General features: G+C 57.2%; 2 protein-coding genes across 6 annotated transcripts; one reads left to right on the top strand and one right to left on the bottom strand.

Annotated features, from left to right (window-relative positions):
• The first annotated feature begins 21785 nt into the window (after nt 1-21785).
• On the top strand, nt 21786-185842 carry TSPAN9 (tetraspanin 9). Of its 5 annotated transcripts, XM_072954247.1 has the most exons (10): nt 21787-21877; nt 27039-27105; nt 46776-46923; nt 115862-115941; nt 181351-181542; nt 181915-181989; nt 183076-183177; nt 183874-184005; nt 184354-184437; nt 185151-185842. In XM_072954247.1, the coding sequence occupies exons 4-10, from the start codon at nt 115879-115881 to the stop codon at nt 185220-185222; spliced, it is 720 nt and encodes a 239-aa protein (XP_072810348.1). In that variant the 5' UTR covers nt 21787-21877; nt 27039-27105; nt 46776-46923; nt 115862-115878; the 3' UTR covers nt 185223-185842. The 5 variants fall into 5 exon arrangements, with proteins under 5 accessions (XP_072810343.1, XP_072810348.1, XP_072810345.1 ...); XM_072954244.1 differs by lacking the exon at nt 46776-46923 and having other exon boundaries at nt 21793-21877; XM_072954246.1 differs by lacking the exon at nt 27039-27105 and having other exon boundaries at nt 21808-21877; nt 46776-46916.
• Nucleotides 185843-191799: 5957 nt separating this feature from the next.
• Nucleotides 191800-240556, bottom strand: TSPAN11 (tetraspanin 11). Its single transcript, XM_072954835.1, has 8 exons — nt 240420-240556; nt 220814-220908; nt 211428-211619; nt 203097-203171; nt 202035-202139; nt 199169-199327; nt 198713-198799; nt 191800-194458 (listed from the first exon to the last, which is right to left on the bottom strand). The coding sequence occupies exons 2-8, from the start codon at nt 220895-220897 to the stop codon at nt 194399-194401; spliced, it is 762 nt and encodes a 253-aa protein (XP_072810936.1). The 5' UTR covers nt 220898-220908; nt 240420-240556; the 3' UTR covers nt 191800-194398.
• Between the last annotated feature and the right edge of the window lie 789 nt (nt 240557-241345).

The following is a 241345-nucleotide window of genomic DNA, read 5'->3' as shown; positions in this document are numbered from 1 at the left end:
CAAACCCCTCCCAGCCAAGAAGCCTGCTAGTGGGCCTGGAGGGGACCCGCTGAGGGGTCCCCTGGTCTGTTTCTCCTGGGAACCGGCCTCCGTCCCAGCGCTCCCAGCCGCCTGACCTGTCTCAGCCCGTAGAGGGGGACGGCCTTAGGAGGAGGAGGGAGGGTGTCTGGAAAGTGCCTGGTACAAGATGCGCTAAGCAGACCGAAGTCGCAGCAGCTCATTCCTCTCCGCCCTCGCGCCTGGGCCCGGCCCTCTGCTGCCATCCAGCGGCCATTCGGCGTTGTCTTCCCTAGTGAGGACCCACACTTCCAGGTGCCCTGAGTGAAGGGGAACAAAGTTCCACCACAGGTGCTGTCTGGGCCCAGCACTCAGGGAGCTGCCCGGGGAAACGAAATGAGTAGAGGTGATGGAGCGGTTCGGAGCAAGGGCTCTGGGGTCAGGCGGCTGGGATTGGAATCCCGGCCGTCAGCGACAAACAGCCGCGTGGCCTTGGGGTGAGCGACTTAATTTCTCTGTGCCTCTGTTTCCCCGTCAGTGAGACGGTATAGCAACAGTACCTACCTCGTCTACGCCAGGTGCCCAGCGTCGCACCGAGCACGTGAGCGTGTTCACAAATATGCATTATTATTAATAGTGTCTGATTCCTTGCGGTCTGAGGAGTCAGGCTGGGAAACTCTTAAGTGGGGTGAGCTCAGAGCAACCAGAATTCAGAGATGGGAGAGGGCAGGGGGGAAGGCTCAGGGAAGAGGTGGAAACCGAGAGGGGCTGCCCCTGCAAAGACGGGTGATGTCTAGATAAGTGGCCGGGAGGAGGCAGGCTGTGGGGGCCCCCGATGGGCAGGGAAGCCAGCTCCCAGCCTCCCGCTGTCCTCCGCAGCCCAGCCTCCCCCTTCCCCTCTGGCAGGCACCTCTGGACAGCCGCTAGACCCCGTGCCAAGCTGTGTGATGGCTGTCTGCGGGGCCCGGCCCTCATCTGCCGGCGCTGTGATGCGGAGGGGGCGTGGGACCCCCAAGGCCCTGAGAAGCAGCATGTACCCCCACGGCCCTGTGTGGCTTGTGTTTGAGGCAGTCCCACCCTCCCCCAGCCGCTGTCATGGCCCCCGCCCGCCCCCTTCCCCTCCCTTGCAGGGGCTGTTGGGATGAGGGGAGCTCGTGCCCCCTGCCCTTCTAGCGTGACTGTGAGCCTTCCAACAGGTGTTGTGAAGGATGCGTGGACAGCCTCTGGGCCTGGGCCAGGTGCCCAAGTCAGGTCGATCTTTTTCTGTTGTGGGTGGCTGGAGTCAGAGTGGGCCCAGGTGTTGGCTGCGAGTTTCCCCTTCTCTATAGGAAATGACCTCCGGAGCCTAATGGAGAGTCACCTGCTCATAGCTGTAGATTCCAGACCGGTCAGCCATGGAGAACACAACTGCGGGAACCTCTTCCCCGCATGGTGCAGGCCACGACCCTGGGGGCACATGGAGAGCCGGCCTGGCCCCACTGCCCCTGCGCCCTTGGAAGCACGTGCCCCTCTCTGCCTTTCGGCCTTGGCACTGCATGTCCCCTGGATGAGCTGTCACTCATTCAAGGGCCATTGTGGCCGCCTCTGCTCCTGCAGAAGGACTGGTCGCTCCTGCCCTGGGGCGGCAAAGCCTTCCATTCGTGACCCATCAGAGCACCTGTCACGTGTCCCTGACACAGGTGCCTCCTTTGTCTCTGCCATCCTCACCCGGTCACGCTTCTTCTCCCTGTTTCCATGATGAGGGAAGTGGGGCCTGGAGAGGTCAGCTAAAGCTTGCTTGGAGCATGAACGCATTTATTCCCTCACTTAACACATATTTATTTAACTGCTGATTTGTGCCAGGCACGGGGGACATATCCGTCACCCAGACAGACCATGTCCCCGGGGCGCTTACGTTTCACTGAGGACAGAAGACAAAGTGAGCAAGTAAAGGACACATAGCCTGACAGGTGCTGACGAGGAGACGAGAGGGCGCGAGGCTGGGGCCTGGGGAGGGTGACCGTGTGTTCCAGGGACGGCGCGGAGGCCGTGTCAGGAATGGCGAGAGGGGGGCAGGGGCGTGGAGCCAGGCAGGGGCTCAGGCCCCACCTCTGCGTTTGAGAAGAGCTTGTGAGTTTGTCCCCATGTGACAGAGGTCCCAGAAGTGTTTCAAGCAAAGGAGTAAGACTTTCGGATCTGACTTTGAGAAAACAGCCCCGGGCCGGCCGTGGACCACAGTGCAAGTGCGCGTCATCGTCTGTTCCGAGTCTGACCTTGCCCCTGGATTCAGCTGCTGTGGGTGGGCCTGTGGGAGTCCTGCTCCGCCGCCTTCTGTAACCAGACACCACCCTGAGCTGTGCAGGGTGGGACCCTCCTGACACCGCTGGCCAGCAGGCGGCGTCACTGAGATGGGGACGTGGAAACAGACTGCCTGTCCCATGGGGTCTGATGGCGACCAAGCAGACTGTGCCCCAGTGGCCGCCAGAGACCTTCCGTAGAGTGCAGTGATCGTCCCAGTTCGGGGGAGCCCCACGCAACAGGAGTTTGGGGTGTATGTGTGGACACGGCTCTGCCCTCCCAGGACTGGAGCCAGCGGGTGAGGAGTGAGGGGCCGCCGTGGGGGCCTCACCTGGGCCGCCCCCGTGGGCTGCGTGTGCTGGGGCAGGGTGCCTGCTCCCCCTCCCGTCTGGGGGGCTCGGGGGACAGAGCGCTGTGGAGGCGGGGGTGGACGTCCCTTGTGAGCAGGGGTGGTGGCCGCAGGGAGCTCCTGCCCCCAGGGGCTGGGCCACACCTGCCCAGGGGAGGGGGTAAGCCTTCGCTTCACTCTGCGGCAGCCATCCCGGCGGTCACCGTGTTCGACCCCTTCTGACAGTGGTGTGTCAGCTCCAGGAGAGGGAACGAGGCGCTCAGTTTGTGTAAGTTGTTCTCAGGAACGTAGACCAGAGCCAGACTGATCTCAGGGCGGGTCGGCTTCTTGGCAGTCGTGCGACCTTGGGCACCTTGGTGACCTCGTCCGTGGAATGGGGGCGGAGGGGGCTGGCGCTTGGCTGCTGCTGCGGGAAGAGAGATGCCGGCACGTGCAGGGGCAGCCCCGCACCTGACTCTCGGGGCGCCCAGGGGGCAGCCACTCGGTCCCGCCTGCCAACACGCACTCACACACACACACTCACACCGCACACTCATACAGACGTGCTCACACATAGACACACACATACACACAATACACACACCTACTTACACTCACCACACACCTGTACACACACACCACAGGCATATGTCACCCGCACACACATTCACACACATGGCCGTGCACAGACACACACACGCACACACTGTTTTTAGAGGAATAAAGCTCTCCTGTGCCTGCAGGCGAGCAGAGAGGCGGCCCCGGGTCCGGGTGTGGCGGCGCGTTCCCGGCGCCCAGACCGCGCTTTCGACCGGCGCCCTCGCCCTGGTATCAGAAACAGGGGGGGAGGTGGCCTTCACTGAGAAGAGGACTCTGTGGCCCTCTGGGGTGAGAAGGCAGCCCGGGGAAGGGGCTGGAAAGAGGCGGCTAAGCCACTCTGACTAAGACACTGTCCAGAGCTCGGTTTTCGCGTTATTCCCCGAGGAGGGACGCGGTGAGGCGGGCGCGCGTCTTCGTGGAAGGCCGGGGCCCGGCGGGTGGAAACGGCGGAGGGGTCTTTAAGCTCACGGACGTCAAATATTCAACTTGAACTGTTTTGTATTTTGCTATGTAAAACCCGCTTTGTCTCTCCAAACCTTCAGTAAAGTCTGCTACACACACAAAGGCCTTTGTGCGCGTGATTTCTTTTTATGGAAACGAGGGTCCCACGTCTGTCCGTCTGTCCGTAGAGCAAAGGACAGCAGCCAGGCAGGTTGGAGCCATGGAGGCATCTCAACCAGACCAGGCCGGGGGAGCAGGACGGCAGAGCCGCCCGAGGGCGTGCCTTGGCCGCCGTGCGGGCTAGTGAATCCCTTCCCACTTCCTGAGAGAGGACCCGGGCTCCGTGCGCCCACAGCTTTAGGAGCATAACGTCAGGTACTTAATAGACAACAAGTGGACTCAAAAATCATTGGATTTGAAAGAGCAGTCAAAGCCAGAGGTTCAGGCAGGGGCTGGTGGGGTGTGGTCCCCAGCTCAGCCTCTTGGGAACTTGGTGTTAGCCCTTGACCAGGGACTGAGCAGATCCGGGGGACTTGCTGGCGAGCTGGAACCAGAATCGCGAGTGGATAAGCAGGTGGAGCCGCCCAAACGCCTCTTCATCGATTCACCCTGAGCAGCACAGCTCCCAGGACCCGGCTCTCCCCCCGGGGGCCCTTCCTCCCCGGGAAGCCAGGTCACCCGTGGACTGTGGCTGGTGCGTCTGGTCAAACGGGAATGTGGGTGACCTTGAAGGACTGTGACCAGCAGTGGTGAGAGTCTGGTGCCCCGTCTCCACTTTCGGGACTGAACTCTCCACCTGAGGATCAAGGCATCCTTTCTCTGGGGCCTCTTTTGTGACCACAAGTCCCAGCACGTCGTTCGAAGAAGTTCCGGTGCTTGTGACTGTCCGGTCAGTGGGATCCCTCCAGCACCGTCGGGCACCTCTGCTCATTCTCACGGGTTCCAGCGAATCGTCTGAAGCCTGTTAGCCTGGAGCAAATCCCCCCACCCATCCCCCTCTCTGAATGGTGAGCAGGGTCTGGTGGGCTCCCCGGTAGCCTGAAGCTACTCCGTCCCCTCAGGTCAGGGAGCCTGCGGACAGGGCCGACCCTGGGTTTTTCTTGCGCTCAGGTTTGCAGGTAACCCTGGCGTCACAGATGGGCTTTGGGCTTGGGTAGGAGGAAAGAAAGGAAGGGGAGAGGAGGGGTGAGAGGAGGGCAGGGTTGGGAGTGCTAGGTTGCCCCCCAGAGCTCATCCCAATGGCTGTAGGGTGGCTCGTGTGGCACAGCAGTCATTCAGGCACATAGCAAAGCATTTATTGAGCACAGACTGTATGCCAGGGAAGCATTTATTGAGCGCAGATTGTATGCCAAGCACTATTCTGAATGTGTGTGTGTTGCGGAGGAGATGGGAATGCAAAGGTCTTTGCTCTTGTGGGACTTCCATTCTAATCGGGGAGACTGATAAATAATAAGCAATAAGAAAAGGTAAATAAACAGGAAAATAATGAAACACTTCGATGAAAGTGAAACAGGGCAAAGCTGGGGGAGGGATAAATTAGGAGTTTGGGGTTAGCAGATACAGACAACTATATACAAAATTGATCAACAAGGGCCTGCTGTAGAGCACAGGAACTATATTCAATAGCTTGTAATAGCCTATTATGAGAAAGAATATATGTATCTGCATGACTGGACCACTATGCTGCGCACCAGAAACTAACGCAGCTTTGTGAGTATGCTCTGCTCCAGTCAAATCAGAGCAAAACTGGAGGATGTGTCAGCACAGGGCTTGGCCATGCCCGGCCCACCACCTGTTTTTGAATAGCCTGGGAGCTGAGAATGGTTTTTATATTTCTAAATGTTTGAAAAGCAATCCGAAGGAGGCTAACGGTGATCCATGGACACGGTCCACAGTTCACATCCCCGGGTCTGTAAGTAAGAGTGTTACTGGAGGAGGCCGCAGTCGCTCTGACGAGTGCTATTGGCGGCCTTCCGGCTACGACACCGAGCTGAGCTGAGAGGTGGCAGCAGAGACCGTGTTTGACTCCTGGTGCCCGGGACTCTGTCCTGCCCTTTCCAGGAAAAGCTTCCCGACTCCCGAGTCAGGAAGTAACTGGAGGGGCTCCCTCAGAGCGGGTGGTCATCGAAGGCCTCTCCGAGGTGACTGCAGGAGCAGCTGCGTGAAGACCCGGGGACGTGAGCTCCTACTTTGAGGGCACTGATGTGGGAGACTAGGGTGCAGCTGGGGTGACATCCTGTCCCCATTTCATGGGACCACATCTTCATCAGTTTCCCCGAGGGTAACGATAGTTTCAGGGATGGGGTCCCCTCCCAACCTGATCTGTGTCCTCTGGCTTTGTTGTGGCTTTTGTCACCTGTGTCATTTGCTCTGAAGCCCAGTGACCGTCGGTCATCTGCCTCTACTTAAAAGGGACAGTGGACGCCGAGGGGAGGCTCTGACCAGGTGGGCAGGTGTGGGAGGCCGGCTGCACTGCATGGCCATCTGGCTGAGCTTTCATTCTAGGAAGCACATTTCTTTAGGGTATTTCCTCCTGGCCCAGGAAGTTTCCATGGAAAGGGTTCCCTCAATTTCTTTTCTTTCTTTCTTTTTTTTTTGTGTATATATATTTTATTGAAGTATAGTCAGTTTACAATGTTGTGTCAATTTCTCGTGTGCAGCACAATGCCCCAGTCATACATGAACATGCATATATTCATTTTCATATTCTTTTTTACCATAGGTTACTACAGGACATTGAATATAGTTCCCTGTGCATTACAGTATGAACTTGTTTTTTTACCTACTTTATATATAGTAGTTAGTATCTGCAAATCTTGAACTCCCAATTTATCCCATTCCACCCTCTTCCCTCCCTGGTAACCATAAGTTTGCTTTCTATGTCTGTGGGTCTGTTTCTGTTTTGTAAATAAGTTTGTTTGTCTTTTTTTTTTTTTTTTGGATTCCACGTATAAGTGATATCATAGTGTATTTTTCTTTCCCTTTCTGGCCTACTTCACTCAGAACGACAATCTCCAGGTCTCCAGGTTGCTGCAAATGGCATTTTATTCTTTTTTATGGCTGAGTAGAATTCTGTTGTATAAATATACCACAACTTCTGTATCCAGTCATCTGTCAATGGACATTTAAGTTGTTTCCATGTCTTGGCTATTGTAAATAGTGCTGCTACGAACATTGGGGTGCCTGTATCTTTTTGAGTTAAGTTTCCCTCTAGATATATGCCCAGGGGTGGGACTGCTGGATCATATGTTAATTCTATTTTTAGTCTTTTGAGGAATCTCCGTACTGTTTTCCATATTGGCTACACCAAACTACATTCCCACCAACAGTATAGGAGGGTTCCCTCCCCCACTTTCTTGCTGTGGAGAACCATCTGGCCACCAGCATCCTAGGAACCAAGTGGGAGAAAAGTACAGGGGCCGCCCCAGCATTCAGTACGGACCCCCTGTTCTGCATGGAGCTCTTTTTCTGTTGTTGTTGTTAATGGAGGTGCTGCGGACTGAACCCAGGACCTCATGCCTGCTAAGCACGTACTTTACTACTGAGCCATGCTCACCCTAGCAGAACTCTTGTATTCATCTGGACCTGGTACCCCCCGCCCAGAGACACTCCATTTTGACCCCTCCGAGGCAAAGAAGTCCAGCTTCTGCCTGAGCTGGGAGGCAGCCCCCAGCCGCAAGCAGTCAGGGAAGGATTTGGGGATCCACCTCTTTCCGAGCTGACGTGGAACAGCCCTCTCGTCTTCACCTCCACCTCCAGGGATCCCTGGTGTCATCAGTTCTGGACTCCTGGGGAGTTGGCTGGTAGAAGCCACGCTCCTCTGTGGCTTTCTCGGGGTTAGGGGTCAGCTTTCTTGGTCTGCTGAGTCAGCAGGCGCCCATCCTTCCGTTCTCCAGCTTCTGAATCTCTGTGCCTATTATTTCGTCTCCTGTTCTCTTTGAACTGTAGGATTTATACCTTAAAAAAATTCCTTTATGATCATCTTAGAAGAGTTTCAAGAGGGAACAAAGTAGATGTATGTGTTGAATCCACCACCTTTGTCCTGGTTCACTTATTTAAAATGTTGCTCTGACTGTTGTGTGAAGATAGTTCAGATGGGGCAGGGGAGACCCAGTTAGGGGGTCACTGCAAAGTCTAGGTGAGAGATGGTGGTGATCTGGACGAGGGTTAGTGATGGAGAGGAAAGAGAGCCAATGACCTTGAGCTTTGTTTTGAAGATCGTCACTATGACTTCCTGACGCCTGGGTCCAGGGAGGATGGGAAAGTGAGGGATCAAGATTAACTCCAAGTTTCCTGGCACAAGTCACATATTTACTGTGACGGGAAAGGCTTGGGGAGGAGCAAGTTTGCGGGTGGAGATCGGAGCTGAGTTGAGATACCTATTAGGCATTCAAGTAGCAGCTGCCTCTGCGATTCTGGAATGAAGGGGAGAGGTCAGGGCTGGGTTGAGGCTTCACTGGCGCCTGGATTGGCATTTAAGTCCCTGAGACGAGATGAGGTTATCTGGGAGGACAGCATGGCTGGGGAAGAGGACGTGTCCCCAGGACTGCCCTGAGTCATTCCGACATTTAAAGGTAGAGGAGAGATGAGGGGAAACCAAGAGAGAGTGGTCTCCTCAGTAGTAAGGAGAAGAAAGCATTTCCAGCAGCAGCTGTGACAATCTAGTGGCACGCAGATTCAGGTGAGGACAGAGAATTGACCATTTGTGGCAGCGACTCCCTGGTTTCCCCTTCTTCCTGAGTAACAGGATCCCTCCATTTTGAGCTGGGCACATGGCCACTCAGAATAAAAACCATATTTTCTAGTCTCCGTTGCAGCTAGATGTGGCCATGTGACAAAGTCTGACCAGTGGAGGTGAGCGGACTGCAATTTCCAGAAGTGTCGTAATAGGGAAGGGGCATACTTTTCTTCATCTCTTCTTTTCGGTTGACTGAATTGTGACGTGATTGCTGGATTTCCTGCAGCCATTTTGCACTGTGAGATGGCCTTAGAAATAGAAGTTACCCGTGGTAAAGCAACAAGATAAAAGGATCTGGGGTCTTTCATTCCATGGAGCACCATGAAAGCTCTGCACAGACTTTATATGGGAGAGAACTAAACCATCTAAAGTCACTTTTATTTTGTGTATTTTGTAATTAGCAGCCAAACTTTTATTTCTAATGGATATATTATGGGGTCTGGCAATAAACCGAGAGGCTGTTTGAAACATGACCTGTAACAATAGTAATAATACCACCCTGACCCTTCATAGCACTTTTCAGTTTACAAAGCACATTCAAACACACTGTCTTGCTTGATGTCTGCAGCTGCTCTGTGCTACGGCAAACACTCTCACAGCTGAAGGAACCGAGGCTCAGAGGACTCAGTCACTCATGTCACCTGCTTACTACAACACAGATCCTGTACTTTGGCCAGGGTCCTCGGCTCCTCACCTGCGGCTGGTGACTGTGGGTGGAGAGTAGGTTACAAATGTGCAGGGGTTCTGCCCCAGAGCCTGCCTGAAGCTGGGCGGAGAGTTGGGAACGGGCCCCTGGGGGAACACAGGCACTCAGATGCAGCAGTGGACGCTTCTGCTCCCACGGGGTGCTGCGGGGCAGGGAGGTTGCGGGGAACAGTTAGGGAGGTAAAGCCCGGACAAGCGCCAGCCTGGCAGGGACGTGCGCCAGCAGCTGGCGGGCTAGCGACCCCGGTTTGGAAGTAACTGGGTAGCAGTGAGATGTCCAGAGCAAGAGTCCACGGAGCGTCCTGCGGCCGTGGGAGCGATCTGTCCACATCACAGGGCTCGGCCTCTCTTTGCGGGCTCCCTCGCGGGCCGAGCGGAGGCCTTCTGAGCTTTGGTGCGATTCTCTCCTGCTTTTCCTCTTCGGTGACTACTTCGCTGACTCCTTTCCAGTTTCTTTCTCCAAGTTCCCCGCGATCCTGATGTAGACGCTTGGTGGCGGAAGTGTGCCAAATGTCCCTCAGAGATTGTCGGGGAGATACGGACTCTAAGCGGATTACGGCTTTGCACCTTTTTAACGGCAAGCGGAGGTGAGATTCTTTTTAAGCGACTTGCTCCAGGATTCGCAGGCGGGAAGTGGAAGCAGGGGTTCCAAGCCAGCCTTGGGACTTCCAAGACCACACGCTGCCTCCCCGCGTTAGCCCTGGAAACCCAGGAGCCCCCGGGAAATGCAGTCCTGTCTATCCACCCGGGGGCCCCTTTCATCTTGACAGAGCCGCCCCAGCCCCGCTCCTGGAGACACATTAAAGCAGGCCTCACATGCCTGCTCTGGGGCTGGCCCGGCCCCTCCCCACTCACACCAGGCCCACTTGCTCTCTCTTCATCTCGCTGAATCTCAGATTCCTGGCTGTGGTCCCGGGCTTTGATACTGGCTTCTGCTCACATGGCTTTGGCAACTCACACATCCCCCTTGGAGTTTCGGGGGCCTTGGGTTTTTTTCGTTCACCCTCTGCTCTGTTCCTGCCTCTGGTCGGTGTCCTCCCACGGCCTTGAGTGAGGAGCGCCCTCCCTCTGGCCCGGGCTCTGAGAGCCCGCACGCGGCTGGGCTTGGAGATGGTGTTCCAGCCACACTTCTTCTCCTCTGAGGCAGAGACGTGCACAAAAGAGGCTCAGCAAGGCGCTAACCACCGTCTCCATCAGGTGAGACCTGGACCCCAATGTCGAATTCTAGAAGGGGCTGGCCTGAATGCCTACGACCAAAACAGGCCTCATTTATCCCATAAGCATTTTGTGAGCACCTCGGATGTGTCTGACATAGTTCTAGCTCCTGGGGACGCAGCAGCGAGTATAATCAAAGTCCAGGTCCATGAAGAGCTTATGTGCTAGTGGGAATCACATACAAAATAAACACAGTTGCACCACGCCTCCTGTTCTGTTTATCCCCCGATGGCCACACCCGGCCAGCCTTGGATCTGATCTCTGTGATGGAGGGAGACGAAGACTCAAGAGCAGCGGAGGGCATTTGCCTCAATGCCCTCTTAGAGGAGACGGCAGCCCCCTGGCCCTGACACTGCAGGGGAGCAAGACAATTCCATCCACAGAGAAAACTCGAGAGAGAGGTAGACACGGCCGATCTGGCTGAGGGAACCACTCCAGCCCTTGGCAACTGGGACCCCTGACAAGAGCCACAATCAAAGGTGCTCACACGTGCAGACCATGCACTTCTGGCTCAGAGCATGGGTCCTGTGCGTTGCCAGAACCTGGTGGCCCTATCCACCCCGGTCCTCTGGAATCAAAATCTGCAGGCGAGTCCTCTGCACAGGGAAGTTTGAGAAGCAGCAGGCTAGACTTCGTGAGCAGGTGCAGAGGAAAGCTCCGCCCCTAGACTGTGCCCAGTCCACGATGACTCCTCCTTGAGGATGGGGCTCCCTCACACCTCCCAGGGAAAGGGGTGTGCTGATTTGATTATTATAAATAAAATGATCAACAGCAATAAAAACAGAATAAGACTAGAATAAAATAAAATAAGAGAAAATTCACTTCAGTCCAAAGGGTGCTTCCTTTTAATTTGACTTGTAATATTTTCAGCTGTCAAGATGTCAACAAATGAATATCACTCCATACTTTTGTATTAGTTTAGGAACTACTACTAAGATGCTACCAACTGAGGTCTTTTTTTGTTTTAAGTACAGTTGGTTTACAACTTTGTGTTAGTTTTTGGTGCACAGCAGAGTGGCTCAGTTTTATATATATATATATGTGTATATATATGTGTATATATATATGTGTATATATATGTGTGTATATATATATATATATATATATATATGTTTCTTTTCATATTCTTTTTCATTATCGACTATTACAAGGTGCTGAATATAGTTCCCTGTGCTGTACAGCAGGACCTTGCTATTCATCTAATTTGTGTATAGTAGTGTGTATCTGCTAATCCCGAATTCCCATCAATTGAGATTTTAATGTCTAAGGGGAACTTTTATGCATGGAAAAGAATACTTAAAGTTATTTGCATATTTTAATTTTTTTCAGTTGATTAAAGTTGCAGATTTTAGGATTTTTTGGGGGGGATTGGGTTTATTTTTGGAGGGGGGAAGTATAAAGTGGTAGATTTTAAAGCCTAATTGTATTAAGTTCAACTTGCAAATCTTGCTATTTTGTCCATAAAGCTAGTATTTTTAGGTTTACTCTCTTTCTCTTTGACTAGTGTTCAGTTAGCTCCTAAATTCTCTAAACATCTACTGTCACACATTTGATTAATCAAATTAGCTTAGAATAAACCATAAGCACTTCGAATATCTAAGGCAGACTCCCAAATCCAACAAAATCTTAGACACTAAACGCCTAACACTAAGAACTGAAACGCTATGCATGAAACATCATTAAGTCTCAACTCACAGATCTAATCAGATGGATTTAAGCTTTTAACCTCCACACTTAGTCCACCTTAGTCTGAAATTATCACCCCCCCGATATGTCATGCACTTTTATACTTTTCCAACACCTTAAAAGCAGATAAAAATTACTCACTTTAAAATGGTTCATGCTTAACTTAATATTATGTGAATTTCTAAAAAGCAATTAAAATCTTAAAAATTAAATTTTAAAAATTACCCCCAAAACCCAGATAAAATACAAATTAGCACCCCAATGCTTACAGCAGTTACTACCACACACACTTTTAAACCTACCACAAAAGTTTCAAGAGTGTGTTTGTGTCATTCATCGTTTTTATATTTATTTTCAAGCTTCTGTCCAAACAATGCAAGCAGAATCAGCTTCTCAGGCGGGCTGAGACAACCACAGTGAAGACTGAGGCCTTGCACACACTCCAGCGCTGGGGTTTGGAGCCGCTATACTGTTACAGATGCGAGACACCCTGAGATGGGGTGAGTCTGGGGGAGGGGTCTGGAGGTCACCTGGCCTGCCAATTATCTGTGGGTGTGGCTTCCTGCAGTCAAATTTTGCCAGCCACAATAACAAAATTCCTGAAACTCTCACTTTGAAATAAATGAATAAGTAAATAAGACATCCCAGGGCATCTTTCATCCCCGGGTGTCACACTGCCCGGATAAAAGCACAAGAAATTCACAGCTTAATTGTGAACCAGCACTTGGCTGTGGCATGCACATTGTTCGCATAGTTGACATTTTTGGGGAAGTCACATGCACCTTTTTTTTAGTATAAGCGTGTTCAATATCAGGGACTCCGGCTTTTCACAAGTTCTGATTTTGATCTGATACTCAGATGGTCAGCTGTGCCATGTTTGGCCGTGTCCCTCTTCCTTTCAACACTGCCTCCCGCGTCCTTTGAAACACCACGCTCTGGCCTCGTCTCGCCGCAGGCTGAGCCCTGCTCTGACTTCATGCACCGAGGTGTGGAATCAGCAGCTCTCCAGGGAGCCCTGGTTTCTTTAAGTGGTGGATGTTCTTAGGGACCAGTCTGGGCACTTGTGATGCAAATCACATCATCCACGTGAGAACTGAGGGTGGGAGGGTCTCCACTCCTAGCCTACTCCAGTGAGGGAGATGGAAAATGATGTGTCCAATTTAACTTCAACCTACTAAGTGCTTTAGAAAATATACTTTTATTGTAAGAGCTTCTCATTTTATTGCCCCTCTTTTTAACTTTCCCACCTTTTAGCGACCAGCTGCTGCTTCTTTTTTAAAAATAGCTTTAATGTCATGCTATATATATTTTAATTATAATATTAATGAAAAATATTTTCCTCTTTCTTCTTCCTTCCTCCCTTTCTAATGGAGGGACTGGGAACTGAACCCAGGAACTGTGCATGCTAAGCACACGCTCTACCGCTGAGTTAGACCCTCCCCCATTAGTGAATTTTTAAAATGTCATACATGGATATATATCAGCTTGGATCCCAGACATCCAAGCCAGGGCTGCAAGTGTGCCCCTGGTCACTTTTATGATCCTTGTGTCTTATTAAACGTCCTCTGGTCATTTTACTGACAGTCGCACCAGGTCATCTCACCCAACCGTGTGGAATTCACTAGGCTAGATTCCAATTTCAGAACGTCAGCTTCTACTCTGCCCTTTCTCCTTGGCCTCCTGGCTCTCCTCCCTTTCATGCTGGAGATGGGCTGTCATTTTCTTTCTCTCTCTTATCTTCAAGACTCCTTGCAGGCTTTCTCAGTGTATGTGCCTCGACCATCTGCTCTTTAAAGAGGCCAGCCTTTGGGAGGAAATAAAATCAATATATCCTTAACAAAGCTAACCTACTTGACACAACATATTTTTGTAACTAAGCAGATTTCTTTTTCATAGTCCATAGGATGGAGAAAGGCAGAGAACCCAATTTCCATCGAAGTCTAAACCCCTCTCCCTGACACCCCATCCATCCCTAGCCAGACCCTTACCCTCACATGTTCAGCACCTCGTCCTGACCCATGTCCCACCTCCTCCCGCCTCCCATCTCCATCCAGTGCGCTGTCCTGCAGTGACCAGCACATGCCCCATATGTCCTTCCCTTCTGTGCCCCTCTAATCCCTGACTCCCCGGCACCCCCTGTGATGCCCTCCCCTTGAGCGCGTGCACCTGTGACTTGCTTCTAATGAAGGGACCATGGCAACGGTGAAGGGATGTCACACTGTGATTAAGTCACATTACATAGACGCCATCCTGCTAACAGACACATTCTAGAGACTCTTTGCTGGTGCGATGAAACAGGTGCCGTGCTGGGAGAGCCCCCTGGCCAGGCGCCGAGGGCAGCCTCCAGCAGGAACCAGCACCTGACTGCCACCTTGGGATGCCCTGAGCAGAGGACCCAGCTGAGCCCTGCTGGGACTGACTCACAGAAACCACAAGGTAGTAAAAGTGTGTTGGTTTAAGCTGCTGAGCCTGTGGTCACTGTTTGCAGCCGTAGGTGAGTAACACACCTGCAGACACTGCATCCTCCATGGCCCTCCCACAGGGTATCTGGTCACCGTCTTCCTCACCCTGTGTGAAAGCTTCCTTACTCCCTGCTTCCCCTGCACCATATATCTGCGTCTCAGCCGCGTTTTCCACAGTCCTCCTGGACTTGCAGTTCCTTGAAGCCTATCTCTGCTCTCTCTAAGCCGCTCACAATTTGGGCTGCCACATCGGTTCCGCTCCAAACCACGGAGTCAATCTCCCCTCCTCTCCTTCCGGCCGGCTTGTTCAACGTCCCCTGCTGCACCGTCTCCCCCATCAGCCACCCCTGCTCTGTTATCCGGCACCATCTGCCCTCTCACTTCCCGTCTGCCCCACCCCTCATCTTTAACAGTCCTGGTGATAGCATGACCTTGACCCTTCATCGTTTGTCTCAGCCATCTGGTGAAGTCCCAGCTGTTGGATGGACCCAACTGTCCAGAATCACCGTGCTTGCTCTCAGGCGGCTTCTGGGAAAGGCACACAGTGGGGCACGTTGGCTCCACATAAATTCATGATTGTTATATTCCAACGGGCCCTCAGTACACCTAGGGAACCCTGTTCAGTGCCTCCGGTGGACTCACTCTTCCACGGGGATTATTTCAAACCTCTCACTTCCCTTTACACCATCACCTGCCCCAGGTGACCTTGTGTTTCTGTCTCTCAGTCTCTCTCTTTAACCAGGAAAATCGAAGGCATCAAATGAAAATCCCTGCTTGGGACAAAAATCCCAGGGGGCCTGTTTGCATCTTCTCCTCTTCCCCCTGTTGCCAGTACAAACGCTGCCGTCTTCCCTGCCTCAGCCACGTCTCCAGACTTCACTCCAGATCCATCCCTCCCCTCCTTCTATGACGACCTCACCTATCTCTGCTCCCTCATCCTTCCCGTATATTCAGCCTGGTCCTCTCGACTGGATCCTCCCCCATAAGCTTTTAAATATAACTATTTTTTCTGTCCCATTTTCTCCTTCTGGGACTCCAGTTACCCATGTAGTAGACGTTCTGATATTACCATACAGGTTCCCGCCGCTCTGTTACTTTTTTCCTTTCCAGCCTCTTTTCTTTCTTTCAGATGCACTAACTTTCCATCACCCTGTCGTCAAGTTCATTTTCTCTTCCCACTGGATCCCCCTTTGGTCATTGAGCTCATGCAGTGAGTTATTTTTATTTCAGACGTTCGGTTCTAAAATTTCCGTTTGCTCCTTTGTATATTTTCTCTTTTTTTCTGCTGTGGTTTCCTATCTGTTCTTTTATGACACATGTATTTTCTTTATATCTTTATGTATAGTTATAACCGCTGTCTGATAATTCCAGCATCTGAGCCACCTTGGGTTGGCCTCTGTTTGTTTTTCCCTTGAGAATGGATCATATTTCCCTGGCTCTTTGTACTCTGCGAGCTGTGCGTCCTAGCACGAATATTTTCAAGGTTCTGTTAAGGAGACCCTGGATTCTATTTTATCCCTGAGAAGAGCGTTGATGTTTCCTTTTAGCAGGTACTGAACTTGGCTATCGTCAGACGACAAACATTGTCTTGTCTGCAGCAGGCAATTGCTCAAGTCTATTAGGTTCATTTATCTTTGCAGGGATACCTGCAGTTTTTCCTGCTCATATATGGTTCAGCCATGAGTCAGAGACTTGGGCAGAGTTTACTATATAGAAAATTCTGGATTCCTCTTCTCTGGCTCTCTCCTTCCTAGGATTCACTACTCACTCTCCAGCAATCTTAATTGCTCTGGGCTCCATCCTCTGGTTCCTCCTGCCAGAAAGACAGTGGGTTTTCTACTGTAAAATTTACCATCTTATGCTGCCCTGTGACTCTGGCCAACATAGGGAAAATTAAAAAAAAAAAAAGGAAACTTATCTCATGCCAACTGCTTCTTCTATATTTTGAACCCCCTCCAAAATCTCCCTACTTGAGCTCGCTGTCTGGAGCCCTCAGGAAGTTGCGGGTGTTTTGTTTGTTGTTGCTGTTTGACGGGCTGTTTGGTTTTCTGTATGCTGCCCAGCGTGTACAGATGCTGCCTGCGGGAAGGCTGGTCAGTTAGGACCTGCTAGAAGTAGGACTCTTCCCACAAGGTTTTATAATGGATTCATTTCTCCTGTTAAGTTCCCCAGCTCTTCCCTTGCTCTGCAGCCTCCACCAGCCATTCGCCCTACGCGTCTTCCCATCCACAGCCTGTTCTGTGGAAGCACTGTCTCAGTGTCTCCATCTCTCAGCTCCAACTCCCTCCTCAACTGTCTCCTGCGCAGCTTCTCCCTCAGCACTGCAGAGAAAGGGCTCTTGCCAAGACCTCCCAGTGACCTTAAACTCACTAAATCTGATGGATACTTGGTAGTCCTCATCTTCCTCGATCTCACCAAACTCCCCTTCAGTCTGGTCCTCTTCCCCTCTTGTCTGTCTCATGGAATGGCCCCACCAAACGTCCCCTGAGGCTGGCCAGAAACCTGACAAGTCATTCTTGACAGCTTCATATTCTTCATATCCAGTCCTTCATATCCAGTCTGTGCCTTCCACTTTCTGCATCTCTCTCAAGATCTCTCTCAAGTCCATCCATATTCCTTTTTTGCCACTGCCCCCAACCTAGACCATGCTAACTTCACCTCGTGCCTAGAACCCTGCTGAAGTCTCCCGCCGCCCTCCAGCCAGAGGGAAAGACGCAAAATGCAGATCTGATCCTGCCACTCGCTTATTTAAAAGACTTCAGTGATGACTTACTTATCTTAGGACATACGTCCATGTCAGAATCCTTCACATGACCCGGCACAGTCCACTGCCTGTGGGATCTGTGTCCTTATCCTGCAGTTTTCTCACTCTAGACACAGTACATTTCCTGTGCTGTGGCCAATTCATGTTTGGGTTGAACGCTTTTAACTGGTCAGTCCTTTTACAGGTGGTTTTGGTCTGCAGGGCCGACTAATTCATTTATTTATGTGTTTACTTTTGGGGAGGAAGTAATTAGGTTTATTTATTTTAATCTTCTTTACTTTTTTTTTTTTTTAACAGAGGGACTGGGGATGGAACCCAGGACCTTGTGCATGCTAAGCATGCACTCTACCACTGAGCTGTACCCTCCCCCTTACAGAGCAGAATTTAAAGTGTGATTTTAAACCATGGAATTGCTCTTGGTAAGCATACAGGAATATTCTAAGATCATTAAGACAGATGATACAAATGTAGCTGGAATGGCTATTGCTGTTACAAGTATTGATTCCTACCTACCATGCAAATTCCTCAGTTGTTTCCCACACGTTCAGATAGCTGGTGTCCACGTGGTGCACACACACACACACACACTCCTGCCCTCGCATGCAGAGATGCTCACAGGCATCACCACGTGTCTCTCAGTACTCTGCATCAGGTGGACAAACCCAGCAGCTTTAGGCCTTCCTCAGGGGTGCTCTGCTTTTCTTGGCCTCTGTGCTTTCTGATTTCACAACGTTGCCTGTGCATTTGTCCTTACGGAGTACATGCTGACCACCAGGAGTTCCAACAGAGAACTTCTTCTGACAACCTAGACTGCTCCACCCTGACCCTGCTCTAGAAGCACATGCTTCCTGCAGGCGCTGACGCACACGTGCACGTGGACACGCGCTGATACTCGCGTTACGCTCCATGATTTTGGTCAGTCTCTTCAGTTTTTCATGCTTGAGAATTTGGATCCAAGCCATTCTTGCCTCTACAACACATCTGAAGATAGCCGGGAGTCTGAAGGCTCATCTGGTCCAGGGGTTGGCAAACCATGGCCCGATGCCTATTTCTGTAGGCAAAGTGTTAGTGGGACACAGTCACGCTCACTGATTACGCGTGGTCTACGGCTGCCCTCGTGCCACCGCGGCTGAGCTGAGTGGTTGTGACAGAGACCAGGTGGCCTGCAAGGCCTAAACTGTTTCGTATTTGGCCCTTTGCAAAAGAAAGTCTGCAGACCTCTGACTGTGTTTTCCAATGGTTTCAGTGACAATCAATGACAAAGTCGAGCTGCCAGATTTAGCAGTTAAAAATACAGGATACTCAGATAAACAACGAACTTCAGATAAGCAATGAATACTTTCTTTAGAATAAGCACGTCTCAAACACCGCATGGTAACCTTTTAACAAAGACTTGTACACGACGTCCGTGTCTGCTGCTCCTCAGTCCTGCTGTACCGGCCTCACCTTAGCTTGGGAAGAGAAAGAAGCTGAAGGCGGGGCTTGTCCTTGGGATGATCTGCATTCTTTAAAAGTGAAAAGGCAGCAGAAGAAAAGTCTGGTCACTTTTGCCTTCCTCGTCAGGAGAGTGGTGGGGGAGGTCTGGGGTTGTTAGTCTGGGTGCAGCTGGCCCATTTCAGTGACCAATGACCGACCAGTCTTCAGATTCCATAAGCAAATGGTGTCCAAGGGTTTGGGGAGGGAAGGAACTGTTAACATTCTTCATGCTGGAAAGTGTGTCTTTAAACTGGCAGCTCCACTTGCGTGTCACCGATGGTTTATATGTTTCCTCACTGTCTGGTTTAATGCCCCAATTTTCATCCCTGGTAGATGCAGAAAATGCCACTCATTGTGGGAGATGTGAAAAAAGACCTCCTGGTACACTCTGCCTCTCACTGTTCCTTCACGTCAGAGGGTTGGCTGAAGTCCCCGTAGATGGGAGACAACTCTGGAGCACCTTCATGCATCCAGCTGCTCGGGGCTGGATGAAGTAGCAGTCACATGCCCATCTACTGGCTGAGTGACCTGAAGGAAGTGACCTAACCCTCCCAGGCCTCATGTTCCTCCCCTGTAAAGTGGAGGGATGACAGCAGCCCCTAAGCCATGGAGTTGTTACGAGGATTCGGCGCATCAGAACATGGGAAGGACTTAGAACCGTCCCTGGCACGTGGCACTTGGTGAATGGGAGCTCTTTTCTTTGCTTGACCAGCTGACGAAGAAACTGCTGGCCCCCAAACCCAGCCTCCCGCAGTGTGAACTCTCCCCACTAGGTGTCACGATTCAGCAGGCGCTGCCTGCCCCTTTGCTTGACTTTTTGCTTATTATAATTGTTGCTTTGATTTGGTGATTTCAAGGGGATAAAGGAACACACTGTCTCTTGACGTCTCTGGGGATCCAGGAATTCCAGCAGAATTGCTGATCCTGGAGGGCTGGAAGAAGCTCTTTGGAGTGTTGCCTTGGTTCAGAGTTCATGCGACATGTAATTTATTTTCCAAACCAAGGTATTTGAGAGTGAAAGGGGGACCGTTAGTAACAACGCAGGACCAGAGGAGTAAATGGGATGCACCGCAAGATCCTGTGCAGGGCGCTCCATCTACAGTGGTTTGTCCTCTGCACCTTCATAATCCGCAGGACACAAATCCCCCGACACTCCGTAGCAGCCTGGTACAGGAAACTGTGACCTCGTGCTTTGGGGGATGTCCGAACTCTTCTGTTTTCCTGCCCTAAGAGTGTCCTGCCTCCTTGTCAGGTCATTTGTTTAACTTTTGTCCTCAGAGGACACAGTGGGTGTGTGTCTGCCCCACAGACCTTGAGGCATCTTGGCCTCCTCTATGTTGAATACTTCCTTACCCTCTACAGCTTTGCTGCCAGCTGTAACCCCCTTCAGAGACCAAAGTCCTCCATCTCTGGGTGTGCTGAAGGAGGGTGAGCAGTGTGGCCACTTTCTGGGTTATTGCTGAGGGGATTCTGCTCAGGTTTCTTCCAGCCTTAAGGCTCCATAATCATATTATTTCAGATTTGATTATCTTCCTTCAACGGGCAGGGAAAGCTAATGTTTGCACCCACTGTACATCAAATGTTGTGCTTTTGCCTCCATCATCTTGGTCATCCCATCAGCCCTGTGGCTAACCCCATTTCACAGGTGAGGAAACTGAGGCCTACCAAGAGAGGTCACAGCCCATGAGAGGCAGAGTCAGGGTTCAATCCCAGGTCTGTGTAGCTCCAGAGCCCTGTGGTTGCTACCACACAAGGCTGCCTCCCAGTGGCTTTACAGTAAGATCACTCACCTAGTGGACATCACAGGCAAATCCCTCTCCCTCTGGGCCTCAATATCCTCTACTGGAAGCTGGGCAGAGCCAGTTACATGCACTCAAGGGCTGCCGCAGTGCCGGGAGAGATTGGGGCTTGGCAGGGGCTCAGCCTGGGAAGACTTTATGCAGGGCATTGAACAAGGGTTTGAAGGAAGGGACAGGGGAGTCGGAGGGGATGAATTATTGAGTTAAGTCTAATAGACAAAAACAAGGTCGTATGTGTATGAGAGGAGGGGGCCCAGGAGAGGAGCAGAAACTGCCAGTCTAACTAGGAAAAGACCTGGTGATTACAGTCAGGTTAAAAAATTTTGTCTCAAATTATACTTAGCACAGGATGGTGCATGTGGGAAGCACAGACATATTTCAAAAACGGTAATGAGGAGGAGAGGTGGCAGTTTAGTGGTCACTTTGGAAGAGAGTCCAGGCCTCTGGCTTCAAGAATCCAGGCCCAGAGAGGAAGGCCCATAGGAAGCCCTGGGCCGGAGACTTGTAACCTGAGTTTGTCCCGCTGCAGTTCAGGGCCCCCGGGCGCGCCGTGCCCTTTACCAACACTTGGAGGCCGTTACTCCTGGGGAGGCGGAAAGCGGCTCCTTCAACAGCCTCTCGGGGGGCAGTCTCCAACGCATAGGCGAGTCAACATCTCAGGCGCACCAGGAAAGGGCTGCCTGGGTGTGGGGGTGGGGCGGGAGGCCACCGAGCCCCGCTCCAGGGCGAAAGCTGCGCTCCCTGCCTGGGTCTTGAGGCGGTGTCTGCGCGCGGAGCGCAGGGGCGCAAACTCCCTGGCCCTGACCTCTCCCGAAACTCTGACAGGGCTGCGGCCTCGGCCCCTGGAGCAGGAGTAGGGGTCGCACCAGCGCCCCGAAGGAGAATCCAGGAGGAGGGGAGGGAGCAAGGCTTCCGGAGGACAGCCAGGCCTGGCCCGGGACGCCTGGCCTGGGACGTCCGCGCCCAGCACGGCCCTGGCCTCCCCCTAGGTCCCTCCGGCTCCGACGCTGGGGATCCGGCCAGTGGGTGCTGGAGGCCCTGGGCCCCGGCAGACCCTCAGCCTGGCACACCTCTTAGCCACCTGCCGCCCCGCCCGCAATGCCCTCTCCGGCCCAGAGCTTCAGTCCCCTCCCCCACCCCTCGCGCGGGGATTCGGGCCCCCTCGGCCTCGCGGCTCTTCGGCCGGCCCCGCCCCTCGGCCGGCCCCGCCCCGCCCCCGGCCTCGCCATTCGTGGGCAGGCCCCGCCCCGCCCGCGGATGGCTCCGCCCCGCGGCCTCGCCGTCCAGGGCAGGCCCCGCCCCCTGTTTCCGCTGGCGGCGGCTGTGGTAGCGGCGGCGGCGGCGGCGCGCGATCGCGAGCGAGCTGCACCCCACATTCCTGGGAGGGCGGTGAGTGCAGCCCGGGGCGGGCGGGGCGGCGGGCCGCGGGCCGGGGGCTCGGGAGCGCGCGGGGTTACGGGGCCGGGGGGCCCAGGCCGGCGAGGGGCGGGCCGGCAAGCCCCTGACCGGGTTCCCAGAGGGGCGAGCGGCCTGAGGCGCCCCCGGGAGGGGGTGTCGGGGGGCGGCAGTGGTCGAGCTGAGGGAGGGATGGGGTCCGCGCCCGGTGAGGGGCCGGGAAGCCGCCGGGAGGAGAAGGAGAGTGCCGGGGCCCGGTGACGGGCCGAAGAGGGGTCTGCAAGGGGAGAGGCTGCGAGGAAGACCTTTCGGGAACGGGGCTAAGGGAGTGGACGGCGGAGTCCCAGGCGAAGGGATGGGGGGTCTGTAGGATGCAGCCCAAAGGGAGAGCCCCGGAGCTGTCAAGGGTTTCTGACTGTGGGAGCCAGTGGACCGGCTTGGGGTGGTCCACACAGCGCCCCCGGGGAGGGCGGGGCCTCAGCAGGGCTGGGAGGCTGTCCGCAGCCCCCAGCACCCCTGGCCACTCCTTGGGCCACCGCTGGCAGATCTGCATCAGAGTGACAGGGCTTTGGCACGCCCCGGGGTCGGAGATGTAGTCCATCTGTGCATCCAAGTTTGGGACTTTAAAAAACTTTTTTGTGGTTTAAAAAAAAAAGTCCAAACAAGAAACCAGCTCCTTACCGAGAGCAGTATTTGTGCTTATGTATTTCAGAACTAGCCCTGAAAAAGATACTGGTCCCTTTGCTACCTCTTTCCCAAATGCCTGTGGTGGTGGGGAAGTTTGAGGCACTGGGGAAGTCTGGGATCCCCTGGGCTGGGTGGACCTTTTCTCCCCATCCCCCAAACAAGGATAAGGCCCCAGTGTTCACCTTCCTTTGGTTGGGAGAACCAAACTCATTATGTGAGCGTGCCCTTCTGACCGGCAGCTGTTCCTTTCCCTAGGGTGACTCAGGTATTTCCTCCTCCAGGAAGCTTTCCTGGACTAGTGGAGAAAACTGAGGACTCATGCTCTGATCCCTGTATATCAGCCAGCTTCCCTCTCTTTACTAAAAATAGCCATAGAGAATGTTTTGTACGTATGTTCTGCTATAAAGATGTGCAGTCAGCTTGTCATTGTAAGTAATGGGAAGGGGAGGAGAGGTATTATGGATAATGTCAAACAATGGACTGGACAAATTATTTATATTTAGCTAAGGAATGCAGCCCGTGAGGCAGACTTTCACACAAGCTTCCTGCCCTCCGCCTGGTCCTGGCATGGCCGGTGCAGCCGGGCTGTGGGTTGGGGGTGAAGGAGGGAATAAGACTGGGGTAGATAAAACTTGAAGGATTAATTCAATTCTGTGCTTACTTATTGAAGACCTGCTGTGTGCAAGGCCCAGAACAGCTGAGAGTAGACCAGAATGGAGAGGGAGGGTTTTTTTGTCTGATTCAATCAGATTTTAATCTTTTTTTTTTCAGTTGAAGTATAGTTGATTTACAACGTTGTGTTAGTGTCAGAGGTACAACAAAGTGATTCCAGTTTTACATATATATGTAAATCTATTCTTTTTCAATTATTTTCCATTATACTTTATTACAAGATATTGACTATAGTTCCCTGTGTTATACAGTAGGCCCTTGCTGGTTATCTCTTTTATATATGTTAATCTCAAGCAGATATTAATCTTTAAACCTATGAACAGATATTTAATATTCGTAACAACAATTCATGTTTATAAAGTAATTTGTAGTTGACCAAGTGCTTTTGCTGCACGTTGACTGGATGTCACACATAATCTTGTAAAGCATATGTTATTTTGGTGGGAGGGGGAGGCACTTATTTAGTCGGAGGTACTGGAAATTGAACCCAGGACCCTGTACGTGCTGAACACGCACTCTACCAGTGAGCTATATCCTCCCCAGTAAGCAGATGTTATTTTTAATGGCCTTCTTAAAGTTAGGAAAATGAGGCTCAGAGAGAATAAATGACTTCTGAGGTCACAGAACTCACAGGTAGAAGAAGCAGGGTTTGAACCTGTGGCTTCCGACCTCTTGTGCTGTGTCTTCTGTCCTGCCTAGGCTGCCCCTGCCGTTCTCTACTGTTGAGCCTGTGGGGACCCGGGCTCCGATCTCAGCCCTAATGTCACCTAATTGTGCAAGTCACCTCCCCTCTCCAGCTCTCTGTTTTGGAGGGCTATTGTGTTAAAATGCTTCTAGAGTCTCTTTCAGCATTGGATAATTAACAGCGTAAGATGCTATGAGCAGCCAATAAGTCAGTTACTAAGTGTGTTTTAACTTTAAAATGTTTAATTGTGGTTAAAAAGCACATAACAAAAATTACCATTGTCACCTTTTTTAAACGTACAGTTCAGTTATGTCAAGTCTACTCACACTGTCCTGCAGCTGATCCCCAGATCTTTTCCATTGGCAAAACTGAAACTGTCCACCCGTCAGACAGCTCCCCATGTCCCCCTCCCCTGCAGCCCCTGGCAGCCTCCATTCTGTTCGGTGTGCTTTCTCAAGCTCCTACTATGTGCTTAATCAGTGTGGCCCTGGAGGAGTGGATGAGGAGACGCTGGGTCGGTGGCGGGAGGGCCAGTCCTCATTGCAGGGAATATAACTGTGCTGCCGGCAGATTGTTCAGTGCACGGGTGAGACAGGGAGGCCTCGGCCAAGTGCCTTCACCTCTTTTAGCTTTCGCTTCCTGCTTGCAAAATGAGGATAACAATACCAAGCTCTCGAGGCTGTTGGAAGGAGCAGTGAGATAACATATGGGAAGCATGTAGCTTAGGGCCTCGTGCGCAGCAGGTGTGCAGTCAGCAATGCCTGTTATTTATAACCTCGCAGAGGGGACTAGGCTGATGTGCTCAGAACCAGAGAGGACAGGACTTCTTCTCCCACTAAGGCCCAGGCCTGCGGTGGCGGTCATCCCACGGACGACGAGGGCTTGGATCTCCTCTGGGAGCCTTAGCCTAGCCCTCCACGTCCCTCCTGCCCTCTCCTGGCCTGCCTGTCTTGCCTAATCCCCAGCTTCTTTCCCTAGGAAACCTTGGTCCAGCCAGACTCATCTCCCAGGCCCACTCAGCTCATTCCATCTTTGTCCCTTAGTGCCTACTGTTCCATCTTCATGGAAGGCTCCTCCCCACTCTCTCCTACCCTCTTTCAACATGCTGCTCATGTCTGAGCTCCTTCTTGGAGTCTTCCCTGGCCGCCCATACCAGAAGAACCCCTTTTCCTTGGAGAGCCTGTGGCATTTTACATCTTCGTCTCTCCTGGCTTTCCCACCCTGCGTGGGGTGACCCTTCAGTGATGTCCACGAACACCTAGTATGTGTGTCTTGGTACAAGAGTCTGCCAAGTTCTGATGGTGCAAAAATCAAAACGGTAAGGATCCTTGTCTTCATGAGGCATATAATGCAGTAAAGGGTTAAGAAAGGGCTTCGGAAAATGACAATTCAAAATATGAGATGAATGGCCTCTAATATGTGGGTTCAAACAGGGGGTTCAGTCAGCCTGATTCCAGAGGAACACTTTATACCGCAAGAGGTGTTTGATGCGAACTTTGAAGAGCGGCTTGCATTTCGACAGAAGGGAGGAAGGGCGCTGGGAGAGTGTTGGGGTGCATGACTAGTGCAGTTGGGCCGGTGAGTGGGTTGTGTGGGAGGAACCAGAGAGAGGAAAGGCTGGGCAGGTAGATAGAGACCGTACTGTGGGTGACTTTAAATGTCCAGCCAAGGAATTTCATCCCTCCACCCATCCATTCTTTGAAGAGGAGTTACATGCCTCTCACGTGCTGCCTGCTGGTGCTGGGAGACTGCGGTCAGCCTTGGGGTCCTGGGAACTTTGCAGGTTTTTGAGTAGGGGTCGCAGAGGCTGGGATAGGCCTAAGCAGGGTGAGTATGGGGTCCGTGAAGAGAGGAGATCATGGTGGGGAGAGTGGCTGGGCAGCTGAGACATTTTGGAAGCAGGACTGAGGTCATTTGCGGCTTGGCTGGATGGGGGCGGTGAGGAAAGGATGCAGAGGGGACTGGAGGACTGAGGCAGGGCCACTTGCTGTTTCCAGGGGACATCGTGGTTTCTCCAACTAGATTGGAAGCCCCTCTGGGCATGGATTCTGTCTGTCTCTGTGTTCTCCTTGGCCCAGCACTCAATGCTGAGAGGCGGGGAGTAGGCTCAGAGTGGATCCTAACGTTCTCTGTCCTGAGGGTGTGTGATGTACCACGTGGTGACTGGAGTTAACAGTCATGCCCTACTGTGAACTTGAGCATTGCTCAGAGCGTAGATCTTCAAAGTTCCCATCACAAGAGAGATTTTGTGACTCTGGATATTGATGGATGCTAACTAGCCTTACCGTGGTGATCACTTAATAGTCTATGCAAATATTGTGGAAACTAATAGAATGTTCTATGTCAGTTATATCTCAACAATAAAAGGTCCGTTTTGCCACCCCTTCCCCCCACAAAAAAGAACTGAATCTTGCACCTTCTAGAGTCCTAAACTGCATCCACAGCATGATTTGTACATGGGCCTGGCTTTCTCTGGAGTCATGTTTCCGCAGAGGGCCAAATGTTTCTTGTATATATCTTCACACCCCAAGTTAACTACCCTTTCAACTGCTGCTGCAGTTTTATCTCTCACTTGGTGGCCATTTCCCACCAGTTTTTATTACTCCCCACGAGTAACTTTGGATGTGGCAGGGATGGAAGCAACAAGGTGGCCTGTTCCTTTACCTCGGCCTCAGAGGGTGTGTGAGTCAAACCCGTGTCTCAGTAAAGTTACAGACTTTTATGTATCTTGAAACTTTGTCTCATTTGTGAGTGATCAAATTGCACACATTAAATCCTTGGATGCCAAGGGTCTACCCCAGGGGTGGCAGTTGTGTGGCACAGATACTGTTCCTTCTAGAACGGCACACAGCAGACATCACTAATCTATCACAGCCGTCCTTCCCGCGAGCCAGGGCTGGGGCTCTCTCCTGGTGCTTTAGCACACAGCGCCAGCCGAGTGGAACTGGCACAGCAGCTGGAACCCGTGTGCCCTTTCTGGTCTTTTCCATCTGTTGAATGAATGGGTTCTTGGTGGGAGACTGCAGCCCAAAGAGTGGCCATGGCTGAACCGAGGTCGCCCTGGAATGGCCTCACAGTGAAGGGATGACCTAATGTTTTATTTTCCTGCAGGAGCATCCTGGGGTCTTCTCTGATCTGTCAACACCCAAGGTATTCACAGGAAATTCAAAGAACGCAGGTCGGTGTCGGTCTGAATCCATTGTGTGGTGGGGCCTCTGAAAATCCATGTGTTATAAACTGTCCAAAGCCAGAGTCTGTCTTGCTCTTTAACTGTGGCTTGGAGGGGAGAGGATAGATCGGCATGTTGACATTTTCTAGATGTTTCTCCGCCCTAATTTTATTTATTTTTTAATGGAGGTACTAAGGATTGAACCCGCGACCTGGAGCATGCTTTCACATACTACCACGGCACTATACCCTCCCCTCTTCCTCCCTAATTCTTGAGTTTGAATTGATAAGCTCCTTAAACTTGGCTTTGGGAGCCAGGAGAGACCTCCCCCTCCCCACTGTTTCTGAATGGTGGCTGGCAGTATTCTTAATTTCTTTTAACCACCCTGATTGTAGGGAGGAAGCCCGGGGAAGTAGGAGAGGCCTGCAGCTTCCTGTTTCCTGCCTCCTCCCAGCAGGCTTGGGAGCCAGGGTGGAGGACCTCCCGCCCGCCATCCAGGAAGGACTGTGGGAATCTGGCCAGTCGCACCCGTGTGCTCCTCTATACTGGCTGCTGCAGGGATGCCCCTGGCGCTCCGGGTGGGCGCCCTCTGCCGCGACCCTCGCCGGGGTCCTCATCTCTGCCCTGCGGGCTCCCAGGGTCTTGCTGATCGCAGCACCTGCGCATGGAGGCCCCTGCGGAGCCTACCTGGGCAGGACTGCCGTGTGGCGGGGCTGATTCAGGTTCCGGGGTGCTGCTTGCAGACCTGGGCCTTTTATGTCTTACGTGATGTGGGATGTTTCCCGGGGCTTCCTCCTGCTGGGTGATTTGGAAATCTCTTACCTTCCAAGAACCTGTGTGTGCTGGTGGGTGTGGTGAGCAGGACGGTGCTGGCTGCTGGCTTTTCTTGCCAAGGGATCCCCTTGTCTGTGAGTTCCAGCAGAGCTTGTTGGGTGTCCCAGGGGCGGCCACAGAGCCCTTCTTGTCCTGTCATGCTTTGTACATTATACTCATGTGTCAGTATTCATATGTGTCATTGTCATCCTTGGCCTCAGTTTCAGACTTCTTACATATTTCCACAACGAATTGAATTTAAATTGTGTTAAATCTTCATTTAAATCTGATTTAACTTTCACAACAGTCCTCTGAGGTTGCTATCATTTCTCCCCGGTCACAGTGGCAGGAGCTGAGGTGGAGCGTGGGTCAGAGACTTGCCTAAGACTGCATTGTGAGTGCCAGTGGGCGCAAACTTAGGCCGTCTGACTCCCTTCCCACCAGGCCTGCGGCCGCCCTTGTCCTCCTGGGCATCCGCCCCGAGTCCCTCCTGGAGCTGCAGCTGAGGTGCGGGGCTCCCATTTTAAGTCTTGTCCCCTCCTCCCCAGGGCATGGTGGGGTGTCTGCTTTCAATCTCGCTGCCCTGGGATTTGGGGCCCCGCCTACAGGCGGACTGGCTGTGCAGCCGGGCACGAGGCCATGCTGAGGGAAACCAGCCTGCTGATGATCAGGTGTCGGGGACAGAAGGACTCGACGACAAGTGGGTGAGGGTCCTCGTGGCTCCACGCATCCAGGCTGCTCACGCCTATCCTGCCAGGTCACAGAGCTTCCATGGGGCCTGCCCTGGTGGGTACCCCTGGGGCAGAACGTGCTGGGGAGCTTCCGGTAGGATGCACAGCCTGGGGCGGGGGACCGATGGCCCTGGCATCACCAGTCGTTTCTAGCCAGATGACTGTCCTTCTGCACGTCTGTGTTGAAGGCAGAGTAGGGGAGTCCTGAGAGAAGGCCGTTCCAGACAGGAGGCTTATCCTCTCCTAGGGCTTCGGCCTGAGAAGGCTTTGGTTTTGCCACTTCTCATCATGCATTTGGGCCTCTGGAACGATGACCAGCTGGCCGGTGGAGGTGCCTCATCCTGGTTAGACTTTCTTTAGGCGGGTTTCCTTGCCTCCGTTGCTCAGGGGCCTCCTCACTCTGGTAGAGGTGGCTTCTGAGTTGACCAGGGCCCTGCCTAGGTCTTGGCTTCCAGGCCTCGGGGTTCCCAGAGCCCTCCTCCTCTCCAGGTGCCCTCTCTGCCTCTGGCCTAGAGGTGGACGGAGGAGGAAGTTAATGAGTAAACGGGAGCTCTGATGGCTGATGGGGGCCGGGCCGGGGCGGAGGCTGTTTACAGGGATGGTCGCCTGTCTGCTTAGTGGCCCGTCTTGCTGCCTGACCCGTCCTGTGCTGGCACCCGTGCTGCCCTTTCATTTGAACTGCCTCCGGCCGCAGACCCACGCATTTTGGAATGAGAGGCTCTGTTGCTGGACTCCAGCCCTACAAGTTAATAATTTCAGCTTCAGTTAGAGCGCCGGCGTGGGGAGGTGAGCATACCTGCCTGAGGGAGGCCAGCCTCCACCTGCCCTCCTCTGAACCAGAAACACAGCCCGAACCCAGCCTGACCCGCTGGGCTCCTGAGGGTGGGCCACCGGAAGGAGCGCCTCTGCGGGCTCACGTGTCAGCACGTGCGCCTCAGTCCCCATGCAGCAGCCACATGGAGATGGGTTTTGAAACTCTACTGTTCAACACTGTCTGTGCTTTTGAGTTTACATGCCCCTCCCCTCCTGCCTTCCTTCCCGTTCCCTTTCCAGTGCCTGGAAATTCATTGTACTTTGAATACTTACTTTGTGAGAGTCTCGTGACCATTTCTATGCCCAATGTCAACATTTATTAAAATATCTGACCCTGTGATGGAAATTGGAAAGAATGGGGGTGGAGAACCATCCAGGGCGTCTGAAGAGTCAGGCAGCTCAGCTGGCCCCCTGGACCACCCCATGTCGGGGAGGCTTGGCTGTCCCTGTAGGAGGGCCGGGAGGGTCCTGCGGCCTCCAGTGTAGAAGCTTGGCCTGTTCCTGGTCCTGGCCTTGGCATCACAGGGCCACTGCTAACCCTCACAGCACCTTTGTGCAGATTCGAAAGACTGCCTTTCCTCAGGCGAAAAAGAAAAATTAGAGCAAATACATTGTTGTAGAACCCAAACAACATCCCCCTCTGCCTGGGCCAGCCTTCCCCAGCCGTGTATCTGTGTGGGCACCCAGCACATCCAGTGCTCCACCCTCCCCCAGGGAGGAGAGGGTGTCAGGTTCAGAGTAGGGAGAGGGCCTCTGAGAGCGGTGGCCAGGCGAGGGGAGTGGTCTCCGGGGGTGCTCCGAGCGAGGTTAGAACAGGGTGTGGCCGTGCACTAGTGTGTGTGTGTCTGTGAGCGTGTGTGCTTGTCCTAGCGTGTTTGCCCAAGTGGGTTTGTGTGGGAGGGAGTTCTGCATTGTTCTGGGTCTCAGCCGAGAGGCCCACCTGAGCCCTTTCAGTAGATCTGTGTAGAACTGTGATATGAATGCCCCCTCCTTAGAAGGGGCTGTAAAACTGGAGCCTGGCCACCTGCCCCAGTGTGGTGGCTGAGGCTTAGGGCCCTGATGCTCTCCAGCAAGCCCCGGGGGCGTAGGGGACAGAGGGAGCGGATCCTGCCCTCTAAAATCGTCAGCCCCGACCTGGGCCTGGGTCTGTAGAGGGAGGGACTCGGGGGAGCAGGGTGGCGGGCTGGGTTGGAATGAGGGGATGTGAACGTATAGAATGATGCGTTTTGTTTTAGGGAAAGTGCGGTAGAGGTCTGCGCTTGCAATTTTCCATCGCCTAATCCTGGGAGATTCTGAACAGCTTTGTTTAAAAAGTGGACATGCAAACTGCAGAGACCTGAGTGAGGAAGAGCTGTTGGGTCCCCCAGGAAGGCAATTAGGTTTGAAGCCAGAGTTTGGCTCCAGATGCAGCACGTGGGGACCTGGGGGGTGGGGCAGGGGAGCTCTCAGAGCCTCCCAAGGGCATGAGTCACTCTAGGTTAGCTAGCAGCCAGAGTGGCTCCTGCCTGCTTGCCGCTGAGATGGGCTGGGTGGGGAGGGAGCGCCAGTCCAGGGTCTGTGCGCACCGCCCAGGCTGGGGGCAGCAGAGGGTGAGGCGGGGTGGAACTACCTGTCTGGGCTCTGCCCCTCCCCTACCGTGGACAGAGAAGCTGGAGATGGTGGTGGCCCGTCAGCCTGTGTCCGTCTCCTATGAGGGGCAGTCTGTACTCACAGCGCAGGGAGACTGTACAGGACACCGTCCCTGAAGGGCAGGGCTGGTTGGGACTTTGTCTGAGGACCTGCAGAGGAACCCAGGGGAGTGGCTGGGCCTTGAGGACTGGGTTGCAGGGGTGGAGGCAAGCTGGGACCTTGGGGGCGAGATGGGCATGGCCTGGCCATTGGGCTGGAGCAGATAAGCTCAGGGAGGAGGAGGAGCCAGCTAGAGGGGGGCTTGGGGCTCCTCACTCTGGGACACCTGCAGTACCACCCAGAATGCTGTGCGCATGGAGCTGGAGCCTGGCTGCCTTCTGGAAGCTGCTGGGAGCTCTGCTGCTCGGTACCCGCTGCTGACTTTGAGGGCATCTCTGGAGAATGTGCATCAGTGAGTGACAGGTCCTTATGAAAGCCAGCTGCTCACCCGAGACTTGGCCTCTGCTGGGAACCCACTCATTCATTCGCCAGCAAACAGCACACCTGCTGTGCTCCAGACTTTCCCCCTGCCCCCTCCTACCTGCAACGGAGGCGCTGGAAGACCCAGCCTGCGTGATCAGACGCCGCCTCTCAGGCAACTCGCAGTGGACCCAACGTCCTGACTTCCCGAGGGGTATCTGTTTGTATGGTTTCCTTTTCTCAACACCCGCTGTGCATGGTCGCCCTCCTTTCCTGTGACGTGTCTCTCAGGTGGCAGGGAGGCAGGAGGAAGCAGGGGAGAGCCTGCTCCGGGTCGCTAGGGAACACCAGCCCCGGTTTAGAGGATGCTGCCATGGATCCGCTGGTGAGGTCCTCCCCGGGGCAACCATCCATCACTTTCCTCCCCCTGGGGATCTCAGGCTGCACTTGATGAAGTGCACTTCCCTCCGCACCCGCGTTCCTTCGCCCCTCATCTGCCCGGTGGGCTGTGCATCCATCAAATGAGAACAAAGGCTGAGCAGGCTTTTGAGGCTGAAAACCCCTTGGTGGTTTGTTTTCTTCCTGCTCAGTCTCAGCAGCTCTTGGAAAAGAAATGTCTCGTGGCTGAAATGTGCACAACCCAGCCTCGTGGCCACTCTCCTCCTCTGTCGTGGGCGGCAGCTATACTGGGGCAGAAAGGGCCCCGCCCCGGTGCTCAGGGCCTGGTGGGGACCATGGGGGGGAAGGGAGCAGCCTCTGCAGCACTCTCAGAGCCACCCTGACCCTTCTCTGGGTGGCGGGGGCGCCAGCGTTGTGCTACTGATGCAGGGTTCGTGATATCAGATCAGCTCACAGGCTTAGTGTGTCCCAGCGCTCAGAGTGGGGAGCTGACTCTGCAGACCTGCGAGGAATCTGGCATCACAAGCAAGACAAGAAACCTCAGCTGCTCCTTTTGGCCAAGGAATTGGAAAAACTCAGTGGAGTTTGCTACTTTGAGGTGTACGGTAGGGAACCAGTCCATCAGCAGAGACCCAGGAGACCCGTCTCTCCTCCACCCCCGGTTCTGATTCTCTGTGGCTGTGAGGATGTGCTCACATGGCAGCAAAATCAAGAGGCATCACTTCATCAGCAACCTGACGCTGTAAGTGAGCACTTGGCCTCTGTAGGGGCCCGAGGTGCTCTGTGTGTGTGAGAGCTGCAGCTGATGCGGGGTCACGTGAGCCCCTGACCTTCCTACCGGGCTTCCAACCCTTCTCGGTTCCATCCGCTTCTCCCACTCCCCCCTGAGGCTCAGCCCCGCAGCATCCCAGGCGCCCAGGCGTGGGCTCCGAAGGCCAAGTAGGAAAGGACGAGATGGCGGGAGGGGCAGCCAGAGCCCCCGGTTGAGGACCTGGAGGAGGAGCCTGCCTGAGCAGCTGGAGCCTCCTGCTTGATAGTCACACCTGGTTTTGGACAAAACACCACATGAGTGACTGCAGTTTGGTCATCCACTTTGGTCGCTGCTTACCCAAACGACCCTCGGCTGTTTAACACGCCTTGGTGTCCTTGTGGGGTGCTTGGTGGACCGTGCCTTGGGCTCTGAGCACTGTGCTTCAGGAAGGTGACAGCAACCTGTGTCTGGCATGTGTGTGTAACTTCCCCAGAGGGGCCGTCTGCGCTGATGGGGAGGTTGGAAATGGGTGCTCCTGCCCCCCCGCTTCCAGGCCCAGGGTGGTGATCTGGTAGAGGCTTCGAGCCCCCCTCCCGACCTAGACACTGCAGGCTAGAGAAGGTCAGGCGAGGTGACCTCTCCCTCCCCAGGGCTCGGGTGCTGACATTCCCGCTGGAGTCGGAGGACCTGAGTCAGACACATTTTCTTCTCTTCTGGGAATACTTTTGGGGCCGCTGGTCTTTGGGATGTTAATACTGATTGCAGGACCTGCTTATGCTGAAACGGAAAGCCACAGAATATCCCCAGTTCTGGGGGACGGCTGGCATCTGGCCTCCCTGGCCCTCACTGTGGCTGGCTCTGGTGCTGTTGTGCCCACGAGTGAGGTGGGGGGCCTGGACCTCTCTCTGTAGGCTGGGTTGAGGGTGAGCCCCTCCCTGGCTCTGGGGCAAAGGGAAGGGTGGAAGGTGGTTCTTCAGACTGTGGGGCCTTCCTCCTTTGGAGCCCCACCCCCAAATTGCCAAATTTTAATTTTGCCAAGAAATAAATTTTTATTGCCAAAATACCCTTACAGACATTCATCGGAGGTGTGGTGCAACCTTAAAGAAACATCTAAGAGGGAATGTCTATTTTATGATGGTGGTGGTTTTTAATCAGGTATCCTGAACACATTCCTGATTGATGTCAGGAAGAAAAGCATTGGGTGCCACCAAGTCCTAAGCCTGGTGGTGCAGGGAGCAGACTCCACTGGCCCTGGTGTTTCTCAGCCCCGGGAGCCCCCGCCCACCCCAGGACACTGAGCAGCCTTTGTGCGGCCAGAGGACTCAGACCCAGGACCTGTGCAGCCTCCGGGCGATCCTCCTCTGACAGCTCACCTCTGTCTCTGTCTCCTTATTCCTGCCGAAGAGAAGAGGCTTGGATTTTCCCCTCTACTGGTGCTTTGCCTGTTTCTCATTGCCTTGCACCTCGTGGGCACCCACATCTCTTTTGAATGAATGAATACCGCATTGCGATATGAAAAGGAACTTGCCCCTCATCCAGCCCATCTCCCCAGACACTTAGGGCACATGCTTGATTTCAAACCATCCATCTTCACAGTCGCAGGGGTTTGAGATGTCTTTGGGGAGGAGGCACGACTCAAGCCGGGAGCTTCTTATTAAAGTGTCTGCAGCTCTGGGAGGGAGACTTAACGCTGCCTTTCCCGAGGAGGTGGAGAGGAAGTTGTGGGGAAGAGGAAGCCACAGCTTGGAAGCTTCACAACGAGGAAACTGAGACTGGTTTCCCCAGGGGCTCCAGGCAGTTGAGTGGAGGAGGCTGGAGCCAGATTTTCTAGATCCCAGCCCTGGATTCTGTCTCTCTTATCCCCTTCCCACCATCTGCTCCCACCGCCCTCAGCTCACCTGGGGGTGCCTCAGAGTTCCCCACACCTGTGTGTGAGGTGACCTCGCCGGGCCCAGGGGCAGCTTTGTCAGAAAACACGCACCCCGTGGCCAAATCCCTGGGGACTTGAGAGAGGCACGCAGGGGGTTATTTTGGGTTCGGTGGGCCGGGCTCAGACCTCTCTGGCATTCCCGGCCGCTGGCCTCTCAGAATTGACCAGAATGGAAGGATGATAAAAATCGAGGCTCCAGGAATAGCTCAAGAATTTGCTCATTCTTAACCCCTATAAAGAGGGGCCGCCCAACCCGGAGCCCACAGTGGAGCTGGGCTGAGGGAGGGCGCCGTGGAGGGGTGCGGGGGGAAGGAAACTTTACAACAATTTCCTCTCCTTCCCCGGGAGGAGGGCAGCCAAGCACAGGGCTGGCTCGTGGCCAGTCTGATAAGGAGCAGGGTTTAGAGGCCAGAGGAGTGTCCCTCCCACACCAGCCCATCCTTGCCTCTGGGGGTCGTCTGCTGACTCCCCGGGCCAGACCAGTGTGGCCCTTTCTCTGAATCTGCTCTTTCTCTTTCTTGTCCCCCTCGGACCGAGGGAGGCCTGCTCGGGACGGCTCTGGCCTTGGATCTCAGGGAGTCCTCTCTCCCTCCCTTCCCGAGTCAGGCCCAGAGTTACTTTTGCTCAGTGCGCATGAGGGGGGCTTGTATGGAGCGCCCACCCTGTGGCAGGTCAGGAGCTCAGTGAGGCCGGGGCTCTGCCTCTGCCCTGGAGGTGCTGCCGTGAGTTTGCAGAGACGCATGTGTAGATGTGCCCAGACTCCGGATGTCTTCCAGAGCAGTCCCCTGGGAGTCAGGACGCCTAGCTGGCCCTGGATCAGTCATGTCACTTCTCTGGGCCTTCGTTTTTTTCGTGTGTGAAGGGGCAGGGCGTGCGATCCCTGAGATCCTTTCCGACTGGAGAGTTACCTGGTTCCCGGAGTCGCAGGGAGAAGACCTTTCTCAGATGGGTAGGATGTTTTTGTTGGCTCTGTTTTTGGTTCCACATGGGGTCCAGTGGTGGATATCTCAGCTGGGACATCCCCATGGGGACAGGCTGAGGGCTCAGACCTCCCTTCTCATCCCTGGACCCTCCTTCTTAGGAAAGTGCAGTCTGACTTGAGGTTCCAAAAATCATTTGTTCTTGTTGAGGGTGAGGTGGTCATCCCTTGGCCTACAAGATGAGGTCCAAGTGGCCAAGGGAGGCACGCAGAGCCTGCTGTGGACCAGAGGAGTGTCCAGCCTCACGGCTCCCCGCTCGGGGCCACTGTGTCCCTTTTGTCTTTGTGTAATACCCTTGTTTTTCAGAGTCCTTGGTGTGGTCTGCCTTGCTTGGAATGCCCCCTCCCATCCTGCATTACAAGAGTGGTTTTAGCAAATTTGAAAACTTGGTCGGCCATCATTTCTTCAAGTATTTTTCTGTTCCCCCCTTCTCTCCTCTTCCTGGAACTGCAGGCGTATGTATGTTAGACTGTTGAACGTTGTCCTGTAGGTTGCTGTTGCTCCATTAATTTTTTTTTCAGTCATTTTTTCTTCCTGTGCTTCATCTTGGATAGTTTCTAGTGTTATGTCTTCGGGGACAGTGATCTTTTCTTCTGCAGTGTCTAACCTGATGTTAATTAGTCCCATCCAGTGTGTTTTTCGTTTCAGATATTGTATTTCTCATCTCTAGAAGTTCCATTTGCTTCTTTTTATGTCTTTCATTCTCTTCTCATCCTGCTTGTCCGGTGCGCTGCTCCCTTCCTCCTACTCATGAGCCGGGCACCGTCCCGGCGTGAGCAGTGCTCTGCAACTGGGGACTCGGGATTCTCTGGTCCTCATACTCTAGGCCGCCAGACAAGTTCGACGTGCGGAAGCCTCAGTTTCCTCCTCTGCAAAATGGGAGGAATAGCGGCTCCACTGGGGAGCTGTGGGACGGGCTCATCTGCAGGACTGCCTTTTGTGTTTGAGGCTGCTGACTTCCAGAGCAGCTTTCACTGTCCTGAGCAGTGTGGACGTAGCCTCTTCCTCAGCCAGAGCTCAGAACCCTTTGCAAATGAGAGTCCTTTCTCCCGGGGGAGGAGAGGGGATGTTCTTTGGAAACTGGTGTGTCTGGAGGGCTGGTGCCTGGCTGCACTCGGGCTCACAGAGTCAGCGCCCCTGGAAAGGGAGCCCCAGGAGAGAAGGCGCAGCACTGTCCGTGCTCAGCCTGTCCGTCCAGTGTCCTGATGGCGTCTGGCACAAAGTAAGTACTCAGGGGGCCCTGGAGGACTGAGTGAAGCATCCCAGCATCCCCGTGGCCGGGGCCGCGCCGGTGCAGATGTTTCAGCGGGGAGCCGTTGCACCCAGCTGGCTCACTGTTCGGTGGGAAACCAGAGTGTTCTGTCTCCTGGTTTCCTGCTTGTTCTGTTGGAGGGGTGCCAAGGCAATAATAAAAACAATGCTATAATCACAGCTAATAGCGACGGAGAGCATTCTGTCGTGATCTGCAGTGTTTCAGCCTAATTCTTGCAATGCACTCACTGGAAAGAGGTTTCCTGAGCTCGCTCTTCATTCCCCGTGGCTTCCTGCACCAGTTCCCAGCGTCTGCCTTGGAGCACATTTGCCCTTGATGTGGAGATAATAGACATACAGTCACTGTGTTTGTCAGCCTTACCTGCGGTAGCTGCTGTCTGCATGCGGCTTTAGGTCAGCTGTTTTATTGGCGATTTTTGCATTGGTGATCCTTGTATTCTCTAGTGGTCACTGGTATGGGGCGTGCTTGTTTATGCTTCTGCCAGACAGTCACTGGGCACCTGCTGTGCACAAGGGATTCCGTGGGGAGCAGCACTGAGTGTGCCCGTCTGTCCCAGGACCTCCAGCCTGACTCAGTTGGTCCCTCAGGGCAGGAACTGTGTGTGTAAATCCCTCTCTCTGGCCTCCTGTTAGCACTCAGGGCCCCCGCTCTGGGACTGAAAGTTGGCCGTGGGTTGCCACTGGAGAAATAGTTTTGGGGTCTTCCGTTTCCATAGGGTGCCCCACTGTGAAAGCACCACAGCACATTCCCAGAAATCGTCATACTGTCATCCCCTCCTGGACAGTGACCTTGAGAAGTGGCTGAAATGAGCAGTTTTTCCAGAAGGCCCACTCAGATTCACAGGACTGGCAGCCTGCGAATGGTTCTTGGACTCGAGTTTCCCACCCTCTCCTTGGCTTGTGTGTCCTGAGTGTCCTGAGGCTCATTCACCCCACAAATGTTTGAGGGCTCCCCGGGGCCAGTACTGGGGATGCAGAAGTGGAGAAAAATCCCTGACCTCAAGAGCTTATATTTTGTTGGAGGAGACAGACCCTAAACAGATAATTAAAATCTGTAGTGACAGCTGCTCTGGAGAAGAGTGAAATAGGGAAGGGGGTGTGAGGATGGGGCAGGGGACAGTGTTAAGGAAGGCCTGACTGAGGAGGTGACATGTCAGCAAGGAGGGAAGACGGGATGGGTGAGTCCTGTAGGTATCTGGGGGAGGTGCACCCCAGGGCAGAGGGAACAGGGCATGCAAAGGTCCTGAGGCTGGAGTGTGGGAAGCTCATTGGAGCCAGCATGGCTGGAGGGAAGCCAGCGAGGGAAAAGTCATGGGACTCGGACCACACAGAGTCTTGAAGGCCATTCTGAGGGCCGAGGCTTTCACGGTGGATGAGGTGGGTGCCCCTGGAGGGCTTAGGTCAGGGAGAGGCCGACCTGCCTTTCCCATCCGGAGGACCGCAATGGTGCTGTGGGAGAGTCGGCTGGGTGTGCCGTGGCAGCAGCGGTAACTGCTGTCCGTCAGATGCTGATTGAGTGCGGACGGGGCAGACCGAGCGTGCTTGTCCCCACGACGCCACCTCTGTCTTCCCTGGAGGAAATCGAGCCTCTGCTGGCGAGCGGCTGCCAGTGTGTCAGTCTGACTCCAAAGTTTGTGCTCTCGGCTGTTGTCCAGTTTCAGGGGCAAAGGGACAGATTGGGGTGATGGGCACAAACGTCTGATGTCAGGCTGACCTGTGCCTGCCCCTTGGTCACTCTCACATGTTCAGCTGGCCACCCAGGAGAGGGTGAGAGGCAGGCTCTCCCCTTTAATGTGCTGTTTGGTGGAGAGCGGGGCAGATTGCTTCCAGATGAGGGAAGGCAGTTTGGAGAGTGGAGTTTTTGCCCCGACTCCAGACAGCAGCCTCTCTGGGCCCGCGAGGACCCTGTGTCTTTGTGTTTGGCGTGTCGGACAAGCACTGTGACTTAGAGGCCTGGGCCCTCTGCTGCCGGCTGGGGCTCAGCGCGAGGCAGGCAGTGCAGAAGGTCTTCCCTTCCCTGGAGGCAGAACCTCCCTCTTTCTGAGTGAATCTGGGCCAAAAGGCCCTGTATTTTATCCATCCCTTTTCTTCTGAGTAGTTCAGATCACTTTTAGGATGTCACTTCCATAATCCTCCAATTTATTGCTCCCGGAGGAAGTGAGGGGGATTTTTCCTTGTCTTAAAAAAAAAAGTGTTGCAGGGTGGAAAATTGGGGTCAGAGAGGGAGGCTGAGGGGGAGCGAGGGAGGAACCCAGAGGCCCAGGCTGGGTGCAGCTGGCTCGAGTAGGGCGGGGAGGGAGGGAAGAGCTGAGCTGGGTGGGAGACGGGGGCTCCTGGATTTTGGGCGGCTCCTTTTGTGTTTACCTTGTACTTTGGCGTCTGAATCTGGGGGAGGTGGGGCTGGGATGGGGTGTCCTGCCCGTCCCTCACTGCATCTCAAGGACTCAGGGCCTGCCCTCTGCACACTTCCTCCGGCACACACGTCTCCTGTTCTCACACACGCACCCTCTCGCCATCATGTGTACACTCACACGTAGCATGCATGCACACCCTTGCACGCGGTGACTCACGTGCTGGTTCACACTCACGCTCTCCATCCACATGCCTGCTCAGCTCCCCTGTGTACGCGCCGCCTGCACCCACATCAGCGATGGGCCCCCAGCCTCACTGACTTGGCAGGAGAGTTTCTGCTGGTAGTGAGGTCCCCACAGCACCAGCCTCTCGCCTTCCCTGCCCATGCCTCAGTTTACCCCTCTGTAGTAAAGAAGGGCGAGAATTTGGAGAGACGGAGGCTATACCTCAGCCGAGAGGTGCCGCATCTGTGGAGTGTGACATGTCCTGTAGAGTGAGCCGGGGGGACTGGCCTGGGAACTGGGGAGACTCTGAGGGGCAAGGGGGAGGCCCCTCTGCCAGGCTCCCTCTGACCCCAGGCTCCCTCTGACCCCAGGGCCCTGGTCCTCCAGCTGGAGCTGTGTGCACCCGTGAACACATACCATCGGCAGAGCCAGACCCCGGTGGGGCCCTGGGAGGAAGGCATGCTGTTCGGCGTCATTTTGGAATTTTGGGACCATTTTGAGGAGGAAAGGCTCCTTCTTGGCAGCTCAGATCCTAGCGGGCTACCAGTCTTGGAAGCCAAGCAGACAGGCCCCTGACTTAGTTTCTATTTCAGGAACGCCACCATGCAGAGCATGAAATCATCCCGGGGCTGTGGGAATCCAGTTAGACTCCAGCGCCTCCTTCCGGGGTGGGCGTGCGGGCGACAGGCTCTCTTCGGAAAGCTGCCTGCTGCAGGGGCCACGCTGGGCTCATCCTGGGTGGCTCCTTCCGACCTGGAGATCCAGCGAGGGAACGTCTCTGTGAAAACCTGGGGGGGCCAGGCAGGACTTGTGGGGGAGGGGGGGTGCCTGGAGACAGGGCTTGTATTCCCGCCTGGTTTGGCTGACCAGCCGGTGACCGGGACCTCCTTCCCAGTCTCCAGGCCGGGGCCTTCCTGCAGCTCACAGCTCTGGCCTTCACAGGTGGGGTGAGGAGACAGGCCCCCCCTGCCCCAGCCCAGCGCCCAGGTCCAAGTGCCCTCCCTCTGGGGATTCTCCAGGAACCCTTAGGTCGCACCCAGAGCCAGCCTTCTGCCTTGGTGTCCCCGTTCTACACGCTCAGATTGGTTGTACTTCATCTGTCTGTGTATCACCTTGTTCCAGAAAAATGATTAAAAGAAACCCAGAAACCCGGTAACCTCAGCAATGCTACTTGAGCGTGGAATCGTTCGTTCCTGGCTTGAGTTTCCCCTGTCGCCTAGAACTCTTGTCTGGGTCAGCAGGTTGATGGGCTGTGAAGGGTCCCCAGCCGTGGCTCGGGTTCCCGCCGCCTGCACGGCACTGGGCAGCGGACCCTTCATTTCGTCTGTCCGTGAGGGCTCCGTTCTGACTCACTTCCCCCCGCTGAGCGATCCCTGCCTGCCCCTTCCTTAGTAGCCCTGGTGCTGAGGCTCTCGAGAGGACTGAGGCGCAGCCCCTGCCCTCGAGTCTCGGGGATGGACCGTGGGTCGTCGGCACTGACAGCGCCGGCCGTGAACGAGCCGTGCGGGAGGTGCCCCGTGAACATGCGCTGGCCTCATGGATCTGCAAAAGTATTCCTTCCACACTCACCCGTTGCTGAACCGGTGGCTCGCTGTTGGGTACTAGGCGAGGGATCTTTTTTTGTGCAAAGCATTGCTTAATTTTAAATTCCAAGGTTACTGTCGAGAAGTCTGATGTGATTCCAATTTTAATCCTTAGTAGGTAACGTTTTTCTCTCTGGAGTCTCTAGGGTGTAAAGTCTCCTCTTTGTCTGTGCTGTTCTGAAGCATCACAAATGACATGCCTCCGTGTGGGTGTATTTCCATCCAGCACACCCTGGGACCTTCCAGTCTTGAAACACACGTTATTTAGTTCTGAGAGCTTTTCTTGAATTACTTCATTGATCCGCTCCTGCATTTTCTCTCTTTTTTCCTCTGGAGCTCCTAGAATTTGGATCTCCTGGATTAGTCCTAAAATTTTATTGTCTTGGGAGAAATCTGGGAGATTTCTTGGGCTTTGTCTGCTAGCCTGCTGTTGAGGGCTTCATGTTAACTAGAGTATTTTTAATTCCTGTGCTTTCTAAATACACCTGTTTTGCTTTCGTAGCATCGTGTTCTGTGTCCGTGGCTTCAGTATCACCTCGTGTTTCTCCGAGACTCTTAGTGATGATTCCATCCTGGGAGGGGGGAGTCTTCCTCACCATTTCCTCTAAAGTGTGTGTGTGTGTCTTCCCTCTTTCTTGTGACAGCCTTCCTCCTGCAGCCTGGTGTTCCTTGTAGTCGGCCTGCATTTGCCTGGGGGCATTAAGCTGTGTGCGTGCGTGTGTGTGTGTGTGTGTGTGTGTGTGTGTGTGTCTGTGGTGGGGGGTGGAGGGACAGTCTTGTGGACTCTGGGTTTCATGTCTGGTGACCTGGCCGGCCTGTTTCATTTAGGAACCTAGTAAGTTAGTATCTTCGGCATTTTCTCTTGGGCTGTTAAGAGCTGTTGGAGAAGAATCTTTTAACCTACCTGGGAAGTCTCAGGCTGAGGCCCTGTGCCCGGAACCTGACGGTAACATGGTGGGGGTGTCTCGGCCTTCTGTGTCAGCGAAACGCCCCGTTTTCAGCGTGGTGCCCCTGTGCTGAGCGTCCCCGGTCCCTAGCCCTCCTGCCTTACCCTCTCAGAGGAGTAACCCTGGGGCAGAGGCGGTGCAGCCACCTGCCAGCGGAAGTTGGGGAGGAGATCTGGGTGGGGATGGGCTGGGGGTGGAGGGGGGCTCTTTCTAAAGCAGACTTTTATTCAGGCCTGCAGCCTGCAGCCGCCCCGGAGCTGCCGTCCCTAGCCTTCTGCGGGCTCTGGCGCCAAGGTTTTAGGGTTCGGCTCTCTTAGGTTTGTCAGTTGGTGAACACTTGTCCTTCTAGAGAGACTCCAGCCTCTAAAATCACGTTGTTGCCATCTCCTTCTGCTCTCTGTGACATTGTGGGTTTGTGCCTTAACCAGTCTCTTTATTCTTGTTTTTGTGGGGTGGCGGAGGGCAGCAGGGGTGATGCACGCGTCCTCTCTGAGGGCCTCAGTCTGAACAGAGTGAGTGTATTTAGGTGTCCCCGTTTGTCGTACTTGTGTGTTGGTTGCGGAATCCTAGTAACTAGGACAGTGCCCGGTCCACATGAGAGACTCAGGAACCTCGGGCTGAACAAATGAGTCAGCAAGTGCTGAGTTGCAGGCAGACTTGGTACCAGAATTGGAAGCAGGAGCCCGGTTCACCCAGGTCCCAGCTCTGTTCTGAGATGCCAGCCGCTCATTGTGACCCTGAGCCGGGTGAGTGTAAAACTCACATCGCAATGGCTGGTGGTGGGGACGGTGAACTTGTGTTTCTCTGGCTGGAGTGAGCACGTGCATGCCTGGGATTTCCGGAGCGGGGTGAGATGCGTCGGAGTAAGGATGCCTCTGGTTCAGGACGAGGCATCCGCCTGGGCACGGGCTGCGGCTTTCACAGCTTCCCAGCTCACCACGCCTTTCTTGTTCCGTAGAACAAGTGGTCTGACAGGATGCATCTCAGGTTTCATCCTGGTGCCAGCCCTGTGGTTCCACCATTGTCCTCTCTTGTTTGTACTATGACAGTGTACATTTCTTCTGGGAAAGAGCTGTCCCCACCTCCTTCTTTGTTTCTTTGACCTAGAATGACTTTCACCTGCTCTTCTGCTCATCGGAACCCTTTCTGTCCTTCAGAACAAGGACACATCCCTCGTGAACATGCCCCAGCCGCTGCAGGACACACAGTCTCCCTTCCCGCAGCCTCCCTCGGCGTTTAGTTTGCAGCTGGGTGTAGACGAGGGAGCACAGACCTTGACGCCCCGTGGTGCTAGTTTGAATTTTAATTCCGTGGCTTACTGTGTGTGACCTTGGACCGCTCACCTAGTCCCTCTGAGCCTCAGGTTCCCCTCATCTGTCCAGAGGGAGTTTGTAATAAAAGTTACCTCATGGGGTTTATATGAGAACTAAACGAGCTATGTTTTTAAAATCTCTCCTTTAACACGTGACACAAAACAGACACATAACACAAGATGATGAATACCAGTAATAATCCGCATTTATGTGCATTACCTTACTTACTGTGAAGCACACACTTATTATTTTTATTGTATTAAAAAGGAGACCGAGCCATAAAGAAATAACTTGCCCGGGTTTGCAAATCAAAGACATGTAGCCCTTACATTTTCTTTAAATGTTTTGTGTTTACATTTATTCCACAACTATTTATAGACGAGCCTGCTCTATGTCAGGCCTTGGTGCTGGGAATTCAGCAGTGCAAAAAAAACTGAGAACAAATTTCCTGCCCTCACAAAGCTCATATCCTAGGGTAGGAGCTGGTCAGTGAACCAGTGAATACGTGTGTACAGGTAGAGTGAAGTGCCCTGAGGAAACTTTGCAGGGTTTGTAGGGAAAGCTTCCCTAATTGGCTCCGTTTGAAGGGGCCGCCCCCTGGGATGCATGGGGAAACACTCCAGGCAAGTTCTGCTCTGTTTGCAGGCAGAGCTGGGGGCCGGGGCTTGTTTCTCCAACGTCCCATTTCGTCTTTAAGCCAGAGACTGCATCTTTCTCTTACGTTGTGCCCTGTGTGCTGTTGGGCGCGTTGGTCGGTGGTCAGGCACCATTTTCCTGGGGATCGCCTCTCCCTCCTGTGTCTCTGCAGAGCACCTGCAGGGGGCTGGTTTGTATACAGTCAGCCTGGGGCTGCGAGGCCAGAGACAGCAGGGGAGCAGGACTCTGCAGGCCCTGCCCTGCACTCCGAATCGCCCTTGGTGACTGTCTTCCAGTCTTCCTCAGGCTGCGTGCCCCCTCCTTCTGGTCCTGTGGGTCTCAGAGCCCACTCTCTCCCCAGGGAAGCCTGCCCGGAGCCTGGTGGGGCGGCCCTGTGTTCTGGGCTCGCAGCGCTTACTCAGTGTGCGGGCCTCAGACCCCGGCTGCCCAGGCCGAGAACCCCACACGACTGAGGCCCTGACCCTTACTGCTCACTTCTGCTCTCCCCTGCGTCTCTAGCAACTAGCATAGGTGAATTTTGTCTGTAAAGGACCTGATTGTAAATATTTCAGGATTTGCAGAACATCTGGTTTCTGTTCAGCTACTCACCTCTGCCCTTTAGCCCAAAAGTGGCCAGAGGACATTTACTCATGGGCGCTGAAATTTGAATTTCATATAATTTCTACATGTTGGGAAATATTATCCTGCTTTTGATTTTTTCCAACCTTATAAAAATGTAAAAACCATTCTTTGTTTGCAGGCTGGGCAAAAACAGGCAGAAGTTGGGTTCAGCCCACGGGCAGCAGTTATTGACCTCAGATACAGTGTGATGGCTTATAGTAGGCGCTCAATAAATGTTTGTTAAATGACTGAATGACATCTTGGCTGTGGGCAAGAGCTAGTGAGGTTGTGAACTGCTGCCTTCCCTTAGTTCATCTCCCTTATCAGATTCCTTGTAATCTGTTAAAATTAAGGAAGATAGCCAACTGGTTCTTTAAAAAAAAAAACAACTTTATTGCGATATAATTCACATACCATACAATCCACCCATTTAAAGGGTACAGTTCAGTGGTTTTTAGCATATTCTCAGTTGTGTGACCATCATCACTGTCAATTTTAGAATATTTCGTCACTCCCAACAGAAACTCTGTACCCAGTAGTTGTCTCTCCTATTCTCCCGATTACTGCCCCCTCCCCAGCCCTAGACAGTCATTAGTATGCTTTTTGTCTCTATAGAGTTATCTATGCTGCACCTGTCATATAAATGGAATTGTACCACATGTGGCCTTTTGTAACTGGCTTCTTTCGCTTAGCATGGTATTTTCAAGGCTCATCCGTGTTGTGGCATGTATCAGAATTTCATTCCTTTTTAAGACTGAATCATGTTCCATTGCGTGGACATCCCACATTTTGTTTGTTCTTACCCCGTTCATCACTTGACAGACATTTGGCTTGTTTCTACCTTCTAATTGTTATGAATAATGCTGCTATGAACATTCATGTATAATTTTTGTGTGTCTAGACGTGTGTTTTCATTTCTCTTCTTTCATTTCCCAGGAAAATACCTGGGAGGAGAAATGCTGCGTGGAGGTGACTGAATGTTGAACCTTTTAAGGAACTGCCAGACTGTTTTCCAAAAAGCAGCTGCACCGTTTTCCATTCCCACTAGTGGTGCATGAGTGGTCTGGTTTCCCCATATCCTAGCAGGCAACTCTGTGTTTTTATTTTTTGAATAGTTCTTTTACTTACTGTCTTTTTAATTGGCTAACTAGTTCTTTCTTTCCTTCCTTCCTTCCTTCCTTCCTTCCTTCCTTCCTTCCTTCCTTCCTTCCTTCCTCCCTCCCTCCCTCCCTCCCTCCCGTCTTTCTTATCTTCTTTCCTTCTTTCTAGTGGGCATGGGAACTAATTAGGTGGGTTTTAAAAAAATTTGTTTATTTTTTAAATGGAGGGACTGAGGACTGATCCCAGGACCTCATGCATGCTAAGCACGCCCTCTGTTACTGAGCTACACCCATCCCCTGCCAAGTTCTTAAGTGGACACACCACCTTGGCTTGTGAGATTGTGGGCTGAGTGGGAACATTTAGATAAGTTTCGTTATTTTCTCTTGTAAGAGCAATGCATACTTCTTAGAACATATTTGGAAAACAAGCTGATACTGCTTAGCGATGCACTTTGTCACATGTGATCACAGTCACCAACTCTGTAAAGGTCTCTGAGGACCTCAGTGGGCAGTGCAGTGGCTTGGGGTGCAGCCCTGGGGGCTCAGACCGGGTTGTTATAGACGCTCTGCTGTTGCCGGCTACCTGACCTTGGCCAGATGCTTACCCTCTCTGGGCCCCTGTGTTCTCGCTGGTAAAAAGGATTCAGTCATTCGTCATTCATTCAATCAGTAGATATTTGCTGGGCACCTGCTCCGTTGCTGGCCCAGCACGGGTCTCACAGCGCCCTGGTGAAGGTCAGACAAGGCGGTGCATGCGCAGAGCATAGCATGACCTCGGCACCTCATAGACGGTAATAATGGAACAGCAAGACAAGGACCTGCCATTCCTGAGACCACGCAGCTCCCCAGGGTGGTTGTCAGGTGACCACACACCTCAGAGGAGGGAGGGTCCTCCTGGATCATCCTCTCCACTCACGCCTGCCCTGGGTGGATTCCGGCCCGTGCTCTGGCGTCTCAGGGGTGAGCACCCCCTCTGCAGGGCTGGACGGTCTGGTCTGCAGACCCGCCTCTCTGGAGCCATCCTCGGCCAGCCCTCTGCCGGCAAGGCCCGAGGGTGAGCCCGCCGCCTCGTCCACATGACAACGCGGGACTATTTGACAACAGCTCCCCTCCGTCTCTTCTCCAGTTCCACCAGCTGTCTCGCAGACAACTCCATTCCTGACCCCAGCGCCCCGCGGCTGCCTGTGGACGCATCCCAGCCCCTTGTTGTTGTGGCCGGGCCTCGGCCGGAGCCTCCCTGCCTGAGACCCCGACACCGAGTGCCAGAGTGAGTTGTAAGTCTGGAGGGTGACAAATCTTCCTCCCCCCAGCAGGATGGTTTTATGGAAGAAAGCACTCGAACAGGAACAATAACTTCATTCTAAATTATGGAAAAAAAAAATTCCAGCCAGAACCTGCCGGGTCTCCCCTCCCGCTCTGCAGGCTCAGGCTAGGAGGGCAGCCCGGGCGCCTCTAGCATCCGTCTCCCTGCTGGGAGACTCGCTCTGCCCAAGGGGTTTGCGATGGGACAGTTGGAGCTTCCCCTGCTGTCACACCCTGGCCTGAGGGGCAGGGCCCTTGAAACATTTCTCAGGCTCAGTTTTATAAGCTGTTGGAGACAGTGATAAAAACCCATTGATAAAAGCAATTTAACAAAAACATCGTGGTGAGGGAAAGGAATCAGAGCTCCCTCATTTGTCCGTCTGAGTTTTATATCCTAAGGCGTCTCTCCTCTCTTGGTGGGAGAAATCCAAACGCGTTTAGCAACCCCTCTGCTGCTGCCCGTGGGGTACAAACTTGCAGTTCTGTAGTTAGGGGCGTCTGGAAACCCACGAGCGGCCCAGCTCTGCCCCGGGCGGGCCGCATCAGGGAAGGCGCACACATGGAGAGGGGTGGGTGCTTTCCAGCCCCCTGGCCTGGGTTGGGAAAGCTCATCCCTAATTCTAACCGTGTTTCCGGCTGATTTACATAACTGTGTTCTTCTGCGGTGAGTTACTCATTCAGAAATTCCCCCGTCTATCTGTTCTCCGGGGATTCTGAGTCAGCAGGAACAGAATTCTGCCTCCCCCGCCCCCACCTCCTCCTGTATCTCGTCCCTGCCTGGAGGAGAGGATGGGACAGGGGACTTTTGTGAGCCCATCCAGCAGATCTGAGAAGGGGCACCTGGGGGCAGCTGCTGCGGGACCTGGAACCTCTGGGCCTGAGGGCTTGCTGCCAGCCAGGCAGCTCAGGGTGGTGAAGGGGTGGGCCTGGGTGGTTTGGGGAAGAGGTGGAGGAGCCTGTGTGCTGAGAAGCAGCGTAAGGAAGTGGTTACGGTCCCGCGTCCCGGTTCAGATCCCAGCCCGCCACTCCCCAGCCGTGTGAGCTTGGGCAAGCTCTTTCATACCTTTCCTCGTCTGTAAAATGTGGATAATAATTTCACAAGTTTATTATAAATATAAAGTGAGTCAATACATGTTAAGTGTCTGGAACCTGCCTGGCGTCTAGAAAGCTCTGCAGCTGTTAGTGGTGACGTTGAGGGTGATTACCTGTGGATTACCTGATCCCTATTTTTTCCCCCCAGTAGATCAGGGGACCTAGCCTGTGTTTACTGACAAACATGGGAAAACTTTGGCCTCCACTCACACACTGCGTTTACCCTTGGGTTCCTTAGTACCCACTCACTCCCCCTCCTGCCCAGAGCATCTCCACTGCTCCTGCCCTGGGTGGAGAGCCACCCTCAGGCAGTCTAATTTCCCTGCCTCTGTTTCCTCATCTGTATCCTGTGGAAAACATATGTGCCCCCTCCCCTTCCTTGTGCCCAGCGTCTCCAGGGATGTGAACAGTGTCGGGTAGCATGAGTTAAGTGAGGCAAGCTGATTAGGAGGACAGAACTCTGGTGGACGTTGTGGGAGGGCGGGGGGTCTGGGGCTGAGCCTGGGGGTCATGGTGTCCGCAGGGTGTGGACTGAAAACGGAGCTGAGCGCCCTCCGTGCGAGTCTGTGAGCAGACACCTGCCCCTCAGGTGGTCCCATCCACATTGGAGCAGATGGGATGTTGTTTAGAAAGTCAGTCACAAACGAATGTTCTCCACTCTCATCCTCTGACCCCAGACTGGACCATACTTCTAGCCCTCAGGGTGCTTACAAAGGGGCGGAGGGTGGTTTAGTGTCGGGAGGAGAGTTGCAGAGCCTTGAGTAACCTGGGGTCATTGCCTTCTCTTCCTGTACCAGGCACTGTGCTGGGCAGCTACTTTGTGAAATGAGGAAAACAAGACTCAGAGGGGTTCAGGAACTCCCCCGACCCCAAGGGCACACCGTGGAATGTGCTGGAGAAGGGGTTGAGCCACATCTGGGGGTTCCGAAATCTGTTCTTTCCAGGTGGGAAGGCTGGCCGTGAGGCTGCGGACTTCCCAGACTTTCTGGACTTCTCTGACTTTCTGGGGTGTTGTGAAATCTCAGCACGAGTTGTTTGCGTGTTCTCTTTGCAGCCTCCTCTCCCTTCCCGTTGCTCACCTCGCAGGGCTGGTGTCTAACCAGAACTCCCTGCCCTCCTTCCCGCCCTCCGTTCAGTGCACCTTCTGAGACGTGGGGAGGAGGGGAGACTTGGTCTGAAAGGTGTGTGTGACCCTGGGCTTTGTTCTGGTTCTGCAGGGCCCCTGGGGAGGTGAGACATATGCCGGTGCTGTGGCCTGGAGGTCCCCAGGTGGGAATATGGAAGGTGGGGGGGTGCTGCAGTGTTCCAGACTCCAGAGGGCACGGCCTGGTGCTGTAACGTGAGAGGTTTGTCCCAGATTGCCCCTCAGGCCACCTCGGTCCTCCACGTCCCAGGTTCCTCTCTTCCTCCCCTCAGCCTCTCTGAGGTGAAGGTGTGCTTCTCAGCTGGTGGTAATTGGAAAGCTCAGTGTGTGCTCTGGGAGGAGCCAGGAGAAGTTCCAGGGGCATAGCTGGACATCCAGAGTGGGAAGTTTCCGAGTGAGGACGAGGTCAGCAAGGATACCCCTAGGGCCTGGGGACAGGACGCAGCCTTGACTCACCTCAGGGAACATGGCGAGTGCTTGGGGACCAGGCTGGCTAAACCTGGCTGGTTACATCCTGCAGGACCTGCCCCATGCCGCCTGGTTTGTGCCCTGGTGTGGCAGAACCCCAGCAGGCCAGCTGGTTCAGAGCCCCTCAACCTGGGGACATGGTCCCACCAGTGGCCACAGCCTCCCCTCCCTGCCGGCTCTCCCATCCACCTGGCCACCCAGTTGTCCTCTCTCCTCCTGCTGCCCCACCCCCTGCTCCAGTCCCAGGCACGGCTCCCAGCCACCTGGCCTGCCTTCTTTTGCTCAGGCCTCCGCTGAGCATCAGCCTCTCTACCTGATGACATCGCCCCATCCTTTCGTGCCCACTCCTCCCTTATTGCCCAACTTGGGCCGGGATAGGTCAGGGGCTGAGCTTGGCACAGGGCCCAGCCCACGGAACCCGCTCTGCTCGTAGGCAGGAATGCAGGGGGCTGGGGAAGGGGCATTGCTGCCCGTCAGCTGGTCAGTCCCCAGCGAGCGAGCGAGTGAGCGAGCGAGCCCCGTACCTGCACGACTTGAGGCTGAGTCCCGTGCATGGAGCGAAGACGTGCACTGCACTTGCCTGGGGAGCTGCCCGTCGCAGTTGGCGAGACCACACTGGCAGGGGACATTTGCAGAGCCCCCTGGGGTACACTGAGTGTAACTGGGAGAGGCTGCTGGGGTCTGTGGACCTATGTGAGAGCCCGAGGACCTGGGTCCAGCCTGGCTCTGGCCCTGGCTCATTTGCAGACCTGGGTTCGGTCCCAGAGCTGGGGCGCGGTTTCCTCCTTAGGAGACTCTTCCTGGAGGCCCTCTGGCTCTGCCCACTGGACAGCCGCCCTTTGCCAAGTGCTTCCTGTGGGTCAGGCAGCATGCGACACCCTGCAGGCCTCGCCCCATCTCACCCTCCCAACAGCCGGCTCACTTTACAGGCTGACAGGGAGCTCAGGGGGGAGCCAGAGTTAGTCTGGCCCTTAGGTCCGGTCCAGGCCTCAGATGCATTTTGTTTGGGACCAGTTGATGTGATTGTTTATTACAGCCAACGTTTAAACACTGAAGAGATCTCACAGACTAAGAGATTTCTGACTTTAGAGTGGAAGGGAGGTCAAGTTGCCCAGAGGCAACCATGGGCTGCCTCTGCGTCCCGGGCATCACCCTCCGGTGGGGCCTACGCTTTCGCCACCCACCCGTCTCCACACAGTGTGGGAACGTGCCTGTGTATCCAGTTAGAGCTGCTCGTGTATGTTTTTCACCTGCCTCTGCAGGCGCTGCGAGTTTGCAGACCTTGATTTGAGGCTATAACACGCCACAGGCCGCACAGCTACTCAGTGCAGGGGGCAGGAGGGGGAGTGGCGCTCTGACTGTAAGGCGTGAGCCACCCAGGTATTTCCCCAGGTATTTCTAGACCCAGCAGGGATTCTGGGGTCCTCTGCTGGAGCACAGGAGCCCTGTCAAGTCTGTAGATGAGGAAGCTGGCAAGAATTCCCCCTTCCCGGGAGGTTTGCCCGCGGCCCTGTCCGGTGCGCCCTGGCAGGAAGGTGCTGCCCACTGCTCACGTCTCAGGCCAGAGAAAAGCCATCTCCCTGCCACGAGGTGTGTCCTTTTCAAATTCACTTGAGTGTTTTTTTGTCTACTGCCTGTTTTCCTGCACCTTGGTTTCTGTTACTGGCAGGTTGAACCCAGGAGACCCACCTCCCCACCCCTACGAGAGTTGCCAGAGTGCCACACAAGAGCTTGTATTTTGCCCCAGGCAAACGGGAGCAGGAAGTAGGGGTGTCTGTTCAGGCTGTGGATGGGTCGTGGTTGGCTAGCGGTCCCCCGGGACAGGCTGGCAGGATGCTGACGCAGGACCTCCCAAACTGGGCTGGGGCCCTGAGGGGAGCCCTGGTGGAGGTGGAGGTTTCCTGCACTTGGTGTCGGTCTGTCCAGCTGTTTCCTCTTGATAGAGCGGCCGGACAATGCCTTGGTGACTCAACTCCCAGTGCCGTCCATGAACAATCGCAGATTTGTCAGGGCCCGAGCGGGAGCAGCGCTGTACCAGTCACCTGCTTCCAGGCTCCCAGTTGGGAGGAGACAGGGCACTGGGAACCGCGGCTCTGCTTGCTTGCTCTTGGTGTCCCAGGGGCCTGTCCTAGTTGGGTTGGCTTCAGGCTGTTGGTTTCTGATTTCCCAGCAGCTTGTCCTCCCTTGTTCTCTGCACACAGCTGAGACCAGCTGCCCGCCTGCCATTCCAAGTCGAGCTTTGCCAGACCTGCTTCACCCTTGGTTTGAGGTTCTGTGGGTTTGGCGCAGTCCCTGGGGTCCGGCATCTCCACCCAGGCATCCAGGACCTGGACGAGCTTCAGATGAGAAAGACAGCTGTATGGTTCTCTAATCTCCTCCAGTGGGTAGAGGATTAAGCAATTTTTTGGTGGGTTTGTTATTATGTATTACGATTTTTTTTTAAAACAAAAGCTATTGTTTTTTCCATGTTTTCTAGGTTCCTGTCATGCTTACTTAGTAGCACTTCATGAGTTATCTAACTTAATCCTTCCAGTAACCCTCCGAGGGAGGTATCTGAAACACCAGAGGGGAAGAAGCTCGCCCAAGATCTCAGCTTCATCTCACATTAAAGTCCTGAGACTTAAAGATTTCCTAGGAGGGCCCTGGTGTGGAAGAGTTTAAAGAACAGTTTGAGACCATTGATGGAATATTTGAAAGGAGCTGAGCGGGGAGGATACAAAGGGGAACGGGGCCACTCCCTGGAGTTTCCAGCAGAGGGGAGGGCAGGCACGTGACCACCTCCCTGCGGTGCAGACACAACGTGAGTTGTGCTGCTGGGGGCGCTGCCAAAGGGACTCGGAACCACGTTTCAGCTCATTTGTGAGGAGGCAGCAGAAGAGGATACTTCAAAACACAAGTGGGAAATTCCTGGCCCATAGGACTGATTCAGTGGTCGGCATGATTGAAACTGGTCTATGTGGAAAACAGCAGGGTGTAAGTGCCATTTATGTCTAGAGTTGCAAAAATGCAACATTACTTAGAATTATTTTTACAACAATTATTTGGAAATTTATATCAATAGCCTGAGAAATAGTCATTCTCTCTGACTCAGTAATTCTGTTCCTTAGAATTGATGCTATGAAAGTGATCAAATATTTGTGTCTATGTACAGACATAGATACATGTGTGTACACATGTACACACATGTATGTCTTCATTGTAGCATTATTTATAATAGTTAAAAATTAGAATCATACCAAATGCCCAACAATAGATGGTTAGTTACGTAAATTTTGATACATATATTCGTCTACTGTACAGCCTTTAAAAAAATCATGTCTTCCAAATATTGTATATCACTTATGCGTGGAATCTAAAAAAAAAAAGATACAAATTAACTTATTTACAAAACAGAAAGAGACCTACAGAGATAGATAACAAATTTATGGTTCCCAAAGGGGAATGGGGGCTGGGGATAAATTAGGAGTTTGGGATTAGCAGATATGCAAATTACTATATTTATTTTTTAAATGGAAGGATTTGAGATGGAACCCAGGACCTCGTGCATGCTAAGCATGTGCTCTACCACTGAGCAATTTCCCTCCCTTTTAATTTTTATCTATTTATTTATTTTTCAAACTGTTATATATAAAATAGATAAACAACAAGGTCCTAAGATATAGTACAGGGAACTACATTCAATATCTTGTAATAACCTATAATGAAAAACAATATATAATATTCACTGAATCACTATGTTGTACACAGAAACTAACATTGTAAATCAGTTAAACTTCAATGTAAGAAAAAAAAAACCCAAACCCCACTAAATTCTCTTTTCAAACACCAACAGAAAAATCATATCTTCAGAAATTATACATAATGACTCCAGATAATGCTTATGAAAAAGTGCCAAGCAAATACTGTAAGATATAAAACTGTATATACTATAAATTCTAATTTTTAAAAAACTTGCAGAAAAGACTAGAGGAAATAAACCAAAAATGCAAATGATGACAGTGATTATAGTGACTTCTCTTTTTTATGTTCTACTGTGGTCTCTAAAGTTTCTTTAGTGACCGCTACCACCAGCAGCAAAGTCTCGGTGTCTGGGGACTGCGGGTGCCTTTGCTCAGACAGGACGCCCCCTGCCCTGGGGCGCGAGGGCTCCAGCACTTGGCAGAGCCGGGCGTGGGCCATGCTCTGGGAGGGGGCCCTCTGCCCTGAGCCCCTCTTCCTTCCTTCTCTGTCACACGCTGCCCGTCCAGTTTTCTCCCTTAATTGGCCGTAAATTTATAACTGAAGAACGTTTTTCAAAACTATGTGTTGTTTTATCGGTCTCGTTTCCTGAAGACTCTGGCAAGGAGACATTTTATATTTCTTACTCGAAAAGAAAGCCCTAATTTAAGTTCCTTTCCACTCATGTGATCCCAATTGATTTTCGTCTCTCTGTAGCTCAGATGGTCTTTGTCAGATAGAAGAATTTTCTGCTCCTGCCTTAAATGGCCTCTGAAGGCCCAGTTTAAAATGACAGTGCATTGCCATGGCTGGTTAGATAACACTGGTCCAGCCTGCTGTCACACAGAGGGATGGGGAAGCTGGCTGTTCTGACAAAGTTCTGTGGCTGACTATGCAGCTGAGACTGAGCCCCACGACGGCCTAGAGAACGCTTGTGACCCTGACTCGGGAACGGCCTTTCTGTTTGTGTTTTGTGGATATTGGTCAGGACGGAGCCCATCACCTGGCGTTTGAGGCCCCTACACACATTGTTTGGATGAACACCGGCCTTTGTGGCAGCATCCGCTCCCAGTAACAACACTTCCTGTGATCTGTTGTGTTCGAGGGTACCCAGAGAATGGTCTCCTGTAGCGGTTAAGAGAGCAGATTTTGGATCCCAGAGATTCAGATCCTCTAGTGTGGTCATCTATCTACTTATCTGTCTGCCTGTCTATCTGCTGTCTGTCTATATATGACCTATATATTTAATTTATTACGAGGAATTGACTCACGTGATTAAAGAGGGTGAGAGGTCCCACCACCTGCCGCCTGCAAGCCGGAGACCCAGGTGGTGGAATTTGGTCAGAACTCAGAGGCCTGAGAACAGGGGAGCCCGTGGGGTAAATTCTAGTCCAAGGACGGGAGAAGATGAGTGAGATGGGATGTCCCAGCTCAAATACTGAGGCAGGGAAAGAGGGATGAACTCCTCCTTCCTCCATCTCTTGTCCTTTTCAGGTCCTCAGTGGGTTGGCTGATGCCCACCTGTGTTGGGGAAGGCGGTCTTTTTACTGAGTTCATGGGTTCAAATGCTAATCTCATCCCAAACACCCTCCCCCAGCAATAAGGTGTAATCTGGGCACCCCATGGCCAGTTGAGTTGACCCGTAAAATTCACCTTCACAAGTGGCATTAAGTACATCCACTTTTTTTTTTTTTTAGTGGAGGTACTGGGGATTGAACTCAGGACCTCTTGCTTGCTAAGCACGTACTCTACCACTGAGCTGTACCCTCCCTCTCTAAGTACGTCCACATTGTTGTGCAGCCATCACCACTATCCGTTTCTAGAACTGTTTCATCATTCGAAACTGGAATTCTGTACCCCCTTAAACACTAACTCCCCATTCAGTCCCAGTATGGATTGGAGTCCCAAGGGTCAGAGGGGGCAGCCATGCAGAACCGGGCAGTGTCAGAGCCCACTTACTGCTAGTCCCTGACTGAGCCCCCCATTCAGGGGGTCCCTGGTCTTCCGGGGTGCCTTCCTTGCATCCTTTCTTCCCGCCTCTGGAACTGCCATCCTACTTCCTGTTTCTATGGACATGGCTCCTCTAGGGACCTCACAGAGTTGGATCTCACACACATTGTATTTGTCCTTTTGTGACTGTGACCTGTGTCACTTAGCGTACTGTCCTCAAGTCCATCCATGTTGCAGCACGCGTCAGAATTTCCTTCCTTTTTATGGCTGAGTAATATATTCTGCTGTCTGGCTAGACCACACTTTGTGTATTCATTCGTCTGCTGGTGGACACGTGGGTTGTTTCTGCCTTTTGACTACTAGTGTCACTGTTGTTTAAAAGCAAATTCCCACCGTCCCTCTTCCCAGTTTTTCCAGGGATTCCCCAGCCTGTGTGCATGCATGTGTATACACACTCACACACGCCTGCACACACACATTGTATCACTGAAACGGTGGGTGCACATCATCCATAGTAATACCTGGATGTTCACAGGTTATTTTCCTGAGCGTTGGATCCATTCATCCTCTTCCTTCATCAGGCTGGACGTGCTCTGAGTCCAGGAACTATAATTAATAATAGTTCTGTTTCCTGGGTCCTGGGAGTCGGTTGCAAGAAGTGGCGAAGGGTGGAGGCGCTGAGGTCAGACCGCATGGCCGCATCCTGCGTCTGGCACCACGGCCTGTCGCCTTCCTCTGCAGTGCACTGCTTGTCCACTTTGCAGTGGGGACAATGGGGTGGCCTCAGTGGGCTCCTCTGAAACTTAAACGAGGTAATCCACAGAGAGGGCGTGGCACGGCGTCCGAGGCATCACAGGCCCTTCAGTGTTGGCTGAAGAGCGCAGTAAGGTCTCCGCATCCCTTTCCAGAATTTGCCTTTTTGTCTCAGTTTCCCCGCGAGGCGGCAAAAGCATGAGAGGAGTGGGTGCCCCAGTGTGGACTAGAGTCCCGGGGCAGGGAGGCGGTGCAGGACCAGGTGGAGAGCGGCTCACAGCCGGCCCCTGCGCCCCCCACACCCCCTGCCTACGCGCTGTGGCCCTGGTCTCGGAGGCCTCCCCGCGGCCTCTCTTCTGCGGGGCCGCTGGTCTGCGGGGTGGACTCTGGGGGAGGCCTTGGGCTCCTTCAGGAGGTGCTGCTGGTGAGGCCGGCGGGTCCTTTGCCAGCTGCTTCCCCTTCCCGGGGCCGTCGCAGGGCACACGGGCCACGTGGAAACTGGAGCCGCCCTGGCCCAGCCAGTCCGCACCCCCAGGTTTGCGGGGCGCCTGGCACCACTCGGGCGGCCTGCGCTTGCCCAGAGCTGATTGAACACAGAAGTTCCTCTTTTTTTTCCTCTCTACTTAACACAATTTTCCTAAGTCTTTGCTGGATCCTCTCACAGTTCCTTCTTCTGCCAGCGTCTAGCTTCAGCTCTCCCGCCCTGGGGAGGCAGGGAGGGGGTTCTCTTGGCGCTGATGTTCTTTGGAGACGCTACACCTGAAAGCAGAGGGCCGGAGTCACACGGTGCCCGGGGGCAGGCGCCCCTCCGGTCCAGGGGCGGGGGCTTCTGCTGGCTGGCCTGTGGCTTGGTGGCACCTGTGTGACCTGGAGCCTGCTCACTGAGCTCTCTGGGCTGCAGCTTCCTCATGGTGAGGTGGGGTGATAACACTGCCGGCCCTGCATAGATGGAGGACTCAGTGAGACACTCGGTGAGAGATGCTAGCGCGGTGTGTGCCGCACACAGGGATGCTCTGAAAACCTAAGTTCCTTCTGTTTTTATGGGCGAACTTTATTTTTGTTGCGCCCAGCCACCTGTCTACCGCTCTTCTTCTTGTGACAGCCCCACCCACCCCCTCGGACCCCTTTGTCTTTGAGCTGTCCCTTCTCTCCTCTGGTGGAGCCCAGCCCGCTGGGTCTTGGGGTGGAGGCTGGTCCCCCCTTGAGGCAGGTCCTGGTGCCTTTCTTCGCCTTCTACGGCCTGGAGCGCTCTTTCTGCTGAGGTGGTTTGCTGTCTTTGTGATTTTCTCCACTTTGGGGAATAAAAGAGACCCAATGTGTGTGGCGCCCCTCTGCACGCCAGGAGCCACCAGGCACGGTCTCCGTTGTCTTGCTGTCCCAGCAGGCCTGGGGCCTCTTGGCAGCGGTGCTCCTGTTCTGCAGGGTGGGGGACGGAGGCACAGCCAGGCCGAGTGAACGGCAGAGGTCACACAGGAGGAGGCGCGAGTGGGGCTTGATGAAGCCCGGACTTTATGAAGCTGCGGTGTGTTCTCTGCGTTGGTGGCGGTGCATGGCATGGAAATGGGGGTCCCGGCAGCATCGAGTGCTGAGAAAGCCGTGGGTACAGGCCTGGCATGGGGGAAATGTGTGGGAGTGTCAGCTCCGCGCACCGTGTTCTCGAGTCTGACGTCCCGAGGGCCCCTCCTCAGGGAACCCCTGGAGCACGCCCTGTCCTCTGACTGCTTCTGGCTAGGCCCTCGGGTATTTGACATCAGGTGGCCTGTCCTTCCTGAAGTCACCTCCTATTTTACACCTTTATTTTTTAGAATTTGCAGTAGAATACACATAACATAAACTTTGCCATTTTAACCATTTTAAAGTGTATAAAACATTGGTATTAAGTGCATTCACGTCGTTGTGCCACCATCACCACTGCCTAGTTCCACAACTCAGTCATTGCCCCCAAATAGAAGCCCCGTGCCCCTTTGGACATCATCCCTCCAGCCCCCCAAAACCCAGCCCCTGGCAACCACTAACCTGATTTACATCTATGGGTTTGCCCATTCTGGACATTTTGTATAAATAAAATCATACCACATGCGGCCTTCTGTGTCTGGCTTATTTCAGTACTGAGCATAGTGTATTCACATGGTAGCATGTATCAGCATTCCATTCCTTTTTATGGCTTAAATACTATTCCATAGCGTGTATAGACTATATTTTTTTCATCCGTTCATCTGTTGATGGACATTTGGCTTGTTTCCACCCCTTGACTGTTGTGAGCAGAGCTGCTGTGAACATCCACGCACGGGTTTTGTTTGGACACCTGTTTTCAGTTCCTTTGGGTACACACCTAGGTGTGGAATCGCTGAATCGGATGGTAATTCTACGTTTAACATTTTGAGGAGCTGCCAAACCGTATTCCGCGGTGACTACACCATATTGCATTCCCACCAGCAACGTATGAGGGTTCCAATTTCTCTACATCCTTGCCAACACTTGTTATTTTCCACTTAAAATTAAAAAAAAAAAAAACTATGACTGTCCTCCTGGTTGTGAGGTGATCGCTGTTGTGGTTTCAATTTGCATTTCCCTGATGGCAAATGACATCAAACATTCTCCTTTGGTTTAATACTCCCACTTTCTCCTGACCCAGTTGGGTCTTCCACCCTCCTGTTCGTGTTTCCGAAACACGGCCTCTCTTGCCTCGACCCTGTTCAAAATGCCCAGATCCTCGGGCAGGTCTTCGGGGACTGGGGACCTACCTGGTGTGGGAAACCCCACTTTGGTCGTTCCCTCACTCCGTGGCCTCTGGACCGCACCATCCTTTCTGTTGCTCCGGGGCCTCCTCCGAGTCTGATCTTTCCTCCCAGGTGGTCACAGTGGTTTCTGCAGCCGGCTCTCTTCCCGCCTGGCCAGGTTGGGGCCAGGCGCCTCCCACGGGCTGGCACAGACCTCCGCCTCCTCTCCTTCAGGCAATTCTTAATCCTCAGGGTCATTCCTGCCTCCGGCCTGAGTGTCCCCATCTTGTCCGCGGGATTTATTCTGAGAGCCTCGTAAGAGCCTTGCTTCCTCGAGACCAGCGACCACGGTCCCTCCAAGTGTGATTCGAAGGCGCCGTTTGCACCTCGGGTGGGTTTACAGTTTCAGGCCTATTTCTGACCCGGGAATCAAAGACTGCCTCAGCGATGGAATTTCAGGCATGAGCGAGCAGATGGATGTGGTATTTCGGGGGGCAGAGAGTTTGTCTCTGTGCTCCAGAAAGCACTCTGCCATCTGCCTCTGAGCAGGAGACCCCACCCATCCTGGAAAAAGCCTGGGCTCTGTCCTCCTGCGGGGGCCCTGTCCTGAGCCCCGGCCTCCCTCCCGGGCCACTTCCCTTGCAAGTGCGGGGTGTGGCCATCTGCCATTGATCTGTCCGTGTGAAGCGTTTACTTTAAAATGATGACTCGATTATTTATAGGAAACTGTGGTTGCTGCAAAAAATGAAATAACATAAAAATAATTGACTGTGAGAGACCCCTGCCTCACACCCCCCCAACCCCAGTGCCCTTCCTAGGGGAACCGCAGGTGAAACTTGGTGCGGATTCTGACTCCTTCTGGGCCTTTCATCCCAGTGCCTTCGTCTTTCTCATCTAAGAGCAACTCCAAGATATTGTCAGGCTGAGTGTCTCAAACTGAATGGGTTCAGATGCTCTAGAATGACGCTCTTTTTTAAACCTTTTTTTTGGGGGGGTGGGTAGGTAATTAGGTTTATTTAACATAGGTGCTGGGGATTGAACCCAGGACCTCGTGCATGCTGAGCACACGCTCTACCACTGAGCTATATCCTCCCCTCTAGAATGATGCTTCTAAAAGCCAGACAGGGGTTGGATTTTTTTCTCCCCAGGTAGGACTTGAATGAGGGTACCCGGGGAGGAAAACCTTGAGTGAGGGGGGTGGAGGATTTCCAGAGGCAGATACCAGGGAAATAGACTGACCAAGGGCAGGAGAGGGGCCTGCCGTTTATGTCAGCTGCTGTCACAAGAGCTAAAGCCAGACAGCTCTGGGGTCCACGCGGCCTCGACGCTCACGGACCGTGTCATTGTGGGCGAGTGCAGGTGACTCAAAGTTGAGCCCTGGCTTGTTGTGCAGGCTTAGTCCTGAAACAGGGCCTGCGGAGGGTGTCCTGTGAGTCAGGCTCAAGGACAGCTTTCCTTCGTCCGCTTTGCTCGTGTCCGCTTAGCATCCGCCCTTGACCTTCCCCATGGGCCTTTCTCCCTGCGGCTGGAGCAGAGCTAAGCAGGTCGCCGTGCTAAAAATAGTGATCCTACCGCCAGCGTCCGGGTGTTCAGTGTGTTTTTACTGCCTGACGAATGGGTGATGGGGTGAGGCTTTCCCGTCTCAGGGTGAGACGGTTGTGGGAACAGGCACCTAATTAGCTGTTGCTGGTCATCAACACATTAGTGTGAGTTAGGATCATAGATATTTTGACCTGAAAGGGATCTGAGAAATGATCCTTCGTTCTACAAATGGGGACATTTTAAAGCTCTAGGAAGGAGAAGCTTCTCCGGGGTGTCGTGCAGCCAGTTAGGGGCCGGTCGAGGCTGGAGCCCAGGTCTCCTGACCCTGCCTGGGGCTCTGCCTTCTGACGAGAGCACACCAGGGATGGCCTGCCCACCTCTGCTTGGTGTTGCTGCTGCCAGGTGGAGGGTTGCCGGTGGCAGGAGCTCACAGACAGGCCAGCAGAGAGATGGGCCTTTTGGAGGGATGGACGGAGATCTTGGGACAGTGGCGCTGGGACTTGACATGGCTGCTTTGGGGCCCTGCGTCTTCCAAGAGGGGAGGTGAGAGGCCTTTGGGGCTCTGAGATCTGGTTTGGCCACGCAGCTCTGTGGACAGGACAGCTAGCTGAGAGCTGGGGGCTGGACTGGGGTGGGTAGGCGGATGTAGCCCAGCGGTCACAGCCCAGTGTGGGGTCCCGAGGAGAGGGTGTGGGAGAGCTGGTGACTTCTGCACAGAGGTAGCAGGGGGAAGAGGGCACAGCACGGGGGAAGGCATAGCAAGGCTGGGGCCTGGAGAGACGAGTGTGACTGCGGTGGAGGCTGCCCTGGGCCCCAGGGGAGTGGGGGGCACACTGGAGGGTTCCTGTGGCCGGGGCTGGTGCCTTATTTACCTGCTGCTTCTCAGCTGAGAACCGTTTTAATTTTTACATGGATGAGTGAACTATGCTCCTTCTCAGTGTCTGAAAGAGAACCAGCAGGGTTTTTTTTTTGCACTTTAACATTTTTCTTGTAACCTGTGCTTTCTGCTAGGTTCTGTGTCACATAGCTGTTCACCCCCCTCTGGTCCAGGCTTGCAGGGCTGACTACGGGTCACAGACCGGCTGGTAGCCAACTGGCTCGTTGCCTGCTCTTACTCACATCGGCCATTAGATGGCAGCAGGAAACCTGCCCATTTCTCTTCCATGTTGCTTTTCGGTCAAGCCTGTGGCTCTGGGTGAATCAACTTGCTCTGGGGTCAGTCAGCGTCTCTTCTTGGATGGCATGGGGACTCTCAAATCCCGCATCTCCCTGACGCTGGGGTAGGTGAGAGGAAGGGCTGGGATGAGGCTGAGGCAGCCTAATGTCTGAGTCTTCCACAGCGTTCTTGAGAAGTGACCGTCTCAGCTCGGACAGTCCTGTGTTGGGAGGTGGCCCGTCAGGAGGTCTCAGTGTGACCCAGTCTCTTCCAGCAGTGCTTCCACTCCTGGGAGAATCTTGTCACGTCCCAGGCTGGGGTTCAGTGCCTCAGAGGGGTGTGTCACTGAGGAAGTCCAGATGCTCCCGGCGGAGTGCCTGGCGTGGCCCCTGTGCTCCTGCGGACGGGAGCAGTTGTGGTGGAGAGGGACACGGCAAGGCCAGGACATGTGCCACACGAACAGGGGTGCCTACTCACAAAGCAGTTGGAGTGGGGGCTGCCCTGTGTCTCCCTGGCTTGAACTGCTGCCTCACAGGAGCTGCAGGTGCGTGGGGCTCTGGGGCTGGTCGCGCGCCGGGGTGAGTCATACTCCGCGAATCCACCTTGCACAACCTCAACAGCGCGTGCTCTGGTTTTGGGGGCTCTTCTCATCTCCTGCTCCTGCCTGGTCTTTCTGGTGGCTGTCCCTTTTACAGGTGAGAAATTGAGGCTCAGAGAAGGAAGGGCACGCCCAGCATTTCAAAGACAGGATGCTGGCCCTGAGCACACGATTCCGAGCCAGGGGGCTGTTTTGGTTTTGCCCACACTGTGTTGCCTCTCTGTGGTGAAGCGCTTTGTATGCTGTGGGGGTGTGGGGGGGAGCACTCCCTCGATCTCAGGATCGGGACGACTGGCAGAAAACCTGTTACTGTGCAGTCCCAGCCAGCAGCTCTCGAAGAGGAAGGTGTGCGCTGGTGCCGTGGGAAGCCTAGGGGAGGGAGAGCAGATGAGATGGGGAGGAGGCCATCTGGCCACTGTGCCCTGCCCCTCCCCCATCATCTGCAGAGGGCATGCTGGTCTGGGATCCAGCCCCAACTCAGACTTTGTACTGTGGGGCTGGCAGGTGGTGCCCACTGCCAGAATCTTCCACTGACCATCATGCCATAAAGGCTTGGGCCAGTGGGGCGTGTTCTTTTGCTGGAACCAGCTTACTGTTGGTCTCTCGCGGTTTCAGCGCTGCTGTGGGTCATCTGAAGCCAGGGGGCCGTACTGGGACCCCCTTTCCAGTTGGGCCCTCCCGGATGCAGCATCTGACGAACTTGGGGCAGCGGGGGGGACCGCTCCTGGGCTTCTCTTTGTCATTTTCTGTCTCCAGTTCGGGTCTTCTTGAGGTCCTCATTGTCTACTCCCATCCCCACCCTCTCTGGGGGCAGGCACAGGGCTCAGGTCAGCTTTGTCAGAACTGCAGCAGCTGAGTGATGGGTGCTGATGGGGAGAAGGTCTCCTGCCCCGGGCTGCCTAGGCCCCTGCTCCTCACGGGGGACCCAGGTGTCGGCTTTGGAGCCTGAGTCACTGTCCTGACTCCCTGCTCAACCAGAGCTCTGCCGTCTGTCTCTCACCCATCCCACCCCTCAATGTGGCTTGACAGCCCTGGTTCTGCCTGGAGAAAGATCGCTCTTGGTGCCTCTGACACGCCCTGCTCTGGGCACCCCACGTCCTCTCCGGCCCCGATTTGGGCCCCAGGGGAACGCTTCCCCCCCGGTTGCCAGTCCAGAGGCGGCTGCTTTCCAGCCGGACGCCCACCGAGGCCTGTGTCTCCGGCTCCGGCATCCCGCTTGCCGTGCCCCGCCCCCTTGCCCCCAGCTCCAGCTGCAGCCTCCCTGTTGTGTTCCTGGCAGTGGGCTGGCTGGGGGCTGGGGGCTCCTTTCCCCTGGCCTCTCTTCTCCACATTACGTCAGCTTCCAGCCACACAGCCCGGGGGGTTGGTAAGGGAGGGATTTTTATTAATTTTTTTTCCAGAGGAAGTAATTCCACCCCTTGTCACATGGATTTCTGCATTCAGCTCTTTAGGGGCTTGACTTCCTCCCCACTTCCCACCCCAGCCCCTGTGATGCTCCGGAGAGGGGCAGGTTTGTTTCCTTGAACTGGGGCCGCGGTGGCTCTGGGGCCCAGAGGAAAGCAGTGCGGGGAGTAGAGTCAGGTGTCTGGGCCCAGCTTCTCCTTGCTGCTGTGTGACCTCCGGTCCACCCTTCCCTTCTCTGGGCCTCACTTTCCTGTTGTGCGCCCTGGATACACCTGCTGTCTGCAGCAGGGATGGGGAGTGCCCGAGGTGTCCACTCTGGAGCGGGGACTCCGTCCCGCACGGGCTTGATAGTGGACTTCCCATCCCGCCCTCTGCGGTGGGTTGGCAGGCGTGGGGGGAGCCTGGGAGGCCGGCGCATCTGTCAGGATCCGGGCAGCTCAGCAGTACGAAGGAAGACCTGGTCCCGGCCTGGGGACTGGAGGTGCAGGGCCGGCCGAGAAAGGGAGGCAGCTTTGGCTCCTTGCTGGTTCCCACTTAGTGCCTCCTGCAATTCTGGAAATTAGAGGAAGGAGCTGGGCCAGGGGCGGATGGGCCAGAGGGCAGAGGCCGGGCCTGCAGCCCACGCTGCAGGCTCCCATGGGCACGCGCCTCCCGGCCTCTTCGGCTGCTCTGTCTGCCTCCTTTCCTTTGCTTCTCATCCCTCCATACTCCCAACCATGCCCTGGGGTGCTGACCCCAGATTCACCGGCCCTCTAGGCCTTCAGCCCCTGCCCTGTTCTCTGGGAAGGCAGAGTTGCACCCCACTCCCCACTGGAGCCCAGGCCCTGGGCCTCTGCCCCACCCCCTCCCGTGCACACTTGCGCTGGGGCCGGCCCTCCCCAGGGCCCACATCTGGCCGGAGAGCTCAGTTTCCCGGCTGTAAATTGCCTCCCGCTGCCCCTGGGCATCTGCTCAGGTTTCTGCTCTGAGAGCCTTTTTCTTGGGGGCTCAGGGGGGAGGAGGCTCCTCCCTTCATGCATCTTTGGCCAAGAGAGAATCTTTGGCTGCGTTGTCAGGGATCTGTCCATCCAAGTCTTGGGCAAGCTGTGGTTTTTAGCAGGTGGCTGAGCAGGAACCAGTTTTAATTAGATTTCCTCCGTCCGTGTTCGCACCTTCCCGCCTCCGCTCACCTCAGGGCCAGCCTGCCCCCGTGGCCCCTTACCCTGCAGTGGGAGGGGCTTCCCTCCAGGGGCCTGGCTTTTGTAGTGGGACAGCCTGGGGACCACGGGGTTCTCTCCAGCCTGCCCAGCTTGACGGGGCCTACAGCCTCGTGGCCCTGGCACCACCCCGAGTGGATTTTCTCTCCCTTTGTGGACGTGAGTCTCCAGCTCTGCAGCGGACCCATCAGGCCTCAGACCGTCACACCCAAATACCCCAAAAGCGTGGGAACGTAGCTCCTAGCTGGGCTTGTGGGAATTTGCTCTGTACCACCTCCCTCTTGGTTACCCACACCTGGGGAAGTGGCTTCTCTGGGCTATGGAAGGGCATCTCGGGGCAACCGCCAGGACAGCCTAAGGGGGCATAATCGTCTAGGCTGGTGCTGCTTGGAGCTCGGCCAGTGGGCCACGGCTGACATCCATGAGGCAGGCACAGAATGGAAAGTAAACATTTAGAAGTGTTTAGGGTGATGGACACAGCCGTGACGTCTTAGAGTAGCGTGGCGTTTCCCAAGGGAAGTTCCAGGAGGGTACTGGATTCTGGTGGTTGGAACCAAGGAAACTCTTTGGGGCTTTTAGTTGAAGCTGAAGGACTTACCGTGTTGAACAGGGTATCACGTGCAGTGAAAGGTAGCAGGACCACCCTGGGCCCAGGATGGCCTGGAAACAGAAGGCCTGGCATTTGCCTCTGGTTAGTGGACAGCTGCTCCCCTGGGCATCCCAACCCCCCTGAGAGGAAACTTCAGGGGTTTCTTAGGGGGAGTTGCAGATTCAGACTCGGTGTGGGGCGTTGAGAGAAGCTGGGGGTTTGATGACGCGCGTTTAAGGAGAGTTCAGGATTTCTGTGGGGAGGCTGAGAGGAAGGTCTGCAGGCACGGGAAGTGGGGAGCAGTTTGGAGTTTGCAGTGGGAGGTGTCGGGGTGTTTGGGGCTTGTGGTGGAAGGGCAGGTGACCGCTCTGAGGTTCCAGAGCTGATAACACAAAGAAATATTGGGTTCCTGGAAGGGACAAAGGGACAGTAGCTTTAGTGTTGTGGGCCGATAGAAGATTGAAGGTGCATAGTGGGAGGCTGGAGAGAAATTTGGGGTTTTATTTGGGAGACAAGAAGGAAATTTGGATGTGTGTTGGGTCAGGACTAAGGGAGTTTTAGGATTTGCTGGAGAAAGCTGGAGGGGAGCAAGCCCATGGAGAGGTTGGGGGTCATAGGAGACACCAGAGGGGAGCTGGGGTTGCTGTGCAGTGGGCAGACGGGCCACGAGATTCCGCTAATGGGGACCACGGGGCCCTGGGGTCCTTGCCAAAGGGGAAGTCTGGGTTTTGTGTTACCCACAGTGGCCCAGGCCTCCATGGTCTTTGTCAGCTTGCAGGTATCCTGTGTCATGAGAAAGTTTTTAAAATCTCTCAACCTGTCCCCTGATAACTTGCTCCTTGCTGCCCGAACCCCGCCTCCCACCTGGCTTCTCCAGCTCTCCCAGACAAAGGCAGCCCGGCCCTGCTCTGGGGGCTCACGGGGAGGTCTTCACTCAGAGCCCAGTCCCCGCCCTCTCATCTCACTACAGATGGCTCGTCCAGCCCGCCCCCCTGCCCCAGGGTGGTGACGGATGTCCTGCCTGCCTCTGGAGTGCGTGGGGACGGTCCTGGTGCCAGCTCTCCCTTCCTTCTGCCCTTCTCTACTCCTAGGAGCCCCCCACATCTTTCAGGGTCGAGGGAGAGCCCTGCTTCTTCAAGGAAGGCTTGGGCAGCCCCACCCTCCCACGGGCCCACAGCCCGTGGACCTCTCACGTGCCCCTGGCCTGCCTGGCGGGTGTTCTGACCTGACTTTCCCGTGTGCACTTGTCCGCCCAGCTGGACTGTGAGCGCCCCGATGCAGGGTCTGGGTGGCCCCAACACGCTGTCTTAGTCAGTTGGAAAACACGAGGCCCCTGGTCTGAAGGCGCTGCTCTGAGTTGGGGTGCCCCCCTTAACTGCCCCCTCTCCCTGGCCTGGCCCAGGCCTGCTCTGCGGACCTTATGGAGTAGCGTTCACAGGAACAGTCCCACATGAGAACAAGTCACCTCCCCTGGGTGGGTGGCTTGGACACAAGGGTCCCCCTCATGCTGCTCAGTGGGGACTCGTGACAATCAGCCTCTTGGAGAAACTTGTGGCTTCTCTCCTTAGAACGAGCACTTCCTTTCGTATTTTCCACCGTGTCTCGACGCCCACCTTCTCCGTCTGGCCCTCGCTCTGGCCCTTCCCCCGTGGCGGGCAGGTGAATAGTAAGATGCAGTGTCAGGCATTATGCTGAGTGCTTATGCCGACGGATGCTCCCAGCATCCTGTGGTCCTGTGGTAGGTACACTTCACGGACCAGAGACTGCCCACAGCACACGTGTCTTAGAGGCTGGGAGCTGGTGACCGCTCCGTCTGCTGCCCCTGGGTTGACAGTGCTCGGCCGCGTGCCTCCTGGGGGGCCCATCACCTGCCACTCCCCCATGCCTGGCCTTTGTTGTATCACGGAGCACCTCACCCCCGACTTCCACCACTCCCCCTTCTTGGCAGCTGAGTTTCCCCTTTTTCTCTGGGATGGGAGTAGGGGGGTCCCCAGCTCTCCCTTTCTCAGAAGTCGAGTGGGGTTCAGGTTGGTCTCCTTGGGGTGGGCCGGCCCTTCCCTCCCTCCCCTGGGAAGGGCTGAGCCCGTTCCCAGGCTGGCCCTGGTGGTAGGGGAGGGCCGCAGATGGAAGGTGATACATACGTGTAAGGCGATGATTATTTATTTGACAGGGACAGCTGCCTGTGGTAAAGAATGTAATCTAGTAATCCTTTTGTGAAAATCGGATCTGAGCTCAGCACGCTGCCTCCAACAGCAAGAGGCCTTTCCCTCGCTCCCCCGCCGCTCTCCCGCACACTGAGGCACTCCCGCACCCGCGTGGCCCACGCGCACATCTGACATCACCGTAGCACACTGTCAAAACCAAGAAATCCGTGTGTGTGTTGTTAGTAACCAGATGCTGGACTTTGTGTGGGTTCCTTTTCCTCTTTCAAGAGCCCATGTTGCATTTCATTGTCACGCCGCTCTAGGTCCCTCCAACCCGTGACAACTCCCTGGTTTTTCTTTGGCTTTCGTGGGTTTGGTGGTCTTGAGTACAAATCAGCCACTTTGTAGAGTGCTCCCTGCCTTTGGGTTTGACCCGTGTTTCCTCAGGGTTGGGGTGAGGTGACGCAGTTTTGGCAAAGATGCCACAGTGTGATGCTCTCTGGTCCCCGGGGCACGGCGTCACAGGGTACACGATGTCAGGAGGTCTCATTACTGGTGACGTTAACCCTGAGAAGGTGCTGCTGGCCCGGCGGCCCCTCTGTGAAGTCACTCTGTTTCTCTCGGTGATTCATAGATGTCCTGTGGGGCGGTGCTTTGAGACTATACAAATAGCCTGTTTTCCCTCAAACTTTTGCTCACTAATTTCAGCATCCATCAGTGGTTCTTTCCTGCACCAGTTGTCCTTGTGGTGTTTGTCTGATGGTGATGCCCTGTTTCCCTCTTTTCCTCTACATGTGTTAATTGGAATTCTCTTGGAAGGAAGAGCCGGCCCTGCTCCTGCTCTTTACTTCCTTCATTTATTTTTTACTTGTTTAGTAATTTTTATCATTACACTCACAAGTATTTATCTTATAAAATATAAAATATATAATAAACATGTGGATATGTTCTCTACTAAAGGTCATGGATATGTATTCTGTCCTATGGGTTAGAGATATAAATTGATACTCTCGGTTTTTTTGCTCAAACTACTCCACCTTTGACCACTGGAAGCTCTTGCAGTTCAGCTCCTGGGCCCTTTTGACAGACCCTCATCTTTTTTTTTTTTTTTTCTGAGCACCTCCTAACTTTCAGGCACCACAAGATACTTCAGACTCATGTTCTATTTTTCCTGCCCCAGTTCTGTAATCAATCACTCATTTCTGGAGCCCTGGTCCCCTTGCTAGAGAATGGTGTTTATTTGTATTGTATTGTATTGTACTGTGTTGTTTTGTAATCAGTTACAGCGTATCAGTTTCTGGCGTACAGCATAATGTCCTAGTCACGCGTGTATATGCATAGCTTCCTTTTCCTTAGCGATTGTTAGAGAACGGTGTTTAGAAATCAAGATCCAGGTGCTGAGGGTGTTCACTGCTCCTGGAGGGTCACGGCTTCTTACTCCTTTTGGAGGTCACAGCTAGGAAATACATGTACATACATAGCTATGTTGATTTGTTTCTGTTACTCTATCTATATTTTAAAATTAGTTTGTACTGATTCTCATTTGCTTTTAATTTGGCAGTTTGGGGGCTGGAAGGAACCTGGGAGATCAAGTGCAAATTCTGCCCTCACTGAGGACAGAGTCATTGAGTGGGTTGGCACTCTGGCTGAGATGACCTGGCCAGTCAGAGGTGGGTTTGGGGCTAGAATTCAAACCGCTGGATGCCCCATGTAATGTCTCCCCACCATGGCAAGCATCTCTGTTGATTAGTGTCCCCCCCAAATTCATGTCTACCTCACCGTGTGAATGTGACCTTATTTGGAAATAGGGTCTTTGCAGATGCAGTCATGTTCAGATGAGGTCATATGGATTAGGATGGGTCCCCATCTGATGATGATATCCTTAAAAGAAGAGAGAAAGTTGGACACAGACACAGGAAGAGCACCCTGGGATGGTAGTGACAGAAGTAGGTGTCTGTCACAAGCCCAGGAACCAAGGATTTCCAGCAGCCACCAAGAACCAAGAACCACGAAGAGGAAAGAAAGGATTCTCCCTCATAGCCTCAAAGGGATCAGAGCCCTGCTAATTTCTTTAGTTCAGACTTCCTGCCTCCGGGATGGGAGAAACAGACTTCTGCTGTTTGAGACCAGCAGTTTGTGGTACTTGGTGATGCCAGCCCCGGACACTCATGCAGCAGCATTTCCAGTGGACATTGTTTTCCAGCCTCTTCTGAGACATGCACAGCTCCTAGCTTGGTCCTCCTCTCCCACCCCGGGTGGCCCCTGTACCCACGGGAGTTCAAAGTGGAGGTTTCACTAGTATGTCAGCCAGGATCAGGGCTCGCCTTCAGTGAAGTTTATATCTTGGCCAAATTCAGACCCAACGGGCTTAGACTTTGAACAATATCGGGTGATGGTTCTTGCCCCGTTCCCCTGTTCCCCAAAGTGTTTGTGTTAGCAGGAGAATCTGACTGTCAGGTTGTGTTTCTTCGCAGTTAGTCTGTCTGTCTTCCTTTGCTTCCTTATGTAGCTCAAGGTCACCTCCTAGAAAATGTTCCTCCTGTTTCTCAATCAGTTCATCATGGAGGCTCCTTTACTCCCCCTCCCTGACAGGGGCACAGTGCATGCCTACAGCCCTGGGATGCCTGGGTGGACGGCGAGGGCCTGCAGGACCAACCCCGCGCCCCGCGCTCAGCACCCACTTCTCTGGCCTTCGCCTCGACGCTGAGATCACACCCATCCTTCAGTGCCGGGTCAAGGCTCTCTCCTGCCATGTCTTCCCTGACTGTGCCCTTGCCCTGGGGTCTGCACCTGGCAGTGCTCTCATTTGGCAGCTTACCTTTTCACGTGAACTTCTCTTGACTCACCCACGTGACTGAGAGCTCCCCGCGCGCAGGACCCTCCCGCACCTGGAAGGTAGCCCACTCAGGTTGGGTGTGGATTTTCTCCTTCCTTATACCCGAGAATAGGGAAACCCCCATCTCAACACATCCTACTGAGTTTGGGGCTGAAGATTCCCAACTGCTTACAGGGACACCGAGTCCCCGGAAGAGAGAAGCCTGCCTGTCACCCTGCGTCCCCACAGCACGTGTGCGGCGAGGTCAGGAAGGGGTGGGACCAGGTGTCCTTAGCTTCCCATCGGTCCTCTCTGCCAAGATCATCCTGTCCTGCTCTTTCCTCACTTGTCTGTCCAGATGGCGGTGGGGAGGCATGGCTGGCATCGGCCAAGGTGATGTATGACCACCTGGGGCTCAGAGCACAGAGGGCTCGGACCATTAGGGGTGTCAGGCTGGGAAATCGGAAATTAAAGGCTTGGCACCGTGGCCAGCAGCACCTCCCCGTGGTGCAATGTTCTGAAATCACCTGCGGTGGGTTTCATCAGCACGGGCGCAGGGGCGGGAAGGCCTCTTGGCAGGCTGCAGAGACAGATGGGCCGCAGGCACGGGGCCTGGCGCCGTGGGCGGGCGGCAGGGCCCTTGGGGCTTGATGTGAGCTTCCGTGATCAAGCTCTTGCCTGCATTTTCTCTACTTAGGAGCTGTGCCCTCGGGGATGCCAGTCCCCTCCTAGGTCTCAGTCTCCTCACCCATAATGTGAGAGCAGTGGACCAGAAGATCTTTGAGGTCTCTTGGCCCTGATGATGCCTAGATTTATGACCTGTGGTCATCAGGAGAGCGGTGATGGGGTTGTGGCTGATGGCAGAGGGACAGACAGGGCCCAGGATGCTGGTCTGATGAAGGAGGACGGCTCCCCCGACCCAGTGCCTCAGACCCCCCCAGAGCTGCGCTGGTGCTGCAGTCAGGAGGACTTCTTGGAAGAAGTGGCTTCTGAAAAGGCAGACAAGAAGACTTTTCTTTTGTAGTCCCTGGGTGTTCTGTTTGTCATTCCATCCACCCATCTGTCTTTCCTACAGGTATTTATTGAGCACCTGCTGTGTGCCAGGCCCTGTGTGGGTTCCAGGAACACAGCTGTGAACAAGATGAGGCCATCCTTTCAGGACCCGAGGTCTAACGGGAGCAACAGGCATTAGACAAACAGTTGCAGAAATAATTAACAACACTTGGAGTAATTTCAAATGCCTCCGCCTGCACTTGGCCCCTTTCTCTTGATTTTACTTTTCTGTTCCCTCCGCTGTCTCCCTCCTTCCCCTTCCTCGTCCTGCTCCACCAGCTTTGTCTCTAAGACTGTCTTCACCTCTCCAAAGCCAAGACCTTCCTGATACTCTGGGCTCTCTCAGGCCAGAAGTTCTCAGGAAGATCCTCGGCCTTAACCCTCATGCTGATGTGCTTGGAAACTTCCCTGGGGGAGGCGGGTGGCAGGGTCCTCTCCTCCTGCCTCTGTGCTCTCTGAGGGCTGATGCACTGTAAGCTTTTTTTCAGACATTTTCAGGTTTGTGTTCAGGTTGCGATCCCTCCAAGCTCACACGAGTTACTTGCCTTCTCTGAACCTGAGCTTCCTCACCTGGAAAATGGGTTTGACTACCCTGACCTCGCTGCATTTTGGGGAGATCGAGTGGGAAAATGGGAGTGAGAGCACCGTGGCGATGACACCTTGAGCACGGTGGGCGCTTGACCGAGACTAGTTTTTGCCCCTTCCTTCCCCTCTGCCTGGGTTTGCAGCCAGATGCTTTCCAGTCTGGGGCGGAAGCAGAGGAGCCCCGGCCTCTGCAGGTCCTTCTTCGGTGACGCTGGGCAGCAGGAGGGTGGCAGCAGTCCCTGCTCTGGGACAAGGTGCAGACCTTGAGCTCGGATGGCCAGGAGTCCGCCGGGGCTGGAGAGAATGACAAATGTTCCATGAATCCCAAAAATGAAGCGTGTGTGACAGCTGCCTGCTGCCTGCTGCCGGGCGTCGGGGCCAGGGGGACCCTCGCGGAGTTGGTGTGTCTGCTGGGGGCCCCGTCCTGGCGGCGTCCCCACTGATGCAATGGGAAGTGGGCCTTCCCCTCTAGGGAAGCCCGCCCCCTCGCGCCCTGTTTCCTCCAGATTCCATCTGAGCCACTTGGGGCTGGTTCCACCTGGGAGGAGAGAGCATCTTCTAGACCAGCGCTGGGAAGATGGAGACGTTCTCATCCACACGCCCAGCGCAGTCATCACCAGTGACATGTGGCTGCTGAGCGTGTGAAGTGTGGCTGGTGTGCCCGAGCAACTGAATTTTTAATTTCACTTAGTTTTCACTAGTTGAAATTTAAATTCAGTGGCTTCGTGTTGCTAGTGGCTGCCATGTTGGACACGATGGTTCTCCACTGACGGTTTCTGCGCGCGGTGTTGCCACCCGCTGTGGGGGGACACCTTTGGTGTGAGATGTGCTGTGAGTGAGTAATGTGCTCTTGGTTAGAAGTGACTGAACTGTGTGAATGTTTTACATACGTGGCGGGGCGGGGCCGACAGATGTAGGGCTGGCCCTTGTGAGTCTGATTGGGACATGTCTGGAGATTGAGTCTGGGTAGGGGAGCGGGAGGGGAGAATCTCCAGGCCCACGTTCATCTGGGAGACACTGCGGAACTAGGGAGGTACTTTGCACAGCAGTTCTCTGTAGAGGAGAAGAACGAAGGGGAAAGGACGAAGGGGATACACCCCAGGGTTAAGGGCCGAAGGGCTGAGTTGGTTTCATAGGAGCTGGAGGAGACCCACCTAGCCTGCTCATCTCACCGGTGAGGAGACTGAGGCCCAGTGTACCTCGGGTACCTCTCGAGGACCACGATGTGGTTCCTCCCCTTCTAAGGACTACCCTAAAAGAAGATATTAGCATCCTCATTTTGCAGACAAGGCAGCCAGAAATCAAAGTCACAAAGGTTTTTAGTGGAACCAGGATTGACCCCCACCTCCCCAATTTTTTTTTTTAAAAAGACTGACCTCCAAGTCTGTCAAGAGTCACAGGCTTAATTTATGACCTAACCCATGTCCACTGACTGTCAGACCAGCCCTCCACGCCAAGGTCATTGCCTTGCCCTCCCCCATGTTGGCTGGGGTCTCTGCTGCTTCGTGGGGTAGCCAGCAGAGGTGGGGTGGAGGATATGGGAGGTTGGCAAGGAGCCCGGCCGGGGACTGCCTGCTCCAGGGCCCAGGACTGGCGACCACACAGCTGAGTGGCCCTGCTCTTGGGGATCCAGAGACACCCCCCACCAGGGTGACCAGGCGGGCAGGGAGCAAGGTGGGAGGGACTGAAGGCCCGAGTTCTGCTCCTGGAGGAAGCAGGCCTCCCTCCTCTCCTCCAGCTCTGGCTGGACTCTGCCAGGTGGGGGGAGGGCCCTCCCTCTGTCCAGCTGTTGTTCCCCCCGCCCCCCACCGCTGCAGCTGTCTCAGCTCCATCAACCTCATCCAAGACTGGGAGGAAGGAGGGGGACAGGGAAGGGGCCTCTCAGGCGTGTCCGGCTGAGGCGACTCTGGCCCCTGCCTCAGAGAGGTGTCTCCACTGCCGAGGAAGGGGGCTCAGGGCGGCGTCTGCCCCCTGGCTCCTGGGTACACGGAGGGTGGTGTGGGGGGCTCAGCTTTCAGCCTCTCAGCATTCATCCCTCCAGCAGGGCCGCTCTTTTACTGAAAAGATTAGGAATAGTTAATCCTTCCTTCCCCTCCGTGGGGCTGTGGGGCCGCCTAACTCTCCTCCTGGCACTTCTTAGCTTTCCTGTGGTATTCATGAATGACCCAGTGAAGGGCCCCTCACCACCTCCAGGACGAGGGGACAGGCGCAGGCCTGAGGTTCCTTCCTGCCTGATGGTTTGACACTCGCTGGTGAGACTGTGCTCGCGGGTGTGAGCTGTCCAGGGACGAGTGCGTACCGTCCTCCGCGTCCGGGCGGGAGGCATGGGGTGTCCGTCCTGCCATCCGCACCGCCCGCACCCAGACACGTGCCTGGCCTTGCTCTCTCCTGTCGTGAAGCTCGGCTGCTCCCCTGCGGGCTCTAGCTTTAGCGCCTACCTTCTTCAGGAGCTAAAGGGAGAGGTGACACGTGGAATCACTACTCTTTCTTGGGCAGACCTCAGTGTGCCAGCCTACAGAATGGGGAGAAGCATTGCTGCTCTGTTTCAGTTCCACAAGTAACAGCATCTTGGCATCAAACGTTGATCTGAGCTCGTTGGGAAAAAAGTCTCCAGGAGAGAGTCACTTACTTTGTTTTGATTTCTTAGCTCCATCCGGTCCCAGTGCAGGGCTGAGCGGGTGTTAGCCAAATAGTACACATCCGTGATTCTACACCTGGCGCTGACTTAGAGACATCTGGGAGCTTTGAATAATTCAGACTCCTGGGCCCCCAGCCCAGACCTTCTGAGTCTGAAACTCTGTCGGTGGGGCGGGAATCTGTATTTTGACAAGCTTTCCAGATGATTTCAATGCAAAGTGAGGTTTGAGACGGTCCAGCTCTTCTGCCTTTGGCGGTGGTGGGATGTGGAGGGGGGCGTCTGGTGACAGGCTATTCCTGGTGCTTCCTTCCGAAGCGGGCCTGGTTTCAGGAGCATCTTTCTTCTGTGTTCACTCAGAGTTGTTCATTCAGCCCGCCGACACGGATCCTGAGTCTGTGGCTGGCTGCGTGCGGCTCTGGGCAGAGGGCTGCAGGAGAACCAGGGAGAGCGTTCCTCCCTGAGGGAGGTGGACGGGAGCCCCAGCAGTGACAATGGTGCCTAGCAGGTGGGGTGTTGAGATACTCAGAGAACTGTGCTGAGGGCCCCCTTAGTCCGGTCAGGTTCTCGGCCAGAGTAATGGGCTCACTCACCCTTCTGACACCTAATGAGCAGGAAGGGGCCTGAGCAAGCACTCAGTCATCCCTGCTCTGATGCCCAGGGAGACTCAGGGGCTGGGCCCTGGCTGCCTGGCGAGCTGGCCTTGTGATGGTGGTTGACAGAGGGTCTGGAGTGGAACAGGTTTCCTTCTGGAAAGCCCAGGGAGAGTGTGGTGTTTCTGGACTCTGGAGGTGCCCGCAGACAAGGTGTCAGACTTGGCTCCAGCCACACCCCAAGGGTCAATCTCCAGGACTCCCAGCTTCTTGCCTGCAGGGTGACAAGGCCATGCTTACTGGCGCAGGTTCTTAGAGGTACTGCGGGCTCCGTCCCATGACAGGGGCTCGGGAGATGCTGGCATTTCTCCACCATTTCATTTGGTTTCTGGAGTGAGGACAGCGTGATTGTTTGGTCTTGGTTTTCTGAGCCCTCCTTCTCTCTGGGGGGCTACCTCCAGCGAACCCCCCTGCGGGGCTGATTTCGGGGTGCCAAGTTCAGGCACTGCAGGAGAGCGCATGCGACCCTCTCCCCCTGCGCCCGGCCCAGCCCTGGGGAGGCCAGCCCCCCGCCCAGCCCGGCCTTTTAACTCAATACTCCCTGCACAGCCCCATGCAAATTGCTGGAGTGCTGGTGCCTGGTTTCTCAGGAAGGCTTCTCCATCCAAGCCTTTGTCCTTCCGCTCACATTAAATGCTGTCAACATTTTTTCCCAATGAAGTTCTTCCTCCCCCTGCACAGTCCCGGTCTCCAGCCGGCTTCTCCAGCCAGGGACACAGTTGGATTGCAATTGCTAGCACTTCCTGGAGATCAGGTCCCCTAGGAGCTATAAAAGTCCAGGAGAGTTTCTGGCCCCTCTCGGCGTGGCTGGGGCGCTGCGTGGCCTGTGCCCGCCCTCGCCCCTCAGAGCCACGAGCGGGCTTTCCGGGAGGCCCTGGGCTGGCAGCCTGTGTTACCTATGTCACTGGTGTCCGCTGCCAGTTTGAATTTCTGAAATGGATTTGCTGATTACAGGCGCTGGGGGCCCCCCCACTGTCCGTAATGGGCGCAGAGCCGGGGTGGGTGGATTTGGGTAACGGCTGGGCTGCATTCCTCCCATTCTTTTCTCACAGGAAAAAGTGCCTGGAAATAACCCCAGGGGGGATTGCTTACCGGAGGAGCCGGCTGCCTGCCACCGCCTCACATTTGGTCCTCTCGGCCTCTCCAGCTCGCCCGCCACCTCCCCTCTAGGCAGATGCCACCAGCTGGGCGGGCACTGGGGTTGCAGATACCCCTCCATGGGTCTGATGACCTGACCAGCTGGCCGCCCTCTTGCCACCCTCACTTGTCAGGATGGTGGCCGCATTCCTGGGGACTTCCTCTGCCAACCCCAGACGCTGGGCCTTTTTTTTTCAGTGTTGGCATTGGGGGTTGAACCCAGGGCCTTGTACATGCCGAGCACACGCTCTACCGCTGAGCTGCAGCCTCCGCGTCCAGACGCTGTGCAGAATAGGGCAGTGCTGGGTGCAATCACCCTCCACCCCTCCCTCCTTCCTTCCTTCTTTTTTTTCTTTTTCTTGAGACGAAGGCAGCCTCAGGAACTGAGAAGGAAAAGCCCGACAGTTGAATGAAGGTGAATCTCCCCGCAAATGGGACCGGCCGCTGGGCGTGGGGTGTGGTTTGGCGCCTGGCTCAGCCAGGGACGCTTTCCTTCTCCAGCCCCCAGTCCCTGGGGACTTCAGAGCAGGCAGTCTCTCCCGGGGAGAGTCTGGAGTGTGCGTGTAAGGAAGTTTCTCTGTTTTCCAGGGCCCCAGCTCTGTCGCAGTTTACAAGAAGGCAGCTGCCACCTCATGGCCTCAGCACCTGGCCACCAGGGCCCCTGCAGGGGCGATGCTTCTGGCGTCCCCATGGCCGGACCCTCGTCCCCGCCCTCACCTGGCCGGCTCTCCACAGGGTCTGGCCCAGAAGGTGCCTGGAAGTCCTCCTGTCTTTGTGACTCTCCCGCCTCCCCTCAGCCAGCAGCCTCCTCCTAGACCTGGTTTCTAAGTGTCCAGTGATGGGCCCGATGAAACGTGTATGTCAGGGACAGGCCGGCTGGTGTGGCCGCTTCAGCCCTGAGGTCCCCAAGCCTCTCCTTTCCTCACGCAACATCAGGAGACGGGCTCTGACACCGCTGTCCGAATGCCAGAGCAGCAGAGGGCCGCCCGCGGGAAGGGCCAGAGGCGTCTGCCAGGCGAGGGCTTCCCTTTACAGTGTGCCGTGCGCACGCGGGGCTGGGGGCGCAGAGAGAGCCTCTTTTGAAGCCCCCAACTCTGATTTGTGCACTGATTTGTGGCAAAACCTCCACCTCGTGCCTAACCCCACAGGACCCCCGGGCCGAAGAGCCGTGCCTGCCTGCCCTTGTCACTGTCTGGTTGGGTTGTGCTCGCCTATTTTGGGGTCAGCTGGGTGTTAAAAAAAAACACTTGTATAAAGAAAGCTGTGCAGTATGAGTGCAAATCAAAGAGATGGCGGGAAAAAGAAAGACCTCGCAAACCCGCCGCCACAACTAAGTGGCTTCCCGTCTCCCGCCAGGCCTTGGTCTGCACTCACCTGCAGACGTAGCTCTTACGGTTATAGTCCCCGTGGAGGTGGAGCTTTGCATTCTGTTGGCTTTATTTAGTATTCTCCCACAAGCTATGTGATCATCACAATTAGACTTTCCAGTGGCTGCATAGTAGCCAGTGAGTTTTTAATCAGTTTTCCCATTGTTGAACCTTTGGTGTGTTCAGGTTTTAACTTACGTAAATGATAATGCATTAATAATACTTGTCAAGGAAACCGCATTCACACTCATCGATATATCCCGTAAGTGTATGTACGTGTGTGTACATGTGTCAGTGTGTGTGTCTTCCTCTTTCCCTCCTTTCCTTCTCTCTTTCTTTGTTCCCGTTTTGTATATTTTCTCAGGGCAAGTCAGGGAGCCAGGCATTCTTTCCTAGAGTGGTGGGAGGTGCCGTTCAGGGTTGTGGAATACCAGCCTGAAGTCAGGCGCCTGGGAGCAACCGCAGGACCCAGATCCTCGTCTAAGTCCGGCCTTGGACCAGTGTTGGGAAGTGAGTTAGGTGGCAGAGGCCCTGTTTGAAAGGCTGGTAGCTCTACATTTCTGTTGTTGCTCTGGTTCTGAACCTGCTGGCCCAGGTGCGTAGATTCCAACCTGTACGTTTACCTTGTTGAGAAGTTCCTAAGTGCACCCCCCACCGGACCCCATTCAAAGCAAGAGAAGTAGATTTGGTGCTCACCCCCAGGAATCTTGCGGTCTGAAGGGGTTACTATTGGATTACATGTTTAAAACATGGTGCAGATGGAACAAAGGATATCTGTGGTTAGGGTGCCGTTTGTGGCCCCTGCTTTCTGTGTTGTGTGTCAGTTGTTGTGGTGAGCACCCTGGGGTGGGGCTACAAGGAGCATAAAGCTATAAAATTACCCCAGATCACACAGAATCCAACACAGGAAGCGTCAAGTGATCGGTGACTCGAGTGGGACGGGAGATGTGCTGCTCCAGATGTGCCCAGTGGGGACGGTGACCCTGCTGAGGGTATAGGCAGCCCTCCCGAGGGGGCCGCTCCTGCAGTTAGAACTAACCGGGGCATCTTGAAGTCCCTGTTCTCTGCACACCGTCCGGTCAGTGAGGAGACGGGGGTATCTGTTGCCTGTCTGTCTGACAGTCTTCAGCAGGAGACCACATCTTGACTTTCAGCCCCTCTGGCAAGACCTTTGAGACAAGCCAGGCCTGGATGAGCAGGGCTGATGCAGGGTGGGAACTGGGCAGCTGGGTGAGGGGGGTGCTGAGTGAGCCGCTCCTCCACGTTCCCTCTGAGCAGGGAAGACCTCTCCCCGTGGGCAGGTAGCAAGTGTTTCCTGCAGGCACGTGGGAGGCGGCATTGCCGGACCCCAGCCGTGCTGAGAGCTGCAGAGACCGCTGGAGGCGGTCTTTCTGAGGCACTCTGAACTGCTCCGGAAGGAGAAGGAAGTGAAGGCGCCCGCATCACTCCAAGCTTTCCCCAGATGACAGCCCTGACGTACGAGCCTAGTGATGCTTAAGAAATACGACTTGCTGGGGAAATAAACACCCTGTGTTATTTATTATTTATTGGAAAAACAAAGCTTCCCTCAGCTGGGAGGTTTCAGATCACTGACAACGTCAGGTCCAATTTTTCTCCATTAATAACAGGTCGGTATCCTTCCCGCAGAGTCGGGAGTGTGAGGGTGGGTCTGGGTGCGCCTCTGGCGGGTGGTGACTGCCGGGAGGACGAGAAGCGGGTGCTGAGAGTCAAGGCTGCGGATGCGCCTGGGCCCATAGCCTGTGTGGACGCTGTGCTGGGCACCTCTGTATCCTCTCGTGTGACCCCCTCCAGGACTCGGGGGGGGCAAGGGGAGGCAGCTGTGGAGCCCCAGCGGTCAGGAGAGGATGCTGACGGAGATGTGTGCGTCTCCTGAGAGGACAGACTCCTGGAAGTTGGAATCAAGGCGGGATGGGCTTTGCTTCCGAGGGTTGAATGGAATCCAGGGACCTAGAACATCGTGAGGAAGTGACCATGGGTCAGCGTAGAGGAAGGGCTGGACCAGTGGGGAGAACTTTCTGGAGGGGAAGGTGAGGTGATGTCTGGCTGACTTGAGGGCCACGATATTGTGACCTGGAGTAACTGCAGTGCCGTCGCCCCTGGGTATCCAAGGAGGGGGTTGGTTCTGGGACCCCCACAGACACCAAGATCTGCAGATGCTCCAGTCCCTTACATTAGTGGCGAAGTATTTGTGTATAACCTACGCACACCCTCCTGTATACATTCAGTCATTGCTAGATGCTTACAATACCTGATACAATGTAAATGCTATGTAAATAGTTGCTGGCATGTGGCAAATTCAAGTTTGGCTTTTTGGAACTTTCCCGAATTTTTTTTTTAATTGAAGTATAGTCAGTTACAACGTGCCAGTTTCTGGTGTACAGCACAATGTCCCAGTCATGCATATGCATACCTGTATTCGTTCTCATGTTCTTTATCGGGAAGTTTTTTTTTTTTTTGAACATTTTTGATCTGAGATTGGTTGAATCCTGCAGATACCAAGGGCCAATTGTATTGGCAAAGACAATACCTTTGCAGTATTGAGTGTGTCTTCTCCACAGTGAGCCTCCTGGCAAGCAGGTGAAGAAGGGCAGAGCTGGGTTATTTCCACTTAATTCGCTTGAGTGTGGTGTGGTTTAAGGATGTGGGTTTTGAAGCTGGACAAATAGTCTTCCGTCCTTGATGAACCTGTTTAAATCTCTGGACCTTGGTTTCTCCATCTGTAAAATGGGAAGATTAAGATTTCTCTCATGGGGTGTTTTGTAAAGGTCAAACACCTGAAATAGTCCCTGGCACACACTGAACTGTGAATAATTAATGGTAGCTGCTAATGTTGTCGGTGTAGACCGAGGACGAGAGGCCCGGAGAGGTGACTTGTCTTGCTCAAGGTCACCGAGCTGGTGAGGAAGCAGCCAGGACTTGAACCAAGGTCTCCCAACCTCTTACACCGTGTCCTCCTATTGTCTTAGCCCCCAGCCCTTCCTCCCCTTCCCTGATGAGATGGACGCTTGGCGGACACGGGCAGGCAGGCGCCGCCACCGCCCAGGACGCGTTTATGCCTGAATCGTAAGTTGCGGGCCGTGTCCCTGCATAGATGTGATTATAGGGTGCTGACAGAGAAGCACTCCCTGATGAAAACGATGAACAAAAACGTACCAGGGCTTTATTATTCCCCAGGCAGCTCCATTGTGTCTCTCTCCCCTTCCCCACCCCTCCCTTCACCCCCTAAAAAAAATAAAAGAAATGGAAAGATGAAGGGCTGTCAGCACCGGATCACAACACGGGCTCCAGGAGTTGGCGGCTTTTCAGTGCCTGCAGAGTTCCCTCCTCTTCTTGCTCCCCTCAACTTCTTGCTTTCCTACCTTTAATTAAGACAAATCTGAGCACACTGCCCCTCAAAGCAGGGAGCCTCCCAGTTCTGTCTCACATTGGGTCTTTCCTTGAGCTCTCTTTGTCCCCATCCCTGTCCCCGAATGCCTCTTGCAAGAGCTACTGAAGTGGCCACCAGCTGTCTGCCTCTGTGATGTCCTACTCCTGCCCCAGAACCTTCCACAGCTCCAGCACTAACTCAGGTCTGTGCTTCCGAGCGTCGCGGGCGAGCTGACCTCAGCCTACCTTTGCCGCGGCGCCCCCGCTGCTCCTCGGACAAAGCGGATGGCTCCGCGGCTCTGGCCAGCTTGCTGCTTCCTGGACGGGTCTGGAAATTACCTGCCTTTGGTCACGCAGTTCCTTTTGCTTGGAAAGCCCTCACCCCGGTGGAATCGGGCCCGTTCTTCAAGGCTTAGTTGAAGCGCCAGCTCTCCTGGCACATTTCTCTCCGAACGTGCTCCTACTTCGGCTGGCGCACAGCGGAGACGGAATTAACGGAGAGCCCCATTTGTCCCTGCGGGGCTCTTCCAGGCCCCCTCGGAGCTTTGCTGCCTGCCCCCCTTTCCCACAAGCCGTGGAGCGCATTTGCTCCTTGATTGCACATGATCTAAGTTCTTAGGCATGTTCCTTTTCAGGTTGGAAGTTCTCTTACTGTTCCCATCATTGTCTGTTCCATTCTGGGCCTGGAGGCTCAGACAGCAGGAGGGTGTAGCAGGAGCCAGGAGTTGTCCCCGCTCTGCTCCAACCAGCTGTGTTTCGGGGCAAGCAGCTCCCTTCTCTGGCCCTCACGTCCTCATTTGTGAACCAAGGGGTTGGATGAGCTGCTCTCTAGGCTTTGTGGATGGGGTTTTAAAATGTAGTTGTACTGAGATATACTTCCCATAAAATTCTCCCATTTTCACAGGCTGAGTGGTGTCCCTTCCAGATTCATATGTTGAAGTCCTAACCCCTTGTACCTCAGAAGGTGACTGTATTTGGAAATAGGATCTTTAAAGAGGTAATTAAGGTTAATTGAGGTCATGAGGGTGGTCCCTCTTCCAGACAACTGTTGTCCTTTGAGAAGAAGAGATTAGGACACAGACATGCACAGAGACAGGACCCTGAGGAGACATGGGGAGGAGACAGCCGTCTCCAAGCCGAGGAGAGGGGGCCCAGAATGAAACCAAACCTGTCAACGCCTTGGTCTTGGGTCTCTAGGCTCCAGAAAGAGAAGAAGATAAACTTCTGTTGTTTAAGCCACCCGGCCAGTGCTGCTTTGTTGGCAGCCCTGACGAATGAATCCAACCATTCCACGTAAAACTCAGTGGCTTACTATGTTCACCAGGTTGCGTAGCCTTCACTGTAATCTACCTCTGAGCATTTTCTCGCCCCCTAAAAAGCCTCCGTACCTGTTACTAGTCACTCCTCCTTTCCCCCCGGTCCTTACTCCACTGCCAGCCCTGGTCAACCACGAATCCGTGTTCTGTCTCTGTGGACTCGTCTGTTGTGGACATTCCTTATGAGTGGAATCACACAGTATGGGGTCTTTTGTGACTGCCGTCTTTTGCTCAGTATGACGTTTCAAGGTTCGTCCACGTTGCAGCCTGTACCACTGCTCCCTTCCTTCCCGTCGCTCAGCAATGACGCATTGTGAGCATGTGCCGCCTTCTGTTTCTCCATGAGCACTCGATGGACCTGTGGGTTATTTCAGTTTGGGGCCAGTGTGAATAACGCTGCAGTGAACAGTAGTGTACGAGCTTCTGCGTGGACATGTTACCATCTCTCATAGTTACGTTCCTAGGAGAGGAACTGCTGGGTCATATGATAAACCGATGTTTAACTTTCTGAGGAACCACCAAACTGTTTCCCAAAGCAGGGGCACCATTTTGCATTCCCACCAGCAGTGCACAGGGTTCCAATTTGTCCACACTTGTTATGGTCTGCATTTTATAGCCATCCTAGTGGGTGTGATATGGTATCCCATTGTGGTTTTGATTTGCATTTCTCTGATGATGAACAATGTTGAGCATCTGTTCATGTGCTTATTTGTCATTTGAGTATAAATACCTATTAATATACCTTGCATACTTTTCAGTTGAGTCGTCTTTTAATTATTGAGTTGTGCGAGTCCTTTATATATACTAGTATAAGCCCCTTATCAGATCTGTGAGTTTTTCCATATTCTGTGGGTTGTCTTTTTATTTTCATTTTTTAAAATTTTGATGAAGTCCCAGTTATCTAATTTTTCTTGTGTTACCTTTGCGTTTGGTGCCTTATCTAAGAAACCGTTACCTAACCCAAGTTCACAAAGATTTACTCCTATGTTTCTCCTAAGGGTTTTATAGTTTTAGCTGTTACGTTTGTGTCCACGATCCCTTTTGAGTTAATTTTTGTGTGTGGTGTGAGGTAGGGGTCCAGGTCCCTTTGTGTGTCTGTGGACATCCAGCACCATTTGTTGAAATGGATGGGGTCTTAGGGTCACTTGGAGCAGCTGCCATCTCAGGAGGAGTGGGGGGATGGGTGGTGTGGAGCCTGGCTCAGGGAAGATGCGCTGGGTTCCCTTTTCCTGTCCTCCTGCAGCAGCACTGACACAAAGCCCCCAGCCCCTGCCCGACAGTATTGTGTGTTGAGATTTTATACTTCTGTGTTTAACTTGTTCTTCACAACTTCCGGAATCGGCTGGTGGGCTGCTATGTCATTGACTCTGTGACGGTGAGGGTCGGCACAAGAGGCTGTGGGCCTTCTATCTCAGCAAGGGTGTTCCTGGCTCACGAGACCTGCTGGAACCAACAGCAGAGAAGTTACCACCTTCCTTCTACCCCAAGTCCAGGTGATGGGCCCTTGCAGGCTCTTCCTCCAGTTGGGGAGGAGATGACCGTGACAACCAAGACCAGAGGTGATGGATGTTTGGGGGGAAAAGGAAAGAGGGCATTTTCAGCTTTTTGGCTCCTTTAATCCAACCCTGCTTTCAGGCCAGGCAAAGACATTTTCTTTCCCCTTAGCACTTTTTCAGCAGCGCTAATAGGTCCCCCGGGTGGATTTAAGGGGGGTTAGTGAGACAAGTTATGGTTATACCAGACTCTAGGTTACACGTCTCCCTTTTCTCCCAGGCCTCCTGGGCCAAGGCTCAAGCACCGTCTCCCCCACCATGAGAGCTGGGCCAGACGGCCAGGCACCGGGCAGCCTGCTGGGGAAGGGCAGGGGGAGGGCAGTGGGGCCCTCGGAGGGCACAGACCCTCTCCTTTCGCCCACTGTCCACAGCATGGGAAGGTCATTGGCAAACCTCTCCTGCGGGGCCCTGACTCTCTTCCGGGCTTCCTCCCATCCTCCTCACGGACCCCACTGCAGTCACGCAGTCCCCATTCCAGGCTCATTTGTCCTGCTTACCTCTGCATCTGCAGCTCGGAGAGGCTAAGCAGTTGTTGGATGAACGGAGGGTGAGTGCGAGCTTTTCCACCTGGAGCACAGGCTGTGCCCTCCCCTCTTTCCCCAGCGCCCTCTGGCCATCTTTGCTCAAGGTCGGCTTATAGATCTTGTCCGTAAAGCCTGGCTACTCCTTCTTGCCCCCCAAATTGAATATGATGATCTCTTTTCAATCTTCTCTTCTTTATGTTTCTGCCTCTGTTTTGCCACTTGCCGCTCTGCCCCGCAGTGAAATATTTGCGTGTGTGTCTTAGTCCCAGGATTGGAACACGGGGTGTGAGGTGGGGACCGTGCTTTCTCCTTGTGTGTTTCTCCTCGCTCGGTCTCCACCACACCCAGCATGGCGTTCTGCAGACATTGCCACAGAGTCAGCCTAGCCCAGAGGCTGCTGGGGCTGGCCCACCCGCCACTGCCCCCTCCCCAGCTCTGTGCTGCCCGGCGGATTGTCCTGGGCTTCACATCCTGGAGTAGGAAGTATCTGCAGGAGACAGATGTCAGCGTGCGGCCCTCCCTGTCCATTGTGTGTAGGTTACGTATCTCTGTGTGGGGAGCATCAGGCCACTGCATGACTGAGGCATTATCCTCGACTCCTGGTGGGAAGAGTTGGAGCAGATAACACATCAGTGGTAATCCTATGCTCTGCCCTCGAGGATGCAGAGCATCTCTGGCGGGAGCTGCTGCCTGTGGACGTCAGACTCACCTGCTGCTGCGGAGCTTCTCCTTCCAAATGATGAGGCAGCTCTCTGTCCCCTCCTCTCTGCAGGGCCACCCCCACCCCCCACTACACACCTCCAGTCCTGACCTGGAAGGGGGGTGAGTGCGGCAAGAGGCCGCAGGGAGGGAGAGAGGGGCACCGAGCTGCAGAGAGCCTTGAGGAAGACCCGCTGGCCTGGAAGCTCAGGCTCGGTGGGTGCCGGGCCCCCAAGGAGAGGGAAGGGAAGAGGAAAGCAGCCTGACCGTCCACACCAAGGGGAGCTTTCTCTTTCCCAAGCCCTTCGTATAGATTTCCAGGTTTGAGTCTCACGACAATCTTAGGAGCTGTTTTTAGCTCTATTTTCAGACCCAGGTCTATGGAGCAGAGGGGAGGTGGCCTGTTACTGAAATTAGTGGCAGGGACAGGCAGGGCCCCCACCCCTTGGGTAGGAAGCCACACCGTTCCTGGCGCACAGTGGCCGGTTCATGCACGTTTGTCCCATTGATGAATAGCGGGCACTCAATAATTAATAGCTGGTTTGACACAAAAGCAGAATTTTCTGGATATTGAACTGAGTGGTTTCTCAGGTCCCTGCTTGCCCTGAAATGCTGGGGTTCCGTGGTTCCCTTGGCTGGGAGGGACAGGCTCCTCACTGCGTGGCCTGGCTGTGCAGGGTAGGATTAACCTCCGGGGTCGGCGAGCGTGCAGAGCTCAGGAAATGCCTCTCTGTGATCTGTATTTGGTCCAGAGACAGGTGGTGGAGCCTGGAGGAGGGGAAGTCTGCCGACCGCTCCCGGGCAGGGGGAAGGGAGGCCCAGCCCAGCTGCACTGTCTTCTGATGGATTGAAGGCCTTCAGGCTGAGTCCCTGGTGCGTTTAGATTTTAATTGGGGAGCTGGACGCTGTGCCTTAACTCCCAAGTCAAGGACTTGTCCCCTGACCCTGTAGCTCACTGTCTGCTGGTGGGGGAAGGAGGGCCATCCATGGGGCGCTTGCTGGCATCCAGGCCCCCTGGCCCTCTTGTCAGTGAACCTCCCCCAGGCGCCGGTGCTCAGGGCAGGTGCTGTGCTGCGTTTCTCAGCTGCATCTGTGGCCTCCAGGAAATTCCTTCCTTTGAGCCATTGTTGCCTCTGCCTCTTGTGTGCTGAGGGAGCCCAGGAATATTCGAAGGGAGTCAGTTTCTGTGTCTGCACTGCAAACCAGGGTGAGGGGCGTGGAGGAGGCGTTCTCCTCGTACAGAGGGAGACACTGAGGCCCTGGGGGGTCACTGGCAAAGCCGTGATGACGCAGGCCGGGGGGAGGGCGGGCGTCAGGGTACCCACTCCAGGCTGTGCGCCTTCGTGGATCTGTTTGTGAACTTGCGAGGCGCCCGTGAGATTAGCCACCGAGCAGAGGTCTTATTTATGACGGCGCCTCAGATTCCCGTCCTGCTGCCTGCAAGACTCTGCTTCCATCGCTGGTGCTGTTGAGCTCCCAGGGGCATCTTAAGTCTCCCAAGTCATCCGTGGTCAAAGGCAGCCTCATGCAGAGGAGCGGTGTCAGCACAGGGCTCAGACCAGGCTCGCTTTTCCCAGGTGTGGGAGGGGGTCTCCCGTCTCGAGCCAGGAAGGGAGGGGCCAGGGCTTGGGAGTTAGAGATGCCCGCGTCTGTGTGACTGGCGGAGCCCTCTGATTTGGTCACTTGCAATACAGCAGATGGAGTCACTTGGCGCTCATGACTCCTGATTAAAATGGTTGGAATAAGGATCTCACATGAGCAAGACACAGAATTTTAATAATATTCAAGCAGTATTAAGTCATGTAAGCGTAATCTATATTGTAATTTTTTTCATTAACTTCAATTTAGTGGACATTTATATTTTAATTTGTAATGTGCTCAATTCGTGAAAGCATTCACACTGTCGTCTTCAAACAAATGTTCCATATTTTCTACTTTTCACTAATTTGAGAAGGGTTTCTTATTACTGATTAATGAGGTTTTTACTAAGAATAGGATCAAAGCATCATACTGTCGAGGGCTGGAAGGTTCCTTGGAGATTATCTCATATTCTTCATTTTGGAGATGAGAAGGCACGAGGTTATAGCATGGCTATTGCACAGATGACCAGTGATTTCTTGGACATGAACAACTCTGTCCCTTAGTGTGAAAGGGCTACAGGGGTGAATGAAAGGAGGGAAATGGGAAATTCCCTCAGCATTTATTGCAGTGTAACTTACAGAGATACAGCATTCAGTGGACCTCTGTAAAGTGACCGGAGCCCAGATCAAGAAACTGAACATTGCTAGCACTCCCCCGCCTCCCTCACGCCCCTCCAGCCACCACCCCATCAGGGTCACTGCTCCCCGGACATCCGAGATCACAGACGATTTTGAGCTTCCCGTCAGCGGGGTCACACAGGATGCGCTCATCTGTGTCTGACTTTTCCTCAGCATTTCCCCCTGGGGCTCATCCCTGTTGCTGGAAGTGGCTGTAGTTCATTGCTTTCCGTAGTTGTGTGGGGCTCCACCACGATCGACTTAGCCTTTGCACCATCGATGGACATTTTGGTAGTTTCTGGATTTTGGTCATTTTTAAGTGGGACTTTTGTGCATACTCTGGCATGTATTTTCATCAAAACCCATCTCTATTGGTTTATAGCCAAGAGCAGAATTGCTGGGACATGGAATGAGGGTAAATTCCATTTTCATAGACATGACCGGTTTTCCAGGATGTATTTCAGGGGTGGTGGGTAAACGTATAACTTAAGTGCGGTGTTGGTCAGCTTAGAACAGACACAGCTGTGAGTGCCTTGAGGCGGGGGCTGTGGCTGGTGTACTTTTGCACCTGCCCCCTCTTTGGTGGTTAGGATGGTGCTTGACATGTGGGCACCCGGTGAAGATGGGTGATGGCACAGCCCCAACGTTCAGCCGGAGGGGGTGCTGGTGGGGCTGGGGTGGATGTGGGGCACGGAGCCCAGGCTGAGCTGGATTCAGCCTGTGCACAGGCCTCTCAGACGTGGCTCCAGGTCTGCCAGCTGCTGCCTGAGCACTGTGAGCACGGCCTCCTGTAGTCTCCTCTGCAAGCTGGGGGTGGAGGAACTGGGGGACAGATGTGGCTGCTGGCCTGGAATGCAGGGGCCGAGGCTGAGGGGGTCTTCCTCACAGTCCTTGGCTGGCATCACCTGGGTGGGGCTGCGTACCCGACCCTGGACTTACAGAGTCCCCGTCTGGGGCAGTGTGATTTCTGAGCACATCCCTGGCTCCTCTGGGGGTCTGGGCCTGACTCTGTGGGTTCAGGTTGTGGACAGATGCCCTTGGAGGGAGTCAAGTTGGCAGTGGCTGCAGGCCTTTGCAGATGAAGGTGTGGCCCTAGGCAGCCCCCCCGGTGCCGGGAAGAGCAGCCCTAGGGGCAACCACCGTCGCCAGTAACGTACCAAAACGCGCTGGGAGAGCTGACTCCACGTGTCCCGTGGCTCAGCTCCCTGCAGCCATCCTTAGCAAAGCCCTGTTGCTTCTCTTCATTATTGTCAGAAAAATCTCACCTCTCTGCTGCACCAACTCTTCCCACCCTTTTAGTTGATAAAGGCTTCATAAAACTGCCTCTCTGGCCCTCTGCTTTATGCCTCCTTCACTTCGAAACCAAGAGGCGGGTAGCACGCGTGTGTCCACAGGGCGTATGCGCCAGGTGCTGTTGGGCATGGAACCAGCACTGAAGGTGCCTGGTGTCCGACTTGCGGAGCAGAGTGCATGGACACGGGTGACGAGTGTGGGACTGGGTGGAGAGTAATGGGGGCTCAGAGCGGAGGGTCAGCGGGCAGGTGCACACTCACTGTCTGTCTCCCCCCGCCCCTACCCATCCCCCTGTCTCTCTGTCTGGGAAGCCTTATTACTCACTGGTGAAGTGCTACATGCCACCTCGTTGCTGATGGATGTCTCCAGAGAGGTTGTAGGGATGGAGGAGTAACTGGTAAATCTCAGCTCCCCTCCCAGGCCTGGCCTGTCCCTCGGAAGCCAAGGAGACCCCTGCTCCTCCTTCTCTGGGCATCTCTATCAGCAAAGCAAGTGACTGAATAAGAGCTGGTACCTCACCACCCACCTCCCCTCCTGGCCGGCATTGGGCTGGCGTGCGGATGGATGAGCTCGGATTTGGACCTGACTCAGGAGAAGGTAGGATAAACTCAAGAGAGTGAGCTCATGTGGCATGAAAAGGAGCCAGGAACACCAAGTGTGTGTGCTCGTGTCTTCCTGTCATTCCCTCCTCATCCCAGAGCCCTGGCAGCAGACTGCCCGACGGGCCTCTCCATGGAGTGTGGTCAGGGGAGGACATGGAGCCCGCTGGAGCACTGGAGAGGGTGCAGGGCCCCCACCCGCGCTCTGCCCTCCCTGCAGGGAGCAGAAGGCGTTCCCTGTGTCTCCAGGGTTTGGGACAGGCTGTCGGGAAGGCTGATCGGCTCTGGTCCTCTCTGAGGACACCACGGGGAGGACTCCACACAGGACGTCAGGGCAGAGAGAGGGAGTACACATAGTCTGGCGGAAAGACCTCTGGCCTGGAAGTCAGCAGCTCTGGTTTCTAGCTTGGGTTCAGGTTTTGATTCGCCTGGTGTCCTTGGGAAGGTCCGTCGTCCCCCACGTCTTAGTTTCCGCACATGTCAGAGGGTGGTATGCGTGCTGTCCTCCCCACCACCCAGAGCGGAGACAAGGACCACGTGGGCCAACCATATGACAGCCTGCAGAAGTAACGTCACATTGTCGTTGGTGACATTGTCGGTGACAGGTACTGTTGCCTAAGTTACACTCAGGCCATGGGTATGGATAGGGGTGTGAGCAGTTGCAGCTGGAAGGGGCTGTGGATCGAGGTCACGTGGTGCAGAGCTAGGGCCTTGTGAGGTGCTTCCAAGTCCCCGAGCTCATTGCAGGGGCAGGGAGCATGGCGTGAGCGTGGAGCCCTTGACAGAGGGGCAACTTTGAGCAGTATTTGGAGCAGGGAAGAGGAAGACTGTCAGGCGTCGCCGTGGCAGAAGCAATCCTCTCGGAAGACGCCAGTCCTGGGGGAGCGCGGAGGTGAAGGATGTAGGGAGCCTGGCTTCGTGCTCAGTTCCCGAGTCAGACTCAGCTGTCTCCCTGGGCCTGTGTAGGGGGCCCTTCCCTCATTTTGGGAGGCAGCGTGGCAGTGGCAGAGCTCTGATTTGGGAGAGCGTTGGGATCGGGGGGGAGGTGTCCTGGATCCCATGTCTGTCATTTTCTGGCTGCTGTGACCTTGAGCCTCTCTTACCTCAAAGTTCGGCTTCCTTCATCTGGGAATCATAATACCCGTCTTACAGGGCTGCTGGAGGGTTGAGTGAAGCCACAGAACAACCTGGAAATAGAAGGTGCTCAGTAAATGTCACTTAAATCTGAGTTTCTCTCCCATCCATCTCATTTATGGCGTGTGCCGGGAATACGCCAGAGCCTTTGGGCACATCCCCATTGGTCCCCGCCAGGGCTCCGCGTTTTCCTTCCTGTGGAGACAGACCTTTGCGATTATGCTGATTTTGTACTGATAACATGTGTCCTTGTGTCAGACCTGCCTGTCTGTCCCGTTTGCATCCAGGTGTCATTTGGCATGGATTTTGCACGTTATATATGTTCTTAGGAGAGAACTCAGAATTCAAAAGCAACTTTATGGAAAAAAAACTGTTCAAAGGAGAGATCTGTCCCTTGTCACCAAAATCACATTCTTGAAAACAAAATCTAGTTAGTGTGTCTGGGCAGCGTGGAGAAGGGCTCACTGAGCTGGGCTGTGCTGCCGGTGGGGGTGGCCCCGCCGGCCACAGAGTACCTCATCTATACAGTGAGACGGGCACAGAGATCACAGTCTCCAAGGAGCCAAGCAGGGCTGCTGGGGACGACGGCCTGGACCCCTGAGCAGGGCAGGAGGATCACTGTGGCCGTGGTGCCCACTGGGAGGGCTGCTGGGGAGCACGTCACTGCGTGTCAGGCGAGGACTCCCGGCTTTACTCTCTGAAGTTTCTCCTGTTTCTCATAAAGTTGTGGGTTCGCATCTCCACTTGGATGACTGACAGACACCTTAAGGTCTTGACAGCAACCCCTGGTCCCACCCTGGTTCCTCTCTGCAACAACCAGGATCCGATCTGTCTCTTCTTACTGCTTCCCCTGCTCTGGCCCTGATCCGAGCCACCGTCCATCAGCTCTTGCTTGCATTATTTTAATAAGCCTCCCACGGTGTATTTCTGTTGCTGCTCTTGCTCGAAGGTACCGCCAGGACCTTCCCTGACCATTGTTTAGAATAGCTGCTTCCCCCAACCCACCCTGTATGTTCCTGGCCTCCCCCATCCCCCCTCATTTTCTACTTAGCATATCAGACATGTGTCTTTTAAACTTCTTTCTTAATTGTAGTTTTTTCTTGTCATCCCTTGTCCTCAAATCCGAATATAAGCCATATGAGGGCAGAGATTTGTGTGTGTGTGTGTGTGTGTGTGTGTCTTTTTTTTTCTTCTGGTTTTGGGCAATGCCTTAAACCCAGTAACTAGATGACATGACTGATTTGTGATCTTTGGAAGCTGTTTGCTGTCAATCTGGGAATTACTGTCCACCCTCTGGTCAAATTTTCCTTGAAGCAAGCACCAACCCTGAAGATCCCTTGACCCTGGACATCCTGGCTGCCCTACCCTCCTCTGCCCCACCTCTCCTTCCTCTGTGGCTAGCTGCCCAGCCCTGTGTCTGTATGAATAGATCTGGTAGGTGAGGACCTGGTCCTATGCTCCTCGCCCCTCTGCCCGGGACGAACTCTTATATAACAGAAGTTGCTCGATAAATTCACTGTTCATTCCTTTACCGGCAAATGTTTTAAGGACTTGCTGTTGATATACGAATAAAATTCAACCCTGGAAATGATCTGGGCCTTTGGAAGTTGTGCCATGCAGGCTGAGCAAGGGGCAGTGGCCAGAGGGAGAGACATGGAGGGGTGCGGGCAGCGCAGGCTCCGCAGTGCAGCTCTGGGATCGGCGGCCGAGTGGCAGGTCTCCTGTGCCTGCTGAGAGAGTGACCACCGTCCCCAGAGGATGAGGTGTGCACCTGCTCCTTTAAACTTCCTCGGAGGGTGGAAGCTGCTTCTTGGGATTTTGAAATACGCTGCACGGTCCCGGTGGTGTCAGGTAGCTAGTTTATGGGTCCCGTCCTGGTTGTGATAACTCAGCTAAGCTGGATAATAAACGAAAGTGGGACAGAGCCCCAGGATAAATATTGCTGCAGGGCATCTCGGGCGGCACAAATCACAGGGAAGTTATCTCCAGGCTCTTCGTTTATCCTGTTCCTCCCTGGCCCTCCGGCAGCAGCTGGCAAAGCAGGATCCATCCGTCACAGCACCCCCCTACTCCACCCCTGCAGCTCACTCCTGCGGAGGGATGCATGTTGGTCCCTGGGAGACAGGTGTCGCTCTGCCTTCCTGACCAGCCCTGCATGTGGCCTTGGGGAGCCAGCTCGGATGGGGACTGTGGCCATTCTCCGTTCAGAGCTGCGCACCACCGCTTAGCTTTGCAGGCCTGCTCCTCTCTAAGACGAGGGGGTTAATAGTTGGTGGTTCTTAGTCTGGAGTGAGCATCCGCGTCACCTGGCGATTTAAAAGCAGCTGGTGAGTCCGACCCTAACTTACAGAGTCAGCATCACAGGAGGCTGGTCTTGGGTGTTCCCACTCACCTTCCTGCGCCCCGCCAGCCAGCGGTACGCCCGGCGCCACTCTGGTCAGGAGCTACCGACGGTGCACATGGAGAGTGAAACGGTGACAGGTTCGGTGGTGGGGTGGGCCAGCTGCTGTGACCCACGCGGGCCTGGTCCCATCAGCAGTGTCGCTGAGCCTGGCTTCCCTCAGCTCTGCAGTCACGCTTGCCTTGTAATCAGCGTTAGTCTGCAGGTATTGACTGAGCCTGCGGGGAGGACGTTGCTGCCGTGGGCGCGCAGGCACCAAAGGCGACAAACCAAAGGCAGGGGAGTCTATTAAGTCGAGAGGGTGGTCTCCGTGCAGGGCGGCCCCGCCCACCCCACCTCCCATCTGACGCGTGGGAATCATTCTCAGCTTTGTCTCTGGACCCCCGCATGCAGATGCTGCCGTCTCCTCCTCCACTCGGTCTCTCCAGCCCCCTTCCCAGCGCAGATGCTCAGGATCTCCGGCCTGAATCTCACAGTGGCTTCCCCACCAGCCCCCTCCAAGCCATCTTCTCCATGCCGTGGAGCAGCCACACCTGCGGCCCTGGTGCCCCTTGCCTGGAGGCTGCTCACCGGGCCCGGGAGAATTGACTGCAGTGGTTACCCGTGGTGCTGGGGGCAGGCTCTGACTCTGGGTGGACCCCCGGACCCCGAGAGGAGCTGCAACCTGGCTACCGTGGCTCTCACAAGCTGCACACTCTTCTTGACCCAACGTGATCCTGCCACAAACATCCAGTCTCTGGGGCTCGCCTGTGCTGTTAGCTCTCCCTGGGTTGGAGGTGCCCTTCCTCCCCCTCTGCTGGACAGACAGGCTCCGACTCCCCTGAGGAGTCAGTGCAGGTGCCCCCAGGGAAGCAGACCCGTGTGCCGGGCCCACGGCACGTGCTGTTTGAAGAGTGTGCTTTGAAGATTGTTTTTGTTTAATTTATCTCTCCCCCATCTCCCCTTCTGGAAAGCAGGGACCAGCTATGTCTTAAATGGACCCCATGCGCCAAGTACAGAGCCTGCGGACCCCTGCCCAGGAAGGGTTTGCCCAGTGAGCCGAGCGTGGTGGAGAAGGCTGGTCACGGAGTCTGGAGCCTTGAGGTTTTGTACTGCTTCTGCAATTGCCTTGCTGGTGACCCTGGATAAGGTCCCTCTTCCCCTGGAAGCTCTTCTTTTTCCGTCATAAGGAGGGCACACACCTGACCGACCTCTAGGTCTCCTTCTAGTCCTCACATCCCGTGATCCTGTGTTAGAAATGGAGGGCTGTTTGTGTGTCCGCTTCATGAGCGTGTGTCCTGCTGGGCCTGGGCCGGCCCTCCTCCAGTCCTCGTTATGAGCCAGCACGCAATGCTCTTCAGCCGCTGTGTTAACCTGACCAGGACTCAGGGGTCTGCTGCTTGGGGGCGCACAGTGCCTCCTCATCTTTGCATCCTTATTTTCCAAGGAGGCGGCCAGGAGTGCTCACAGGGCCTTGTTCCCCAGCCTTGTGCCTGGTGTGATGTGCAGGGTAGGGGGAGCCTGGGACCTCACGAGTGCTCTATGGGCACGCCCTGCTAAGTAGGGGGTGTTGTGTAGGATGTGCTGGTCCCGAGGGACCTGGGGGCTGAGGGCTGGGGCCATCCTTAGTCCGAAGCCAGAACGAGGTGGGAAAAGCCCAAGAGGCCGCGTGCGAGGAATCAGCTGCCTCAGCCTTGGGTACAAGGCCTTGGGATGTCCAGGCACCTGCAGGGATTGGAGAAGGGACTGAGAGGTTGGCCCCGGGCAAGGGGCCTGATGAGCTGGGCAGCCCAGGGGCTGGAGCCTGGCCAACTGGGAGAAGGTGTAAGATGAGGTGCCGGTGGTGGGGAGCCTGGAAAGCCAGGATCCCCATGCCCCGGTCCCTCAGTGCTCAGTAGACTAGCTCTGGAAGGCCTGGCCTCCCTGGCGGTGGTGAGGGAGCCAAGGGGAAGGGCAGGGACTTCCCGCCGGTTGGGGGGCCCCCTGGTGAGGGGCTCAGGGGTGGGGGAGGCTTTCTCGGGCCAGAAACCTGCCTGCCATTTCTGGTGCCTTGTTTCTGGGCCTCAGTTTCTCCTTTGGCCCCACTTTGCTCATGGCTGGTGTGGGACTGGCCTTGCACCAGTGCTGTGAGCATTGCTTTATAAATAGAAAGATACTTAACACCGAGCCTGGAATCAGGCAGGGAGGGTGGCTGTGGGCAGCAGTGTTATAAAAATCAGCATTGATTTCTGGGAATCTGCACGCTGCATATTATGCAGACCCCATGCTGGCTCCCAGGGCACCGCTCAGCCCAGGGCCCGCTCCTTTTCTGCTCGGAGCGCCTACTGCCTGTCCCAGCCCTTGGAGCAGCGTGGATCTGTCTCCCCCACCTCTGGCCTTCTCTGCCTGGTGTGTGTCAGTTCGCTGCTTTGTTCATTCATTCATGCATTTTCACCTGTCAGGAGCCAGGCAGTGTACTAGGTTCTAGGATTCCGGGATGAACAGGAATCCTCCCTGCTCCCCCCTCCCCCTTCTCAGCATCCAGATTCCCATAGCAGTGGGCAGAGTGATTCTTAACACAGGGCTCAGAGTGCAGAAGACAAGGTCCAGTTTTGCCTGGTGTCGGGGAGGAGGAGGCTACACCAGGCAAGGTGAGCGTGGCCGAGGGAGGGCGTCTGTGGCCAGGGGGCAGGGACGTCCAGGTAACATTCTGCTCCCACCTGCTGGCCCCCCATGGCGTTGGAGGATGCTCTGTCAGTGTCTGCTGGTTGTATTCTGTCTTGGCCCGGCCACAGTTGAAAAGTTAGTTAAAAGGAGACTGAGCCGCTGACTGACTTCACCACCACTAGGGCTTCCTTCCTTTTCGTCTGGTGACTTGGACCCCTTTCTGGAGCCTGGTCACAGGGAGAAGGTGCCGGGTCAGTGTTAGAGAAAACCCCGAGGAGAACGCGCACCAGGTCTCACATCACACCCTCGCCCCGCCCGCCCACCCCCGACTTGGCCATGACTCGTGCACGTTTGAGGCCCTCCTGAGTCCTGCCCAGTCTTCCCCCAAGTACCCACCAGAGCTTTTCTTCAAACGCTCCTTAAAAAGTGGGGCCAGTGAAGTGTTTCAGCAGGTGAGTGAAATGAATGCATCTGAACGCCAAGAGGGGCCCGGCAGAGCCCCAGGGAGGAGGGCAGGCGAGGCTGGGAGGCCAAGGAGACTGTGGTCGAGGTGTGGGGGGCGGCCAGGTGTGGGGGCGGGAGACACGGAGGAGGAGTCCCCCACTCCTGCCAGCCACTGGCCAGCCTTGCTTAACTGTGTGCATGTCTTTTCCTAATCTCTGATAGGTAAGCAGCAATAGCTTGGCTGTTTCAATGTGAATTTCCGTGACTTGTAGTGTTCCCCAGTTTTTTATGGCCAAGAAACAGTGTAGTGAAATTCCTCATCATGGAAGTTATCCACCCAGAGCCCACATCCCTGGGTGCTGGGAGGAGGGGCTGGGTGCACCTGGGGTGTGGGGTCCTCTGCCCCAGAAAGGGGTCTGGCCCACTTGTCGGCCGTCTGATGGTAGGGTGGGTTCCTCTGGGCTGAAAGCAAGTCGCGCGCTGTGTTGGCCCTTTGGGAGCAGGCAACCCCCCGTGGGGGACAAGGACCAGTGCTGTCCTCGCCGGGCCCCCGGGGCAGATGCGGTGTCCGCCTCTCCCCGCAGCAAACTTATTTCCCTCCAGCTTTCTTTCTGACTGCGCCCCTCACCCCACCTGCAGGGCTCAGCATAATGTCTCTCGCGGCCTTTTCCCTCCGTTCGCATTTCTGTCTTCAGCTGTGGCAGGTGACGTCTAGAGACGGAGGGCTTCTCACTCCGAGTGCTGAGCCCCGTGCCTGACAGGCAGGGTCTCAGTCAAATCGGCCCTCTCCTTGCCTCCCCTGTGGGTTTTCGTTGCAGTTTTCGCAAAGAGCAGGAGAGCAGTGGTACAGAAGCACTGACACTTTAAAAGCAGTGTGTCTGGACCGAAGGGACAGGTGGGGCTCCGGCTGCTCACAGCTGCCCTTGGCTAGTGTGAGTTGAGGTGGCTGGGCCCGTGGGAAGGGGCTCAGTGGGAAGGGCGGGTGAGCCTTGTGCCCAGGTCTGTGCACCCGCTGCCAGGAGCTGAGCGACGGTGGGCGCCCTGTGGCCACCCCTCTTTGTTTCCATCACACACAGGGGTCTCGTTGCTCTCCCTCTGATGTGGTTTCCCCCGGGAGGTGGAGGAATGAGAGTTATTCAGTGGCTTTGTGTGCAGAGGAATGTGTGATTTGAACAATGCTGGGTCCGGGATGCCCTGGATTCCTCAGTGGATGTGGGCTTTAGACAGGAACTATTGGGAGCTAGAAATAGGCCGGGGGGCCCGGGGGGAGGGCCCATTGTTGGTGGCAACCCCACAGTCACCATCGTTCCTCATCCTGGAACCACGGATGCCGCAGACAGGAAGGCACCTCCCAAAGTCATCTAGGAAGGAAGGGACAGTGCTGCGTCACACCCAACACGACGTGGCCCTGCTCGGCTCCAGGTGGGGTGGGGTTTGGCGGCCTGGGGTGGTGGGAGCACCTGCTTTGGTCACCTGTCCCTGTCCTTAACTGCTCTCTTCTGGAGGCTCCCCCTTGCTTTTTAAAACCATTCCTCTCATTCTGCCTTAAGTGAAACGAGACCCCGGCCCATCGTCCCCGGGCAGAGCCTTCAAATGCAAGGTCATGATGTTTTCCTTCTGCTTCGGAGCGCCCGTGGGAGGTGGGGTCTCCTTCAGACACATGAGGCAGACAGCTGCGTAGAATTTGTAACGGATAAAATATTGGCTCACTTCAGAATTGGTTCTCTCTAGTTTAATGGGTTAGGAAGGTATAGTTCTGGGCTGAGCTAACTTCATGCATTTTTTAAACCCACTTTGATTTGTTTCAGCCATCAGGAGAGGAATACATGAATAAAGAGTCTGTGTTATACACGGTCCACTAGTGGTTTTGCTTCCCTGTGAGGCGAGCACCCAAGTCCCGTCTGGCAGGCCAGCACCCCAGGTCCACTCTCCCGGCCGGACCTCTGCCCAGCAGGTGCTGCTCCTGGATCCTGTGATCCTGGGGCACGTTTTCACTAGGACAAGACTTGCTCTGTCTTCTCACGGTACATTTTGGCATCCTTCTCACAGTAACTTTTTGGCATCCTTTATGCACATCTTCATCTTGGAGGGTGAATCCAAGTGTATCTCCTGCAGTCTTGTAAACCTCCCTGACCAGGTGTTGGCCCCCTGTGGAAAGTAACTCACTCGCAATTTAATGCCTGGAAAGCGCGTGTTCTCATGGGCCATCAGCCCACGTTCTGAGACTCGTGGGCTGTACGTGTCGCTATTAAAGACCCAGGGCTGTGTTTCTCAAACTCTGTGATTCACTATGTGTGTGTGTGTGTGTGCGTGCGTGTGGGAGCTACCCCTGAAAAAATGTTTCATGAAACCTCTGTGTGAGATAGTCTGGTATTTTGTTTTGTTTTAATTTAAAAAAATACTCTTCTTGACCCATTAAACTGACTTTATAACCCACTAATGAGAAATGACCTGCCGTTTGAAAAGCGCTACTCTGGGAGTTGCTGTAGATGACAGCTGATGGAAACAACGAGCAGATCCATTCATCTGGGTCATAATACTCACACGTCTATTGTACCTCTTATAGCTTGGATTCTTAATTTCTTGAAGTTGATTTTTTTCTTCTTCGTGGCCACTGATGCCTCCAAAGTGAGTGCCTCATCACCAGGAGGCTTGAATTTTATGCATTTTAACAAGGACCCTTGTTAGTCAGTATTTTAATGTCATCTTTCTAAGATAAATTTGATCTTCAGACACAGGTTTTTACTTAGGTTAGCAGAAGATTATTTTGCACAATAAAATTATAAACAGAGTCCTGATTTTCTAACTTACACAACAGTTTTCATCGAGTGTTTTCAAGGTTGAGTACATTAGCAAATTAATGAAGGAGCAAATTCATAAATTGGAGCTGGGGATTCAGAAACGCCACCTTCCTGCAAAATACGGTTGGAGGTTCTCCAGGAGAGGCGCTCCCAGAGGCTGAGTCAGAAGGACTGACTTAGGGAAGCCGGGAGGGCAGGGGCCAGACAAGCAGCTGATGGGGTTTGAGTTGGGTCTTGCAGGGTGCATAGGAGTTCAAGTGGAAGGCCTGCAGGTTGTGGTGAAGGAACTGATTGTTCCTCAGAGGAATTTGGAATAGAACCAGCCATGTTTTTAAGTTAGGACAACATAAGATCAACTTATTTTAGAAAGGTGATTATGAGGACATGTGTGAAAGGTGTCCAGGAGATGAAGAGAGGCCGGGGAAAGAGAAATCAGGCAGGGGGGCCGCTAAGAGTTCGTGCAGGTTTTGTAAGGAGGGGATAGCTAGAGGAGCCTTGCCATGGGACGGCACGAAGGAGAGGGAGGATGGGCTCTAGGCCGGGGGCTTGCTTGAATCTGCGGGGTAAAGAGGTGAAGTAACAGCCAGAGGAATCTCTCTCTGCTTCTGATTTAAGTGACCAAGTTGGTGGTGATGCTGTTAACAGTAGAGAACACCAAAGGAGAAGCAGGGAGGTATTGGAGAGAGAAGATAACGAATTTAGGCATAGACCTGTTGATCTGCGTTCCTGCTGGACGTCTGGTTGGAGGTGTTTGGATGCCTTGGGCAGGGGCTCTGGAGTAATGCAGAGCAGGCTCTTTTCCTCACTCTGGCCGTGTGTCCCTCCCTGGTCTATGTGGTCCAGCACAAGCTACTGAGCTCTCTCCTCTGTCAAATGGGGAAGCAGCGTTTATCTTGCAGGGCGGTTATGAGGACTGGAGAAAATAGGTATTAACATCCTGGCACAAAGTAAGTGCTCCGAAGTTATAGAGCATTGCTGTGAGTGATGTGGACTGAGAGGAAGGAGGGTCCAGGGCGCAAATCTCAGTTTTGCCACAAAATTACAGGTGTCCTTGGGCAAGTTACACCACTGCTCCGGGCCTCTGTTTCCTCTTCTGGATGTGGAAGACAGGGAATTTGACCGTCTCTAAAACCCATTCTAGTGCGAACATTCTGTGATCTTCTGAACGTTGAAAGAAGTAACTTACTGACACGCTGGATGATAGACCTGGGACTTTGAATCACAAGTGTGCAGTAGTAACGCAGCAGAACTAACAGAGCTAACAAGATGGACGGTAACGGGTCCAGGTTTACCGTCGCCCCTGCAGCCCATGTCCTGTGTTTAGACTGGAAAGCTGCAGGGATTTTGAGTGGGGACCTCTGGCTTGAAGAGCTTGAGGTGAGACGGGGCAGGTGCTGGCGCCGGCGGGGCTCTGCGTGTGATGGTCTGATGCTCAGCAGGAAGGGGAGGGGGACCGGGCTGCCCTGATGGAGGTAGGGCGTCCGCAGCCAGCCCGGCCTGCTGCTGTTTGCAGTTCCAGTTCCGTGGAGCAGAGTGTCTGGCTACCTCACCGAGTACTCCGTCGCCAGATGTTCCAGTGCACCTACTCCACACTGGGTCCTGGGGCTGCGGCGTTGATTGGATGTAGCAGGGCAGGGAAGCCGCGGGGAGGAGTGTGGGTCTGCAGGCTGCCTGAGTGACAGTGGGAGGAAGGAGGCTGTTCTGCTTTGGGGAGAAGGCTCAGGGGTGTGTGGTGCTATCTCCTTATGTGCAGAAGGTTGGCACCCGAGAGGGGAATTTGGCCCCTGCTTTACCGCTCCAGAGGGAGGGACTCATTCTTTTAGCCAGGATAACGTGGTGATGCTAGTAAAAAGAAGTATCATCTACTATTCACTAAACGTAGTGCCTGCCGGGCACCGAGTCAGGCACCGCGTGTAGACTTCGGGCTCCTTGGCATGGGGCATGTATTGTACTTGTGGTTCCAAGGGGGTACCTGAGGCTCAGAGCAGTGCGTGACGTTTTGCTGGGACGTGATGTTGATGTGGCTGATTCCATGGCCAAGTCTCCCACGCCCCACCCCCATCTCTAAGGTAGAAGGCAGAGGTGGGTGGGGCTCAGATTCAGGAACAGCTGCCTGGGGATGGAGCTGCCTGCTGAGCTCCTGGCCTCTGGGGTGTTCAAGCAGAGGGCGATGGTGCAGGATCGCCCCCGGTGGGAACCTGCCAGGGGAGGGGGGGTTGATGTAAACGAGTAACTCTAACTGGGCTCATTGGGTCCTTGGAGAGCCCTCGAGGGAGATAGGCTTTATGCCCATTTTGCAGACGGGGAGACTGCAGCTCAAGGGCTTGCTCAAAGTTGCACAGTCCCTAAGAGACAGGACTCGAGCCTGGGTCTTCTGTCCCCACCCGTGTGTCCTCCTGCTGCCCTCCTCTGCCCCACCGACCTGCACGGCAGTCTTATCTTCTGTGTCTCATTCTGCCTGCTCCTCCCTGCTCCCTTCTGAATTGGACAGATGGCCTGAGCTCCAGAGGGGACCACGGCCAGGACATAGGCTGGTGGAGAGGGGTTCCCCAGTCAGTGTATGTGTGTGTCTTGGAGGCCATGAGGGCGGTTTGAAGTCTCTGGGGGCCGTGTGTAACGTGGGATGGGTTGGAGTTGCCAGCACTTTGGGGCTAGTGGAGAAAGCTGCAGGATCTGAGGGACGGGTGCCCCTCCCCTGACACTGCTCGGCCGCCCCTGGGCGCTGCTGTCCCTTTCCAAAAGGTGGGCGGGGGGCAGCAGATTAGGGAAGTTAATTACTCAGTCAGTTCACCCAGAGCAGACAGGCTCTCTGCTCGGGAGATGCGCTGGTGATGGAGAGAGAAGCTGCTCACTGGCCAGCCCAGTGGGCGCTGGGAGGCAGGGAGACATCGATGTGTCCGCCAGGTTCCCTGGGCCTGTGGGCCCTGGGCCCGTTGCCTTGGTCTTGGCCTGTGTGGTGAGCTTTTCTCTTTCCTCTCTCCCTGGGCTTCTCTTCCCTCTCCCCACCCACTTTTAAAATATTATGTTGAGATATATTCTCTCTATACCCACCTTGGTAAGAGTCTTTTTTCTTCAATCACGAATGGATGCTGAATTTTATCACCGTCACCCTGATACCAAAACCAGGCAAAGGCACCACCAAAAAAAGGAAATTACAGGCCAATGTCTTTGATGAATATAGATGCAAAACTTCTCAACAAAATATCAGCAAACTGAATCCAACCACACATAGAAGAGATCACACAGTATGATCAAGTTGGATTCATCCCAGGGTCACAAGGATGCTTCAACATAGCAAATCCTTTCCTTTTTTTTTTTTTTTTGTTGGCACGCGATACTAACAGAAGCACCGGCTGGTGGATTTTCAGACTTTGTTCATTTATTCAACAAGTGTTCATGGAGTCATGGGCACGGGACTAGGATGTGGCAGAAGCTGAGGGGACCCAGCAGGGATCTGACTGTGCTCTGACCTCCTGAGGCTGACAGTCCATTGGCCAGGACAGGGTCTGCCCACGTGGCTGCCTGGGCTGAGTCAGTGAGACCACGTGATGGGGGTGGCAAGGTGGGAGGGCCGGGAGGAAGGGGCTCAGAACTGGGCCATCAGCCCGAGGAGCCCCCGAGCCTGGGGGTGGGGGGGATGTTAATGGAAGCCTGGAATTGGGGCAGGCTGGTAAGAGCTGAGTGAGGCAAGCAGCCCTCCCCAAGGCTGGGACAGAATGGCGGGTTCAGGGTCAGGATGGATGGCGGACGGGTGAAGGGCCTTCTCTAGAGGCGATGCAGGGAGTGCTGGGTAGCTGTGCTGGTGGCCCATGCCGGGGTCGGACCTGTCTGAGGGTGAACAAAGGCACAACTCTGTCCCCACAGCTGACGCACAGGCACGAGGGAGAGGAGACGCCCTGCAGTGAGCTAACCCTCCCATCCTGTCCCCTCCCCTCTCCCCACCGCATCCCTCTTCATCCATTAGGCACGTCTGCGAGTGTGTGCTCAGGCTGACAGCGTGATTTTGGCAGACATGTCCCTCCCTGCTGGAGAGGGGAGATTTTGGCCAGGATCGCCTCCCCAGCTGGTGTGACTTCAGATTACTGACTGAAATGTCTCAGCGCCCTGTTGGTGGTCATGTGCAGATGTCTCTTTAGGAGATGGACCGAACGGGGCAGTGGGGTCTTACACCCCGAAGTCTCTAGTTTGGGCAGGTTTGCTTGAGGTGGTGGGACCTGAGTAGCTACTTAAGTGGTGGAACCAGTAGCCCCCTCCTCTGGAGGGGGTTCTGTAACAGAGGAGGTTATTGAAGTCCTGCCTCCAGAAATTTTGACTCAATAAGGCCAGAGAGGGCCCAAGCATCTGCACTTGGTACCAACACCCAAGGATTCTGAGGTGGGTGGCCTGGGCACCCCACTGCGAGAACACGGCACTGGATGGTGGTGGGGAGGCTCAGCTTAGGGGTTGCCTGGAGCCAGTAACCTCACCTTCCATACAATGATGTCTCTGCATTTGGGGGGAGTCACTTCTGTGAAATCCCTTTCATGGACCCAGAGATGATCATACTAAGTGAAGTAAGTCAGACAAAGACAAATATCATACGATGTCACTTATATGTGGAATCTGAAAAAATGACAGAAATAAACTTATTTACAAAGCAGAAAGAGATTCACAGACATAGAAAAAAAAATTTATGGTTGCCAGTGAGGGGAAAGGAGGGAGGGAGGGATAAATTGGGAGTTTGGGATTGGCAGATACAAACTACTGTGTACAGAAAAGATAAACAACAAGGTCCTACTGCACAGCACAGGGAACTAGATTCAACGGCTTATAGTAAGTAACCTGTGATGAAAAAGAATATGAAACAGAATATATACATGTATAACTGAATCACTATGCTGTACATCAGAAGCTAACACAATATGGTAAATCAGCTATCGTTCAACTTATAAAATGGGGGGAGAAAAGAAATCCCTTTCAACAAGGTACATTTTCCCCTGTAAACGCAGGCTGCTGTTGCTTTTGCAGTTACGGCAGAGATGTTCAGAGGAGTCTGACTGATGGAAGTTGGGGGGGGAGATGTGGAGCACGTGGTCTCTGAAGGCCCCCAGCTTCTGCATCTCCCTCTAACAGCCGAAGTCAGAGGACTTCCCGCCCCCGCCCCCTGGGTTGCGTGTCGGGTCTGTTTCTCTGAGGTGCGGGTGGCTGGCTCCGTCCTGAGGAGGCGGGGAAGCAGGCCCCAGAGCTCTGTAACTGCAGCACCTCTGGCCCTCCTTCCTGCCCCCCGGGGTTAATGTTGCTGTTAGAGCCGAGGCCGTGGCTGGGCGCCCCGGGCGTGTGTGACCTGTCCTGCCCTGGGCTTTGCTAGTGTCCTGTGGCGAGAGGCTGTGGGTGGGAAGAGCTTGCCCGGGGTCCCCGTTCTGTGCGGTGCTTCTCAAGCCGGCTCCTGGTGGCTGGACGTCCTGCAGAGGGAGGGGGCTTGGAGCAGGACCTCCAAGCTGCGCACTTCAAGGGGCCCTCTCCCCAGAGGACACAGTGTAACTGTCCCCTGGAGTTGGGTGGAGGAGGCCCCTCCCTGAAAGGGCTGCAGGTTGGGACACCCCTGTTTCGCCACAAACCCCTCTTCGTTCCTGGTCCTGTGGTCTTTATTTTTGGGTTTGGTGCCCAGCGGGTCACCAGACGAGTTGCAGTAGTGATGATACTGACCACAGCAAGCGAGACTGGATTGTCCCTATACGCTTCCATCACGCGTGGGTTTGAATAGACCTAGAAATTGTCGTTTAGTCAACAAGTGTTTGTGAGCATGGCTGTGAGCCTTGCTCGGTGCCAGGTCACTGGGGGCACTGAGAAGGGAGAAGGGGCCGGGGGGCTCAGAGGATGAGCTGGTCCTGGTACTCGAGGCTCTGCCCCTGCAGCCTGTCTGCATCCTTGTCTGTCTCTCTTCATCAGGTCCTGGTGGTTGGGTGCTGTGCGAGCTCTAGTGTTGCTGGAATTTCTAGGGGTAGGCAGGGTGGGGCTGGGAGTCATTCTGTTGTGGAAACCCAGGGGTCACATTCAGAAATGGAATCTGGGTGTGCCCAGTGCAGCCCTTGACTCACTTTCCCAAGGCTGGTGGATTTGAGGGTGTGGATGGGAGTTTCCGGTCCCTGCAGAGCAGGGCTGCTGTTACAGAGGATGGTCACCCCCCACCCCCAGCTCTCGAGGTCAGCACTCCTCCGTGAATTAGCTGCTCCTGCCTCCAGCCCCGGGCCACCAGCCCGCTGTGGCGACGTGCTACAGCTGGGCCTGCAGAGCTTAAAATAGCCGTGTGAGCTGGCCGCCTTGTATGCGGGGCGCCCGCCGGAGGCGTGATGGGGCAGCTGCCTGGGGAAGGGGCACCAGTGGCTCTCACCCATGGGGTGGACAGAGTCCTTTGGGGGTTGCTCCAGGCACAGGGCTGGGGGACAAGGGGGCGGTGTGGTTGAGGACTCAGGTATGTCTGGTGCAGAGGCGAAGCCAAGAGCTTGTCTTTCCTAAGACCTTTTAAGGGAAGGCCTCGAACCTGACCTCAGGGCCTCCCGGCGGTGTCAGAGGCCTTCAGACGCAGCATCCTGTTTGGCTCCGGCCCTTGGTGCTTGCTCAGGGTTAGCCATGTAGGGTTCCGTTCAGCCTAAGTGGGACGAGAAAGCAAGATGCAGAAGTGGGATGGGGGGCGGCTGGGCCAGGTCACAGCCTTGAGTCCCAGCCAGGCAGGCACTGACCACTGGGGCTCCAGCCCCCCTGCTGCCCCCTCCTGGGAGCAAGACAGCACCGAGAGGACTTGGTAGAGACCTCCTCCAGGCTTCCCTTCACTCGTCAAGTATTAGTTGAGGACCTGCCATGTGTAAAGCTTTCCTGGCCCTGGAAACACAGCAGTTAATGAAACAGAGCAAAACCCTGCCTTCACGAAGCTTAGTTCTGGTGAGCGGGAGATCGCAAGCCATCGATTAATAAAAAAAGCAAGTTGCCTCGTCTGCTGGGGATAAGTGGTGTGGAAAGACGGGAATGGGGTGGCACTGAGTGTGCTGGGGGAGGTCCGGAGTTGGACGGGGAGGTCCTGGAGGAGATGGCGTCGGTGGACTGTGACAGAGACGTGAGCTGACAGTGGAGACACCTCAGGGAGGGGCGTCCCAAAGGAGGGAAAGGCCAGCGCGGAGGCTCGACAGTGAGGATCAGCAGGAAGGAAGTGTGGCCCGAGTGGAGACGGTGAGCGGGCTGGACGCGGCGGGTGTGAATGGTGGCAGCACGTGAGGACTCTGTCTGTCACACTGAGAGGGAGATGGGAAGCCGTTAGAGGGTTTTGAGCAGGGCAGGGACCTGGTCTCATCCACGTCAGAGGGCCTGTCGTACGGGAGCTGATGTCAGTGGTCTTTCTCTGGTTACTAGGCCACCCGCGGGGGACCGCAGGAGACCAGACGGAGAGCCACCCATTCCTCCCCCGTGGCCTGCTGGGTTCTTCTCCTTGCCTTGGAGTTTCTTCTGGAGGGAGGACGCTAGGCTGTTACCAGGGGTTGCTGGAACCTGTCTGTACTACGAGCCTGTCAGTAAAAGATCAGAAAATTTGCCCACAGGCTGTTACACTGCTTGTAGCTTGAGACTGGCCGCAGTGGGAGTGCTTACACCACGGGGAGTGGCAGGCAGCACAGGTCGCGGCTTGTCCCCTCAGACTGGCTGCTTAGCATGCCAGCCACTGCTGGCCCGTGGCGCCCAGTCTCCCTGGGCGGGGGTTCTGGGGGTTGGGGCCGCTGCCTGCTTTCATTGGCAGGCACCTGTGTATCTGCTGTGTGGGGCCAGAGCACGGGGGATGTGATGGCCAGGGGTGACTTGGGGGTGCTGGGGGCACCGAAGTTTCCGCAGCATGTCCCATGGAGTGGTGATGAGGGCTTCTCTCTTGTCCCTGGCTGGGCGGTCCTGGAGCCTGGGGCCTCTCACACCACTTCTCCCCTCCCCTCCCTGCCCTCTGCATGGGCAGGGTGGCTCTGCCCTGCCTCTGGATGCAGGAGCAGGGTCCAGCATGGGCCCTGGGAAAACCACTTGGCATAAGGAGGGGTCTGGTTAGGAGGGAGGCGCCGGTCCCAGCCCTGCCACGAAGTTGCTCAGACGAGCCCTCTGCTCCGCGGTCCTGGTCTCCTCACATGTCACTGGGACGGCCGCCCTGCTGTGTCCCCCACACACACACGGGGTGAGGGCCGCACCTGGAACCACTGATTCCCAGTGGTCACACCGTGGCACTGGGTGTGCAGACACCTGGGGCCTCTCCTCCAGTGGGAGGGACAACCGGCATATACGCACCTCCTCCAGGAAGCCTTCCCAGACAGGCGGGGCCTTCCCGGGCAGGGCCTCCAGCCCTTGGCTCATGCCGTCCACTCCGGCTCGTGCTCGAGCTGCCCTTTCAGCCTGTGGCCCCTCCCCCAGCTGGCCGCTGGCTCCTTGGTGGCCTGCAGCGGGTGCGGGGAGTCTCCAGTGGTTGGGCACCAGTGTCCATGTCCGTTGTCTTTGGTGCAGCCCGTGAAGGTGCTGGTTGGTTGTCGTGTGTGTGGGTGGAAGGTCTGGGGTGCAGTATGGCCCATGGATGAAGCCCCTTCCCAGCAATGCCTCTCTCCCCCCGCCAGTCAGACCTAACCCCCCTCTACAGATGAGGAAATGGAAGTACTCATTCATTCATTCGTTCGTTCATTAATTCAAAAACTGCTTACTCTGCTCCGAGAGCTGGAGGTCTGCAGTCCAGTTCACACAGGTGTCCGAGCTGGGCCTGTGCCTGACTTCCCGCTGGGTGAATGTGTGTGCCGTGCTGTCTGCGGGGACAGGGAGAGTGGGCATCCGTGGAGGATGCGAGGTCAAGTGAGGGAGGGGCGGCGCCAGTGCTCAGTGCCTGTTCCTGCTGTGTCTGTCCTGTCCGGCCGAGGCTGCGGGCTGGCATTTCCTCTGGCAGTGGCATGGAGGAGGGGAAGAGCAGGTGTGCCCTGGCGCCCAGCCCGACTGGGATATGGAAGTGCCCCCTGGGGCTGGAGCCTGGGGGATGAGTGACACGCTGCCACCCAGACGCATCAGGCCTGATGGAGCCCAGCCACATTCTCTAAGCTCCAGGCTGGACATCTGAGCTCCCGGGGTTCAGGAGGTGACCGAATCTGGCTGGTGACCCCAGAGAGGGCCTCCAGGGGGAGGGAGGACAGATGGTGGTGATCTAGCAAGGGTGAGCACCCACCAGACAGGCTGAGGGCTGGGTTGCGGGGTGTCCCAATTCCTGGGTCGAGCTGAGGACGTATGGTGAATGCGGGTGAGGCTCGGGGTCTGGGAGTGAGGGCACAGGTCAGGGACTTGGGGGCACAGGCTGATAGTACAGCACTGGTCTTGAACACCAAGCCTGAGTATTTGTCTTAAATCCCTAGGGAGCCAGAGAAGGTTTCGAGCGGGTGAGAAGGGCAGCGTGGCACCTCAGGACTCCGTCTCAGCACAGGGATGGTGGCAGCCTGTGGCAGGGTTAATTAGGAGAGGGACTGAAGATAGGGGCCTGAGGAGGTGGGGAGCCTGGGGCGGGTGGGAGGCAGAGCTGGGCCAGCAGGAGCCTCTGTTTTCAGGGTTGTGTGTGCCGTTTGCAGCCTGGGCAGGTGTTGAGCAAGTCTGAGTCTACCTCATGTGTGATTGGATTACAACAGGAATGCTCCTGGGTCAGAGCAGCTCAAGGGAGACTGTGGGAAGAACTTTCAGGAACTCTAAGAGTTTTGGTAGCCGGACCGCAGACTAAAGCATGTGGTGGGTGAGCCTTTTCACCTCGAGTACTTTGAGATGAGAACGATGCCTCCAGGCCTGGGACAGACCAGCTGCTGCTCCGAGGCCCTCTCCGGGGTCCCCTCGCCCTGGATGGCAGCCCCTTGGGCACGGGTCAGCCGGTGGTGGGCGGAAGGGAGGTCAGTGGCGGTTGCCTCACTTAACAAAGTGGCCAGTGGAGGTTCAGAGACTCCACATGACCTCACGCTTCTGAGACCTGAGTCCGCAGACAGCCCAGTTCTACCTAACAGGGGTGTCCAGGTGCGTCTCCCCCGACTTCTCGTTCCCTTCAGCTGGGGTGGGGTGTGTGTGCAGCCTCCTTACTCCCCATGGCCTCAGGGCAGGTAGGATCGGGGGTAGTGCTCTTTCTCCGTCTCATTTATAGCATCTCCCAGTGCCACATGGGTGCTGTTCTGCCTGCAGTGGTTCCAGGCTCAGCGGAGGGAGGAGGAGAGGAGGCAGCAGCTCCTGAGTCAGCGGAAGGGTCCCAGCTGCACGGGCCGGCTCGCGGGCAGACTGGCTGCTGGGTCAGAGAGTACTGTCCTGGCCGGCAAGTGAATGCCCTCCACAGAGTGGTTCAGGGATATTGGATTTGCTGGGTCAGGAAATTCCACGGGAGCATGGCAGTAAACCTCAGCCTTCATCACACTTCCCTGTGCCTGGCGGCCTGGCCTTATCTCATCCTCCCTGAGCCACCTGCCCTCCCTGATAAGTGTTAATCACAAGCGCTTTCTTGCTCCTCTGTGTGCGCGCGCGTGAATGGCCCCGAGTGTGCCTGCCCCACACAGTGGGCAAGGGCACGTCTGTCTGTCAGCACAAGGGCCTTGCACAGCAGGCCCTCGGGGGGATCCGATAGAGATGCTCATTGGACTTGGGATGAAAGATGGGGCTTGTTTGGGACTTGCCTAGAGAAAAGGGCCTGGGAGCCCAGGGTGGGCAGCTCCCCGGGTGGGCCCCCAGCCTGCGGCCTCTGCTGCACCCACCCCGGGAACCTGCTCCAGGGGGAGGCGTGGGTGCCCTCTGGTGAGGCTCATTCTTCTGAGGAGTGGCTGTCACCTTGCTCGAGACCCCCACAAGCCCTCCCTCTCCGTGTGTGTGCTTGGCAGGGACTGGAGAACCCCTGCTCTTCGCCACGGGCTGGGGTATAGAGATGCCCCCCGCCCCCGCCCCATGCCCCACGGGCCTACAGTCTGGGGGTGGGGACGTCGATGAACAGGCAGTTCTGTGGTAGGACAGACTCAGGTGCTGATGCTCCAAGAAGAGGCCCTGGCCGCCTCTCCAGACCCCTCAGAGGAGGCGAGAGCAGCCGAGATGCCAGCTGGGCTGCGGAAATTAGCAGGCAGGATGCGGGAGGTTCCAAAAGCAAGTGCCAAGGCTGGGCCAGGAGGACATGGCGAGGTTCCTCTGTGGAGGTTAGCCCGGAAGGTGTCAGGGATGGCGTCGCTGGGGCTGGGGGTGGGGGACCACTGGCCGCCAGGGCCACTTCTGGTCCAGCGCCACCTCCCTTCCCAGCCCCCTTTCCGTGAGGCTTCACTCCAGCTGCAGCGTGGACGTGTCCTCCCTGGGCGTCCCGGGCCCTCTTCTTCCTCTGGCTTTGCCCAGCTTTTCCCCGACCAGGACCCTCTTCTTCCTGCCCTGTCCTGTCCTGCCCATCTTCCAAGAAACAAATTAGGTCCCATGCTGGGGGCTCAGAAGCCAAGTCAGGCCCAGGTGAACATTCAGGTGTCCTCAGCATGTGGATGGCACGGGGACAGATGTGGTGACAAAAGTAGGCGTGTTGGGCAGAGGAGAGGACGACCGGGACCCAGGCCAGCACCTGCCCTTAGAATCTGAGCCCGGAACACTTTGTATCGACTATGTCTCGTCTTGCATCTTTCTCTGTTCAGTCATGATTCGATGGGGACTGGGACCATACTTACTGCAATAACTATTCTTGTTGATAATGAGAGCAGCGTCTCAATTCACTGAACATCTTCCATGTCAGATGGGCGGCGTGCATTCCATTCACAACCTTCAGTCTCTGTTTTTCACATGTGCTCGGGAAGTGCGTGTCATCTCCATCTCACGGCTGGGGAAACTGAGATACAGAGCCGGCAGGTGGTCACCCCAGGTTGCCCAGCACTTGGGTACTTCACTGCAGATGGCATTTGGACACAGATCCCCCTGGTCCCAAAGCCCGAAGTTTGCAGGATATTGTTCTCTGTGGTCAGGTCGGGCGGTGGGTACAGACTGGGGTCACTGAGGGCCTCTGAGCATATGTTGTCCTTTCTCCCAGATCCGGGCCCAGCTGCCCCACGGTTTGGGGCACGCAGGGTGTGCTGAGTGGGGCTGGCTTTGAGATGATCCCTCCCTACCTCATCTGGTTCCTCTCAGGTCCCGAAGCCTCACTGAGAGCTCTCGGCCGGGTCAGGAGTGGGCTGGCTGGTCTGGAGCTGTGATCCGATCCTTGGAGCTGAGCTAACTGTCCACAGTATCAGCAGCTCATGCTCTGATGGGCCTGCTCACCAGTCCCTCGTAGGTGTGGACACATGGCTGAGGTCTCTTCACGGGCAGGAGTGGCCTCCACCTTTTGGGCCTTGAGATGTGATGGCAGAATGGGGGAGTCTGCACAGGTCCACCAGGGACTTGGGGCTGGATGCAAGTGCCTTCATCAAGCTGGTCACCCAGACTGGGGAGGACCTGGAAGAGCTCTGTCCTCTATCTTGTCCAGTCTCAGTCCTCTCTTTTCCCCACCTCCTGTCTTTCCTGACTCCTCTCTGCTCCATGAGTTTGTGTGTATTCTCGTCTGTCTGTTTCTCCGTCCGTCCCAGGCTAGGTCACATGCTGGGGATGTGGCTGTGAACAGGCTGACCACGTGGTCTCACACTCTGTTACCAAAGCTGGGCCCTTCCGTCCCTCACTAGGTCCCGATGCCCTCGACAGCCTGCTTCCCAGGAAAATCCCATACGCTCTGGCTCGGGTCCCACCCTCTGGTGAGTGAGCTTGGGCTCTTGAGTGGTCCAGGGGGAGAACCGAGGGCCTGGGCCTGGTGGGCTTCCCTGCTTTCCACCTGCCAACCCATTCTGAGCACCTGCCCTGACTGAGGTGGTGACCGGGATAGGGGCCGGGGCTGACACAATGATTAAGACACAGCCCCTGCCTCCTTCGAGAAGCCCCGCGGTCAGAGCAGGGGCAGGTGGGTAAACTAATTTGTCTGGACGAGGAGCTGGGGGCTGGAAGGAGGAGGATGAGCCCTTCCCCAGGGAAGAAGGTGGCGGCACCCATGGTAGACAGCCTGAGCGATTCATCTCTCTCTAATCTTCTAACGTGGATCCTCCTGCTGCAGCCAAACCCTCTTGTTTGTTTGTTTTCCTTATCAGTCTCAGAAACTAAACAAATGACAAGCAAACACAATGACCTTTAGTTCCTTTCTACCCTGACCCTTTTACCATCATGGTCGCCCTTCGTGAACCCTGGCCAAGTCTGGTGACACGTGGCCCAGGAGCTGTTCAATTTCCACAGCCAATAGGAGACCTGCCCCTGTCCTAGACCCTCCTGCTGAGTGAATCTCCCTGCGAACATCCTGGGGTGTGGCCCCTGCTGGGGACCTCTCCATCCTTTTATCTCTCTCTAAAATTTATTGAGGTCATGCTGGTTTATAACATCATATAAGTTTCATGTCCATAGCATCATAGTTTGACTTCTGTGTACGCAACAGTGTGCTCACCACCAAGACTGTAGTTTCCACCCATCATGCATTTTGCCCTCCCTGCCCTCCTCCCCCTCTGATGACCACTGCTCTGTTCTCTGCGTCCACATATTTGTTTTTACTTGGTTTGGTTTATTTGTTTAAAATCCCACTTATGAGGGAGTTCATACGGAATTTCTTTGACTTACTTTACCTAACTGGTGCAATTCATCCACATTGTCACAAATGGCAGGGTTTTGTCTGTTTTTATGGTGAGTTGTGTTCCATTGTCCACGTGCCACATCTTTGTCCATTCATCCCTCATCCAGCCTTCTTCCCTTTGACACCGCTGGTAAACGGCTTGCTTAGCAATCAAAGCATTTTCTATTATTGCTGAAGAAGATCTCAATTTGGGAGTTTAAAAACTTGAGGCGAGGTGAATAAGACTCCTTTCTCCCATGATGGTGGCCCTTGTCACACATTCCTCTGGGTGGCGAGTGCCACTCTGTGTCACCCAAATTCTGGCTGAGCCGTGGAGATGCAGGATGCCTCAGGAGCCACACATGATGTCAGTACAGAGACACTCAGCACACGTCCGAAAGGGGGTGTGTGCCGCCCGTCAGCATGGATTGTGTGCGGGTGGGCAAGAGACCAAAGGCTGCAGGCCTGAGAAATGCAGGGAGGGCAGAGAGCTTGGCATTCACCCTGAAGCCCACATCCCTGCCAGCTGCCAGTCAGTGGAGCTGTTGCATGTTGATTTCATGTATTCACTTCTCTTCCTCCCCTCTGGGAATTCTGTACTACTGTACTTTTTCTGTGGTTTAAAAAAAAAAAAGGGAAAGAGAAGAGGCAGCTCTGCCTTGTTCACATGCTCTGAGACCCTCAAGGGCAGACTATCTTCTAGCTCTTCTGAGCACGATGAGCGGTGGAGGACCAGGAGGGCAGGAGAGGTGGTGTCTCACATCACCTGTTCTCTCTGGTGGTTCCTTTTGCAGCTGAGTCTAAGAAGTCAAGGCCACCAGAGCAGCTGATCTGGCCCCTCCACCCTGCTGCCAGGCCCAGTTCCTAGGCCCCTGATGCTGTCATCACGTCCTGACTCCTCTGGGGGTGGGCTCTGTGAACCCCATTTTAAAGAGGAGGAAACAGCACCTCAGAAAGGCGAACTACCTTGCCCTGATCACACAGCTAAGAAAATGAGCTCAGAGTGAAGAACAGGCCTCCGGGCTGTCAGTCCAGCTGGTAAATGGTCTCTCCTGCATCAGAGAAGTAACGTTGTGAGAATGAAGTGGCAGCCGTGAGCCCCTCAGGGGCTGGTCTGGCTGCAGAGTGCAGGGGGCGTTAGCCATTCCTGTCAGGTGGCCGGGGATCCGCCAGGACCCCTGTGCCCACCCAGGGGACAGTGAGGTGCCATGGCTGTGACACATACTGGGTGTCGTGGTTGGGCTGCTATCTGGGGAGGGGGCTCAGAATAGTAGCAGCCCTGCAGGTCCCTTTAAAGAAGCTGAACGCCCGCCCCCGGGGATGCAGGCCTGCCTCTAGCTGGGGAGGTGCGAATCAAGCAGCTTGGGGCCACTGCAACACGCCTGTGATGAGAGTGTTGAAGTTCCTCTGGTTGGAATGAATGCTCCCTCGGCCGCAGCCAGTGTGATAGCTCTATGTTCCTGCCCATGGCCTTGGTGATTAATGTCCTTCTGTCTTCCTGGCTAGAGCTTGTGTATCTGTAGGGCAGGGAGCAGCACACCTCATACCTGTTTCCCCAAGGGCCTGGCACGCTTGGCACAGAGCAGGTGGTGGGTAAATGTTTGGTGGGATCCCAGGAGGACAGTTCACACTCACATACCCGAGGGCAGGATTCGTCTATCCAGCCGTCCTGTCTAGCACCTCTTGGTGGCCAAGCACGGTGTTAGGTGCTGGGATACAGGGCCAGGGAGACACGGCGCTGCTCCAGGGGCTCTGGGCACCCTCTCACTGGTGGCAGAAGAGAGTTGCCCCCACCCCAGTCTTCTAGTCCTCTTTATTGCCAGCTGGGCACGCAGACTTTCGCACAAGCTCGGGGTACTGTTGCTGTTTCATAGTAGGATGAAGGGCTCCTCCTGGATGCTCCCAAGCTCCTAGCAAGAGCAGTCTTGGTGCTGTGCCCTGACCAGCCCTTACGTGCCAGTGCCGGTATCCCAGAGCACTCAGACATCACCCTTGGCAAGGCAGGATTCGGAGGGGCAAGGCAGGACCTGACCAGAGCCACCCACTCTTCTCAGCTGGGCGGGGGTCCCAGCGAGCACCGCGTCCCGCCCGGAGCGGGGAGCGGTGGAGGGGCTCGCGCAGCTGCAGGAACCTCCGGAGCCGCGTGCGCGCGCGCGCGTGCGCGGAGGGGGCGGGGCGGGCGGCGCGGGTCGCGAGCGCCTTTCCCACACCTCGCACCTCCCCTGCGGTCCTTCTCTCTGCGCGCCCTAGCCAGACACACGTGTGCAGACGCGCGCGCGCGCGAGAGTGTGTGTGTATGTGTGTGTAGCCGGCAGACCGTGTACCCGGGTCGGACAGGCCCCGTGAGCACAGGGGGCGGCGGCCAGCTCGACCGTGGCCCCCCTTCTGTCCCTTCCAGTCCTCCCCAGCCCTTTCCTCTGGTCGCCTTGGGTCGTGGCACCTCCAGCCATTCCCCTGCCTTCCCATCCCCTTCTATCCCCCGGAAGAGACCAGCGCCTTGCGGTGAAGGTTCTGGTTCACCCCGGCTCCAGAGCCTTTGACATTTAGCGAAGCTCGCGGCGCACTGGTGTAGGCACAAGGCAGAACGCTAATCCCATTAAAGCTGTGGTGTCATCCGGGAGGGGAGGCTGCCCCCCGCAGGCCTCGCGCTCATTGGCCGAATGCAAACCAGAGGGCGGGGCCGAGGCCCGGGGAGGGGGCTCCGGCGGTTTCGGAGTCCGGAGTCGGGAGTCGGGCCGGGATTTAGCAGGGGGAGCCCAGCGGTTGCAGCTGCGGCGGATCCCTCGGCACTGCCCGCCGCGCGCCCGGGCAGCCCAGGGCCGGGGGCGGCTCGGCAAAGTCGCGGGACGAGAGGAGGCGGGCGCCGGCAAAGTGGCCGAGCCGGCCGGGCCGGGAGAGGTGTGCCCGGGAGCCTTGAGCCCGGCGCCCTGGTGCCTCGCGTGGAGCGGCGGTGCGCCCGGGAGGCGAGCTGAAGCTCTGGAACGAGAAATCAAGTCGCAGCCTCCCCAAAGACGCTAAGTTACGCAGCCAGCCGGTGTCCCGGGAGCGCGCTTGGAGCCGCGCGGCATAGCCCTCCCGGGCTGGCTGGCGGGGAGCGGGGCGCCGGCCCCCGAGCGCGGGATCCGGCCGGCAGTGCGCCCCGGGACTGAGCGGGGGCGTGCAAGGCTCCTCCGATCCGCCCGCCGCCCGCGCGCGACTCGGGCGCCCCCTCGGTCCCACCCCGGGAGCGATGCCCCCCGCCCCCCGTGCCCCCCGGGAGCGACGCGAGCATGGAGAAGTCGAGTAGCGAGGATTCTTCGATCCACCGGAGTCCATCTTTGGACAGCAAGGACTCGGACTTTGCCAAGCCGTCCACCTCGGGCCGCCCGTTTGGCCGCGGCTTCACGGCCGGCGCTTTCTACGGCACCGCGGGCTCCCGCGGCCAGAGCCGCGCCGAGGCTGGCGTGAAGACTGACAAGTACAATGCACCCAGGGGCAGCAAGTACGTGGTGTTTTACCTGGACCTGTCCTTTGTTTTCCTCCTAGAATTTAAGAAGTGCAACATGGCCAGGGGCTGCCTCTGCTTCTTGAAGTACATGATGTTCCTCTTCAATCTGATGTTCTGGGTAAGTCGTTCCGTGTCTCTGTCTCTTGCCTCCGCTCTTCCTTGCTTAAGCACAGTACCCTCTTTCTCTTCGGAGCTGCATTGCTCTGCTCTCTGCGCAACGGTAAGTGGGGTTTTTAAAAACCACCCCCAGCCCCCCTCCCCTTTCATGCATCTCTCTCTTCCTTTCTCTCTCCTCGTGGCTGAATGGAGGCTGCAACTTGCCTGTCTTCCAGGAAGAGACTTGCTCTACTCCTAGGAGGCTGCTGAAGTTTGCCACCACCTCCTTCCCCTATAAGACAGCCTTTCTGGAAGTGCCTCCAACTGCAGAATCTGCAGAAATAGGTGTGGGGTCGGAATTTTTAACAGCTGTGACCTTGAGTTGAATTCAGGCAGAAGTGCGGATGGTTTTCTGAGTTTCTTCTCGTTTTCCTCCTGAACACAGTCTGCAGCATTTTATGGGCAGGAGATGGGGGAGTGGTAGCGGTCACACCCTCCCGCTCCTTTCAGTGAATCCCAGGAAAGGGAGGAGGAGCCCCTGAGCCAGGCTCAGGGACCCTCTTGCTGGCCTGCAGATATGCCCCTGAGTTAGGGCTCGTGTGGCGAGAGAGGGCGTGGGAGGGATGCTGCCATTGGGTGGCGGCAGCTGCTTTTGAGGGATTGCAGTGAACTGGGCGAGGAGCGAGCTGGCCATGTGCTCCCACCATGGAACTGGTCTCCGGGAGCCCCAGAGACTGGAAGGGACCAAGGGATGTCCCCATCCTTGGTGAGAGATGATGTTCTAGGGAAGGTGTCAGTGGTGAGGGGGCAGCTTGGAAGGCCGTCTCTGTGCACGTGTGTGCGTGAGCAATACTAGTTAGGCAAATTTGAAAACTTCTTAAATTCATATCTAATTGTTCCATCATCCCAAATTCTGTCTCCGCCTTTCTTCACCAGAGCCCAGATACAGTCAGCACAGATGTTTGGCTCTGCCCCAGGGCCTGTCTCCTGCCTGCTGGAGGCTGTCAGCTAGCTGCCCACGGTCCAGGAGGAGCACTGGGGCAGGAGTCACAGTGCAGTGGGCTGGAGGTGGTGTGCTTTGAGGCCCAACACTTGTGTGGAGTGACCCACGTTAACTGACAAACTTTTGTAGGTGTGTATGGGTGGGGTGACTTTTCCCATAGAAGGGGAGAGCTCAGGCCTGGGTGGGAAGAAGACTGGGCTCTGGCTCTGGTTCTGTGTTAGCTTTTAGTGTGTGACCTTGGGCAAGTCACTTTATCCCTCAAGGACTGGGTTTCCCTTCCAGTCCAATGGGGGGCGGTCATGATGGTCTCCCTCATAGCCTTATCTCATTAGTTATGGGAAGTCCTGCGTCCTTGCCTTCTCTCTGGGGAGGGAGCCCCCTCCCCTCCTCTTCCGAGGAGCCTGGTCTGAAATCTTTGGGGTTGCGTTTCCCCAGATGTCTCCATGGTCAGGGCCCTCCGTCGCTGCTGTTACGATGTTGCCTGTCCTGTGGCGAGGGTTCTGTGGAGACTGGGGCAGAACTGTTGGAACGTCAGGAATGATCCTGTGGCTGCCTTTGGGCAAGTGCTTCTGGTCCTCTGGCCCGTTTGCCACCATCAGTGTCAGCCCAGCACTGGTGTCTATTTCTCTGGTGCCAGCAGATTTACATGAATGCTGCCCGTTTATTCCACACAGCTTTCCTCTCTGTCCTTGTTCATAGTCTCCAGCTACCTTTTGACCTTTCTGCCTTGCCCTACTCTTGCTAGAAAGACCCTCCTGGGATGCTCAGTGCACCGGCCAGTACCTCCCACTCAGGCGCTCTCCTCCCCACCCCCACCCTGCCACCTGCTGGCCATAGTAGGTATAACTGGCTGTCTCCTCTCCTCCAGGATGGTCCCAGCTTAGTTCAAGGACCTTCCCACTCACTAGCACCCTTGTGTCCTGTTCGTAGAAGGCGCTGGTTGCGTTTGTGAGTGAATGAATGGATGGCCAGCGCAGTAAACCCACATTACTGTGGTAAGGATTCCCCAGTCCTACTGGTAGGGAAGACACGTTAGTTCTCTAACTTGCTTGTGATGAAGGCTGTGGGGCGAGGATTGACTTTCCATCTTCCTGAGGTTCACCAGCTGGTCGGTGGAATGGTCTTCCTTTTTGGTCATAGTGAACTTGCTCTCTCTTCCTGATAAGAAGGAATCTACTAATTCTGCTTACCAGGCAAGGAGTCACCCTCTCCTGGCCTCTGACTTTTCTGATTACTCAGTATTTTCTGAATCCCCATGACATGCTACAAGCTGGGAAAATCTGCGGGTCTTAGTCCCAGTTCTTTTATGCTCGTAGCGTATGAGATGATGAAACAGACGTGGAGAGAGACGTAGTAGCGTGTGAGAGGCGAAATGAGACTTGGGAGAGATGGAAAATTTAGCAAAAGAGAAATGATGCTTGTGTTTGCCTCTGCATGTATCGGGTGGTGGAGGAGCAGGTGCTGGCCGGGATTTGGGCATGTGGGCCCCAGTGTTCCACGCGGACAAAGCCTTCCTGCAGGACGTGCTTGGGCCTGGTATGGGAGGAGGGGCGGAAGGGAAAGGGCAGAGGCGCTGAGCCGAAAGCAGGTGGGTGTGCTGATGAGGCAGGGCCCCGGGGAGGGGAAGACAGAGGTGAGTGAGAGGGTGGGGGGGGGAGGTGGGAAGTGTGCAGGGCTGGTCAGTGCCGAGCCCTCTGGGACCCGGAGCAGTTGGTAGCAATTATGTAGCCATCACTTTCTAGTCTCATGGCTCTGATCCCCAAAGGAGGCGTTTCTGAGGCACCAGAGTAGAGCCTGAGGCCTGCAGTCAGGAGCTGGAGATCTTCCCACAGACCCTGAAGCTCACCTGGTAGTTTTCCAAGTCCACTACTGCCGCCTCACCCCCAGCCTCCGGGCTGGGAGGCTTCCCCGGCCCAGAGAGGTGCAGCTGTCCACAGGCAGCCCCTCACAGGCCCCAGCGGCCCGGTTCCTCGCCGCTGGCCGGAGCTTTTAGGGTATTGGTATCGGCAGGGCCTGGGTGACATCACCGGGGGCAGGACGGAGGCGGAGCTGTGTGGCCAGCCTCCTCCTCCTGCTTACCCAGGGAAGGGCAGGTGCCTTGCAGGCTGCTGGGCGCCTGCCTGCTGGGAGAGGGGGAGGTGTCCAGGTCTGCCCTGGCACTGCTGACCAGGACCAGCCAGTGCTAGCCAGGTTGGCGCCCAGGGCATTTCTGAGGGCCTGATATAGATGGTGGGGTAGCGGAGGGGAGTCATCCTGTCTGGCTGGATCCCACCTCCTCTTCCCCCTGTGTGCCCCACCCTGATCCTCAGAGCCCAAGAGAATGCTGGCTTCTAGGTGGATAGGAAATAGGGAGCCTGAACTGGGACAGAAGTTTCCCCATCCCGAGGGGCCCGTGCACCAGCAATCCAACCCACCCAACGTGTTTCTCCTCATGGGGGCGTTTCCCTCGGTCAGCCCCGTCTCAGTCCTCACGGGCCATCTGGCGGAGTACTCCAGGCATAGATTAAGCGAATCTAAGCTCCTCCGAGGGGGGCACAAAAGGCTCAGAGCTTTTACCTCTGAGTAGGGGAGAGAGTATAGGGCTGAGTGCTGGGGGCCTCGGTCTCTTTTTTGGGACAGCGAATTGTGATCCCAGCCCAGCCTCTCCCAACCCAAATTGAGTTCCGGTCTGATTTGGGGAAGGGGGAAGCTGGGGTAGGGCTGGGGTTGCTGGCCTACCTGCCACTCAGGGTAATGGTCACTTTTCATGCTTGCCAGTAGAGCTGTCCCTTCACTTTAAATCATGGCTGGCAAAGCAGTGACATTCTGGCCTCACTGGAAAGGCTGTTCCTTGTGGATTGCTCCCTTAATAAAGGCCAATTAGCCAAGAAGGCAGTGTTCAGTGTGGCTGCCGGAGCAAGAGAAAGGTTGGCGCAGGGCTGCTGGGCTGGGCGCCGGGTGGGCGCCCTGATTAACCTCCCCTAAGTGAGGGCAGGCCTTTGTGGCTCAACCCCTCTCAGACCGTTTACTTGCCCTCTGGGTGCGGGCGGCTTGGTCATGGCTCTCCAGCCGCATCACACGTGTTCAGTGCTGGCTTGGCCCTGCTCTGGGCGCCTCTGTGGACGCCATGGCCCCTCCGTGGTCCGTGGTACCCAGGACAGGATCTGTGCACAATCAGTGCTGGGCAGCCTGGCGTGTCCTGAGTCTGTGGGCTGCCTTCTGTCTGGGAATGGAATTTGGAGGGGACGCTGAGGGGTCTGAATGGGATCTGAGCAGGTTCAGGCCTAGCCTCTCCAAACAGGAGGTGCCGGCCAAGCCGGGCAGCAAGAGGCACGTAGGGGCTCCTGGAGTGCTCAGGTGTGAGGCATCCTGCCGGCTCCCCGGAGGGCGGTGACAAGTAGGTCTCTGGGGTGGGGCAGGCATGGCTCTGCTGGGGGACATGGGTCAGATGGAGGGCCAGGCGGATGCCCCGGGACCCTGGAATGTGGCCGTGAAGGAATGCCGGCTTTGTGTTCGCTTCCTTTCCAAAGCATTAAAAATTAAACTTCCTTGTCTTGATAGCTATTTTTAAATCATGTCAGAGCCAGCCTTGTGTCAGTCAGGAGGGGGTGGGGAGGGAGAGAGCGGAGAAGAGAAAGTCCCGCTGGGACAGGAGGAACACTGTCACTTTGCGGAGGAGAGGGCCACAGGTCTGTCCCCCATCCCGCTGCCGCTGGGCAGCACAGAAAGGAGACCTCCTCCACAGGCTCCTCTGAGGATGGGGGCCTCACCGTCCCCTCCGGTGCCTCCCTGTGCCTGGCTGCCCTTGGCTGAACTTGGCGGCGGGCTGTGGGGCTTACTGGGCTACGGGGTCCCAATGGAGCCCATTCACTCATGCCACAACTATTTCCTGAATGCCCGCTGCGTGTGCAGGAGCCTCCAGTGCTGGGGACGGGCTGACTGGGCTAGCACAGGGCAGATCGGCTTTCTCGGGCCAGGAAGTCGCGGAACGGAGAGGTCATCCTGCTCGTCATCTGCTGAGCATTTGAACACAGGGCTGCGAGGCAGGAGTGAGAGTGTCCCAAGGCCTGACCTGGCCCATCCTTCCCTTCCTCACCTCTCTGGTAAAAGGTTTGCATCCAGCAGAAATAAAGGGGGGAGGAACACAGCCTGTGTTTCTTAGGAGTATCCGAGTCTGGAAAAAAGAATTAGTGAATTATGTTTTTTCTGTTTCTTCTATTGAAAGGGCTGATTGGGCGCTCTGTGGCGAGTGTGCTCGGTGTGCGTTTACTGAGCACCTGCTGTAAGCCAGGTTCCCTGCAGGAATCAGACGTATAAACAGGTGATTACAGTTTTGTGCTGTAGGGCTCAGTAGAACTACTTAGCAGAGCAGTTAGCACTGCTTAATAGCGACGAGATACAGGGTGACAGAGGCACCGCTGCATTTTGATGGATAAATAGGAGTTTGCTAGGTAGATGAGGATGGGGGTCGGGGCCAGGGAGAAGGGTGGTCCAGATGGAGCCTCCTGCACGTGTGAGATGGGCTGAAACCACAGAAGCAAGGGGAGGTATCTGCTGGGTGGTGCCCACGGTGCATGGCTTCTCGGGGCCGTGAACTGGCCCGGTTCTGAGGACGAGGGGCTGCAGGTGCTCTGAGTTGGTCTGCAGGGCTCCGAGGAGAGGGATATTTGGCTTTTCTGGTGGAGACCACCATGACAGGTCTTACTGTGCCACTCAGGCCTCGAGCTGTCGCTTTAGGTAATCCAGCTTACAGAGACACCCGTCCCCTCCCCTCGGCCTCTGCCTTCCAGCTGCGACAACATGCCTGCTTATGGGACTCCAGTTAGGAAGCTTTGAAGCGGAGGGAAGCCCATCAGGCAGAATTAAGTCTTCTGAGCCGGCTTTGTCCCTGCTAAAGCTAATCTGCCAGCAGGAGTGATTGGGGTGGAGGCAGAGATGTTAAAATGGCACGTGGTGGGGGGAGAGCTCAGTGGTAGGGCGTTTGCTTAGTGCGCGAGGTTCCCAGGGGACCTGGAATCTCTTTTAGCGTGGTCGGTCGTCTCTTCTGTTCGATGGGTTCTGCCTCCTCCTCCCTTGGGCCTGGCAAACGTTGACGCCTGTCAGGAGACCCAGTGAGGGCTGCAGTGGGGTTTCAAATCCTCTCCCTCGCTGCGTTGGGCAACTCGGTACCAGCAGAAGGCCCTGTTTAGGTGCCTATTGGTGGAGTGACTGCCTTCAGAGACCTTCCTGTCTGCTCTGGCTTCTTCCCAAGGGTGTAGGTTCACATCAGCCAGGCAGCTCTATACACGAACAGAGGCCGTGGGCCTTGGCCCACCGACCTGCTGCCTCAGAGTCGCCAGGAATGAGGCCTGTGTCCTGGAGCGTTGCTTCCCCTCTTGGTCCTGGGATTCCTCATGAGTGGCAGCATCACGTGTACCGCAGGGCCGTGAAGGGGCCCAGGTGAGGCCGCATGGGCATCATGCAGGTACTGGCGCTCAGTGCTGAGTGGCCGTAGGAACTGTCACTGTCCTCCTGCAGGGAGAGGAGAGGGTGGGCACAGGTGCCTGGGGGCTGGCGTGACAGTGCCGGGCGGGGGTTTGGAGCCTTGTTAGGCTGGGGACGGTTCTGGATGTCCTCTAGTCTCAGGGATATGTGGGAGAAGTGGGGAGGCAGCTCTGTCCGAATGGAGGACGGGGGTAGAAAGCAGTGGTCCCAGACCCCGGGGCCTGCAGCCGCCCTGCCGCACTGGACCCTCCCCTGCCTCCCTGTGCTCCTGGTGTGAGGAATCGGGCCAGCTGGGCCTGTGTTTACAGGGCAGGGTCCTGTGGGACCCCCGAGGGCAGGTCCCGCCTGCTGGGCAGCTTGGCCGTGACCTGAGCTGACAACAGACAGGCCCTGGGGGCTCCAGGTCACTTTACTAACCAGAAAAATGATCGCTTAAAACTTTTTTCAAACTGTAAACTGTATCACATCTAAATTCATATAGTTTAAAAATTTATATAACAAACACGTACCCACTATGTGGTTTAAGAAATGAAACATTCCCCTCGAAGCTCTGTGTGGCCCTCCCTGCACACGCCCCGGCATCTTTCCTGGAGAGAATCATTCTCCTTACGTTTTGTGTTAAGCGTATTTCTTTATATACTTTCCGCATGTGTAGGCATCTTTAAAAAGCACATCATTTGGTTTGGCTCGTTTTTAAAATTTGATAGATAGAAGCATTGGGAACTTTTTAACATTCGGTGCTACGCTTATCGATTCACATGTGTGATGAGAGTGCGTTGTTTGCACCGCTCCGTGGGGGTCCCTTATGTGAACCTGCTGCTGTGTGTTTGGTCGGCGATGGCATTCTGGTTGCTTCCTTCTTTTCAGACACGCTTCTGGGAACCTCCTGGTACGAGCCTCCTGGCGCACGCATGTGGGCACGTCCCTGGGCAGCACTCCCCAAAGTGTCTGTGCGGGAGCAGCTCTTTTCCCTACAGCTTCGAGGAGTGGCTCCGCCGCGCGTGACCGGTACCCAGCTCAGGCCACAGGGGCTCCCCTGCACGCGTACGAGCTCGTGGATCACGCACTGGAATGTTCTGGCCATACTGAATGGCTGTGAAGTCCCTCAGCGTTGAGCACATCCGTGGACCACACTTGGAGAACTGCTTCAGGGTCCGTAGCAAGGAATGGCACTGCTGAGTTTTAGCATCTGTACGTTTCTGCTTGATCAGAGAATGCCAGGTTGTTTTCCAAAGTGGATGTATCAATTGACATTTCCACCAGTGGAATGGCGATTGAAAATGGAAAGTTTTGGGCATTCTCCAGCCAGTGGGTGTAAAATGCTATGCTATGTTTTAAATTTGCATCTCTCTGACGACTAGTGAACATCTGCTCACAGATTTGTCCGCCATTCTTCTCTGAATGCCTGTTGATGCTTTTGTCCATTTTCCTATTGAGCTGTTTGCTTTTTCCTACTAATTTCTAGGAGTTTTATTTATGTTCTGGGTTCTCATCTGTTGTCATCTAAGTGCACCACAAACACAGTTTACACTTCCAGTGTGTAGCTTGTCCTGTCCCTTTCTTCAGAGGTTTGATAAACAAATTCTTCAAATTAATATAGTCGAACTTATCAGCCTCTTTTCTTTGTGAGAGTGTACTTTTTATGTATTATTTAAGAAATACATGATACCTCGGGGACGTCTTGAAGTCCCTGGTAATAGGACAGTGCTTGTCACAGCATAATCGGCACTCGTGAATTTTTGAATGAATGAGTGAGCGATCAAAGATGACTCCCTGCATTTATTTATGAAAACCTTTCTTTTCGCATTTAAGCGCTTGGTAGATCTGGAATTCATACCTGTGAGTGACGTGAGCAGGGCTCCGACCCCGCTTACCCCCACAGCAGATGAGCTGTCCGAGCCCCGCCGACTGGCCGGGCCCGTCTCCCCACTGACCTGTGTGTTCCGGCTGCACCACGCAGCTTTCCCTGTGCTACGCTTTTTTTTTTTTAATTGCAGTGTAGTCAGTTTACAATGCTGCGTCCATTTCTGGTGTGCAGCATCATGGTTCAGCCGTGTGTATACATACGTATATTCCTTTTCATATTCTTTTTCATTATAGGTTATTACAGCATGTTGAATATAGTTCCCTGTGCTGCACAGTATGAACTTGTTGTTTATCTATTTTGTGTATAGTAGTTGGTATCTGCACATCTCGAACTCCCAGTTTACCCCTCCCCATCCCCTTTCCCCTGGCAACCGTGAGCTTGTTCTCTATGCCTGACACGCCGTCTTTATTATCACCCTTTACAGTAAGTCTGCATCAGTAGGTGGGTGTATCTACTCATCTTGTACTTTTCCAGAATGTTTTGGCTATTCGTGGGCCCCTCACTTTTTTTTTGGCTCTTTGTTCTTTTGTGTAAGCTCTGGCATCAGTTTGTCTAATTTCACCAGAGATCAGCGATCAGCTCCGCCCCCTCCCCAGGCCCGTTGGTATTTTCAGTGGCCTTTCATTGAGTCTATTGATCAGCTTGGGAGAACTGCCACCTTTGTGTTGCATTCACGCGTATAAATTGTATTCCCATCGTGTGCTTCTCTTCACTGGCGTGGTTTACTCCACGTATTAGTCCTCTTTAATTGTGTTCTCCGTGAAGGTCTCACATGTCTCTAAGTGTGGGCCTTGGACTCTCCGTCCTGGGCTAGGGCCCCCTCTCCCCTCAGTGCAGCAGGGCTCCTGTGCACACGAGACAGAGAAGGTGGGAGGCCAGGGACGCGGCAGCCCCTCCGGCCACTCGCCATCATGGAGCGGCCGAGCCTGGAGCTGGGCACGTCCCTAGGTCACCTCATTTCCCTCCGTCTCTGATGACAAGAAGAGTGACTCCTCCCATCTCGCCTCCGAGGAGATGGGACCTCTGAGAGGTTAGGGGTTTTGTGCCAGGTCCCTGAGCTGGAAAGGGAAAGAGCTGGGCTTTGAACCCGGGCCACGCGGTCCCTGAAGCCCATATTCTCTCTGCGTCCATCTCTGGAAAGTCATCCTGGTCCAGCTCCTTCCCCTGCCCACTTTAGAGGGTGCTTTTTTGGACCTGTGCCTGCAGTTTAGTGCTGTGATGACGGGTCCAGAGTGATGCACATTTGGATATGCCTCGGTGGACCACTTGTCTTCCTTACGCCGGCCCCAGCCCCAAACAGAAGTGGGTGAGAAGGTGAGTGGTCCTCAGGGATTTCTCAGATCGGTGGACCGTCAGCTGTGCACAGGGTAGGTTTCTTGATCTACTTCTGTGCCTCTTAGGAGAGTACCCTGGACCGAAAACGATTTTTTCCACAACCTCCCGAGCGTGACCCTGCGTCTGGTGCTGTTGAGTATTTTGGATTCCGCTGACGTCATGACAGCAGGGTTTACCGCTCTCACTTTACAGTCCTGCTTTAGTATTTTGTGGCTCGTTCCCCCTTCTGCTAGCGTCATCCAGGCCCTTTAAATCACGCAGCTCCTGGGAGTGGTCAGTGGCGTCTGTGCGTATTTGGGGACGGTGAGGCTGCAGGCGTCGTCACCCAAGGCCACAGGCAGGAGGAGGTGCGTGTCAGGGGCCTGTGTCCTGCCGCTTTGCCTTGTTTGCTCATGGTGGGTGCTCAGGAGATGTGCCGATTTGTGGGCTGACTGTGAGCTGCGCAGGGATGCTCGGAGAGAGGGTAGGGCCTTGGGCAGACGTGGTGAGATGCCCCTTGCAGGGGATCCCCTATAAAGAACAGTCGGGGTTTACCTCAAAGAAAGGCTCCAGGCAATGGGGCAGCTGTACTGGCCTCTCCCTGGCAGACCCCGCTTAGCCAGGCAGGACCCCTGCGGCCCCCGTACTCGCTGGCTTGGAAGGTGGCTTGGTGACCATCACCTTGTTCTAGCAGGCCCCTGTGCGTCCCCCTACCCCGATGGTGCACGTACAGTGTTCTCCCGAGGACCCTGGGAAATACCGTCACCTTCATGGTGCTTATCTCCCAGGAGCTGAGGACCACTAGAGTCTGGCATTTGGGCCCATGGCTGCCATGTGCCCTGCGATCTGGCTCAGAGTGGGCCCCTGGCGCGGGTGGTCATGACTTGGTCACTCCACGATGATGGAGGAGGGTGCAGATGATGCCAGCTGTCACTCTGTGCCTCAGTTTCCCTTTCCGTGGGGAGTTAAGAGTTAAGTGGGGCGGTTTGAGAAACGGTTCTGGTGCGAGAAGGGAGCAGGAGGAGGCTGTGAAAGGAACAGTGAAGGAGGGAAGGGTGGGTTGGGTTCATCCTCCGGGAAAAGAGGAGCAAGGGAACGGGTTTAAGTGGGTCTCTCTGTGTCAGAGCCTGAGGCTGTGTGTGAGGGGGGCTGCTGGGCAGATCGGTACAGAACCCCCAAGCCAAACCTGACCTGGGCTCCACGTGGCTTGTGTTTGAGTCAGATGGAGCGGCGCCTTCTCCTGCCCTCTGCTCCCCTGCCCCCCGCACCCAGGGCAGGGAAGTCCCTTTCGGAAGTCTCAGCACGCAGGACCCCGTGGTACAGAGTAGGAGCCAGAAGGGTGGCGTCAGGGGGCCGCTGGTGTGTGTCTGTCTCTGGGTGAGGATTCCGTCGTAGCACGGAGGTGGGGCAAGTGTCTGAGGGTTTTTAAATGTCCTTGTCCTCCGCTGGTCTGATTCTGCATCTCATCTTCCCCTGAGATACCCGAGCTTCCTGTATGTACGTGTATCTGTGTGTGTGGACATACGCATACAAACACTGTGCAGTATTTTACAAATTATATAATTTCTATGTATTTGTATCTTCAATTTCAACTGTAGCAGTGGAACTTACATATCTAAAATGTAAATTTCAGAAAAAAAACTTAGACTGCCCTCTTAACCATCATAACTATAAAATAAAGTTCCTAGTAGTACTTTGTTATGAAACACACGTCACACAGTGTTTATGTATAAACGTATATGCGTGAATATGTAAACCTTTATAAACAGATTTACAGTGTAAATATGCGTGTCTATATTTACATATTTATGAGTATGTGTGTTTAGTGAGACTCCCTCCAAGGGTGTGTGGCCGTCCTCATCTGAGCGTCCCCAGTGCTGATGGATTCTGGGTGAGCTGAGGCTCTCAGATGGCAAGCACCGCACACAGGCGTGGCTGCCCTGGGAGCACGGAATGTCTCTCCCCATTTGTCTCTATCTGTGAACAGTCCCTGGCAGTGTTTGGCATCTGGGGACAAATCAGTTTAGCAGACCCCTCTTGTTCTTGCCGGCCCGGCTTTCTTTTCCCTTGTCTGGGTACCTGCCCTCCTGCTTTCTCCCTGCAGGTCTGTCAGTATCTATGAAGGAGCTGAGGTTTGCTCACAGGCCAGAAAGGAACGTTAAGCAGCAGGCCACACACGGGCCAGGAGCCCGGGCTGTGCCGGGGGCCCAGGTACCAGGTGCTGATGGTGAGCTTGGTGCCGCTGACTGTTCGGATCCATCAGTCCCGCTGTTTTGAGCCCTTGGATCTCGTGGCCCACGAGTTGGCCCCCTGGGAGAGGGAGTCTGTGTGGGCACAGGCGCACCCCTGGCCAGGGGCGAGCGGAGCACAGAGCACCCTGACTGGCGGACGAGGCCGTCTGCACTTGGGAGGAGGAGACTCAGAGAGGGAAGGGCAAAGCGGCAGGTGTCTGCTGACGTGCTTGGCCCCCCCGGTGCCAGATGCTGCTGCTGGGATGTGTCATCCCCCATGAGGGGGAGACGGCGCTGGAGACCCAGCCACTCCCTCACCCAGCGGCTCTAGTTCCGGTTGCTTGGTGCCCCTTCTGCCTCGCTGGTGAGCTCAGGCAGCCCCTCTGCTGTGCTCGGCGCCCGTTCGTGCCATCCAGGTGTGTCTGAGTCGCTTAAAGGCAGGTGTTCCAGGTTTCCCAGAGGCAGGACACCCTTCGGGGAGTCTCCCAGCAAATCACACCTGTGGGTCCTACTTGTCAGCCCCTTTCCAGCCCTGTCCCCGGTGACTGCCATCGGGCCACAGGCCGTTCAGCCGATGCGCTGAGGGGTTGCCAAGTGGTGCGTCTGCGTCTTTTCAGCCCAGCCCTGTGGTTTCTCGACCTTCCTTAGTGCCGAGTCCTTGAATTCCCCAAAGCATGTCCTCAGGGATGAATGCGGGTGGGCTACCCCGCCGCTGCACGTCCCACCTGAACGAGACGGGGAGGTAAGGTGAGAGGGGGAGCCCGAAGCCAGCAGGGGGAGAACCTGGAACCGGACCCCTGCTTGCCTCGTGCTGCCACGTGTGTGGACCCCACGAAGGAGATGCGTGTGGAGGAGGAGGTGGTCCTCCTGAGGGGACCCACCCGTGAGGTGGAGGGGCCCACTTGCGCAGGGTGTCTGCTGTGTCCTGATGTGTGCTCGGTACTCTCCTGATTGTGGAGAGCAGTGTCAAGGTGTCTCATCTGTCTTCTGGGCGGAGCAGGCTTCCTGGAGGATGAGAGGCGTACAGCTGGGGAGAAGGCAGGGAGGGGCAGGAGGACAGTCGTGTGAAGGGGTTCTGGATCGGGGGGTGGAACATGGAGGACATGGAGGCAGGAGAAGTAAGGTGACACTGGAAGCCAGAAAAAGGGACTTAAGCGTGGGGTTTGAACCAGATTGTGGGGGGCAAGGCATTGCCCGAAGCGCCGTCCCTCCTAGCTGGTGGGCTGGAGACTGCGGGTGGCGGGTTTGGAGAGCAGGTCAAAGTGGCCGGCAGACTCCGACACCCTTTTGCAGGGGGATCAAAGGACAGTGAGGCTGCTGGTGGGAAGGTCTCGAGCCTCCTGGGCTCCAGACAGTGCGCAGAAGCCTGGCGTTCTCTCTGGGAGATCAGGTGTGTTCGGAGGCCCCGCCTGCTGAAGGGAGGCTGCCCCGCCTGTGGGCCAGGGCTCATCAGACCCAAATCGGAGCGACAGCTTGTCAGGCCTACGAACCTGGGCTCTGGGCAAGAGCTCTGTGATGTCTGTGCCATTTAGGACACCCATCCTGACTGGTCCCTGAGGTCTAGGGGCCCAGCGGGGAAGAGGGGGGCCCACGGGGGGCGGGGAGGGGAAAGGGACATTGGTGCTGTCAGAAGAGCTGAGCGCACCAGGTGCTAGATTTGTTACCATTTATGGCAGCCAAAGAGAGCAGTGCGAGGCCCCCATCCCCTCCCCTTGCCTGGAGCTCCCCTCCTTCTGCCCCTTTCTCAGCCTGCCTGATGGGAGGAGGGGCGTCTGTGTGAAAAGTGCATGTTTCACTCAAAGCTGCGGGTCTGCGTCAGGAGCTGGGGGAGGAAGATTGACAAGATTCTCAGCATCACTGTTTTGTTTCCTCTCCTCCCTCCTGGATGGAAGCTCCTCACATCTTGTTGGGTGGGTGGGTGGGATGGGCTGGACAGCCCCTCCAGCACCTCGTGAAATCCTGGTGGGCCTGGCCTCGCAGCCTACATTTCCTCCCCATTTCTAGAAGTGCGGAGTCCTGCGTTTCATGTAGGGTGTACACCAGTTAACCCTTCTGCTGCACTGGGCAGCAGAGTGGAAAAGAGCAGCAGATGGGTCACAGAGAACTGCCTTGTAGTCCCAGCGGTCGCTAACTGGCTATGTGACCCTGGGCAAGTTGCGTCCCCTTTGTGAGCTTAAGTCTCCACATCTGGACGGTGATGGACTTGGGCCAGCTCATCTCTAAGATCCCTTCAGGCTCTGACATTCTGTGATTTCACACTTGTTTTTTTGCACCCTTTGTGTTTTCAAAGAGCTGGTGATTCTTGAGATACTTACCTTCCTCTTCCTCTGGTGGTGGAGTGAGGGACCAGGGATGGAGTCCTTTTATCTCACAAGTGGGGAAACTGTGGCCAGAGTGAGGGAGCACTCACTGAGCAGGACTGGGTGTGTGCTTGCGCTGGAGCTTGCTGTCTGAGCCTCAGGAAGCTGCCCCAGATCTGCTCGGCCTTGGGGCCTGGGGCTCTGGGCCAGGAGCCTGCAGCTTCTTTGCTGTGGGGCTGGGTCCAGGCACAGGGGCTCCTGGTTTCTGTTTTCCCCTGAGGGCAGGATGAGGCGGGAGCCTGGCTGGGGACTCAGCCACAGCCATGCCGGGTTTTGCACCCACCCCCAGCTCCTTGCCAGGGAGGGTCATCACCGCCTCCCAGGTAATGAGGGGCGGGCTGCTTTATTAAACAGCCCAGCTCCGGAGAGGAGCTCAGCACCCGCGTCTGACACACAGAGCTGTGTGGCTCCCTTCCTATTGTTAGAAGCTTTAATTACGATTGTTCCAATTCCACCCTCCAGCATTCGTCACTAGGACGAGCTCTCTTTCCTCCCTGCATCCGCAGCCCCCTGAGCAGTGGCTTTGCTGCTCAGATAACGAGTCCCTCTGCCTCCCACCTCCATCTCCGCCACCCTCTTCTAGGAGCGGCCCAGGACCACCCATCCACGCCGCCCGGATGTACTCCCAGGGGCCGCCCTTTGAAAACGCAAACAAACAAACATCCCCAACCCCCAAACTCACAGCTCCAGGCTGCGACACTGCCCCTTAATTGTGGGCACAGGGACTTCCCCCCAACACCCTGAAAAGGGCACACACTTTCGTGTCCCTGCCACCACCGGCTGTGTCTCCCTGTTCTCTTGGAGCCTGGCCTCTGTCCTTCTGATTTGTCAGACGGACCATGGGCGAGAATGGGAAGAGCCTTGTCGGGATTGTGGCCCCGCAGCTCTGCATGGCCTCCCTGTGAGGACCAGCTTCTCGCCTGCAAAGTGGGAGTGAGCCTCAGTCCTTGGCTGGCCCACGTGGGGAATTGTCTGGAGGAGCCATTGTTCGTGAAAGTTCTCTGAATCCTATGGAGGATGGTGCTGATGTCAGCTGGGACGGCTGTCTTGCTCTGTCTGTAGCTGTCTCTCGTCCCGTGTCCGTGTCTCTGCTGCTGCTGTCCTGGTCTGGGCAGCCAGACAGCCACACGTGGCTTTCTCCCTGAGGGATTTTTCCCTGCAGGCAGCTGCTGTGAGTCGGACCTTTGTCTGTGGTTCTGGTTCCTGCAGCCTGCCCGCTGGGGGCCCACAGAGGCTGACACCCCAGCATGGCAGCCCAGGAAGTGGGGTGGTGGGAGGGGACCCTCCCAGCATTCCAAGGCTCTGTGCTGGGTCAGAGGGGAGAAAGTGGGTTGGCCCCAGGGGAGCTACAAACGCCAGATGGAGCCTCTCTGTCTGCCTCGTTCAGGCTCATTGCTGCTATCAGGGGTCCCTGAGATGACTGTGGGACACTGTGTGTGTCCCAGCATCACTGAGGTGGACCCTGCCCTTGTTCCCTGCCAGGGTCTGTGCTGGAGGAGGCTCCAGGGTCCCTGCGGCCACTCTCCAAGCCCAAAGTCTGTGCTCTGTCGGGCGAGAGTTGAGCACATTTACATACTTGGGTTTAACTGCCCCGTGAGGATACTCAAACCGGGCCCCCCTCCCCAGTCCTCTGACGGACAAGCAGACTGGCTCTTGCCCTAACGGAGGAGGTGGGAAGTGGGTTTGAGGGGCAGGGCGCAGAGTGGAGCTCTCATGCTGGCCTGAATCACATGGAGCCAAACCCGAGGAGACCAGGAGGCCCTTTGCTTCCCCCAGACACGAGCAGAGCCCCCTGGACACTCAGACCCATGCAGGTGATCTGGGGGCTGCTTCTCCAGCTGAGTCCTCCCCCGTTGTATACCATCTCCGAAAAAAGCACCTTTTCCCCTCAGGGGGCTTGAACCAAGTGTCAAAGGCCTTTTTTTGCTTTTAGGGAGACTGAGTTTTAGAGGGGAGGTATTATGGGAGGTCCCAGCCACACAGGGAGTAAATGAAGCCCACAGGCTATGGCGGAGCCCAGAGTGCCCAGGGATCGGGGACCCACAAGTATCAGGTGGTCAGGACAGGCCTGGCTCTGGGGCTGGGTGGATCCCTGGGGGTCAGCTGCTGCTCCTGCCTGCTTCCCAGCCAAGCCCACTGCGGGACAGTCTCTCCACGGAGCTGGATCCTCCTGGGCCCTTGTGAAATTCCAGGCCAGGCCGCTACCCAAGGGCCCAGTGTCCGGGGTCTTGTGGGGGTTGGCTAGGCTGCCATAGTGGGCCTCAGAACTGTGGTTGGAGGAGGGGCTGGAGAGGAGGGAGATGGAGCAAGGGGCTGAGAGGAGGAGGGACGGGATAGGGGAGCTGAGAGGAGGGGGATGGGGCAGGGGGCTGAGAGGAGGGAGGATGAGGCAAGAGGCACCCTGTCACCTTGCTGTTTAATTTACTGGAGTTATTTTTCTGTGTCTTCCTCTTCCTCTGTGTGGCATTCCCAAACTTCTACACAGAGGAGGAGAAAGACACAGGTAATGTGGCGGGAAGGGCACCGGGCATTAGGGACGCACAGGTGGGTGTGAGTCTTGGCCTCCTGTTGGTGTGAACCTGACCTCCTCATCTGTGAAATGGGACAGTAGTCACTACTGTTTGTTTCGAGGAGTCACTGAAACACCGTGTGAAGAGGGTTCAGCCCATTGTCGGGGGCCAAGTGAGGTTGGTGTGGCAGGTGCTGTGGTGGGGTGAGGGCACCGTGCTTCTGGGTGGGGTGGCCTGGGGAGTGTGTGTTCAGAATTAGGCTGCAGGGGCTGGTCTCCGTCCTCAACCCACTTCCTCAGCTGGGCCCTTGTTTTCTCTAGGCTTTGTTTTGGTTCTCTCTTCAGCAGAAGAGGGAAGTCATTCTGTACCCCCCACTTCCCATCTTCCTTCAGGGCGGGAGGAGGAGGCCAGAGGAGAATTGAGTTCCAGCCGCCCAGGATGTGGAGATGCAGGAGGAAATTGAAGGTGGGCTGTTCTGTGCTTTCAGGATGCTCTCCAGGAATTCGGTGTTTAAACTGGAGTTGAAACCTCTTCCTGAGCTCCTCAGAGTGGGCCTGGGAGGAGGCCCTGGGGCCTGCTTTGGCCAGCTGGGACCTGGGTGGGCAGAGGAGGGGCTGGCGGGGCCAAGACATGTCTGAGGGGAGACTAGAGGCCCTGCTGAGGGCCTGGCAGAGACAGAGCAGCGCCTGGGAAGGGAGGAAGAGGAGGAGGAGAAGCAAAGGAAGAAGGGCAGGAAGGAAGAGGCCCCCGGGGACAGCAGGCGGGGTGGGCAGGTGGGCAGAGGCCTCAGGTAGCAGTGCCCGGGCGGCACCCTCCGGACGGTTCTCTCCACAGTGATGAAGACATCACCAGCCGTCTGCTCCTGGCTGCACTCGCTCTCCGCTGCCAACAGCAGATGCATCTGGCTGGATCTGGGTCATCAGCACTAATCTGCTGTTTCTCGTCTTCCTTTGCCCTCAGCAGTCCATGCCCTGAAGTGGAGCTGGGACCCCATGGAGGGGCCCGGAGGCACAGGGAGCCAGGGTGGACATGTCGGCTGTCAGGGCCGCTCAGCCAGCCACACAGCGCCCATGCTGGCTGCTGAGTTCTGTGGTTGTGAAGCAAAGGCCCCAAATGAAGAGGGGTGTGCTGGAGAGGGTGCGGGGGTGGGGGTTCCCTTCCCGTCGGCGGCCGTGAGCGTGAACTCAGAATCAGACTTTGTGGTCCAGCGAGATGGTCTGGCCTCTCCAAGTTGACCCTGTTCCTCCATGGATGATGCTGGTGACCCGCGGCCCACCTTGGGGGTCGTGGGTGGGTCTGCGGGGAGTGTCCCGGTGCGGCACTGAGGAATGGTTGCTGCTGCTCGCTCGGTCTTTACTGTTTTGTTGTCTCTGGTGAGGAGCCGCTTCCAGGGGCTCCGTTCACTCAGCCCCAGTGCCAGTCTTGGGCCCTGAGTTGGGGCGAACACCTGACCGGGACTGACCCTCCGGAGGGTGAAGGGAGACCCGCCCTTACTTCTCGCGCCAGGAGCTGAGGGTCAACCAGGCCGGCAGCGCTCCTAAATGGAGACCCCTTGGGAGACGATGGAGGTTGGTTGCGCATCTCGCTCTGGGGTCTAGGATTACAGCCGTGTAGGGGTGGGGGAGGGCGGCAGAAAGGCTGACTTCCGAGTTATCCCAGCCACTGCCGCTCCTGGGAGTCCACACGTGCCGGAGCCTGGTCTGAGCACTCCACCTGTGCTGAACCTCGTCTGGCAGATTCCAGAGCCTTCCACGCTCCTGACCACCAGGCTGCCCTTTACTGTCCCAGGCCGGTGATGGACCAGGAGTGTGACTCCAGAGGTCCGGGTGGGCCGGCGCCCTTGTGGTGGGAGCTCAGGGGCCGGCCTTGCTTCTCCGCGCTCTCTGGGGGCCCCGCACGGCACAGGTTGGCTGAGAGGCTTCTTCGGCGCAGACGCTGGCAGGGTGAACCTGCCACTGGTGCGCTCTCCTGGAACTGACAGGAGGACCCAAGTCCAGAGACGTAGCCCTGCCATTGTGGCCTGCAGGGGGCTGCCTCCTTGTGACACGAGACCCACTGCCTGCCCCCTGGGGACGAGCACCCCGGGCCCCTGGAAGAGGGACCGCAGGTGGGAGGGTCCTGTCCTTCAGTGGACAGGCCACCGTCACAGGTCTTGGATAAGGACCATGCTGTCCTTTGCCTGTGGCTTTCGACTCTGGGGCCATCCTTCACCCGCTGCTCTTTTCCAAAGGTGCAGAGAGATATTTTAGGTCGCCTTTTATGGCTCTGGGACAGGAGAGGCCTGGACTGCGCATTGGCCTGACCTTTTGCAAGTTCGCTGGCTCTTGGTGGGAGGAGGGGAGACAGCCCCGGGCCACGGGGCTGGGTCACCAAGAGCTCAGCCGGGGCTCCCTGACTCTGCAGGCCATTGAGGGGATGGCACGTCCTCGTGTTAGGGCCACTTGCTGGGTTTCTCAGCCCAGCTGTTACCCACCGTTCCCTTGTTCATTCATTCGGTCATTTATTCAGACACCTGCTTACGCAGGGAGGGGACACAGACTTCACCTCGTCAGGACTAGACTGCCTTGACGTGGGGAGAAGTTATTTTGTATTAAAGAGAAACAGTAAAGACATCTGAGCACCTGATCGAAGTGTCCCTTTTGATGTGGTGAAATGTGCGGTTTAAGGGGCACCTAGCGAGAGCCTGTTGGAAAGGAAGCGAGAGCGTCCTCACGGCTCCGCGTGAAACCGTCAGAACTGCCCGGGGCTCTGCGGGAGCCGTCGGAACCGCCCGGGGCTCTGCGTCTTCTCCTGACCGTTCTTCCAGTAAATGGCTGTGGAACCTCCACTCTGCTCCAGACACAGCACCAGGCTGGGCCCCACGGGGATGCAGGGACAGGTGTGGCCCTGGGAAGAGGAGGTGTGAGCGGGACCTCCACTTCCCCACAGAGGGTGCTGGCTCCGGCCCAGGTGGGGCTTGTTTGGAACTTGTCCGTCGAGTCAGGAGCAGCAGGGAGAGAGCCAGGGTGGGACTCGGAGGCCCTGTGAGGTTGGCCTGTGATGGTGGTGAAGGGATGGGGTGGCGGCAGGTCCATGATAGGGTGGCACATGTACCCCGGCCCAGGCCTTCCCCTTGCCCAGCTGGAAGGCCACCCAGCACCCTGTGCAGCCACGTCTGGGTGAGTCCTAGGGGTCCCGGCTCCTGGCTGCCTCTCCCGAGCCTGAGGCCTCCCTGCGGGGGTCCTGACCCCTCTTGTGTGGGGTCCTGTGGTTCTGGCTCTGTAGGTCCATGTTCCTGCCAAGAGCACGCTGAGTCCAGGGCCCTTTCTCCAGTGGGTCCTCAGGAAATATTAATTGGCAGTGAGGACCAGAGACTTAGGCTCCCCAGTGGTGGTCTCTGGGCCCTTGTTCTCCCATGATTGAGAGCTCTCTCCCTAAGTCATCCCAAGGCCTCATGCTGGGACCTCTCCTCCTCACGGTGGGTTCTGACCTACAGCTACAAGCAGAGGCGGCCTTAACCACACTCTGGCCACCCACATTCAGGAAGCCGCTCAGAAACGCGCCTGGAGTCCACGGTGGACAGACAGGTGAAGTGGGTGGAGCGTGGGCAGGGAGGGCAGGTCCTCGGCAGGGGGCGGGGGGATGCAGGGGCCCAGTGCCCAGGCTGCCTGGCCCTGTCTGTTAACTCCCCATTAGCATTGGGCTGTGGCATTGCCTCTAAGCGCTTGATTTATGCCGCCACGGTACTGCTCACAAATTAGGAGCCGCTATTGTGCTACGTCGGCTTTAAAATCGATGCGGAGTAATTGCAGTGCACGGGTAGCTGGACGATGTTAACATGAGAAATATGCTGTCGTTATCATCCTTGGAACCAGCACGACTACAGGGGGATTCTGCCCCCTTTACTGGCTGATCTGAACTCAGCTTGCCGCCAAGGCCACCCCGGCACGGCCAGCCCTGGACCAAGAAGTGTCTTGAGTGGATGAGCCGGGAGTCAGGCTGGGAACTGTCGTGCTGAAGCCCCTCGGAGGGGTCAGGCTGGGCTGAGTTTGCTTCACTCTGGGTCCAGACCCCCGGCCTTCGTGGCACGTTTTGTGTGTGCTTTGCTGCCGTTGGCGTGTGGTGTATGTGTTCGCGCCTGTGTGTGGTCTGTTTGCGTGTGCCTGTACCGCCTTAGAGTCAAAAAACAGTTCTTCTGAGGCCAGGTCGTCATTCCGCACTGTCCCCGCAGTCCCTGTGGTGGGCGCCTCCGTCTCCTCGCCCGCGGAGGGGCCGACAGCGCTGCTCGCCCACCGGTCGGTGCCGGTGTCGGACGAGCACTCGGGGGTCCAGGTGTGTGGGCGCCGGAGCAGGAATTGGCAGCAGCAACAGCAGGAGCTTGCTAGGAGGATGATCAGCCGAGGGGCCGATGAGCGGCCAGGCGCCAGGAAGGCTCCCGGCCTTCTCTGTACGTCGGAGTCTCACAGGAGATTGAAGACAAGAAGCTGATGCTGGATTCCATCCCATCTTCAGAGACCCAGGTTTCATGGGTCTGGGGTGTGTCCTGGGCATCTGGCTATTAAAAGCCCCCCCGCCCCGGGGATACACATGCACGTGTCACCAAGGCTGAAAACTGCCACGGCGTCCATGTCTCTGCCTTCAGATGGACCTTGCTTCTCTGGATAGGACCCATATGGATTAGTTAAAGATCTCTGCAGGAAAAAAAAGGCAGCTTTTCTAACTGATAGGAAGTTCCTACTTGTATCCAGCCAGAATCCCTGCTGTGTCAAGTCCTCTCTTGGCTGACTGTGAGTCCCTGGCCTCCGTCTCTCTGTATGGAGGGTGTCAAGCAGCGTGCCTTTGCTGGGAGCCTGGGGACCCTGCTGACTTACAAATGGGACTGTGAGACTCTCCCCCGGGGAGTAGCATGGCCTCCCCGAGGAAGCGGCTGCTGTGCAGACAGCGTGCCCACACCTCCCCAGCTTGCCGCAGTGGGGCTGAGAGCCCCAGGGACCTGCAGGGTGTCAGAGGGCAGGTGCGCAAGGAGTCTGATCCTGTCTTTGCACACGAGGGACCCCAAAAAGGGGAGAAGCTGGCCAGCAAACCACCATGGGTTGGTGGCAGAGGCAGGACTGGGGCCCCAGTCCCGGCTCCTATCAGGGCCGTCTCTGTGGCAGCCCAGCCCGGGAGACATGGGCCTGGACCCCGTCTGTCTCTGGGGAGGCTGGGTCGGGGGCAGGGTCTCCAGCAGGACAAGGGTGCTGAGCAGCCTGCATCTCTGGCGAGCCTGAGCGCCGGCTTACCCCCAGGCACACGCATTGCACCAGGATGGCCGCGTGATGGGCTGGGGGAATGACAGCTGTCGGGTCTGGTTTGATGCCAGTGCCGGCCCCGATAGATCCCCCAGTTCTGTTGTCTTGGCAGCTGAGCCATGTGCTTCCTATTGGGAGAAACGGGGCTGCCTGCTGGGGGAGCAGAGCAATGGTCAGGGTGACCAGGTGGCCACAGGGACTAGTATTCGACCCATGTGGCGGTCAGGACCTCAGAAATAGTTGGGCCATCACTCAGTCTCTGCACTGCGAGTGTCACCTTTGACCTGGCTGTGCGGGGCACAGAGGTGCTCCGAAGGGTCACAGCCCTGTGCTCAGATCCCATTCCAGAGTAGAGATGGGCTCCCTGTCAAAACAGTGTGATAAGAGCTGGGATGGGGTAAACACAGGAAGCTGTGTGGACGCCCGGGACAGGCACCCAGCTGGAAGCTGGGGCCTGGGGAATGCTTTCGTCTGCGTCCAGGGTGAGCGGAGGCGGTGTCTTCAGTCCAGGCAGGGCATTGCTCCTGGTGTCCCAGCCCCCAGCCCAACCCCCCTGCAGGCCTGCCCACCAGGAGCCCAGTGAGGTCAGTGTCCATGTCTGTGCCTTCCACGGAACGAGGGCAGGGTGGTGAGGAGGATGTCAGCCTGAGGGGGTTTGGGGGTTCTGAGCACAGCAGAAGTCACGTGCATGCCCACGCTGGTTGGGGGCCATCTGCCGGCAGCTGCGAGCAGGCAGGTCCCTGTGGGATGCTGGCCCGTTGTTGCATCCTCACGGGAACATGAGCAATGCATCCCTGCATGCTGCTTGACTCACACTTGGTTCCGGAGCCTAAAAAGGTGGGAAAACAGCCACAATAACAGGAAGAGGGGCCCGAGAAGTTGGCTTACGTCTGGGGAGCAGATGGGATTATTTCCAAATAGGTTATGCTCATCAGAGGGTGTGACCACCACCACCCGGAACCCTGAACCTCCAGGCTGGCTCCCAGGAAAGATGGACGAGTTCTTTCTCGGCTGGAAGAACGAGCTGATGCCAGGAGGACCCAGAGGGACCGTTCTTCTGTGCTCATTCCACCTGCTGGGCCAAGCTGGGAGCCAGTTGGAGACCAGTTTTCCTTTTTTCTGACCGCAGTAAAGGCCCAGCAACATCCCAGGCCTGATGCAAGGCAGGAGAGGGGTCTGCTGCCTCTCCTGCTGGTCAGTACTGGGGGCACAGAGTGGACACCGGGGGACGGAGGCCCAGGACTTTGTCCTGGAGAGCATTTGGGGAGGACATGTGTGTGAGGAGGAGGAGAGTGGGGAGGGGGAGGAGGAGGAGGAGGGCAGGACCAGAAAGGAAGGTTATTTTCCCTCCTCAGATCACACGTGGCGGGAGCAACTTGTTTCAAGACCAGGGAAGGTAACTTTCCACTCCTGGTTTTGGGGTTTTGACAGGGGAAGCACTCCCACTTTGTCCTCAAGTTCAAGAAGACTGGCCGGGGTACTGCCTGGGGAGCAGTCAGCTCCTGACAGTCAGACCACAGCTCGGCAGCCTCAGGAGGGCCCACCCCCGAACCCTCTGCTGTGAGGGTCCTGTAGGGGCCATCTGGTCTCTTTCCCTCCCTCTGGGTGGGACGCTCACTCTTCTCCTAGAGATGGAGAGTCCAGGCCTCCCCAGGTGTGCTCAGATTTTAGGGCTCCCTCCTCATCTGTGACCCGAGTCCATCCTATGCAGTAGCCTCGACGGTAGAAAGGGGCCGGGTCTGCCCTGCATCCATTACTGAGATCCTGGGGTGCAGAGGGGAGAGCCAAGCACTTAGCCAGTGTGTCTGGGTCAAGGGTAGAGGTCGAAGTGGAGCCCGAGTCCCCAGACCTCTGCCTGTGGGCACACGGAACCCTGTAGCAGCTGGTGTCTGCGCACCAGTGAGAAGCACCACAGTGGGCAAATCTGAATGAGCGTTTAGTGCTGAAGAATTAAATGCAAGAGCTGAAGCCAACAGTCATCTCAACCAACGCTGGGAAGCTGAGAGCCCCGGAGCAGCCTTACAAGCTGTCTGCACGCACATGCCGGGTTTGTTTTGGGCCTGAATGTGTCCCCTAAGACTGTGCAGTCTGGGCTTGTTGGCGCTGCCGGGGGAAGTTCCGGGGAGCTGTTGCAGCCTCCCACCCAGGGTGGCCCCCGGGGGGGCTCTGGGCAGCCCGTCTGCTGCGGTGTTCTGTGGCTCCGTGAGCCACCAAGGTCAGATGCCTGAAGGGACAGCGCTGCTTCCAGTGGGCACGGAGAAAGGACAGTAAATCACTTGCTTTGCACCTGCCTCTGCAGACAGTAGGTGCTCACTGAGCTCCCTTCAATGCTTTGGGGTGTAGTCGTCTAAGGTGGGGCTGGAGCAGTGATTTCTCAGCCCCTCCAGACTCTGCGGCACACTGAGGGGTCCTCCTGGGATGCTCTGGGGACCAGTAGGGGTGGGAGTCCTGCCCAGCCGGTCCTGCTGGCCGCTCCCAGCTCCCTCCTTCCACATCCCGCATACCCCATCCTCCCTGTCAGCCACTGCTCCTTGTCCTCTGCTCCCTGAGGAAGTGCTGACTTGTTGGAAGCTTTCCTGTTCTTGGTTACCCTGGAGACTCCTTAAGGACACTGTGGGACCTCCCTGACCCCTGTCTGAAGGCCCCAAGCCGGTAGAGTCTCTGCTCACCCCTCCCTGCCTGGGGGTGCAGCCGTAGGTGAGGAAGGGGTGTGCTCTCAGGGCCCAGCATGGCCTACACCAGCCTGCTGCCCGGGAGGTGAAGGACAGTGCTCAGCTAAGAGAGTGTGAGCCTGGGTGTGTAACTCCCACGAGGGCCTTTTAAAGTAATTTTAACATCTTGCCAGGAATGCCACACATTCTGTCTCTCTCTGCCCCATGGAGCCTCTTAGCCCCATAGAAGACAACCAGACAGCAGGTGGAGAAACGAGGGGGCAGATGCAGTGAAGGGGAGCAGGGACGCCCCAGGTTCCCTGGCTCTGGGACCTAGGGCTGGGCACCTCTCCGTCTGGAGTGCACTCACTTTCGGATTCCTTCAGGTGAAAGTTCTTGGTTCTGCTGCCCCCACTGTGGACACCAACATGTTGGGGAGTCAGTGAGGACGGAGCTCCTGGCCTCACCCTGGCCTCTGGCCTCAGCCCCGCTTTCCCAGGGAGAGATGGCACGGGCGAGGGTTGGAGGGCACTCTGTAGATCCGCGCGTTACGACATGCCCTGCCTGTGCCCCAGGCCTGGCCCACCCTACAGAGGTCAGCAAAGCGTGGAGCTCGCAGGGGCTGGGCAGGTGGAAATTCACGTGGAACTGGCTGGCCTCGCTGCCAGGGCAACAGATGTTGGCTTTGGAGCCTGGATGGGGTTCGCTCCAGGCCGTGGGCGGGCGGCACCTTCAGATGATCTCCCGGGTCGGGTTTCTCGTTGGCTCTGCGCAGGGCCTTTCACTTTGGGGGCCGTCTGGCCTCCAAGATTCCTCCCACCTCGGCCTTTTCACCCGCTGTCGTGTGCGTGCCCGGCCAGCAGAGTTGGCCGCTCCACCCCTGCGCCGCGAGCTCCCTGCGCTTGGGGCTGGCTCTTTGACGGGCTGTGTCAGGCCAGGGTAGCTTCTCCCATCTCCCCGGGAGCATCCTGTGTGACTTGGGTGCAGCAGCACGGTTATGTGCGCCCCTGCAGGGGCCTGGAAGCCTGTAGGACCTCGCCCCAGCTTATGCAGACGGCACTTTGGTCTGGTTGTGGGGTGCACTCCTGGGTCTCTCTTTTTGGTACAGTTCTTGCAGGACAGGATGCTGAGCCTTGGAAGTGAAGTGGGCACAGGTTTTCCAGCTCCGGGGGTGCCCTGTGTCACCAAGTGCCCGCTCTCAGCACACACGATCACAAATCCTGGGAAATGCATGTTGTCTCCTCTCAAAATGTTTTCTCTTCCCATTTCCAGCTTCCTTGATAAGCTTGTTTCTGTTTTTGCTGTGAGCTTTATTTATTTACTTTTAAAAAATATTTATTTATTTACTTTGCAATTCCATCCAATAACTAGAGGATATGAAGCCAGTTTAAGGGTTTTTCGTCAAGAGATGAGAGGAAGTGGGGGTGGGAGCTCGGGGAGCAGGTTTGGGTTGGGTCTTCGGAGCACTGAGAACCGGAAGTTTGTCCCCTGCCCTGATGGGTTCCCTCTCCCGCCTCCTGCGACGTCAGTCCCTGGAATCTTGAACTAAGAAAATACTCAGAAGGCACGAAATCTGGTGGCTTGGAGCTTAGCTGAGTATCAGTCACATGGGAAGCTAGCCATCCCTACCCTTGGAGGGTGCTTTCGTGGGTCAGGCGTGGAGGTTGGGGTTCATTTTGATTGAGGATCGCCCAGGTGATGCTGACGCGTCCAGCCCTCCCTGGTCCTGGGATGGGTGTTAGTCCACGTGCTCTCGTGTGGCCCTGCCCTCTCTCCCATCAGGTGAGACAGCCGAGCTCCCGCTCCTCCAAGTGGCCGCCGCAGTGGGTGCTCCCTGCCTCCCAGGGCTGCCCACTCTGTCTAGGGGCGTCTTAGCTGTAAGGTGTTCTTTCTCCTCGGCCCTGGTCTGTCCCCCTGAGCTCCACAGAGAGGTTGTCCTTCCTCCTCTCTGTGTCCGGCCTCCTCATGGGCTGGGAAAACGGGGGCCCCAAGCTCGCTGGCTGGGCCGGGGGCCACCGCTTCTCCCCAGCTGCACCTGCTGCCTCATCCCCTTTCTGTCTCCTTCAGGCGTTGCCCAGAGGTCGTCTGCGTGGAGCTCTCCGTCTCCCATGGCCATGCTTGATTATTAGTCTTTAATTACTAATAATTAATTTAGCAAGCACATGAAGTTATTTTCTTAAGTAGTACTGGGTGGGTATAAATGATACGTGTAAGTTATAAAGGACAAGAGAAGGAACCCCACCAACCCCACTGCCCAGCCTAAGGCCAGGCCCTCACCAGCACGTCACCTCTAGTCGTCCCCGTGGGCCCCTGGCCTCTCCCCGAGAAGCGGCCCCTTCTGGCTGTGTTTCATCATCCTTTTGCCGTGGTTCTGTGGTGTTCCCACTCCTCCACACCCCGCAGCAAGGCATCCTGTAGTTGCATTTGCTTTTGAGCCGTATGTGGTGGGGGGGGGGGTGCTGTGTGCAGCTTTCTGCCGCTTGTGTTTCTTTTACTCAATATTCTGTTCCTGAGATTCATCCTTGTCACGTTTGCGGCTGCAGTTCACTCATTTCCCTGCTTTATAATATTTTGCTGTGCGAGTACAGGCACCTGTCCTTCGTTGCCTGTTTTTGGCCGCCCTGGGCAGAGCGCTGTGGGCGTCTGGGCCGTGTGCGGCTCTCCAGGGCATTTCCCAGGGTGGCACTGCCGGATGGTGGGGCAAGGGCCCAAGAAGAGCGTGCTCCTGGCCAGGCCAGGGCCGGCGTGCATCCCTCTGACCGGGGTCCTGCCTGGGGAGCAGCCTGGCCTCTGCGGGCAGTGATGACCGAGCCGAGAGTCAGCCCTGGTCGGAGCCTGCAGCGGCTGCGCTCTGCCGGGAGCAGCGGGGTTGCTTCACAGCAGAGCCGGGCTGAGTGGAGGGTGAGAGCACCCGTTCTCACAGATCTAATTTACTGTTCCACTTTCACATCCTGGAGTGAGTGCCTATAAAAAAGATGAACTATTTGGCTGAGATCGGGGCGGGCAGGAGCAAGGCAAGGCTCTGCACTGGCCGTGGTGTTGAGAAGCTAGTTCGGGGAGCTTCCTTCTGCACCATCCCAGATTTGAGCCTGGCCGTCCTCCGACGTCTGCCTCACCTCCCATGCTCGGGGTGAGTTTCCATCCCCAGGTGCAAGTCCCTTTCCTTCTCTGATTTTCTCGGCCACACTTAAGGTCTGTGTGGTTGCTGGGACGGGTGCTTCCTGCTTGCTTGGATGGTTCTCTTTCTAGCCCCGTGTGTCTCCTCCACTCAAGCAGACCATCCACCCCTTGAGGGCAGGGCCTTTGTTTGGATTCTATTGGCCCCTGCAGCCCTGGGCCCAGTTAATTGACTATTTGGCTGGGTCCGCAGCAGCTTCATGCCCCTGCCTGTGAGCAGGGTGACAGGCTGCTTTGTCCTTCCTGTTCCTTACCGCGTGTCCCCTCCAAAAAGAACATCCCCGGAGCCACATTTCTGGGAGGTTCAGATCTGTTTCTTACAAAGCTTTTAGCTTCATTGTGCAGGGAAGGAGCAAATTGAGGCCGGGGCTGCGGTCAGAGCAGAAGCACGGGGTGGGCTCTGCCGCTCTCGGCCTGCGCGCCGGGAGCCACTGCTGACCGCTGAGGCCACTGGGCTGGTGAGGCCTGGAGATGTGCTGTCCTGGCAGGTCTGCAAGAAAGGAAAATGCCGCGGCGGTCTCCCAGGCTTTCTCGGGCAGCAGGAGATTGCCGATCCGGAGGGCACCGCGCTGAAGCAGTTTAGGGAGAAATACAGTGAGTGAGAGAAGGGCTGAGTGGGGTGGAGGGTGAGTGGGTGAGTGAAGGACGGGTGAACAACCAGTGGTGTGTCCGGAAAGGGACCTGCCTGGGAGCCCAAGACTTGGGGTCTGCATGGAGCATTCTCCTTTTTGTGTGACGGTGGGAAAACTGCCTAACGTTTCCTTAGCTCCTGTGTCTGTAAAATGGGGCTGCAGTCTGCACTTCCCCGGGGATGTCCAGGAGCGTGGGGGTGCTGTTTGTGAAACTGCCCGCTCCCTCGAGCTCATGTCTGATGTAACCCGGCTCTCAGGGGGCTGGCAGGACCGGCTGTGACGGACCCAGTGGGTTATGATTTGAAAAGCGTCCAGTACTCCTCTCTCCTGCCCCCTGGTGATGGCTGGCTGTTTGCGGATGGAGAAGCTGGTTCCCTGCCAGTGGGGTCTGCCCTGCAACCAGAGCGTTGAAAACGGTTGCTTTCCCATCAAAATGGAATGTGTGAGGCCTGCTGGGGCCTCTAGCCAGCGATGCCTTCCCAGTCTGCGCAGGTGGGGAGAGCAGGTGCCAGTGTGACTTGCTTTGAGGGGGTTGGCCTCGCTGCTGCAGCAGCGTTTAATGTGGGGAGACTAGCCTGTCCTCCCAAATAGAGATGTGCTAAGGCCAGGCCTCACCTCCCAGATCCTGGGGAGCTGCTGAACGCGCTGAGGGGTGCTGTTGTCTGGCCCAGGGTCCCACATTGCTTGGTCGTGGTGGCTTGAGGCTTCCCTAGGGTGGAGAGCATACCCTGCTGCCTCTGTCCCTTTAGTGTCCTCTGCTACCCAGGAGGTTTCAGGAGTAGTGCACCCGAAGTCAGAAGACCTGGGCTTCTGTCCCCGTCTGTCTCCTTAGCAGCAGCTGTGTGACTCTGAGCCAGTTGCCTGACGTCTCTGAGCTTCAGCTCCTTAGTGGTGGAGAGAAATCAGCGACACTTACCTTGAGGGGCTGATGAGATAACGTGATGCTAAGTGTCATCTGTCGAGTGCTTTCTGAGTGTGCATGTTCTTCAGACATTATTTCAGCAGCACCCCTGGCAGAGAGGGGGACTGGACCTCCATTTTACAGAGGCGCAGCTGCAGCTCAGTGAGGTGTGGTCACTCGCCCCGGCTGGTTGCACAGCTGTGGTAGCAGGGCTGGGTGATGCCCAGCGGGTGCCCGCGTTCCTCCCGGCCGCCACGTTGCTCCTCTCAGTAAACAAGATGCTATGTGGGGAGTGGCCGGCATGCAGTTGACACAGCCTGTGGAATTTACTGAGAGATTAGCTGGGCTTTCTGGGGACTGGAAAAAATAAGGGTGGGGGTCGTGAAAAGACTGGTTAACTGGGGTCTGCGCTCCCCTCTTTGTCGGGAGGCCTCTGTGACTGCAGGCCTTGGTGTATTTTTGGTAGCCACCTGATGAATGTCCTCCGCGCTCAGCGGGAGGCAGAGGTTGGGTGATGGTGCGTGGGACTCAGCTGATTCTGCCAGGTTGTGGAGGCCTGTGGGCCCAAGTCCAGTCATGGGCAGGCCTTGGGGCGCCCTCTGGGTCCCCCGTGCTGTGGGGGACATCTGAGAACTATTGACTGAGAACCCAGAGGGAGCACCGGCCATCCTGCAGTCACGGGGCACGCACAGGGGGAACTGGGGAACAGCAGCGAGGCGTGTGAGCCACACTGCGGGAAGGGCTGCTCCCTCAAACATGATGTGGGTGACTCAGCAGGGAGGGCTTCCTGGAGCAGGCGGCGCTGCTCCTGGAGTGCGGGCGGAGTGTGGCCAGGAGAGTGAAGGGGCATCTTGAGCTGGGGCCAAGGGCTTGTGGTGTCATCCCTTCAGCACTCCCCGCCGTTAAGAGTACCCTCGGTGGGCTGCTCTCATGGGAAGCTGATGGCTTGCATGGTCCTGGGCCCCCTCCTAGGGGCTCACTGTCAAAGGGGCTGATGCCCCTTGGGTGAAAAGGGACTCAGAGCAGCGTGCGGGGCGGTGAGCAGAAGAGACGGTTTCCCACCCCTTCTCCTCATGCCAGAGAGAGACCTCAGGTCTGCTCAGCCCCTGCCCCTCCCTCACCAAGGTCACGCGCAGAGCTGCCCTGGCTGAGTCCCCGAGGCGGGTTCGGCCCCCTCCCCCCTCTCTGGACCTGGCCTGGCCTGCCCTGCCGGTTGGGTTGGAATCAGAAACCTGGTGGGTCTCTCTGGGACGACGGGCAGTGTCATGGCTGAGGGTGTCACTCTCTGGACGTCTCCCGTCCTCGGTCGCAGAGAGGGCAGGTGGGCACGCCCCTCCCCTCCTGAAGCCGGAAGTGGGCCTGGCACGCTCCCCTCCAGCCGGCCGCGTGTCCCTGAGTCAGGGAGGCCAGCTGTCCTTGTCGCGGAGGGTGCTGCTGCCACCATCTGCAGTTCATTCCACTGTATGAATTTTACAAACAACCTTTTTCATCATGTTTATGAACCCGGCATATGTGGGCTGCAGGTTGGCGTTCCTGGGATGATGATGGAAGTGCTTGCCGGTAAAGCCAATGGGCTGCAGAGTCCTTGCCTCACCGGGGGTGCGTCCTGTGACCGCCTCTTTCTCCCCACCTCCTGTCCTCTCCACCCCTCATCCCCTCCAGAGGAAGACTAGAATATTCCCTCGTTTGTGCATGCTGCTCACAGTTTGCACAGCACTTTTATCTCTCCTTCTCCTGTAGAGAAGATGCATTATTCTCATTTTACAGGTAAGACAGGGAGTTGGAGAAGCCGAGGGATCTGCCCAAGGCCAGTGGTCCCAGCAGCTGAGCTGAGCCTTGGACCCTGGTCCTGAGTCTGTGTCCTTTGCTGTTCTCGCCCTCTGTGCCCCCTCCATCTGGCAGGGGTGACACACCCCTTCCCTGGGCCTCACTCAGCGTCCCCTCCGCCCCACCCGGGACTCGTTGGGCCGAGCAGAGTCTGCAGCTGCCAGGGGCCGCCTGCTTTGTGCTGAATGTGGTTTGTGGCTTCTGTTTGTTCCCACGGTGCCCTTTGTGAATGTCATTGAGTTATCAGGGCTGGTTCCTCCCCTGTGCTGGCAGGAAAGCCCAGCTCCAAGTGGTGCTTTTCCCCAGAAAACTGTGTCAGCCCTTCCATGTGTCTCGGAAGAGCCCTGGCTGGGAGGTGGGGCTCCTGGGTTTAGACCCCAGTGTCAGATGTGTCTTGGGCTGTCTTTGGTGGTGTCCCTCTCTCAGCAGCTGTAGCCGCAGTCAAGCCTGGCCTCCACCAGGGCCCCAGCCTCCTCCAGGGCCTTGGCCTCCCCCTGGCCGGCAGGCTAGGCTCCCACCCCCAGGCATCTCTCCTGCCCTCTGCTCTGTTCCATTAGAACTGAACCCTCCATGCCGGGGCTGGAACCCCCTGAGCAGGAGTAGAGCCGATCCATCTCGCTTCCTGCTGCATTTTGAAGCTTAAGGTGCCCCTGAGGTTTTTTTCTTGTCTCCTGGGGAGGGAAACCCAGGGCCCTGGGGCCCATTCCTCTGCTTTCCCATCGACAGCATTGTAGAAGTGGAGCCCTCTCTTCCCCTCACCTCTCAGAACGGGGGCTTGGTGTCCTGGCCATTCACTGGCGTCCAGGTGGTCACTGTCGCTCTTGCTGAGCCCCCCAGGGGTGCGGCCTTGCACCGAGTGCCTCACTGGCTCTCCTGGGGACCCTGTAGGGTCATTACTGTCATCCCATCTTGTAATTCCACAGCACGTGAAACTGAGGCTAAGAGAGGTTAAGCAACTTCCCCTCGGTCACACAGCTGGTGCACGAGGGTGTAAGGCTTTAAACTTAGGGCCGTCTGGCTTCAAATCTGGTGCTTACGTACCCTACGCCTGCCTCCACCGTGCTGTGGTGTTAAATACGAGCCTGGTGCTAACTCCTGTGATTTAACTGCATTTGATGTATCATGACAGTAACACTAAGACAGCATGGACGTCTGAGAGTTGTGGCTTGCCGGCCATCGCGGTAACTAGGTTTGGGTAAGAGGAGATATTAGTGATGGATAAACATGAGCGAGAACGCATCACATCACTAGTGACCGAGGAAACCCGAACTATAACGACGGCGTGCTGTCGGCTAGCCTTTCAGTGTGCACAGATGTTTAAGCCGATGATTGCTGGTATGATGCCGTCCTGTGACACAGTGCTGGTGGGGAGGGGAGAAGTGTCACAACCTTCACACTTAACAACTTTGCAGAGGGGATCGAGAGCCTTAAAAGCAGCCCTGTCCTCTGACCGGGGACGGCACTTCTGAGAATCCATCCTGAGAAAATGACCAGAAGTGCCGTCCATTGCGTTAGATGTCAGGGGGCTCAGCGCAGGGCAGTTTGTAACAAAGGAGAATGAAGAGCAGTTTATGTGTCCTGCATGGCAGGGGCATGAAATAAGGTGTGATATGTCTGTGGGTGAATGAGTTTGGGAAATTACTAAGTGACATGGGGGGAAAATGTTGGCAGCATGATCTGTGTTACATCCTGCAAAATTTTCTCTTTCTGGGGCACAGTTCTGAGTTTTGACAAACACGGGCATTCACGTAACTTCCACCACCATATAATTCTAACTGGGGAAAAATAATTTACCGCAGCATGTACACAGGAGGTTCCTAAATTTAAAAAGTATGTGCACACATGTGTATGACTGCATATGACAGGGAGGACGTCCTGACAAGGAGAGTTTTGAGCAAGCATTTTCCTCCTGAGCCTGGGTTTCTTCCCCGTAGTGGGGGAGCTGGACGCCGGGGCCCTGACCTTGCGCCAGTGCTCCCTCCCCAGTCCTGGGCCGCGTGGTGGGTGTGGGCTCTGGCCTGGACAGCCCTGACCTTGTGTGGAGGGGCTGGCCTTGCGGGTGTGCCCAGTGGGGCGGGGAGGTGGTCAGTGGGGCCAGCCTGGGGCTGTGCTGTGTCACTTGCTCAGGATAGAATGGAATGCTGCTGCTGGCCGGGCCGTGTCCTGACAGAGCGAGTGCAGAGTCCCATTCCCTGCCCCCTTGTCAGTGTGGTCGCCAGGCAGCTGCTCAGAGTCGGGGCTGCAGCGGGGGGTGAGGGAGGCTGCACCCCGGGGCAGGAGGGACCCTCCATTCTAGACCCCTGGACCCGGACATGTCTGTCTTCCTCTGGGGAGGGAGTAGCCCTGATCCAGCAGAGATCATTCTGCTGTCCGGCCTCCCTGCACCTCTGGTGTCCTCAGGACAGCTCCGGGGTCTCCCTCTCCAGGTTTCCTGGGTCCCTTGGGAGTGGCATTGTTGTTAGCTTTCTTCAGCAGGAGTGCTCTGCAGTGGGCAGGGAGAAGCCAGCAGGAGGAGTCGCACCGCCCCGTCCCCGCAGCCAGGGCCAGGGCAGCCTAGGAGAGGCTCGGCCGCCTGCCCTTCTCCGGGTCAGGGTGGGGTGGCCGAGGCCCGATGCCCCGGGTGTGCTTGGCCCCAGCTTGCCCCTCTGTACTGAGCCCCTCCCCGACCTCCAGCAGAGGGCCGTGCGTTCCCAGCCTGGAGTGGGCAGCTCTCGGAGAGGGGATGTGGCCTGCTTGGGCTCTTGCAGTCAGCACTGGGCAGAGCCCCGGCGGCCAGGTGTTTCCTCCTCCCTTGCCCACCAGCTCCCAAGGACAGGGACCGTCCCTGCCCTTCTCTGCCCTCAGCACAGGACAAGCAAGGGGGTCTGCTGGGCTGGCCCACACCCGTGGCCATAGGGCAGGCTGCGGTGGGGGGTGGGGGCAGCTCACCCTGAAGGTGCCTCGGGGGCCTGGGCCCCACTGACCGTACGTATGATCCCCAAGGACCCTTTGTGCTGGTCCTTTCCTTCCAGATTCCCAGCATTGCTGACCGCTGGGCATTGTGTGTCCCTCCGTGGTGGCTGCTTCCTGCACCCTGCGTGCATTCCCTGGTGCCACATGAGCCTGTCCCTAGAGGCTGGCAGCTGGACGGGCACGGTGCAGAAGGGTGGAGAGTCCCTGGGCCGCCTAGCACCGCCTCGAGTCCTCCAGAGAGCGCTGGGGCGTGGGTGGTCGGGTACCTTGCGGGAGGGCTCGGTGTGGGCCTTAAAACTCAGAGTAGAGGCGACTGCCAGTAAACTAGAGGGTGCCTGTCCTAGGGGTGAGCTAGTTTCACCTTCTCCCTCCTGCCTGAGTTACTGCACAGCCACTGAGTTTTCTGTGGCTCTGAGCCATGGTGCCCCCATCCCCGCGGCACAGCCTCTGACTGGGGCATCTCCCTGTCCCTGCGACCTCACCGGCCTCACCCACACCCACTGCAGCCCAGGAGGCGGGGCTGTTCTTGCCCTCCTTTTGCAGGAGGCAGGCTCAGAGAAGCAGAGGAACCCGCTTGGCTATCGCTGGTCGTACCAGCTCTGTCTGGCGGAGGCCCGCGCTCCCCGCGGGGCCGCCCTGCTCCCCGCGTCCCCAGATGCTGGCCCTGGGCTGAGGAGATAGGGCCCTCGGCTAAGCTGCTTAGTGCAGCAGCAGGTCACAGCCAAGACAGCTGGGGCGGGGGGAGGGTCCAGGCCCCGGGCCGAGCCTCTGCCACCCTCCTCCACTCCTTCCCCGTGGCTGCCTTGCCCGGGCTTGGCTGAGGAGGGCCACGAAGGCCCCAGTGATTTCCTGTCTTGCCTGATACAGGCTCTAAGGCCCCGTGGCCTCTGATGGGCACAGGGCAGCAGGAGGTGACTGAGCTCAAGGCCACTGCCTCTAGGAATCCTTCTCTGATTGAACTACTCTCACCGGCCCCACTGGCCCTCTGGTTTTGCACTCCTGGGAGCCACAGCCTTACTGGCCAGGCCTTTCTGGTCAAGTGTAAGCACTCTGACCTCCATTGGCCGTGCCTGGGCCCTGGGGCAAGGCTGTGCCCTCTTGGTTGGCCTGCTGGGCACCGCTGGGGGGAAGCCTTGGCAGCAGGGCCTATTCCGGGGGCTTCACCCACGTGATGGGGCTTGAGTGCTGTGCTTTCTGACTCTAGTAGTCTGCTTGGAGACAGGGGGAGGTCTTTGCCTATGCTCAACTTACTTGGTCCAAACTCTTGCCCCTCTCCATGAGACGGTCAGCCAGGGTCTCTGATCCCCACAGAGGAGCCGCTACAGGCAGGTCTCAGCCTCACCGGGATGAGCCCTCCTTCCCTGAAGACAGCTTTCCTTTTTCTCCCTGAACCTTCAGAGCCCCTCAGCCCTCCCCACAAAGTCTGTGGCTTCCTTGAGAGTCAGGATGGGGTGAAGCCCCACCTACTGCCCCTCTGCCTCTACTGGGGAGGAGGCCCAGCCCCAATTCTCTGCCAGCCACAGCCTGGAGCCGGGTCCCAGTCCACACAGTCCCCAGATGGCATGCGGTACCAAGATGGGGCTGGAGAGGCTGCAGCAGTGGGAGCTGGGGCTTCCAGGAGCGCCTGGCGATGTCCACTTTGGGAGACCGCCCTCTGTGTCACCCCAGCCCTGCTAGTCCCCCTGCTGCAGGCAGACAACATCGGTGGCAGCAGGTCCTGCCAGATGGTGAGCCCCCAGCCACTCCCCTAAAGGGGACCAACCATCTGGTGGATGGTGTCTTTAGTCATGGGTGTGAGCGCTTGAGTGATGGAAGAGAATGGGGTAGTAGAGCCAAATCAGAGAAGGGAGGGCATGCCCCACTCCAGCCAGGCTCCGGACCCCTCCCTTTGAGTGCCTGGGCTCTTCTCCCTCCTCTTCCTGAGGTCAGTCAACCCAGCTTTGTCTCTCAGTGCCTAGCACCACGATCCTGGAGCACCAGGGACCCATTTCTGCCAAGCCTTCCCTTCCTAGGCCTTAGCTTCCCAACTGCACAGGCGTCCAGTCTTTCCAGGCTTCTGGGGAAGACAGGTCTGTGTGCTGCAGCCCAGCTCGTGTGGGGGCCGTGTTCCGGGGATAGAGGGAGAACAGACCTCCCCAAGCCCCAGGCACCATCCATGCCTGCCTCCCGCCCCTGGCAGATGCTGCTCCTCTGCTTCACACTGGCAGCACCTGGTTCTGGAACTCGGCACCGCTCTGATCGGACCGTCCTGGGGCGGCCGAGCCAGCGAGCAGAGGCCTGGACCAAGGCACGTTTCTTGCACCTGCCAGCCAGTGGGACAGCCCAGGGAGGTGCCAGTCCCATTTCTGGTTCTTGGGCCACTGCCAAAGGGAGGTGCCCTGGAGCACAGGCAGGACAGACGGACATCCTCGAAACCGCTCCTGGGCACGCATCCTGAAAATGGGAAGGAAAAGTTGACTTTTGCCAAGAGAGAGAAACACTTTTCAGTTTTCTTTCTCTCAGACCTCTCCTGAATGTTCCTAAGCAACGAAGCAGGTTGAGTGGAAGCCCGGCTGTGTTGGAGGGGAGAGGAGTGGGGGGTGCAGGTGACCATGGACCACCTGTGACCAGGAAGGGAGGGCTGCCTGTTCCTTGTCCTCTGCACTTTGCTTCCTTGCAGTGTGTTGGTGGAGCCTGAGATCCTGAAACAGTCGAGAGGGTGATGGAGGTCCCGGATGCTTCTCCCAGCCCCCAGACATCCCTTGCTGAGGGCACCCAGGTGCAGCGGGTGGGGCTGTGAGCACAGCTGGCACAGGGTGGGTTCTGTGTGCACCTTTGTGGTGGGTGGCGGTGCTGCAGCGTTGTGTGCGGACATCCCTGCTGGGCGGACCGAGGCAGCCTCCTCAAAGCCCGGGGAGGACTGGGGCTGCCCTCCCGGCCCTGACACCCACTCCTTGCGGCTTCAGTGCCCCCGCCAGGCCCCTGGAGGCGGGGCTGAGCTGCTTCCGGCTGAAGGGCTTGAGCCCCGTTCACCCTTAGGGTGTGCCCTGCAGTGGAGAGGGGCAGAGGCAGATGGACGTCTAGCAAAATTTCCCACTTGCAAAGTCTGGGATTCCAAGTCCATGCCCTTCTCGGCACTGCGGAACAGTAGCCCAATTGCTCCAAACCCATGTGATCGCCGTCTGGGCGCCTGCGTCCTTCTGGACCTCGGCCCTCCAGTCCTGGGCCTAATAATGGCCTTGTTTGGACAAGGCAAAGCAAAGCCCTGTTGGTGGCCGTTGCAGACAGCCCTGGCGTCTCCCCCAGGCCCACTTGCTGAGTGCTGCCCGGTTGTGCTGGCTGCTGGCCGCTCACAGAGGTAGCCCTGGGGCTGGCGGGGAGCGTGGCTCTGCTCCAGAGGGCGCAGTGAGCACTCCGTGGACAGCGGAGTCCTGGGCGAGGTGGGGGCAGCCTCGGGAGAGTGTCTGCGGTGTGTTTATGGCTCGTTGGGTGATGGGTGGTCTGGAAAGAGTGCAGTCCAAGGTGGATGGAAGGAAGGAGTGGGTGGGGAGTTTGTCCTGGGCAGAGAGGAGTGTCTTACGTGCTGGGCTCCTGGAAGGTGCTTGGGAAACGTGCTATGTTGAAGCTGTGAAGTTGTTGGGAAAGCATCTGGGGCAGCACATAAGCCTCTCCGAGGCCTGGCCAGGAGCGATGGCAGTTACAGTGGAAGTGATTTGACAAAAGCCTGTGAAACTGACCAAGGACAGGGCTGGAGGGGAGGAGGTTCAGTGACTCTGGCTACAGCTGCTGGAATTTGCTGGCCTGGCAGCCCCCAAAGGCAAGAGTGGTGGTCGCTAACCATCTGCTATACTGGAGTGTGGCCAGCCTGGAGGCAGGGATGGCACAGAAGCCCTCTGGAGGGCCTTCCTGCTTCAGGGTCTCCATCTGCAGAGCAGGAGAAAGCACAGGAAGGCCTGAGAGGTGTCAGGCCACATGGCAGTGAGGTCTCGGAGCCTCCCCAGGGCAGACGTGGTGGGGAAGAGAATTGAGAGGAATGGTGGGGGGTTCCATCCACAGAGAGGCACCCAGGGGGCCCCTGCGAGCAGATGTGGCCAGTCCAGCTTCACTCCCTGCTGTGCTGGCTGTCTGGTTTTGGGGACAGGCTGGCCTGAAGGGTTCAAGTACAGGTGAGCTGGTGTGCTGGCGTCTTCCCCGGTCCCTGCACTGCTCTCCCTCTGGGCTGGTCCCACTGGGGGTCCCTCCCACTCGCTCTGACCCTTAGCGGTCAACCGCTGCTGCCAGAACAGGGCAGCGAGGACTTGAGTGCACCTGTGTTGGGGGAGCCGCTTAGCGGGCCTCGGGGAGGATGGGCTGGAAGACTGCCTCTCAGTCACATGACCGCTGGCCTGTCTTCCTGCCCCTCTCCTCTGGATCTGCTGGACCCCTGCCCGTCAGAGCAGCAGGCACTTCATTTTAATCAGGAAGCACACGGCTCCTGGAGGCCTCCTTCCTGACCACTTCTGTCCCTTGAGGTTTTCATGAGCTCCCCCTCACAGGGGCACTCACACCCCCTGGGCACTTTTATAGTAGTTATTTCCTTAGAGGTGCTGCTCTTCCTTCCCTTTGAAACTGTCCTCCTCTTCTGGAAGATGGAGAGTACTGGTCCCTGTGGGACGTTGGGCCGTGCGGGCCGGGCTGGCGGCACAAATATGGGCTGCAGGGGAGGACGCGTGCAGACCCTCCTTGGAGGAGCCGCCCTCTGCCTCTGACTTCGGAGATGCCATGCTCTCCTGATCTTCCGTCTGCTCCTGTGCTCGCTCCATGCTGCTCCGTGCCCTGACCTGTTGTCCTTGAAAGATGCCCCTCTGGTCCTGCCCCCTTTTCTCTCTCTCCCTTGACAAACCTGTCCAGCCTCCTGATTTCAGCCGTGAGCTCTCATTTACCATGCTTTTGTAGTGCGCAGTGCACCGTTACAAACAATATCTGGGATGGCTGGTCCACTTTTTGGGTGAGAAAACTCAGGCATGGGATGACTAAGCCACAGCGTGGTTACACCTCATTCCCAAAATGCACGTCTGACTTTCCGGTGGGCAGACCCACGTCTGAGTTACCTGTGCGGTGAGTGGCCCTTCATTAGGGGCTCCTGGTGTCCCTCCCTCAGCAGGCGCTGTCCTCGGGGTTCACGTGTGCTGCTTGGTGTAGTCGCACATCAGCCCTGTGGGGAAGACGTCCTTATCTGCACTTTACAAAGGAGGGGACAGCGAGGTTGTGTTATTTACTCAAAGCCCCCGAGTGAGTGACGGAGCCAGACCCTGCATGCTTTCCTCTCCCCGCACCTTGTTGATGAGCCGTGTGACCGCACGCAGTCAGGGCCACAGTGCTGGGAGGGTGGCCCGCCAACCGGTGATGGCTGCAGGACTGGCTGTCCGTGACGGTCCCGTGAGATCCCAGCATCCCTGCTTCCTTGAAAGGCCCACTGTGGTTCTGTGTTGTGAGTCTGTCTGAGCTGTCCTGACCTTAGCTGTGCTCGCCCCTCGCCACCCTACGTGGTCACGAGCCCCTCGCCTTTACCCGGCGTGAAGAGCTGAACTACCTATTATTGGTTCTTCGATATTTTCTTTCAAGCTGCAGGGGTTGCCTGGGGTTCTGTTTCGGGATCTGTCAGACAGGCCTGTGCTGGCGCTCTTGTTGTCTGGTGTATTTTGCAGGCTCTCATCTAATCCTCTCATAGCTTTGTTTTTCCAGAATGAGGAGTTCCCAGCCTTGTGGGATCTCCCATCGCGTCTCCCGTTTTCACTTGCTGCTTGTGTGTCTGATGTGTCTGGTGTGAGAGCACGTTTCCCCAGTGGAGTCGGGGCACCCCCTCCCCAGAGCCGCCCACAGCCGGCACAGCCAGAACATCTCCCTGTGGCGCAGACTCACGGTGATGAGCCCTGTCCCTGCTCCCCCTCCCGGGCCCAGCCGCCCCTGCTGAGGTCAGCTTCTCAGTAGCCGCAAGTATGGCCCAGCCCAAGCTGGCTGGCTCGCTGTGCAGTGTGTCTGTCACACAGAACCTTTCCTGGTGCGATGATGGAGCGCCCGAGGCATGTGGAGCCTGGCTCTTGGACTTCTGTGCCAGTCATGGGTGCCAGGCCTGGGGACAGCCAGGTTAATGGCTGCAATGGGCATGACCTGCTCTGAGGAAGGGGCTCGGGGCCAGGAGGGGTTGCAGGTGGACCAAGGTGCACAGGGTGGCACCATGCCCAGCCCAGGCACTCTCTCCTCTCCTTCTGGCCTCCCCTTCCTTGTCAGCTCTTTTTTTCCTTCTTTGTCCTTTTTTCCCTCCCTCCTCCCATGTGTAGGGGGTCACCACAATGATGGGTGTGGTCTGGTACCATCCCAGCTCAGGATTCATGTTCTGAAGTTTTCCTGCTTTTTTGCTTCATGCCAGCATGGATTTCTTAAAGAGGTTGCAGGCATGTTAGTGGTCCAAGGCTGTCTTTGGAGATGGCGAGGGAGCCTTGGCAACAGCAGAGACCACTTCCGGGACGACAGGAAGGAAAATCACATTCAGCGCGCACCTGCCGGGCCCACCTGCTCTCACGTGGGCATCCGACACCTGAAAGACAGGGAAGTCACGTGCTGTTACCGTCCCAGCAATGAGCTGCCATTGCAAGAGGTGAAGTCCACTTGCATGTGACACTGTCCCTGGTGTGTGTGACTGTGCCAGAGGGTGCAGGGAAGCGGGGTCCAGGTGTCCAGTGACCAATCGTGACTGCTGTAGGGGCTCTGAGAGGGGAGAAGAGAGTTTGTTTCTGATTGTATAAATGCGTATGTGGTCGCTGGAGAATTTTAGAAGGAATATACAGGCAGAAAAATAGCCTGCGTTAGGATTACTTGTAACGCCACCACGCAGAGCCAGCCTCCCCTCGCCCTCGATGAGTTTCTAGGTGTGTATGTGGGAGGTTTTTTGGTTGCTAGGGACACCTTGAGTTAAAAGAAATAGAAGGACACAGAGGACACTGGGTTCACTTCCCCCCCGCCCCCCAGGCTGCCTGGGGCCTCCCACTTTGACTGTCTGCACCAGCTGGCTGCCCCTGGGGACTAGGCAGCCACTTAGCGCCGTGTCTGAGTGCCCACTGGAAAGGAGACCCTGCTCCTGGGGAGATCCTGCATGGTACGGGAACGCAGAGCCAGAAGTGGCTGGGACCCCAGTAGCTCGTGGGACAGCCCCCACCCCAAAGCGGAGGCCCCTGGCAGGTGGCCCTGGGGCTGTGCCCAGACTTCTAGTGGCAGCGCCATGTTGGTCTGCTCTGGCTCTCCGGGTGAATGAGGCCGAGGGATCGCTTTTCACCTGCGGATTCTGACTCTGGGTCCTCACTCTGCCCTCCAGAGCCTCGTGGAATAAGTCCCGACCCCTTGGACCAGGCTGCGCGTCTCACACTTAAACCTGCACCCGTGTTCCTTGCCACTCCCCCAGGTCCTCCCCGGCCCGACACCCCCGGTCCCCACGCCCGTTCCCCGCAGGCAGGGCACTCTCACACCCCCCAGTGCTGCTGTGGCTGGAGAGAGGTGACGCCTCTGGCAGGGCTTCCGGGAGCAGGTGAGACGGAGTGGCGTTTGGAGGGTGGCGAGATGGGGAAGCCCATTCCAGGCCAGGGAATGGCACGCGGAATGCTCACCAGCGGCAGGTGTGCACACAGGCCTGTGTGAGAGTGAGCTCTCTCCCAGCCAGAGAAGTCCCCGCCCCCCGCCTCCCCCCAGCCCAGGCCCGTATATAGCCACCGCCCGAGGCCTGGAGCCTGGGGCGGGGCAGCCCCCCCACTGTACACATGCGGGGAGCCTGCCGCGAGCTGGGCTCCAGCCGACCCTCAGGGTCGCCTTGTCATCACAGCCGGAGTCAGCTGTTGGTTTGGGAAGCCTTCCCTGGTGTTTCACGGTGCGTAGCCAGAAATATAACCCTCCTGTTTGGCAGGAGTGTTGGATCTTGGCAGGCGTCCTCGTGGCCTATTTTAAACTGAAGGGAGCAGAGAGCGGTGCCTCTGGGCTGAGCCCGGGACCCTTTCCTCACGGGGCCGAGGGGGCTGCCGGGGCTGATCACTCTCTCCCTCCTTGGGCGGGCGGACTCCTGTCTTGGGGAAGGGCACAGGGCTGGGAGGTGGGGCTGTTTCAGGGCAGTCTGGAAGACGTTTTCATGATTGCACAGTGAGCCCTGGGCTGGCAGCGGGCGGCCTGGGCTGTCCGCTGTCCCTCTGCGATGCTGTGGACACATTCAAGCAGGCCGCCCTGCTTACCTTGCCATCTGGAAAATGGGGGCTCCTGTGGCTCCCATGACCTCAGCATGGTTTCGAGCACGTCCTGGATCTACCGAGTCCCTGTCATCCTGCTTTGTTTGCCAGTTACTCTCCCCAGCGGGCAAAGCCAACTCCAGATAGACAGGGGCTCCCGAGAAAACCAAATGGAAAGTTGAAGGGAAGGGGCAGCACAGGCTGCTCAGCTACTCTGGGGCTGCCACTGGCTCAGTGAATGAAATGACAACAGTGGCTTGTGAAGGATCCAGCGTAGCCTGGTGCTTCAGAGCCTGGATTCTGGATTCCACTTGCCGAGCCCCTCCCCGGGCAAGCTCCCTGTTCTCTGTGAACCTCTGTTTCCCATGGGTCTATGGGGATGGTGCTGATACGCCCTCGAGACGTAGCGGGCACGCAGCGGGATGACGGGCCTGCAGGACGGCGCCTGCGGTAGGGCATGGCTGAATGAGCTCACTGCTGCCTGGCTGCTGCCGTGACACTTCACAGGACGTCACCGTGGACAGGTGGTGCCAGCGATGATGCTGGAGCCGGTGGAGAACAGGCACCAGTCGGCCCAGGATCAGCCTCGGTGGAAAGTGATTGCCTCCTCACCACGGTCCACAGCGCGCCAGGTGGGGACTGGAGTCTGGTCGCGGCCCCACAGGAGCCCTGTCCCAGGGGTGGGATGCCGGTGGTGGTGCCGACAGGGTGTTCCTCCTCAGAAGGGGCTGCAGCATGTCAGGTCCCAAGGGGCAACGTGTCCCTGCACTATTTCCGTCCGCTGTGCCTCAGCCCAGTGGAGCCCACTCCTGGCCAGGGAGGTTGGTGGTGACAGCTCTGGAAATCCTGATGCACGATGGTCCCGGGTGAGGTCTGAACATCTGCAACACCAAAACCCTTCTTGGTGATTCTGATGCCCAGCAGAGGACTGGGGACAAGGGCTGTGGAGGGACGGCGCATGGAACTTAGCCTGGCCCTGCTGCTGAGTCTGGGGCAATGGTGTCTGCCTCCGCGGGCTGGTGTGAGACTGAATGGAGCAGTGGGTCTGAACGCCCTAGTGCACAGGCCCTCGCCCTGGACGGCGGTGAGCTTTGAGACACCGGCCGGGCAGGGGCCTCTCCTCTGCCGGTCTGGGTGCTGGCTGCCTTCGGGGCTCAAGCTCCTCCTCCAGACCCTTTCAGGGCTTAGGGGCTCTCTTCTTTGCCCTCCCCGCCCCCCCCACATCCCCAGCTTTGGAGACCTAGACATGGGGGACCTTCCTGTTTCAGAGGCGAGGGTGGCGGGGGAGAACCGTCGGCAGGTCCACGGAGAATCGGTGCTGGGTGGGCCCTGCCCCTGGGTCAGGTTCAGAGGCGCCTTGTAGTCCCCCTGGGCCCGCGCTCCAGGCTCTAGACCGAGGGCCCGACACGTTTCTCCACCAGAAAGAGCGCAAGAGGGAAGGGCTTGCGCTCTGTCCTGTCTGTCCTGGTGTCTCATGGTGCCTGGAGGCGCTCACTGGGTGCCAGGCACTGTTTCACGTGCTCTTGAACATTGACTTACTGTGGCTTCCTGACCAGCCCGAAGGCGGTCCCGTGAGTCAGCCCGCTGAACAGACACGGAGCTGAGTCTCAGAAGACCTATGAGTTTCTCAGGGCTGTGCTTTCAAGGACGCCTTTCCCCAGTCCTGTCCTTTTCACGTGAATTCAGAATCAGTTTCCATTGACAGCCCTTCAGTGGTGAGAGCAGGCAGCACACACTCTCACGTGGACACTGCGGCCTGTGACCCCGCACTGGGGGTGGATGCTCTGTGCACACGTGTGTTGACTGTTGAGCAAGTTGTATTTGTTGGTTTCTAGGGGACCGCGAGAGGCTGGAGAGAGGGCAGCAGCTGCCCCGTCGCTGGGAGAGCTTCTCTGACGCCAGCCTGCCCCCCCGGGGGGCTTCCTGCCGTGCTCACCAGCGCCCCATGGTCCCCCAGCGCCCAGAATAGCAGTCTGCAGTCAAGAGGGTCAGTGAGGAGCCGGGCACATGGCTGGGCTGCAGGGCTGATGGGCGCAGGACAGTCAACCTTGGGGCTTGCGGCCTGGCCCCATCTGTCCCGCCAGCTCCGGGCTTTTTATAGAGAGGCCGCGTTAGGCAAGCCCGGTGAGTATGTGTGGGCCCTCACCTGACCGCAGCATGTGGACCCTTCGCAGGGGTGGCCTGAGGAGACGAGGCCCCCGGGCTGACCTGGGTTTGAGTCTCGGCAGCAGCTGACGCGCCCTGCCCACGGCCGCCTCGCGTAATGGGAGCAGCCCGCCAGGGAGCTGAAAAAGGAAACGGCCTGCGCGGCTCAGCTCTATTATTAAACCTTTCTCCAGCACTTTCTCCCCACTCAGCCTTCACCACCACCAGGGTGAGACTGTCCCTGTGCCACCCTAGAGGGACGTGGCCGCCGTCGGTGTTGTAGGGAGGACGGTGTGGGGGCCCATTTCAGTTTCATGGAGCTGCCAGTGGGATTCCCCTGCTCTGGAAGCGGAAGAAGGCCTGGCCTTCAGGAAGGGCTTCTTGGGGGCATCTTGCCTGCAGCCCAGAAGCCCGAGAGCCTTTCCCTCTGGGTCACCCTTAGAACGAGGCAGCCTCTTTTAGACAATGTCCTCATGCAGGAAAGTAAACGAGCCTTTGAGGATTTGCAGTGCTGGGGGGAGTTGGCATCTCGAGGGTCTAGAGATGAGTATAAGGTTCAGGAGGGGTGCCAAAGCTGGACCCCCCTCGTGGCTCTCAGGGACAGGCACCTACTCTTGTTAGTGTCCTGGAGTGGAAGAGTCTCTTGCCACTTACATCCTCATACGCTGTTTGCTGTCACCTACCCCTTTTTGTTTTCTTAAAAGAGGTTTTTTTTTGTTTTGGGTTTTTTTTTTAAGAGCACTTTTAGGTTTACAACAAAATTGAGAGGAAGTCACAAGAGATGTCCCGTATCTCCCCTGCCCCCACACGCGCACAGCCTCCCCCCACTCTCAACACCCCCACCAGACGGTACATTTGTTACCAAGGATGAACTGCCTTTGACACATCAGTCCCCCAGAGCCCATCGTTCACCTGAGGGTTCACTCTTGGTGTTGTGCCATCTGCGGATTTGACAGATGTGTCATGACACGTGTCCACCAACAGAGCGTCACTCAGCGTAGTTTCACTGCCCTGAAAATAAGCCTCTGTGCTCCACCTGCGCACCCCCACCCCGAACCCTGGCAGCCACTGATGAATTTTCTGTCTCCACAGTTCTGCCGTTTTTGGAATGTCATATAGTTGGAATCACACAGGTTGTAGCCTTCGCGGACGGGTTTCCTCACTTAGCAGACGCGTTTACCATCCCTCCGCGTTCCATTGTTCACTCACCCCTTCTTTTATAGATGGCGGGGAAGCTGGCACCCGGGCTCGTCCAGTCCCCGCTGAAGGCTCATTTACATAAGAGTTCCCACTCCCACCTCTTTTGTGGTCTTGTCCTTCGTCAGATTTGTCGGGTTGTTAGGGCCAGGGAGGTGATGATGATGAATGGGAAAGGGGGAGAGGCTGTGGGGGCCCAGCGGCTGGAGGGGGGACAGCCTGAGGCTGGCGGAGAGCTGGTGAGCAAGGCCGGAGTTACTGAGTCACAGACAGCGGTCACCTTGGCGTCTGCATGGGAAACGCCAGGCCTGGTGGCGGCGCACTTGGTCCGTGCCTCGGGAGGACGCGGCAGAGCCGCCAGGAACCTGGGCCGGGCCTGGGCAGGAGCGACCCCACGGCCGAGTGCCAGAGGCCAAGGCCACAGGCCTGGCGCTTGGTGCCTCTCTGTGCCTCGGGAGGTGTCTGGTTCCCCCCAGGAGGCGAGTGCGTTAAAAATAGCCGATGACGGACTGCAGCGAGAGCTGCTGCTGGTGTAATGGTCGGTTTTGAGAGTGCCCTGGCGAGGGCTGGGAGGATGGATGAGGTTAAATTTGGCCCTGTTGGCCGATTAGCATCTCTTGAGCCAGGTGCTAATCCCTTCAGGAGGTCAGATAAGCTCCCCAGTGGCTCCTGATCATGACTTTGAGGCCAGGTTAACTCTTTCACGGGGAGCCTCAAAGTCGTTACGGCTCCACGTTGTGCAGAACAGAGCAGAAGCCGCTGTGGGGCTGGACTTCACGGGGGTCCGTCCAGGGGAGGGCCAGTTCCTGAAGTATGAGATGGACTCTGCTCTGTGACCGTCTCTCCAACAAGGCCATCGCTCGTCCTGGGACTGCCCTGTAGGCAGTCCTGTGGGAAAGAGATGGTGCCCTTCTCCCTAGGAAGTGGCTCAGGCCCAGGGGAACCTGACCTGCTGAACATCAGGGCGACCTGAGTGGCACCACTGAAGGCCGGGGTCTCCCTCTCCTGGTCCTGTCTGTCAGCTCAACGGTCCGAGGAGTCAGAACTCAGTTTCCAGTGACTTCTATACGTAGAAGCAGAAAGCATCCCCACTGCAGTTCTAGGCTTTGGGGGTTTCCGCTCCCACCCTGTCTGCTGGAGACATAACACCCACCTTTTGCAGAGGGAGAGTGGGTTTGTGGCCTTGCCCCCCAGGGACTTCTGGGGGCAACAGGTGGGAAGTGGTTACTGCTTTTCCTTGAAGTGCGGGGTCTGGCCTGACTTTCTTCTCCAGCCAGGGGTCCCACTCTATCTCCTGATGCCATGGAGAGGCCGTGCTCGTGGGTTTCTTGGAACCCCCTCTTTCCAGGACCTTGAGATCTGGTCCCTGTGGAGCCTTGTGCCCCCGATGGGCCATCCTCTGCTTGGTGGCCGTGTCGCTCTGGGCTCAGCTCACTCCCCTGGTACGAAGCCTCGGCATCTGAGGACAGCAGCGGCTGCTTGTTCCATTATGAACTCAACTGGCTGATACCCGCAGAGACGCCGTGGGAATAAATTATCCCCAACGAGCTCTCCGGTTAGAAGCCAGGCCCCTCCGCTGCTCAGCCCCCCCCCCTCCCCCCCGGTCACCGCATCTCAGCGGGGATTCTGGAGCTGCTGCCCCTCCCCCCTCGCGTGCACTTTCCACCTCGGCGATGGCTTCTCCCTGACCAGTCCCCACGTGGGCTGGTCTGGAGGCCTCGAACAGAGCGCCTGTGTGGCTGGGGCCCGGAGGCGGGGAGGACTGGGCTTCATTGCCTCGGTTTCTGCATGCTTTTCAGAAAAAGACAGCTTTGCAGGAGGAGCTCTTCGCTGGTCTTGCAGGGTGAGCTGGGACAAGGAGGGCCTCCTTCCACGAATGGGATGCTTGGATGACGATGAAACTGGCCTCTCCGTTTTGCCGGCGCGAGATGGTTCCCAGCAGGTGCACTGGGAGGTGGGCCGTGGGCGGCCGTCGAGGACCTTGACTGTCAGGCCAGAGGGTGTGAGCTCCTCACACGCACGAGCAGTGGGGAGTCACGGAAGCTCTGAGCATAGAAATGGCCTGGAAAAGCAGTTTTAGAAAGAAAAATTGAGAGAGGCAGAGAGGAGAGGGGAGCCAGGATAGTATTGGCAAGAACAGGGTCTCAAGGGCCAGCTGAGAGGTTGGCACTTGCGGGTTTGGCTTGGCTCTGTCTCAGGTTGAATCTGCACCCTGGTGGTCCCTCCCATGGGCTTTGGGGGTCTAGGAAAGGAGAGCCTTGGGAAGATTCATTTTGGGTCTGAGTGCTGTGGGCCTGGGACATGTCCTTCCACCCAAGGATGTATTCTGGAGCTCGAAATCTCCCTGGTGTCCTCTCCATTGGGATGGGAAGGAGAACCTACACTTCTAGAGGAGAGAGGCTCCGTGAGCATCTCCAGGGGTCGTGTGGCCCACCTCCTTCCAGGAACAGCTAAGGGCACAGAAGCCTTCACCCCTTCCCTGGCTTGGGAGCTGTCGTTTGGCATTTGAGACTAAGACGGCAGGCGAATTGGTTCTCCTCCTCCTCTCCCTCCCGCCAAGGCTGCAAGGAGCTTGGGGTGGCCCTAGAACCAAGCAGCGTTAACAGCCCTGTGCCATGCCCGCCCCACCTTCCAGGCCCCGTACCCAGGGTCTTGTCCCGAGCCAAGATCCAGAGTGATGGCCTGGTCGAGAGCCCTCGGGCAGCCTCATCACATCCGCCTCGCTGCCTCTTGTCCCTTAGGTGAGATCCTGAGATCAGGTGGCTGACGCATGAGAGATGGTGACAGCCAGGCAGCCCAGCACCTGGGAGGCAGGAGGATGGACTCATTCAATTAGAAAGCGCGTGTGGGTCTGAGCCCCCAGCGTCCTTGGAAAAGAGGACTTTCCGTGAGCGTCACTCGGTACCAGGCACTGTGCTTATGCAACCCTGTGAGTTTGGTGGCATTGTCTCTGTTTTGTAAACGAGACATGACAGCCTAGAGGGGTCACGTTGCTTTTCTAAGTTTGCACAGCCGGGGTGGGGAATTTAACTCCCGTGAGCCCGTTGACATCATAGCCCATGCTCCTTCTTACTCTTTTTTTTGCCAAAGCTGTTCACCTCCTGCAGCGTTTTCTCTGTGCTGCAGCTCAGCACCCTCCACCACTCAGGGCCCCCGCGAAGCCTGAGAGGCTTAGTCCCGCTACGCCCAGCGCTGCTGGAGAGGAGCGCTCTCGAGGACCCGAGTCTCCCGAGTCCCGGCCTCCTCCCTCTGTTCCTCCCTCCGCAGAGGTTTACTGAGCCTTTAGCATGCAGCTGGCACCTGAGGGACACACACGGGGCAGGTCAGGGTCTCTAGCCTCCTGGCTGCCACATTCTAGTGGGAAGACGCGCACTCACAGGCACAACAGGCTGTCACGCAGGACGGGGGCGAGGAAAGCCTTAAGGGTAAGGGGGAAGCAGCCACGCGTCTACCTAAGGAGGAGCACCCTGACCCGGGGCACTCCCAGCGCAGAGCAGTGCAGGGTGTCAGGAGCTGGCGGAGGCCAGTGAGCAGGACCAGAGCACGGACAGGGAGAGGAAGGCAGAGGCCAGGTGGGGTAGGGTCTCGCAGGCCGTGGGGAGGGATTTGGGGTTTGCTCTACACGCGAGGGGAACCTCTAGCAATTTGAACAAGGGCCTTTCTGGCCGCTCTGTAGAGAACGGGTTACAGCCGGGCAAGAGGGGCAGCTGGGAAAACAGAAGATGATGGTGGAGGTTGGAGGGAGAGGTGGGGGTAGCCATGGAGACGGAGATGGAAATTGGAGGCAGCACCAGCAGGACTTGTGGGTGGGTGACGGGGGGCACGAGGGAGACCCTTGGGTTGCCTTGTCGGGCTTTCTGAGTGACCCTGTTGAGTGTGAGAGGTCTGTGAGGCGTCCGAGCGGAGGTAGGAGTGGGCAAGTGGGTGCAGGAGCGTGAGCCCAGCGGGGGGCCGCCCCACGGCGCTCGGGGAAAGCAGTTCCTCAGGACACTGTGACAGCCTGCGAGGTGCCCAGCACTTGGATGTGGTTCCTGGCATCGTTTGTGCTTAATAACGGCCCGTGGAAAGGAAGCAAGATGTTGCTTGAATGAGTCACACAGAGGAAGAACACTGGTAATCCTTGTGGTCACGTGCCTGGGGGTGGGGCTGGGGTGCAGCTGCGCTTGAAGTGACAGCGTTTCGGTGCCACTGGAGAACTTGGATACGCTCGGTATTCATGGCAGTGCTGGGCCCTCGTGGTCCTTGAGGGCACGCGTGGAGGTACCCTTTCCCCCAGGGACCAGCCGGGTGCTGCGCAGACAAGTTGTACCGTCTTAGTTCCCTGCTGCCGGGAGCTCGCCTTTGTGAAAACGGGGAAGAGACCTCTTGAGAGCCTACTATATGCGAGGCACTGTTGGAGATGCGGAGTGAGAGCTGACTTAGTTAAAACCAACGAAGAATGAGTACGTGGGACGAAGTGCGTTAGGTGCTGTGACGGAGGGAGCACCTGCTTCTGGTGCACAGAGAGGAAGGGAGGGAGGATGGAGCTCAGGCCCATCGTGAGAGGATGGGCACTGCCCAGCGGTAGGGGCTGGAGGGGGAAGAGCTCACAGAGAGGCACGCCAGCAAAGTCTTGGGGTGTATCACAGAGGGACCGGTACCCTGGATTGCGGGGATGGTGGCACACTAATGAGGAAGAGCCTGCAGGAGGTCTCAAGTGCATGCTGGGCTGAGGAGCTCCTGCCACATCCCGCAGGAGGCAGGAGCCCTCCGGGGTCTGGAAGATGAGGCGTGACGTGCCCCAGGTGGAGTGTTCAGATTGCGGTGGTGACAGAGTCGGGGAGGAGTGACCAATAGGGGTGCTTCCGGTGTTCTGGCCAAAGGGGTGAGACCAGGAACTGGACTGCGGGAGTGGAGTGGACAGTGTGGAGGCAGGAGAGCTGCAGGGGTGTGGCAGGAGGATTTGGCATGGGTGGGGGGCAGGAGGTGCCCGGCAGTGCTGATAAACATTTGTGACGTCTTGCCGTGTTCTCGTTCTAAGAGCCTGAGAAGTTTCCTCCTTTTTAATCTTCACAGCAGCCTTGCAAGTGTGACCTATAATTTTGAGGAGTTAGCATTTGGGTCCCCATTTTACAGATGGGGAGTCAGAGTCACAGAGTCAACTGGCACAAGGTCCCACTGGGAAGGGGCAGAGCTGGGATTCGGAACCCAGGTCTCACTCCAGTCTGTGCTTTTAGCTGCTGGCCACCGGTCCAACTTCTGTTTCTTGGAAGGAGGAATAGATGGAGGAACATGTCTCCAAATCAGGGACGTGGGTGGAGAAGTGCATTTTCAGGAGACTGGGACAGACACCCTGATTGAGAGTGCGTATGACACTGCAGTACAGAAATACTGATGGTCAGTGCATGCAAAGGGTCCGGGGCGCTTGCGACCTGAGAAGCCATGTGGTCACCTGCGTGGTTGGCGTGACCCCCTCCTGGTGCGCCTGGTGCCGGTGGCAGGATCCTCCCCCGAGTCCTGCGTCTCCAGCAGTCACGGTCACGTCGGGCCCCCAGGCTGAGGACACCTGCTCTGCAGGGCTGTTGGGCCCCTCCCCCAGCACTGGCCCCTGCCTTCCTGGGCCTTGGTGCCGCGCTTTGCATAGAAGGGGCAGAATCTGCAGGGCTGCCTTGCAGGTTTGCTCCTGCAGAAGAGGTCGGAGTTTTCCTGAAATGGAGCCGGACCCGAGCTCCCCTGAGCAGCTGGTGCCACAGGCCTGAAAGATTCCATCTCCAAGTAAAATCTTTTTTTTCTCTTGGCAGGGTTGGGGGTAACTTACTCCAAAGATGCAGAGCTGCCTGGTGGATGGGAGCGACACCTCTCCCTGTTACTTTTACCGTGTCTGTTTTGTGGGTACTCTGGAGGCAGCACCCTAAGCCTCTCCACTTTCAATGTTATTTCTTCTGTTTCTTCTGACTCCTGTGTCAGCTGGTATCTCAAAACACACTTTTGAGAGCTTCGGGGAAGTGTCGAGCCGCGAAGCGCAGGCGTCTGCATTCTGCTGTGTCCTCATCCCTTTCCCGCAACTGCCTGTTTTTTTTTGTTGTTGTTGTTGTTGTTGTTTTTCTGTTGAATAAGCAAAAGCAAGAGCAAATGTATTCCTCGGGATGGGAGCTCATATGAAAATGCGTAGTAATTGTTTCTTTTTGCTGTTTCGTTCACTGAACTTTGCTCTCGTTTTCTGCCAACTCACATCTAACATACAGGCTCCTTTCCCGTTTGTCCTTATGAAGTGGTCTCTTTTACTCCTCCAGGTCTCGGTGCAGGGGGCGCTCGCCTGTGTGCGCGTGTGTATCTGTGTGTGTGTGTGTGTGTGTGTGTGTGTGCGCGTGCGCGCGTGCTGCAGAAGCGGGGTGGGAGGAGAGGAGAGAGAGCCAGCCGGGGTCTGCTTCAGAGGTGGGCCTCCCCCAGCCTAGACTTGATCGAAGAACTCACATTACTCCAGTCCTTCCTCTTTGGGGGCCTGAACTCAGAAGTAATCAATTCTGATTTATATCCAGGTTGGATTTAGTGTCACCCTGGCCCGAAGCTCCACCTTCTCCCACTCTGTTTGGGTGTATCTAACTGTCCGGTTCCTGAGGCAGGTGCTGAATTGGCGTTGGACTGGGCCCTTGACCGTGGGACCCTGAACAAACCTCCTGTCCGAGCACCGTGTCCTTGACTGGGGGATTCAGGTCATGGGGGCGATAAGTCACACAGTCCCTCTCAGGTCCAGCATGGGCCCGCACTCTTCCTTCCTGCTCCTGCCCTGCCTCTCGGCCAGGGAGAGCATGGGGCAGCAGTGAGGTCGCAGGAGCTCGGGGCTGGAGGGGTTTGGGGTGTTGTGAGGTTCGGACTTCCACTGGAAAGGTGGGGGAACTGAGCTCAGAGGAGCGGGTCAACTTGCCCGAGGTTCTGGGAGCTGGCAGCGCGTGGCCGGTGTGCCGTGCTGTTCGGGGTCCGTCCGCCGCTCTGCCCAGGGGCTCACCTGTCCGTTAACTCCTAAGCATTAGTGGAGCCGCGCCTCCCTGGGTGTGGTGGTGGACGGACAGATGGCCCTTCTCCTGCCATATGCTCCGGCCTCTTCAAGTGTCAGGGGCAGGAGGGGCCGTGTGCCCTCGCCCGGGGCTGGGGAGATGCTCCTGTTGCTGAGCTGAAAACTTGCCCAGCCTCCACGTCGCTGCACCCCTCCCTGTTCTCACCCAGTCCATGCCTGGCGGTGATAACCGAGGACCTCTCTGCCGATGCTGAGCTCAACACCAGGGACACGCACAGAGGGGTGTGAGGGGAGGTGCCTGCCCTGGGCAGCTAATGGGCCGAAGCACCACTGGCCAAGGCCAGCACTGGGGAGTGGGAGAAGGGTCTGATGCGTGGTCAGAGGGTCCGAGCCACTGAGGAGTGTAGGTGGGGTTCAGGGCGGGGCTGGCCAGCCTGGGGTGAGGAGGTGGGCGTCAGCAGGTACACGAAGGTCTTGGGTTGGATTAGGAAGTGGGGAAGGAGAAGACTTCTAGGGTGGGCAGGCGTGCAGGTGCACTGAGGGGCTGAGGGCTCGCGCCCAGGTGTGGGAAGGCCTCGCGCGGAGGAGTGGGAAGGCTCTGGGAGAACACGCTTTATTCTGCAGCCAGATCTCTGGTGCCAGTGATTGGGCAGGCACATGTCTGATTAGATTTGGCTCTTGTGCCCCAGTGACCGCAACAGTGTTTTGGCTCAGTGTTGTTGAGGACCTGGCTCTACCTGCCACTGGCACTTGCTCACCTGCCTGGGGATAGAACAGGACCCCAGGGAGGCAGGCAACCTTCTGAGCCTCCCCGTCTGTGAGATGCCGGGTGGAAGGGGGCCCTTGGGGTCCAGGGAGAGGAGGCAGGGTGCCCCAGTCTTGCTTTGGATTCACCCGGGCCCCTTGTGGGTCACAGAGCCACTTCCAGCGTCCCGCCTGCCCGCCTCAGCCTGCCTCCTCTTGAGCTGGCTTTCCACTTATCTTAATTTATTGATGAAAACTTGTTTTACGGTCCAGAGCACAGACAGCAGCAGTTCGCTGCCAAAAGAAGCATGCCCGCAAGTCGGGGAAGCAAGCTGCCTCCCGGAGATGGGCGGCTGGGGACCGGGCGGCGGAGGGAGTAATGCTCGTCTGGTGGGCCACCTTCTGGATGCAGGAGTGGGGCTGGGGGCTGGGGGCAGCCGGGCTCCGGGCTGGGCAGGACCCCCGCCCACTGCTGGCCCCTGGCTTACAGCTACTCTGCCCACCCTCAGTCATCTGGATGGATGAGGACCGCGGGCCGTAAATGCTAATAACAATGCCCGCTTATGGCTTTGTGAAGGCGCCGTGCGGGGAAGTTTATTTTCCTGAATCTCATTCAGTCCCAACTGCAGCTCTGTGCATGTGGGAGGAACTGTGAATCTTCCATTTGAAAAACAACCACTGGAAAGTCGTTGTCCAAGACTCCCCCCCCCCCCCGCCGGCTGGTGAACTTGAACCGAGGCCAGAGTGGTCCGCAGCCCTCCCCACCCAGACCTCACACTGGGCCTGTGTTGTTCTACGTCCAGGCAGCTTTTCCCGCCCGGTCTCGCTGGTCCAGCTGAGCAGGGGCCCGTCTCCTGCTCCTGTGCGGCGTGGCCAGCATGGTGCCCGGCTCAGGGCAGGTTCTGGGGCAGCTGCGGGAAGACTGGGCGGAAGGTGCCTGGAAGTCACCAACCAGGCCTCCTCATGGCTCCTCTCTAAGGGGTGGACCGTCTCAGAGTCGCTTCTGGGAGCTCCTCGGAGATGCCGTGCCCTGGTGGGTCAGAGAGGGTGTTCTCGTCCCACAGGGTGGTGACAGGCCTTTGCGGGGTCGGCCGCAGCGGCTTTTCTGTAAAGTGGGGTAGCGGCCCCTCAGGGAGCCGTTGGGACGGAGTGATGGGCTGCTCTACAAGCTCCTTTGTGGAAATAGAGGCCCCAAAAGAAGGCCCCCCGAGCTGCAAACTCGTTTATTCTGTTCCTTCCTGCTTCCTCGTGCAGAGGAATGGCCAACAATTGTCTCAGCGCTGGTAAAATCAGTGGAGTAGGTAGCCTGCCCGGGCTGGACTTCCCCCCGCCTCCTCCCGCTGGACACGCGTGCACCCCGGGTGCACCCCCAGCCACATGTTCACCCCGCTGCGCCTTCCAGCGGGGCCTGGGCGGTGTCCTGGGTCCCTGCCCTCTCTCCCACCTCGCTCAACTCAGACTGGGCTAGAAAGTTGTGGAGAATGTTTAGTGAAGTGAAGTTGGTTTTTTTTTTTTTTAAGGTCTGTACAAGGCACAGAAAAAGGCTTCAGTCATAGGATCTGCATTCACATTAAACTGGATTTAAATCCTAGGTCTGCCAGCTCCACATGTGAGCTCAGACGAGATGCTTAACCTCTGATCATAGTTTTCTGATTGGCAGAGTGGGAAGAAGTAATAGGAGCTACTTTTCAGGTTTTTGTGGAAAGGGGCTGACACCAGTCTTGGCGTGGCTTAGGGGTCAGTAAATGCTGGCTTCCCCTTCAGTGTTCTTACCATCATCATCGTCACCGCCCCATCAGCACCGCCGCCACCCCAGCTCTCCCCGCCCTCCTCACCCACAAGCGGGCTCCCAGGCCACAGAGCAGAGGCCGCACTTCCGACCTCCGAGGTGGCGAGCCTTCCCTCTTCCAAGCGTGGATTTGTCCATGACCCCTTTCCGATGGATTTGGGATGACTTAGGTCTAAGCAGAGGGGCCTGGTGGGTCAGAACATGGTTTCTGGAGCCAGATTTCCTGGGTTCCGTCGCCACTGAACCCCTTCGTGCCTTCATCCTCCCATCCCATCTCCCTCCCGTAAAACGGGGAGGATGAAAATGACCCCCTCTGTCCCCGCCGTTGGGTTGGGAGGCCTAAGTGGGGCAGAAGGGGCAAAGCACTGAGAACCATGGGCACGTGGTCGAGTCCCCAGCAGCCCAGCCTCGGGGAGGGAAGGCAGGGAAGGCACCGGGGCGGGTGGGGGCATGACCCTCCCTGAACAAGTTCTGTGACCTTGGGTGCGCTCGCCTGCCAGACCGCAGACCGGTAGCTTTCAGTAAAGTGATCAGAACCGCAGTGGACACGTGGAAGGGTGAGGGTGAGCCGGGGTCTCCCATTCTGCCAGGGAGACAGACAGCAGAACTGTTGTGGGTTGGGGCGAGGAGAGATCTCAGGCTGTCCCATCAGTGGTGCAGAGACATCTCTGGCAGAGGGACCTGAACTTAACCAGCCTGTGTCCCCCACAGAGCATGTCAGAATGCCAAATCCTGGCGTGGGTGGACACGGCTCCCGGCTGACAGTATAAATAATCAGGCTGTGGGCATAGCATCCCTGGAGAGAAGACCAATCCTGTGTTGGCCATGCATGAGGCTGATTGCAAAAGTGTGTGTGGGTGGCTGTCCTGGGGCCAGAGATGGATCTGCTTGTCAGTCACGGTCCTTCCCGACACCTGTACATGTAATTAGAGGATATTATCTGCTGAACTTGAGCCGCGGAGGACCATCCTCATCACAGTATTAACGGGCCTCCATCCTGTTGATGGACGGAACCGAGGAAGCCCCACTGGGGGAGAGGTGCCCAGAAACGGACAGATTTTCACTCTTTGACTTTTCCTCCCCCCGGTCAGTGATGGGGGCGCCTTTCCCCAAACAGGGAGAAGGGTCCCCACCCCTCCCATTCTGTAGGATGAGTTATCATCTCCCAGATCATTTGAGCTCTTTGCCAGAAAGATGTGAAGTGAATTCAAGGTATCCCCTGCATTTTGCAAGGAGTTTGAATAATAGCCCTGGACCTCGTACAGTATTTATATTCCGGGGAGCACAGCGCTCGGCAGGCATAATCCTAGTCATCCTCTCCGTGTCCCTGAGCTCTGGGGAGGTGCTCTTCCTCCCTCTGTCTTTTAGCAGAGACACATCCCAGGAAGGCCAAGTAGTCAGGGCCTCTTGGTGTGTGGCCGTCCCTGGGGCTCCACATCCTGAGCTGCAGGCTGCTGACAGTTCTGCTTTCTCAAGGAAGCCCAGGTGGCCCCAGTTTCAACGTGAACCTTGAAGGTGGGTTTCTTAAACCCATCCCTGCCTCCTGCGGCAGCCCTGGCTTCTCGTATTACCCTGTGCTTTGACGCGCTCAGAAATGCCTCTCTCCCCAGATGCACAAAATAAAACAAGAGCAGGAAGGAAAAAAAATATGCTGGTGATGGGAAAATCCTTTCTCCAGACTCCTCTGACAAGCTATTCTGAGTGAGTCCTTTGGTGCTTTCCCTCCCAATTTACCGTGACCTTGGGCGTTCAGACAGGCCTCGCCATGCCGTGGTCCCAGGCTGTCTCTCCATGCTCCTTCCTGGGCCCAGAGCTCAGGCAGCCATTGCACTTGCGGTGCAGGTGATGAGGGCCATGTGCACACCCCCCCCAGCACAGAGAGCCCCCTTCCTGTGCTGGCACCTGCCAGGCTTTTCACTGGGCTTGGGTGGCCTGAAGCTCCAAGCTGTTTCCTGTTGTGTTGACAAGTTCTGGAGTTGGGGTCCCCCTCCCTCCACTCTCCAGGAAAGGGCCATCCTGCCCCTCGCTTGGGAAACAGAAACCTCCAGCAGAGGCCAGGACAACGGAGGGTGTCCTCCGTCTTGATAGCTCTTCCCTCGAGCCTGCCCCCTGCCGTGTTAGCCGACTTTGTCTCCTGCATTCCGAGCGGGGGTGGAGGACCCCCCCGGGTGCTGGGTGCTCGCCAGAGATGAGCAGAGTCTCGCCATCTGGGGTTCAGTCCTCCTGGCGCGAGCTTGGGAACGCTGGGTTACAGGTGCTTCCCAAGTTTCCCTTCTCCCCCGCACCCACCCCGACCGCACTCTGGCCAGAGTGGGAAGAAAGGGCAGCTTTGCCACCCCTGGGGGCCCTCCCAGAAGGGCCGTGGCAGTGGCATGGCTCAGTGTGTACAGACTGAGTGACCACGCCCCCTGCACCGGACTGGCAGGTGCTTGTATCACCCGCTGCTCCTTGGTGTCCTAACCACCCCTCACTCTGTGGTCCTTCGGGGCCTGTTCCTTGGGTTCCGTCCCTTCCAGCAGCCTCTGTCCCACTTCGGGACTCCCCGGGCGCTCTGAGCCGGTCCTTGCGTCCTTTAACATTTCCCCACCGAGTGAGCAGACCGGCAGTCAGTCTGGAAGGTGGCGGGGTCGGGGTGTGCTGGCACCTGAGAAAGTAGAAGTGGGCCCTGCTTTCAGATTGGAGGAGTCCAGAGGGGCCGGAAACCTGGGTGCAGGTGGAGGTGGGCGAGGTGAGCACGTTGCTCTGCAGGCCTTTCTCCCAGACAGAGGAAGGGTGTGGAGACCAGCGTTCTAAGGGGGCCGTGTAGGGAGAGCAGCAGGCAGGCCGCCCCCGCCCTGGTTCTAGTCCTTGCCCCTTGCTCCCTGGGCAGCAGCTGTCCGGGCGGCTGCGCCTGCTCTCAGCACCCCTGCCCTGGCCTTTGAAGCCCTGGGACAGATGCAGACTCTCCCCACCCCAGGGCTTGCCCCCTGCAGTCCCACAGATGCCTCGGTCGGAGTGAGCTCCTGGGCAGGGCAGATGCACTCCACACCAAGGCCAGGCAGGGAAGCACGAACAGATGGGCAGTGTTTCAGCAAAGCCACCTCCCCCTTTCCCCCACCGGGGTCAGAGAACACCAAGCACTTTGTGCAGTTATCTGGGGCCAGGGCCGCGGTGCCTGGGCTCTTACTACCCCGACCCACCCCTGGGGCCTTAACCCGCGGCGGGGAGGACGGGCTGACCTCAGAGGTCTCCTCCATCATGACTCTTTCGTCCCTGGCGCTTCTTAAGAGTCTTAGTCAGCAAGAGGTGTTGTGGCAAGACCCCCTCTCAACTGTGGGATGTTCCAGTGACTTGAGGCAGTGGTCCCTATGTTCCTAATGACCCTAAGCAGAGTTCGCTGGAGAGAAGTGGACTCTGGGGACGTGCAACTTAAAGGCTTTGTTAACCTCAGAGACTCACAGCTCCCCAGCGCAGCATCCCCGCAATTTGGCCGTGTTTAAGTGCTCTCCCCTAGAACCATCTTAGCTAGGAAATAACCTCATTATGCAATAATCAAAATGTAACTGGGTTTTAGATATGCAAATGCTTTATGTAATGTTTATTTGGAGGAAAATTTGGCTCAGAAATATGGGTGTGATCTCCCTGTCACCTGTGCAAGCTAGTGATGTTGGGGGCTGTGAAGTTGTGAAGAAATTAGAAGCTTTGAGGGAAAGTGAAGGGTCGAAAAAAGAATGGCCAAGGAATCATACTGTTTGGTTTTTCATTATGCACAAGCTCAGTGTGAACCATGACTGTGCTGTGGCTGCCAGCCAAGCCAGGGGCGGCTTGGGCTGGGTTACCAGAAGTATAGAGCTCAGAATGGAGGAGGGGAGAGTGGCGTCTTTGCACACTGCACTGTCCTTGCAGGGCTGGAGGCTAACTTTCAGTGGTGGAGGGTGGCTCAGAGATGAAAGCCCTTAAAGCCCTTTCCTGGGCCGGGGGAAGTTGGGGAAGGGCGCTGTTAGGTCCGGGACTTCAGGCGCATAAAGGCCTGCGCACGCTCCTCCTCAGCGGGTTGCTTGGGCAGAACCAGGACTAATGCCCATTAGCCACAAGGAAGCTGGCTCCTGAGTTAATGAGGAAGCACTCTTGGTCAGTTAGAGTTGTGCCAAAAGGAGTGGAGGGTGTTGCTGGCTGGTGAGCACTGGGACTCCAAGGGGCTTAAGCAGAGGCTGGACCCCTGGGGCCAGGCTCAGGTACACAGAGGCGCCTCCTCACTGGGGCCCCACCCCCTCCGTGCCCTGATCCTCCTGCCTGCTGGGTGGCTTTGGCGAAGGTGTCTCTGTGACTTTGTCCCCTCCTTGCAGAAGTGGAAGCACTGCCCGGCTGCTCCTGCCTCCCTCTGTGGCCGTGAGTGAAGCTGCAGGCCCCTTGGAGGCCAGGGCAGCTGAAACACAAAGTAGCCGCCCCGCTCGTGGCGCAGACACAGTGCCCCTCTCCCAGTGATGGAGTCCCCGGCAGCCGGCTTCTCCCGGGGCCGGCAGGATCATTACCAGCCCATACATGGGCCGTGGAATTTAAGTCGTTTTGGTTTTCTCTTTTATTCTCCACATCCACTAATTTATTAAATGCCGTTAAATGCTGGTGCTTGGCCCTGGCTTGTGGAGCACAGGGTGTGGGGGTGAATGTTTGAAGGGCCTCTGCAAAGCCAAGGGGGCGGGAGGGTGCAGGGGCTGGGTTGAGGGCCTCTGCAGAGACACCGAGGCAGCGGGCATGAAAACAGTTGGGGTGTGCTGAGCTGTGGGGGGCTAGAGCAGGCTGAGCAGGTGACTTACAGGCACAGGCGAGGGGCTGCAGGTGAGCTGGGGGTAAACTGGCACTGGTGGGGGTGAGGGGCTGCAGGGCTTCGTTTTCAGGCAGGTTTATGTGTCTGGGTCTGGTGCTGTTCCCAGGCCCTCCCATCCATCCTTCCATCTATCCGTGGAACAAATATTTATGTAGTCTCCAGGCATGATCTGGGGGTGGCATAGAAACAGCTGAGACATGAACCTGGCCTGGGGCGCTGGGGTATTAGTGCGGGTGGGCAGCGTGTCTGCACAAAGGGCTGGGCGGGGATGTGCTGCCCTGGGTCCAGCTCTGGCACAGGAGGTGACCCCAGGCAGGGCCGTCCTGCACGCAGGAGAAATGGCGGCAACTGTGAGGGGTCACGGGCAGTGGCTGTGCCGGAGCCCTAAGCAAGCGGCGGCGGGAGCTCAGGAGGGAGGTGGGTTCAGGGGGCTTCACCCCCACAGAACTGGGATGCTGCATAAAAAATACATAAGGACACATGGCAGAAACTATATTAAACTATATTAAAACTATAAATCAATATGGTTCCAACTGAAGATCGGGAACATGCCATGGGGTGTTGGCTAATTACAGCAGACTTTATAAATGAGGCCATAGCCTGCCGGCCTCACTCTGCCTGCTGGGCATCTGCAGGATGGGCCCAGGGTGACGAGGAATCCTGATGCCGAGACTCTGAAGGGGCTGTACCTTCTCCCTTCTGCGGGGTCAGTAGAGGGCCCAAATGGGAGAGCCTGGAGGAGGGGGACCCACTGGCATTTGCCAAGGGGAGGTGCTGTTCTAGGCCCTGGGGATTTAGTAACAGACAAAACAGACCCAAACCTTGGCCCCTGGAAAGAGCAAGGCAGGGCAAGCCAAGGGTGGAACTTGTTAGCTCCTATCTGGACTTGGGCTCCTTTGGAGCCTGAGTGGGAAATACTTACAAGTGCCCTTGGGTGGGGGCAGGGCAGGGACAGGAGGCTTAGTGGCCAGGGTGGCCCCTAGGCCTGCCCCCGCTTGGAGAGGGCCTCCGACCAGGCCCGGAGGCCGCAAGGTGGCTGGTCCCCGTCCCCTGAGTCACCCGCCTCACCCCGGAGTTCCCTCCTGCACTGGGCTTGAATCTGGCCTGCTGTCTCAGCCGAGACGAGCCTCTGCTTTTGGAAGGGCATTTTCCCAAATGCCACCCGCTAGGCTCTCCAGCTCCGGGCTGTGTCACTGCAGGCCCTGCCCGCTCCCTGTGTTCCCTCCTCCCGTCCAGCCTCGCCCTCCCCGCCCCTCGCCCCTGCGCAGCCTTCAGAGGTGGCTTCCTGTGGTCCTGCCCTCCTGCCTAGCAAACCCTTTCTTCTGTCAACCCCTCCCTCCTGCCCTGCCCTGGCCCTCAGCCCCTGGACTGCCCTGCCCTGGCCCTCAGCCCCTGGACTGCCCCGCCCTGGCCCTCACCTCGTGTGTGTGTGTGTGTGATCCCTCTCAGAGCCCGGGTGCTGCCCGCCCCTGGAGGACCACCGCAGATTCTCTGTCTGGTGGCCGTCTTGTCCGGGAGGCCATAGCCAAAGGGTGGACACCTGGCCCAGGTGCGGGGCCCAGGCAGGGATTCTCAACCTCTTGGCATTTGGGGCAGAAGGTTCTGTGTGGTGGGGGCTGCCCCAGGCCCTTTCGGATGCCTAGCAGCATGCCGGGCCTTGGCCCACTAAGATGCCAGCAGCTCCTCCTCCCCAAATTGTGACCACAAAACCGCCTTCAGACGCAGCCGGCCGTCCCTGGGAGTAAAGTCACTCTGGTTGTACCACTGGGCTTGGGGAGAGACCAGTGCATCTCAGGCTTGGGGCCTGAGAAATTCTCTAGTCCAAATGCCACATTTTAAAGGAAATTGGGCCTCAGAGAGGGAGCGTCTCGGTGTCACACTGGGGAGCAGTGTAATGGAGGAGGTGTTGTAGAAAAAGGGTTCAGGCAGCTCTCTGCAGGCTGGGCTGAGAAACAGAGGCCAGAGGCTGGCAGGGGTGCGTGGCCAGGACCTGGACGTGGGGCTCAGGCATTGGCATTGGCCTGGCACCTCTCACCTGTCAGGGGCTCAGTGTGCACTCATGGTCTCCTTAGTGCGGTGGTGTCACCGGGGTTCTGCACCAAAAGCCAGGAGGCCAGGTCCTGGGCCCGGCGTGGTGGTATGATGGCCACTCAGTGTCCTAATCTGTGAACTTAGGGCCCAAGGACTCTGCTGGTTCTGAGTCAGAGATGGGAGCAGGGGTCCATCCACTTCAGCAGGAGGATATGCGGTGAGCAGGGCTCCTCGTTGCCTGCAGGGCCTCGTTCACTCAGCGGCAGCCTTGCGGGGGTGGGGCTGGGCGTGCAGCTTGGAGAGGACAGCTGGGGAACTTGGGTCCAGGCTGCTGGTGGGGGCAGCAGGCCCTACCTGGGACCTACCCTGGGGCAAGGTGACCTAGGACAGGAAGTGAGGAGGAAGCAGACATGGGGCTCGGGGAACAAGCTCTAGGGAGCTGGTGCACCAGATCAGAGGTCGGCGAGTGTGAAGTCAGAGATGACCCGCTTCTGGAATTTCTGAGCTGTCGAGATTTCCCTTGACCTCACAGCCCCTCCCCCAGGAGGGACATGGAGAGAAGAGGCACAAGGCCCCCTCCCAGCGGAAACCGGCCTCGGGGGACAGTTGAACAGTCACCCCTCAGTATCTGAGGGGCACTGGTTCCAGGAGCCCCTGCAGGTACCCAAGTCCACAGGTGCTGGAGTCCCTCTTGTGCAAGGGCGTGGTACACCTGGCGGTACCCCGAGGACTCCCCCAGGCTGGGGAGGGGCCGGGGGGCTGGTGTTTCCAGCGCAGGGTGGGAGGGCGTTGTGCGGCTGCAGGGGCCCCAAGGCCAGTCTCCTTATCTGTAGCGGGTGACGAGGCAGCAGTGGGGGTCTCCTCTTATTCATTCCAGGGTCTAGCGTTTACAGCCATCCATCCTCAGCATGGAGAGCATGAATTTCCATGGTGTGATTAATGAAAGAAAAATTGAGCCAGCAGCATAGAAACTGACCAGATTGAAGGGAGTTGGTGACAAGTTGGACAGGTCTTTGTGCCTCTCTGCAAACCCAGAGCTCCGACCCGGCCTGGGGCGCCACCTGGTGGTTGTGTGGGTGGTGGCGCCCCGTCCGCAGCTGAGCTGGTTGGATACCCTGTGGGGTGGGTGCTCTGGGTCTGGTGTGCCCACACCCGGGAGCCTTGGCCCCGTCCCCCTGGGGCTGCTGCAGGGCACGGGGCGCAGGCCTGCTCTCCACAGCGTGGGGACCCAGCACCTGCTCCACTCACCCCACCCCATCTCTGCAGCTCCTGGAACCAGCTGGTGTAGGGACGTGTGGGAATGGCCCCGCTTCCCGTGCCGTGCCCGGTCTGCGCCACCCTCCGTCTCCTGGTTTATCGAAATCCTCCTCGTGTGCTGAAACCCAGAAAGCCCTTCCAAATGCCCCTGGAACTGGACCACCTCTCAGCACTCCTGCATGGCCAGCTGCTGGAGATGGCCACCAGCCCCATCTAGTCACCTGGTCGCTGCAGTGGCTTTCTGGTTGCTCACGCACCTCCCCCTTTGCCCTCTGATGGACTGTTCTCCGAACAGCAGCCAGAGTGACCTATTGAAACCATAGGTCAGCTCACTGTGCTGCTACTGGCTTCCCATCCCACCGAGAACACCATTTTCTTTTCTGATGCCTATGAGGTCCCGCCTGCTGGTCACCACTGTCACCTCCAGCTCCCCTGGCTGGCCAAGCACACTCCTACCCAGGGCTTTTGCACTTGCTGTTTTCTCTAGAACGTCCTTCTCCCATTATTTACGTGGCTCACTTTCCCTCTCGCAGGTCCCTCCTCAAATCCCGCCTTTCTGACCTGACCCCCACCCCCCGCCCTCAGTTACTTTCTGACTCCTTCTTATCCTTCTTTTTCTTCACGGCCCCTGAGGTTCTGCTGTGTGTGTGCTTTATATGACGCCTGTGTCCCCTGCACGAGTCCCCTCTTCCCGAGGGCAGGGCTTTGCCCCCGTCTCCCCCGCGCTCAGGGCAGGGCCTGGCTTTACTGAGGAAGTGCTCCGTGTGGGCTTGTGGACTGAGTGGGAGAGAAGTGCCATCTCCTTGGGCAGCCGCTGCCTCTGCCTGGCCTTCCCAGCTCTCCGCCAGCTCGTGGCCACCCAGTCTTCACTGCCTGTCTGTCCTCTCGCTGGAGCTGGGGCAGTGCGAGAGCTGGGGCGGGCTGGGTTCCTGGGAGCCCAGGAAATGCCTCCCGGAGGGCGGCACACGGCCTTGGCCTTCTCCTCATGTACTCTCTTTACGTTAGATTCTCACCCAGAAGTGGGTCGGGGAGGTGGGTGACAGTATCTCACTGTCCCCCTGCCCAAGCCCACCATGCTGAGGGACTGCCTCCTCCTTCTGGCACCTGGACGCTTGTGTCATTTATTTGGCGCCAGTGCATACAGCCTGGGGGGGGGGTGCTGCTCCTTCCTTGCTCCCGTCCGGCCCAGCGGAGGCCCCGGGAAGGACAGGGCTCTGACTTGGTCCTTGTTCTGTGTCCAGCACAGATGCTGCAAGCTGTGTTCAGTAAGTTCTGGGTGACTGATGGACTGGCTCCTTAGACCCAGCGGACTTCCCTGGGCTGCTGGAGGCAGTGGGGGGAACATCAGTTTACGGGGCGTAAAACAAGGCCACCCGGGAAACAGGAAACTGCAGCTTCCATGGCATTGCAGCCCCCAAGGGCCAAGCAGGAGGGCGGGAGCCGGGCCAAGCGCCAGCTGCCGGCTGCTGGCTCGCTGGGCTGGAAGGCGGAGGCATGGTGCACCCATGTCCTGCACATCGGCCAGACCCCCAGCCAGGCCAGCGAGCTCTTTTCTATTTCCATCAGTGTGAAATCTGTTCTTCACGCTCCTGAGGACAGCGGGCAAGTGGCCCTTCTGGTCAGGGCAGCAGGACAGTCGCTGCAAGATCTGGCTCAGAGGAGCTGGGCTCCGAGGTTCTCTCCCCAACCCCAGAGACGAGCCCTTGCTTACTCTGGTAACCACCGTGCGCCCCCTCCCTGGCTGCCTTCCTGACTGCCAGGGCCCCCCCCGCCAAGTGGAATAATCATGTGCATCTAGAACCTTCCGTATTTGTTCCACGCTTTCCCGTGTGTTATTTAATTCCATCCTCATTGGAGTGACCATAGGAAGTTCGTGAAGCTGATGTGGTCCATTTGTCAGACGGGGAGGCTGGGACCCAGAGAGGCTGGGGCCTTTGTGTCAGTCACACCGCAACGTGGTCTGGGCCTGGTTCTACCCTGAGTCTCACGTTTGAGGGTGTGGGGAACAGGGTGGGAGACATGCATTCCAGTTCTGTGGGGACGAGACGAGGGCCGTGCCGGTCTAACGGGCTTTCCTCTCTCTCCAGCTCTGTGGCTGTGGGCTGCTCGGAGTGGGCATTTGGCTCTCCGTGTCCCAAGGCAACTTTGCCACCTTCTCCCCCAGCTTTCCCTCGCTGTCTGCAGCCAACCTCGTCATTGCCGTAGGCACCGTCGTCATGGTGACGGGCTTCCTGGGCTGCCTGGGGGCCATCAAGGAGAACAGGTGCCTCCTCCTCAGTGTAAGTTGGACCCCAGTCCCCCAGCCCTCCAGGCTCTGGATCGCCCTGCATCTGGGCCACTTAGCCAACTGGGGGCCCAGCTGGAGCCTAGGGAAGTTGCTTCTGGAATGTTCTTTACCTGACCACACCCCTCTTATGATTGGCTGTCCCTCCCCAGCTGCCCCCACTCCTCAATTGGCTGTCTACTTTTTCTCTCTCTGCTGTCCACCTGGGATTCCTCAGGAGGCGGTGGCCTCTCCCAGGCCTGGGGAGCCCTGTCCAGGTGCTACCCATCCCCTGCCTCCCCCCACTGCCTCCCTGCCATCCTTGTTTGCACCCCATCCCCGGCCATGACCTCTGCCTTGTGCCCACGCCTGGACCTTCTCTTTCCAGTTCTTCATCGTGCTGTTGATCATCCTCCTGGCAGAGCTGATCCTGATTATCCTCTTCTTTGTCTACATGGACAAGGTGAGCCCTCCCGGAAGGGAGGAGGTGTAGGAGTTTCACTGCCTTGGGGCTGGGTCAGGGCAAGCTGGAGGAAAGGCCCTGGCAGGTCGCACCTTTGAGGAGGCGACAGCTAAGAAAGGCCCCGGGAAGGCTTTGGTGGGGACAGTGTGGGTGGCTCATTACCTCGTGTAGTCCTGGAGTCGTCTAAATTACCCAGGGATGCTGCAGGCTGAGCTCCCCATCCCCAGGAGTACTCAAGCATAGTTGTGCTGATCACTAGGAGAAGGGCTCAGAGCTGGCTCGGTGGCTGGGCTGGGTGATTGGAGGGTGACAAGGTGGAACCTTCCAGGTGACACTGTAGGTAGGGCTCAAAGTGGAGGGAGCTGTGCTTCCTTTTGTGGAGACCTTTGAGAACAGGACAGCCGCTCCCAGGCTGTGCTGGGGTCTGGAGGAGGAGGGGTGACCCCTGATAACCCCACTGTGCTGGACAGTTCCCAGTCAAGTTGGGGAACCTTCCCCTGGGACCTGACCACCAGGAAGGATTGGCCAAGCTGCACTGAAAGGGAGAGTCATTATTAGGATTAGAAACGATAATTCTTTTAGATCTGTGAAAGGGAGGCAGTAATCACTGAGAGATCTCATGGACCAGCCCCGTTCCTCTCTCTTTATGGGAGTCATTCCCTTTAATTCTCCCGACGGCCCCAGAGGTAGATGCGGTTTTCCTGTATTACAGGGAAAGCAGAGGTGAGAGGGTCTAAGTTACTTGCTGGCGAGAGGTGGGCCCATGCTCAGAATGGCTGGCCTGCCCTCCTGTGGATCCCAGGCTGTGGTTTGAGAGCGGCAGCACTGGGGATAACGATGCTGTGGGCCTGGTGGCAGAGTTGCCTGTGTGTGGCTGGTCCTGCGATGAGGGGAGTGGAGGCGCTCTGATGCCTCTGCCTCTGACAGTTGCCGCTCTGGCCCCGAAGTGCGACCCCGCCCCAAGGCGTCACCCACACTGGGCTGGCAGGGCCTCCCCCAGAGGACGAGCTGTGGCCGCAGTTCTGGTGGACCTGGACGAGCTGGGGGGAGTGTCCCACCCGACCTGAGCCTTCCCTCACCTGACAGGTGAACGAGAACGCCAGGAGGGACTTGAAGGAGGGACTGCTGCTGTACAACTCGGAGGACAACGTGGGGCTTAAGAACGCCTGGAACATCATCCAGGCCGAGGTGAGGGGGCGGGGCAGCACACAGCGGGTGGGGCCGAGGTGAGGGGCGGGGCAGCGCACAGTGGGCGGGGCGGGCAGGGGCCGGGCCTTACTCTGCCCAGGAGACCCCGCGCTTTCTGGGTCAGACACCTCGCAGTGGAGACAGGGGCGAGGCTGGGAGGGAGGCGAGCCGGACTGGACGCAGGAGAGGGCAGGCCTGCGGGAGCCGAGGCGAGCGGCAGTGGGGAGCAGGGAGCTGGGACGGACGGATAATCGAGGACACATCGTCCAAGCCCTCCCTTTCTGGAGCTCTCGCACCAACGGCAGCTTATTTTAGCAGCAGGTTTGCCTCCCTGATCATGGCTCAGGTGAAGAAGCTAGGCTTCTAAGAGGAGATGATCAGTACAGCCCCCCGTGGGGCCCTGGGGAGGGGCTCCCGCCAGCCTGGGAGGAAGAGCCCAGGGGACTGGCGGCAGAGGGCTGAGCGCCCTGCCAGGTGCCCAGCGCCCGGCTCAGAGGGGCAGGTGGCGTGGCCTTCTGCCCTCTGGCCTCTGGAAGGACCTTTCACTTCCTCCTCTGCGGGCCCAGCGGAGGGCCAAATTGGGCACAAGAAGGCTGAACTCCAGGTGGCAGTTGGCGTGGGGTGGATGGCAGGGGAGGCCCAAGAGGACCCAGGGTGGCCTGTCTGACCTGTGTGTCCCGCCCCCCCACCTTGCAGATGCACTGCTGTGGTGTCACGGACTACAGGGACTGGTACCCAGTGCTGGGGGAGAACACGGTCCCCGACCGCTGCTGCATGGAGAACTCCCAGGGCTGTGGGCGCAACAGCACCACCCCGCTTTGGAAGAAGGTGAGCCCTGGCCCCCCAGGAGCCCACGCGGTGGATGGTCCTGGGAGGGTGGGCCCGGACACCAAGGAGATGGCTTCACGTGGGATGGGTGGGGGCACACAGGACTGAAGCCAAAAGGCAGGTGGGATATGGGAGTCTGGGTCCACTCTGGGGAGTCAGAGTGGCCCAGGGTCTGGACTGTGCATTGGGGTCTTGTAGGTGGGGTAGGGGTGGGGCCTGCTCAAAGGCCGGAGGACCGGGCAGGGGCCTGGGGAAGGCAGGAGGAAAGAGTGGGGACAGAGACAGAGAGGGCTGGGCAGGAGGGCCCCCAGTCATGCCAGCGCCTTCACCTGTGGTCCTCGCCCCCAGGGCTGCTACGAAAAGGTGACCATGTGGTTTGACGACAACAAGCACGTGCTGGGCACCGTGGGGATGTGCATCCTAATCATGCAGGTAAGAGCCTGCCGGAGGAGCACACAGACCCCCAGGGAGATGGTGGCCCAGGCAGCCAGAGCCGTGTGCTGTTCTGCCCCTGCCCCCACCACAGTTCTTCCCTTCCAGTGCCTGTCTGACCCTGCGGGGCCCTACCACAGCATCGTCACATCCCGCTGAGCCTTGGGCCTGTGCTGGCATCACATGAAGGACCCCTGAGTTTTCTGGTGACAGGCCTGTCCCCCCAGCACGGGACGTTTGCCTTGAGACTGAGCTAAGTGGCACGCTATGCGGCGTGTGCTGGTGCCCCTGATCCTCTGCCTCCTGCTGGCTTGGGGTCCATGGGCCAAGGGGGCACAGACTGGCGTTAACAGTCCCCTAAGTGCAGAAGCGGTGAGATGCGTCTGCTGCGGCCAGACACCGCACCATGTACCTAGAACCTCACAGAAGTGACTTGGTGGTTTTCAGTGTTCCTGCCACTTTCCCCGACTCAGCTGCCATTGAGGGTCAGGCCTTGTCTCCCCACCACGCTCCCAAACAGCAGGTTTCTGGGCCCCGAGAAGCTCGGTATGCTCTGCCCAGACGGCTCCAAGGGGCTGAGCTCCCCGGTGTGAGGCCTCCTCCGCTCTGCGCCGTCCTCGCCCCGCTGGCCTCCTCTGGGCACACGAGGGGCTGTCCCCTCTTGCTCTGGGCGCCGTGGCTCCTGCCTCAGGCCCCTCCCTGGTGCCTTTCAGGTCCTGGGCATGGCCTTCTCCATGACACTGTTCCAGCACATCCACCGGACTGGTAAGAAGTACGACGCCTGAGCTGGCTGGCTGAGCGCCCCGGCCCCACGTGGACACTGTGCCAGGGGAGAATTCAGCTTTGTGTTGCCTGCCCGCACCCTCCAGACTGCTGACCCCTGCGCCCGCCTCCCCAGCCCGCCTCCCCCGCCATCCCCCGCAGCCTTTTCGGTGGGAGGACGCTGGGGAGGAGGAGGTGCAGAGACCTGGGGTGCCGAGTTGCCCGATTCCTGCATCCGTGTATTTGCCAAAGAAGACAGGGTGGGCGGGGGCATGCTCTAGGAGCCCCCAGCACTGATGGGTTTCTGCCCTGCCCTTCCGCAGCTGACACTTTGTCCCCATGTGGGGGGATCGCAGCGCCTCCTCCTGGTGGAGACGCTGCCCAACGAAGGCCCCTGGCGCTCACAGCCGCCCGAGTTGAGGAGAGTGGGTGTGCTAGTGGGGCTGCGGCTGACCGCCTCTGGGCCAGGACCCTGGGAGCATCTTGCCCAGGCTTTTTATACCTTACAGTGTAGCTTTTTTATTTTATTTTACTCTGATTACGATTATTCAGGAATACTCTCAGATAAGTTTAGGGTTAGCTTTCTGATTTATAACTTTTTACTGCGTTGATTTCTGTAACGGTTTGGTTTTCTTTCTGAGGGTGGGTGACGGGCGGGGGACGGGTGGGGACAGAGGACGGTTTCAATCGGGACAGACAGCAGTGCACACTTGGGAGGCTCTTGTTGGGGTGGGGGGCAGCGCCAGGACACACTGAGGTGGGGGCGGGCTGGGAGGTGGGGGCCTGGAGGAGGCAGGTGGGATGGAGGTGCCGGGAGCGGTGTGGAGGCGAGTCCTGAGGGACGGCCGAGGCCTGTGCGAGAGGCCAGGGCAGGGGGCCCTCTGGGGGCTGTGAGTGCTTTGCTGGGCCCGAAGCTGAGCGGTTGGGGGTCCTTATGCTTCACTGGTGAGCAGCTCTTTTTCCTTCTTCCTCCCTCCCACCCTCTGCGGTGGGAGGGGCTCCCCTTCCATCCCATGCGGGCGTTCCCGCGACAGGTTCCGCAAACCCGTTCCTTTCACAGACATTCCTGCTAGAAACTCCGACAAATACCTCTCTAGTTCACATGCTGCTCTTTCACATTGCTTCTGGAAGGGGAAGCTGTCCTCATGTGGAGCTGCTCACATAGTTGGCAGAGGACCCGTGACTGCCAGGAGGAGCGGGTGGGGCGGGTGCTGCGACTGGCCCAGCCAGAGTCCCTGGGCTGCTGACTCCCTGCTGGGAGGGAGGGGAGGGTGTCCTTCCCGGTCCCAGGACCCACATCTCCTTCCTCCGGGTTCACTGATGTTGGGGTGGATGGCGATCACGTCCTCCATGACCCCAAGGAAAAGTACAGAAAACCCAAGAGCAGTCAGATGGGATCCTGTTACAGTAGCCCCTGGACAAAGCAGCCTGAGGCAGGGCCTGGAGATGGATGGGCAGGGGGTGTTTGACTGCAGGGAGGTGCCCCGACCAGGGCTCATGCTGGTCTAAGTGAATTTTGCAGTAAAAAAAAAAAAGTCAGGAATCCGTGGGGCTGAGCATGGAAAGTTTACCCACTAGCTAGCCAGCACCTGGAGCTCATCCCCAGATGGGCCTCGCCTGGGCACTGCCTCCGTCCTATGCCGTTTAGCTGAGTATCTGGACCTCTTCTGGGCTGCATCTCTTCTCCAGCCTCCTCCATCTGTTTGTTCTAAGAGCTGAGACCTGGCCATCAAGCCAGAGACCCCTCCCCACCCTTAAGTCCAAGATGGCTGGGACCAGGAGTACAGAACTTCAGGTGTGTTCCGGATCACGTTCTAGGGGGCATGGGGAGTGGAGAGGAGGGTGGTCTCAGACGGCTGGGCAGAGTAAAGACCGCCTCCTGGGACAGGAGTGGGGGTTGCTGATGGGAAAGCCTGCCGGTAGGGCCTCAGGTGGAGGATGGGCTGGTGCGCCGGAGAGCCACCCACCCAGCCCTCTGGCCCTGTCTCCCTGGGAAGGGCTTCAGTGCCTCCCGGGAACCCAGATCTGCAGAGCCTGGAGCAGATGGGCCACCAGGCCACCATGAGGTCCCCTTGACAGACGAGCACTGAAGAGGCACAGTGGGACCTGCTGCGTCATGAGTTTGTGATGGGGGTTGTTGATGCCGATTAATGCAATTTCTAATTTTTGTTCAAATCAGCAGCAAAAGCCTAGCGCCTTGGGCGTGTATGGCCTCCCTGGCGCCCTAGGTGTCTGGAGCGTCACAGGTGTCCTCTGGCTCTGGGACCCTTGCCTCAGTCTCCCTCCTCCTGCCAGCCCCCAACCTCGTCCGTCTGTCCTCAGAGCCTTGTTCACAGTTCCAAAAACTGCCTTCTTGCCTCGCCCTGTGCTTGGCTGTTTGTCACTTGGCTTGGCCCATGCTGGGCAGCAGGCTCCGGGCACGGGGTTGGAGGCCCTTCTGGGCCCCATGCGTGTCCTGTAGGGGGGTCCCACCACTGCGCGGAGGGCCTGCCGTGTGATGTCAGTGGTGGTGGCCCGGCTTCAGTTTCTCCCAGCGACGGCCTCGTGGGCAGAGCTACCAGAGTCAGCCCCCTCCGTGGCGGCCCCTTGCTAGGGCTGGAGCTCCCTGGGGTCTGATGCAGGCAGATTGCAGAGTTGACGTCAAAGGCCAAGGTTCTGCAGGTTTCTGGAAGCGCCTGCCTCATCCTGGCAGGGGAGGTGGGCGAGCAGGGCCGAGCATGGCCCTTGGAGAGGGACAGGGAGCCCAGTAGGTGCCGACAGCCCCCCCCCCCCCGCTGGAGGAGCACAGCCCGTCTCCCTGCCGACATGGGCCTGCATCGTGGCCTATCACTCTGGAAAGGGTGCTGACCCGCCCCAGACCCTCACGCAGGTGTTCTGGCTTGATTTGGAACCAGGTGGCCATCCCTCCTTGCGCTGGCCAAAGAGCGGCCCCGGTGGAGGGGAAGGACGTCCCCGCCTCTCCGGCCCCTGCCCACCCGATGGTGGAGGTGCTAACAGCAGGGACCCGGCAAGGACGGGAGCTGGGGCTGGGTGCCCGGGTCCACTCTGCCCCTTGGCCCTTCAGAGCCTGCCTCTGGCGTTCCCGTTCTCCCAGCCCCCTCTGCCGCGTGAGGCTGAGGTCCAGGCGTGTCCAGGCCTCCCTCCCTGGCCGGGCCCCGTGCAGCCAAGGCCGGGGCTCGAGTCCACACCCTGCCCACCGGAGCGGCGCGGCCGAGCGGGGACATGCGTGCTGGTTTCAGTGCACTTTTCTGCTTGCGATGCCGGATGTGTGCGCTCCCTTCATCCTGGTCCTGGCTTTGTGGAACGCCATGTTTTTAGCATGTTTTTAAATAAAAGCTGATAACGTGCCAACAGCACAGGCAGTCTCTTTGCGGTGTTTGTGTCCCCTGAGCTGCGCCTGTGGCTGACGTGGGGGTTGGGGTGAATGGGCAGGCTGCCCGCCTGTGCGCGGCCGCAGCGGGGACCTCCGCCCCCTTCTGGGGCCCAGGCTACGGGTCAGCTGGGCGAGGCGGCCACTCCGTGGGCGCCTGAGCAGTCCTAACGCCCCCTGGCTCCGTGACCGGACTTCGGCTTGGTCACAGGCCCTTCGAGTGGCTTGAGCCCTCTGCACGAGAGGCCAAGTCCCACCTTGGGTCTGTCGCCACCATAGACGGCCAGTCTCGTGGGCCGAGCCCCTACGTGGGGGGTCCTGAAGCCCCCGGGGGTTTGCTGAGGATTGAGGAGTCTGAGGAAATCTGCTCAAAGGTCCAGCTGGACTGGGGTCCCTGAGAGCCTCCCCAGGGAGAGTTACCGGGGAGCCTTGGGGCTGTGGGGGCGGAGGTAGGCACTGCTGAGAGGCGGGTGACCCTCCGTCATCTGCTGAGGACCAACCAGGTCATCAGAACGTGGGAGGAGACACTCCCCCCACCCACCCTGCTCTCACTGCTGCCCCAGCCTGTGGGCGCCCCGCTGGGACGCCGGCTGGCCCCTGTGCCGTCTGCTTCTGGGGGATGGGGTGCAGCCCTCCCATCGGGTGAGCCCAGCCGTGAGAGGCAGGTGCCCTGGCTGGGCAGGGGTCACAGCCTGGAAGCCGGCAGAAGAGTCTGTATTTCAAGCTAAGAGCAGGGGGAGCCGGCTGAGGGGTCTGAAGCCCCGTGTGACCGGCTCAGCTCCGCCTTGAGGGCCATGGCCATGGCTACAGAGTGAGAAACAAGGGAGGCAGCAGCGGGATGGGGAAGGTGACAGATCTGAGGGACCCACAGGAGAACTGACAAGCCTCGGTGATGGACCAGATTTGCTGGGGGAGGAGGAGCCTTCCCACCATCTCCCCAGCCTGAGCCCCTCGCCCCGACAGGCAGACGACCGCGGGAACCAGAGGCGGTGCGCGTCTCCCAGGCTGCGGGCTCACGTGCGGGAGATGGGCCAAGACCAGTGGGGTGGAACAAACCCCTCCCGTGCTGGTGTGGAGCTCCCCAGCGTGCACAGTGCGGGCGTCCGTGGGCATCACCTAGGCTGCTCCAGCTGTGCCGGCCGCACTGCGCCTGCACATCCCCCTTAGAGAGGCACTGTGTCGGCTGGGAGGGGCACCGGCTTGGGAGCTGGAGGCCTGGGCTGGGCTCCCGCCCTGCGTGTGGAGTCTGCGGGAGCGCTGGGCGCTCGCTGAGCTTGTCCTGGTCGCATCACCTGCGCAGCGAGGACGACACCTACTTTGCAGGTTTGCTCTGCAGATTCAATAAAAGCTCACATGTCAAGACGTCCAGCTTGTTCTTGGACCAGAGCAGGTGTTTGGCAAGAAACTGGTCAAATCTGGGACCTCAGGAGTCCCCAAACTAGAGGTGGAGCTCCAAAGAAGAGCATCCCCTGGCTGGAAACTGGGGACCCAGGAGAGAGGTCTGGAGAGGAGAGCTGGTGTGTGCAGGGCGGGGCAAGCTCAGGAGACATGTGTGGGCTCGGTGGGCAAACTCCCCTCCACACCGACCCGTGCCTTTTCTGCTCTGCTGAACCGGTAGCAGCACTAAATAACCCACAGAAGGAAGAGGGAAGTCGGATTAAATGAGTGTCATCTTGGACACAAGGATATCGGCATTGCAGTGGTTCCTTCTTAAAGCATTCAGCAAAGATCGGGAGGCTATTGATTTAGCCATCTTGTTTTTGCTGAGTTTAACGACAGCCACGGAGATGGACCACTGTGTCTCCTGGAGCTGACAGCAGGAGAAACGACACTCTTCCGCAGGGCCTGCTGGGGCCAGGCGCTCCCCTTGGTGGCCGTGAGATGCAGCTCCTGGAGCCCTGCCCCGTGGCCCTTGGTGCCCCTCTGTGCCGAGGAGGGGGCACCTGGTGTCGCCACGCCTACGGGTGGAACCTGCTGCCACCCAGAGGTTTCCCTTCCGGGGGCTGCAGAGTTCTGGGACCCAGCCTCGCCCAGTGTCCGGAGCAGGGTCCATCTGGTGCGCGGCCGAGGCGGCCGGACTTCCCTCGTCCAGCGGCGTCAGGAAGCTGCTGTCTTCACCTGGCTCCCCCTGCCCAGCCCCCCCGCCCCCTGCAACTGAGTTCCTGAGTGCCAGCGTCCTCCCAGCACAGCTCTTTGCTGTCAAGACACCCCAGTTCCCGAATGGGCTCAGCCTTCTTATTTACTGGCTGGCAACTCAGGGGCAGCCTGTGGATCTCTGGTCCCCAGCCTGGGATCCCCTAAACCCCAACTAGGGATCCAGAGAAATGTATTATGTCATTAAAAAAAGTCCAGTGAAACTGCCCCTGCCTCTTGAAATGGTACCCAGGCCAATGGGAACATTACTTACCCTCTTGGCTCTGGTGGGCCTGGCAGAGGACAGAGTGCAGGGACCATATTGATGGAAAAGGCTGGATGCACGCTTTACTCACTGACCCCTTCACCCCTGAAATGAGCCAGAGGGTCCCACTGGGTCCCCCACCGTGACCTTGCCATCCTGCTCAGTCGCTGCCGAACAGGGCTGCAGCCAGCGAGGGACGCAGGAGGGACAGGGGCGTGGGGGCTTCTCGTCCCCACAAGACAGCCTCTCTACTCTCAGCCGGGGGAGGGAGTGGGGAACCGAGTCCAGCTCGAGACAGCCCGCGTGGCTGCAGCCTGACAGCCCAGCCCTCGGGGCCGACGTGTGGCATCACCTGCTGGGAAGTGACAGGCCCGCTGGCAGCCACCGCGGGGGCAGCTTCACGAAGGCTTCTCGCTGCCCACCCACCCCCGACCAAGCCCCCATCAGCCGCCAGGGCTGTTGAGACAGCTGTGCGAACCACCCCAGTGCGGCCTGTGTGCAGCAGGCAGGGGCCTGCAGGGGTGCCCCTCCTCCCCGGGCACACGTGTGTGTGTGTGTATGCACGCCTGGGGGAGAGGCCGGGGCGCAATGCCAGGAGCACGCAGAGGTGCGGCCAGGCTCTCTGTATGAGTCTGACTCTGCCTGCAGCCAGAGCGGAAGACACTTGTGGGCAGACGAGAGACGCAGGACCCTACCCAGCGCAGCCCGTGGGTTCCCATCATGGCCCTGCCCGCCCCCCGCCATCACTAGTGACCTTCAGCCCAGAGCAGGGGGTCTGATGAGCCGGGCCGGGACTTCCCTGCGGAGGAGGAGGTCCAGACAGAAGGCAGCCTGGGCTGCAATCCCTTTATTGTCGCGGCCCGGCTTGAGAGGTGGGGCTCACGCTGAGGCTAAGGAGAGGGGTGTGTTCACACCTAGAGCCATCTCTGTACGCAGTAGGTAAGGCAACATCTAGAACATTGTGACCACCCATATCCAGAGGCAGCGGGTCCCAGGAGCTGGCCTGCCCCCGACACCGGGCTGCCTGCGATGAATTCTTCGAGGCACTTGTAGGGGTGTGTCTGGCACTTATGCAGGTGAAGGGGGCCCACAGGACGCTGTGGGTGAGTGCGGGGCTGTGCATTGCACCAAAACAGACAAAGGGGGCTCTCCCGAGGCAGAAGGTGGTGGGAAAACAGGGCTGCTGAGGGAGGGCAGCCTGCTCCAGGTGAGGATGTGCTGACCGGCGCCGTGCGGGCTCCGGCCCCTGCCGTGTCCAGATCTCTGCAGAACGCTGACTTCTTTTCTGGACCCCTGTGTGCTTCCAGCATCGTGTCCTACCCTCTCCAAGGAGCTCGTGACCGTGACACCTCTGAGCAGGGACCCAGGAGGGGCTGTCCTGGGCGCAGAGCTGCTTCCTCACAGGCAGGGCAGGCATGGCTCCGGGGAACGGCTTCCCCGCTCCCAACTCGTCTTTTTGTGTGCCCCATCGGAACCTGCCTTATCCTGGGCTTCTGTCCCCTCCAACCCTGTCTCACCTCCCAGGCGCGAATAAGGTCACAGTTCCAGAAAGCTCTGGGCCGTCCTCTCCCTCTGCAGCAGCCGTCTGGGCGGGATGGTGCCCAGGGGAGAATCACAGCGAACCCTGCCCTCAGCCAGGCGGGCCTCCCCCAGGACAAGGCTGCGCAGGGCACACACGCCCATCACCCTGAAGCCACCTGCACGAGCCCGGCTGACCTCCATGAAGAACGCAGGGGCCCCACCAGGGGCAGACGCGGGCCAGCACGACACCTCCTGCCACCCCCGCCTCCTGCAGTCCCCTCGGCAGGAGGAACACAGCACTCTCCCTTGCAGCCCTCACGTGGTAAGACTTGTCAGTCTGATACCCAGCCCTGCAGAGACTTAGGAGTCGTGGTCATTTCTCGATTGTCGGCAGGAGTCCCAGGGAGCCGGAGGGCCACAGAGATCATCAGGGCACGGTTTTGCAGCCTCGGCGCGGCCTGGGGTTGCTGGGAAGCCGGTCTCTCTTTTAATGAATTCGCGTTGGAGACCCCCTGGAGGATGGCGCAGCCAGGGCTCCGACAGTCCCCCGGGGGAGCCCGGGGCCGGGATTCTCTGTGCATGAGGGCAATGCCTCTTCTGGGGGTGTGCGGCCTCGGTGCAGTTGGAGCTGTGTTGGGGGCAGCACTGACCCAGGAATGGGAAAGAAAACACCCTTCACCTGGGACCGATCCGGGTCAGCAAGGGATGGGGGAGGCAAGGTGTGGCCTTTCCCAGCGTGGTCTCCGCATCACAGGGGGCCTCATGTCAGGGATGGGAAGCAGGAGCAGGGGGACCAGGACCCGGGAGACGGGGAAGCCGGTGTGGGTTCTGGTGTTGGGAGCTGCCCACTTGCGACAGGCACGTGGAGGGGCCCCACGGCTGTCTTACGAGTTGACATGCGTTCTTTGGAAAACTGGCAGCATCCGTCCCCGGTATTTGCGAGGACCTCCTTTCTGTTCTCCCTCACTCTTTGGGAAAGTTCAGCAACTCAGGGATGAAGGAGAGAACCTCAGCGGGGGCTCTATCCACTCCGGGAAGCGGAGCGGGGCCCCTGCAGGCGGCCGGGGGGTCCAGGAGCCAGGACGGGGAGGTTCAGGGCAAAGCGCCCCTCTGCTCAGAGCTGCACCTTCTCAGAGACTCCAGCTTTGCAGGGTCTGAGATTCAGTTTAATCAGGAGGGAGGTTTCTCCCACCAACATTAAGAGCTGAAAGTGGTTTTAAAAGCCTGGCCTTCCCGAGAATCAGGCCACAGACAGGAGACCCGCGAGGGGCACCTGCTGGAGACGGGGCCTGGGGCCGTGGTCTCCCAGGGGAACTGCTCACGGGGGGGGGGGGGCAAGGGGGCCGCCTGCTCCCTGTCCCGGGGGCTCCACCCTGCCTGCCGCAGCCCAACCCCAGCTCCCCACCACCTGGCTCCTGGGCCCTGCAGGGAGGAACCAGGCCACCACAGGCACACTCCCCTCCAGGTGAGGAGGGTGGAGGGGAGGGCTGGGGCTTCTGGGGGCAGAGCCGTCTGGAACCCCCGCATCCAATGCACTTTTGGAGCCACGGAGGCAGGAGGAGGAACGCTCTGCACTCACGGGGGGGCCACGTACCGAGCGCAGGTGTACCCAAGGGGCCTGGGGCTGGAGCTGGGAGGCAGTGGAGTCCCCAGGGGCCACACCTGGCGAGGCTCTGGCTGTGGCTCCCAAGGGGATCCGTATCCTGCCTGGGGATTCTGGAACAAGCGCTCGGAGTTGGTGGGCGGAGGCCGAGGGCCCCCCGCCTGGGTGGAGCTGCTGGAGCCACAGTCTCAGGCACTCGGTGGGTCGGAAGGGCACAGAGTGTGGGGAGTTACCCCGCAGGCCCGGCCGATGGGATCTGGGCACCTGAACTCAAGGGGAGCAACTGGAGGGGACGTGGCTGGGCATGTTAGTAAGAATGCAGCTGGAGCCTCCGGTGGAAGCAGCAAGTGAGGGTCATTCCGCAGACCTGGAGGCAGAGAGAGCAGGCACGGAGGTCAGAGGCACCACTCTGCGGGCCGGCGAGCCCTGAGCCGGCTCCCCGCCAGGCGCACTTGTGGACCCCAATCAAAAGCAGGCCCGGGTGGGCCCGAGATTCTGCACGGCTGACAAGCCCCCGGGGGAGACTCGGGGTGGAGCTGGGGACGCACTGAGAATGACTGGCCGGGAGCAGTGTTTCTCACACTTGAGCAGGCACGCACGGCCTGGGGACCTTGTCCTTATACCGTAGGTGACAGTTCTGGGGCCCGGGGAGGGCCTGCCCTATGGCGAGCATCCCGTCCTCGCTGCTGGGCTGTGTTCCCGGAGCTTCCCCAGGGATGGCCCGAGTGACTTAGGTCCCGTGTGGTAACATCTCCACTCCCTCGCTGCTGTCTGCAGCAGCCTTTCTCTGGAAAGAGTCTGTGTCTTGCTGCTCTCAGACGCCAGAGCCAAACTGGGGCCTGAGTCGAGTGTCTGGCTGATGTGCAGGAGGGAAATTTGAGGCTCTGATGTGAGCCTCCCAGAACTGGCACCGTCCTGTGAATTAGCTGGGGATGCGGCCCCCACCCCGGGCCCAGAGCCTGCTGCCAGCCCCTCCGTCACATCCACTAGCTGCCTGACGCCGGACAGTGCTGGGCCATCACCTCTCGAGTCTCAGTTTCCCATCTTTAAACTCCACCCTCTATTCCTCACCTTGCTCTCCGTGCGCCTCCTCCTTCCTCCTTTCCCTCTCCTCCCAAACCCAAGGATGCGCTGAGGACGGGACGGTGGGGATGGGTCAGAGCAACGAGCCCAGGACCGTGGTGGTGCTCTGGCAAAGACGACGCCACCCTCTCCTGGCTCCCTGCCCGCAAGAGGTGGACACGGGCTGAGGAGGGTTTCCCAAGTACAGCAGACAGTGCCCCATCTGCCCCCACTCTCCCAGCGGCTGCTGCTGACCTGGTCCTGCCAGGGCACGCCTGGACGTCCACCCAGGAGGATGGGCTGAGGGGATGTCCCGGGGCTGCAGGCACGAGCTGTGAGGCTCAAGGCGGGCGCAGGGGTGAGCCCTTCTGTGTCCCCCTCCTCCCTCCCCTCCATCCCCACGTGGGAGGGTCACCCCTGGGAACACAGCTTTCAGCTTTCAGCCTTGGTGCTAAGAGCGGTGCTAAGCCACCCCTGGGACTCGGAGCCGCATGCTGAAAGGTGGCTTAAAGCGGGTGGCTGTCACAGCCATCCCATCCAGGGGTCGCGCGGGCCCCTCATGGTTCGGTGACTTGTCCTGTGGGGTTATCTGGGTCTTTCTGATCCTTGCCAAGGGGGAGGCCGGATGGGGAGGGTTAGACCAGCACAGACTTGTGTCCGTGTCCCCTGTGGTGCATGTCTCACGCCGGGTAGGACCGCGAGGGCTGAGCGTCCTGCACGCACACTCTGTGCACGGTGTGTGTTCCCAGGGTGCCCCCCAGGGAAGGCACAATGAGATGGACATCCGTGCGTGTCCGGACACACATACACACGCCACCCTGATGCAAGCAGACGGGCCATGGACACTACCTGGTCCCCAAGTGAGCACCCGTGTCCCCTTCCTGACTGAGGACTCGGAGGAACCCACACAGACAGCTCCGAGCGGCCAGCACCGGGGCGAGTGAGGAGAACACAGGACGAGGGGCTGCAGGAGCAGGGGCGGCAGACGGTGGGCGGGACGGGCTGCAGGGCCCAGCCGGCGCGGGTACGGGGCGTGGCGCCCTCCTGGCCGCCTGCCTGGACGCAGAGCTTGCCAGGGCAGGGCTTCAGCTTCTTCTGAGGGTTTTGAGCAGCGCCTGGCTGTCATCAAGGCTATCAGCGAAGGGCCAGGGAGGTCCCAAGAAGCCATTGCAAGAGGACCTTTCCGTTTCCCTTCTAGTGCCCTGCAGATCCCGGTCCCATGTCTTGCGAGTTCTCTGGGCTCATGCTTCCACCTTGCAACGCGGGCATTTTAAAGCCCTCTGGGTGATCCCAGCGTGCAGCCCAGGCTGGGACCGCTGCTCAGAGGCTCCAGGAGACCCCTCCCCCTCCGGCATCCTGGCCGTCCAGCCTGCCCTGGTCTCTGAACAGACCAGTGTCTGGCCCACACATCCAGGTGCAGCAAGAATGCTCGGCTGGAATCAGGTTCGGGTGACAGTCTGGCCTGAGCACCCCTCGAGGCGGGTGCCCACGTGGACTTGGGCGGTAGTTCTGAAACTGGCCAGCAGGGGGCGCTGGAGCCCGAGGCTCGGAAACCTCAGGGATAAGGATGGAGAAAATGGGCCAGGCGATGCCATCTCAGGGACGTGAGGAAGCACAGCTCCGCGCTGTGCCATGGAGGACGAGCCCCCCGTGGTGGGGGTGAGTGGGGGGCTGCGGGCACCCTGACCAGTGACCTGGCCTCCTTGGCATCACTCCTCCAGCTGGACTCGCCTCCCCCTGGCCTCAGGCTCATGGGCCCCACTCCCTGCCCTTGACCTCACCGGCCTTGTCTTTAACTTCAGGCTTTCGATGCCCGAGGTCAGGAGGAAACGGACAGAGAGAGTAGCCCAGGCCTGGCTGGTGTCCGCAGAGCAGGCCCCTCGACCCCCGAAGTCGGAGCAGGAGCTGCAGCACAGAGCACCCCTCCCGGTCCCACTGGCAGCTCCCCGGGCGTCAGTGCACCAGGCAGAAGCCCTGCCCTGGGGCGCGAGGGGCTGTGCGAGCGCCCCTGGCTCGCTGTGCCTGCCCGAGTGCAGGTGAAGGGGTGGCCTGGTCCAGCTGGGAAACTTCTTGGCTCTTCTGCGAGACGCTGTGCCCGCCTGGCAGCCATACGTCACGGTGGGCACCGTTTACTGAGCACCTGCTGGCTCTTGGCCAGGGATCTACGTGCTCACTGCCTAGTCCCTCTAGTCACCAACTGCGGTACAATTAAGCCCATTTCACAGGTGAGGAACCGAGGCTCAGAGATGAAATAACCAACCCTAGGTTGCCTGGTCCCCTCCAGAGGGTGGGCCCTCTCCCCGGATCCCTGGGTGCGCAGACGGAGGTGGGCAGGCAGCGCGGTGATCTGGAAGGAACCGGACAAGGGGAGGCTCCCCAAGCCAGCCGCCGGCACCCCTGCTTCCCTCCACGGACTCTGTGTTGGGGGTCGGAGTTCGGGAGAGCCACGGACCAGGTGCCCGGAGACCCAGTGCCAGTTCAGGAGGTGAGACCCTGAGGAAGTCACCCGCCTGCTCTGTAAATCGGGGAGGACATGACTGTTCCCCTGGACGGGTTCCGGCTGTGGTGGGGGTTGGAGAGCACCTGAAGCCACTCGGAGGCTGCAGGAAGCGTCCACCGGGAGGCCTTCCCATGTGCAGGCACAGTCAGTGCATTGCCCGCACCCCCTCCTTCCCACGTAACCTCACGGGGCTGGGAAAGGGTCCGCGTGCTGCGGAGGAAGGAGCCGAGGGGCGGGGAGGTGCCCGCTCACCCCACACGGGAGCAGAGGCAGAACGGGCTTGGGTCCTCGGGTGCCCGGCCACTGCTCGGACCCTCCCTCCACAGCGCTTATGGTACCAGGACAGGGAAGGACAGGGCAGGACACAGCTGCTCTAGAACCAGCTGGGCTGACGTGGGCGTGCCGGGCGAGGTGGGCACGCAGGACCCTTGCTCGCTGCATCTGCCCGGCCCCTGAGCCCTCTCCACTCTCCACTAGACTCCGGGGCGGTGGCTGGGGGAGGGGCGTGGAGTGATGAAATGGAGCAAAGGGCATCGCTCACCCTCAGAGCACAGAGCCAGGTGTGTGCAGGGGCGCACACAGCCCCAGGGGCGTCCACACATGCATCATACACACACACACAGTAACGAGCATGTGTCCATGCACAGACATATACACACATGCACAGACACCCGAACACACAGTGCATCCAGCCCCGACCATGTACACCCAGATGCATGCAGACACACCCCGGGCCCACGGGACCACAGCAGGCTGTGCACACAGCTCCCGGCGTGCACACACAGGGTGCATGCACATACCTGGGCCCACACTCCCACTCCTCCCGGGGCTCTCTTCCTTACAAGTTCAAGGTGGCCCCAGGCCCCAGGTGTTTTCCGTCAAGTTTTCTGGGGGAGAGAGTGACCATCTGACTTACCTTTGGCTGCAGAAGGAAGGAGGTGGGAAGGAGAGGGCAGGCAGGGCAGGGGTGGGCAGAGGGCCATGATCTGAGACCTCTGCCAGTGGGCGAGGGGCTCGGAGCTTGGACAACCCCCTCCCCAAATCCCTGCTCTGGCTCACCTGCAGGCAGGCCACCCCGATGCCCACCGCGCCCATGAGCAGCAGGTGGTCGGCCAGGAACTGCTCCAGCTTGGTGATGCAGCCGCCCTGTAAGGTCCAGAAGGCAGGTCACACACACCGTGGCCCAGAAGTGGGTGAGCGTAGGAAGGGAGAGCTGGCAGGGGGCTGGATCCGCTCAGCTGAGGGAGGCTAGACACTTAAAGGGCCAGGTCCAGCCTTTCAAGTGCCCACGGGCTTCTCAGGTGACCCAGGTGCAAGCCATGGTGTCCCAGGACCTCCCAGGGGCAGCTGCCGTCCCCAGGCTCCGTGGGGACCTTTGAAGGCCCGCTGCTGTCTTGTGGCCAGTGAGTAAGTGTGACCTCTCCCCACCCACCTGCCGAGTCCACCTAGCCAGGCCCCGGGCTCTGGGATGTCCGGCCAGGGCCCCCTGCTCGCCCCAGCCAGCCAGGCACTTACCTCCACCTTGTAGATGTTGGAGGGGTGGGCCCGCTGGCCGCAACGGGCCACCACCGTCTTGCAGCAGCTATCGGGCACCCGGCGGCCCTCAGCCTCCCGAGACAGGATGTAGGTGCTGTGCTGCCAGTCGGCCGAGCTGTTGCTCCCGCAGCATTTGAACTGGAGCGAGAGGCAGAGGCTGCAGGTGAGGAAGGAGCCTGGGGTCCCCAGCCCCTCGGTCACGGGGCCACAGGCCTGTCTTCAAATCCTAACGCAATCCCTGTTTGCCATCTGAGACTTTTCCCTCCCCGGTTCTGAGCAGGGAGCTGGACTCTCTTTAGGCAGGGGGAGAGTTGGCTGCAGGACACCTGGTCGCTGTCTTTAATAAATATACGTGTTCCTTTTCACATTCGATTTCATTAAAGGCCACGACAAGGTATCGAACAGAGCTCCCTGTGCTGTACAGCAGGACCTCTTTGCTGACCTATTTTACACACAGTGGCACCTGCAAATCCCAACCCCTCAATTTATCGCTACCTCTTCTGTCCACCCAAGTCCTCTGAGGAGGCTGTGCCGGGTGTCCTGGGGGAGGGAGGGCCCGTGAGATGATGGATGGGGAGACGGATGCAGGTGGGTCCCCGAGGAGCGTGGCTGTGGACCACTGGGCATCAGGCCCAGGGCAGGGCCAAACCACAAGGAGGCGGTTTCCCAGTGGTCCACGGAGGTAAGACCCCAGGGATGGACCCAGCCATGCCAGAGGCTCAGGGGCCCCCACCCAGGCCTTGAGGCCTCAGAGTCCCTGGGTCTGCAGGACACAGAAGTGGTCCGAGGCCACCATGTGGGCGGATCAGTGCTGGCCAGAGGGGCCAGTGTGGGCGCTGAACATGATGGGCCTCCTGCACGGCTCCAGGGAGCCAGAGACAGCTGGGAGTGGGCACCTCCTGCCCTCTGAGCTGGGGGCTGAGACCCAGGTCACCGCAGGGGTCACAGAACTCAGCTGTAGTGAGGCTCTCGGGGGTGTGGGTGTGGTCGGGTGGAGGTACATCTAACAAGCATTTATTAGGCTCCTGCTGCATGCCAGGAGTGAAGCCAGGCCCTGGGCCTGAATTCGAGTAACAGGCTCCTGGCTTCCCGGAGCTTTTCACTGACCATCGCTCTAGCAGGAGAGGTTAGAGGACGAAGGGCCGGGGAAGCGCCCCCAGGGGGCGGAGCCGTCCCAGGAGCCAGGCGGAGGGAACAGCGCGGGGAGCAGGGAACAGCGCGGACAGCAGGGAACAGCTCGGCTGGGAGGCACGCGGGAGTGTCCTCTCGTGTCATCGTGTCACCCGTACAGGTAACTTAGCCTCCCCAGGCCTGTTTCGTCCCCTGTAACGTGGGGATAACCATGGGCCTCTGTGCGGGCTGTTGTGAAGCCTGAGATTGGCAGCCATGTAAGCACTTTGCTGGGGGCCCTACACAGAGGAGGCGATTAGCAAGTGGCACCCCCACGGTCACTGCACATACGTGAACACAGACACGTGGGCACACGCGGGGCAGCCCGGAGCCCCTCAGGCCTAAGATGCAGTCTGGGCCCATGTCCCGCAGGCCCCCCGGCTCTAGCTGTGTGAGGGCCCGAGTCCACGTGCTCTGTGTCCCCCGGGGCCTCCAGCAGACGCCCAGTGCCGGCTCCCTTGCCTCCTGCTGTGCCCCCGTCCTCTCCAGGCCAGCGCGCTCCAGCCTCTCACTGACTGCAGGGGCCTGCGGGGTGTCGGGCTTGGTGCGCAAGGCTCCAGGGCAGGGATTCAGGCACAGCTCCCACGTGGGAGGGCCTCTGAGTGCAGAGACAGTGCTGATCAGCAGGGCGTGTGCACGCCCGTGTGTACACCGCGCCCCTGGCCACTACATTAGAGGTCACGAGCGCACTGGGAGCCGGGCCAGTCGGGGGGAAGTGGGTCCGGGGCCTCCTCGGCTGAACGAAGTTGCAGCTAGATCTCAGAGCCCCCCAGGCTCTTTTCTCGCTACTTGCCTATGTGTCCCCGCAAAAAGACCATGGCCTCAGGCCTTGGGGGGCTCTGTGGACGCAGGATGGAGCCAGGCCCACAGGGCGAGGGCGGGGTGGGTGGCAGGGAGCAGGGTCCAGGGTGGGCAGGTGGAGCTGCCTCAAATTCTCAGACACGGAACCACCAGGATCCTGAGTCCTCTCTGCCATGATGGAAACGCTCTGTCTGTGCCATCCAGCTTGGTGGCTGCTAAACACATGTGGCTACTGGGCACTGCGATGTGGCCGGTGTGACCGAGGAGCTCAGTTTTACCTTTGATTTAGATGCAAGGAGCCAGTGTGGCCAGTGGCTGCCGGACTGGTCCGAGGTCCCCTTGCCCCTCCCCTCCCTCTGGCAGGACCATGGGCCTCACTAGACGAATCTGCTGAGTCTCTTCTGGGAAAGGAGAGACCACCTTTCTGTCCCCCGAGTTCTGGGGCGTCCTTACAGCAGCTCTGCCGACATCCCTCTGCCTGCCCCATCTCACTCTCACCGAGCCTCACCGGCCAGCTCCGCAGGGAGGAAGGGGGCAGCCCTGCTGATGGGAGGAGCCGGATCCCAGCACAGCCGGCTCCTGCCCACCGGGCACCCAGGGGGCGGGCCTGGAGGTGGTGGTCGGGGGAGCCGTGGTGGAGGCGAGGGCAGAGGAGGAGGAAGGGAAGAACCAGGGCTCTGTAAGCACTTCCGTGGCAGGAGGGACTTGTACCTACGAGATCGTATTTAACGCTCACACACCCGTGAGGCTTCATTTCAGAGACATGGCAAGGGAAGCTCAGAGAAGGTGAGTGAACGCCCAGGGTCACACAGGCAGGAAGGGACAGAGGCAGGACCGAGGGCAGAGGCTTCAGGCCTGCAGGGCGGGTGCTTACGTCCTGCTGCAGACGGTCCACGGAGGCCGTGATCTCGGCGGCGCCGGGCTGCCGGTAGTTCTCTGCCAGGGTCCGGGTCAAGTGCTGCCTTAGCTCATCGCTCAGCTGGAGGGGGTGGTGGGGGGAGCAGCGTCAGCAGACCACCCACCCAATCCGGCCCCTAGGCCGCCCCAGCTACCCCAGAGCATGACTGGCTTGAATGGCTGGAGCGGAGGCCTCCTGCACGGTGACATGGGACCATGGGCGGGAGGCCACAAGGAAGGCGGGGCCCTGGAGATGGCGTTGCAGAGGTGGGGACCCGCGCTAAGGGCTGAGTGGCTGGCGGAGCAGGGAGACAGCAGGCGGACAGAAAGCTCAGAGCTGGTGGGACGGCAAGGCTGAGGCCAGGCACTGGGTGTTTAAATGCAGTTATCTGTCCGTACGGCCGGGGGTGGGGTTCCAGGACCAGCGCGGACTTCCCGCGGATGCTCAAGTCCCTCATGTAGAGCCGGGCAGTATCTGATGCAGCTTACGGGCCTCTTCCTGCGTTCTTCCGAGTCATCTCTGGATTACGGATAATACCCAGCACAACGCCAACGCTGCGTAACTCGTGAATGCGGTGTCAATGCTACGGAAATACTTGCATGTGGCAAGTTCAAGTTTTGCTTTTTGCAACTTTCTGAAACTGCTTTCTGAATATTTTGGGTCCACAGTCGGTTGAATCTGTGGATGTGCAACCCATGGAGACAGGGCTGACTGTGTCTGTTGATTTTCATTCTGATTACGAGGTGATAGTCAAATTTACGATGGTTGTTCTGAGGGTGCCCGTCAGATGTGTGGGCGCTGGTGGGAAAGGACAGCGTGGTCACCTGTCTCTACCAGCCAAGTATCACCCTGGGCGTGACCTCGAACCCTTGATCCACAGAGCACCTGGTGGGAGGGGACCTGACCACCTCATCTCGTCCAGCGCAGGAAGGTAGGGCTGGGACCGCCCTGCATGCCGCCGCCCCCCACCCCACGCACCCCTCCCCTGCTGCCCCTCCCGGGGGTGCTGACGGGGAGAGAGCAGGACTGTCCACTCACCCTCTGGTAGTACAGGTGGGCCAGCACCCCCGCCACCAGCTCAACGAGGAAGATGACCAGCAACAGGGAGAAGTACTAGGAGGGAGGAGAGAGGGCAGTCACCACGAGGTCCAGCCTGGGCGGGCGGGCAGACAGCCCTGCAGAACCTCAATGACAAACATCTCCCCAAAGCAGTGGGGGGCCCCATCTCTCACACCGTCCTCCCACTCTTCCCATCAGCTCTGGACACAACGGCCCCTGCTGGCTGCCGGCACGGAGCTCCTCACTCACCCCTTCGCACACTGGTCTGCTGTCAGCTTGTGACTCCATCCACCGGCCAGTATGCACTCAGCACCTACTGTGTGCAGGTGTGGTAAGTAAGGCAAAGCTCACCCTCAACTATTGGTTGAGGGGACGGATGAGTAAGTGATTACCACGTTGTTATAAATGGTATTACGGGGCAAGCTCGTGGAGGCGGCCCTGGGTGGGGAAGGGCAGTCAGAGAGGGCTTCCCGGAGGAGGTGGCACCCAAGTGGCCTCTCTAAGGATGAGATGCCAGGCAGAGGAGGAGGGAAGCACAAACCAGGCACAGAGAAAGAACTTCCCACCCAACAGCAAGGCTTCCTTTCACATAGACATCTTTCTGGGCCCCACCACTCCCAGCATCAGAGCTGCCACCAGCGGGGGAGCAAGAAGCGTCCCCAGTCTCTGCATAGCGGGGGCAGGCTAGCCCTGAGAGTGCATGTGGAGGTCCCTGATGCCCGTCCCCTTCCTATCCCAAGCTCAGTGCTGCCTCAGGAAAGGCCTGCCTGTCCGAGCTCTGTCCGTTCCCCACCAGGGCCAGGCGTCCCCAGCCTTGTCTGGGCGAGGACGCAGAGACGGCTGGATGTGGTGGGGTGTGGAGTCCACAGTGGCCTTGGACACCTGTGTGGGCTCTGGATGGAGGCTGGGGGCTGTCTGCATGGGGTTCTCCAGGCTCCTAGGCACCTGGATGACGTCTAGAAGTGGGGAAGGGAGCTGCCGGTTCCATGAGGGCACATTCTGGGGCCCCGTGGGCTTTTCCTGCCACAGGGAGGAGTCTGGATGAAGGAGAGCTGGTGGGGCCCTGGGCAGGGCCGCATGTGCCTCTGTCCACAGAAGCTGAATGGGGTTCGGAGGAGCTAAGCAGGAGGCTGCCAAGAGGCCTATGGATGGGCCCTCTCTGCGCGAGGAGCCACTGGGATACAGGCCCTGAAGACCTGAACAGCGGCCGGGGATGCCAGCAGCCGGGGTTCGCGTCCAGGCTCAGCCACTGGCTGGCTCTGGATGGGGGGGGGGCACCGGCACCTCGGTGTGAATTAGGACACGAGGCGCGGGGATCTGGGTGCGCCAGGATCAGCCTTCCGGTCCCCTGTGCACACACGCGGCCACAGCCATGCCCAGAGGCTGGGACTACGGCAGCCTCACCTCACCCAGGGGGCGAGAGGCCCCAGCGAGAGGGGAACCGGGCTTCACGGGGGCCTGACCTGCTTCCTGCTCCCGGAGCTCACGGGCGACAGCAGTCGGACCCGTCAGCGGGCAGGAGGCTCCGTCACTCAGGCCAGGTCGTCACCCTCCTGGGAGCTGCCTGGCCCACGGAGCGGAGCATGGCTGCAGTGACACACACTGCGGGCGCCAGGAACGTGCCTGGCCCCCAGCTCTTCTGACACCCCCTGCACTCCCCTGCCCTGCCCGGTATGGAGGCCGCTCTCCTGCCACAGAGGACCCTGCGTGCCGTGACTGCCACTCGCTCCCTGGGCCTCCCGGGTACACACCGTGCGCCCTCGGTCAGTCTCGGGGAGGGAGAGATGGAGCGCCTGTGAGTGAATGGGGGTCACTGGCCATATGGCGGGGAGGGCAGCCCTGGCCACCTTCCTTCTGCGGGGGGCGGGGGGCTCTTCTCCGTCACGGCTGAACTGCAAAACACACAGGAGGGTGGCCCTGACGTGCAGGGTCGTGCTGCTGCCGGGGAGGTCGCGGCCATGGTGGCTACTGAAGCCCCTGGGGAGGAGGGTTGGTGGGGAGGGGGAGGACCCAGCCACATCCCTAACGTCACAGGAGGCTAAATTAGCACCTGCCAGCCCCTCAAAACCGTTCCAAGGCTTCAAACAGGTGTCAAACGGGCCACCCCACCTGCCGGAGCTGTCAGGAGGGGAAGTGTCCCCGGAGGCTGTCATGCTCCCTCCCACCCAGGAGCTCTGGCTGTAAAGACGCCTTCGGGAGGGGAGTGAGGGTCAGGATGGGCTCTGGGGGGCCCAAGGCGGGTGCCAGGGAGTGGACGGCTGTGTGCTCGCTGGGCAGGGTTACCGGCTCCAGGCAGCAGCTTCAGCCTCGGGAGGGCTGCAGGTGTGTGACTCACCTGTGCGGGGGAGGCCTGAATCACAGCTCAGGGTGACAGCCCCTGGGAGGCAGGGGAAAGGTCATGTTCATTGGGATCCTCCCGCACTGGGATGCTGGCTGCCTGGCTTCTGGGGCTGGGGCATCGGGGCCAGGCAAGCCAGGTGTCCGGCTGGTGCCCCTCCTGGGAAGGCCCTGACCCTTCACACCTGTGCTGGGTTCACAGCCACGGCTCCGATGCCCACGTCCGTCCCCTTCACTTTACTCAGCCCAGCCTGGTCCCCATGACTATGCACAGCTGGGTTATGCTGTCTGCGTACACAGTGTCTGTCTTCGTCTCTGCCGGCCCTGCCTGGGTTCACTGCCCGGATCACGTCTACATTGTGCAGCGGTGAGCTTGGGCAGGGCTTCCAGAAGGCCCTCCCTCACCTGACCACGACCTTGTGGCCCACGGTCTTCCCCCACCCACACACTTCCTCCAGCTCGGCCAAGGCTCCTCTGTGGTGTCCTCACAGCGGACCTCCAGCACCGCCAGCGCCCTGCTGCTTCACCGCCACTTCTGAGGGGACCAGGTGGCAGGCAGCCAGGTAACCAGCCCCCGCTCGTCACCTCAGATCTTCCTTTCTCACCTGGGATGCCAACACTGGTCCCGTGTTGCAAGAAGGCCAGTGGCCACTCCCTGCGTGGGAGGCACCGGTGAGGGTGGGCGGGACAGAGCCGGCTGGGCAGCAGATGGGCCTGGGCCGAGCCTGGGTGGCGGCCGGCCTGTGCAGCTCCTGGCTCAGGACAGGGTGGGGAGTTCACCCCAGCGCCGCCTGGCAGCCTGAAGCCAAGTAAGGTCAGCGAGGAGGAGGCTGATGGGGAGGGCCCGCAGGGGCTGCAGAGGAAGGGGTCACATCCATCGGACCACTGCGTGCGGTCCTGGCGCAGGGGCACAGCCGACATCAGCCCAGGGCCTCTCTCGTGTGGCCGGACTGGACCCCGCTGGGCCCAGGTGACCACGTGGGATGAGGACGGCTCATGGGGACGTTCAGACCCTGCTTCCCGAAGAGCCAGGCCCGAGACCTCTTGCCCACTCCCTGCTCCAAGCCACACAGACGACGAGAGGCCCCCTCATTCTGAAGGAGCAGAATTGGGGCTCCCCTAGCCCTGGCTGCAGGATGCTTTCCTCTGACGCACGTGGGCAGTGACCCAAAGATCAAAGTGCCACCAACAGACCAGGCTATGACCACCCTGGCTGGGTGGCCCATGGGGCCGTGACAAAGGAACGTGTGGGTGAGAAATGAGCCTGGGGAGGACATGGTCAAACCCCAGGGAACGGGGACCTAGACACCCTCCGTGCCCCCTCCGTGACCAGCTTCCACAGAGGCGGTGGCCCGGCCCAGCTCTGGGGGCCCTGGGAGTCGCGGCCCTGAGAGTACCTTGCTCCATGTATTTAGGCTCCCTCTCCGAGGAGCTGGTGCTGGTGATGTAAATGGTAATTATAGCCACATGTTGTGATCTTTATATAATGTGGTGACTCGTTTCGCAAGACCTAAAATACTTCCCTGTCTCCCCACACCTCACCCCCGCGGGGAGACGGGGACACCAAGGTGGTCACGAGTGGCCGAGCGACTTCGTGGAGGTCCCAGAGCCAGCTGCGCAGGCGGCCCTGCAACCGGCTTTGAGCCGCAGTCCCCGATTCCAGTAGGGCCCGGGTTAGCCGAGTCCGGGTGCATGCGGCGGAGGCGTTGCCATCCGGGGCCCCTCATTTTCATAAACTGGTTCTAGAACTTCCTCCTTTTAATCCATCCCCTAAATATAAAAGAGCCCCGAACAAAGGCCCAGCATAGCCTCAACCATCCGACCTAATCTTCATTTGGCTGAAGATGTGAAAGTTTTCAGAGCCCCTATTTGAAACTCTAAAAATAGCCCTTCCTTTTGATCAGGGTGGCATCTGTCCTGCTCATCGGTCTCAGGCCGAGATGGCCCGAATTATCGGCTCTCACGCAGCTTGCGCTAAAAAAGAAGAGCTGGTGTGAATAATTCAAAGCCCGCTCCCTCTCGCCTTTGCGGGTTCCCGACTCCGCGCTGATGGTCACTTCAGCACCGGCGAGGCTGTGCTATTCCTGTCCCTGAGGAGCGCTTCCTTCTCGGGAAAGTGACCTTGAGGGCCTGCTGGAGGAGGGGCTGGGGCCGGGACAGACGCGGGGCCTGGGAGAGCTGGGCCGGCCTGGCCGGGCAGCTCACGGGAACTTTGATGCCAGGCCCCTCCCTCCTCCTGATCCAAGCTGGACGCACATCATTCAGAGCCTGGCCTTTCATCTTCCCCCTCCTCTTCAGGGACCACTTTGTACAGAGCCAGACTCACTGCATCTCTCCTTTGGAGTTATCTTCAGCCTTTGGCTGATGAAAGATTTCAAAAGAAGTCAGACACGGAGGGGAAACAAGAAATGAGACCAGGAACCTCCAGGAACCGCAGAGCACTTTCAAGCTGCCTTAAGCACCCCACTTGTCTCTAAATGGGAGCCCAGGTTTTAAGATTCCTCCTTGTATGAACCCAAGGAAAGCCTTTTTTTACAGCCATCTTCTTGGTGTGAACGGTCAGCTGCTCGGTAACTCGGGGGCTGACGGGCCAGCATGGAGATCACTCAGAATCCGCCCCGACCTGTGTTCTGTCCTTGGGCTGGTCCCGCCTTTGGTTCTTTCAGGGGATGGGCAGGGAAAAGCAAAGGAAGAAGGTTCTAGGCTTCGAGGTGTGCTCTCTGTGAGCCCCGTCCACACTCCTGGGTGGGCAGCTGTGCGTGCGTGTGTGTGTGCGTGTGTGTGCGTGCGCGTGCGTCCACAGGTGCACTTTCTCCTAACCTTTCAAGCTGACGCCTCCCTAAAGAGTCTGGTTAGTCATGCTGGACTACAGGCCATCGGTCTGTGTGGGGTGGAGGTGAACGCGGTCGGCGGAGGCGGGGAGCTGAGGAGAAGGACCAGCCTGTCCTGAGTAATCCGGCTGCACCCCAGCCCTGCCTCCAGGCCTAGGGGATGAGACGGTCTCTCCCTCTGTGGACCCTCCGAAGCTCAGAAGGGCGGGGAGAGAGGTGTGCACTGGCCAGGCCGCGTCCCCGGCCTTCGTGAGTCTGTCCACACCTTCCTGCACAGCCCCGGGCACAGGGCTGGACCCCTGGGCGGGCCTCAGGCCAGCGATGGTCAGGCTGTGACTGGGGAGGCTGGGGACGTGTTTCCTTACCGGCGCAGCCCAGAGGGTGGGACAGGTCTTGCAAATGGACCGCCTAAGAAGGGGAGGCTGAGGTCAGTGCTGGGAGGGCCGAACCCTGGGCTTCTCTGGTCTCTGAGACCGGCGAGAGGAAGCACCCTCACGGCTGGACAGCCCTCTGAAACGGCCCCCGATACCGAGCACCCCAGTGATGCCAAGGTGACTGGCCCACGCTGGCCCCCAGGGTCCTGCAGCCCCTTGGAGGGAGTGTTGGGACTGACGGCCCGAGCTCCCCTCTAGGCTGGATGGGCTCCGCTCGTGCGCAGTTACTTCCGCATTGTACCACGAGAGCGGGGGCGCCCAGGTCGCACCCCATCTCCTGCCCCGGGGTCTGGCTGGGCCCTGTGGGAGCCTGTCTGCACCCGCCGATCTCCGAGGGCAGCCGCTCTACGCAGGCCCCACAGACGCAGAGGACAGCATCTCCTCTCGGGCCCTCCACCCCGCCTCCAGCAGGCTTGGGCTCCATGGGTGGCGCGGATTCCTGGAGGTGATTCTAACGGAGTGGAATCCACGAGGCAGCTCCAGCCCTCACGGGGCCCACATGCCCCAGGCCAGCGTCCTCGCCCATCTGCTGGGGGTGAGTCATGCCTTCTGGAGGCAGTGCTGGGCTGCCGATGGGAGCCTGGGCCTGGGGCCTGCCACTCACCAGCAGGGTGACCTTGGGCCGCTGGCCTAACCTCTCTGCACCCCAGCGTCCTCACCTGTCAAAGGGAGGGCTGGCACCAGCACCAAAGGCATTTGGAACAGGACTTGGTGCACAGAGGTCACGACTGTGGTGACTTTTCAGGGCTGTCGCCGTAAGGATGGGGGGAGGTGGGTCCCCGCGTTGTAACTGCACCCTGCATGGAAAGCAGGGGTCCGCTTCCCTGGCTGCAGGGGGCCCCAGGCCTTAGGGCTCCTTTAGAACCAAGAGAGAGGGCTCTGAGTGTGAAGGAAGACCTGGCAGCCTGCCTCCGGGGCCAGAGGGCTCAGCCTGAGACCAGAGGCCAAAGCAAAAGCCCCACTTCCTACGGGAGCAGGGCTGAGCAGGGCAAAGGTGGGGTGGGACTGGTTTTCTCTCTGGGCTCAGCAGCCCTGTAAGCCTCAGTCCCCTAAGGGCTGGACCTCTCCCCCTGCCACCCACATGTCCGGCCCCTCAGTCACGTGTCCTCATTCAGCGCACACTGGCCAGATGAGGGTGTCACACAGGCTCCCAGGATGGCTGGCGGGGACAGGCTGGCTCAGGGAACACCTGTCCTACTGCTGGAAAGAGAGCTCACAACAAACCCATGCTCTGGTGGCCGGTCCCTGTGGGCCTTGACTCGCCGGCACCACCACCCCCGTGGCCCGCACCTCGGCTTCACTGTCCCTGAGAGCAGGATGAAGGGCTTTTTCTAGGCAGGGGAGAGCTACCCCGCTGAGCCTGCACACAGACGCTGTTGCGCGCGGAGCTAAAAACTAGGCCATGGCTGGCGAGAGAGGCTGTGGGGCACGGTCCCTCCAGCGCCGACATGTCCCTGGCCGCGTCGGCGGTGGGCCCGGGAAGCAGGGTAGGGGAGGCGCAGCCCCTCAAGGCTTCTTCCCACCACCCGACTCCTCTCAGGCTTAACCCGGTCTCTCACCGAGACTCAGACTGAGCCCACCCTGGCTTTTCCTCTCTAAGTCCGGGTGCTCTGTAGCCTCTGCCCGCACTGGCTTGTTGCTGAGGAGGAGATTAAGGGAGCCGGCCCGGGGACAGGTGCACGGAGGCAGAGTCGGGGCTGGAGTCCTGCCCCTGCGAGCGCGGCCCTGACCTCTCCTGACACTCGGAGCCAGTGGTGGGGGGTCCCCCCGTCTCCCCAGCTTCCCAGGGGAACGTCCGTCAAGGAGCCTTGCTGCCCACAGCACCCATGAAACACCTGCCCAAACAAACACACCTGAGTCTGATCAAGCTTCTCAGTCCAACTCCCAGAACACGCTGGACGGCACTAGAAAGGCCAGGCTGACAGTAAAGGACAAACGACCTGGTTCCTTCAACACATTAATTGCAAGGAAAAAAAGAGAAATTGATGGGGGCGCTCAGAGACTAAGAGACCTGGGAGGCAAGCCGACCAACTTTAATGCAGAGACCTCATTTAGATTCTGACTCAAAGACACTGAAAAAAAATATAGAGGAGTTTATGGGTTGATTGGGGAAATCTGAAACTGCCTGGTTATTTCATTTAAGAATGTCCTTTGTTTTTAGGTGTGACACGGTCTTGTCATTACCTTTGCTAAAAAAAAGGATGCTGAAGTTCTCGAGGTTCACTGTGAAATATGTACAGACGACGTGATATTTGGGATGTTGGGGTTGGGGCTGGGTGGGGGCAGGTGAACAGGACTGGCTCTGAGATGACACCAGAGCCGTCTGGCTCTGGGTGACAGACGGACGGACGTGGAGATTCATTATCAGATTCTTTTCATTTTTGCATATTTTTGAAAATCATTGAGATAAAATCTGGACAGAGAAAGAGGAGTAAGAAGGAGGAGGGAGAGAAGAGGAGGGGGAGGAGGAGGAAGAGCAGACCTGCCACCACCACCGAGATGCCCTCCTGGCTTACGTCTCAAGCACCTGGAGACCCTGGCAAACAGCGGAGCCCCGGGCGGCCTCCCCTCTTTCCCCAGCTTTCCTCAGGCCTCAGAGGCCAGGGCCACTGTCACTTGCCAGAACTTTCAGCACCGAAACCTGATTGGCTGAGCAGGTGGCCCTCCCTCCGCCCATGGCGCTGGGCCGGGCTGGGCAGTGCACTCACTGTGGAGAGGCAGCTCCGGTCCTCACGGACGACGGCGCCGAAGCCCAGGAAGCCAGTCGCCATGACGAGGGCGCCCGCGAAGATGAGGATGTAGGCGGAGGCGGCGAAGGTGCTGGAGGCCAGGACACTGAGGTAGCCGCTCTTCTCCACCAGGGTCCAGACGCCCACGGCCATGACGGCGGCGCCCCCCACCTGCAGGAAACCAGTCTGAGCACCCACTACGTACCGGGCACCTTTCCGGTGTCACCACGTGTAGTCCTTCGAGGAGCCCATGGGAAGATCTGGGTGCCCATTTTGGAGAGGGGGAAACGGAGGCTTGTCCGTGGTCGGGGGAGAAGCAGGGACAGAGTCTGAATCCAGCTCTGACTCCCAGCCCCCTGCTTCCCACCACGATGCCCTCGCGTCCCTGTCGTGAGGCCCCCGAGATGGGAGGGACCCATGTCCGCAGGCTGGAGTCACTCTGGGAGGGCAGGGGACTGTGTGGGAGGGGAGGTTCCCTCCTTGCTGATTGTCTGAGCCTCTCAGCCCTGAGCAGGGGCAGGTCCCGGGCTGCGTCCTCAGGGAGGGACCCTGGGAAATTCAGCTGCCCCGCTCCCTCTGCAGCGAGGCTGAATGCCTCTTCCTGTGGCTGTTACGCTGGGCAGAGTGTGTGTGTGTGTGCATGTGAGTGTGTGCACGTGTGCATGTGAGCATGCACGCGCGCGTGTGTGAGTGCATGTGCGCACATGTGTGCATGTGTGTCCTCAAGGTGCCAGACAGAGAGCATCAGGGGAGTCTGCCCAGGGTGGAGGGGCAGGACCCCGGGACCTGTGACTTCCATCGGGCCCCCAGTCTCCCCGCCTCTTCTGAGGATGAGTTTTTCTCAGATGGCGGCTGCTGCTGCCTCAGGGGGTCTGAGTGTGGCCAAAGCTGAGAGGCCCCACTGAGCTTGGCCCACACGTGCTGTCCCTGCAAGGAGCTCTCACTGCCCCGATGACCCCGCATAACGGGCCCGGCCACTGCGCGGTCACCAGCTGGGCGGGCGGAGGCTCCTGAGCCGTGACTGCCCCGGGCGCCTACGCCGCTTGGCCTTTTGCGTTCCCCTCCCAGCTCTGCGGTAGTCCTGGAGGCCTGAGCGCACACCTTCTGTTTTGCACACAAAGAAATTGAGGTTGGGGAGAATAAGGAGGGGCTCAAGAAGACGCCCATGGAGCCTCAGGGCTGAGATTCGAACCCAGCTCTGCCAGGGCCAGTCCAGGCCTCTGTCCTGGGAGCCCACACTCCGGGCGGGCCTGCTCCGCTACCCGCTTCTGTGGCTTAGATAAATCTGCTTTCTTCTAAGGGCCGTTCTCTGTCCCTTAGCACCTCCAGCAGGCAGGAGAAGCAGGTGGAAGGACCCCGCACGCTGTGCCACAGCCTCCGTCCCACGAGGCAGCTCTGCCCTCACATTTTAGCATCTCTCAAGCTGAGATGCAGCTCCTGATGAACGGCACCCTAGCGCCAGGCGGGGCGGCACTCTACCCAGAGGCACAGAGGACACCAGTGCATCTTACGAGAGGCGGTGTCTTGGATTCGATGAATCCCGGACTTTGGGAGGCTTTCCGGTTCTCTGTGAGCCTGGGCCATCTCTGGCCACACAACCTCCAGGACCCGTGAGGAATTTCGTGCATCTGGGTCAACGGGATTGTGTCAAGGGAGGGTTTCCAGCAAAACATTCTGCATCTGTTCTAATTCTGTCCGTAGAGCATGGCTGGGAGGCTGGGTGAGAGCCTCAACTGTGCATAACCAGCTATGTGACCTGAAAATAGTCCCTTAAACTCTCTGGGCCTAAGTTTCTTCATCTCTCAAATAAGGCGGGTGTATCAGACCAGTGGTTCCCAACCCGTAACCACCAAGGACCCCTTTGATTCCTTTTTCCCATGGATCTTAGGTTTTGAGGGCTTTTGCCGACCAAATACAGTGCATTAAGTAATAATTCATTTCTCATTTTTTATTAATCAAAGGCGTATGATAGCGCAAAGAAGAGATCCTGAGCAGCATGAGATGTCATGTGGCTACACGGGGTGGATCTAACTTTTAATGGGTGCAGAGTCTTTATAGAAATATGTACATTGTCCATTATCCACTGCGCTTGTCGACCGCACAGCCTTAGCATCGGACCTGGGGCCACAGAAGGGGCGGGTCTGGACGGCACTGGGGACACTAAGTCTGCTGGGGCCATGGAGCCCGCTGAGGCTCTGATAAGAGGCTTTGGACACGTTGTCCAGAGAAACACCATTCACATAAAATAACACGTTCAGGTTTGGGGTCTGAGGCCTAACCTTGCACCTGAGGCCCTGTCCACCTCACTCTCTCTAAGGCAGAGCGTCTCAGCCAGGATGCACCACCCCGGGGACCTCTGAACACCCCCCAGGTGACAGGGCTCTCTGGGAGAGGGACCAGGCACCGATATTTTACCAGTTCCCAGGTGGTTCCAGCTGAGAACTACTGTATGGTTTCCTAGTTAACAGGGCTCAGAGTGTCTCATCCCCCAGCAGGCTGGACCCCAAGGTCACACCCAATCCCTGGCCCCCGGCCTGGAGGCTCCTGATGGCTCGGGACTGAACGCCCTCCCTTCCCCCTCTGTGTCAGGGTGCTGGCTTCGGCAGGTTTCACGTCCTTCAGGGGGCGTCCTGCTAGGGACCTGCTGCTCTTTAGGAAACGATCTTTCCTCTGGACAGGAGTCAAAGCTGCCCAAGGCCGGGACGGTCACCGAAGGGAGGATGGGAGGGACGAGGGCAGCAGGTCTGGGTCCCAGCGCTGGCTGTGTCCTTGACTGAGCGTGAGACTGGGCCAGACAGGATGGTCACCGGAGGGAGGACGGGAGGGACGAGAGCAGCAGGTCTGGGTCCCAGCCCCGGCTGTGTCCTTGACCGGGCGTGCCACTGAGCTAGACCCTCTGGAAGTTTCAGTTTCTTCATTTGTAAAACGACCGGATGGGAAGCTCTGAGGTCCCTCCATGTGGGTGACACGTCCTTGTTGGTACCAGGGATGACCATCCACCAATACGCCTCCAGCAAGAGGGCCAGAGGCTGATGGCTTCCGACAAGCCATTTGGAGACGCCAGGTCAGCGGAAAGGCCAGGGGAAGAGGCGCTGAGGGAGGCCTGACTGGGGCTGGAGCCAAATGACCCCGGTGAGCTGTTCTAACGGCTATTTGCATGGAGCTGATTCAACAGTATTTGGCTCTTTGCAGAAACTGGGTTGGTTTCTTGTGGAATATTAAGTAAATTTTTCAAAACCATAGCCTGTAGCCAATTAGCCAGAACCCCGAGCAGTGGGTGTCGCGGGCCTTCCTGCCAGCGGGGACACAGGCAGGCCGGGAGGGGCGGCCAGGTCACCCAGGCCGTGTAATTTTAGGAACTCCCACTTATAGGAAGGAAACACGTGGGGAGGATACGGTCTGAGCGGCCACACACGCGAGGTCCCGAGAGACCTCAGGCTGCGGACCCGCTGGGAAGCGGGCAGAGTGGGCAAGTCACTGCAGGGCTTCTGAGCAGCCACCTCGGGCCTCCGCCTGGACCACCTCCCTGCCGAGGCCCCAGGCAGACCGGCTGTGCACCCCGCTCAGGTGGGAGCCTGTTCCCCAGCAGCACAGACAGGCAGGACGCCCTGGTTACCGCGGGGGTCCCGTGACTTAGGCATCTCAGGAAGGGGCCCCTCAGGTGTTCTTTCTCAGACGACCTGCCTCAGGAGGCGGGCAGAGGCCACGTTCGGTGGGACGACAACGCACAAAGCGAAGGCTTCTACCCTCAGCCTGGGAGCGAGCAGACGCCCTCCCCCCAGGCCCTCCCCAGGAATCCAGCACGGTTCTGCGATGCCCTCAAGCCACCCGGCTCCCCTGGCTGGGCGAGTCTTCCATCGTCGCTGGCTCCCAGCTTGGCCATGTACTCTTTAGGGGGTCCCAGGGACTCCCTGCAGGTCGAGCCCCACGGGCGGCCACCGGAGGGGCGCGGCCCCAGGGCAGGACCGAGCCTCCGGCGCAGAGGCTGCCGCTCCCGGCAAGGGACCCGCTGCTTCGCTGGTGCTCCCGCAGTCTGCACAGCTCCTGGGAGGCTGGGAACGTTTTGATTATTAACACAGTCAAGCAGCTAATTAAAATAATAAATTAGAGAACAACACCGCAGGGGAGACGGGGCTGCAGGGACTTCTGCAGGAAACGGGGCCAGGGCGGGGGAGGTAGAGCATTTCCGAGCCGGCCACGTAGGAAGCCTGGGTCACAGTTTCTTTTTAGGGTCATGAAAGTGTTGGCATTTTGGGTTCCTGACCCAGAGCTACATCCAAGGGAATTCAGCGAGACGGTCAGGACCAGCCCTGGGCTGGCAGAACTTCCTGGTGGGGGTGCGGTGGGAGTCAGGGAGAGGGTGGCGGTGGACAACGAGGGGTCAGGCGCGGGCCGAGCGGAGTTTAGATACAGGATGGGGACGTGTCTCGTGATGCTACTTAAGCTTTGCTTGTATTGTTCACACTCCGCGTGTCTGGGCTGCCCACACCATCCAAACGCCCTAATCCGCGTTCGCCCCTGGCCCCTGGGGACATTCTGGATTCCAAGGAAGCATCAGAGCGGTGGGCCCGAGGCTGGGATTATGAGTCAGTGGTCTCTGGAGACAGGAAGAATGCCGGACTTAGAGTCAGAAAACGCAGAAGTGACACAGAACCCTGCCGATCGCCTCAGCTTACGTCTCGGCATCTACGAAACAGGAGGGACGACCGTCTCGGATCTTCATTGGTTGTAGATCACTGTGGGGTGCGAGACGATCTAGGCCCCTCAGAGTGCTGTGGTGGCCGCTGGGGGAGACCTGAGTCCTGCCCACCCTGGGGTGGGGGTGGGGCCGCCCCCACCCCCCTGCTCTGGGGTTTTCAGACTTTGATGTAGCCATTTAGGGCTGTGAGGCCAACCTGGTGGTCGTAACCTGCACTAAAAATCAGCGAAACAAAATCACCACAGAAAAGAAGAGAAACATGAGAGAGCATCGCACACAGTAAGGGAAGGCTTAGCTCTGTGAACGGTGCTTCCTGTAAGCGTTTCTTTTGCCTCCCCGTATTTCTGCCCCGGGTCATGATCCCCAAAGTCTTCAAGCCAGAGCTACGGACAAAGCCGTTAGGGTGACGGACTCCCCTTAGTGTAACCATAATAGCTACGCAGAACAGCTTAGCACCAGAGGTGCCAGGAACTGTGCAAAATGTTTTTCTAAATATTAATCTTTAACTCTGATAGGTTTTGACACCCCCATTTAACGTATGACCAAAGTGAGGGCTCAGCGAGATGGAGTGACCCGCCCGGCGTGTTCGCCCGCTCTGGTCACCGCAGTAAACACCACCGCTGGGCGGCGTCAAAAACAGACGTTTGTTTCTATTTCTCACAGTCTGGAGGCTGGATGCCCCCCAGTAAGGTGTGGCTGGTTCGGTTTTGGGGAGGACCTTCCTGGCTTGCAGGCGGCTGTCTCCTGTGTCCTCACACGGCCTTTCCTCTGGGCATGCTTCCAGAGAGCTTGCTCTTCCTCCACTGGTGAACCCAGCAGTCCTGTCGGATCAGGACCCCTCCCGTACGACCTCATTTAATCTTAGTTACCTCCTAACCGCCCTGTCTCCAAATACAGTCACACTGGGGGTTAGAGCTTCAACACAGGCATCTTAGTGGGTCATAACGCAGCCCACCCCTAAGGTTCCATGGCAGATAGACAATGGGGTCTGAATTTGAACCTGAACTTGAGCCCAAGTCTCTCCTACGTGCTCTGATGCCTCACTAGTTAATCCAAAGACACTGGGAATGTGCAGGACTCAGTGCTGGAGGCAACGGAGCCTGACGGCCAAGCACACTGGCTTAGGGGTCAGAGAGAGGTGGACTCCAGCTCTGGGATTTGGGGCAAATGGCTCCCCCTCTGTACCATGGGGCTCTAATAGAGCCGATCACAGTCTCAGGTCACTGGGAGGACTACACAGGGTGATGTCAACCCAATAAAAAATGGGCAGAAGACCTAAACAGACATTTCTCCAATGAAGACATCCAGATGGCCAACAGGCACATGAACAGATGCTCAACATCGCTGATTATCAGAGAAATGCAGACCAAAACTACAATGACTCACTCTGGTCAGAAGGACCATCTTCAAAAAGTCTACACATAATAAATGCTGGAGAGGATGTGGAGAAAAAGGAACCCTCCTACACTGTTGCTGGGAATGTAAATTGGTGCAACCACTATGGAGAACGGTATGGAGATTCCTTAAAAAATCAAAAACAGAGTTACTGTATGATCCAGCAATCCCATTCCTGGGCACATATCTGGAGAAAACTCTAATTTGAAAAGACACATGCACCCCGGTGTTCACAGTAGCACTATTTACAGTAGGCAAGACACGGAAGCAACCTAAGTTTTGACAGATGACTGGATAAAGAAGATGCAGTATATACATGCAATGGAATACTACTCAGCCATAAAAAAGAATGAAATAATGCCATTTGCAACAACATGGATGGACCTAGAGATTATTATACTAAATGAAGTAAGTCAGACAGAGAAAGACAAATATTATATCATAACACTCGTATGTGAAATCTAACAAAAAACACAAATAAGCTTATTTATAAGCCAAAAATAGACTCACAGACATAGAAAACAAACTATGGTTACCAAAGGAAAAAGGAGGGGAGGAACAGGTTAGGAGTTTGAGATTAGCAGACACACACTACTATATATAAAACGAATAAACAAGGACCTGCTGCACAGCACAGGGAGCTATATTCAGTGTCTTGTAATAATCTATAGTGGAAAATAATCTGAAAAAGAATATATATACATACGTATAACTGAATCACTCTGCTGTACACCTGAAACTCACACAACATTATAAATCAGCTATACGTCCAGAAAAATTCTCTAACAATACACACACAGGATGATGTACGTGGAAGCACAGCCCAGAGGAGGCCGACAGCAGTCAGTGCCGTGCTGGCTGGAGTTTTGTCCACAGACGTGTTCCGCGCCCGACAGCAGTGCTTGACGCTCAGCGTGTGCTTCATACACGTCGCGGAACGAGGTTTTCAGTTACTGTTGACCAGTGAGCCTGGGTGTCAGTGCCAGCTCTGCCCGTCACCACGACAAGACCTTGGGCGGGACTCTTGAGCCGGGTGAGGCGGCTCCCGCCCGTGACCTGAGGATGAGGATGCTGTGGCCACCCGGGTGGAGAGCTGTTAGTGTCCTCACCCCCGGGCCCTGTGAACGGGGCCTTATTTGGAAAGAGGATCCTCACGGATGTAACCAGTTACGATGAGGCGTTAGGGCGGGTCCTCGTCAATGTGAGCGGGTCCTTTTAAGAAGGAGAAAACGCCACGTAAAGACAGAGACATGCAGGAAAGACAGCGTGTGGTGACAGAGCTGGGGCTGGAGCGACGCAGCCGCAGGCCGGGGCTGCGGGGTTGGCGCCACCCCAGACACTCGGATGTGGCATGGAAGGGGCCACCCCGAGTCTCAGCGGGAGCACGGCCCTGCTGACCCTGGACTCCGGTCTTTTGCCTCCAGAGCTGCGAGACCAGACATTTTGGTTGAGATCCAGGCATTTTAATTTTCTTAGTTACATTTTTCAGCATTTTAGAGATGACCTGGCGTGGGTACGTAGGATGTTTATGGTCAGGAAAAACACATCTCTTCTTAAAAAACAAATCCTCCGCTCAGAAAGAATCCTTAAACCCCGCTGGATGCACCTCTGAGGACGGACACTCGTCACACCCACTGAGCTCGTCAGCCCGGCTTCGTTATCTCCATCGACACGGCCTCACTGTTCCAGGAAGCGCTTGCCCAGGAAGGAAAAGTTGCAAATAAAGTAAGTTTATTGCTCGTTTCAGGAACTTTCCAAAAAGCATTTAAGCAAACATCAAGCTGTCCAGCTTTCGAACAGACAGCACCAGATGAGTGTCCAGTGTCCAAGGCTCTTCGAGGCCCCTGCCTTGCTGTGTCCACCAGCCTCGAAGTGCCGCGCCTGGCCCTGCCCAGGACGCAGCGGAGGCATCAGTCTTGAACGAAAGACTCTGAAAACGCAGGCCCGGCCCATCTTCCCTCTGCCTTCAGAAGCTGCCAGCCGCGCGTCCCTGGCCCCGGCAGGCAGGAACCAGCGGGTTGATCTGGTGACATCTCTACTTCTAATATTTCCAACATACTGCATTTATTGAACGCCTTCTGTGTGCAGAGACTGAATTAAGCACTTCACATACACCATTTCAGGGCATCTGCTAAACACACTATTTTTCAAAAAATTTTATTATTTTTTTCCTTGGGCTTTCTTTTTAGCGGGGAGGTAATTAGGTTTATTTATTTATTTAGTTTTTGTTTGTTTGTCTTTTTTATCTATTTATTTAATGGAGGTACTGGGGATCGAACCCAGGACCTCCTGCATGCCAAGCACACACTCACCACTGGGGTATATACCCTCCCCGATAAACACACCATTAAAAGATAAACTGAGGCACAGTAAAAATCTCACATTGATTTGCGCAAAACTCAGTGGGAGTCAGGCAGCATCCAATTCAGCAGATGACAAAGGCCTCTGAGAGTCGTACCAAATGCAAGACTTTCACGGGCAGAGGGGAGCGCGAACAAGGAAGTGGCATTAGGCAGAAAAGCAGGCTGGTCATTGCAGAGTTACTTTCCTCCAGCTGGGGACACAGGCTCGCCAGGTGAGTGTGCTGCCTGTGGTCCCGTGACGGGTAACCAGCTGGGCCGGTCCGGCGACCCCAGCACCTGCACTCGGCACTCGGCGGCCTCTCCAAACTCAGTGAGGACGGGAGACAAGACACACACATTCCAGCTTCTGCCTGTTTTGGGGGAGCTGAGGGTATTCTGCTCCCAGTTACCCTGACAATTGCCTCAAGGGGACAGACTCCTCTCCTCCTGGGCGACCTGGCCGGGCAGTCTCCTGAGGGGACTCGCTACAGAGACCTTTCTCGAAGCACAGAGGCAGCCCGGGTGCCCCCAGGACTTGGCGTTTCTCTGCCTCAAGCCTGGAGAATGTGAACCATGGGAGGCAAATGGGCTTCAGAGGAAACCAACAGTTATTTCCGGCCGTCACATGTCCCACCAGGCGTTGGAGCCGCAAATCAGCAGGGGAGGGCGAGCTGGACTCTGCGTACTGGGCGGACATGGAGCTGGAGGACGCCGCGCGGTACCAGGGGCTCCATGCCAGCCTGCCTCGTCCTTCGTTCCCCCTCAGGAGCAACTGTACACATTAGCTTTAAAGTGGGCAGAATTTGCCCCTGGGTGGTCTTTGATTTGGAAAAAACCCACCCCAGAGCAGTGACTCACAGAAAACAAGGATGGCTTGACGCATGAGGTGCCAGCAGAGGGGGTGGGAGGCGCCCTACGAGCTCACTTACCCAGAAGAAGAAGTTAAAGACAAAGAGTAAGTACTTCAGGTAGACGGTCAGCCAGTCGTCCGGCTCGGCCTTGCACTGGGCCATAGTGGCTGGGCCTGCAGGGAAGACACACGTGTGGTCAGGGGTCGGCGGAGGTGGCCCGCCTGCTCACGCCAGGCTCCTCGGTCAGGTGCCCTCCAGGGGCCTCACCCGCCTGTCTGGGCTCTGAGGCTGTGGGCATGCAGCCTGGAGCAGAGAGCAGGGAAATGCCAAGGCCACTGGACGCACGCCGGAGCTGGCCTGGGCCGAACTTTCTAGACCTGTGGATCATGGTTTGGCCCTTTTGACGCAGGTCTAACCCGCAAGTCTCCCTACCGACCTCGTGTTGTCCTGTCGTGTCCTCATTCTCTCCCGTCTCATCGGGGCTGCAGGGCGCAAGCTCACGGGTCCTGCTCACACTCACAGTCACACACACACACACACACACACACACACACGCTCGGAGGAGCTGCCCTGCAGTGGAATCAACTGAACAGGACCTCCGCGCCCAGCGGAGGCAAGAGCCCAAACCAGAGCATCCACGCTGGAAAGGACCCAACGACCCCCCAGGCCACCCTACCCGTCCCGGGCACCTCGGCTTTCCAAGGGAGGACGCGGGTCGGCAGGCCGAGTGGTTTGGCAGAGGAAGACAAGCGCTCTGGGGTCTGGCCCCCGGGGTCACACCCTGATCCGTCTCAGGGCCCGTGGGAACCTGGGTGAGTTATGTGACCACCCCTCCTCGGTGTCCTCACCTGTGCCGGGGAGAATGATGACGCCCACGTGGCGGGGTTGCTCTGAAGATTACATGGGATGATGTGCGCGAGGCGCGGCCCATGGCCCCTGGCACGGGGCAGGGGCGCAACACCGCTGACTACCATTATTACATGTGGCGAGGATTAGAACCCAGACCTCCAGCCCTAAAACTTCCAGGCTTTGCCCAGAACCCGGTTCGCTCTCCTCGTCCTGACCCCCGCTGGCGGGCTCTCTGGGAACCGCGCCTCAGCGGGATGAGAAGGTGAAGGCTCACGGTGCCGGGGATCCTGCCTGCGTCTCAGTAAATCCCGACGCAGCCTCTGTGGTCTCTTCTTTCCCGGGCCTCCTCGGCCCCGGGCACCTGCTCACACGCTCTGACACTCATGTGCAGCTGCTCGTGAAGGAATCGGCCCCTTAGGGGGACCCCTTTTATTCCAGAGCCAGAGCAACGGGCGACCTTGGTTTGGCCCCCCTCCAGCTCCTCCCCACCCCCGACACCCCCCACCGCCCGGCCCCTGCCCCCACGGCTGGTGCCTTCGCCCAGATGACTCCCTCCTGAGCCACGCTCTGCCTTTTATTTCCAGCTCAGGGGCTCCGAGACAGGGAGAGAGAAAGAGAGAAAAGAGGAGGTGGCTGTCTTCCTTGGGATTTCTATTTGTAGACCTCAAAGAAGGTAATTTAAGACTTTTAGTCTCCTTGTTAAAAAAAGACAAAACCCATTTTTCTCTGATTTAGTCTGAGAGGTAGGGTGGGGGAAAAGCACAGAAAGGAGAAAAAAGGAAGCCTATGAAAAAGAGTAAAAAACGGTGATACATGAGGTTGGCCAGGCGACGAGCTGGGAGCTCTCACAGGGTCACCGTGCAGGAGGCCCTGACAAGGGACCCTCTGGGCCACCAGGGCCACTGGCAGGTAGACCGCGGGCTGGAGCCCAGCCTCTCCTGTCTGCATCCTCCTCTCCCTCTGCCTGGCCGTCCCCTCCCAACCGGGGCCCCCTGGACTCAGGCACCAGAACCTTCTCTAGACCTGCAAACCAAGGAGTCGGGACCCTCTGGAGGAAACTATTTTTGAAAGAGTTCAGGCAGGTGACAGGATTTAACAAAAAGAAACACATTTCTAGTGGTAAAGTTGCAGCCATCAGTGGCAGAGAAGGCAGACCACGGGGTTCTGTGGAGTGTCAGGGTCAGCGCAAACCTCTGGGCTCAAGTTCATTCAACCTTTTGCAGGAGAAAGGAGGAAATTAACACACGTCTGAGTGAAGACGTACATTTTGAAATGACTTCTCTCAAGTCACATGACTAACTGGCGGTAGCAGTTTCCCATCCAGCCTGCTCAGGGCTCCTTACGTGGAGCCCTGCCAGCCGTGGGGCCCTATGTGAGGGGGGACAGAGGCCCGAAAGAAGTGTCAGAACCAGCTGAGAGCCAGGTGCCTGGACGTGAAACCCAGCCTTGTCACTTTCTGGCTTTGTGACCTTAGGCAAGCTATTTAACCTCTCTGTGCAGCTAATGCACACTGAGCGTTTATTATGTGCCAAGCACAGGACTAAATGCTTTACATGTGTAATCTTGTTCCATGTTCCCAACAGCCCTATGAAGTAAGGTTGTTCCCATCTTACAAGATAAGGAAACTGAGGCTTTGACAGGTTAACCTGTCCATGTCACAAAGCAAGGAAGTGCAAAGCCAGAACAGGGTGAGCTGCTTCTGACTCGGCCCCAGCTCTTACCCACCAGGACCAGAGCTGCCAGGGGGAGGAGGGAGGGGAGGACGGAGACTGCTGGCTTCGCTAATACCGGTTCTCCCCGCTGCCTCAGGACCGGAACCCTGCACTGTGGTTGGGCACGTGGCCACCCGCAGGCGACACTTCCCAGCCTCCTTCCCGCCTGGTGCAGCCCGGACTTACTGCTGTCAAATGGTATGTAAGCGGAAGGCGTGTATGTAACTTCTTAAGGTACCATTTTTGCGGTGTATGCTTTGCGTGTGTTTGAGAAGCTCTATGTGTCCATTAGGTCACACGTGCTAACATCTATGTCCCTACTGATTCTGTGCCTGCTTGTTCTACTGTCTATTGAAAGAGGCATATCAGACCCCCACTAAGACGGTGGATTTGTGTATCCATCCTTTAACTCTGCTCACTTTGCTTCATATATTTTGCAGCTACTTTATGGAGTGCATATCGATTTGGAGTTGTGATATCCTGGTGGATCGATGTCTCCATCATTAATAAATGTCATTCTTTATCTCTAATAATCAGAAATATCCTTAAAGTGAGGAAAGGCACGGCTCTCTTCACCCTCTCCTTCATCTAGTTGGTTGGAATGCTGATGTAATGTCTGGAGCTCAAGCAGCCAGTTTTAGCCATGAGCTGCAAACCATGGGTTGAAAAGGGCAGAGCAATCCACTCGAAGAGCCTGGATCTCAGATGATTTTGGAGCTGCCATACCATCCTTGGGATACTCACGTCTGGAATTAGTTTATATGAGGGAACAGCAAACTTCTTTCAGGTACATGTTTGAATATTCTATTACCCATAGCTAACTTCACCCTGGTATGGAGGCAGTGGTGGGTACAAAGGTGTGTGAGAGCATGGTGAGCAGGGGCACCACAGATCGGGCAGCGAGACGGGACAGTGATGCTGGGCAGTGGCCACTGAGCTCTGCTAACCACAGGCTCCATCACTAAAATGTTCTGAGCACACTCTGTACGTACGTATGTTTACTTATAAATTCTAGTCATGTGCTATAGTCAATATATATAGTAAATGTCATCAATGCTTAATTTTGCTTTTTTTTAAAAGCACCACCTACCCCTTAGTTCAGTAAGCACCACTTCCCACCGCTGGGTTCTTGGCGAACAAGAGGCCATGCCTGCATGATGGTCAAAAATAGTTGGAGAGGAACAAAAAGTTTAAGTGGTTTAATGTGTAACTGAATTTAGGCTTCAAATGAAACCTGGCTGCCAAGCCTGCACGTGTGGTCCTTCTCGGTCCTCTCCGCCCTCTTTATTTATTTTCCACGTGCCCTGCCTATTCCCCGTGGGCGGACAGTCCCTCTGCAGTCAGAAAAGGGAGGTTCCCTCAGGCCTCTGAACGGGACGGCTGGTAGGAGCCGGCACATCCCTGGCTCAGCCCCTTGGAGAACTGAGGAAGCAGAGCCCCAGGGGTGGGGTGGGGATCACACTGTGGCTGAAGTCACACTACAGATTAGCGGCAGGACAGGGAGCTGGCTTCCTGTCTCCATGGCTACCGACAGGACTTTGACTGGCTGATCATCACCATTCACTACATGCACTGAACTGACTGCTGCGTGTGCATGCGTTAACGTCATGTTGAAAACAGCCCTCCGAGAGGATTACTACCCCTTTGGCAGGAGAGGAAACTGAAGCGCAGACCCAGGAAGTGGAGAGAGAGCTGAAGAGGGGAAGTGGACGTTTACTTTTCTCTGGGCAGTTCTGGTTTTGGCCTCTTGTAACTTCTCCCAGCTCGGTGGCCTCTGGGTTGAAGCTAAGAATGAATGGCTCTTCCCTGGGCAGAGACCCCAGGTGAGGGCTGCGAGGGTTGGCAGGGCCAGTGGTCCCTGATCCTGGCAGGATTCTGGGCTGGGTGTGCCGTGGGGGCTGTCACCGCCAGGACAGCAAATGCTTGGGGACCCGCTGGGGGCAACACGCTCTTCTCCCGGGTCCTCCATCTCGCTGACGCTGTGCTGGCCTGGGGCCTCTGCGTCACCGCCGGCTTGTTCTTGACATCATGGCTGTGGCTGTGTGCAGGTAAACGGATGTAGGCAACTCTTCTGCACCAACCTTACGTTCGATTGTTACCTATGGTGTCACGTGGATGGTGCTGGAGGTGGAACTTGAATTAAAATCCTAGCGCTAAGAACGCTCAGTCTCTATGGCTGGAGACACGTGTTTTCCTAAGTTCGGGACTGTTTTTCCCTTCTTTGCAAGTGCCGACACGTGTCCAGCGGATGAGTCAGGGCTGTGCTCACAACCCGAGGCGGGTGGTTCGGTCGCACACGGGTCTCTGGAGGTGCTGCCTGCAGGCGAATGTCGCTCTTCTCTGTTTTTTCTGGGTCCTTTTTAAGCCATCTCAGTCTGACCCATGAAGTGGGGACTTGCCTACTGCTCGCGGCAAGAATCACTGAAGAAACAAAAGCAGTGCTGGTGGCAGGTTAGAAGATCGCGGTGTGAACACCCGCTGCCACCGACAGCAGCGCGACCCGGGCCAGCCACGTGGCCGCCTGAGCCTAGCTTCCTCCCCCGTGGAGTGGAGCTGATGCCGGCCCAGCGTGGTCTCCCCCGTGGGGTGGGTGTGAGGACCAAACGGGACGACGAATTCACTAGAACTGTGTGTTCTGTGATTTTACAGCCTCAGTGCCCTGCCAGGGTGAAGGCATTACCACAACCAACTCCCTAAGAGGTCCCTGAAGGCAGGACAAGGTGTGGGTAGCCCTGCAGAGTACGTCAACCAGAGGGCAGGGTCTGAAAGCTGGGGGTGCAGGCTCATGGCCTCTGAGCCCAAGCCCACCCGCCCACTAGCAGACTCCACCTCGACGGCCGTGACAGGAGGCCCCATCCCCAGGTGGCCGGGAAGAACCCACCCGCAGAAGATCAAGACCTTCCTTTAACAAAGTGGATTGCTTCAGACGGGACAGTCATTTTAAAAGGCGGGGGATTCAAATATCAATAACATTTAACTACGGCTAATACTGTGATCAGCCTCAAAATCATAAGAACCTATCAGCTAACCAGCGGTGGACGGAGGCAGGCGAAGAGTGACAGAGGATCACAGGACGTCGTCAGAAGGGCTTCACGGGGTCTTTACTGAGGTCATCCCAGACATGGTGCAGCTGACACAGGAAAGAGCCCCCTTAGGTTTCTATGCACCCCATTTAGGTATGAATCTGTAAAACACATACTCAGACATTACTTTTCCCAGTCTTCTCTTCCTTTTCATCACTCACCAGCATCTCCCTTTCTAAACTCTGTTTCACCCCAATGTGTCCCTAAATTGCAATCTGTGCGTCGCCTCCTGCTGGGTGGGTTATCTGAAAGGCTTCCAAACCCTCTTACGCTGATCATCTGAAATTCTCCAGCGCGGAAGGACGTTTTGCTTGAAAGCGCAGCAAAACCTTCTTAGAAAAACTTTTTTTTTTAACATTTTCTCCAAAAAGATATAGTTGAATGTTGTCACTCATTTGTGTTTTACAGTGAACTTGTTGTATCAGATGCTTTCCTATTTTTCCAAACTTTTAGAATTCAAGTTTAATAAACATACAGCGAAGTGCAGAGATGCTAAGTAAGCCTACGAGAGCCTAACGATGACTGGTTTTTGAAGAGAGCATGTGCATGTTAAGGCTATGGATTTCCCTCTGAGCACTGCTTTGGCTGCTTTCCGCACACTCAGTTTGTCATATTTTCGCTATTCATTTCAAAAGTATTCTCTACTCCCTACTGCAGTATCTTTTTTTGATCCAAATTTGTATGTGTGTTGCTTGATTTTTCAAATATTTTGAGGATGTTGTAGTCGTGCTTTCGTTGCTGATTTCTGGCTTGACTCTATCGTGGCTGGAGAACGTGGTCTGAGTGATTTCAGTCCTTTGAAATTTGTTGAGACTTTACGATCCAGAAAATCTTTCTTTCAGTGGGAGGGGGGCTCCAAGGCAGGGCAGCAGCAGGTGGGGCAGGTACCAAGCCCAGGCAGGTGCGCAGACACCTGGGGCTGATGCGCCTGACCACCCCCCACCCCATGAATCCTTTTAAACATACAAGGTTAACTGCACCCTTTAGGTAGATGACCTCCCCTTTTTCTAGAGCATGAGAAGTGCGTTAAAAAGTTCAGCTTGACTCACAAGGTGGCCGAGACTGCTGGCGTCTACCGCCTCCCCTTGTAACGCAGGTGTAGCTGGGACACGGCCACCTCCGCGGGCGCCGCCTCTCCCGACCCTCCCTGCGGCCACATCTGGCCGTGCGGCAGTTTTTGACAAAGGAACGTGAGTGGGTGGAAATGCTACTTCCAGGCCTGGACCTTAAAATATTCCCCCGGCACATCTCCACACTCTTCTCCCTTCCCAAGACCAGGGCCGCGGGCGTGCCTGAAACCGGCTTCCACTGTGCGGCCGAGGCCAGCACCTCAGGGCCTCAGAGCAGCGGCTGTCTAGCTCAGAGGCCATCGAGTCACCTGCAGGGCTTTTGCAAACACAGGTAGCTGGGCCCCGCCCCCAGGGCCCCACCTGGTCTGAGGAGGTGCCTGAGAATTTGCATTTCCTACAAGCTTGGGGGAGACGCTGGTGCTCCTGGCTGGCCTGGCCACTGTCAGTCCCAGCTAGCAGCCCAGGCTGCCCACCTGGATGGGCAGGTGGACCAGGCCAGGGCAGCAGAGGGGCCGATGGCGAGACGCGAGACCCTATACCCACCCAAGAGAATCACTGCCTCTCTGAACTAAGAGCACGGGTTTTACTTCAGTTACTCCAGGTCTCAAAAAGCCCTTTAAAAGGAACAATGCATTGCCGTCACATGCACTTACTGATCCCACTAAAATCAGCTTAATTACAGAGAAGAGAACAGTCTATAGTTTTTCCCACACTCAGAGGGGGAGCTGTATGGTAACCCCTGGCCTCCTTGGATGAGTGGAGCTGTGCGTCCCCCCTAGAAAGAGCTTTTCTTCTCATCGCCCACCTGGAGGCATGTGCCTTGGCCCCTGTCCGGGGGACTGTCTGGCCATCACCCCCAGGGAAGGCTGGCGCTCCGCACCAGGGGCACTTGGTCGGGGAGAGTGTGTGCTCCTGGTCCCCAGGCAAGGGACGGGCACCGAGGGTGGTCCTTTCCCATGACCCCCAAAGAAAAGGATGCTAGGAGGGTCCGCTAATGGATGCGGTGAGAGTTCACAGAGACTTCAGCAGGCAAGGAGCTAACACAGGATGTCCCTCGCTACCTGCCAGCACTTAGGCAAGTCACTGCCCCGCTTTGTCTCTTTATCTGCACAAGGAGGAAGCTGGTGTTCTGGCAGGTGAAACGGTCTTTCAAGTACATTTGTGTGCAGAACCTCTACATATAAAACAGATGAAGCGTGGCCTCTCCAGCCGAAGGGGTGTGTTAATTCCCGCCCCCCCATCCAAGCCCACCTGATCGCTGCGTCCCCTCCCCACGCGCCTCAAAGCCAGAGCCACAGAGAAGCCCGGCCCCAGCGCGCTGCGTGTGGCGCTGCTGTGAACATTCAAGGGCACGTTTTTGTTTGGACGCCCGTTTTCAAGTCCCTTGGGTGATGCCTAGGAGTGGCACTCCGGGTGATACCCCGACTCCACGTTTAACTGAAGAGCCGCCAAAGTCTTCCAAAGCCCCATTTCACTTTCTGACCCTGGGCGCGCGGGCCTGGCCCCGGGGTGGCAGAAGCCCCCGCTCGCGGCCCGAGGGTGCAGTGTCCGGCCTCTCCGAGGTGAGCTCGCTGGGCACTTGCACAGATGACGGCTGCAGTGAGGACAGTGGGGGTGGGCTCTCAGGGTAACTAAGAGGTCAGCACCCTTAGGACGCCCCCTTCACAGAGGAGGAAACGCGCTCAAGGACGTGCGACAGCCTTGCCTGAGATACAGATGCACGCCTCCTCCAGCCCCCGAGCTGCCCTGGAGGGGCCTTCCGGGCTCCGCCCCCACCTGCTGCCCGGGCTCCCGGTGCCTGCCGCCCGGAGACACGCTCTAGCTTAGTTCCTGCCAGGCCAGCTCCCGAGGCGCAGCTGCTCCCAGTTTCTGCCGCCACATCGGCTTCTCTGATTCCCGCCCAGCACCTCCGCCCTGCTCTGTGCCCTTGGCTTGCGCCTGGGGACACTAGGGCAGCGAGGTGTCCCCAGCAGAGGGCAGCCTCTCCGGGATGGTCCACAGCTGCAGCCCCTGTGTGTTTGGCCGGGCAATTTCCAAGAACTGCTTGGGAAGCCTCGCCGGTTGGAGCCTGCGGAGGACACCGGGAGCACCCTGGAGGAGGTCCTCGGGCAGCTAGTAAACCAGCCCGGGGGCAGGTGGGAGGGGCTTCTCTCCTCCCCCACCCCAGGCTAGGAGGGAGCTGGGGTAGGGGGTGAACGGCACCTCGGGCTTGGTGCTCTGAGGTTTGGTTTGGGCTGTCACATACATGGAGGGAAAATTAGTATCGCCCTGACTGGCTGAGTGACCTTGGGCAGGTCATCTAAGGACCTGAGCCAGTTTCTCCCTCAGCCCAGTGGGAGTAAGACGGTGAGGACCCCCGAGAAAGTGACCATGAAGGCCAGCAAGCACGGTTGCCGGGCAGCCTGCCCCTACCCCCACCCATCACACCAGCAGCGCCTCCACTGAGGGGCGATGTGAGTCTGAATGCCTGTGGCTCTTCGGGACCAGCCAGGCTGAGGGGGGGTGCTCTGGGGGAGCAGGCGCTCTCCCACACAAGCCTTAGTTTCGGTGCATATTACTTCGGCTTACGGACATTCCTGCTCCCGGGAATCAGAAAGGCACAGACGCACCCTCCCAGGCACCAGGAAACGAACAAAAGAAAAAAAAGGTCCAAACGACACAAAAACTCATCTCCAGTCCCAGAGAGGAGGATTGGGACAATTTCTCATTTGCTTTCAAAATAGTGCCCGTCCTGTTTCTGGAGCAGGTACCGCGGCTGAGCAGTAAGCAAGCCTCAAAGACCACTCCTTCCAAGGAGCTGTAACTTGGAGGCCCCTGAAACTGCATGAGAAAACGTTACCATTGCTGTGCTGAGGTTCCACAGGTTTCAGCACATCCCCAGAGGGGTTTCTGACTTCCCGCCACCAAAAGGTCAAGGTTCCTGTTTTGAGCAGACACAGACAAGGCCGGACAGTGACCTCCCCAGGGAAAGGCTGTGTGTCAGGGATAGCAGGCTCAGAGACCACACGGGCCCCAAGGACGCCGGCGGAGGCAGAGCTGGGGAGGGAAGCAGGGGTTCTGGGTCTCCAGAGCCCCGTTCAGCTTGCTTTCTGCCTCGGCACACGGACTGACAGATCTGTGCTTGTGCGTGCAAGGCTCGTGCATCCAACTCTAAATCCCCGTCTTCACTCTGGGACTTGCATGTAAATCTGTTAGGTCTTAAGTCCAGGAGATGATGTAATTTATTGAACAGAGTTTGGAAACTGCTAAGCTCCCTGATAAATAAACCATGTTTCTTCATCCCAGATCTGGGAAAACACATTTTCTAGGGACTTATAAACCCTCCTTGGAAAGTGCTAGAATTTTCTCCCTGCAGGAGAGCCAAGCACACAGAAACTTGTCTTTTTCGAGATACTTGACCTTTCTGGGCAAGGAAACAATGTACTCGCATGGCAACTAACCAGCAACCCCCGCAATGTTACCCTAATTCCTTGCAAAAAAGAACTTTAGTTCCACGAGTTACAGAGGGAGGATGTTATAGAAACGGACTTGGCATCAGAACATTGTTCACATGGGCTCTCTCATCGGGGACTCATCGCACCACCGCCAGGATCATCGCTACCCATTGCTCCCAAGGCCTGGAGAGCTGTCTGCATGTCCCAGGTCTAGGAGACGGAGGAGGGGCTTGGAAGTCAGTCTGCTCCCCTGTGTTGGCCGGGGAGACCCAGAGGGTGGGTGCCTTTTCTCCATTCTCACAGGGGGAGTCTGAGAAGAGCTGGGACTCAAGGCCAGTGCTCCTGGTTTGGCGGGGGAGCAGCGGTGCCGAGCGACAACGCTGCCCACAGGCACGATCCTGAGCTCCCGTGGCCTCTGGTTGAAACCAGGCCCAGCAACACCAGGGCATCAGGAGGTACCAAGCATCCAGCGCTTTGGAATGCGAACGCTAAGAGAACGCCTCATTACTACTGATGGCGGTGATAATGGGAAGTACGTAAAATTTATCTATCGATTTGGCTGCTAATTTCCAAAGTGAGGAAGGAAGGATTTAAGGACCCAGCCAGCTCTGCGGGTAGCAACTGCATTCCTGACCACCCAGATGGTATCTTTATCTCTGGTTGCCCACGTGCCTCCAGTCCTTGAATTCTTTCTAAGATGGTATATCAACAATCCAGCCTGTGGAGAGGGTGGGCTCACAGCCTTCCACGGACACTGAGGACACTGGGCAAGGCTTGGGAGAGCAGGGAGTAATTGCTTTACACGTCTTTAGGCTCACCTGCTTAGATTTACTGAGATGCTATGTGAATCCTGACCATGGGCAAGCTCCATCCCCACCGATTCTGAGGCCAGACATCCCCCGGGTTGAATCTCAGCAGTGCCGTCTGTTCGTTCTGGGATTTGGGGAAAGTCTTTAACCTCTCTGTGCCTCAACATTCACAGTGATAAAATGGGATAACAGTGCTGTGATGACTACAGGAGAGAATGTATGTTAAAACATCACACAGTGCCCGGCACACGGCAGGCCATCATAGGTTCTCATTCCTAGGACATTCCTCAAAATGCCCCACATGCTACGTCATTGGAGGGCCAGCAATGGTGGCAAAGGACCCTGTGGGGCTCTGTCCTCACGTGAAGGTCGGTTGGGAGAACAGAGTTCATCCTCAGTTATGACGTGAAGGTCAGCAACACAGCTTTCCGACTTCCCAGACGCATATATTGTTTATTTTAATTATTTCAGGATAGTCCAGAAGTGTGCTTAAGCACTATTTACAATAGCCAAGACATGGAAGCAACCTAAATGCCCATCAACACATGACTGGATAAGGAAACTGTGGTATATGTATACAATGGAATACTACGCAGCCATAAAAAGAATAAAATAATGCCATTTGCAGCAACATGGACGGACCTGGAGATGGTCATACTAAGTGAAGTAAGCCAGAAAGAGAAAGAAAAATACCACATGATATCACTTACATGTGAAATCTTAAAAAAAAATGACACAAATGAACTTATTTACAAAACAAAATCAGACTCAGACATAGAAAACAAACTTACGGTTACTGGGGGAAAGAGGGAGGGGAGGGATAAATTAGGAGTTCAGGATTTACAGATACAAACTACTATATATAAAATAGATAAACAACAAGGTCTTATTGTACAGCACAGGGAACTATATTCAGTATCTTGTAGTAACTTACAGTGAAAAAGAACATGAAAAGGAATAGACATGTGTATGTATAACTGAATCACTTTGCTGTGCACCAGAAAGTAACACAACATTGTAAATGGAGTATACTTCAATAAAAAATAATAAAATTCTTAAAAAAGGAAGAAGTGAGCTTAAATCCCTGCATTTACCAGATGGGCAATTTCTATAAGTTAATATAGTAAAAGGGATAACACATACTTAGTCATGAAAAATAGAGCCCAAAGCTAAAACTCAAACTTTAAGGAGGCATTCACTGTTGCTGTTGGCAGTGGTCTTCTAGTCCCAAGTTCTGCTTCCTGCACCTCATTTCACCTCCCAGGCCCTTGGTTGGTGTAAAATGACAATCACGGTTATGTCCAGCCCTGAAATAACCTTCGAGGCCCCGCTGTCCCCCCAGCCCTGCCGGCTTCCTCCTGCCATGCCCCGCCAGCCACTTAACTGTCCGTGACATCTGCCTGCAAACGAGCAGGTCTAGGTTTGAAAGGCCAAGCCTTAGCGCGATGGTCTCAAACTTGAGGGATCAGAATCCCCTGGAGGGCTCGTTAGAGCACAGTTTCCTCCCCCCACCCCCCAGGTCCCTGAGCTGGCAGGTCTGGTGAAACCTGGAATTTTGCATCTCTAACCGGCTGGAGGACTTGATGCCACAGGTCCTGGACCTCACTTTGAGAACTTTTGAACCTTAGCTGCACCAGAACCACCGGAGGGGTTTTTTAAACCCCACGCCCAGGCTGCACCCCAGGTGAGTTCAGCTGGGGTCTCAGAGGGAGGAACAGCTGGTTCGGAGGCTAAGCTTCCTCCAGCCACCGTGCCCGGGGTGCGCTGAGTTGTCAGCCGTCACAGGCTGGGTCTGATGCTTAGGGCTCCGCAAACTGCTTTTGCACACGACCAGCCAGCGAGGGTTTCAGGCTTTGCAGGCCTCTGGCCTCTGCCGTCTTCTTTGTGTTGTTTGTTTCAACCCTTTAAACATGTAAAAATCCTCCTCACAGGTCATCCAGAAACAGCTTGCAGACCCCTGGAGAACAGCCAGTCCTGGAACTAGTGAATCTAAGGGCGGAAGCACTATTCACAGCGAGCATGAGTCACACCGTCAGGTAAAACCAAGGTAGAACGCAGCCCCGTCAAAGGACCCGAGGGCGCGGCGCGGCGGGCTCATCCCGCTCATCTTCCACGTGCTGTCACCATGGTTTTCTCCAACCCAGTTTTCCTTCCTACGTTAAAAATGTTCCCTACTGTGCAGCACAGGGAACATTGTTCAATTCCCTGTGGAAAGAAACGCCCATCATGAAAAAGAACGTGAAAAGGAACACACATGTGCACCTGAACTGCATACATGTGTATGTATAACCTAACATATATATGTAACCGAAGCTGCACACCGGAAGTTAACACAACATTGTAAATCGACTATATTTCAATAAAATTTTTTTTTAAAAAGGGGACAGGGGAGGCTTCCTTCCACGCTCCTCAGTTCGCGGTACCAGCACTTGCTTCCTAGTTTGCTTGGAACTTCCCGTCCTCAGCGATCTGCTCAGCACTCCCAGAAAGTGCTAATTGCCTCCTGAGTATTTTGTTCTCTCCTGGCGCCTCAAGTCCTAACTTCCTGCCCCACCCTCTCTCCCCCGAAGAGAGAGAGCAGTTTATTTCTTCTGGAGTCAAACTCCTGGCTTCCCTCAGCCTCTGTGTGCAAATCACACCCCGCAGTGCAGTGTGGAGGCACGTGGCACCTGCAGGCGCTCCCCCCCTTCCCTCTAGCCCCCGGGAGCACGGCTGCCGTGGTCCCTGAGCTGCTCCCTTCCCATCCCAACCGGCCTTTTTGGCTCCACGGTAAGAACCATTGCGCCCAGAGCAGCTGGGGGTTTCTCTGCATGGGCCTCAGAGCTCCGAGAGAGGCTTTTTGCTTTTCAGTCTTTTCCAGACCTCAGACAAAATGGACAACACCCACCTCCACCCCAGTCCTTTGCTCTTTGCCCCTGAGCCTTTAAAACCCACTAGAACCTGTGAGTGAATGACCTAAGTGGACTTTTAAAACATGCAAATGATTTGAAGCAGAAGGGTGGAGACCTGGGAAGGAAACGGCAGCCTCCAGCGTTTTCCAAAGACAGAAATCACTAATGTGGCATCCAGGGCACCTGACCGGCTCACCCATTTAAAGCATTAGATCTGCCCTAACCGGCCACCATCCAAAAAATGTGACCCCCACGAGCGAGTCAGTGTTGAGGCCCTCACTGGCTTCAGGGGCCAGAAACCTGTGCAGCCTCACAGGGCCCCGCGTCTGGCTTAGTGCTCGGCCGTCCCATCTCGGATGCTTAATATTTACCTCTGAACTTGTGTTTTGCAAGTGACGTCCCATGGGATGGTGGGCATGTGAGTGGAGGAGTGTACGGGCCAGCCTCATGTGACCTGGCGTTCCCAGCGCCCCAGGAGCACGGAATTCCAGGGCGTCCTTGACGCCTGGAGCCCAGAGAGCCTCAGAGCGAGTACAGGGGAGGGGTTATGTCCAGGACAGAGCCCGGGAGGCCAGGCTCTCTGCTGCAACCAGGGCTCGGCTACAAAGCGATGCAGTCTAAGAAACACGACCAGCGTAGGAACCTGTGATACCCCGTCCTTTCCTATTTCTGCTGCTTCCTGCTGCGTGAACAGCTTACACCAAAAATGATGACAGAAGCAAAGAAAACACTGGCACGCGGAGTTTCTCTTCCTTTCTGCCCCTCCTTTGCCATTAGGCCCGAGGTGGAGTGTGCTGAAGAGTGTGTGTGTCAGGAAAGGAACAAGAACAGCTGAGTTAGCTCTGTGCACCCTGTCCCCCCAGACGGACGAGAACCAAATACACGTGCACGTTCGAGCTGTGACGTGGGAACTGTGTCATTCTGGTGATTCCACTTCTGCATTCGATGCTCTGCTTGCAAATTTTACATTTAAAGCTGGCACTGCCCGATGTAAAGGTGAACTGTAAAATTCATGCAAATGTTTACAATTTCAATTTTTCTTTACTTACAATGTCATCAAAAAGCAAGTTAAAAAAAAAAACCAAATTATCAAGACAAGTCAAGAAAGGGGTCATGGAAGAAGGGAAAAAACTTTGTATTTTAGTACCTTTAACAGGACTTTCTCCTGCTTTTTGAACTAAGGGCCCCGAGCGAGGGGTTTTTTTTTCCTTGAGGCACAGTTTTAGGGATGCCTGATAAATCCTTCCTGAAATATCCACCCACTGGACATTTGCTGAACTCCGACTGTTTGCCCAGCTTTGTGCTCGTTGCCAGAAATAGAAAGTCAATAAATGTAACTGCCCTCCTCAAGTGGTGGGGGGGAACAGGATTTTGAAACCAGGGTTTGCGACACTGTTGCCCAAATGTCAGACACCTGGAGGGGCTTGGGAGAGAGAAACCCCTTTGCAACATTTCAAGGAGGTCGGGCCTTTACCTTCAAAGATGCTGCCAAGTCCAGCTGCCACCCAACACGATCAACCAGGATAGATGATACTTTCTTATTAAAATTTTGCACTCTGTGCCAGATCTCAGACAAACTGCATGGCCCCAGCTCATTCTCATCTTTTGTTCTTTTCTTTTCTGAGCCCTTTAAAGCTCTTAACTGAATCTGTTAGTAAATGACAGAAGCTGATTTTTTTTTAAAAAAATGTAAATGATACAAAGCAGACAGGTGGGCCCTGGATAATGCAGTCCCTTACAGTTTTATGGTCTTTGGTTAATTTTTTCCGATGAAGAAACACACTGTCATTTATACTAAAGTTTGGATGCTAAAATAACTTTCAAAGCATGAGGTCCGGGTTTAAAAAAAAGAGGAGGAATCCGTCACTCAGGACAAGGGTGAGAACCACCTCTGGTCACCCTCCACTAACCATCAGAGAGGCACCTGCCTCATGATCTCGGCAGACCAGGCACCCGGCACAGCAACTTCCCCGCTAACATTTCCTGAGCCTCTGTAACCCTCTCGGGTCTTGAATTCTTGGTATTTGACAGCAAGGCTCCTTAAGCCTTTAAGAAGGGCCACCTGTGCACCCCAGGGGGTGGGGGCAGTGAACACTGGACGAGAGACTCTGGCCAGAGGGGGCAAGGGGCAGGACTGGCCTCAGGGGTAACCGGGAAGAGGCCGAGTGCCTCCCCAGTATGAAGGGGAGACAGCTGCACGGCCCTCACCTCCAGCAAGCCCTTCTCGCTGTGAACCTTTCCCCAAACTGTTCACTGCTGTCCGCGGACACGTGGGCACTCCGGGCCCCTCCGCTGAGCATCGCCTCCACGCTTGCCTTGGGCACCCGAACTCAGACCAGGCATAAGAGACCATCCCTTAGGTGTCCAGGGCTTAGTGAGGTCACAGAGACGCTGGACGTCCGCCGGGCCCTCTGCCCTCACCGGCACTTCCCTGATCCTTCTGGATCCTTCTCTGGGCTCCAGCTGTGGCCTGGGTGAGGCCCCCGCCCCCACTCCCCACAGTCTGCACTCAGCTGTTCCCCCCTCTCCTCCTGGGACTTAATTTCATCTCCTTCACCACTAGACGCCCGGAGGTCGGGGCCGGGGCTTTGTGGATTTCTCGGGCCTGGAGGGTCAAGGCTTCTGGTGAACGTGTGGATGTCGATCCCGATCCCCGGGCCCCTCGCCTCCCTCCACCACCTCTGTGGGCTCTGTCCTCTGCCTGTGCTGTCTTGGAGGTTACAAACCTCATGGACCCGGGAGCCCACAAGAGTCTGCCCAGCAGGGACACGTACAAGAAGCAAGGTCAACGGTCAAAGGGATGAACAGACAGCTCTGTCTGCACTCGGGTCCCTTCTCCCCATTTCTCTCCAGTCTCCCTCCTCAACCAGCCATCTGAAACACTCCCCGGAACAGCTCAACCTCCTTCCCCACCCCATCACTGATGCCCCGCTCCCAGGGCTCAGCAAAGGTGACGGTTAACCTGCATTTTGTGCCCAAAACCGGGCACAGCACTGGACTTGGGAGTCACCCCACCATTCACAAATGAATTTATAGGAAGAGACAAATGGGGGATGTTTTCCATGGAGCTGACATGGCTGCTTAAATATCCACCGAGGCCTCTGGGCTCAGGAATTGCTCAGAGAGAAGGGCCAACTCCTCAAGAAAAACCCAGCTGAGCAAACTCCCGGGTGAGACCCACACAGGCAGTCTGCCCGGGACACACCCGAGGCAGGACGATGACAGACGGGCGGCTCTCCAGTCCCAGCGTGCGTCCTATCCTCTCTGCAGTGTCCACTGTGTCCTCCTGGTCCAGAGCCCCGGACTCCCACTGCTGTACTGCATGCAAAACCACTTTCACATTAACCCTGACCCCAAACTCAGGAAATCGAAGCAGTTGCAACAAAATCACTACATGAGGAATCCCATGGCCAAGCAGAGACGCCGGGTGGGGCGACGGCGCTGAGGGTCTGAGCCACGGCCTTCGGTCCCCTCCGAGGGCCGGGGGTGTGCTACTCCCGGCCCCAGGACTGTTATTTCAACTTGGAGTAGAAAAGGCCCCATCGCCTTCTGACACAATAGTTTTCTAGTTTTATTTTGGTGGGAGGGCCATTTCTTGAAACAAAGTCCTACCTAGAAGGCAGTCTGCAGTTCAGATCAGCCTCGAGCTGGGGGTGCGCGGAGCCCAGGGGCCTGCCTGTGGGGCCGCTCCCCCTAAAAGCTCCCGGGACCACAGTCTGAAAGACACACACCCATCCCCCTTAATTGGTGATTCGCCCACAGACACAGCCTTTCTGGAGCAGCCACTAGCTTCCAGGCGCCGTGAGCCCGCAGGCAACAGGACAAGGAGTCCTCTCTACCACGAGGCTCTCGGTGTGGCTGGTACAGCAGAGAGAGGTTCAGACGGCGCAGAGTGCTCTGAAGGGAACCGATCAGGGCGATGTGACCGAGGCTGGGAGGCAGCTACTTTAGATAAGGGGTCACTTCCTCCGTGAGGACGGGTAACGTGAGCCGAGATCAGAACGATCATCTGGAAAGATGCTGCTTTTAAGCAATGAGGAAACAGACGCAGAGAGGTGAAGGGCCTCTCCCCAGGTCATGCGGTGGGCAGGGAGCCAAGCTGGACCTCATCCGGGTTTCCAGGCTCCCCGGGCCAGGGCACCTTACTTTTGCAGTATTTACTGAACAGCTCCTACTACAGGCCAAGAAGCCTTGGTGACAGGTGACACCCAAGAGTGACAAATCACAGTCGTGTCTCAAAGTCTGGGGCTACAGGACTCTGGACACCCTCCTTGGCCTCCTCCGAAGGAACAGTGTTGGTCCGGGGGGCTGGAGGCTCTGTCACCAGGAGACAGAACCCTGAGGGTGACAGCCCAGGCTGGTGACCTAGGACAGAGCGCTTCCTCCTCTCCCATCTCCAGGCTGCGAACTGCAGAAGATGCCCCAGGCAGCTGCCAGTGGTGGCACAAGAAGAAAATCCAGCCGGCGGGTGTGAAGGTCCCGGCTCAGCTGGCGGAGGCGCTCGGCACAGCCCCGCTGCTCCAGGGCTACGATTTAAAGACCAGCCAAGCCGGCTCCTCTTGTGCTGCTGGACGGCCCACACAGGCCTGCACACACCTCACCCACCAGGGATGGAGACCTGGTCCCGGGCAGACGCTCCTTTCTCTGGACGGCCCTGGGGAGCAGCAGGAAGACAGCTCCTTCCACAACCTGCAGACCAGGCCCCCGAAGCGCCCCCCAAAGCCCTGACTTGGCGCCGTGGGCCCAGCATTGCCCCTTTGCTTTGGGAGACCTCCTGCTGTCAAAGCACTTTCCTGGGGGTGAGCTAGTGGGAGCCCCAGGCACCTCACGAGGCAAGCAGGACAGGTTGCTCGTCCTATGTTGCACACAAGGCAGCTGAGCCCCAGAATGACAGGCACAGGTACACCACTACCATCCTAGTGGCCACCACCAGGTTCAGACTCAAACCCGGTCTCCAGGCTCCAACTGCAGCGTCTTTCATTATCATCCCGTTGCCCGCAGCCTAAACACAGACCATCCACTCTGGCCTAACAGCACCCAGTCCTCTCCCCACGCTTCCACCTGCCCTCAGCACGAGGGGCATTTCCAGAAGCTGCCTTTTCTGTCCGTGCCCCCCTGCCTCACCATGTGTGCCCACGTGCCCAGACCACCAGCACAGACTTGGCAACCGAGACCCAGGCTGAGGGGCTCCCCGGAGCCCCGCCTCCTTCATGTCTTACAGCCAAGTCACGCGTGTGCACACACGCTGGTGAAAACAACGCACCCCAGAACCTTCCACACCTTCCGTCCCTGTGTGCCACGCCAGACAACTGCACGCACGGGAACCCGCAGGAAACACAGGTGACAGGGCCCGCAGGGCTGGGTCCCCACGAACACACAGATGCACCGTGGGACTCGTGGGCAACCCTGCACAGGCAGACAGATCCGCCCAGAACAGTCCTGTGCCTGCAGCAGACACGCCAGCTGCCAGCGCTGAGCAAACCCTGGGGCACGGAGCCCAGGACTGTCCGGTTCTAGCCAGCGCGGCTCTGGAGCTGCCACCTCCAGCCTGTGGTAAGAGCCAGGCACCAGGAGTCGGGGTGGACAAAGAGAATGACGTCTGGAGGAGGCACAGCCGCGCGCTGAGAGCCGCAGCTCCCGCCCCAGACACAGCGGACCCCGAGGACAGTTGTGGACACAGCACCCCGGCGCGCGGGCGCCTCCCTCCTGCCCCCACCCTCACCCAAGTCCTGCCCCTGCCCGCCAGGCCCGCGCCCCGGCTCCGGCTCCAGCTCCGGGGCCCCGCGGGACCCGGAGCGGCCGCCGGGCCCCCTCGCGCGCCCCCGCCCGCACTTACCCGCCGCCGGCACCGAGGGTGGGTGTGGGGGGCCTGGCAGGGCCCGCGGGTCCGAGGCAGCGAGCGCTCAGCCCCGCGCTCGGCACTTCCTGCGGCCGCGCCCCGCCTCCCGAGCGCCCACCCCCGCGCCCCTCCAATGCCCGGGCTGCTTCTCCCGCCTCCGCCGCCGGCGTCCTGTCTTTGTTTGCGGTTGGCTTTTTTTTTTTTTTCGTTCAGAGCGCACAGAGTGAATCAAGCTGGAGTTTGGGCAGCGGTGCGGTGGCCCGGGGGTCCCTGCGAGGAGGGGGAATGGGTCGGGCGGCTTGCAGACCCCCACCCGGACGTCTCCCTGCTCTCGCTACCCCCAGGGGAGCCCTTGGTGGGGCGGGAAACTAGCAGGATCCGCGGAGAAGTTGGCGGTGGGGGTGCCCAGGGACGCCAGGCACAAGCCGGTCTGATCATAAGAGCTTCGCCTGTGCCCCCCCGCCTACACACACAAGGAAGACCCATGGCCGCCCTGCTCCTCTGGAAGCCCTGCGGGCCGGCAGCTTTCCGTTCCCTGGGCCCAGGGAGAGTCAAGTTTTCTTCCTGGACTGGAGAGAAGAGGAAGAGTGGACAGACCCCACCTATCCTGTCCTGCCCTGTGAGACGGCAGGTGCGGAGCTGCGGGAGCTGGGTCTAACCCATGGCGCAAGACAGGCTCCATTACTTCCCAAAGCCGTGAAAGCCTGAGCTTATCCAGCCACTGTCTTTGGAAACTTGGCCACAGCGAGCCTGGTTACACATTTACCAGGTTGCTGGGCCGGGGAAGCCACTGGACGCAGGGAGAGCTGACAGGACCCCCCAACTGTGAAGGGGGAGCAGAGGGGAGGTGGGGTGGGGGTCTCAGAAGGCGGGAGTTGCTGTAGTTCTCGTGGAGGAAAACCTGAAATGGGGGGAGACTGGGA

Source organism: Vicugna pacos, chromosome 34 (genome assembly GCF_048564905.1).
Source record: "Vicugna pacos chromosome 34, VicPac4, whole genome shotgun sequence".
NCBI classification, from domain to species: Eukaryota; Metazoa; Chordata; class Mammalia; order Artiodactyla; family Camelidae; genus Vicugna; species Vicugna pacos.
The sequence above is the reverse complement of the archived record's forward strand: the minus strand, read 5'-3'. Positions and strand labels throughout refer to the sequence as shown.

Excerpts from the sequence above, each read along its gene's own strand:
- TSPAN9 (XM_072954242.1), top strand. The coding sequence starts at position 115,879 with ATGGCCAGGGGCTGCCTCTGCTTCTTGAAGTACATGATGTTCCTCTTC. Across the intron at positions 115,942-181,350 it reads TCTTCAATCTGATGTTCTGG|CTCTGTGGCTGTGGGCTGCT; the intron begins GTAAGTCGTTCC and ends CTCTCTCTCCAG. Across the intron at positions 184,006-184,353 it reads CCACCCCGCTTTGGAAGAAG|GGCTGCTACGAAAAGGTGAC; the intron begins GTGAGCCCTGGC and ends CCTCGCCCCCAG.
- TSPAN11 (XM_072954835.1), bottom strand. The coding sequence starts at position 220,897 with ATGGCCCAGTGCAAGGCCGAGCCGGACGACTGGCTGACCGTCTACCTG. Across the intron at positions 202,140-203,096 it reads CCCACCTGTACTACCAGAGG|CTGAGCGATGAGCTAAGGCA; the intron begins GTGAGTGGACAG and ends CACCCCCTCCAG. Across the intron at positions 198,800-199,168 it reads CCAACATCTACAAGGTGGAG|GGCGGCTGCATCACCAAGCT; the intron begins GTAAGTGCCTGG and ends TGGACCTTACAG.